Consider the following 288,358-nt stretch of genomic DNA (forward strand, 5'->3'; position numbering starts at 1 on the left):
GACGCCTATAGTGGAGCGGCTCGAGAGCTTCAAGTTCCTCTGTTTCCACATCACTAAGGGTCTATCATTGTTCAAACACACTAACACAATAGTGAAGAGGGCACAACAATGCCTCTTTCCTCTCAGGTGGCTGAAAAGATTTGGCATGGCATGATCCTCAAAAAGTTCTACAGTTGCAGCATTGAACGCATCTTGACTGGCTGCATCACTGCTTGGTATGGCAGCTGCTTAGCATCCGACCGCAAGGCGCTACAGAGGGTAGAGCGAATGGCCCAATACATCACTGGGGCCGAGCTCCCTGCCATCCAGGACCTCTATACCAGGCGGTGTCAGAGGAAGGCCCTAAAAATGCTCAAAGACTCAAGCCACCAAAGTCATAGACTGTTTTCTCTGCTACCGCACAGCAAGCAGTACCGATGCACCAAGTCTGGAACCAACAGGACCCTGAACAGCTTCTACCCCCAAGCCATAAGACTGCTAAATAGTTAGTTATCCAAAGGGCTACCCGAACTATCTGCATTGACCATTTTCGCACTTACATTTTTGACTCATCACATAGGGTGCAGCTATGGGAAATGATGTAAATATATCACTAGCCACTTTAAACAATGCTACCTTATATAATGTTACTTACCCTACAATATTCATCTCATATGCATACGTATATACTGTACTCTATATCATCGACTGCATCCTTATGTAATACATGTATCACTAGCCACTTTAACTATGCCACTTTGTTTACTTTGTCTACATACTCATCTCATATGTATATACTGTACTCGATACCATCTACTGTATGCTGCCCTGTACCATCACTCATTCATATATCCTTATGTACATATTCTTTATCCCCTTATACTGTGTATAAGACAGTAGTTTTGGAATTGTTAGTTAGATTACTTGTTGGTTATCACTGCATTGTCGGAACTAGAAGCACAAGCATTTCGCTACACTCGCATTAACATCTGCTAACCATGTGTATGTGACAAATAAAATTGGATTTGATTTGATTTATTTACCATCTGTCACTTTATTCCTAGTTATATGTATATATCTACCTTAATTACCTTGTACCCCTGCACAACGACTCAGTATTGGAACCTCTTGTATATAACCAAGTTATCGTTCCTCATTGTGTATCTATTATTATGTGTTTTACTTTTCTATTATTTCCCTATTTGCTTTCTCTCTGCATTGTTGGGAAGTAAGCATTTCACTGTTAGTCCACACCTGTTGTGTGTTACAAATACCAGATATGCATTCTGATTAAACATTTCACTGGAAAAAATGTATGTATGTGATACTATGCTTTGCACGCCATGACAGAGCTTGAAGAAGAAAAAAAAATCTATTTTCAAACCGAACCTGTGCTTTTCTTACTTGCTCACATTCCAGTGTTACAAAAATGTCCTGTGATCCCTTTCGCTGTAGTGGTTGTGGAGCTTAGGCTCACTGGGTGCACACAGCACCTCAGGAAACCAGCATTTACTGAAGTAGGCAGGCAGTTCATGAGACCTGTGTCCACAGGCAGTCCCCAAATATGTGCACTGTTGGATAGTGTTTTACCACATCAAGTGAGCTATGTGTGGGTAAACTTATGCTTTGTAGTTCTTTGGGAAGTTGTAGCTATTTGAGAAATACATTACTTTGACATTTACTCTTTATATATGTAGTGGGTAATATTTAACATATTTATTATATATGCTGTATTATATATACTTCACATGTGACTCGTAATAAGACTAAGCAATTAGCCTATTCAAATGTTTATCTTTATTTGACTCCGTTTAACATTATACAAGGCATAAGCTTAAGTTGCAAAGCATTAACAAGCATTACAAGGCATTATTCAAAGCATGGTCAGAGAGAAAAAGAGAGACAAAGAAACCATGGTTGTGCCATGGCCCATAGCTCATGGGCGAGGGAGAGAGAAAGAAAGAGTGTAGGTAATGTATTTCACCAGTGCAACATATGAGAAAGAGACAATGAATCTAAGACAATTTATAACATCTGAGTTGTTTGGAATCAAAATCTGAGTTGTTGACCAATATTTTTACTGTATAGTTAACCTCTAATCAGATATCAGACCGACAGACCTGTAAAGACAACAGAACCTTTGCTTCGCAGATCTGTGAAAATGGGGGTTGGAGATCAAGACAGAGAATGCTGAATTCCTAAGACAACACAGAGGAAATAGTTGCATATAGTTGATAAGAAAAGTCACATCGGGGCTGCCCTACATATATACAGTATATTGATCAAGAAATATCTGAGGATTCTTTGGAGGAGAGGGGGAAATACGCCAATGGTTGTATGTTGGCCATTGTGTCATGGAAACGGCTGTGAGGGTTGAGGGTAGCATATGGTGTGGCTGGTGATGAATATGACATTAGAAAGAGCTACAGAAGTACAGAAAGTGAAAGTGCTGGTTGTTTTATGGACACTAATTAAGTAAACAGGATGCAAGTTGCCTAGTTGGATTTAGTCTGGCCCTCGGTCTCTGGTAGTGCCTCCTTTGGATATTTATCATTTGACAGTGTCATTATCTTTACTGCTAAAGAATTGGTGTCTAACATAACTTGTACAATAAGCACCGTCGAGTGTTTGTATCATCGACTGTAAGATCATCCATCAACCATCAGAGGATCACATAATTGCAGAATGTCAGATGGTTGGTAAAATGTATGTTTACTTATCTGATTGATTAGGTGAACACCAAACATAATCCCTTTTATGAATTATAGCCTGTTTTCTGTGTGTTTTTGTTTTACAGTACATATACAAAAGCCAATTGTGCAGTTATTTCCTTGATTATCACATATTATCCCGATCTGTGATATGATTTTTTTGTTATTACATGTGAACTCTGCATACCCTCAGATTGTAGCAATGGGAATATTCAGGTGCGTGTAGGGAAACAGCAGGTTTATACAGGTCCTATGGAGAGAAGTGTATGATCAGGGTGAGGAGTGGGGGAGGGATGCTGAAACTGGGCTGCCATCTGGCCTCATAATCACAGGCTACAGAGGGAGAGGCCTGGTTATGATCGCCGCATGCCTATTAGTCTTGTGATCAACGGCCTCTGCAAACAAGAATGATAACCCTGAATGCTTAAGCAGTTAACATGTATAGATTGTACATACATAGGCCTAATTCTGAATAACAATAAACAAGTGAGCAATGATGATATTACTGTGAGTTCTCATCTGTGTGTAGTTTGTTATTATATATAATTTGAAAAAGTAGTTATTGGTCAAAGAGTCTGCCTGTCTCTGTACGTCTGTCTGGATCTCTTTCTATACATATGTATAAATCGCTGAATTAGGATCAGCTATTTCAATGTGTAAGGCAAAATGATCAAAACAGATCCTTGAACAGTTGTAAGGGTATTTTGAGACTTTTCCGTAGCACGGGCGCGTCCAAATAGAGAAGCTTTGTGGGGAATATAGTCCGATTACAGACGGTCACATAATGGTAGGAACCAAACGAGTCACACCAAGGACATCAATACCCATAAAACCTTTCGTCTTCGCACATGCGCTTTACAGACTGTTGTGTCCATGTGTAGGCGAATCACGTGTAGAGAATCCGTTGGTCGTCATGTCCCTGCTGTAGGATTCGTTTCGTTCTTCGTTTCATTTTGGTTGCTAGCTATCTCTTGTGTTCATTTTAAACTATTTAAATTTTCTCATACATTTCACAGAAGAATGAGCGACAACGAAGATATCGATGTCGACAGTGACGTAAGTTAATGTGATTGCGTTTGTATTTTTGATTAGGGAAACGCGTGCTTTTCGTTGTTCCCCGGGGTATGTTAGCTGGCTCGATGAACTAGCTGGCAGATCAGAAATATTTTTCGACACAGTAGCCTGCAAACCCAATCAGCTGAGTAGCTTGCCAATGAAACATAACACATGCATACATGATTACTCAACACATGATCATTTCAATATATGCATCTATCATAATGTCATCCTTAAAACTTTGTTGACTTGTTAGCGAATTTTACCAGTTTTAGCAATGTAGCTACCTAGCTAGCTAACACGGAGCTTGATTGTTATATTTGAAGCGGTGAACTGAACATCGCTTGCTAGCTGGCGCTAACTTGTCTAGAACAACAAACAGCGAGCGATGCATGCGACGGCAAAAGCAGCAAGCTATGTAGTTAAATATTACCTACAACTCGCTTGCAAGGTCAGCTAGCTAATGTAGCTAGTTAGTTAAGTCGGTGTCGAACAGTGGTTCCCAAACTGGGGTACTTGGCCTATCTACAGGGGGTACTTGAGAAGACTCATGAGACCATAGGCTTAATGGTCAAATGCACATGAGGTACTCCAGGCAGAGTAACATTAAGTTGGTGGTAAGCGAAAAACGTTGAGAACCACTGGTGTAGAGAAGTGTAACGTTACATGGGCAGTGTAATGTTTCTTAAGTTAGTTAGCTAGTTATAATTTGCGATTGTACGTTATGTAAAATGACAGTTATCTACAAGACTCGTGCAATTTTTCAGGTTTGATGGGGAGTTATCAACCCTGAAAATATTAACGCATGAAAGGGTAGTCTCATCCCATAAACCAAGGGGAATTGTCCTTTGAAGCAAACCAAATGGTAATGAGCTAGTATTATGTTATGCAGAGGATAAGCCATTCATAAGTCATGTCATTTTGTGTTTGTACTGCCACGAGAGGAAATAATGTACATTGTGCCCTTACCATAGTTCATTTGTTTAGTCTTTTTGACAGGTTGTTCATACTTTATCAACAGGTGATAAGATCGTGCATTGCATTTGGTGCTGTTAAAAGCAACATAAACAAATATTTTCATAGAGAACTAATGGAGAGTTGCCCTCACACATTTCGATGAAGCTGGATGATGGATATCAGCTCAGGATAAGAACAGTGCTATTACACTGACTCATGCCATAATGTCTTCTATGCATTAATTCAATGCTGCTTGCTGAACCCCTTATAATGCTTGGTGATAAACATGGAGTCATGATACGTTTTTTTTTGGGCTGTTTAGAGAGCAGAGGTAACTGCCAAGCAACCAACAGGCGGTACCGTTCTGTCCTCCTTAGAACATGGGACATTAGTGATTTCTAAAATACTATAACGAATAAATATAGACTAGAGGTCGGTGGTGATAAGGATCTGGGTGCATGGGAGGTAGTTTGGTATGAGACAGACATTGTCCATAGCAACCAGTATTGTAGACTTCATACCAACAGTCAGTATTGATTCAACACTTATGTCATAAAAATCACGCATCAGTCTATTTTTTTCTAACTATTACTGCGATTAACTCATTAGCAATCACAATATGAAATGTGTTAAATAATTGTGTTTTTGATTTGGATGGGGATTGAAATGGTCAACTGAACATTGCTTGCTAGTTGGCACACAAAAAAAATAAAACAAATACACGTTTGAACATTGCAGGAAGAAACCCTTTTTTTAACACTTATTACTTGGCCTCTAATTATTGCTATTTTGGTTGATGCTGTTTTGTCTGTGGATCTCTCGTTGCAGGCAGACAAACGAGCACATCACAATGCGCTGGAGCGCAAGCGTAGGGACCACATTAAAGACAGCTTCAGCAGTTTACGGGACTCTGTGCCTGCGTTACAAGGGGAGAAGGTTAGTAAAGTTAGTAATCGATATTTTCTACTTTCCAGCTCTGACTGACTGTAGAATGAATGCTATATGAAGTTAATTTGTATGAAATGTATGAATGTCCAAATGTATTAATGCTAAATGTACTGCTTGTATCAATGATGATCAAATAAGCCTCAACCATTATTTTGAATTGTTTAGTTTTCATTTTCATTAATGATTAGCTCAGTTATGAATCAGTTTGGATTTCTACTTGGTTCCAATAAGTGAATGGTATTTAGCCCGTCTTGAATAACTGGGCCAGCAATGCATGTTTTACCTGTAATACTGTTGATAAGTGACACATGCAACATTGCCTCATGGCTGAGTTTGTCATTTGTTGCTGACAGCAATCTGTCAAACAGGCCTCCCGAGCTCAGATCCTAGACAAAGCCACAGACTATATCCAGTACATGAGACGGAAAAACCACACACACCAGCAGGACATTGACGACCTGAAGAAGCAGAATGCACTGCTGGAGCAGCAGGGTGAGTGTGGGCTCAAGGCCCAGGGACAACTGCAGTAGCAGGAGGGTGAGTGGTTGGGTCATGGGATCAGAACCATACTTATGCTGCTTTTCAGCTGTAACACCAGGGTTACACTAGTCTATTCATCCTTATCTTATACTAGGAAAATTGTGTTTCCATAGCTAGGGCTTGCAGTGAAGACTTGAGAAGAGCAGAATCAAGAACTTCTGTATAATCAAAACAGTTGCTTTGTGGGAACAGTTAGCCATTATTTAATGACAGCTGAAAGTAACAGTGGCCTGGCTTTGGCCCCAAGTGAGAGCAGGTACGCCAGAGCCGTGGCCAGTGAGACGCAGGTGCCGGCCCACGTATATAGAAACAGAAAGGTCTGAACCTTTTGAGTAAAACACTGGTAAATCCTGAATGGAAATGTGCCATTATGGATATGCTACTGATGGCTTTTTGCATTATCCCAATGAACAATGTTTCATGGTGAAGGGAGAGACCGATACTTCTCCTGTTGTTTTCTGACTTGTGTTTCTCTGGGTGATTGCAGTCCGTGCACTGGAGAAAGCCAAGGGGAACACTACGCTCCAGGCCAACTACACATCCTCTGACAGCAGCTTGTACACCAACCCCAAGGGGAGCACAGTGTCCGCCTTTGATGGTGGCTCCGACTCCAGCTCTGAATCAGAGCCAGAGGAGCCGCCCAACAGAAAGAAGCTGCGTGTGGAGCCCAGCTAGACCCCCATCCACAGTGCTATCACTAGAGACTCTCTTATCTACCAGCCCACTCCTCCTGTTCAGTCTCTTTCCAGCCTTCTCATGCCAGTCCAGGAGACAGAGGGAAGACTGTGATAGAGCTGCTAACATATATACAATGCTTCAACCTTTCTCTTCCCTCGCCAGCATTTTGTCACACTTTCATGGCACAGCAACAACTCTCAACACCCTCAAAGTGAGCCAGCTCTGCAGTTTGAAGGAGTTAATGCGTTTAAAACCTAATTCTATTGATTCCGAATTGGATATGGAGGTGACCAGGTGTACAGCTTTAGTCTAGTTTACAACAAATAGCCCAATTTCTCTTTTTATGTCACCTCAATGAGTTTTGAGACTTAGGCAGAGTTTTGAGAAATTGTCCTAAGGAATAGCTTACCTTGTTAATAGTTGTACTTTTTCACTAAAGAATTTGAAGTTGCTTTGGAAAAATATATGTAATGCAACCCTCCTGAATCAGTGTAGATGGCTGATGTTTTCCGTCTTTGAAATATTTGTGTAATCAAATCCCTAAATTTAGAGTGATCGTTATATTGAAATGAATTTCGTATCCCATATTGTACATTTTTGTCATTTAGCTTGACCACTTGTCAATGGAGATAGATAGATGAACAATGTTGGCCTCATTTAATATATTCTCATCTCACAGGTTCAACATTTTGTTTTTATTTTTTGTTATTCTCAAGGAAATTGAGATTTGAAGAAAAAAAGTTTCTTAAAATCCATACTGAATGTTACACAATGCAGTTAAAGGTAGTAAGTAACCTTTTATTTTTATGAAAGGAAAATAAATCCATATCAGTGTAGTGCATAACACTATACTCTTAAATGTCAATTCTACAAAGAAAAACTTATTTGGAAATATTTGCCTGTACTGGGAATATTTCTTTTCTTTTTTAAAGAGATAATTAGTGTGTACAAAATAGATATTTGATTGATTCCATTCCATGGAAATTACAGATATGTTGTACATACTGCCAACAATTGTCTTGCAAGTTGAGGCATACCTTTGCTATGAGACTATTATAAATAAAACTATTTTATCCTTTGGTGCTGTGTGTAGAAGGGAGACCTGGTGAAGAGGGCAGCTTAAAGTGTATGCCCAAGCATACCTGACTTGAGTTTTCTTCGTTTTTTGTGGTGGCTGTTTGGTGAGTTTTCTTGGTATTTTGTGCCAGACAGTGCTGGGCAAGGTACATGTACACCTCTGCACTGTCCTATGTGTCAATGTTTTTTGTACCACATTTTAAACCATACCTGCTCTACGCACTGAGTGGCATGGTGTTGGCTGGCCAATTGACACTGATGCTTTGCAGTGCGCACTGAGCACTTATCCGCACACCTGACACCCACTTTTCATGCAGGTACATGCATCTCAAAGGAGCCATCTTGATATCTGGTGGAGTAAATGAACGAGTTTCAGTTTAGGAGAGTAAAGGAATGACGGGTGAAGCGTCCATATCAACACTAGGATCTCAAAGACTGGTGTTTGTCTAAGGTTGAGGATGAAAAAATGTTAGAAATTCAAAGAAGTTCAAAATGGTTGAGATAGCGTGTCTTTTGTTCAGGACACTAATGGCTTTCAGTTTTTGGAAAATATTGTTATGAGAGGATAGATGGTAGCAGTGGTGATTTTAGCATGTAAATCTTGGTGGGGCAAAACAAAAATGTTTTAACTTGCATGCCAGCAAAGCGCTACACAACACTAAACAATACATGAATTGCACTAGAATGTTGACAAACTGTTAGGGCCAACATAATGCTGTTCCAACAGCAGAGCTCTCTTTTCAGCACCATGGAGTGAATCCTTACCACTGCTACACCTATCAGTAGATCGTTAACTGCCACTGAAACAGTTAATTCAGCCTCATTTCTCATTTAATGCCTTTAAAAAAACATGGCTGACTTGCTTAAACAAATGTGATTTCTGACAATTGAGAAGTACAAACTATGGCATGTAAGGGGACGGCGAGCAGAAAATCTGTAATTTCAATTAAGACAATGAGTGAGCTAGGACTGACGTCGATATAACTATTTGTACTGCAACAGAATTCAGAACTTGACCTATTCTCACAGTATTCTCCCTGTACACAAAGTCAGAACCGTAGGATAAATAAAGGGGCATATAAGCAGACAATGAAAGCTCTTACAAAATGTATTAATTACATTTTTCTAAAACAGGCTATGGGCTACATGTGCTCCACAAAGTCAGAACAGTAGACAAAGCTATGAGGGGGAAAGGCACCAAATTATTAGGGTGAGACACATGGGCTACTAACAGCTTACTACACAACATAATTAGTATTACTTTCTTAGCTACAGGAATCATATCTCCCTAGCATATTACATGCTGCATACAATACATTTTGGGACTCCTTGTGCGGAAGGTGGCCTGGCGGTTCTTCGTGGGCAAATTTTGCCATCAAAGTCGGGTATTCTCTCAATGAACTTCAGGTCGGAGCGCTGGAAAAGGCCTGAGTTCCCGAGTTGGATGACCAAACTTATTTTCCCAGTCTGAGCTCTTTTTTTCTCAAGAGTTCCCAGTTGTATTGAGCGTGGCAGATGTCATGCTTGATTGACAGAATTTTAAACTCAGACTTGGGCCACACACCCACCCCACTGAATAGCAGGCTATTGATTGCTTGGCAACGCTTGCAGTTAGCCACTGATTCCTTCCAAAACACTAATTGTTGAATTCATGATTTCCAACTTGTAATGGTCGATGAGCACCGGTACATTTTATCTATAATTTCTCTTCGTATGACAATACTTGAAAAGGATTTGCCAGTAGATTGTCAACGTGATTCATGATAATGACTGCTTGTCTAGCTTTCTAGCTAAGATTTTGAGAATATGATGTTGACATGATCAGTCCGATCAAATCTACCGTAGATATGTTATTTTATGTAATTGTATCTGTGGCCAATGACCTTGAGCCTTCATTGATGGGCACTTCTAATGTAACTATGGCAGCACACAAGGGGCTTCAATTTTTGACCTCCCCCTGTAGATTTATGTGGTGTCCCCATGAGTGACAGAACACTGAGCCAATCACGGCGCAACTAAAGAACATTACCAACCCCGCCACCCCGTATTTTCCGCTGGCTTCCCCACCACCTCAGAAAGCACTGAGCTAGGCTGGAACATCCACATTTTGGAGCTGCCTTACTCAAGAAAGCAAAAAAAAGTGACCATGTTTGTATGTGGCTTTATTAACTCAATGATTATTTTAACATTGTTTGTAAACTGATATGTGACACGCAATGGCAAAATAACATGCAAAACAAACAGGTGGAGCACAAAACAGGTTTTTTTGGGCTCCGCCCCACCTACCCTGAATGGCGAGTCGCCACTGGATGGTAGACTGGTATGTCCATATACAACACTATCTGCTGCACTAGTCTATCAACACCATGGTAAGCCTATTGCGGGGTATGCATACATCAAAGCCCTTGATCATGACACTGTTTCAGTACATTACACATAAGTCATTGGACGAAGGAGTCTTTTGGGCGGGGGAGTTTTGTTAAGAGCCATGGCGCTCGGTTTTAACACGCATCGCCTGCGGTCCGGTTTCGGAAGCACAATCACGCTATGTTTCATATCAGCGAGAAATCATTGAACGTTTAAATTGAAACAAAGTTATAGGGTTAGTGTTCCCACACGGCCATATCACAGCGCTTGTTTATGGAAAACAAGACTGAAACATACACCTGTGCTATCTAACGTGCTCTGAACACCTGTGTGGAAGTGTAACTCGGGAAGTGTAGTTTCGGCAGATTGTGGCACACAGCTGTATTGAGGCTTTTTGAAGGATTCTTTCACGCTGTTGAAAGATAAGGGCCATATCGCAAATTATGATTATTGACGTTAAAACAAAGTTCACGTGAGCCAACAGCTGAAAACTAGGGAAATAGCAGTTAGACCTAGTTTTCAAGAACTACAACAAAACAGCAACAAAAAACAGGAGGAAAGAGCCCCAGTATTTGTTACGAGAAACACTGACATCTCCTGGTAGATAATGGCAACGTATCAATATTAATGAAATCAGTCTGCGCGGTTTAACATGAATTGAAGATGAATTACCAAATGCTAACGTTACCATTTTGACACTACATTTAAGATACCGCTTACATTATTATTATTATTTGTTTTTTACTTTACAGAGATGAAACGTATATAGGCAATTTTTCATTTGAGTGAGGCACATGGGGAGATAGGCAAAGGCAATCTTTTACAAAGGCTAATTTGTAACCACTATTTTTGTGGTGCTGTTGTCGCTTCTCCAAGCCTTTTGATCTAACCGCCGTACTAAAAGCATGTTCGATCCTCCCATCCGTCAGATTTCTGGCAAATCATAGAGCAGCCCCCATGCAAGTGAGTTTTCGCTGAACAAGAAACTAGTTTTTTTTTGTCCACCATGGCAAAGCAGTATGACGTTTTGCTCAGGTTGCTACTTTTAGGAGATTCCGGGGTTGGAAAGACCTGTTTGTTGTGCAGGTTCACGGATAATGAATTCCATTCGTCGCATATCTCTACACTTGGTAAGCTGCTGTTGATTGCAATTGGTTAGTTTGACTGTTGACTGATTCAGGCTAGTTTGCCGCGAATATGCAACTCCCACAATAAGTGATTGACAGCAATTCTATACGAAACGCTTGACGGGACTTTTCCTAATAGATTTAAAATGCTGTCACCTAAGACTTGATTGAAGGACATATTTCTGAAACTCTACTATGCCGTCGTCCAAACTGTATCAAATAGGAATTTGTTCTTAACTGACTTGCCTAGTTAAATAAATAAAATGTTGTTTTTGTTAGGTCTGCAAACCTAAAATAGACTTTTCACAAACACCAGTTTTCTAAAGAACATGTCTCTACTAGAACCAGTTGATTGTTTCCTCAGTTTCCATCATTCCGTGTTCAACATAATTTCCCCCTGGACCCAGTCTATGGACACATTTGTTTAGAAACTCCAGTGTGAGCTCACTGGACAGTGCTCAAGACAGGCCTGTCACATTACATTACCAATTATTCCTCTAAATAGGGTTAGATTCCCATCTATCATCATGATAAAAATGTTGTCCATTGAGAAACACATGGTTTACAGGAATATCTAGTTTTCAGCCAACAGGTGTAGGCATATATTTAGTCGCCTAAGCATTCAGAATGGACTAAGGATCTAAAACTGGACAAAACTTTCATGGTACAGTGTTTTCTGCAATAATGATCACATACAGGGCCTTTTAGCCTATTATGGATGGGGGAAGCTTTAAGGAAATACGCACAATGGAACTGCAGGATCTGTAATTGCTTAGAAAGCCTCTCCAAGCCTGATGATGGTATTTACTCGGAAGGGAGGTCTTTCTTGAACAGGAAGTGGCAGGGTTGGGGGAAATGAATCTTCTGCGTTCCCTCTGATTGTTTAACTCCATTACTCCACCACTTCATATTTGTTTTCATACAAAGTACAGGTATAGACAGACAAAGTAACTCACATTAAAATGGTGCTCTCAATACTGAAGCCTTGCTTCCCCTATTTATGTGGCCAATGTCTAATGATAATGACAAATGTGATATGCAGCAGAAAATGGACTGATTGGCCAGAATGACTTCTGTTTTGTTTAGGGCTACTCAACCTACTGTCTGATTTATTTCACATGGGTCATCGACAGTCATTGCACCCTCTTATTTATGAAAATAGTGGTGATCCAGCAGTATGACTGACTGGGTAACAGAGCAGGGGTTCTGTTAGAAAAGCAGCCGATTACAGGAAAGTCTACATATTATATATATATATATATACACACACTAAGGCACATGTCTTCAGGTTGTTTATCTAACCCTGTAACTTTCTTCCTCCTGTTTGTTCAACTTAAACAAAACAATATGTGATTAGAAGAAATTGGGAAGGTTGTGACTTACATTGCAGCTCTACTGGTGTGTTTAATATCTGTGAAGCAATCTTAGCTGCTGCTGATCTACTAAAAAATTGTATTTGGTTGGTGTTAGTGAGGGGGATGGGTCCGTTAGAGTAGCATACAGAACAGAATCAGACAAAGGCACCTGATGTCTCCCCTCCTAGATTCTACTTCTGCTTCATTCCTTATTATTGTTCAGTCTTGAACCCCCAACCCCAGTTCCTGAAATACAGTGTTACCCACTAAATTAGCTCAATTAAGATTTGGCTGGCCTCACTGGCAGTGAATGTAATGTCAGACGTGTTGAACACATGATTAGCCTGGTGATAACACTGGCACAGAGAGATATACACGCATGCAAAGGTAGTGAAGCATGTACAGCATGTCATATGTGAATGTGCTCTCTCTCCCATATGTCAGTGTTGGGGTGCTAATTGGGAAGGCTGCCTCCATCGCTATTGAAGATGATGACATGGCATTTTTTAGTCTTGTCCAACACAGTCAGAATGGTTTCTAACATGACTAGAAGCACAGTTTGGATTTACCAAGAACATATAATGGCCAGTCTGTTGCCTGAAGCATATCCTTGTGTGACGTGTTTGTGTCAGCTCTGTGTTTACTCTGTTTGTGGCAGGTATGATGGTTATGACAATGTTGCAAGCAACTGACATTTTACGTCTGACTATTTGATGGGTTTTTATGCTTTTTCAAGCTATCTCACACCACTGACATTTAAATGTTGTGAGTGAAATATATAATAATATATTTCATGCAGAAGTCTATACACTCAAGTCACATCTTCCCTGTCCATTGGCCCTGCTGAAATACACTGTAGTAAATTACAAAAATGGAATTTCCGTGAGCAAGATGACAACTGTGATAAATGGGTATCTAAAAAATAAAAAAGTCCCCATCAGTGTCTACTTCCAAACTGGCCAATATACATTTTTGTTAGCCAAGTGGAAGAATGTTACGTTACCAGCGATACTTATTGACTAGTACAGGCTGATTTGGTAAGTCATGAGAAGGAAAATGTGCCAATACGATGTCATTTCTTTTGATAATTTATTTATTCAGGAAAAACTTGTTTTAACCACCAGTAGGATAGGCTACAATATTTGAGCCTTCAGTAAAACTACAGTCCTGCAATGGGGAAAGAATAAACAGGATAGCACGAGTGAAATTAAATAAAACCAATTGAGACAAAAGATAGAGAAGATGAATTAACAAGCCACGAGTAACATGTTTGCCATGCATAACAATATATTTTTGTGTTCTGTAGGAGTGGATTTCAAAATGAAAACATTAAAAATAGATGGCATTAAAGTGCGCGTACAGATCTGGTGAGTGAACAGATCTTTGCGAGAACAACTGACACATCCATCACAAATGTCATGTTTTCATTATGTAAGTGTAAGATATGCTTTACCTCTTTGATTGAGACATATTCTGATATGTGGTCACATCACCATGTAAAACTGGGGATTGCCTCTATGCCTTTCTGTCTACACTAGGGATACTGCTGGCCAGGAACGGTACCAGACCATCACCAAGCAGTACTACAGACGGGCACAGGTGGGTTCTCTACACTGTCCAGAAATGAAGTACATTACCAGAGTTAAAACCATTTTACAACATCAAGTGCTTGGTCCCGTGCTTACCGTTAGTTATGTGCTCACAATCGGTCATGACGGTCCCTCCCTCCTCTCTTCATCATTCACCAGGGTTTTATCCTGGTGTATGACATCACTAGTTCCCGTTCCTTTCAGCACATTGTGAAGTGGGCTAGCGATGTGGATGAGGTAAGGCTAACACCTACTGATCAAACTTCCCTCCTTCATTCACTTGGTTAGTCTGTTTGTCTCTGTTTCTCCCATTCTCTGTTTCTGTTTATCTTTGTTTGTTACCCAGTTTTTACATCTTTTTATTGAACTGTAGGTGCCCAGTCGTCTTTTTCACAACCCTGTCTCAATATGTTTCAGTTTGCACTTGACAAGGTGCAGAGGATCCTGGTGGGGAACAAGGCTGATGAGGAGCAGAAGAGGAAAGTGCCTAAAGAACAAGGGAACAAGGTTGACCTTTATCTTGCTGTTTTCCTCAGTCATAATAGTTTTCTTTCATACACAGTTTGACATTTTCCATCCTTAATGAACTCTTGTGTTACAGCTAGCAAAAACCTATGGAATGGAGTTCTTTGAGACAAGTGCCTGCACCAACTGCAACATAAATGAGGTGAGTCATAGGCCTTATTGAGTCAATACCTTGTATGTACTCTGTTGGGTGATTATGTGAGGCAATTGTGATAAAATATTTTCTTTACGTCTTCCAGTCGTTCACCCGGTTGACAGAGCTGGTCCTGCATGCTCACAAGAAAGACATGGATGCCTTCCAGGGTTCAATTAATAAATACCTAGACATGACTTATTTGGAGGGAGAGCAGGACAAAGAGGACAACTCCCAGAAGGCCTGCGCATGTTAGCATGAGGCAAAACTCTCAACCTGGGAGTGTTTGGATAAAATATTTAGTTGTTTTTGCAATACCTCTGGCCCTGTGACATAATGGCAATGAAATGATGATTAACTTATTAAATCTGTGAGGACAGTTGAGTCGGAAGTTTACATACACCTTAGCCAAATACATTTAAATTCAGTTTTTCACAATTCCTGACATTTAATCGCAAGAAAAAAATCCCTGTTTTAGGTCAGTTAGGACCACCACTTTATTTTAAGAATGATTTATTTAAGCTTTTATTCCTTTCATCACATTCCCCGTGGGTCAGAAGTTTACATACACTCAATTAGTATTTGGTAGCATTGCCTTCCACAAGCTTCCCGCAATAAGTTGGGTGAATTTTGGCCCATTCCTCCTGAGTCAGGTTTGTAGACCTTCTTGCTTGCACACGCTTTTTCAGTTCTGCCCACAAATTTTCTATAGGATTGAGGTCAGGGCTTTGTGATGGCCACTCCAATACCTTGACTTTGTTGTCCTTAAGCCATTTTGCCACAACTTTGGAAATATGCTTGGAGTCATTGTCCATTTGGAAGACCCATTTGCGATCAAGCTTTAACTTCCTGACTGATGTCTTGAGATGTTTCTTCAATATATCCACATAATGGGGCCCTCCCGGGTGGCGCAGTGGTCTAAGGCACTGCAGTGATAGCTGTCCCACCAGAGACTCTGGGTTCGAGCCCAGGCTCTGTCGCAGCCAGCCGCGACCGGGAGGACCATGGGGCGGCGCACAATTGGCCCAGCGTCGTCCAGGTTAGGGAGGGTTTGGCCGTTAGGGATATTCTTGTCTCATCGCGGACTAGCGACTCCTGTGGCGGGCCGGGCACAGTGCACGCTGACCAGGTCGCTAGGTGTACGGTGTTTCCTCCGACACATTGGTGCGGCTGGCTTCCGGGAGGATGCATGGCTCTCGACCTTTGCCTCCCCCGAGTCCGTACGGGAGTTGCAGTGATGAGACAAGACTGTAAATACTAACAATTGGATACCACAAAATTGGGGAGAAAAAGTGGGTAAAAAAATATATATATAATTTCCCTATAAAATCATGCCATCTATTTTGTGAGGTGCACCAGTCCCTCCTGCAGCAAAGCACCCCCACAACATGATGCTGCCACCCCCGTGCTTCACTGTGTTCTTCGGCTTGCAAGCCCCTTTTTCCTCCAAACATAACGATGGTCATTATGTCCAAACAGTTCTATTTTTGTTTCATCAGACCAGAGGACATTTCTCCAAAAAGTATGATCTTCGTCCCCATGTGCAGTTGCAAACCGTATTCTGGCTTTTTATGGCGGTTTGGAGCAGTACCTTTTTCCTTGCTGAGCGGCCTTTCAGGTTACATCGATATAGGACTCGTTTTACTGTGGATATAGATACTTTTGTACCTGTTTCCTCCAGCATCTTCCAAGGTCCTTTGCTTTTGTTCTGGGATTAATTTGCACTTTTCGTACCAAGTACGTTAATCTCTAGGAGACAGACCGTGTCTCCTTCCTGAGCGGTATGACGGCTGTGTGGTCCCATGGTGTTTATACTTGCGTACTGTTGTTTGTACAGATGAACGTGGTAGGCAATTGGAAATTGCTCCCAAGGATGAACCGGACTTGTGGAGGTCTACAATTTTTCTTCTGAGGTCTTGGCTGATTTATTTTGATTTTCCAATTATGTCAAGCAAAGAGGCACTGAGTTTGAAGGTAGGCCTTGAAATACATCCACGGGTACACCTCCAATTGACTCAAATGATGTCAATTAGCCTATCAGAAGCCTTTAAAGCCATGACATAATTTTCTGCTGTTTAAAGGCACAGTCAATTTAGTGTATGTAAACTTCTGATTCACTGGAATTGTGATACGGTGAAATAATCTGCCTGTAAACAATTGTTGGAAGAATTATGTGTCATGCGCAAAGTAGATGTCCTAACTGACTTGCCAAAACTATAGTTTGTTAACAAGAAATTTGTGGAGTGGTTGAAAAACAAGTTTTAATGACTCCAACATAAGTGTATGTACACTTCCGACTTCAACTGTATGTTCGGTTTTTACTGACTGTTGCTCAGATTCATGCATTTTATACTTTTACTCACTGTTAAATTTTCATCTTCATGTGTTGTTTTATAGTTACTTGACCTTTTCATGTTCATTACCCGGCTTTGCAACACCCAAACTGATGGCACCCTGAGTTAAGTAGTCAACATGTAATAAGAAGATTTGCCTGCAGATGGGCTGCTGTCTGCAATGCTACACTGAAAGTTGCAGCTCCACTCATTTGGATCGACAAGGTATACATACTTAAGCCTACCCCTGTATAATTTGTGTTGCCACCAGGGGCGTCATGCACCCCAAAAATCTGAGGTGCACAAAGTACATGAGGATGATTGGCAGGTGGATCGGAAGAGGGCTCAATTGAGCTTTTTCCTGCATCTAGAGCCATCAAAATGCATAATGTTATATCCATTTTTTCCCTGCTTATCTAAGCATACCTTTTGAGCTGTCTATTGGTGGATATTTTTTTTAAGAGACTAAAATCTCGGGTAAAATATTGAAAGGAATGTGAGTCTTCAATACATTTAGTTATTGCTTGCTTTTCTAAAATCTACTCACCTTGCTGGCAGGCATGCCAGCTAAGATTGTTAGACAAGCTGTACTGTAACTTGATAGCCTGAAATGCCTTCTTGGTAGCTAGTTATGAGGTTAGGAGATTGGGAACCTATATGGGCTAGTTAAAGCCAACGTCATAAAATTGTTTGGTGGCTCGTAGCGTTAGTATTTTTATTTTTAAACGAGACCTGAGGGTGCGCGTGCCCCTGTGTCCCCATGGGCATGATGCCTCTTATTAAAGTTTTGCCACAATTTTAACCTTCATATCACAAACGTTGCTGTCTACTTGAAAAAGCTAATTATGCTTACAAATTAATTTGCTAAATAGATTAATAGTGGGACGGATCAAAGAGAATCTGAAGCTCTTGATTGGTGCTTTAGGAGATGAGACAAGGAAATGGGAGATGGGGTGGGCAGAGGGCATGGTTAAATTATTCACAAGCAGAAATACAATCCAGGCTAGCAAAAAGGGCTCATTTACCAGTGGAAGACTAACCCATACTCAAGCATGCATGAAGCCAAAAACTCAAATCTAAAACAGACATAATGTTCAATACTATTGTTAGTAGCTTGAATGTTTTGTGAATTTACAAGTTGTCATGACAAATTCTAGGTATTTTTACAGGCTGAAAAGCTGTAGCAAATGCCACTATGGTGCATGCACATACACTATTATAAAGGGCTGTGTACATGGTTCCCTTCTCAATATTCTCACAGGAAATAAGTCATTTGTAATGACAATTGTACTTTTATTTATTTTTCTTTCTTTATATATATATATATATAAGTTACCTTTTATTTAACAAGGTAAGTCAGTTAAGAACAAATTCTTATTTACAATGACGGCCAAAGCATGACGATGCTGGGCCAATTGTGTGCCGCACTATGGACTATGGGACTTCCAATCACAGCCTGGTGTGATACAACCTGGATTCAAACCAGGGACTGTAGTGATGCCTCTTGCACTGAGATGCAGTGCCTTAGACTGCTGCGCCACTCAGGAGTCAAATACTAGCATAGTGTATTTTACTGTACATTACATCTCTGGTAAATGTTTCGATACTGTGGAATACATTTGTTACTAGATCAGATTCACAGACAAGAGTCTGGCTGTAAAACCGCTAGGTGTATTTGGCCAACATGAAGAACATGTCATTTGTATAAAAAAACATTACGTATTTAGTATGCAACTAATCTTGTTTTTTAAATTTGGCCATTTTAACAAACCATGCAACGAATAACCATAGATTTAATTTAACATGACCCCGTTCATACCGTTCTGTGCAAGTTTACAAGCTGAGATATGAGCCTATCTACCTTTGTGTGTGACAGTATTGTATGTCAGGTGGGTATCATTTTACTGCAGAGATATTTGACACCCAGGTAAGGCAGGCACATATCTGAAGTCCGGTGACCTGAGGTAGTAATACACACAGACACACTGGTCCTCACTACTGCCAGTAACTACAGAACAGGACCATGGCGTTCATCGCGAAGACCTTCTATGATCTGAAGGCCACGACCCTGGAGGGGAATTCAGTAGATTTCAATGTGTTTCGAGGGCGGGTGGTCCTCATTGAGAATGTGGCATCGCTCTGAGGGACAACCACCCGGGACTACAGCCAGCTCAATTTGCTCCAGAGCAAGTACCCTCACCGGCTAGTGGTCCTGGGCTTCCCCTGCAATCAGTTTGGCTACCAGGTCAGTATGCGACATTGTGGCCTTTGGTTATGTGGTTCTGTAAAATCAATGAAAACAAGCTAATCTAGTAAAAGATTCTGTTAATTTACAGGTATCGGGTAATTTGTTTAATGATTAATGTCAGATGAGAATGTTGCATGTTTTACAGGAGAACTGTTCAAATGGGGAGATCCTGAACTCATTAAAGTATGTGCGTCCAGGAGATGGCTACCAGCCTGGCTTCACTGTCTTTGAAAAGTGTGATGTGAATGGAACCAACACCCACCCTGTCTTTGCCTATTTGAAAGACAAACTTCCCTATCCTGATGATGATCCACACACCCTCATCCAGGATCCTAAATTCCTCATCTGGAGTCCCATCAGCAGGACAGACATCTCTTGGAATTTTGAGAAATTCCTGGTTGGGCCAGAGGGAGAGCCCTTTAAACGTTACAGCAAAAAATTTGAGACTATCAACATTGAGCCTGACATTCAAAGACTGTTGAGACTAACCAAGACCTGAAAATAGCATGGGAATGTTCTCCTTGTGTACTACTCATTCTGCTACACAAATGACTTCACATGTATGATAGACAGGGACTATTATGGCGTCGTCCATCCTTTTGAGTTTTACTAAATGAGGTTAATATTCTAAAAACTTGGGAGTATTATCTGAGGCCATGTAAATGCTCAAGAGTTATGGGTTATGCTTTGATAAGTCTTCTTGCTCATGTAATAAAAATATGGAAAGCATCAGCTATATTTTTGTATGCCCTCCAGCAGTGATCCTGACCTATAGTAAACCCTCTCCTCTGTCTTTTTCTATGCTGGCCAGCAGGTGGTGCCACTAACTTGAGTTTGGATTAGATTTTTGCCACCAACTCGTTGAGTTGTTAGTGAAGTTTGTCAGACGAAAGGCAATATATACACAAGGTTACTGTAGTTGGAATAAAATTATTAGATTCTACTTGTAAAAAAAAAACTGTTCTTATCGTTCCACCATATCCCATGTGTATTAATCATGTTATAATTTGACATTTTCTAGTTTCACATTACACTTTTATTTTAGTGACTGTCCAATGTTTCCAGATTTCTATGAAATATGACATATAATTAATAACAACATGAGTGACGAAGTTTTCGTTCCAAAAAATGGTAATTAAGTATGTTAAAAAACACATTTCGTTTTGGAATAGTGGGTGTGTAAATGGGTTAGCTGACAACATCACGAAAATGATGTGCACAATTCAATGGGGCTGTAGTCTGTGTGTTGTGATTCTGAATGACCAGGGTCTGGATTCCCCATAGCGATGGAATTTAGGCATACGTCACACCTTTTTCCCAAAACACCATCCAGTTAACTCGTTCCAAAGTGAAATTTAACTGTGTTGTTACAGGAGCTGCTGTCCCCCGTGCTGAAAATTATTCCAGAAAAAAGTCTTAAGGATCCGCCCCTTTTTAAAAATATCAGCCTAAAATGACATACTTAAATATAACTGCCTGTAGTCCTTGAAGGAAGGATATGCATATTCTTGGTACCATTTGAAAGGAAATACTTTGAAGTTTGTGGAAATGTGAAAGGAATGTAGGAGAATATAACACAATAGATCTGGTAAAATATAATACAAAGGAAAAAACAACTATTTTGTTTGTACCATCATCTTTGAAATGCAAGAGAAATTACATAATTATTAATCCAGGCCAGGTGCAATTTAGATTTGCGTGTGTGTGCAAAGTTTTAGACTGATCCAATGAACCATTGCATTTCTGTTCAAACTTTTTGTATCAAGACTGCTCAAATGTATTATTAACTTTTTATGTTCAAAATGGTTTACTCTCCTCAAACAATAGCATGGTATTCTTTCACTGTAATAGCTACTGCAAATTGGACAGTGCAGTTAGCTTAAATTCTTGTTAATCTTTCTGCCAATATCAGATATGTCTATGTCTTGGGAAATTGTCTTGTTACTTACAACCTCATGCTAATTGCATTAGCCTACGTTAGCTCAACAATCCCGTGGACGGGACATCGATCCCGAAGTTGCAAAGAGCTCGCCTTAAATGATTTATGGCTATTCAGTCTATTTTACAGAATGCAATTTTCCCAACAAGAGAAATACAAATCTGTAGCCTATTATGTATATTTGTATTATACACTGAACAAAAATATAAATGAAACATGCAACAATTTCAAAGATTTAACTGAGGTACAGTTCATATAAGGAAATCAGTCAATTGAAATAAATTCAGTAGGCCCTAATCTATAGAGTTCACATGACTGGGAATACAGAAATGCATCTGTTGGTCACAGATAAAAAATGTAAAAGTAGGGGAATGGATCAGAAAAACAGTCCGTGTCTGGTGTGACCACAATTTGCCTCATGCAGCACGACACATCTCCTCCACATAGAGTTGATCAGGCTGTTGATTGCCGCCTGTGGAATGTCCCACTTGTCTTCAATGGCTGTGCGAAGTTTCTGGATATTGGCGAGAACTGGAACACGCTGTAGTACATGTCAATCCACAGCATTCCAAACAGGCTCAATGGGTGACAGATCTGGTGAGTTTGCAGGCCATGGATTAACTGGGACATTTTCCGCTTCCAGGAATTGTGTACAGATCCTTGCGACATTGGGGACTTGCATTATCATACTGAAACATGAGGTGATGGCAGCGGATGAATGGCGTGACAATGGACTTCAGGATCTCATCACGGGATCTCTGTGTATTAAAATTACAATCAATAACATGCAATTGTGTTTGTTGTCCGTAGCTTATGCCTGCCCATACTATAACCCCTCCACCATGGGGCACACTGTTCACAATGTTGAGATCAGCAAGCCGTTCGCCCACACAAAACCATACATGCTGTCTGCCATCTGCCCGGTACAGTTAAAACCGGGATTCATCCAGGAAGAGCAGACTTCTCCAGCTTGCCAGTGGCCATCAAAAGTGAGCATTCTTCCACTGAAGTGGGTTACAATGCCGAACTGCATTCAGGTCAAGACCCTGGTGAGGAGCACAAGCATGCAGATGAGCTTCCCCGAGACGGTTTCTGACAGTTTGTGAAAATTCTTCCGTTGTGCAAACCAACAGTTTCATCAGCTGGTCTCAGGTGAAGAAGGTGAAGAAGCCGGATGTGGGGCATTGTGTTCACAACGTTGACATCAGCCAACTGCTCACTCACATGACGCCATACACATGATCTGCGGTTGTGAGGCCGGTTGGACAGACTGCCAAATTCCTTAAAATGATGTTGGTAGAGAAATGAACATTACATTTTATGGCTACAGCTCTGGTGTACATTCATACAGTCAGCATGCCAATTGCTTGCTCCTTCAAAACTGTTGTGTGACAAAACTACACGTTTTAAAGTGGCCTTTTTATTGTCCCCAGCACAATCAACTTCTTGATTTCCACACCTGTCTGGTGGATGTATTGTCTTGGCAAAGGAGAGATGCTCACTAATTCACAACATTTTAGAGAAATAAGCTTTTTGTGGTTATGGAAAATGTCTGGGATATTTTATTTCAGCTCATGAACCATGGGACCAACATGTTTTCGGGTTGATATTTTTGTTTGCCATGTGTTATGTATTCTAAGTGTTTTCTTGTGCTATTTTTATGCAATGTTTGATTATGTAATTTCAGCATTTCTTCAGTTTGTCTAAACTGGGAGCAAATATGAATAAAGTCAAAGTTGCTTTTTCAACATTACCTAAAAATAGGATGACAATGGTTTCCATAATTGCTCAACAAATCAGTGAGCTTCAAGTAGGCCTACAGGTATTATACAATTAAATAATTAAACAATAAAAATAGTAGCAAGCTAATTGTTGCCATATACCTAATAAGTTGACATTTAGGTCATTGGTTAGGTTATAGTAAAATGTGTCAGCTTTTCGATAATACTAGCCTACAGGCCTAATAGATACAAATATTTAAGTGGCCTAATGTGTTAATACTAGGTAGGTCTATCGATTGCACATACATGAAAGTGATGTCGATATTTAGCCTAATAAACAAGCTATTATATAATTTGTTTATCTCGGTTTTCTTTTTAAAATTATTATCCTTGCTTCGCTTGTTTATAACATTGTCACGTTCAGAAAGCCTTATTCTAAAATGGATTAAATTCACTTTTCCCTCATCAATCTACACACAATACAACATAACGACAAAGTGAAAACAAGTTTTTAGAAATGTTTGCAAATGTATTAAAAATTAAAAATAGAATTTTAGAACCTTATTTACATAAGTATTCAGAACCTTTTCTACGAGACTCGAAATTGAGCTCAGGTGCATCCTGTTTCCATTGACCATCTTTGAGATGTTTCTACAACTTGTTTGGGGTCCACCTGTGGTAAATTCAATTGATTGGACATGATTTGGAACGGCACACACCTGTCAATATAAGGTTCCACAGTTGACACTGCATGTCAAAGCAGAAACCAAGCCTTGAGGTTGAAGGAATTGTAAAGGGTACCAAAACATGTCTTCAGCATTGAAGATTCCCAAAAACACAGTGGCCTCCATTATTCTTAAATGAAAGAAGTTTGGAACCACCAAGACTCTTCCTAGAGTTGGCCACCCTGCCAAATTGAGCAATCGGGGGAGAAGGGCCTTGATCATGGAGGTGACCAAGAACGTGATTGTCACTCTGACAGCGTTCCAGAGTACCTCTGTGGAGATGGGAGAACTTTCAAATAGGGCAACCATCTTTGAAGCACTCCACCAGTCAGGATTTTATGGTAGAGTGGCCGGACGGAAGCCACTCCTCAGTAAAAGGAGTTTGCCAAAAGGCATATAAAGGACTCTCAGACCATGAGAAACAAGATTATTTCCACATTTCCAGAAACATGACTCTCACTGTTGCCGCTTGTTATAAACCACCCTCAACCTCTAGCTGTGCCCTGGACACCATATGTTAATTGATTGCCCCCCATCTATCTTCAGAGTTCGTACTGTTAGGTGACCTAAACTGGGATATGCTTAACACCCCGGCCGTACTACAATCTAAGCTAGATGTTCTCAATCTCACACAAATAATCAAGGAACCTACCAGATACAACTCTAAATCCGTAACCATGGGAACCCTCTTAGATATCATCCTGACCAACTTGCCCTCTAAATACACTTCTGCTATCTTCAACCAGGATCTCAGTGATCACTGCCTCATTGCCTGCGTCCGTAATGGGTCCGCGGTCAAACGACAACCCCTCAAACGCTCCATAAAACACTTCAGCGAGCAGGCCTCATCCCGTCAGTAGAGGATGGCTGGTTGCTCTTTAAAAGTGCTTTCCTCACCATCTTAAATAAGAACATTTCAGATCGAGTTCAGTGTGTCAAATTGGAGGGCCTGTTGTCCGGACCTCTGGCTGTCTCTTTGGGGGTGCCACAGGGTTCAATTCTCGGGTCAACTCTTTTCTCTCTATATATCAATGATGTGGCTCTTGCTGCTGGTGATTCTCTGATCCATCTCTACATAGACAACACCATTCTGTATACATCTGGCCCTTTTTTGGACACTGTGTTAACAAACCTCCAAACGAGCTTCAATACCATACAACACTCCTTCTGTGGCCTCCAATTGCTTTTAAATCCTAGTAAAACTAAATGTGTGCTCTTCAACCAATTGCTGCTGCCGGCACCCTTCCGCCCGACTAGCATCACTACTCTGGACAGTTCTGACTTAGAATATGTGGAAACTACAAATACCTAGGTGTCTGGTTAGACTGTAAACTCTCCTTCCAGACTCACATTAAGCATCTCCAATCCATAATTAAATCTAGAATCAGCTTCTTATTTCGCAACAAAGCCTCCTTCACTCAAACATACCCTTGTTAAACTGACTATCCTACCGATCCTTGACTTCGGCGATGTCATTCACAAAATAGCCACCAACACTCTACTTAGCAAACTGGATGTAGTTTATCACAGTGCCATCCGTTTTATCACCAAAGCCCCATATAATACCCACCACAGCGACCTGTATGCTCTCGTTGGCTGGCTCCAGGTCATCTATAAAACTTTGCTAGGTAAAGCCCCGCCTTATCTCAGCTCACTGGAGCCAGCGGGTCACCATAGCAACACCCACCCATAGCAAATCACTGAAGCTGGAGACTATATCTCCCTCTCTGATTTTAAGCATCAGCTGTCAGAGCAGCTTATCGATCACTGTACCTGTACACAGCCAATCTGTAAATAGCACACCCAACTATCTCATCCCCATATTGTTATTTATATTCTTGCTCTTTTGCACCCCAGTATCTCTACTTAAACATCATCATCTTGTCACGAATACCACCGAAGTCGGCTCCTCTCCTTGTTCTGGCGGCGTTCGGTGGTCGAAGTCACCGGTCTTCTAGCCATCTCCACTCTATTTTTCATTGTTCCATTTGTTTTGTCTTGTTCCCCACACACCTGGGTTACATTCCCTAATCACATTGTATATATATATATTCCTCTGTTCCCCCCCCCATGTCCTTGTGTGGAATTGTTTTGTTTCATGTTCAGTGTGACGCGCCAGGCTGGTTATTTCCCCCCTGGGTATTCTTGTTTAACCCATATGAGGTTTGATTATTACGTTAGTTTTGTGACTGTAGTTTGCGCTTTCCTCTTTTTGCATTTCGGCTGGAGGTTTGACACAGTTGTGTCCGTTTGTTGTACTTCTGCCCTAATAAAGAGTGCGCCTGATCACAACGGTCGGCTCTCCTGAACCTGACTTCAACACCAGTAGAGCATCAACTGACACATCTGCACATATATCACTCCAGTGTTAATGCTAAATTGTTATTATCTCAACTCTATGGCCTATTTATTGCCTTACCTCCCTACTCTTGCACACACTGTACATATGTTTTTCTATTGTGTTATTGACTGTATGTTTCTTTATGTGTAACTTTATGTGTTGTTGTTTTTGTCGCACTGCTTTGTTTTATCTTGGCCAGGTCGCAGTTGTAAATGAGAACTTGTTCTCAACTGGCTTACCTGGTTAAATAAAGGTGAAATCAGAAAATAGAAAATAAAATGTAAAATGTAACTATTTCGCCTGATTGCCAAGTGTCACATCTGGGGGAAACCTAGAACCATCCCTACGGTGAAGCATGGTGGTGGCAGCATCATACTGTGGGGATGTTCTTCAGCGACAGGGACAGGGATATTAGTCAGGATCGAGGGAAAGAAGAATGGAGCAAAATACAGAGCGATCCTTGATGAAAACATGCCCCAGAGTGCTCAGGATCTCAGACTGGGGCGACGGTAATCCTTCCAACAGGGCAACAACCTTAAGCACACAGCCAAGGCAATGCAGAAGTGACTTCGGGACAAGTCTCTGAATGTCCTTGAGTGGCCCAGCCAGAGCCCGGACGTGAACCCAATCAAGCATCTCTGGAGAGACAATTGCTGTGCAGCGACGCTCCCCAACCAACCTGACAGAGCATGAGAGGATCTGCAGAGAAAAATGGGAGAAACTCCCCAAACACAGGTGTGCCAAGCTTGTAGCGTCATCCCCAAGAAGACTCGGGGCTGTAATTGCTGCCAAAGGTGCTTCAACAAAGTACTGAGTAAAGGGTCTGAATATGTAAATGTTTTTTGTTTTTAATAAATTAGCAAAAGTTTTTGCTTAGTCATTATGGGGTATTGTGTGTAGATTGGAGTATTGTGTGTAGATACTAGTTACATTTAGAATGCTCAAGCAGGACAGAATTATGGCACCTATCAATATAACACTTTGTCATCTCTACTGCCTCTGATCTGGTGGACTCACAAAACACAACCACTGTGTTTTAAATTGAAGTGTGCCCCTTTCTGTCCGTAATTTAAAATAATACCAAAATAGTGCCGTCTAGTTTGCTTAATATAAGGAATTTGATGTATAGCATTTACATTAACTTTAGTAAATTTAGTAATTTTTCTACCACTGTACTTAAGTACATTTAAAACCAGATACTTTTAGACTTTTACTCAATTATGTCATGCCCTGACCTTAGAGAGCCATTTTATTTCTCTATTTGGTTAGGTCAGGGTGTGATTTGGGGTGGGCATTCTATGTTGTCTATTTCTTTGTTTTTGACCGAGTATGGTTCCCAATCAGAGGCAGCTAGCTGTCTATTGTTGTCTCTGATTGGGAATAATACTTAGGCAGCCCTTTTTCCCACTTTCTGTTGTGGGATCTTGTTTTTGTTAGTTGCTGGTTTAGCGCTACATTACTTTACGTGTTGTTTATCTTGTTTTTTTGGGTTGTTAATTTAATAAATTCAAAATGTACGCCTACCACGCTGCACCTTGGTCTCATTCCGACGACAGCCGTAACAGAAGATCCCACTACCAAAGGACCAAGCAGCGTGGTCAGGAAGAATGGACCTGGGAGGAGATCTTAGACGGGAAAGGACCCTGGGGGCAGGCTGGAGAGTATCGCCTTCCGAAGGAGGAGATGGAGGCAGCTAAAGCGGAACAGCGACGTTGCGAGGAGTTGGCTCAACGAAGCAAACACGAGAGGCAGCCCCAAAACATTTATTTTGGGGGGATGCACACGGGGAGATTGGCGGAGTCAGGGTTCAGACCTGAGCCAACTCTCCGTGTTTACCGTGGGGAGCGAGTGACTGGTCAAGCACTGTGTTATCCGGTTCTACACACCATGCCTTCGGTGCGCAGCCACAGCCCAGTGCGCTCTCTGCAAGCTCCCCGCAGTTGCCGTGCTAGAGTGGGCATTCAGCCAGGAGTGATTGTGCCAGCTCAGCGTTCCTGGCCTCCGGTGTGTCTCTTCGGCCCAGGTTATCCTGTGCCAGCTCTACGCACGGTATCCCCAGTTCGCCAGCACAACCCAGTGCGGCCTGTTCCAGCTCCCCGCACTTGCCGGGCTACTGGGGTATCCAGCCAGGACGAGTTGTGCCGGCTCTGCGCTCCAGACCTCCGGTGCGTCTCCACTGTCCAGTGTGTCCTGCACTGGCTCTACGCACTATGCCTCCAGTGCGCCATCATAGCCCAGTGCGTCCGGTGCCAACTCTCTACACTCACTGAGCTAGAGTGGGTATCCAGCCAGGACGTGTTGTGGCAGCTCCACTCACTAGGCTGCCAGTACATCTCCTCAGTCCGGTGAGACCTGTTCCGGCTCAACGTACGAAGCCTCCAGTGATAATCAATGGAACGAAGCCTCCAGTAAGGATCCATGGCACGAAGCTTCCAGTGATAATCCATGTCCTGGAGCCTCTAGTGATAATCCATGGCCCGGAGCCTCCAGTGATGATCTGGCAGACATATCAGTGTGGATGACGGATCACCACCTCAAGCTGAACCTCGGCAAGACGGAGCTGCTCTTCCTCCCGGGAAGGATTGCCCGTTCCATGATCTCGCCATCACGGTTGACAACTCCATTGTGTCCTCCTCCCAGAGCGCTAAGAACCTTGGCGTGATCCTGGACAACACCCTGTCGTTCTCAACTAACATCAAGGCGGTGGCCCGTTCCTGTAGGTTCATGCTCTACAACATCCGCAGAGTACGACCCTGCCTCACACAGGAAGCGGCGCAGGTCCTAATCCAGGCATTTGTCATCTCCCGTCTGGATTACTGCAACTCGCTGTTGGCTGGGCTCCCTGCCTGTGCCATTAAACCCCTACAACTCATCCAGAACGCCGCAGCCCGTCTGGTGTTCAACCTTCCCAAGTTCTCTCACGTCACCCCGCTTCTCCGCTCTCTCCACTGGCTTCCAGTTGAAGCTCGCATCCGCTACAAGACCATGGTGCTTGCCTACGGAGCTGTGAGGGGAACGGCACCTCAGTACCTCCAGGCTCTGATCAGGCCCTACACCCAAACAAGGGCGCTGCGTTCATCCACCTCTGGCTTGCTCGCCTCCCTACCACTGAGGAAGTACAGTTCCCGCTCAGCCCAGTCAAAACTGTTCGCTGCTCTGGCTCCCCAATGGTGGAACACACTCCCTCACGACGCCAGGACAGCGGAGTCAATCACCACCTTCCGGAGACACCTGAAACCCCACCTCTTTAAGGAATACCTAGGATAGGATAAAGTAATCCTTCTCACCCCCCTTAAAAGATTTAGATGCACTATTGTAAAGTGGCTGTTCCACTGGATGTCATAAGGTGAATGCACCAATTTGTAAGTCGCTCTGGATAAGAGCGTCTGCTAAATGACTTAAATGTAAATGTAAAATGATCCATGGCACGAAGCCTCCAGTGATGATCCATGGCCCGGAGCCTGTAGTGACGATCCATGGCAAGGAGCCTCCAGCGACGGTCCCCAGCCCGGAGCCTCCAGCGACGGTCCCCAGTGCGGAGCCTCCAGCGACGGTCCCCAGTCCGGAGCCTCCATCGGTGGTTCCCAGTTCAGAGCCTCCGGCGTTGATCCACGGTCCGGTTCCTCCGGCAACAATTCACGGTCCAGTTCCACAGAAGCGGAGGGATCAGCGTAGGGAGCGGGGGCTACATCCCAACCCGGAGCCGCCACCGAGGGTAGATGCCCACCCGGACCCTACCCTATAGGTTCAGGTTTGCGGCCGGGTTGTCCGCACCTTTGGGGGGGTGGTACTGTCACACCCCGACCTTAGAGAGCCATTTTATTTCTCTATTTGGTTAGGTCAGGATGTGACTTGGGGTGGGCATTCTATGTTGTCTATTTCTTTATTTTTGGCGAGTATGGTTCCCAATCAGAGGCAGCTAGCTATCTATTGTTGTCTCTGATTGGGAATCATACTTAGGCAGCCCTATTTCCCACTTTCCGTTGTGGGATCTTGTTTTTGTTAGTTGCTGGTTTAGCGATACATTACTTTATGTGTCGTTTATCTTGTTTTTTTGTGTTGTTCACTTAATAAATTCAAAATGTACGCATTCCACACTGCACCTTGGTCTCATTCCGATGACAGCCGTAACAAATTCGTATTTTACTGGGTAACTTTCACTTTAACTTCAGTCATTTTCTGTTAAGGTGTATTTACTTTAACTCAAGTATTACAATTGTGTACTTTTTACACCACTGAAAATTAGTATGATGTGCACTTGCGATCCAGTGTGCCACCTGTTAAGAACCCTACCTGTTTTTTGTTTGTTGCCTATTGTTAGTGGAATTCTAAATTCCTATATGTTTTGTAGCCAAAACCAAATTCGCACTCTATCTTTTTCATTAATGAGTTGTAAGTTCATTAATTATGCATGATTTAGATCGAGACCAGTCTTAAAAGCCAGGTAACAGCGTTTATTTCAAGAGAGTACTCCCACATACACATATTTCCACAGGTTATTGTAAGTCGCTCTGGATAAGAGCGTCTGCTAAATGACTTAAATGTAAATGTAAATGTTATAAACTGAAAATGACGTCAGCGTTTTCTAAACGTTCTATCTCTTTTCACCAGTAGAGAGGCCCTATAGCTCTCGAGCCTTCGCTCCACGCCTGAAGTCAAGGTCAGTCAGTATAAATCAGCATTCTAGACAGTCTGGAGATAGTCGGTTCCTGCCACCTGGAGATTGTACAAATGAATGAACTAAGGAACAGACCTTCATTGTTACTAAACTCCTGACTACATTATATACAATGGGGAATGGGAGCAAGAGAGAAAATTCATATGTACAGTACATTATAGCATTTGGACTAGTCAGTTCTGATTGGAATGTATACATAATTAGTCATTTCAACCATAATTTCCTCCAACACCTATCTTGCATGTTACTTTGGCATTAATATGTCACATACTAGTTTGCAAACAGTGTAAAAAAAATCACTAACTGAACAAAGCCGCATACAATCATGATCTCTTTTTCGCTTTCTTGAGTAAGGCAGCTCCAAAATGCAGGTGTTTCGGCCTAGCTCAGTACTTTCTGTGGTGCGGTGGCAGCCAGCGGAAAATACGGAACGTCGGGGTTGGTAATGTTCTCTAGTTACGTCGTGATTGACTCAGTGTTCTGTCACTCATGGAGACACTGCGTCACTGCAAAATCTACGGGTAGAGCTTGAAAATTCTAGCCCCTTGGGTGCTGACATAGAGTTACATTAGAAGTGCCCGCCCAAGAAGGCTCAAGGTCATTGGCTTCAGATAAAATGACGTCAAATCACGTTATATCTACCATAGCTTTGATTGGACTGATCATGTCAACATCATACCTTCAAAATCTTAGCTAGCAAGCTAGCAGTCATCATCATGAATACATTTGATAATCTACTGGCAAATCCTTTTCCATCCTGGTCATATGAAGAGAAATTATGAAGAGAAATTGCAGATAAAACATATCGGTGCTCATCAGCCGTTGGACAGAAACAGTACAGAAGAAATTGGAAAGCGCAAATTCAACAATGAGTGGTTTGGAAGGAATCAGTGGCTAACTGCAAGCATTGCAAAGCAATCCCTTGCCTGCTATTCAGTAGAGTGGGCGTGCGGCCCAAGTTTGGTTTTGAGGATCTCTTTTCCAAGCTTTAAAAGATAAACATTCAACAAGACCATGCTGTCAAATCCATGTCATAAGAAATCCAAAGGATGCCAGACTTTGATGACAAAGTTTTATGACACAATATGCCCACGAGGGACCGTTGCGCCACCTTCCTGTTGCAAGTGAGCAGAGCACAACAACGTGAGTCCAAAAATGTATTGTATGCTGCTGCATAAATTATATAATATGCCAGGGAGATATGTATACTGTAGCTAAGAAAGTAGTACAAAGTATATGCAGCCAGCTGTGCCACCAAAGACTCTGGGTTCGCGCCCAGGCTCTGTCGTAACCGGCCGCGACCGGGAGGTCCGTGGGGCGACACACAATTGGCCTAGCGTCGCCCGGGTTAGGGAGGGTTTGGCCGGTAGGGAAATCTTTGTCTCATCGCGCACCAGTGACTCCTGTGGCGGGCTGGGCGCAGTGCGCGCTAACCAAGGTTGCCAGGTGCATGGTGTTTCCTCCGACACATTGGTGCGGCTGGCTTCTGGGTTGGATGGCGCTGTGATAAGAAGCAGTGCGGCTTGGTTGGGTTGTGTATCGGAGGACGCATGACTTTCAACCTTCGTCTCTCCCGAGCCCGTACGGGAGTTGTAGCGATGAGACAAGATAGTAGCTACTAAACAATTGGATACCACGAAATTGGGGAGAAAAAGGGGTAAAAAAAAGAAAGAAAAAAAGGTATATGTTGTGTAGTAAGCTGTTCGTAGCCTATGTGCCTTACGCTACTAATTTGGTCCCTTTTCCCCGGATAATTTTGCCTACTGTTCTGACTTGGTGGTGCACATGTAGCCTATAGCCTGTTTAAGAGAAATGTCATAATTAAATATTGTAAGAGCTTTCAATGTCTGCTTATATGACCCTTTTAATTATCCTATGGTTCTATACAGGGAGAATACTGTAAGAACGGCCCATGTTCTGAGTTCTGTTGCTATACATTTAAAAAGGGCTGAACAAATAGTTATATTGACTATGTTCTTCCTAGCTTGCTCATTAATGTCTAAATCAAAATTACGGATTGCCTCCCATCAGCTCTAGTTGAATAGGGGGCAGGCAAAATGACAAGTCAAGGTCAGGCAGAGGTCGGTAATCCAGATCGGAGTCCAAAAACAGGAGACAAAGGGCTTAGACATATGGGTTTGATTCTAGACACATGAAAAGTGGGATATATACGGAGGGTACGGGGCAACAGAAGACAAACAGCAGAGGGGCTAATGACCTTAGAGATTGGGAGACCCGTGGCAGAGCAAGGGTGTTGCGGGCATATTCGACCCCCACTAGTTGCTGGCTCCAGGTGGTGGGGTTGGCGGAGACCAGGCAGTGAAGAGTCTTTTCCAGGTCTTGGTTAACTCGCTCCGACTGGCCGTTGGACTGGGTGTGGAACCCAGAGGACAAGATGGCCGACGACCCAATGAGTGTGCAGAATGCCGGAGCCTGGGTGTTAGGCAAGCATGGAGGAGTGGGCCCACCGAGGAGCGGACCGTGTCAGGAACAAACATCCGGTTATGTGCCCCCCTGGGTTCGGCTGGGAATGCTGTGCTTCACTGACCTGCTTCCCTATTCCCCAACTGAGTGCCTTCACCAGGGACAAGGTGAGAAGGATGGTCTCGGGTTCCGGCGCATCCGACTTGACATTCTTGGATCCTGGTCGGTATGAGAGGGAGAAGTTGAACCGGGGTGAAAAGCAGGACCCACCTAGCTTGCCTGGAATTGAGAAGCTTGGCTGTGCAGAGATATTCCAGGTTCTTGTGGTTGGTCCACACAATGAATGGATGTTCCACCCCCACCAGCCTGTGCATTCACTCCTCCAACGCCATCTTCACCGCGAGAGGCTCACGATTCCCCACATTGTAGTTCCTCTCCGTGGTTTTGAGAAAATGGAAGAAGAAGGGGCAGGGATGTAACTTGAGTACCAGGGTATAAAGCTAGGACAGGACAGCCCCCACTCCGACATCCGAAGCGTCGGCCTCCACCACGAACTGGCGGGACAGGTCAGGATGAACCAAGATGGGAGCTGTGGTGAAACGGTGTATGAGAACCCAGAATGCTGGGTCAGCAGCTGGAGACCACGTGAATGGAACCTTGGGAGAGGTTGAGTGCAGACAGAAGGGGGGAGCCAGGGTGCTATAACCCCGGATAAAGCGGCGATAAAAGTTTCAGAATCCCAGGAAACGTTGCAGCTGCACCTTGGATGTAGGCTGCGGCAAATCCACCACCGCTTTCACCTTCCCAGAATCCATCTGTACACTCCCTGCAGCGATGATGTAACCCAGGAAGAAGATGGTGGAGCAATGGAATTCACTTCTCTGCTTTCACAAAAAGCTGGTTCTCCAGGAGGCGTCGGAGAACCTGTTGGACGTGGGACACGTGGACCAAGCAGGAGACGACGAGGATGTCTTTGAGGTAGATGAAGACGAACCGGTTTAACATTTCGCAGAGAATATCATTAACCACAGCCTGGAACACAGCTGGGGTGTTTGTAAGGCAAAATGGCATGACCAGATACTCGTAGTGACAACTGGCCGTGTTGAAGGCAGTCTTCCACTTGTCCCCTTCCCGTATCCGCACCAGGTGGTAGGCGTTTCTTAGGTCCAGCTTGGAGAGAACGGTGGCCCCCTGGAGCGGCTCGAAGGAGATAAGTGGTTGCGGATAGTGGTTCTTCACCACGATTTTGTTAAGGCCCCAGTAGTTGATGCACGGGCACAGGGTTTTGTCCTCCGCCAGCAGGAGAGGCAGAAGGACGGGTGAGTCCTCAATGTAGGTTTCCAAACAGATCCATGAGAATGGAAAGGGGCTGAATGGGGATGCCCAGCTCGGATGCCAGGGTAGTGTCTATAAAGCTCTCATCGGCCCCAGAGTCGATGAGTACCCAGAATGATTCCAATTGGTTCCCTCACAGCAAAATGGCATGAAAAGAGGTGTGAATAAGTGGAGAGAAAAAGTTCTCCGGATGGCCCACCAGAGTACTCGCTCCTACCGGTGAGCCTGGTCCTTTAGTGGACAGGTGGAGACGAAATGACCAGTAGTCCCGCAATACAGGTAACGCTTAGAGTGAAGCCTGTATAGCCATTTGACTGGAGACAGCCTAGCTCTGCCTAGTTGCATTGGCTCAGATAGAGGTGAATCGGCAGACTTCGGAGACTCTCGGGGGAACTCGGGTAGCCTCGGGTTCTCTCAGCAACGGAGCCATCGGGATTCCTCGAAGGTGAGGTGGAATCCTTGGGTGGGCGAGTGAAATCGAATCTCCTCTCCTTCCTTCATTCCTGTTGTCGCCCATCAATCCGAATGGTCAAGGCGATGAGCTAGTCGAGATCTGTCAGCAGTTCCCGGGCTGCAAGCTCGTCCTTTACTTCCTCCAAAACTCTGTGTAGGAACATGTCGAACCACGCTTCCGGGTTCCAGGCACCCTCAACTGCCAACGTGCGGAAATCCAACGCATAGTCTGCCACACTGCTGGAGTCTTGCCGAAGCTGGAGTAACTTCCGGACAGCCTCTCTCCCAGACAATGGTGCATTGAAAATGTTTTTTTTTACCTCTGCCACAAACTCCTCCAGACTGAAGCATACTGTTGTTCCCATACTGCATTAGCCCAGGTGAGAGCCCTCCCGGACATTAGCGTGATGAGGTATGCTATCTTAGAGCAGTCCCAGGGGAAGGAGGAGGGCTGCAGCTCGATGATGAGGGAACACTGAGCGAGCAACGCCTGACAGGTGTCCGACTCTCCATCGAAGCATTCCGGGTGAGGTAAGCGGGGTTCCCGGGAAACGGGGTGGCCGGGGAGGCGGCGGTGCTAACAGCCGAGTTACTGAGGGGCTGGGATGTTACAGTCGTGGTAGGCTGCCTAACAGACAACATACGGAATACCTCCAGTAAAATGTGTTCAATGCTCGGTCATGGCGTTCGGCCAAGGTCTGGAACCCTTCCATCAGACAACGAAGCAAGTCCTCGTGCCTTCCAATGGTGGCTCCTTGGGAGGAGATGGCATTGCGGAGCCTGTCCGAGTCTGTTGGGTCAGTCAAGGCCAGTTCGTACTATCACTTTTTAGGGAAGACCCAGATGCAGACAGTGTCGAAGTAATAAAAGTTTATTACTAGAATAGGTGACATGCAAAATGACAGGTCAAGGGCAGGCAGAAGTCAGCAATCCAGATCAGAGTCCAAAAGGTACCGAACGGCAGGCAATCTCAGGGTCAGGGCAGAAAACTAGAAAACAGAAACTAGAAACAGACAGGAGCAAGGGCAAAAATTCTGCTAGGCTTGACAAACAAAACGAACTGGCAACAGAAACAGAGAACACAGGTATAAATACACTGGAGAAAATAAGGTGGAAGATGGGCAGAACCTGGAGGGGGTGGAGACAAGCACAAAGACAGGTGAAACATGTCAGGGTGTGACAGTAGTCGCTTTGCTGGCATGCATCAAATATTTTGGGAGGGGTTTACCCCACCAAGATTTACATGCTAAAATCGCCAATGATGATGTTACATTTGGTATGGTTTCATAAGACAGATGATTACTTAAGGCAATAGGGTGGTTGCTAAGTCAGTCGGTCAGGGGTGGGCATATAACGCAAAGTCGGGGTGTGAGGGCATATAACGCGAATTTCCAGCAACCCAAAGGTTGCGTGTTTGAATCTCATCACGGATAAGTTTTGTACATTTAGCTAATGATCAACTTTGCAACTACTAACTACTTTTTTAGCTACTTTGCAACTACATAGCATGTTAGCTAACCCTCCCCTTCCCCTAACCTTAACACTTTATCCTAACCTTAACCCTAACCCTAAGACCTAACCCCTAGCCTAGCTAATGTTAGCCACATAGCAAACATTAACATTAGACACCTAGCCACCTAGCTAACATTAGCCTCATCAAATTGGAATTGATAACATATCATACGAATTGGATAATGGACATCGACCATACGAAATGTAACACATCATACTAATTGTCGTGCCCCGGATTTACATTTACTCTATTACTTGAGTCAAGGTTGCAGCCACCCAATCCATCCTCTTGCACTGTGTCCTCTCTGAACACTAGAGTACCTGGAGTGATTCTTCCTATCCTCTTGGTTTTAGTTATATTTAAAAGGGAAGTTTTGGCAGAGCCACCCAGCAGTAGAGGAAGAGAGTGAGCATTGCATATTCTCTCAAACAGTCACATCTACTGCAGGCTGAGACAGAGAGACATTGCTGCTGAGTAATGCCTTAATGTCATTTATGCATTGTCAGCCCCTGGGGAGATCTGTGACAACAGTTAAGGATTCTCCGAGGTTTGTGTTTTTGCAAGTAGAATGAGTGCCTTGGCTAATGTAAGACTGTAGCTCAGTCCAGAAAAAATCCATAGTCCCTATAGGCAAAATGAACAAGGATAATAAACCTTTCACAACCCATTAGAGTAAAAGAAAGCTGATATGACATGGAAATGATTGATTGCATTCAGTCACAATGATTTGCAAAGTATTTCAGTTGCTTTCACATGTTCTATCCTAGATAGACCTTGTTATATTTTGGGCAATTTCAAAAAGAGCTTCAGCAGAAACACTACCAGGTGAGCAGAAATTGCTTTGTTACCACAGTAACGTTTGCTTTATTGTATGAAGCCCTCTCGCGAGATTCCAGTACAGTGACGGGAGGGTGGTTGGTAATATTGGTATGATCTCATCCCTACAGCAACTGCATAGCGCAGCGAGGCAAACCAGTAACTTTGTATCCAACTTCTAAGTTAGACTGCATCTCTGGGGAAGGCGCAAAGATAATTGTGATTTTAACTGGAACGGAAACATCTGCTTTAAATCCATATAGTTAACGTTGTTCCTGTATTTTTTATTTTATTTTTACATTAAAGGGTCTTCCACGAGAAGCAAAAGGGGGGGGAAACGCGTAGTATTGTGTTCATGCCATCCAACCGTTGAGGGAGAGACAAGAAAAGGTGAGTCGCAAACCTGCGTTATGTCGTTGGGGAACGATGCATGTCATGTGCATGGTGTTTTTGGGGTAAGCTACATGGGCGCAAGCAACATCTGGATTGTCTCCCCAAACAATTAGCATGTTAAACAGCAAAATATGACCGATTTATGTTCTCTACTAGTAAGTAATCTACATTTGAATACGCAATCAGGGTATTTTCTTTCCCCAAATTAGGAGGGATCCAGAAAGGTTGCTTTGTGGGTTTAGAACGCGCACGCTGCACGTGACTGGAGTGGAAAATGTCAATTTTGGTCTTGTCATGATCAATGCAATGCATCACTGTATCACGTTTTTCAAGGACAATGTGCATTGTTTCGAGTTCAGTTTGGGTTTGCTGACTTACAGGTGGTATCGAGGAAATTGACATGGTTTAATAGCGCTGTAATAGACCTGTTATGCTGCAGATTTTGTTGTAGTGCTCTCCTTTGGTATATATAAACCAGTGGTTCCCAACCAGAGTAGCCTACTAGGACCCCTGGGGGTACTTGGCCTATCCACAGGGGGTACTTGAGACGACTCATGAGACCATAGGCCTATGGTGAAATGCACATAAGGGGGTACTTCATGGGGTAGTACGGTTAAAGCAAAATTCAGTTGGTGGTACAATAACCAAACATTTGTGAAAAAGGTTGAGAACCACATAAATATTGTTAGGTCTGTTAACCCATGCCTCTACTAGTGGTGGGTTAATGTTTCTAACGGGTTAATGTTGATGGATCTTTCTATAAGCCAGGCAACACATATGCAGGTTCGACTGTCACAAGGCATAACACTATTGTCTACTCAACCACTATAGGTACAACGCTGAATTCATGTACAGTATTGCTCAACACTGCAGTTAGGACATACAGTCTGCTAACTTGGCCTTTACACTGCCTGTTTGGCTCTTTGTCAGTGAGATGCCTCCAAGCCTGAGGGTTCGTCTCAAACTCAAAGAAAGAACACCTACCTTGCATTCCCTGTTTTGGACAGAATGGCCAAATTAACAAAAGTTTGTTTGGAAAATTGATACTTTACATCAGCTAAATTAAGCTAACTGATGATCTGACACAGCTGACTAGACATTGCTGTTGTAATAAAGCAGGCAATGTATTAGTCAGAGTTCTGAGTAACATTTTACGTTGTTGCTCTCATGCTGTACACCTGTTTAGTAAGTAACACTAACTATTGAACTATTACTACGCCAACCCCCTCTACGCTACTGCTACTCTCTGTTTATCATCTATGCATAGTCACTTTAACTATACCTACATGTACATATTACCTCAATTAGCCCGACTAACCGGTGCCCCCCGGAACCACCTGTACATTGCTTCTCTTCTGTTATTTTTGCTGTTTTTTCTTTTCTTTACTTTTCTATTGTTTACCTAATACCTATTTTCTCCTTAACAATGTCACTGTTGGTTAGGGCTTGTAAGTACGCATTTCACTGTAAGGTCTACATCCGTTTGTATTCGGAGCACGTGACAAATACGCTTTGATTTGAATTCAAATATTAAAGTATTATTACAGAGTTACTACACAAGAATTAGAGCAGGTTAATGTAAAGTGTTATACATTTCTGGAAGATGAAGTATAGACCTTCAGACATGTGACTGGCAAAAACCTTCATTTTTGTATGCAACCTGTGAGACACGGTAGAAATGAGTTTTAGTTTCAGGGGGAAATCAAATGCCCCACTGACCAAGTAGTAGCCTATTGAGTTACATAAAGCTATTGGTTGACATTTTATGGGGCAGGCTATATTTTGCATTGAAGGGCCCCTACAGTGGCAAATCTGGATGCGCTTAGACATGAGATTTGAACTTGGCCTCTCTGGCCAGCTGTTTCTGACAGTTCCAGTAGCTGTCACAAGGAGTCCAAATACAGTCGATTTAGCACTCACTCACTGTTTGTACTTTCTGTCTTCTGCATATAAGAGCTTGAACATCACAGTGTTGAAATTGGAGTCCCCCTAGTACAGGGTTCCCCAACTGGCAGCCTGTGGTTTTCTGAGAAAATTTCATAACATGTTAATTGTTGGACATAAAAGACTGTAAAAACACCAGGAAATCATCTCCAAGTGATTTTAATTTTGGAAATCTGTTCCTAATTATTTACAGTCTACAAAGAAATTGTAATTATGTTCTGGCCCCCCGAGCATCTGTTGAAGAAAACATCAGCCCACAGCTGAATCTAGTTGATCATCCCTGCCCTAATGTTTCTTCTGTCTCTCTCTACCCATATTGGTGTATGCTGATCCGTGGCATTGTTCTGTAGGAAACGGGATTGGTTCCGGTTGGGATGAGTCATAAAGGGGAAGGAAAGAATATTGAGTTGCATAGTGGACAAAATATTAGCATTCTTTGTGAACATGGGAGATTGATGACTGGGATAACATCAGACAGGTCCATAGTCATAACAATTGAAGACCTCTGTTTTACTGTTGAATAAATATTTTCTTAACCTCATTACTCATTATATTTAGTCTGATATTGTTTTGCTGAAGCAAAATCATCATGCAAACTGGACCAGTGCCCCATTATGATGGAGTTTTCACTCTAAATCAATCTAGTGATTGTCTTTCTATTTTAATCTCCCATGATGGGTGAACCATTCTCTGCTATGTGCCATAGACCCCCCCCCTCCCCCATGGTTAACGTAGGACAATAGTATAGGGTAAATGCAGCTCGCATATCTTATCACAAGAGTATGACAGCAGAGACAGGGAGGTGGAGTCCAGGGCAGGCTCTTGACTCCTGGCTCTTAATGCCAGATAGGAGGAGCAACAATTGGAGCATAGTTCAGTTTTATAAAGTGCCTCTCTGGGATGTGTTTGAAGTGAAATACTAAAACTAAATGTTTGCTTTGTTCATGACAGGCCTACTCTTATATATAGGTATAACATGTCATGTTAATATAACAGGGTGGAATATGCTTCCAGGCCAATTAATTACCCTGGCCCACTGCCTGCCTATTCAAGGTGCTCAAATGTTTACATTCAACAATAATTTGAATAATCAGTAAGAATTCTAATTAGAAAGACAATGTCTAGTCCACCTTGATTTAAATCGTCTTTCTCCTCAAGTAATGTGTTGCTTGAATTTGCAATGTTGCCTGCCTTCCCTCCTGTTGTTAGTTGTTGAAGGCTGAGAACAGACATAACATGTCTGATGTCAAGTACAAGGCCATGTTATTTTCCTTTCTATTCTGACTAAGCTCTGTGAAATCAAAGAAGCGGATTGACCTTTTGGCAAACCGTCCGTAACCATAAAGGATAATGACTAGAAATATATTACGTTATGACAAAATGAGTAGGCTCCTGTTCGAATGATTAAGCAATGTTTGTCAGACCAAAGGCAGAAGAGTAAATGATTGTCTTGGCAATCTGTCCTCCGGTGCCCTACTATGTCACCATTGAGTTGAATGGGGGTGATAAAGCTGACTGGGATGAGGATGACTGTGGTACTGTCTCCTGTTAAACTGTTGGAATGCTCCGGCTTTGTCTGCTTGGGCCTGCCGGGTATATGTCAACCAATGGAAACAGCGAAAGAGCACGGAACTCACAATGGAGATGATGTCATCCCTTTTAACTCGCTGTCACAGAGTAAATGCAGACGAACAAAGAAACTGCCCCCTCCACCACATCACAAAAATGATATAGGCAACTCTTAACTTTTGCGGCTTTACAATTATTTATGTGGAGGTCACATTATTTTGCGTTGTGACCCCCCCCCTCCCCCTCCACACACACACACACACACACACACACACACACACACACACACACACACACACACACACACACACACACACACACACACACACACACACACACACACACACACACACACACACACACACACACACACACACACACACACACACACACACACACACACACACACACACACACACACACACACACACACACACACACACACACACACACTTATTCTCCTGATGAGGCAGAATGTAATGTAGTGGTGCAGTTGCAACATAGCTGATGTGCTGATTTGGGACAAGATGTCTATTCTAATCTAGCCCTGACAAATAGGCCTATTCCCCACAGTATCAATCCACTTCTTGTGCTGCCCTCATAGTCTCAGTCTGTTGCTGATGCTGATGATTTTAAGTAACCTCACACTAAGAGAAAGAGTGATACCCTGACTAATTTAATCTCACTCTCAACTCTAACCCAAAGCCACAGTCTCACCAGACCAGACAGGCTGTAATTCTCATCTTTCTCTGCCTCTCAGGCACAAGTGCTGGAAATAGTGTGTTCTGGGAAAGGATTGGGGAAAACACATCTCCAACAAACAACCACACACGGAAAGAAAGAAAACGCTTCCGTAATAAAATGTTGGTACCTGAGGATGTGTTGAGTTGCTTTAGGCTGTCTTGCCTTATAGTGATGATCTGCCTGGTTGTGTCTAAACATGTCAGTCACTGCCTACAGTATCACACTGTCAGATCTACTCCCCCCTGTATCTCCCTCACATACAAAATCTTTGCTACCATTCCTAGTCTATAAACAGAGAACAAGGCCCATGCCTCATGCTGTGTGTCTTCCATACAATAGTGACATATTATTTTCCCATACGGGGTCGAAACCACACAGCTATAGTGTTGTTCTGTGGGCAGAAATCTGAGAAGCAGATTGGAATATGCAGTGGGTTGAGCATGCCTGAATCAGGATATCAATGTGCAGACAGGTCTGTTCAGCTAGTCCTCATTCCTTCACTTTAACGGCTCAACTGTTTTTGTTACTTTCAGGTGCAGCGTCACGTACAGTGAAACTGAAATTCCATGCCACACAGCACCGCATGAGTTCTGCTCAGAACTTATTTCATTTGAAACCCCCAACACAAAATCTAAAGACGCTGATTGTTAACATTTCTGAAAGAGTTGCACTTTAGGCTCCCTCCTCTTGGTTTCCTGCATCCCAACTAGCAGAAATCCCTGTTCATATTGCTCCAAGATTCCACATCCTCTCTAGTCAAAACACGTAATACATTTCCATCCTGTGAGTTGAGTTCCTGCTCTACTCCAGGCATGGTTGGGGGTGAGGAATGAGACTGCTTGGCTCCAGTTCCTTCCTTGTCCTGTGTGAGAATTTCAGAGGCTCTCCTCTGAAACACATGCAGAGAGAGAGAGAGGGAACACAATGGAATAGTCAATTGACTGTGTTCTCACCTGATATTGCTAGGATTCACTGACAAGGGAGGACAATTCTGTGATATTCAGGACAACCCCTCTCCTTTCTTGCTGTTTCGTTTTCAGTTATTTAGCAGAATCTTTCATCCATAGCTACTTACAGAAGTGAGTACATACATTTTATATTTTATTAATACTGGTCCCCTGCGGTAATCAAACCCACATCCCTGGTGTTGCAAACACCATGCTCCACAATCTGAGCCACACGTGACTTTCACTTTGTTGTTGACAGTGCCACACCTCATAGATTAGGAGAATTAGAAATGGGTAACACATCAGCACCCTGCCTACTTTCTGACTTGATAAACTGTCCCACTCCCTATCAATTTGACTGCTGCAGAGAGACACTCTTTCCATCTGTTCCCAGGTGGAGAGAGCAGATGAGGCCGACCAATAACAAACATGGCTGCTGCTTTTCCGGGCTTTCCCCCCAGCCTGTTTCCTGTGTATTTAATTGATGTATTCCTGGATATCTTGGCTACAGCTTTTCTGCTGGTATGAGATACATACATACATCAACTCCATATTTGGGAGCTCATGCTCTCAGAAATAAATAACAATTCAGTTTTGACAGATTTAGTCTGTTTTCAGATGTTGTTCTTGAGGCCAAGGACGAAGAGCTAGACTACTAAACTGACTCTAGATCTGATCGTTTTAAAGTGTTGAGTTGAAGGCCGGTCTTCTGTTACAATACATTCATTTGTTGATGTGTTGGGAGGAGGGACTGCATGGGAAAGAGGTGCAAGAGGTCTGCTGTGCAAGGTATCACATAGAAGCCTGCCTGCCATTATTGCTCAAGGAGAAGCAGGGAGGATTCTTTGTGATGTGGGCCTTTTGCGGCAGGTGGGCAAGTGTTTACGTGGCGCGGCTCCCTGCTTTGAGTGCTAATTAGTCGCTAGGGATCATGTACTGTTGGATTCAAAACACCGGCACACCCTGGCCTCTCGCCCTTCTGCTCCACTTGGTAACCTTATTATCACACCGTTACGTTTAACTTGTATTTGTTGTTAGTTAACCTCTGCAGATGTCACTGTGTCTATAGTGATCCAGGTTGAAGCTCTCTCCACAGCTCTGATGCAAACATGAGTGTGTGTGCCTGCGTGTGCATTTTTGTATGTTCCTTGGGGAGAATATTAGTGTCTATGGTGTGTGTGTGCGTGAGATACTCTTATTGTAAAGATACAAATTAAGGATCACACAGAGCTCAAACCTAAACTCTGCATGTTTTTTCCTTCAAGACTTCTGGGGATTCTGAGCCTTGATTAGAGCGAAGTGGGGGTATGAGTGGGGCGTGGTAATTGCAATCCGCTTTTTCCTGAGTCCTGTGAACCAAGACTAAAATTGAAAAATTGGAACAACTGTCAGATGTTGTCAACCTAATACAGCATATGCTAATCTGTAGGCCTTGTGGGTTTTTTGACTGTGAATGAGGTCTCTGTATTTTTGCTTTTCTTTTTGATAAGAATAGGAAAGCGCTCCTCCCTAGGCCCTGTGTAGATTAGTTTTGGCTTTTGATCAGCACCGTTCCAGAGCTGTCTACACTGTGGGCTACAGTGTGGTGTGTTTGCAGTGCAGGTCAGCAGCAGTGCACTATGCAGGTTGGACATTGGTTTCCTGGCACGACCAGTGATTTATCATGGCTCCTGTTATGCAATGCTGCCTGAATTACTGCTGCACAAATGACTCTGTATGAATTGATTAACTCTGAGGCTTTACTGTACATAATAGGACTAGAAGTGCATCAAGCCATAAGTGGAGCCATGCCCTAATCAATGGCTGGAAGTAGTTAACGTGCAAAGGAAACATTGTGGAATTGATGTGCTAAATGGTATAGGCCCAATACAATATGATATGTTGATGTTACATATTTGACTTCACATTGCAACATCTTTCTGCTGGGAGAATATGCTAAGGGATGCCTACATTTGGCACATTCACTCCAACAGTTGGTTTCTGTTAGATTTAGCTCATTGAGCAGCAGTACCTGTGTATTTGACGCTGTCACTCTCTCTCTGACTGAGCCAGCTCTCTGTCAGATGGGCTCCTCAGTGGGGAGATCCAGTGTTTCTCCTCTTTAGTATTCTCCTTCAGCATAGCTTGTGACTCCTAACAGCCACAGCTTTCCCCTGTAGTCAGCACCTGCAGGCAGCTAGTACCGGATGTTCTTTAAACGCTTACATGGTCCTGCAGAACACGAGAGTTAAGGTAGCACTTCCTCTTCTATGAGATTTGAATGGATTAGAACCTCTCTTGTTAATCCACAGTTGGTCGAGGGGTTAATTAAAAGAGCTCTTCTTTTCCAGAGCACATCTTCTTGTGTGGTAGAGAAGCAATTAGTATGTGACAGCAGCAGGGCAGATTTTTGGCGGGTGTGAGGGGATATTAATGAGGCTTTCACCTTGAGATCTGTGTTAGTGGGGAAAGAAAAGGGTGTCTCACTGAGCTTCTGCTGCATCAGGCTTTCTAAATGACACTGATTGTCATACAAATGCTATTACTCTGTTATTATTCTAGAAAAACCACAGTGTTTGTTGTATTCCCTTCTATTTGTTGGCAATGAGGGATCATCATGTTTTGTACTGAATCACTTTATTATAATGTAGGTCATGGTTATTGAGTGTGCTCTCTCCTGCTCTCATGTTCCTGGTTACAGGCTTAGGCTACAAAATATGGCAATGTGAGACTAGGCTTACTGTAGCTGGTTTGACTGGGCTTACTCTAGTTCAGCCATTTGGTTTGGTGGTGTTTGGATAGTAGACGGGAGCTCATGGTAACTTATATATGTTCACTTAGTGAGTTCCTGACCTTTCCCATACTGAGGCTTCTTAACTGTCACTACAGCTCCTCTCCCATCAGATCAACCCAGCCAATCTTCTCTGACAGCCCTATGTCAAAAAGAGTCATAATAAGCTGACACATTACTGTCCTGTCCCGAGCAACAGATTCTTCTGTGAGGGAAAATGTAAAACCACAAGAATGTATTATATGCAGTTTATGATTAGGGCATGATGTCTACCTGTGTAATATTAATATGTATATCATAATCAGTAAGTAAAATGATTTAGAGGCCTGTTATTTTATGTCTGTGCTTTCTAATATGATTAATGCAGTTGTTTCATCATCAGTGTTTTGACAACAGAATCTTTATTTTTTAAATTATTATAATAATGTTTTTGTGAATTTTACCCCGTTTTCTCCCCAATTTCGCGGTATCCAATTGTTTTAGTAGCTACTATCTTGTCTCATCGCTACAACTCCCGTACGGGCTCGGGAGAGACGAAGGTTGAATGTCATTGAAAATAAGAATTTGTTCTTAACTGACTTGCTTAGTTAAACCTCTCTGGGATAGGCGGGTCGTAAATGTCCCACTTGGCCAATTGCCAGGGAAAATGCAGAGTGCCACATTCAAATAAAATACTATAAAATTTAAACTTTCATTACATCACACATGTAAGATACCAAATTAAAGCTACACTCGTTGTGAATCCAGCCAAAATGTCAGATTTCGAAAAGGCTTTTCGGTGAAAGCAAAAGAAGCTATTATCTGATGATAGCACAATAGTAAACAAAAAGAATAGCATATTTCAACCCTGCAGCCACCACACAAAATGCAGAAATAAAATATAAAACATGCCGTACCTTTGACGAGCTTCTTTTGTTGGCACTCCAATGTGTCCCATAAACATCACAAATGGTCCTTTTGTTCGATTAATTCCGTCGATATATATCCAAAATGTCTATTTATTTGGTGCGTTTGATCCAGAAAAAAAACAGCTTCCAATTTGCGCAACGTCACTACAAAATATCTCAAAAGTTGCCTGTAAACTTTGCCAAAACATTTCAAACTACTTTTGTAACACAACTTTAGGTATTTTTTAACGTTAATAAATCGATCAAATTGAAGACGGGTCTATCTGTTTTCAAAACAGGAGAATCACAAACTAACGCTACTTTTTTAGTCTTGCGCAACTCTCAAACAGTACACATAACATTATCCTGATCCAAGATGGCCTTACTTCTTCATTACACAAAGGAAGAACCTCATCCAATTTCCAAAGACTGGTGACATCCAGTGGAAGCGGTAGGAACTGCAAACAAGTGCCTTAGAAATCTTGTTTCCCAATGAAACCTCATTGAATAGACAGTGTCCTAAAAAAAAAACATCTGAATGGTTGGTCCTCTGGGTTTTGCCTGCTACATAATTTCTGTTATACTCACAGACATGATTCAAACAGTTTTAGAAACCTCCGAGTGTTTTCTATCTAAATCTAATAATAATAATATGCATATCTTATATTCTTGGCACGAGTAGCAGGAAGTTGAAATTGGGCACGCTATTTATCCAAAAGTGAAAATGCTTCCCCCTATAGATAAAGGTAAAATAAAAAAAATACAAGTTGTTATTAAGGAACATGAAAGTGTACATGTGCCAGAAGGCATTTCTACACCAAAAACCGCATTTTGATAACAAAACAAACACTTAAAATGGCTCTCCTGTGAAGTCGTGACTTGCGACATACGCCTAGTTTCCTGAAACCGTTCACATATTATGGCAAGAAAAGCTCAAATAGGCAAAGAGAAATGACAGTCCATGTTTACTTTAAAACATGAAGGTCAGTCAATCGGCAAATTTCAAGAACTTTGAAAGTTTCTTCAAGTGCAGTCTCAAAGACCATCAAGCGCTATGATGAAATTGGCTCTCATGAAGACCGCCACAGGAAAAGAAGACCCAGAGTTACCTCTGCTACAGAGGATAAGTTCATTAGAGTTAACTGCACTTTAGATTGCTGCTCAAATAAATGCTTCATAGAGTTCAAGTAACAGACACATCTCAACATCAACTGTTCAGGGGAGACTGCGTGAATCAGGCATTCATGGTTGAATTGCTGCAAAGAAACCACTGCCAAAGGACACCAATAAGAAGAAGAGACTTGCTTGGGCCAAGAAACACGAGCAATGGATATTCGAGCGGTGGAAATCTGTCCTTTGGTCTGATGAGTCCAAATGTGAGATTTGCAGAGTAGGTGAACGGATGATCTCCGCATGTGTGGTTCCCACCGTGAAGCATGGAGGAGGAGGTTTGATGGTGTGTTTTTTTGTTGTTGCTGGTGACACTGTCTGTGATTTGTTTAGAATTCAAGGCACACTTAACCAGCATGGCTACCTCACTGCATTCTGCAGTGCATTCTGCAGTGATACACATCCCATCTGGTTTGCGCTTAGTGGGACAATGACCCAAAACACACCTTCAGGTGGTGTAAGGGCTATTTGACCAAGAAGGAGAGTGATGGAGTGGTGCATCAGATGACCTGGCTTCCACAATCACCTGACCTCAACCCAATTGAGATGGTTTGGGATGAGTTGGACCGCAGAGTGAAGGCAAAGCAGCCAACAAGTGCTCAGCATATGTGGGAACTCCTTCAAGACTGTTGGAAAAGCACTCATGAAGCTGGTTGAGAGAATGCCAAGCGTGTGCAAAGCTGTCATCAAGGCAAAGGGTGGCTACTTTGAAGAATCTCAAATGTAAAATGATTTGTTCAAGGCACACTTTGATTTGTTTTAACACTTTTTTGTTATTACATCATAGTTTTGATGTCTTCACTATTATTCTACAATGTAGAAAATAGTAAGTGTGTCCAAACGTTTGACTGGAGTACCAGTCAAAAATTGACACACTTACTATTTTCTACATTGTGGTTTGTTCTAAGATAACTTTAATACGCTAGTGTACGCTTAAGATCACCTATCTAGCTATGGTTCAGCTAAACGTCAGCAGAAATGATTTTGTTTAGCGAGATAGATTGCTCACTAATGTTACCTAGCTGTGTAAATTATGTTATAATATGACTGTACTTTCATATTTGTATGGTCGCTCTGGATAAGAGCGTCTGCTAAATGACTTAAATGTAAATGTAAATGTGAGTGGTAAACGTGCATTATTAATATGCTAACGTTACTTGATCATGAAGCATGTTGTTAGTTAGCTAGCTAGCAGGAGTTGGATGTGTATTGTAAGCTCATTTAATGTGTACAGACGAGAAAGTAAACCCTTTAACTGTCTGCTCATGCTTGTGAATTGTTGCATTATTCAAGAGTAGTATGGCTTGGTTGCATTATCCGTAGAAAAGTTGCTTGGATTCTTAATAATTTGTGCTTACTGGATACTTTGATATTTATGGTTAATTTGAGCTGGGGACCAAGAATGTTGCATAGCCAGCAACAATGAAAAGTAAGGCAAGGATGTAATGAAGAAATCCCTTTCACCACTCAGCTTCTCAGTCTCTCAATCTCTCGTAGTGGGAATAGGGCCTTAGCCCCAAGTATCTCTGTGTCCTGGCCCACAGTGTGAGAGGATTCTGGATGGCTTCAGACATCACAGGTCTGTGCCATATTGACACCTCTGGAGAGGGAATCTGGCAGGTCACTGTCAACTGACCTTGCTGCTATACTGCAGTTTGTCACTAGAGCCACTCAGTCTCATTTATCTCTCTCTCCCTCTCCCTCCCTCCTTCTCTCACACACTCATGCACTTTGTGCAAGCACTCTCACACACAGGGACATAGGATAGATGTTGTTGCTTTGTGTACTTTGTTTGAAACAAATATGATATGTACATGGCTTACGCGTTGTCTAGGGCAGTTGTTAAGTCCCTGTTGTACTGAGACCTACAGTGTCCAGTGTGGGAGAAGTAAATGGTTATTTTGGCTGTGTTCCAGAATGGACTGGTACTGGCACACACAGCACAAATCTACCCCCATACAGCACCAGCACAGAGCCTGGACATGCACCGTCACTGGCTACCCTTACTGACCCAGGCATGTGTGAATGCACTGCTGCTGTATAGAACACTCACCCAATCATCTCTTGCACTACCTAACGAAAGGGCAAAATGGAAATAATAGCCAATCATTGAGCTGTTATTTTGTTTAACTGCTTGCATTTTCACCAGATTCTCCCAGACACTACATTTCCCAGACATACATTCTCTCATAGTGAGCATTCTCTGCTCCTAATTGGCTCTGACATTGATTAGTGTAGCATTCAAACTATGCTAGGCTACCCGCTACTGTAGATTTAGCCTGAGAGCGAGCTCCCCATTGTTTTTGATGCTGAATCACTGTCATCTTAGCTGATTTTATTTTATTTTATTTTATTAGGATCTCTTTTAGTCCTAATTTGGACTAATCTTCCAAGAGTCCTTAAACATTAAAATACCATTTATAATACAATTTATAATACAATCACATTTTGACATATAACACACTGTTACACACATCAGACATAATACACTGAAATATTGACCAGATAAATACTTGAACAGTCTGAGAAGATAGATTGATTCCATCATCTACCAAAGTCCTGCACAACCTTTCAATGTATTATATTAAATGGTTTGAAAGTATTGTTTGAATTAATATATTGAAAGGTTTCTGGTTTGCTCAGATAAATTATTACATTTCTTTATTGCTCTGACTCGAAACGTTCTTTAGCCTATTTCTCTTTTCTGTCTGGATAACACATAGATGGTGGACAATCTATTCCTAGTATTTACTGAGTGTCTGTCTCTTACCAACTGAATACTGTCGTGAATGGGGTTTGGCCATTTTAAATGGTGTACATTGTGAAATAAAATAAGCATGTTTTATTCAATTATCTTATTGATTTATGACCATCCTAGAGCATTGTGCATGACTACAACAGAATAGTCATATCTCCACCTTAAAACAGTCCTTGCTGCTTTGTTCTGTGCAATCTGCATCCTCCTAATTTCCAGCCTTATTCTAAAATGTATTAAAAAAATGTTTTCCCTTCATCAATCTACACACAATACCCCATAATGAGAAAGTTAAAAAAGGTTTTTATACATTTTTGCAAATGTATAAAACACCCCACTCCTAAAACAAAGTTTTAAACTAGGCGTGTGTCGCATGACACTACTTCACAGGATAGCCATTTGAACGCAAACTTTAAAAAAAAATCTAAATGTGTTTTTTTGGGCAGAAATGTTTTCTGCAACATGTGAACTTTCATGTGCCTCAATAACAAACTTGTATACCGTCTGTAAAAAAACAAATAAAATTGTTAAATTACAAGCCTAGTTGGTTTAGCCACAGAAAAAGACATCAACATTGGCTGAGATAATGAGTGGGCTGGGCATGCCGAGAGATGAGTTTTGATTGGTCTGCCATGTAGCACGCTTCTCCCTATAACATGAGCTGGTCAGTATGTGTAGGTAATCCTTTATAACGTGGCTTTTTTAAAAAGATATCGTGTAGTAGAACTGCATAAGTGTTGCTCTCCACTTTCTGGAGGACCGAGTTTTGAAATCAGTGGAATTAGAGTATGATAGCTAAGGAGATGGAGAAAATTCTGCCTTTAGATTGCAAATACGCAGATGAAGTCGAAAGAAATCACACAGAAGTTTGTTGTATAAAACACCTGTCTCCGGATTACATCTTCAAACTAAGGGCAACCATAGTATCCACGGTGACAGAGGGAGAAGTGTCCATCCATGTATACGAGTAAGATAGTCTTGCTAGCTACATTTTCAGATATTACATGTTTCAAATTTTGTCTGAAAGTAATTTTCCTTTCAATTTAAATTATATTGTTAGCTAACTAGCTAACATTAGCTGGCTGGCTTGCTAGCTGACGTTACTTGTGTGATCTGTGTAGTAACATTATTTGTATCTCAGAGCCATTTGCATTGCTAGTTATAGCCTAATGTTAGCTAGCTAGCGATCATTGAACCTGGCTGGTGAGCTATCTGCAGATTCATGAAGGGTAGTAACGTTATGAGTTGGGATTATGTTTCATTGTTTAGCTAGCTAGCTACATGTCTAAACAAAAGGCTCCACTATGCAAGTAACCATTTCAATATAATTTTTATGATGTCACTACGCCAAATGTCGATATACGTAGCTGGTAAATTCGCTCTGGCTATCTACTCCGATGTCAGAGCACTCGCGTCTGAGTGTGCCTGAGCGCAGAATAACTGACGAATTTATGAATGCTCACAAGTGGTTGAATATGGCCGGTGTCAGTAAATGTTAGCCAAAAGGTGTCAGCAGCACAGTTGCAGTCACCAACGCTCTGGATAACATTTAAAAAACCTTACCAGCTCTGCTAGGGTGAGTAAAATGGTCAGAGTGAGCTGTTCTCTCATTTGTGTCTGGAAGTATCTAGCCAATGTTAGCCAGTTATCTTGGGTGCTTTACTGCTGTTGTTAGGTCAGAAAGCTCTGATCAACCCTACTCCTCGGCCAGAGCGTCCAGTGTGTGCTCTGAGAGCGAAACGCTCTGAATTTATGAACTGACAATCTAACAACGCTCTGAGTTTACGAACACCCAGAGCACAGTCTCACACTCTGGCACTCCAGATTAAATTTACGAACACACCTGTGTAGTATAAACCAACCTTTAGTCTTGAAATCTTTGGTTGTTTAGTACATGGCCTCACATGTGAATCCTTACAGAGATGGGTGGGGCTAAGGCTTTAGAGGGTGTGAACAAAGCTGCATGTAGTGTAGACAAAGAAAAGCTCTCCAGTAGGTGTATCAAAACATTCAAGGGACATTTTCTCAAAGAGGGGTTACAAGTTTATCAACTTTCAAAGCATAATTACTTTCTTGTTGTTAGTCAACTGTAGTGTATGATATACCGTATTCTAGCTCTGAGTCTCTACTTTTATCCAATGTAAAAAACACAATTTCAAATGTTGCTTCAAAAGACAGAATCGAGCCAGTCGGTCACATTTACATAAGTATTCAGACCCTTTACTCAGTACTTTGTTGAAACACCTTTGGCAGCTACCCCGATTGCTCAATTTGGCCGGGCTTTGGCCGGGCGGCCAGCTCTAGGAAGAGTCTTGGTGGTTCCAAACTTCTTCCATTTAAGAATGATGGAGGCCACTGTGTTCTTGGGGACCTTCAAAACTGCAGCCATTTTTTGGTACCCTTCCCCAAATCTGTGCCTCAACACAATCCTGTCTCGGAGCTCTAAGGACAATTCGATCTCAAGGCTTGGTTTTTGCTCTGACATGCACTGTCAACTGTGGGACCTTATATAGTCAGGTGTGTACCTTTCTAAATCATGCTAAATTTTGAGTCACATCATAGTAAAGGGTCTGAATACTTATGTAAATAAGGTTTTTATGTTTAATACGTATGCAAAAATGTCTAAAAAAATGTTTTTGCTTTTTGCTTTGTCATTATGCTGTATGTTTGTAGATTGATGAGGAAAAACAATGATTTAATACATTTTAGAAAAAGGCTGTAACGTAACAAAATGTGGAAAAAGTCAAGATGTCTGAATACTTTCTGAATGCAGTGTTGATTAGTTATTTGAGACGGCCATGATACGCAGGAGTCTAGCTGCACCCCTAGCAGTTTGATTTCTGCCACTTCCTCAATTTGTATTTCCCCCATACTTAATTGTTGTGTTGTGTTGACCTTTTCCTGGTGGAACAGACCAACATAACCTTTGTTTTCTTGGCGTTCAAAACAAGTTCGTTCTGGAAAACCCACTCCCTGATATTTCCCAGATCTACTTGTAGAGCTTGCTGTACCTGTTGAACCGATTGTCTTGCTTTATAAATTGTTGTATCATCTGCAAGTATAGTAGCTTGAGTTTCAGATAAGGTATAAGAAATGTTGTTAGTAAAGATGGGGCCCAAGGCAGCTGCCCTTCCACAGTTTAGAGCAGGAGGGGAAGAAAACGACCTATTTATATAGGTGGACTATTTCCTGTCAGTTAGATATGACTGTACCCAATTCAATGCTGCCTTCTTAAACCCATAATGCAGTAACTTTGTCAAAATTATTTCATGATACACTAAATCAAATGCTGCAATGAAATCTAAAAATAGTAACCCACAAACCTGCCATTATCCAAAGCATTGAGTCACTGGTCAATCATATCAACCAATGCAGTGGTAGTGGAATGGTTTTTGCTATAAGCATGCTGATTGGCTGTGATCAGATAATTTTTTTCCATATATTCCCATATTTTTCTGCACACAATACCCTCTAATATGGTGCTGAGTGAACCGAGTAGACCAATTGGTCGACTATTGGCAGGAGTAATGGGTTCTTTGCTGTCTTTCAGAATTGGACACAGGTTAGCATGCTTCCATACATTTGGAAATGTTCCCTTTTCCAGTGACCAAATAAATATGTATTTCAGTGGAGCTGCAATCTGAGTAGCATAATAAAGTAAAAAATTGTCCATAAGATTTAGCATTGGGTGATGACTTCAATAGGTTTAACTTCTTATGGCTGCAGGGCCAGTATTGAGTAGCTTGGATGAAAGGTGCCCAGAGTAAATGGCCTGCTCCTCAGTCTCGGTTGCTAATATATGCATATAATTATTAGTATTGGATAGAACACACTCTGAAGTGTCTAAAACGGTTCGAATGATGTCTGTGAGTATAACAGAACTCATATGGCAGGCAAAAACCTGAGAAGAAATCCAAACAGGAAGTGAGAAATCTGAGGTTGGTCGATTTTCAACCCAGGCCCTATTGAATTCACAGTGGGGTATGGATGAAGTTGCACTTCCTAGGGCTTCCACTAGATGTCAACCGTCTTTAGAAACTTGAATGAAGCTTCTACTGTGTTATGGGCCTGAATAAGAGCTGAATGAGTCAGGTTACTGGCAGAGAGCCATTTCCTGGTCACGCGCATTCCACATGATATCGAACTGCGTTCCATTGCTTCTCTAGACACAAAGGAATTCTTTGTGGTATGGTAACAACACCATAAAGATTGTTTCTAGATTCTAGATGTTTCTAGATTGTTTCTATACTTAGATTGAAATGTTTATTCAACCTGTAATATAACTTTTTGAAGTTTTTGTCTGAAGTTATGCGGGACCTGCACGAGCGTTAGGATATGTGTACCTACAAAAGTAGCTACTTGGACATAAATAATGAACATTATCGAACAAATCAAGCATTTATTGTGGAAATAGGTTTCCTGGGAGTGCATTCTGATGAAGATCATCAAAGGTAAGGGAATATTTACAATGTTATTTCTGGTTTCTGTTGACTCCAACATGGCGGAAAATATTTTTTTTCTGAGCGCCGTCTCAGATTATTGCATGGTTTGCTTTTCCGTTAAGTTTAAAAAAAATCTGACACAGCGGTAGCATTAACTTCTTAAGGTATAGGGGGCAGCATTTTCACTTTTGGATAAATAGCGTGCCCAATTTCAACTTCCCGCTACTCATGTCAAGAATATAAGGTATGCATATTATTCGTAAATTCGGATAGAAAACACTCTGAAGTTTCTAAAACTGTTTGAATCATGTCTGTGAGTATAACAGAACTTATGTAGCAGGCAAAACCCCGAGGACTAACCGTTCAGATTTTCTTTTGAGGTCTCTGTCTGTTCAGTGAGTTCTCATTGGGAAACGATATTTCTTAGGCACTTGTTTTCAGTTTCTACCTTCTTCCACTGGATGTCACCAGTCTTTGGAATTTGGTTGAGGTTATTCCTTTGTGCAATGAAGAAGTACGGACATCTAGGAACTGGGTAAAACTGTTGAGAGTTGCGCAAGACTTGAAGTCGCGTTGGTTTGTTGTCTTCCTGTATTGAACACAGATAAGACTCGTCTTCAATTTGATCGATTATTAACGTTTAAAAATCCCTAAAGTAGTATTACAAAGTAGTTTGAAATGTTTTGGCAAAGTTTACAGGCAACTTTTGAGATATTTTGTAGTGACGTTGCGCAAATTGGAAGCTGTTTTTTTCTGGATCAAATGCGCCAAATAAATTGACATTTTGGATATATATGGACGGAATTAATCGAACAAAAGGAACAATTGTGATGTTTATGGGACATATTGGAGTGCCAACAAAAGAAGCTCGTCAAAGGTAAGGCATGATTTATATTTTATTTCTGTGTTTTGTGTAGCGCCTGCAGGGTTGAAATATGCTATTCTCTTTGTTTACTGTTGTGCTATCATCAGATAATAGCTTCTTATGCTTTCGCCGAAAAGCCTTTTAAAAATCTGACAGGTTGGCTGGATTCACAACGAGTGTAGCTTTAATTTAAGTATCTTACATGTGTGAATTAATGAAAGTTAGATTTTTATATCATTTTATTTGAATTTGTCACGCTGCATTTTTCCTGGCTTTTGGCCAAGTGGGACGCAAGCCTCCCCTATCCTAGAGAGATTAAGGAGAGGTATATCTATAATTCCATGTGTATAACTTGTATTTTCATCTACATTTATGATGAGTATTTCTGTTGAATCGATGTGGCTATGCAAAATCACTGGATGTTTTTGGAACTAGTGAACGTAACACGCCAATGTAAACTCAGATTTGTTGATATAAATATGAACTTTGTCAAACAAAACATACATGTATTGTGTAAAATGAAGACCTATGAGTGTCATCTTATGAAGATCAAAGGTTAGTGATTAATTTTATCTCTATTTGTGCTTTTTGTGACTCCTCTCTTTGGCTGGAAAAATGGCTGTGTTTTTCTGTGGCTTGGTGGTGACCTAACAATCATTTGTGGTGCTTTCGCTGTAGCCTATTTGAAATCGGACACTGTGGTGGGATTAACAACAAGATTACCTTTAAAACGGTATAATTTTAATTATGAGATTTCCTTTGTTTTGAATTTGGTGCCCTGCACTGTCACTGGCTGTTGTCATATCATCCTGTTAACGGGATTGCAGCCCTAAGAAGTTATGTCCTCTACTGACACCATTGGCAGACTAAAATAGCTTTTTTTTGTGCTCATAATGTGATAATCAATCCATTGGTCAATATCTTGTTTGGAAGAATAAAATAAATAAATATATTTGTAAAAAAAAAAAATTGGCAATATCAGCTTTCAAATCAAATTTTGTTCACATACACATGGTTAGCAAAAATGTTATTGCGAGTGTAGCGAATTGCTTGTGCGACTAGTTCCGGCAGTACAACAATATGAACAAGTAATCTAACAATTCGACATCAACTACCAAATACACACAAATCGAAGTAAATGGATGGAATAAGAGTATATACATATAAATATATGGATGAGCAATGACCGAGCGGCATAGGCAAGATGCAATAGATGGTATAAAATACAGTATATACATATGGGATGAGTAATGCAAAATAGGTAAACATCATTATTAAAGTGGCATTAATAAAGTGAATAGTGATCCATTTGTTAAAGTGGCCAATGATTTCACTTCTGTATGTTGGCAGCAGCCTCTCTGTGTTCGTGATGGCTGTTTAACAGTCTGATGGCCTTGAGATAGAAGCTATTTTTCAGCCTCTCGTCCCAGCTTTGATGCACCTGTACTGACCTCGCCTTGTGGGTGGTAATGGGGTGAACAGGCAGTGGCTCAGGTGGTTGTTGTCCTTGATGATCCTTTTGGCTTTCCTATGACATCGGGTGCTGTAGGTGTCCTGGAGGGCAGGTAGTTTACCCCCGGTGATGCGTTGTGCAGAACGCAACACCCTCTGGAGAGCCCCTCGGCCGTCATTGAAAATAAGATTGAGTTCTTAACTGACTTACCCAGTTAAATAAAGATTCAATAAAGGTGTAAAAAAAAACAAATTATAATAATTTCAGGAAAATCAGTGTCCAAAAATACAGATTTCTGATTGTTTTAAGAAAACTTGAAATCGTCCCTAATTAATCGGCCATTCCGATTAATCGGTCGACCTCTTTAAATGATCTTTGTTATGACCATCTTAAAGCAATTCCATATGTTAGTTTAGAATCCCCTCCCCAACTTAGACATGGATTTGACAGTCCAGAGGGTTAAAGTGTGCTAGCTTTGTAGCAGCCATCAAGGTCACTGAAGTTAGGAAGTATCAGTCATACAGCTGACTGCTGAGCCCGCTCATCAATAAGACCCATTAACATTTTGTACTACTGTGGTGTGTGTACCAAGAAGTGACTCGCAGCATCTAGCCTCTGTCATCCTGTCTTGCCTTGCATCTCATCTTTCTCATGGAATGAAAGCCCTGCTGGTTGAGAAAGGTGGAGAGGAGAGTTGGGAGAGAGATGTAAGTGGTAGTTTAGAGACAGGCAGCAGTGAGGGCAAGGAGAGGGAAAGTGCAGCCTAGAGCAGGCTCAGACTGACTGACTGACTGCTGCAGCTCTATAGCAAGGAACAGAGGCATCCAGGCACCTCATTAGAATGTTTCACATTCCTTTTCAGGCACCAATGCTCTCTCTGCTTCCTCTTCACTGCTCTTGATACCACAGAGCTAGCTGGGGAAAGTTGACGACCTCAGAAGTCTGAGGCTCTCTGTAAAATGGGTCAAGCTGACACTTAAATATGACCAGTTTTACCACCTCGTCTCATCTGTACCCACTAAAACACAAATAGAACTTGTAAGTACAGTTGTAGTCAGAGGTTTACATACACCTTAGCCAAATACATTTAAACTCAGTGTTTCACAACTCCTGATATTTAATCCTAATAAAAATTCCCTGTCTTAGGTCAGTATTTTAAGAATGTGAAATGTCAGAATAATAGTAGAGAGAATGATTTATTTCAGCTTTTATTTCTTTCATCACATTCCCAGTGGGTCAGAAGTTGACATACACTCAATTAGTATTTGGTAGCATTGCCTTTAAATTGTTTAACTTGGGTGTAACGTTTTGGGTAGCCTTCCACAAGCTTCCTATAGTAAGTTGGGTGAATTATGGCCCATTCCTCCAGACAGAGCTGGTGTAACTGAGTCAGGTTTTGTAGGACTCTTTGCTCGCACACGCATTTTCAGTTCTGCTCACAAATTTTCGATAGGATTGAGGTCATGGCTTTGTGATGGCCACTCCAATAACTTGACTTTGTTGTCATTAAGCCATTTTGCCACAACTTTGGAAGTATGCTTGGGGTCATTGTCCATTTGGAAGACCCATTTGCGATCAAGCTTTAACTTCCTGACTGATGTCTTGAGATGTTGCTTCAATATATCCACATAATTTTCCAGCCTCATTAATGCCATCTATTTTGTGAAGTGCACCAGTCCCTCCTGCAGCAAAGCACCCCCACAACATGATGCTGCCACCCCCGTGCTTCACGGTTGGGATGGTGTTCTTCGGCTTGCAAGCATCCCCTTTTTTCCTCCAAACATAACGATGGTCATTATGGCCAAGCCGTTCTATTTTTGTTTCATCAGACCAGAGGACATTTCTCCAAAAAGTGCGATCTTTGTCCCCATGTGCAGTTGCAAACCATAGGCTGGCTTTTCTATGGCTGTTTTGGAGCTGTGGCTTCTTCCTTGCTGAGCGGCCATTCGGGTTATGTCGATATAGGACTCGTTTTACTGTGGATACAGATACTTTTGTACCTGTTTCCTCCAGCATCTTCAGAAGGTCCTTTACTGTTGTTCTGGGATTGATTTGCAATTTTCGCACTAAAGTACGTTCATCTCTAGTAGACAGAACGCGTCTCCTTCCTGAGCGGTATGACGGCTGCGTGGTCCGACGGCTGCGTGGTCCCATGGTGTTTATACTTGCAAACTATTGTTTGTACTAGAGGTCGACCGATTATGGTTTTTCAACGCCGATACCAATACCGATTATTGGCGGACCAAAAAGGCTGATACTGAATAATCGGCCGATTTAAAAAAAAAAAAATGTATTTGTAATAATGACAATTACAACAATACTGAATGAACACTTATTTTAAATTAATATAATACATCAATCAAAATCTATTTAGCGTAAAATAAATAATGAAACATGTTCAATTTGGTTTAAATAAATCAAAAACAAAGTGTTGGAGAAGTAAAAGTGCAATATGTGCCATGTAAAAAAGCTAAAGTTTGAGTTCCTTGCTCAGAACATGAGAACATATGAAAACTGGTGGTTCCTTTTAACACGAGACTTCAATATTCCAAGGTAAGAGGTTTTAGGTTGTAGTTAATATAGTATTTATTGGACTATTTCTCTCCATGCCATTAGTATTTCATATACCTTTGACTATTGGATGTTCTTATAGACACTATAGTATTGCCAGTCTAACAGTATAGCTTCCGTCCCTTTCCTCGCCCCTACCTGGGCTCGAACCAGGAACACATCGACAACAGCCACACTCGAAGCAGCGTTACCCATCGCTCCACAAAAGCCGCGGCCCTTGCAGAGCAAGGGGAATAACTACTCCAAGTCTCAGAGCGAGTGACGTTTGAAACGCTATTAGCGCACACCCAGATAACTAGCTAGCCATTTCACATCGGTTACACCAGCTATTAGGCTGATAGGATTGAAGTCATAAACAGCGCTGTGCTTGCGAAGAGCTGCTGGCAAAACGCACGAAAGTGCTGTTTGAATGAATGCTTATGAGCATGCTGGTGCCTCCCATCGCTCAGTCAGACTGCTCTATTAAATCATAGACTTAATTATAACATAATAACACACAGACATACAAGCCTTAGGTCATTAATATGGTAGAATCCGGAAACTATCATTTAGAAAACAAAGCAATTTATTATTTCAGTGAAATACGGAACCGTTCGGTATTTTATCTAACGGGTGGCATCCCTAAGTCTAAATATTCTTGTTACATTGCACAACCTTCAATGTTACGTCATAATTACAAACAATTCAGGCAAATTAGTTCGCAATGAGCCAGGCTGCACAAACTGTTTTATATACCCTGACTCTGCGTGCAATGAATGCAAGAGAAATGACAGAATTTCACCTGGTTAATATTAGAGGTTGACCGATTAATTGGAATGGCTGATTAATTAGGGCCGATTTCACGTTTTCATTACAATCGGAAACCGGTATTTTTGGACGCCGATTTTTTTAAAAGTATATATTTTTTACACCTTATATTTATTTTTTTATTTAACTAGGCAAGTCAGTTAAGAACAAATTCTCATTTTCAATGACGGCCGAGGGACGGTGGGTTAACTGCCTCGTTCAGGGGCAGAATGACAGATTTTTACCTTGTCAGCTCTGTTCAGGGGTCCAATCTTGCAACCTTACAGTTAACTAGTCCAACGCAATAAAGACCTGCCTCTCTCTCGTTGCACTCCACAAGGAGACTGCCTGTTACGCGAATGCAGGAAGCAAAGGCAAGTTGCTAGCTAGCATTAAACTTCTCTTATAAAAAACAATCAATCATAATCACTAGTTAACTACACATGGTTGATGATATTACTAGATATTATCTAGCGTGTTGCATATAATCGGACTGAGCATACAAGCATACAAGTATCTAAGAGCGGTGGTAGGCAGAAGCAGGCGCGTAAACATTCATTCAAACAGCACTTTCGTGCGTTTTGCCAGCAGCTCTTCGTTGTGCGTCAAGCATTGCGCTGTTTATGACTTCAAGCCTATCAACTCCCAAGATGAGGCTGGTGTAACCGGAGTGAAATGGCTAGCTAGTTAGCATGCGCTAATAGCATTTCAAACGTCACTCGCTCTGAGCCTTCTAGTAGTGTTCCCCTTGCTCTGAATGGGTAACGCTGCTTCGACGGTGGCTGAAAAACAAGTTTTAATGACTTTAATGACCAACCTAAGTGTATGTAAACTTCCGACTTCAACTGTAAATGCTATTAATCTCGAGAATTATTAAGCAGAACATGAATGATTTTTTATATACACACAATGCCACCATGAGAAGTAAATAATTGTATAAGCTTTGTCAGACAGTAGATCTCAGAAGTTACACAACTTCGTGCCAAACCTCCAGCCCACCTATATACTCACCACTTTGGTTTGAAACAGATACTACTCGATTAAATGGAATTTGGAAAGTGGTGCCACCCACCCTTTATCACTGCTTTCCCCAACACAAAACAATTGACTGTGGTTGAGTAAAATCCTAGGATAGGAGGAGGAGAGAGAGAGAGAGAAAGCCCCAGCAGAGATACTGTCAGTGTCTTCGTTTGGCGGGCCTCCAGATCTGTCTTCTTCTGTAGGGTTCAGTTAATCACACTTTGTCAGTGGTTAGCTATGCTCACTGAACTGTGGCTTGCATCCGCTGAAGGGCTGGACCAGGGCATGCAACACCGCGGTGGTGAGCTGTGTAGCAGCTAGTAGCCACAGCTCTGCTTTGAAGTGTTAACATGCCATGCATATTGTATGTCTGTGTGGTCAGTAGAGCATGTCATCACTCCAATTATTGTTTATTGTGGTGTGCTAAGTCATGTGAGAAAAGTATTCCCATGATCAAAGCTGATATAATTGGCGCTGATTGTGAAACCAAAGGGGATGATTATGACAGTTTCGGGGGAACTTTGGGTATGTGGCTGTTTTCTTTGTTAATTTGAACGTGTCGTCTGGATCGGACAGTCTCCACCTTTTACTTGTCTTTATCTCTCACACACGCATCACTTCCTACATTGATGAAATTTGTGAAATTCCAGCCCGCGCGCCTGCAGTTTTGTGCTGGTGTATCGTTATCATTTGTCTGCTTCCTCGAGGCATGTGTGTTTTTCTCAGGAGGTGTCAGATTCTCCGTTTGCTCCAACAGAAAGGTTGCTACTTGTTCTGCACCCGGCTGCACAGAGTGAGTGAGGAGGAGGGTTGTGTACAGTATATGTGCCTCTACTGCCTCGTCTCTTCCTGTGCCTCTGCTCTGTTTGTGGGCCTCACCTCTTGTTTTTCTACAGAACTCCTACCATTCTAGGAAGAGAAGTAAGCCTTGTGTGGGAGAGACTATACTCTGAGTGTACAAAACATTAGGAACACCTGAAAGCGATGATCCCTTATTGATGTCACTTCTTAAATCCACTTCAATCAGTGTAGATGAAGGGGAGGGGACAGGTTAAAGAAGGATGTTCAAGCCTTGAGACAATTGAGACATGGATTGTGTTTGTGCGCCGATTCAGAGAGTGAATGAGCAAGACAAAATATTTCAGTGCCTTTGAACGGGTATGGTAGTAGGTGCCAGGTGCACCGGTTTAGTGTGTCAAGAACTGCCGCTCTGCTGCGTTTTTAACGCTCAACAGTTTCCTGTGTGCATCGAGAATGGTCCACCATCCAAAGGACATCAAGCCAACTTGACACACCTGAGGGAAGCACTGTTAAAACAGGCCAGCATCCCTGTGAAATGCTTTAAACACCTTGTAGAGTCCATGCGGCTGTTCTGAGGGCAAAGGGGGTGTGTTCCTAATGTTTTGTACACTATCTATCTATCTATCTATCTATCTATCTATCTATCTATCTATCTATCTATCTATCCCCTCTCTATCTATCTATCCCCTCTCTATCTATCTATCCCCTCTCTATCTATCTATCTATCTATCTATCTATCTATCTATCTATCTATCTATCTATCTATCTATCCCCTCTCTATCTATCTATCCCCTCTCTATCTATCTATCCCCTCTCTATCTATCTATCCCCTCTCTATCTATCTATCCCCTCTCTATCTATCTATCCCCTCTCTATCTCTCCCCCTTTCTCCCTCTTTCTGTTCTCCCCTAACCCCTCCTCTCTCTCTGTCTCTCCCCTCTCTCTATCTCTCCCTCCCCAAACTCCCCGTTCTCTCTATCTCTCCCTCCCCAAACTCCCCCTTCTCTCTCTCTGTCTCCCCGCTCTCTATCTCTCTCTTTCTATCTCTCTATCTCTCTGTCTCTCAATTCAATTCAAGGGGCTTTATTGGCATGGGAAACATGTGTTAACATTGCCAAAGCAAGTGAGGTAGATAATATACAAAAGTGAAATAAACAATCAAAATTAACAGTAAACATTACACATACAGAAGTTTCAAAACAACAAAGACATTACACATGTCATATTATATGTATATATATATATATATATATATATATATATATATATATATATATATATACAGTGCTGTAACAATGTACAAATAGTTAAAGTACACAAGGAAAATTAAATAAGCATAAATATGGGTTGTATTTATTTATTTTTTATTTTTTAAATTTCACCTTTATTTAACCAGGTAGGCTAGTTGAGAACAAGTTCTAATTTGCAACTGCGACCTGGCCAAGATAAAGCATAGCAGTGTGAGCAGACAACACAGAGTTACACATGGAGTAAACAATTAACAAGTCAATAACACAATAGGAAGAAAAAAAAGTGGAGTCTATATACATTGTGTGCAAAATACATGAGGAGGTAGGCAAATAATTACATTTTTCAGATTAACACTGGAGGGATAAATGATCAGATGGTCATGTACAGGTAGAGATATAGGTGTGCAAAAGAGCAGAAAAGTAAATAAATAAAAACAGTATGGGGATGAGGTAGGTAAAAATGGGTGGGCTATTTGCCGATTTACAATGGTGTTTGTTCTTCACTGGTTGCCCTTTTCTTGTGGCAACAGGTCACAAATCTTGCTGCTGTGATGGAACACTGTGGAATTTCACCCAGTAGATATGGGAGTTTATCAAAATTGGATTTGTTTTCGAATTCTTTGTTGATCTGTGTAATCTGAGGGAAATATGTATCTCTAATATGGTCATATATTGTGCAGGAGGTTAGGAAGTGAAGCTCAGTTTCCACCTCCTTTTGTGGGCAGTGTATACATAGCCTGTCTTCTCTTGAGAGCCAGGTCTGTCTACGGCGGCCTTTCTCAATAGCAAGGCTATGCTCACTAAGTCTGTACATTGTCAAAGCTTTCCTTAAGTTTGGGTCAGTCACAGTGGACAGGTATTCTGCCACTGTGTACTCTCTGTTTAGGGCCAAATAGCATTCTAGTTTGCTCTTTTTTTTTGTTAATTCTTTCCAATGTGTCAAGTAATTATCTTTTTGTCTTCTCATGATTTGGTTGGGTCTAATTGTGCTGCTGTCCTGGGGCTCTGTGGGGTGTGTTTGTGTTTATGAACAGAGCCCCAGGACCAGCGTGCTTAGGGGACTCTTCTCCAGGTTCATCTCTCTGTAGGTGATGGCTTTGTTATGGAAGGTTTGGGAATTGCTTCCTTTTTTAGGTGGTTGTAGAATTTACCAGCTCTTTTCTGGATTTTGGTAATTAGTGGGTATCGGCCTAATTCTGCTCTGCATGCATTATTTGGTGTTCTACGTTGTACACGGAGGATATTTTTGCAGAATTCTGCATGCAGAGTCTCAATTTGGTGTTTGTTCCATTTTGTGAAGTCTTGGTTGGTGAGCGGACCCCAGACCTTACATCCATCCGTAAAGGACAATGGGCTCTATGACAGATTCAAGTATTTTTAGCCAGATCCTAATTAGCCAGATCCTAAATGTTGAAATCTCTCTCTCTGTCCCTCTGTCTCTCTCTCTCTCTCTCTCTCTCTCTCTCTCTCTCTCTCTCTCTCTCTCTCTCTCTCTCTCTCTCTCTCTCTCTCTCTCTCTGTCTCTCCCAGCTTTCTATCGCTCCCTCCCCTAACCCCTCCTTCTCTCTCTGTCTCTTCCCACTCTCTATCTCTCCCTCCCCTAACCCCTCTCTCTCCCCTAACCTCTCTCTCTCTCTCTCTCTCTCTCTCTCTCTCTCTCCCATAATCACTCGCCCTCTCTCCCCTAACCTCCCTCCCCTAACCCCTCTCTCTCTCCCCTAACATCTCTCTCTCTCTCCCCTAACCCCTCTCTCTCTCCCTCTCTCATAACCCTTCTTCCTCTCTCCCATAACCTCTCTCTCCCTCCCTCTCTCCCCTAATCACTCTCCCTCTCTCCCCTAACCTCTCTCCCCTAAACTCTCCCGCCTAACCCCTCTTCCTCTCTCTCTCCCTCTCTCCCCTAACCTCTCCACTACCCTCTCTCTCTCTCTCTCTCTCTCTCTCTCTCTCTCTCTCTCTCTCTCCTCCCTCCCTCCCTAATCACTCTCCCTCTCTCCCCTAACCTCTCTTCCCTAAACTCTCTCCCTCTCCCCTAACCTCTCTCTCTCTCTCTCTCTCTCTCTCTCTCTCTCTCTCTCTCTCTCTCTCTCTCTCTCTCTCTCTCTCTCTCTCTCTCTCTCTCTCTGACATTCATTCGGTCTTCTTAGTGGGCCCTACATAGTTAGGACCAGCCTCTTATCAAGGACTCCTCTGTGCTGGAGAGGAATCCCAGTCTTCCACAGGACAGAGGGAACTTTGTGCCAGCTGAGCAGGGCACTGGGAAACAGCTAGAGGTCTCCTGGACATTCCCAGACATGTTGTGGGTTCTCTCATAGGGCATAGCTTGGCCTCCATGGTGCTCAGGCCGACCAACAGGAGTGTGCCTCTCATCATTTTAAGCTGGCATCAGTGAGCCCTGGCTGTAAGTTGCCTTGGTAACTTCTACAGAATGTGCCCTCACAAGGAAATCACAAGGAAATTACCACATTTGTTTTACTTTCTACTGCAGTTTTTTCTCTGTGAGCTGTTACCAGAAGCTTTTAGAATATCTTTAAAAAGGGTGCTTTTTATATCCATTCCCCATCTCTGTGCTATGTGTCCTCGGCAGTGGTTTTGATGTTGTTAGGCAGTGGTTTTGATGTTGTTATTAGAGACCTCTCTAACGCCCAGAAAACTCTGAGTCAAACTCCCATTCACCAGCTTTGCAAGTGTTATTGTGTCATAACACAGTGGTGAGAAATAGCAGTCTTCAACGTCAACTTTTTGTACCACTGGGAAATGGATTCATGGCTTTCGCACCTGCATAAATACATGTAGCTCTTTCCTGCAGTCAATGACCAAAATTGGCCTCTTTGGCCTCATGGGTGGAATGTTATAAATATTTTTCAGAATTTAAATGATATATATATATTTTTACGACAAAGATGTGTCAATGGTTTTGTTATATTTCAGTTTTCTGTGATGTATATCAAGTGTAATATTGGGATGCAAACTCAAAATGGAATACAACTATTTTTTTAAATGCCATAACCATGTGTGTGAGATATATACAGTACCTTTGTTTCAAAGTAGATTTGTGTAAGTCTACCAAGAATCACTCTGTGTGGCCCTGATTTACAGAGACCCGTTCCGAATGGACCGGAGGACAGTCAGACTCGTTCCGTGGAAAAAAGACCCAAACAGACCCGTGCTGGTTCGGATCGGAGAGACCTGTTCGGATCCGAGAGACCTGTTTGGATCTGAGAGACCTGTTCGGATCCGAGGGACCTGTTCGGATCCGAGAGACCTGTTCGGATCCGAGAGACCTGTTCGGATCTGAGGGACCTGTTCGGATCCGAGACCTGTTCGGATCCGAGAGACCTGTTCGGATCTGAGGTACCTGTTCGGATCTGAGGGACCTGTTCGGATCCGAGAGACCTGTTCGGATCGAGGGACCTGTTCGGATCCGAGAGACCTGTTCGGATCTGAGGGACCTGTTCGGATCCGAGAGACCTGTTTGGATCCGAGGGACCTGTTCGGATCCGAGAGACCTGTTCGGATCCGAGGGACCTGTTCGGATCCAAGGGACCTGTTCGGAATCGAGGGACCTGTTAGGATCCGAGAGACCTGTTCGGATCCGAGGGACCTGTTCGGATCCGAGGGACCTGTTCGGATCCGAGAGACCTGTACGGATCCGAGGGACCTGTTCGGATCCGAGAGACCTGTTCGGATCCGAGGGACCTGTTCGGATCCGAGTGACCTGTTCGGATCCGAGAGTAGAAATATAGAGTGAAAGAAACCTCCGACTGGGTGCTGCCATCGCCATCAATAAACAAGCGATATTGGCCAAATATTGAGTTGCAAGTGTCTGACACAGATTACAAGCTTGAGCAGTTCTCATCACACAAACACTACATGAACAGAGGACAGGTCCAATCGGGTCCAGTCGGTAAATCAGTTTTTAATATCACATACCCAACACCCGTGGTAATTATATCAGACCCGACCAAGAGCCGAGACAAAAGTTTGGAAAAGTAAGGCTATATTACTCTAGCAGCACACAGGGCTTTGTGCCCTGGCTGGCCCCTCCAGCCTTAATCTCCCCAGAGGCAGCCATGATGACATCACCGCTGTCTCTCTGTCTGAGTGGTGCAGCATAATACTCATCTGTCCTCAGGCTCATTGGAGCAGCTGGGAAGTCAGAGCCCCAATTACAGGAAGCTAAAATAGACAACTGATAGGGAGAAGGGACCACTGTATGGGGTGGGGAGTGTCAGTCAGAAGCTTCATTCATCTCTCCCCTCCACCCCGCCCAGACTAATCTGACAGTCCCATGAATTCGGGCCCTCCAAATGTCTGTCAGCAGCCAGATTTAGGCCTGTGGCTGTGTTTCGGCTGCGGTGGTTGTGTGTGTTGTGGTTCTGTTAATATGTCCGTGTGGACACTGCTCTGTGCTGCAGCAGCCAACCAGGCAGGCAGCGGGCCCAAAGCTGCAGTGATTGAAATGCAGAGTGCAAACAGGACAAGGTTTCCCAGCGGAATACCATCCATTAGAGAAGAACACTATCCGCAGAGCCCGGCCAGGTGATGGAGGTCATGTACTGTGAGCACGACCAACCGCAGGCTCCATTACACTATTCATTTGGAGGTTGGATTTCATAATTCATAATGACTTCTAACAGTCAATTGTGACACTGATGTGGAATAATTAATTTATGCTATGATGGATTAAGGTGCTACTTTTGATATTTGTTTTGTTAACTGTCTGCTGCAGGAGCAAATTACAGTGTATTTTAAAATATAGACATAGAGCCTGAAATAGAGTGAGTCTGTATCTGTCTGAGCAGTATTCATGTGAGGGAATCCAGTTTGTTTGTTTAGAATGGGAATTATTTATCTTAATCTGTCTGCAAGCTTTATGCTACTTATACTACTAGATCCAATAAGATTTGGGGCACATCAGGAGGGTGTATAATATGCACAGATTTAGGAGTTTTTGTTGTTGTCAAAAACTCCCTCGTCAACTCAACGTGCATATCAGCTCAACGGGGAGGCTCAGCCTGGAGCGCTATGTACTCTCTAGAAACTGTAGTATGAGTATACGGTGCATTCTGAAAGTATTCAGACCCCTTGACTTTTTCCACATTTTGTTACATTACAACTTTATACTAAAATGGATTCAATAGTTCCCCCCTCCTCTCATCAATCTACACACAGTACCCCATGATGACAAAGCAAAAACAGGTTTTTAGACATTTTTGCAAATGTATAAACAAATTACAACTGAAATATCACAATTACATAAGTATTCAAACCCTTTCCACTTACTCAGTCATTTGTTGGAGAACCGTTGGAAGTGGTTACAGCCTTGAGTCTTCTTGGGTATGATGCTACACGCTTGTCACACCTGTGTTTAGGGAGTTTGTCTCATTATTCTCTGCAGATCCTCTCAAGCTCTGTCAGGTTGGATGGGGAGTGTCGCTGTACAGCTATTTTCAGGTCTCTCCAGAGATGTTCGATCGGATTCAAGTCCAGGCTCTGGCTGGGCCACTCAAGGACATTCAGAAACTTGTCCCGAAGCCACTCCTGTGTTGTCTTGGCTATGTGCTTAGGGTCATTGTCCTGTTGGAAGGTGTCTGAGGTCCTGAGTGCTCTGGAGCAGATTTTCATTAAGTATCTGTCTGTACTTTCCTCCGTTCATCTTTACCTTGATCCTGACTAGTCTCCCAGTCCCTGCCACTGAAAGACATTCTCATAGCATGATGCTGCCACCAAAATGCATCACTGTAGGGATGGTTCCAGGTTTCCTCCAGACATGATGCTTGGCATTCTAGCCAAAGAGTTCAATCTTGGTTTCATCAGACCAGAGAATCTGGTTTGTCATGGTCTGAGAGTCTTATGGTGCCTTAATTAATTCAAATTAATTACTTAAAAATCATACAATGTGATTTTCTGGATTTTTGTTTTAGATTCTGTCTCTCACAGTTGAAGTGTACCTATGATAAAAAATTACAGACCTCTACATGCTTTGTAAGTGGGAAAACCTGCAAAATCGGCAGTGTATCAAATACTTGTTCTCTCCACTGTACCTTTAACTATTGAATGAACTTATAGGCACTTTAGTATTACCAGTGTAATAGTATAGCTTCCATCCCTCTCCTAGCCCCTAACTGGGCTCGAACCAGGAACACATTGACAGCAGCCACCCTTGAAGCAGCGTTACCCATGCAGAGCAAGGGGAGCAACTACTCCAAGTCTCAGAGCGAGTGACGTTTGAAACGTTATGAGCGCGCACCCTGCTAACTAGCTAGCCATTTCACATCGGTTACACCAGCCTCATCTCGGGAGTTGATAGGCTTGAAGTCATAAACAGCGCAATGCTTGAAGCATTGCGAAGAGCTGCTGGCAAAACGCACAAAAGTGCTGTTTGAATGAATGCTTATGAGAATGCTGGTGCCTCCCATCGCTCAGTCAGACTGCTCTATCAAATCAGAAACTTAATTATAACATAATAACACACAGACATACAAGCCGTAGGTCGAATCCGGAAAATATAATTTAGAAAACAAAACATTTCAGTGAAATATGTAACCGTTCTGTATTTTATCTAACGGGTGGCATCCAAGTCTAAATATTCTTGTTACATTGCACAACCTTCAATGTTGTGTCATAATTATGTAAAATTCGGGCAAATTAGTTCGCAATGAGCCAGGCAGCCCAAACTGTTGCATATACCCTGACTCTGCGTGCAATGAACGCAAGAGAAGTGACACAATTTCACCTGGTTAATATTGCCTGCTAACCTGGATTTCTTTTAGCTAAATATGCAGGTTTAAAAATATATACAATTGACTTTAAGAAAGGCATTGATGTTTATGGTTAGGTACACGTTGGAGCAACGACAGTCCTTTTTCACGAATGCGCACTGCATCGATTATATGCAACGCAGGACACACTAGATAAACTAGTAATATCATCAACCATGTGTAGTTAGTTATAACTAGTGATTATGATTGATTGATTGTTTTTTATAAGATAAGTTTAATGCTAGCTAGCAACTTACCTTGGCTTCTTACTGCATTCACGTGAACAGGCAGGCTCCTCGTGAGGCAGGTGGTTAGAGCGTTGGACTAGTTAATCGTAAGGTTGCAAGATTGAATCCCTGAGCTGACAAGGTAAAAATCTGTCATTCTGCCCCTGAACAAGGCAGTTAACCCACCGTTCCTAGGCCGTCATTGAAAATATGAATGTGTTCTTAACTGACTTAACTCGTTAAATAAAGGTGTTAAAAATTTTAAAAATCGGCGTCCAAAAATACAGATTTACGATTGTTACGAAAACTTGAAATCGGCCCTAATTAATCGGCCATTCCGATTAATCGGGCGACCTCTGCAATGTAGTTTTGTTTTGTTTTGGTTCCTAATGTATTTTGTTCACAATATTATATTGGGTGCAGTGTGCAAATTGTGCTCTTTTCAGAGTGACCGTTTGACCCATCTCCCTGGGGTCACTGGCTTACAGTAGCAGCACTGATGGCTCCTGGGTAATATGAACTGGTTGTTTGGAAAATGTATACATTTTTTCGTGTTCAGAGGTTCTTGGTGGCAGAAGCATTTGTTTGTACTGCCTTTGATTTTCCATCAGCTTGTGATCATTTTCGACACACATTGAGGATATAACATGCTTAGAGAATGTGTTTATATTTTTGGTGTCTCATCAGGTAAATCAATTAACGTTCAGATCAATGTCCATTTTCCCCATAATTTTTGACTGTCTGTGTATGTGTAAAGTTGCCACAGATGTTTTCCTTGTATAAATGTGCCTGGCATGGATAAAGCCCATCACAGCATTGACATCCAGTGGCTAATGTAATCACAGCTTGCGTGCTGCAGGACTGACTGAGAGGAACCTTAATCTCTCCCAGTTTCTCACTGCCAAATTGGCTCAATCTGCCAGGGAGAAACATCACTGAGTTCTCTGCTGCCGTCCTTTCAAAGGGCCTTTTTTGACGTGGGCTCGAGGTGTTTGATCCAGTATACTGGATCTCAGCATTTTGATTTTGTGAGTCTGCTGTCCACAGCATGTGAAGGGACTTCATAGAGGTCAGTAGTCCAGCGTCAGTGACAGAGAGTGGGAATTGAGAGCCCTGCCTCCAGCTGAACAGACTGTACTCTGTACACATTGTTTTGATAGATCGAAACCTCATGATTTTTGTAACACCTTATAAGTAATTACATAAGTATGTTTCTATTGGTTTATTGAATGACCTAATAATCTACTTTGGGAATTCATTTGAGGAATTGAATGATGAGGTTTAAGGCATCATTTTGCTCAGTTTGGAGAAAATAATGACAACTTTTTGGATTTGGCTGAACTTTCATGTTCCACCCCAGATGTTTATGCTGAAATTGGTTTGAAAAGGTTAGAGCCGTTATCTGGAATTGAACATGTCAGCAACTTCTAACTGAGTCAGAAAGCCGTCAGGCAAAAATCACATCCAAATATGACTCTGCAGGCAGGTTTGTGAAATCCAGATATCCTTTTCAATCCTGTAGAATAGAAATGTCGGCACATTTGTAATGCTGTCCTGGAGTTTCTAAAAGCAGCTAGCTGACTGACTATGTCCCCCCGGACATGTCATGAGAAAGCACATCTGGAAAACCCTGAAATGTAAAAAAATGTTTCTTTGCAAATGCTTCCAGATACATTTTTTGTTCTGCAGCCATTTTCATACTCCCACACAGTCAGATGATTAAACTTGGAGAACATTAGCTTGCTTGCCTCAAGGCCCAAAGAGAGAGTAGGTAGTAAGACTCAGTCCAGTACTTTCCACTGTGCTGCCTGCTAGCCTGCTATAAAACCTAGGAGGATGGCGGAGGCCACATCAGTAACAGAGTACCGTACACAGCAGGCAATTAGCAGGCAGGGATCCTGTGTCACTGTGTAATTGTTTACATATCCAGACCAGATCTATATGTTTGTATTATCCAACACCAGTCAGTCAGCTTACTGTACATTCCCCAACTGTTTCCTCTCTTCGCCTAGTTAGAGAAAGTTGGTGTCAATATGAAATGAGAGGCTGTGCAATTATTGTGTTTACAGTATGTTCTAATACAAAAACTCTGTTTATTTCACGGTTGTAGCCAGTTGGAGCAAGATGAGCACCCAGTGGATTGGCAGACAGACAGAGCTGTAGGGTCAGTATGGAAGCCTGAACATTGAGCAACCAGCTCCACAGTCAGCCTAGCTATGCCCTGCTGCTGAGTGCCCTGGTGACCAGCCCTGGCCTTGGCACCATGACCAGTCTGAAGCGCCCACCCATGGAGCGCATCGTCGGGGGTTCTATCCCTGCCTCTGACGAGTTCTACACCCGCCACCTTCGCCTGGCCAACGGAGGGGCACGTACAGACAGCACCCACCTTCAAGTGGGCCTGGGGGTGCCCAAAATGGGGGTGCGGGCACGGGTTGCCGAATGGCCCCCGAGGAAGGACTTGGGAGCTCTGTGGCAAGTTACCATGGAGCCAGACTCCCCAGCCCTGGCCGGAGGGGGGCAGAGCCACCTGAAACTCGGTCACCTGATGAGCCCCCAGGACTCCTCCATGCTCCGCAACATCCAGAACACACTGAAGAGTAAAACCCAGGGGGCCAGCTACAGCCCAGACAGCCACTACCTGTCCCCGGGAGACTACAGAGTCCCATCCCACAGGAACACCGGCCGCATCCGCCAGCGCAGCAACAGTGACATCACCATCAGTGAGCTGGACGGTGGGTGGGACAGTGGGGAGGACTTGGGCTCCTCAGGGGCCAAGTGGTCCCCTCTACACAGAGAGTATGGCAGTACCTCCTCTATAGACCAGCATGGGGCGTCAGGGGAGAGTTTCTTTGAGATGCTGAAGGGCTACCAGGGAGTGAAGCCTGACCAGCGCAGCCCTGCCCCAGACAGACTAGAGGATCTGCTGACTGCTGGACTCAAGCAGGCCTCAATAGAACTACATGAGGAGACTAGTGAGAACCAGGCATCCAGCAGAGTCAAGGAGAGAGAGAAGCCCCCAAAGAGACGCTCCAAGTCTGAGACAGGGGGCGAGTCTATATTCAGGAAGCTACGCAGCGTGCGGGGGGAATCTGACTCGCCCCGAGCAGGGTCTGATGCTGAGGACGGCCGTTCAGACGATGGGGTCACCCCCCTCAAGCCCTGGGTCTGCCAGAGGGGCTTCTCCCACTACGACGTGCAGAGCATGATGTTTGACCTGAAAAAGGTCATCCAGAGCAGGCAGACGGCAGCAGTGAAGAGGAAGAACACCACCACGGGGGCCTCTGCTGCAGCTGCAGCCTCCACCACCTCCACCGTGTCCTCCACCCAGAGCCTGGCCTATTGCTCCCCCACTGGCAGTCAGGAGGAGCTCAGCACCGGGGCCAGGGACAGCCCCAGCATGGACTGCGGGGATGAGCAGAGCAATGAACTGCTCCTCAACTGCCCCTGTTTCTGCAACGAGATTGGGGCCACCTGCAGGCGCAGGGCAGGGGGCGGTCCCCCCAGACAGGGAAGTGGGGGCTCAGGGTCCCTGGGAGGCGAGAACAGACTGTTTGAGTTGTCCCTCAGCTCCCACTGCACTAACGCTGGGGTGGCAGTGCTGGAGGGGCCCAAGGACAACCCCAGTGCCCTCGGTGATCGGGGAAAACACTACATCATAGAACACGTGGACCTGGGAGCCTACTACTACAGGAAGTTCTTCTACCTTAGAGGTGAGAACATACACGATGCAGAACATACATGATGAAACTTATTCTGTTCAAACATTATACAGTACATGAAGAACTATAACACTAGAATGTAAAACATAAACAAACAGTCTTACACAGCCCATCGTTTAATACAGTTACCAAATTCAAGCGTATGTTTATACATAGTTGGAAAGGTTATTTTATTTCACTTTACCTTCCTTTCACCCTATCCTCCCTCTCTCTCTCTCCCCCAGAACACTGGAACTACTTTGGGATGGACGAGGCTCTGGGTCCGGTGGCTGTGAGTCTGCGCAGGGAGAAACAGGAGGAGCACAAAGAGCACGGCCAGCAGTACAACTACCGGGTCATCTTCAGAACCTCAGAGGTCAGACAGCTAGCCTTCTGACATTACAACCACTCTCCCTAGATCATGTCACTTATTACATGATCAAAGATTCCCTTAGTATAGGGGTGTCAAACTCATGTTCATGACTCTTGCTAGATAGATAGAGATTTATGTTGTTTTAAAATCATGTCACATTGATTGTCTGTAGATTTTGTTTTTCTGTAGATCAGTCCCTCTCCCCTATCTCTGTCTGCCTGGTAGGTTGACATTATGTAAGAAGCCCAGAGAGCCATCAGCTGTCCTCTCGGGTCAAACTATAGGAAATGCTCTCATCCTCCACACATCTCAATGCTACACAACCTCAAACCACTATAGAGAACCCTTCTTTTACATTTCACTGGAAAATCATGGCCACTTTTAGTTGGAAGGTCATGCTTTTTGTTATGGAGTGACTGTGAAACTGCACCATTTCCTTCCCAGCTATAGATTTCAGACACCTGCCTTGGAGTGTTCAGAGAGGGTTGTCTTGGGGGTTTTCCCCCGGTTGGATGGTGGACAGGTGTGTGTGATTAGACCCTCCAGCTCTGTGAGAGGCATCCCGGGACCCCAGGGCCCCAAACCTGGGGAACACTGGACGTTTGTTAGGGTCCTCTCCGAGGGGTGTGGGAGAGAAAGTTTCCCTCCGTTCCAGCTGCATATTAGCAAAGTGATTGAGTTCACTGCCACTGCTGAACACAATGCACACTCTGTGTAAACATTATGCTTCGCTGAACAACCCCCACTCCACCCTCCTCTTCCTACTTCCCTCAGGCCAAAAGTTTGATTCATAACTGAGCTTTGTTCTTTTCGGTTGCTTTATGTCCGATTCTTTTAGCTAAATAGTTATAAACTTAACAGTAAGTTATAAACTTACTCAGGAGATGTTATGGTGTTTGGGAAGCAGAACTGACATGTTCATTTTGTTCCATCTTAAACAGTTTGTTCCATCTTGAAAATAAAATTCCATGAACTGGTGATTCCTGAGGCACATTCCTCCACTTCCACTTCTCTCTCTTCCTCTCCTCCTTTTATCCCTCCATCTAGTTGACCACACTCCGGGGGTCTATTCTGGAGGACGTTGTCCCCTCGTCCTCTAAGCATGGCACTACCCGCGGGCTGCCCCTGAAGGAGGTGTTGGAGCACCTGCTACCAGAGCTGGACGTGCCCTGCCTCCGCCTGGCCCTCAACACGCCCAAGGTCACAGAACAGCTGATGAAACTGGACGAACAGGGGGTAGGAGGATACACACTCACATGACATAAAAAGACTTGCTGAATAGCCCTGAGTCATGCCACAGCTGTATGTTGTTAATGGGGCAGTTGTCATTTTTCATAGATGGCAGACCTTTAGTTGTCTCTACTATTGGCACTATAACATATTTTCTGTACTTTTGCACTGCAAAAATGGCTTAACATTATAACTCCCCCCCCATCCTCCTCTCTAGTTGAGTTTCCAGGTGAAGGTGGGGGTGATGTACTGCAGGGCGGGGCAGAGCAGTGAGGAGGAGATGTACAACAATGAAATGGCGGGCCCTGCCCTGGAAGAGTTCCTACAGCTGCTAGGGGAGAGAGTCCGCCTCAAAGGCTTTACCAAGTACCGCGCCCAGCTTGACATCAAGAGTACGCTCTCACACACACACACACACACACACACACACGCACACACACACACGCACACACACACGCACGCACGCAGCGTGTGTCTAAAAGAGTCATTGGTATTTTTTATTTGACCAAGGATGCAACGTGACAGGCTCCTGTGTGGGAACCTCTCTGACCCTCTCTCTGACCCTCTCTCTGACCCTCTCTCTGACCCTCTCTCTGACCTCCACCCCAGGTCTCACAGCATGAATTATGAGTCCTTCTGTAGGATCTGCTGACTATCTGCTGTAGGTAGTGCTCTGCTCTGCCTTGCATGTTAGCAGCTACAGGTTTGGGGGTAATCTCTGTCATCTAGAGAGCCTTTCATCTCCTGTCTCTCACATGTTTTATGTGCAATCCCGTTTACTTCATGTAGCCTGTCTTGTAAACCCCTCATTTCCCCTTGCTTGTCTTATCACTCCACTATACCTGTTCCTCTGACCAACCCTTCCTCATACCCCTAGCTCTCTCTCCAACCCTTCCTGATACCCCTAGCTCTCTCTCCAACCCTTCCTCACACCCCTAGCTCTCTCTCCAACCCTTCCTCATACCCCTAGCTCTCTCTCCAACCCTTCCTCATACCCCTAGCTCTCTCTCCAACCCTTCCTCATACCCTTAGCTCTCTCTCCAACCCTTCCTGATACCCCTAGCTCTCTCTCCAACCCTTCCTCACACCCCTAGCTCTCTCTCCAACCCTTCCTCATACCCCTAGCTCTCTCTCCAACCCTTCCTCATACCCCTAGCTCTCTCTCCAACCCTTCCTCATACCCTTAGCTCTCTCTCCAACCCTTCCTCATACCCCTAGCTCTCTCTCCAACCCTTCCTCCATACCCCTAGCTCTCTCTCCAACCCTTCCTCATACCCCTAGCTCTCTCTCCAACCCTTCCTCATACCCCTAGCTCTCTCTCTTTTCTCCCTCCCTCCCTCCTTTTGTGTCTGGTCTATTGAGGACTAAATCAGGTCCGCTATGGCTGGCCCACAGACTACACTACATCTTTTATATTCCTAATGAGAGCAGAGCAGGAAATGGCAGCTCGTCCCAATCATGTACTTAATTACATATGGCTATTTTTGTCACTTCCTCTATCCATAAACTCAATGAATATGAACATTCCTATTTTGTCCATACATTTTGATTGTGGTGGCTGCCTGGGTAATCTGGGTAACCAGAAACTTTTCTCCTAGGGTTATGGTAGACTGATAGGGTTATGGTAGACTGATAGGGTTATGGTAGACTGATAGGGTTATGGTATAATTGTCCACTCCAATGCCTGCAGTAATGCACAAGAGGCTGTGCTATATATTTAATATAGTTACATGTGAAAGGCGTTTTGTTTAACCAACAATAGTATTGAGAGGGCTCAATCTGTATGACTACGATTATTTGTTTTTGTTTTCCTGTCACACTACCCGGGCAGACATGGATCAGTCTACACTATCATGGCTTGTTGTTTGTGCTATGTAACAGGAGACAGTCTAGTACCAGGATCATCAACTCATCTCAGCCGCGGGCCAATTTGTTCTCGAGCGGATGGTCAGGGGGCCGGAACATAATTACAAATCATTTGTAGACTGCAAATTGACCACAAGAAGCCCAAACAGATACAATATTTCACAAAAACATAATCATTTCAAACCTTGCTTACATTTGTATATGATCACATATATCTCTCTATTATGTGTGGGAATACATTGGAACAGATTTCCACATTTCAAATAACTTGGAGCTGATTTGCTGGTGTTTTTAGTCTTTTATCTCCCAATAAAATAAAATAAATTATCTTTTTTTTTCTTGGAAAAGTTTGGAGGCCAAATATTATCACCCGTGGGCCAAATTCGGCACGCAGGCCTAAAGCACTGAGCAGATAGGTTGCTGCTGGAGGACAGAGTTGGGTTGCAGTAGCAGTACAATGGGACCTTACATTGTGGTGATCCTATCTCTTCCTCCAGCTGATTCTACTGGAACCCACTCCCTTTACACGGCCTACAGGGACTATGAGATCATGTTCCATGTGTCTACAATGCTGCCCTACACAACCAACAACAAACAACAGGTACAGAAGGGCTCTATGATATCACATAAGGAAATGACAATCAAATGACATGCATTTGGATAACATGTTATGTCATAGATGGATTAAATTATTAATCAAGTTTAATTCAAGAAGAATAGGATATTCATTGAGATTTTGTCATTGAGATTCCTTCATTCTGTGTTGTAGTTGCTGAGGAAGAGACACATTGGGAACGACATCGTCACCATCGTGTTCCAGGAGCCGGGAGCCCTGCCCTTCACCCCCAAGACCATCTTCTCCCACTTCCAACACGTGTTCATCATCGTCCGCGTACACAGCCCCTGCTCCGACAACACCTGCTACAGGTGAGCGTAGACCGCGGTGAAAGCGTGGTCAGACCACTAGCGACCACTGGAGGACCTGGCAGTCACAAACAACCTGGAAAGCCCCTGGTGCTACAACAGTGGTTGTTCTGAACAACTCATGCAGGTAGATAACATAAAGAGGAAGAGAACCACTGGGAGGCATGCTCAAAAACCCAGATCAAATGTATTGTGTAACCATTAGCCCTACTCTCCTCTCCGCTCTCTCTCTGTAGCCAGGGTACTGTAGGCAGTGCATACATTTGTTTGATTATGGTTGACTAGGAGAGATCACCCCTGCAGCTGACTAGCTGATAGGATGGGCCCCTACTCTACTGTTCTCCTTACCCCCTGTGATCACAGAGCTCTGTGGCATTCTCACTCAAGCACCCACCCCCCCTACCACACACACGCACACACACTCACTCACTCACGCACTCACTCAACCCTCCTGCCTGCCACACTGCCTTGGAGCACTGGAGTCGGAGCGATCTGAAGGAGTTATCGGCATGCACATCAAGGTTTCCCTTGCTGGACGAGCGAATCAGAGGATTCTTGAGCAGCCGAGCAGTGCTCTGTCCCTCAGTGCTCACAGACCCTCCACGGGAACACTTGTACTGGCTCTGGGTCTGAGTTTAAATCTCATCAAAGTTGGGCTAATTTATTCTGAACTCTCCCCTCTCCACCCCCCCAGCGCTGCCTGCTAAAGATTGGATACCCTCCTCAGCTGAAGTTATTCTTTTTTAAAGGGAAGCCAACAAGTGTCGTCGAAGAGAAGAGGCTGATTGGGAGAAATGCTGGTTTTCCTGGTTTTCCTCTTGGATGAAATGGAGAGCAGGACCCTGAAGCAGTGGAGACTCCACTCCACCCAGAGCAGCTCTCAGCTTCCAGCCTCTGGCTCAATCCCAGGAATCTAATGAACATACTACAAGTTCCAAACCCTCTCTGTTCTGTTCTGCCTCCTCCAGAGAGCTGATTCGCTAGGAGCCTGATTGGTTTGAAGCCTGAGATGCCATTTCAAAGAGGAGTAAGAAACGCACAAGATCTAGCAACGGAACAACGGTTGGACGGCAGCATGAGCAGCTATAATTAGTTGGAGAAATATGTGTGTACCTGCAGTATTGTGATCAGACCAAACAGACAGGAGAGGATTCACTTCATGGATACTTCTTATTGTAATGCCTAGCCAAGTCAGGAGGCACTACGGAAGACAAAGGTGGGTCTGGTGTGTGTGTGTGTGTGGGGGGATCTGAGGTGTGATGTCGATGACCTGTGTGAAAAAGAGGCGTCAGTGGACAGAGGTTTTAGCATGTTCACAAACGCATACACACACACACACCTGCCCTACTGTAATTTATCTCATAGTTCAATATACATCTACTTTTTTTATTGGATCATCTATTTTGTCTTAAGTTACCGTTGCATTTTGATTGATCAGACTATATAGTAGCTTTAAATATTGATAGTGGTACAGCCTAGCGATACAGCCTAGTGATAATCTTGTGCTATCAACTGCTGTCCAAACACAGATAGATTAACTCAGCCGTATTGCATAATGATCAGAGATCTCCACTCCTCTTCCCTGTAATCTGGGGCTGGCTGAGAGTGGCCGTCTCAGTGGTAGCTGGCTTGTCAGATGTGCTGAATCTATATTTATATACGCCGGCCTGGTTTAGCGAGGCTTGGGCTGTAATGTCACATGCGATCGTTATGTTGTCTGTTTAATGGACTGAGGCTTGTCATGACTCTGACATCAGCCTACCCGAGCCTGGCCTGCAGTGGGTTTCTATAGTGCTGCTGTTCAGCCTTACCTCACCATTGTTGGGTTGTATATTGATTTGGAAGCCAATCATTGTCAATAATCTGAATCAGAACTAGGTTAGCTAGTAGAAAAGAAACCTGCCATGTAGCCTGCCAGACGGATGTATTGTCAGTGTGTGTATGGGAAATCAGGTGGTTACCAATGGATATGAGACAATGTTTCATTTCCAGGTCTACTTCATGAATAGTAATTCAACTCTAGGAGGCCTATTGTGGAGCAACAATGGTAGTTGACTGGGAAGAATAGTAGGTGATCTAAGGAGAGCCTTGCCTATAGGAAGAATCACACCCTCCTTTATGAAGACTCACACCCTCCTTTAGGAAGACTCACACCTTCCTTTAGGAAGACTCACACCCTCCTGTATGAAGACTCACTCCCTCCTTTAGGAATACTCACACCCTCCTTTATGAAGACTCACTCCCTCCTTTAGGAATACTCACACCCTCCTTTAGGAAGACTCACGCCCTCCTTTAGGAAGACTCACACCCTCCTTTAGGAGGACTCACACCCTCCTTTAGGAAGACTCACACCCTCCTTTAGGAAGACTCACGCCCTCCTTTAGGAAGACTCACACCCTCCTTTAGGAGGACTGACACCCTCCTTTAGGAAGACTCACACCGTCCTTTAGGAAGACTCACGCCCTCCTTTAGGAAGACTCACGCCCTCCTTTAGGAAGACTCACACCCTCCTTTAGGAAGACTCACGCCCTCCTTTAGGAAGACTCACACCCTCCTTTAGGAGGACTCACACCCTCCTTTAGGAAGACTCACACCCTCCTTTAGGAGGACTGACACCCTCCTTTAGGAAGACTCACACCGTCCTTTAGGAAGACTCACGCCCTCCTTTAGGAAGACTCACGCCCTCCTTTAGGAAGACTCACACCCTCCTTTAGGAAGACTCACGCCCTCCTTTAGGAAGACTCACGCCCTCCTTTAGGAAGACTCACATCCTCCTTTAGGAAGACTCACGCCCTCCTTTAGGAAGACTCACGCCCTCCTTTAGGAAGACTCACACCCTCCTTTAGGAAGACTCACGCCCTCCTTTAGGAAGACTCACGCCCTCCTTTAGGAAGACTCACGCCCTCCTTTAGGAAGACTCACACCCTCCTTTAGGAAGACTCACGCCCTCCTTTAGGAAGACTCACACCCTCCTTTAGGATGACTCACACCCTCCTTTAGGAAGACTCACTCCCTCCTTTAGGAAGACTCACGCCCTCCTTTAGGAAGACTCACACCCTCCTTTAGGAAGACTCACGTGAAATTGAACAATAGCCAAGGGAAAACTCTATAAGGATGTTACTCCTCTTATTTCATTTACATATTTACATTTAAGTCATTTAGCAGACGCTCTTATCCAGAGCGACTTACAAATTGGTGCATTCACCTTATGACATCCAGTGGAACAGCCACTTTACAATAGTGCATCTAAATCTTTTAAGGGGGGTGAGAAGGATTACTTTATCCTATCCTAGGTATTCCTTAAAGAGGTGGGGTTTCAGGTGTCTCCGGAAGATGGTGATTGACTCCGCTGTCCTGGCGTCGTGAGGGAGTGTGTTCCACCATTGGGGAGCCAGAGCAGCGAACAGTTTTGACTGGGCTGAGCGGGAACTGTACTTCCTCAGTGGTAGGGAGGCGAGCAGGCCAGAGGTGGATGAACGCAGTGCCATTGTTTGGGTGTAGGGCCTGATCAGAGCCTGGAGGTACTGAGGTGCCGTTCCCCTCACAGCTCCGTAGGCAAGCACCATGGTCTTGTAGCGGATGCGAGCTTCAACTGGAAGCCAGTGGAGAGAGCGGAGGAGCGGGGTGACGTGAGAGAACTTGGGAAGGTTGAACACCAGACGGGCTGCGGCGTTCTGGATGAGTTGTAGGGGTTTAATGGCACAGGCAGGGAGCCCAGCCAACAGCGAGTTGCAGTAATCCAGACGGGAGATGACAAGTGCCTGGATTAGGACCTGCGCCGCTTCCTGTGTGAGGCAGGGTCGTACTCTGCGGATGTTGTAGAGCATGAACCTACAGGAACGGGCCACCGCCTTGATGTTAGTTGAGAACGACAGGGTGTTGTCCAGGATCACGCCAAGGTTCTTAGCGCTCTGGGAGGAGGACACAATGGAGTTGTCAACCGTGATGGCGAGATCATGGAACGGGCAGTCCTTCCCCGGGAGGAAGAGCAGCTCCGTCTTGCCGAGGTTCAGCTTGAGGTGGTGATCCGTCATCCACACTGATATGTCTGCCAGACATGCAGAGATGCGATTCGCCACCTGGTCATCAGAAGGGGGAAAGGAGAAGATTAATTGTGTGTCGTCTGCATAGCAATGATAGGAGAGACCATGTGAGGTTATGACAGAGCCAAGTGACTTGGTGTATAGCGAGAATAGGAGAGGGCCTAGAACAGAGCCCTGGGGGACACCAGTGGTGAGAGCGCGTGGTGAGGAGACAGATTCTCGCCACGCCACCTGGTAGGAGCGACCTGTCAGATAGGACGCAATCCAAGCGTGGGCCGCGCCGGAGATGCCCAACTCGGAGAGGGTGGAGAGGAGGATCTGATGGTTCACAGTATCGAAGGCAGCCGATAGGTCTAGAAGGATGAGAGCAGAGGAGAGAGAGTTAGCTTTAGCAGTGCGGAGCGCCTCCGTGATACAGAGAAGAGCAGTCTCAGTTGAATGACTAGTCTTGAAACCTGACTGATTTGGATCAAGAAGGTCATTCTGAGAGAGATAGCGGGAGAGCTGGCCAAGGACGGCACGTTCAAGAGTTTTGGAGAGAAAAGAAAGAAGGGATACTGGTCTGTAGTTGTTGACATCGGAGGGATCGAGTGTAGGTTTTTTCAGAAGGGGTGCAACTCTCGCTCTCTTGAAGACGGAAGGGACGTAGCCAGCGGTCAGGGATGAGTTGATGAGCGAGGTGAGGTAAGGGAGAAGGTCTCCGGAAATGGTCTGGAGAAGAGAGGAGGGGATAGGGTCGAGCGGGCAGGTTGTTGGGCGGCCGGCCGTCACAAGACGCGAGATTTCATCTGGAGAGAGAGGGGAGAAAGAGGTCAGAGCACAGGGTAGGGCAGTGTGAGCAGAACCAGCGGTGTCGTTTGACTTAGCAAACGAGGATCGGATGTCGTCGACCTTCTTTTCAAAATGGTTGACGAAGTCATCTGCAGATTTCCCAGCCTATTCTACTGTTTTCTGCACTCTAGGCCCAGTGTCACCAAACCAAATTAATTTCTGTCATGTGCAAAGTGTGTAAGTTCTCCCTGAGAGGATAGGTATAAGAAATATAGTAAAAACTACATATTGCCATCTTGCTTCCTCCTATTCAATTCTCTCAGATCTAGTGCCCTGGGGATCCATTGAGATTGGGTGCAGGACTCCTTCTTTCAGTGTGCTTACTAATTATAGTGACCTCTCCCTCTCTCTCTCTCTCTCTCTCTCTCTCTCTCTCTCTCTCTCTCTCTCTCTCTCTCTCTCTCTCTCTCTCCCTCTCTCTCTCCCTCTCTCTCTCTCTCTCTCTCTCTCTCTCTCTCTCTCTCTCTCTCTCTCTCTCTCTCTCTCTCTCTCTCTCTCTCTCTCTCTCTCTCTCTCTCTCTCTCTCTCTCTCTCTCTCTCTCTTTCTCTCTCTCCTCTCCCCAGAGTGGCTGTGACTCGTTCCAGGGATGTGCCCTCCTTTGGCCCCCCTATCCCCAAGGGTGTGACCTTCCCCAAGTCCAGCGTCTTCAGGGACTTCCTGCTGGCCAAGGTCATCAACGCTGAGAACGCCGCCCACAAGTCTGAGAAGTTCGGAGCCATGGCGACACGCACGCGACAGGAGTACCTGCGGGACCTGGCAGAACGTCACGTGACCGGCACGCCGGTTGAGCCCACAGGGAAATTCCCTTTCATCTCATTGGCTCACAAGCGGAGAGAGAGGGTTCGGCCATACAGTGGGGCAGAGCTACGGAGCCTGGGGGCGGTGACATGGCCGGTGCATGTAGAGGACCAGGTAGCCGGGGCGGAGAGGGAGTGTCTACTGGCCATCTCCAACGACTTCCTCATCCTATTGGACCAGGAGGCCAAAGCCGTGGTCTTCAACTGCGCCACACGCGACGTCATTGGCTGGTCCTCGGGCAGCCCCGCCTCCATGAAGATCTACTATGAGCGTGGAGAGAGTGTGCCGCTGCGCTCCATCAACAACAACACGGAGGACTTTGGAGAGGTGGTCAAACGCCTGGAGGTCAGTAGCAGCACAGTTAGTCTGTGTATTATTACTGGCTGATGGCCTAAAATAATATTTCATACACCATCTGTTGTGACAATTACAGGTCTTCCAAGCTTCAAGCCATATAAGATATTTTCCTCACTAACAAATGTGTTATAATGAATACATCTCTAATCTCCACCTCTGACTATCCATTATGTTCAAAGGAGATACCGCATAGCTCTCAGCATTGTGGTGAAATAGCCAGTGTGACCTTATTTGGGGAGGTAGTTTAATCATTCACATGAGATTAGGCAAAGCCAGTTGTCTTCAATGAAAGATTAACGCTGTTTGCTAAGGCTTATTTAATGTTTGTGTTTAGTTAGTGTGTCAGTGTTGTAGCATAATATCCTGCTCTGGCTCTGTTGTGGTTGCCTGGAGCTCTACAGTACCAGTTAAAAGATTAGACACACCTACTCATTCCAGTTTTTCTTTATTTTTTAAACTATTTTACATTGTAGAATAAGAGTGAAGACATCAAAACTATTAAATAACACATATGGAATCATGTAGTAACCAAAAAAGTGTTAAACAAATCAAAATATATTTTAGATTTGAGATTCTTCAAAATAGCCACCCGTTGCCTTGATGACAGTTTTGCACACTCTTGGCATTCTCTCAACCAGCTTCATGAGGTAGTCACCTGGAATGCATTTCAATTAACAGGTGTGCCTTGTTAAAAGTGAATTTGTGGAATTTATTTCCTTCTTGCGTTTGAGCCAATCAGTTGTGTTGTGACAAGGTAGGGGTGGTATACAGAAGAGTCCTATTTGGTAAAAGACCAAGTCCATATTACGGCTATGAACAGCTCAAATAAGCAAAGACAAACGACAGTCCATCATTACTTTAAGACATGAATGTCAGTCAATACAGAAAATTTCAAGAACTTTCAAAGTGCAGTCGCAAAAACCATCAAGCGCTATGATGAAACTGACTCGCATGAGGACCGCCACCGGAAAGGAAGACCCATAGTTACCTCTGCTGCAGGGGATAAGTTTATTAGAGTTACCAGCCTCAGAAATTGCAGCCCAAATAAATGCTTCACAGAGTTCAAGACACATCTCAACAGCAACTGTTCAGAGACTGCGTGAATCATGCCTTCATGGCCGAATTGCTGCAAAGAAACCACTACAGAAGGACGCCAATAAGAAGAAGAGACTTGCTTGGGCCAAGAAACACGATCAATGGACATTAGACCGGTGGTAATAACGATCAATGGACATTAGACCGGTGGTAATATCGATCAATGGACATTAGACCGGTGGTAATAACGATCAATGGACATTAGACCGGTGGTAATAACGATCAATGGACATTAGACCGGTGGTAATCTGTCATTTGGTCTGATGAGTCCAAACTTGATATTTTTTATTCCAACCGACGTGTCTTTGTGAGACGTAGAGAAGGTGAACGGATGTGTGGTTTCCACCGTGATGCATGGAGGAGAAGGTGTGATGGTGTGGGGGTGCATTGCTGGTGACACCGTTGCTGATTTATTCCAACAAGATTCCATATGTGTTATTCCATAGTTTTGATGTCTTCATCTACAATGTAGAAAATAGTACAAATAAAGAAAAACCCTTGAATGAGTAGGTGTGTCCAAACTTTTGACTGGTACTGTATATTAAGTACTTTGTTACAACCTCTTTCCATCCTGACGCTGGTTCAGAAGGCCAGGCAGGGTTACTACCCGTGTCTCCTTCAACACTCGCCCCTCTACACAAACACTTTAATTGAAGGGTGCTGCATCCGCTGGTGATAGATTGAATCTGTGCTGGCGTGTGTCTGTGCTGGCATGTGTATCAGATCTTTGCCATGGGGCACATTTGGGATTTTATGGTGTGCTTTACAGTAGCAGCCAACAGAATAGTTAAGATTAAACGATTCAGACTTCAGCCAACGTTGTCTGTCTGTTGATTTCAAATAAAAGTGTGAGGTGTAGACCTGACAGTGAAATGCTTACTTACAAGCTCTTAACCAACAATGCAGTTTTAAGAAAATATCTAAACAAAGTAAGAGATAAAGATAACAAATAATTAAAGAGAAGCAGTAAAATAACAATAGTAGGGGGTGCAAATAGTCTGGGTAGCCATTTGATTAGATGTACAGGAGTCTTATGGCTGGGGGGTAGAAGCTGTTTAGAAGCCGCTCCGGTACCACTTGCCGTGCGTTATTAGACAGAACAGTCTATGACTAGGATGGCTGGAGTCTGACAATTTTTAGGGCCTTCCTCTGACACCGGCTGGTATAGAGGTGCTGGATGGCAGGAAGCTTGGCACCTGTGATGTACTGGGCCGTACGCACTACCCTCCTTAGTGCCTTGGGGTCGGAGCCCGAGCAATTGCCATACCAGGCAGTGATGCAACCCATCAGAATGGTCTCGATGGTGCAGCTGTAAAACCTTTTGAGGATCTGAGGACCCATGATAAATAAAGCCACATTTTCTCCACTACAGCCCCGTCGATGAGAATGGGGCGTGCTCAGTCCTCCTTTTCCTGTAGTCCACAATCATCTCCTTTGTCTTGATCACATTGAGGGAGAGGTTGTTGTCCTTGCACCAGATGGTCAGGTCTCTGACCTCCTCCCTATAGGCTGACTCATCGTTGTCGGTGATCAGGCCTACCACTGTTGTGTCATCGGCAAACTTAATGATGGTGTTGGAGTCGTGCCTGGCCGTGCAGTCATGAGTGAACAGGGAGTACAGGAGGGGACTGAGCACGCACCCCTGAGGGGCCCCTGTGTTGAGGATCAGCATGGCTGATGGGTTGTTACCTACCCTTACCACCTGGGGGCGGCCCGTCAGGAAGTCCAGGATCCAGTTGCAGAGGGAGCTGTTTAGTACCAGGGTCCTTAGCTTAGTGATGAGCTTTGACGGCAGTATGGTGTTGAACGCTGAGCTGTAGTCGATGAATAGCATTCTCACATAGGCATTTTGTCCAAGTGTGAAAGGGCAGTGTGGAGTGTGATAGAGGTTGCATCATCTGTGGATCTGTTGGGGTGGTATGCAAACTGGAGTGGGTCTAGGGTTTCTGAGATAATGGTGTTGATGTGGACTATGACCAGCCTTTCAAAGCATTTCATGGCTACAGACGTGAGTGCTACGGGTCGATAGTCATTTAGGCAGGTTACCTTAATGTTCTTGGGCACAGGGACTATGGTGGTCACCTTGAAACATGTTGGTATTACAGCCTCAGACAGAAATTGCCATTTCGTCTGCGCATACTCGGAGACCACGTCTAGGTAATCCGTCTGGCCTTGTGGCCTTGTGAATGTTGACCTGTTTAAAGGTCTTACTCACATTGGCTGCAGAGAGCGTGATCACACAGTCATCGGGAACAGCTGATGCTCTCATGCATGTTTCAGTGTTACTTGCCTCGAGGCGAGCATAGAGGTTATTTAGCTTGTCTGGTAGGCTCGTGTCACTGGGCAGCTCTCGGCTGTGCTTCCCTTTGTAGTATGTAATAGTTTCCAAGCCCTGCCACTTCCGACGAGCGTCAGAGACGGTGTAGTACGATTTGATCTTCGTCCTGTATTGACGCTTTACCTGTTTGATGGTTCGTCGGAGGGCATAGCGGGATTTCAAAGCTTCCGGGTTAGAGTCCCACACCTTGAATGTAGCCGCTCTACCCTTTAGCCCAGTGCGAATGTTGCCTGTAAATCCATGGCTTTCTGGTTGGGGTATGTACGTACAGTCACTGTGGGGACGACGTCATTGATACACTTATTGATGAAGCCAGTGACTGATGTGGTGTACTCCTCAATGCTATTGGAAGAATCCCAGAATATATTCCAGTCTCTGATAGCAAAACAGTCCTGTAGTTTAGAATTTGCTTCATCTGGCCACTTTTTTTATAGACCGAGTCACTTGTGCTTCCTGCTTTCATTTTTGATTGTAAGCAGGACTAAGGAGGATAGAATTATGGTCGGATTTGCCAAAAGGAGGGCGAGGGAGAGCTTTGAAAGCATCTCTGTCTGGAGTAAAGATGGTCTAGAGTTTTTTTCTCCTTTTGGTTGCACATCTAACATGCTGATAGAAATGAGGTAAAATGATTTAAGTTTCCCTGCAGGATTCTGATGTTTTGTAGTAAAAACTCTTTCCATCCACCTCTTCCTCCTACCCCTCCTTTTCTTCCTCCTCCTCCTCCTCCTCCTATTTCTTGTGCTTCTCCTCCTCTCCTGTCTGTCCATAGCTTCTGACGAAGGGCAGCCAGACCACAGAGATGATCCTGAGGAGGAACGGTCTGGGCCAGCTGGGCTTCCATGTGAACTTTGAGGGCATCGTAGCGGAGGTCGAATCCTACGGGTACGCCTGGCAGGCGGGGCTGCGCCAGGGCAGCAGGCTGGTAGAGATCTGTAAGGTGGCCGTGGCATCGCTGTCCCACGAGCAGATGATCGACCTGCTGAGGACCTCCGTCACTGTCAAGGTGGTCATCATCCCCCCGCACGAGGACTCCACCCCTCGCAGGTACAGCTTATAGACAGCCAATCATCTATCCATCAACAGATATACCCTCCATCAGTCATATCAGTAGCATGCATTTGGGTACTGGTGCAGCATTGCAGTGTTTTTAGTGTATATTTCTGTTTCCTCTCACAGAGGCTGTTCAGAGCTGTACCACATGCCCCTGGTGGACTATAAGAACCACAAGGAGGGGATGCCCTATGAGTTTAAATTCCCCTTCCGCAGCAACAACAACAACAAGTGGCCCCGCACCTCCTCCAGCCCCCAGAGCCACACCACAGCGGCGCTGGGGGGGACGCTCATCAAGGCCCCGGCTTCAGACTATCAGGACCGGGCCGGAGTCATCCCCCGCAGTGTGTCCAGCGATGGGCGCCCTCTCAACCCCAAAAGGCAAGATAGTCACCCCAGCTATTGATATGATATATAGGAGGGAAGGTGTTCAAGCCTAGTGGTGGATAGTGCTGAGCAATTTGTGATTTTTGAGGTTGGTTCGGTTTCAGTTTGGTTTTTTATAAATGCATTATGTGAGTTCAATACTGTAACAACACACAATAAAACAGTTGATAGCAGTGACTGCCCATTTCTATCACTTATTAGGCTCTAACCATCATTTATTCACATTACTTTACTTAAATAATATATTTTGGTTGTTTATACTACATATTTGTTTTAGTATAACATTATTATTAAATTAATAAAACCCCAATGAAGGTAGTGACTGCCCATTACTGCATATCACTTTTTAATAAACCATCCTTCATTCACATTACTTTAATAAAATATTTAAGTTGTGTATATTACCCTTATCTTATTTGATGACTTACTATTGAATTCCAAGTCATCTTCTTATCTCTGCTCAGACAGTAGCAGCCAGCCAGCCATCTATCTCTGTGCTCCCCAAAGAGTCATCCTTCAGGCTAGTAGGCTAGTCTAGCTGGCTAGCTGCCTGTTGTCTGACAACATCACTATTTCAGTAGTTCTTCAAACTAGACAAGGCATACTTTTAAGGCTGCTAAATAACAACTACACTACATTACCAAAAGTATGTGGACACCTGCTTGTCTAACATGTAATTCCAAAATCATGGTAATTAATATGGGGTTGGTCCCACCTTTGCTGCTATAACAGCCTCCACACTTCTGGGAAGGCTTTCCTCTAGATGTTGGAACATTGCTGCGGGGACTTGCTTCCATTCAGTTACAGGAGCATTAGTGAGGTCGGGCACTGATGTTGGGCGGTTAGGCCTGGCTCGCAGTTAGCGTTCCAATTCATCCCAATGGTGTTAGATGGGGTTGAGGTCAGGGCTCTGTGCAGGCCAGTCAAGTTCTTCCACCCCAATCTCGACAAAGCATTTCTGTATGGACCTCGCTTTGTGCATGGGGCATTGTCATGCTGAGACAGGATGCTGAGACTGTTGCCACAAAGTTGGAAGTACAGAATTGTCTAGAATGTCATTGTATGCTGTAGCGTTAAGTTTTCCCTTCACTAGAACTAAGGGGCCTAAACCGAACCATGAAAAACAGCCCCAGACCATTTTTCCTCCTCCACCAAAATTTACAGTTGGCACTATGCATTGGGGCAGGTAGCGTTCTGGCATCCGCCAAACCGAGTTTCATCCGTCAGACTGCCAGATGGTGATGCGTGATTCATAACTCCCATGTCCAATGGCGGCGAGCTTTACACTACTCCCGCTGACAGCATTTACAGTCGACCGGGGCATCTCTAGCAGGGCATACATTTGACTGACTTGTTTGAAAGGTGGCATTCTATGACGGTGCCACATTGAAAGTCACTGAGATTTTCAGTACGGGCCATTCTGCTGCCAATGTTTTTCTATGGAGATTGCATGGCTGTGTGCTCGATTTAATACACCTGTCAGCAATGGGTGTTGCTGAAATGGCCGAATTCACAAATTTGAAGGGGTGTCCATATACTTTTGTATATAGTGTAGCTAACAACCGCTCTCTATCCCGCTCCTGTCTCTATTGCTCTTCTTCTTAGTGCCTGTCTGTCTGTCTGTCTGTCTGTCTGTCTGTCTGTCTGTCTGTCTGTCTGTCTGTCTGTCTGTCTGTCTGTCTGTCCTGTCCGTCCGTCCGTCCGTCCGTCTGTCTGCCGGACCCACAGGCTTGCACGGCAAGAACCAATGAAAACAGGCAGCTGTAGATGGATGGATTCTAGTCATTGTAGTTCATTACCACGTTTTCTGAGCTTAAAAGAAAGTTCCATCCAAAAACTATCTTTTGGTATTTGTTTCATTCGTCCATTGTTGATATAGTCCCAAAATGTTGTGCATGTCAGCAATCATACCAGAAAATACAGAAATATATCCAGTATAATTGCTCACATGCAAAACATTTTGGGACTATATCAACAATGGACTAATGAAACAAATACCAAAACATTGTTTTCCTTTAACTATGATGAGTTGGACAACATGTCTTAGAGAGAAATCTCTCTAGAGAAATGGCACAAACAGCGCGTTGAGTGCACTAACAAACTACAAAAACAAAATGCAATTCAAATAATGGAACCGACTTCGGTCAATTAGTTATTTAAAAACAGAAAATAAACAGACATTTTGGTTAATCGCTCATCAGTAGTGGTGAAGCCTTTCTTTCTGTCATTAAACATATTGAAATAACCTAAATGATAACTCCCTATGTATGTCGGTATGTATCCCTCTCTCAGGTATTCCCCAGGGAATGATAACTATGCCCTGGCCTGTTCAATCGTAATGGGCCGCTCTCCACACACCCGCAACTCCCCCACCAGTCTCTCCTACACAGACACCGGGAGTGCAGGCTCCAACCACTGGAGACAGAAGTCCATGCCGGACGGGTGAGCGAACACTCAGGCCGCAACAAACCTGGGCCAAGCTACGGCCACATTCAGACCATACCCCGATCATACACAGACCCAAATTCGCTGCAGGGGTTTCGCTTTAATTGCTTTATTTCCAGATGTAGTCTATATTTACTTGAATTACTTCTTTGGGAGTTATCCAACAACAGAAAGGAAATGACTGAAATATAATAATATGTTGTACTAACTGATATGATAAACTACTCTTCTTCAGTAAATGATGCAGCTAGACATGATGCCCTCTTCTTCCATCTCTTTCCCAGGTTTAACAACAATAACCGCCACTCCCCTGTGTCTGCTGAGCGTCAAGGAGTTGGAGAAGGGTCTAACGGGGCTAAGCCTGCTCCCGGATGGCCCCGAGAGGGGGAGGGGGCCAACAGGGGAGCCGATAGAGCCACAACAGGTATGAGGACATGCTTTAGAAAATGCCCATGTCCTGTCTGGTGTTTTGGGTGATGCAGAGGGTGACAGTCAGAGATAGGACCACCTCTCTATGTTACTAATTTTGTTATCTGGTTGTCTCATTCCTCTGTTTGCTCCTGTCCCTCCCAGACCTAGCTGTCTCCAAGGCTGCAGTACCTCGTTTCCAGGAGCAGGGGGGGCACCTGTCCCCCAACATTAACATCAAGGTCAGGCAGCAGGCACAAATATGACCAAATATGTATTTTAAGGTTTAGTGAAGAGGCTGTAGTGGACTTACAGGACCTTGAGCTCTGGCAGATAGACATAGGAATATAGCTAGCTTGGCAATGTATTGTTGTCTATGCCAAAGTAGTCGTCTTTATTTACTGTGGTCAAACAACCAGGAAGTGACTTTATGGTCCCTATCTCTACAGGTGGAAACTTCCTATTCCTCCAGCCAATCAGGCAGTAACACACTGTCCAGTAACGCCTCCAGCTCCGCCCACAGTGATGAGAAGTGGTATGACATTGGCTCCAGCAGGACGGGGGTGCGGCCTGACTCAGAGCTCAACGGCTACCTGCAGCGGGAGTCCACAGACAGCGGCATCGACGCTACCTCTTACGGGGCCTCAGGGTCCGGGGGCTCCAGGGCCAAAGAGCGGCGGGCCCCAGAGACCTCTCCTTCAGCCCCAGACTCACCCGCCCCCCCAGGGAGCGGCGAGGACCCCGCCCAGAGCCCCCCTGTGTTCCCCTCAGCCCCAGACAGTGGCTCCTACACCCTCAGTGATGCTGCTTCCCATTCCAGGTGTGTGCCTCCCTGTGTTGTGCTACACTAGAGTTCTATTACAGTCAGCTCTTTATGCAGCCAATATTTCCTCTCACGTATCAATGTTTCATTAAGCAGACAGTGATGCATTGTAGTCCATATATATCCCCTATTGTCCCAGATGGAAAACTCCTAAGCCTTGCACTTTGCGGTGAGAGAGGTAGCAAGCTGCAATCTGCTGTGTGTGTGTGTGTGTGTGTGTGTGTGTGTGTGTGTGTGTGTGTGTGTGTGTGTGTGTGTGTGTGTGTGTGTGTGTGTGTGTGTGTGTGTGTGCGTGTGCGTGTGCGTGTGTGTGTGTGTGTGTGAGCTAGTTTCTCACAGAGAGAAAGAGAGCACTTGAAACACTGAGGAATGCTGAATGTGAGAGCTCAACACCGTTAACACTCCAAACCACTGTTCCTTTGAGCGAACAGAGACTTTCCTCCTCTCCTCAGCCTCTCCTCTGTGGCCCTGAAATAACTCCAGCACCACCAGACTAGTGACTTTGTTTTAATGTACACACAGGATGTCTGAGGTGGGAAACGCTCGCTTTCAAGAGAAACTGGGGAGAAATATTGTTTGAAATGTTAAAGTAGAAGAAGTCCAAGGACACTGTGACCTATTCATTTCTCTCATTTCAGATGTGGAGGTGTCAGAAATGTAGTGTGTGGGGAAAAGTAGTGAAAAGTACCAGGTGTTTTTGAAATAGTTTTGAAACTTTTACAGAAATGTATTCATAGATGAGTGCACATTATAGAAATGTGTTCATAGATGAGTGCACATTACAGAAATGTATATACACCACCGTTCAAAAGTTTGGGGTCACTTAGAAATTTGTCCGTTAAAATAACATCACATTGATCAGAAATACAGTGTAGGCATTGTTAATGTTGTAAATGACTATTGTAGCTGGAAACGGCAGATTTTTTAAATGGAATATCTACATAGGCGTACAGAGGCCCATTATCAGCAACCATCACTCCTGTGTTCCAATGGCACGTTGTGTTAGCTAATCCAAGTTTATAATTTTAAAAGGCAAATTGATCACTATAAAACCCTTTTGCAATTATGTTGCACAGCTGAAAGCTGTTGTGCTAATTAAATAAGCAATAAAACTGGCCTTCTTTAGACTAGTTGAGTATCTGGAGCATCAGCATTTGTGGGTTTGATTACATGCTCAAAATGGCCAGAAACAAAGCACTTTCTTCTGAAACTCGTCAGTCTATTCTTGTTCTGAGAAATGAAGGCTATTCCTTGTAAGAAATTGCCAAGAAACTGAAGATCTCATGCAATGCTGTGTACTACTCCCATCACAGAACAGCACAAACTGGCATTAACCAGAATAGAAGGAGGAGTGGGAGGCCCTGGTGCACAACTGAGCAAGAGGACAAGTACATTACGTTTGAGAAACAGACGCCTCACAAGTCCTCAACTGGCAGCTTCATTAAATAGTACCCACAAAACTCCAGTCTCAACGTCAATAGTGAAGAGGCTACTCCTGAATGCTGGCCTTCGAGGCAGAGTTACAAAGAAAAAGCCATATCAGACTGGCCAATAAAAATAAAGATTAAGATGGGCAAAAGAACACAGACACTGGACAGAGGAACTATGCCTAGAAGGCCAGCTACCGGAGTCGCCTCTTCACTGTTGACTTTGAGACTGGTGTTTTGCGGGTACTATTTAATGAAGCTGACAAAAAAATATTTTCTTTCAAAGTGACCCCAAACTTTTGAACGGTAGTGTTTAATCAAGCAATAAGGCAGAGGGTGAGAGTATAGCCAATATACCACGGCCAAGGACTGTTCTTATGCATGAGTGCCTGGATACAGCCCATAGCCATGGTGTATTGGCCATATACCACAAACCCCTGAGGTGCCTTATTGCTATTATAAACTGGTTACAAACATAATTAGAACAGTAGAAATACATGTTTTGTCATACCCGTGCTATATGGTCTCATATACCACGGCTTTCAGCCAATCAGCATTTAGGGCTCGAACCACCCAGTTTATAAATATACCAATACTAGTCGTTTGTTTTTCCTCCCAGTACTCTGAGTTCGGGCCACTCAGGCAGTCCCATGGGTCCAGGCTGCAGCCCCAGCTCCTCCCAGGAGGAGACAGCCCTGACCACCTCCCCTACCTCCCACACTTCCCTTTCCCCTGGAGGCCCCAAGAGCTTCTACCCCCGCCAGGGAGCCACCTCCAAGTTCCTTATCGGCTGGAGGAAGCCTGGAGGCACCATCAACTCTGTGGACTTTGGCAACATACGCAAGTAAGCATGGGGGGAAATAGAGAAGGAATGTTGAACATACGTGTCTTTATTGATAGGTCAATGAGACCATTACACTGTGAGTCTTGTTGTGAAAGAATGTTCTTTCCCCATACAAACAAATCCTACTGTCTTAGATTGTTTATGTTATGGAGGCTTAAGATCTGAGTCAACTGAGAGGAGATGCATTTCCCACCTCAGTCATGGCTCACGTTTGTTTATAAACAAGTGCAACACTCCCACCCTGTGGTTCAACTGAGAACTGCAACATAACACTGCTGGTCTTCACTCTCCGTCTTCCTCAGACGTCACCAGAGTGATGGGTTGCTGGGTGGCAACCCTCAGCTCCGGGCCCAACTCAGGGCCCAATCGCCCCAGCGGGTCAACAAGTCCAACCTGCAGGAAGAACTGAAGAAACTCATCACCCTGGACAGCCCCCCGCCCTCCTCCCACGATCAAAAGGTAGCTGGCAACGCTTTGTCACCATCATCCATTTTACTATGGACGTTATTGTTACATTGATGAGGAATCACATTTGAAATATACAGTACCAGTCAAAAGTTTGGACACACCTATTCATTCATGGGTTTTTCTTTATTTTTACTATTTTCTACAGTGTAGAATAATAGTGAAGACATCAAAACTATGAAAGAACACATATGGAATCATGTAGTAACCAAAAAAGTGTGAAAACAAATCAAAATATATTTCATATTTGAGATACTTCAAAGTAGCCACCCTTTCTCTCAACCAGCTTCAATAGGTAGTCACTTCAATTGCATTTCAATTAACAAGTATGCCTTGTTAAAAGTTCATTTGTGGATTTTCTTTCCTTCTTAATGGGGGGGTATACAGAAGAAAAAGACCAAGTCCATATTATGGCAAGAACAGCTCAAATAAGCAAAAAGAAACAAGAATCATTCATTACTTTAAGACATGAAGGTCAGTCAATTCGGAAAATGTCAAGAACTTTGAAATTGTCTTCAAGTGCAGTCTCAAAAACCATCAAGCGCTATGATGAAACTGGCTCTTACAAAAATATAAATATATTTTATATTTGAGATTCTTTAAAGTAGCCACCTTTTGCTTTGATGCTAACTTTCCACACTCTAGGCATTCTCTCAACCAGCTTCACCTGGAATGCTTTTCCAACAGTCTTGAAGGAGTTCCCGCATATGCTGAGCACTTGTTGGCTGCTTTTCCTTCACTCTGCAGTCCAACTCATCCCAAACCATCTCAATTGGGTTGAGGTTGGGTGATTGTGGAGGCTAGGTAATTTGATATAGCACTCCATCACTCTTCTTCTTGGTCAAATAGCCCTTTCACAGCCTGGAGGTGTGTTGGGTCATTGTCCTGTTGAAAAACAAATGATAGTCCTACTAAGTGCAAACCAGACGGGATGGCGTATCGCTGCAGAATGCTGTGTTAGCCATGCTGGTTAAGTTTGCCTTGAATTCTAAATAAATTACTGACAATATCACCAGCAAAGCACCCCGATACCATCACACCTCCTACATGCTTCACGTTGGGAACTACACATGTGGAGATCATTCGTTCACCTACTCTGCGTCTCACAAAGGCACGGCGGTTGGATCCCAAAATCTCAAATCATTTTCAGCAATTCGACCATGAAGGCTTGATTCACACAGTCTCCTCTGAACAGTTGATGTTGAGATGTGTCTGTTATTTGAACTCTGTGAAGCATTTATTTGGGCTGCAATTTCTGAGGCTGGTAACTCTAATGAACTTATGATGAACTGCAGCAGAGGTGACTCTGGATCTTCCTTTCCTGTGGCGGTCCTCATACAGTGAGGCAAAAAAGTATTTAGGCAGCCACCAATTGTGCAAGTTCTCCGACTTAAAAAGATGAGAGAGGCCTGTAATTTTCATCATAGGTACACTTCAACTATGACAGACAAAATGAGAAAAAAAATCCAGAAAATCACATTGTAGGATCTTTAATGAATTTATTTAGCAAATTATGGTGGAAAATAAGTATTTGGTCAATAACAAAAGTTTATCTCAAAACTTTGTTATATACCCTTTGTTGGCAATGACAGAGGTCAAACATTTTCTGTAAGTCTTCACAAGGTTTTCACACACTGTTGCTGGTATTTTGGCCCATTCCTCCATGCAGATATCCTCTAGAACAGTGATGATTTGGGGCTGTTGCTGGGCAACACGGACTTTCAACTCCCTCCAAAGATTTTCTATGGGGTTGAGGTCTGGAGACTGGCTAGGCCACTCCAGGACCTTTAAATGCTTCTCACGAAGCCACTCCTTCGTTGCCCGGGCGGTGTGTTTGGGATCATTGTAATGCTGAAAGACCCAGCCACGTTTCATCTTCAATGCCCTTGCTGATGGAAGGAGGTTTTCACTCAAAATCTCACGATACATGGCCCCATTCAATCTTTCCTTTACACGGATCAGTTGTCCTGGTCCCTTTGCAGAAAAACAGCCCCAAAGCATGATGTTTCCACCCCCATGCTTCACAGTAGGTATGGTGTTCTTTGGATGCAACTCAGCATTCTTTGTCCTCCAAACATGAGTTGAGTTTTTACCAAAAAGTTATATTTTGGTTTCATCTGACCATATGATATTCTCCCAATCTTCTTCTGGATCATCCAAATGCTCTCTAGCAAACTTCAGACGGGCCTGGACATGTACTGGCTTAGCAGGGGGACACGTCTGGCACTGCAGGATTTGAGTCCCTGGCGGCATTCACTAGGTCCCCCCGTGCGGTTCTGGGATTTTTGCTCACTGTTCTTGTGATCATTTTTACCCCACGGGGTGAGATCTTGAGTAGAGCCCCAGACCGAGGGAGATTATCAGTGGTCTTGTATGTCTTCCATTTCCTAATAATTGCTCCCACAGTTGATTTCTTCGAAACCAAGCTGCTTACCTATTGCAGATTCAGTCTTCCCAGCCTGGTGCAGGTCTACAATTTTGTTTCTGGTGTCCTTTGACAGCTCTTTGGTCTTGGCCATAGTGGAGTTTGGAGTGTGACTGTTTGAGGTTGTGGACAGGTGTCTTTTATACTGATAACAAGTTCAAACAGGTGCCATTAATACAGGTAACGAGTGTAGGACAGGTTGTTTGTAGGTGACCAAATACTTATTTTTCACCATAATTTGCAAATAAATTCATAAAAAATCCTATGTGATTTTCTGGATTTTTTTCCTTCTCATTTTGTCTGTCATAGTTGAAGTGTACCTATGATGAAAATTACAGGCCTCTCTCATCTTTTTAAGTGGGAGAACATGCACAATTGGTGGCTGACTAAATACTTTTTTGCCCCACTGTAAGAGCCAGTTTCATCATAGCGCTTGATGGTTTTTGAGACTGCACTTGAAGAAAATTTCGAAGTTCTTGACATTTTCCGAATTGACTGACCTTCATGAATGATTCTTGTTTATTTTTGCTTATTTGAGCTGTTCTTGCCATAATATGGACTTGGTCTTTTTCTTCTGTATACCCCCCCGCATTAAGAAGGAAAGAAAATCCACAAATTAACTTTTAACAAGGCATACTTGTTAATTGAAATGCAATTGAAGTTACTACCTATTGAAGCTGGTTGAGAGAATGTCAATAGTGAGCAAAGCTGTCATCAAGGCAAAGGGTGGCTACTTTCAACTATAAAATATATTTTGATTTGTTTTCACACTTTTTTGGTTACTACATGATTCCATATGTGTTGTTTCATAGTTTTGATGGCTTCACTAATATTCTACAACGTAGAAAATAATACAAATAAATAAAAACCCTTGAATGAGTAGGTGTGTCCAAACGTTTGACTGGTACTGTATATAAAAAATGTATTCCAGAGTAGTTGATGTGAGTATTTGCTTGATGAATCCAAACTCCCTCCCCTGCTTTGCCACGTAAACTGTGCAACATGCTAAAGTCTGAGTGTGTAGGTCAATCAGCAGCCTCACAGTGCTCCTCTCTCTCCCCCTCACTCTCTCCAGCCCTCATTCCCTGTCCCCCCACCCAGCCGGCGCTCCCTGCAGAGGACCCTGTCAGATGAGAGCATCTACAGTGGCCAGCGGGAGCCCTCGCACAGTGGGCACAGAGAGACGCCCAACGAGCTGCTCTTCAACTGCTCCACCGTGCCCCGCTCGCCCACCGCCCGCCACGCGCCACCCCGACAACCCTCACATAAGTCTCTGGGTGAGCCTCAGATTAACCTGCAAATTATCCTTGAGTAAAGGGAATGCCATTTCATTCCAATTGAGTTCTATCTCAAACCAGGGGAGCAGGGTTTATCTTAGAAGTGTATCAGATTAATGCCATAACTCCTCTTGATATTCCCAAACCCGCATGCGGGAGCGTAATCATCGCCTGACAATAATTAGCATAACGCAACAGACATAAATATCCCTAGAAAATATTCCTATTCATGAAAATCTCAAAATAAATATATTGAGACACAGCTTAGCCTTTTGTTAATCACCCTGTCATCTCAGATTTTCAAAAGATGCTTTACAGCCAACGCTAGACAAGCATTTGTGTAAGTTTATCGATAACCTAGCATAGCATTATGCCTTGCTAGCAGCAGGCAACCTTGTCACGGAAATCAGAAAAGCAATCAAATTAAATCGTTTAGCTTTGATGAACTTCGGATGTTTTCACTCACGAGACTCCCAGGTAGATAGCCAAAGTTAATTTTGTCCCAAAATATTATTTTTGTAGGCGAAATAGCTCCGTTTGTTCTTCACGTTTGGCTGAGAAATCGCCCGGAAATTGCGATCACCACAACGCTGAAAAATATTCCAAATTAGCTCCATAATATCGACAGAAACATGGCTTATTTATTTAACCAGGCAAGTCAGTTAAGAACACATTCTTATTTTCAATGACGGCCTGGAAACAGTGGGTTAACTGCCTGTTCGGGGGCAGAACGACAGATTTGTACCTTGTCAGCTCAGGGGTTTGAACTCACAACCTTCCAGTTACTAGTCCAACGCTCTAACCACTAGGCTACCCTGCCGCTCCATATAATCAATTCTCAAGGTGTTTTTCTAATATCTATTCGATAATATATCCGTGAGACAATTAGTTTTTCGGTAGGACCGATTGGAGTAATGGCTACCTCTGTATTTTACGCGAGAATCTCTCTCGGAGCCACCATGTGACCACTTACGCAATGTGGCCGCCTACGGCTATTCTTCAACAGAAATGCGTAACACTACGTCACAATGCTGTAGACACCATGGGGAATACGTAGAAAGTGTAAGCTCGTTGATGGTACATTCACAGCTGAATAGGGAGTCATTGGAACGCAGCGCTTTCAAAACCTGGGGCACTTCCGGATTGGATTTTTCTCAGGCTTTTGCCTGCAACATCAGTTCTGTTAAACTCACAGACAATATCTTTACAGTTTTGGAAACGTTACAATGTTTTCTATCCAAAGCTGTCAATTATATGCATATTCTAGCATCTTTTCCTGACAAAATATCCCGTTTAAAACGGGAACGTTTTTTTTCCAAAAATGAAAATGTGCCCCCTAGTACGTGTGTTTAAGTGTGTTTACCATTATGTGTATATGGAGTATAATTGGTATAATTGGTCATCTTTTTACTGCTTTATTTGATGGGAAAGGCTTCTGATATGTTGGGGCTTTGTTGTAATCCGCTGTCTCTCCTTCCTCTCTCCTCCCCCCTTTCAGGTGACCTGTGTGAGTTGTCCAGCCAGGACCAGGGGGGCATGAGGCAGCAGCTGGGGGACCCAGGCCTCATACCCCTACCTAACTCTGGAGCTGACCGCGCTCTGGACTGGTCCAACCTGGTAGATGCTGCCAAAGCCTTCGAGGGTAGGCAAAGTAAGCTGGAGATGTATTATCTTTACCAGCAGAGGGCAGTGACACTGTGTCTCATTGTTTTGTGTTGTCCATATGAGCTGTGACTGAAGCTGTAACTGTTCTGTTTTTCTCTGGCAGTTCAGAGACTGTTATCTGTAAATGATGAAAGCTCCAGGCCAGAGGTCACAGACACCAGCCCCCAGCAGGCAGAACCCCAGGCTGCCCCAGAGAGACTCCCCTCGCCTGGGTAAGACCCATTTACCATGCACGTCCAGATAATTCTGTAGACATAGGTAGGGCCAGGAGTTTATCCTACAACTTGGGCCCAGTTTTTCCCAGCTAGGTCACATGGCCAGGAATTATTCAACGCCTCTGCCTATTATTCAACTCCTCTGCCTAAGCCAATTTGGCCCAGGTCATGCTAGTCTTGTTTTAGTTTAGAATATGGTAGTGAACAGTGTGTCCCCTCCCACAGTGAGAGCCCAGCCTGTCTGATGGGGAAGGTCAGCCAGCTGGAGTCAATGGTGAAGCTGCTGCAGGATGACCTTATTAAGGTGAGACGAGACACAACCAGACCTCTAGCACCCGAGTCTTAGCCTAGCCATCTTGTACTCTCCTCTCTGTGTTATTGATGACTCCCCCTATGTGTGTGTCCAGGAGAAGGATACCAAGGTGTCCCTGCAGGCCCAGATACAGAGCCTGAGAGAGCACAACCAGCGGCTCCACGAGGAGTCCTACAGCGCCTCGGCCAAGCTCAAGAAGTTCACAGAGTGGGTCTTCAACACCATCGACATGAACTGACTCTGTCTATGTGCAGTAGACAGGAGGAACACCTGAACACACGTGACCACAACACACTCAAACTTCACACACGATGGGTGCTCAGACGATTCACACGATGGGTGCTCAGAACCACAGGAGTTGGTCTTTAATTCCTTCTACATTAACTGTGATTCTGCTATTGACATGGACCGATTCACAGTGGATCTAAATGCTATATGATCAACATGAACTGAATCACTTTGGTCTTCAACGGTCCCATCATTAACTGATCTGCCAAGCTTATTATTGTCATGATCATCATAGCCCAGGGAAGTTAATACATCTCTGTCAGACATGCAGGGACACTACAGTACAGTGCCAGCAAATCCTGAAGAAAAGATTGCATGCTGTTGATCTCTCAGTCTTTCTCCCTCTCCATCCTCTCTCTCCTCCTATAAAACCTCACTGAGCAGTAAGTGGTTGCGGTATTACACATCCACTGTGTTGAAGAATGGTGACAATTCATCATCAACTACAGCTGTTCAACAATTTATTGTTAAATATATATGAACAGAAATGTTACCACTGAAAAAAAAACGGATATCGTTTTGCCACTTCCCCATGTCTCTCTATGGAGTGACCTCATTTCAGGAGAGTAAAATGGGCTTACTGGATGCAGTAGTACCAGATTGTACTATTGGTTTCTGTGTGAAAACAACTGGGCTGTCTGGGTGGACGACTGGAAGGTGAAGGTTACTGTTCAATGAACTTCATAGTGACGATATGAATTCTTCTTGATCTATTTTGATATCCTACCAGAATATTGGTATGGTTCCTTCCTTGCCTGGCTGCGGTTTTGGATCCACAGGGCCACCTTGTGATTATAACATGTCAGATTACATGGCAATACGTACTATACTCGATCCTGGTCCGCTACTGTATGCCATGCCATATGAAGAAGTTATGTAAATCCTGAAATGCCAGTTACAGTCCTCTGTAAGTCTATTAGTGAGTCCAACCTGACCATTGGTCTGCTTAGAAGGGAGACCTGACACCTGTTAATGGTGCGACTTGGTAGACCCTCCATGTCTACAGTCAGGTGCACTATTAAACCTCCAAGCTTTCCCGTGTGTTCTTACACTGTACACCCTGTATATAACAAAGGATTCTGATGCTCATCATAATTTGCACCTTCATTCATGTTTTACAGCATGTGATGATCTTTCCTTTGAGCTGTGATGTATAAACATGTTTATATCTATTAAAGATATTTTGTGCAATTTTATCTTTGTTCAGGGGTCGTTGTAGTGATTGTGTCTTTGTACAGCAGTTATTATAGTGTGGGGCTGCACACCCAAATGCAGATATGGTATGTATGATGTAGCCACAGGACAGGGTTCCGCTTATTTTCCACTAATCCATGTAGATTATTTATAGATGTAGTAGATTATAATCATGGTTAACTTTTAGCGGCAGTAGTGCATTGATTTCATCCATTCCCCTCCGTATTTATTTGCATAATGAAGCAACTTTTAGCAACTTTTGGTTCTAGAATATGGATTTGAGATCTAATGTTTCATATGAGGTGACAGTACAGAATGTCACCTTTAATTTGAGGGTATTTTGAGGCGTATCTGTTCTACCGTTTAGAAATGAAAGCACTTTATGTATTTAGTCCCCCAGTTGAAGATGTCGTAAGTATTTGCACAAATTCACTTATAGTGTATTAAAGTAGTCAAAAGTAAAGTGTGTGCATTACATTTTGTTTTATGGGCCTAATAATAAAGACGGAATTTAACGTTAAAAATGAATTACCTTTTAATGTGGCATGAACACAACCGGTCATGATATTTTCATCTGGTTGTCAACTAAATCACTTCTAAAAGTAGGCTAACTGCATGGTCGTCCACCCAAATAATTCCAGCATCCAAACTGCATTTATTCTGGCGCCATTTGATAAATGGAAATACACATCTGTTACAAAACAGTGTGCCTAATGATATTTAGCTATGGTCATTGATTAGGTCTATATTAATTAGGTCTATATTAATTAGGTCTATATTGATTAGGTCTATATTAATTAGGTCTATATTGATTGGGTCTATATTAATTAGGTCTATATGAATGAGGTCTATATTGATTTGGTCTATATTAATGAGGTCTATATTGATTATGTCTATATTAATTAGGTCTATATTAATTAGATTTTAGGTTTATATTGATTAGGTCTCTATTGATTAGGTCTATATTAATGAGGTCTATATTGATTAGGTCTATATTAATGAGGTCTATATTGATTAGGTCTATATTAATGAGGTCTATATTAATGAGGTCTATATTGATTAGGTCTATATTAATGAGGTCTATATTAATGAGGTCTATATTGATTAGGTCGATATTAATGAGGTCTATATTAATTAGGTCTATATTGGTTAGGTCTATATTAATTAGGTCTATATTGATTAGGTCTATATTAATTAGACCTAATTAATTAGGTCTTAGGTCTATATTGATTAGGTCTATATTGATTGTGTCTATATTAATTAGGTCTATATTAATTAGGTATATAATGACTAGGTTTATAATGACTAGGTCTATATTAATTAGGTCTATATGAATTAGGTTTATATTAATTAGGTCTATATTGATTAGGTCTATATTGATTAGGTTTATATTGATTATGTCTATATTGATTATGTCTATTAATTAGGTCTATATTGATTCGGTCTATATTAATTAGGTCTATATTAATTTGGTCTTAGGTCTATTTGATTAGGTCTATATTGATTAGGTTTATATTGATTATGTCTATATTGATTATGTCTATTAATTAGGTCTATATTGATTAGGTCTATATTAATTAGGTATATAATGACTAGGTTTATAATGACTATGTCTATATTAATTAGGTCTATATGAATTAGGTTTATATTAATTAGGTCTATATTGATTAGGTCTATATTGATTAGGTTTATATTGATTATGTCTATATTGATTAGGTCTATATTAATTATGTCTATATTAATTTGGTCTTTGGTCTATTTGATTAGGTCTATATTGATTTGGTCTTAGGTCTATTTGATTAGGTCTATATTGATTAGGTTTATATTGATTATGTCTATATTGATTATGTCTATTAATTAGGTCTATATTGATTAGGTCTATATTAATTAGGTATATAATGACTAGGTTTATAATGACTATGTCTATATTAATTAGGTCTATATGAATTAGGTTTATATTAATTAGGTCTATATTGATTAGGTCTATATTGATTAGGTTTATATTGATTATGTCTATATTGATTAGGTCTATATTAATTATGTCTATATTAATTTGGTCTTTGGTCTATTTGATTAGGTCTATATTGATTTGGTCTTAGGTCTATTTGATTAGGTCTATATTGATTAGGTTTATATTGATTTGGTCTTAGGTCTATTTGATTAGGTCTATATTGATTAGGTCTATATTAATTATGTCTATATTAATTTGGTCTTTGGTCTATATTGATTAGGTCTATATTGATTTGGTCTTAGGTCTATTTGATTAGGTCTATATTGATTAGGTTTATATTAATTAGGTCTATATTAATTAGGCCTATATTGATTAGGTTTATATTGATTAGGTCTATATTGATTGGGTCTATTAATTGATACATCTTGCTGACAAATGTACATTTTTTGTAGCCTGAAAAGGTTGGACACCTGAAATTAGGCTGAACCTGTCCCGGGAAAAACGTGATGGCCACGCTAACACACACATACCAGACTAGGCTACAATGTGTATTACCATGAACTTCTAATAGGCCTACCGGTAGTGATGTAGTAGTAAAAACAATTGGTGGGTTATCTCTGATTGCCTAACGCTCCCTATACTTTCAATGCCTTTTTCTGAAAAAGGTGGGTAAATGGCGTTTACTTGCGTTTACCCTCCGCTAGGCCTACCCCACTGGCAGTAGCCTATCCTCTCAGCTGAGGCAATTCTACACACAGGAACATATGCAGAACAGGTAGCCTACATTCACTATAGACCTCATACTTAGTTGAATCAAAGCATGTTTGTTGTCCATAATTCATGAGTTAATGCTTGAAGTCTATACAGACCATGTGATATAAAACACTACTTTTCTTTCCTTACTTTAATAGCATTTATGACAGTGTTATTTGTCATTAGTCAACTATAGGCCTACTGTCATTAATGTACTTGTTGGATGGATTGGATGCACGTTGGTGTCTAGTGATATTGTTGACTTGTTGACCGTCATCAGCTGATCCAGGAAATAAAACAAATATTGATAGAAAATAATAAAGGTAAATAAATGGTCTAGTACTTCTGGCCACGGACGGCACGGAGAACAGCAGCACCCGTGTGCACCTGAAAAACAAAGCAATGATCGCTCTAAACAGCTGACCGACAAGAAGTAAACAATGGTAAATCAACGGATAAATCTAACGCTTTGGGATAAAGGCTATTTTAATCAAGGACGCATGGCAAACAAATGGAGGAAGTACAAGATGAAATGAGTTCTCAAATAAGCACAGCTGAGGCAGACATTCAGCCCTACTGAGTGGTGTAGTCTTAGATATGACCAAATAAATGGTGTAAACCATGACAGAGAGGTGGGGGTGTTCAATTTCATTTTGAAGCTTTTATTTTAATATTTACCACTGTAAAACAGCTACCACTGTATTTGAAACAAATAGAAGAATGGAAGAATAGATGAATTAGCATTATATATATTTTTTGGGGGGGGGGGTTAAAGTGAACCTTTATTTAACGAGGCAAGTCAGTTAAGAACAAATTGTTATTTACCATGACGGCTTACCCCGGCCAAACCCGCCGCTCTCTGGGACTCCCAATCACGGCCGGATGTGATGCAGCCTGGATTCAAACCAGGGACTGCAGAGACGCCTCTTGCACTGAAACGCAGTGCCTTAGACCGCTGTGCCACTCGGGACCCCCCAATATTGTACTTTTGTTGCATTAACGGGAGCTAACGACTCATTCAGGGGAGCTGAGCTCTCATTCCCCCGTAATTCGTACCCTGCTTGCCAGTCCAGTGGCAGCCTCAGAAGGTGGGCGGTAGCCTGTGTTATTTTGTGATTAATAGTGAGCTGCTGTTTTTCCACTGACAGACCATTACACAACAGCCTAACTGAGGCTACAGCATGTCGCACTCAGCCAGATCCACCAGAGAAAGGGAGAGAGAGGAGGGGGTTTTAGGTGATGCCTTCGCATTGAAGGAGTTTTATACTGGGAGGTTATTTGTTGATATAGATGTAATATTGCCGACCCTGCAGCTGTCTTGAACCAGGTCTATTTTGCAAAAAACTTGGATAAATGAAGATTAAATAGAAAAATCAAAAGCTTAAAGGACCATGTTTTCCCAAGTATGTTTTCCCTGCTGAGTTCAGAGTTGCTGACTTCTCCAGATGTTCTCTCTAGGTCCTAGGACATGATTTAGAACATATGCATGCTGTGGTGTACATAGATAAGAACCTGTCCCAGTTTACTGATCCAGTTGAATAATGCAGTGAGTCCAGAGAGGAGCAGAGGTGATGGGGGATGTCAGATGTGGTGATCTCGTGGTTAATATATCACCAGGGAAGAACTGTGGCGAATGTCTCCTCAATAATTCAGCATGAATGCAGATGAAGCCTGGCTCCTTTAAAGCTGATTAGAATGAGACCTCCTTCTCTGCTTGTTAATGATGCAGAGCCTAAATTGTCTTAATGATACATTTGGCTGATGTAAGTGGGAGATGTTACAGTAACAGCTTTGCAGGTCATGGACATAATGCAATACTGTACGCTGTGGGGCGTGGGGGATTATCATATCGCCATATTACTGTGGTTTATGTTTTACTGTAAGCACCAACAAAGGGTATTGTTAATACATCTCAGCCATAATGGGGGTGGGTAGTAATAGTATATGGTTAACAGTACTATATGAGAAGGTTCAATGGAAGCACTCTGGGGTTACTTTTCTTTGTACATTTAATAATAGACGTGATACACGTAGTCTGACGTCTGACTTTCCCATTCAGCTCTGACTGGTTTGCTTGTGCTTCTGTGAGCTTGTTTTTTACACAATTCGATGTTGAATGATGATTTGCATCCAGTAGAAATGCTCCCTTTGACGCAGTTCATCTGATAGAAGCAGAAGGTAAGCTGCATGTTTCTGAGGTGTCCTTGGTTTCAGTCGCAGCATGTGGGCTGCTCGGCTACAAGAGAAGGTGTTACAGAGGAATGACAGGGAAGGAATTAGAGTAGACTACAAGGATATATGCCGCAATACAGGCCCCTGTGCTCTGTTTGAGTTTATATATGTAGACGGTTAACTGGTTCTGTGAAAAGTCTTTGTGTGTATGTGTGCATGTGCACGTGTGTGTGTGTGTGTGTGTGTGTGTGTGTGTGTGTGTGTGTGTGTGTGTGTGTGCATGTGCACGTGTGTGTGTATGTGTGTGTGCATGTGCACGTGTGTGTGTGAGTGAGTGTGTTTGTATGTATTCATAAATTGGCCAGGCAAAGATTTTCTGGGAGAAAATTCATTGGGGGAATTTGGATCTCATTTATAAGAGAAAAAAAAGCTTCCGCCATTTTGGTTGGCCATTTAAGCTTGGATGTTCCTAGAGTGTTAAAGAGAGAGGAGAAGACAGTGAGAGAGAGAGAGAGAGAGAGAGAGAGAGAGAGAGAGAGAGAGAGAGAGAGAGCGGGAGGGCAAGGGAAAGAGATTATCGTCTCTTGCCATCCTGGAACAAGCACATTTGTAGTTGGAATATGTTTCTATAGCATGTTGATGAGAATTACAGAATAACTACAGTACCGTTTGTCAGTTCATTGAGTGGGTGCAGTCTTAGATGTCACAATTTAAAACCCAGTAGCCTTTGACTTGCACATTAATTTATTTATGTGCAGCCTGTAGAATATGGGCTTTCAATTAAATGTTAATGAAACCGTGGATTAACAAGCTACACATTTAATCATCTCTCCATTATTTCAGATTCATCCTGTACCATCAAAGTGTAACTTGGCCTTCATTATGATTTCATGGTCCTCTTAATGGAATGATTCTTATTTTCAGCATCAGTTGCCTCAAATACTAGATGTAATATAGTAAATGTAAATCTGTGACACTCAAATTAGTATGATATGGTATGGTTACGTAAGACAGAAGATTACTTTAAAAAAAATTAAAGGCGTGAGGTTGCTCAGGGTTGATGAGTAGGCGTTTAACCCGAACGTCTAGCAACCCAAACATTGCGTGTTTTAATCACATCACGGACAACTTTAGCATTTTAGCTAATTAGCAACTTTACAACTACTTTTGAGCTACTTTGCAACTACTTAGCATTTTAGCTAATCTTTCCCCTAACTCATAACCCTAACTTTAACCCTAACATAAACCCCTAACCCTAGCCTTAACCCGTAGCCCCAACCTTAACCCTAAACCCTGGCCTAGCTAACATAAGCCACCTATTATATAAATTGTAATTCGTAACATATCATACGAAATGGATGATGAACATCCACAAATGAATACATTCCATACAAAACGTAACATATTATAAAACAGATTTACATCACACCAATATCTCTCTACCTGTACATGATCATCTGATCATTTATCACTCCAGTGTTAATCTGCAATATTGTAATTATTCCCCTACCTCCTCATGCCTTTTGCACACATTGTATATAGACTCCCCTTTTTTTCTATTGTATTATTGACTTGTTAATTGTTTACTCCATGTGTAACTCTGTGTTGTTTGTTCACACTGCTATGCTTTATCTCGGCCAGGTCGCAGTTGCAAATGAGAACTTGTTCTCAACTAGCCTACCTGGTTAAATAAAGGTGAAATAAAAATAAAAATAAACTGTTACGTCTACCCCTGAGTCCAGGTTCTGTGTACAGCTCTCTCTGCCCTGCTTTCCTGCTCTGCTACCCAGCATCCAAATCTCATCTCCTCTCTTCCAAATCATCTCTCACTCACCCTTTCTCTGCGCTATCTGTCTTTCGCTCCTCCCTCTTTTTTTCTCTTTATCTTCTCTCTAATTCCCGTTTACCTCCCCCTTTCCCAACTCAATCTGCCTCTCGCTCGCTCTCTCTCCCTCACACAGACAGACAGAAACACACACAGACAGACAGACAGAGAGGAGCGGGGAGCGCACATGTGAGTCGAGGACCTCCCTAACCGCTCAGCGCCACTCCGTACTCCCTCCCATGGCAGACAGAAAACTGGAGAAGAGGAGGAATAGAGGAATACTGCAGTGACCAACCAGCTGCTCTCTCTCTCGCTACTCCACTGCTTTCATCCTTTCTTTTTAAAATTATTTCTCCCCCGTGCCAATTATACCATGAACCTGCCTGCTGCTTGTTCCTAAGGACAGCAAAACAGGGAGCAGTGGACAAGGTATTATTTTGTTGCTAAGGTAATGAATGCTTCATTAGTTGGGAGATATCAGGAGCATTTTATTGGCTGGCTGGTGTGAGTGAGGAGGATTGGCTGTGGATGATCAACTGCATGTCTGTTTTGTGCCTATTGTACATCAACTTTTCACAGCTCAGATGATCCTGTTGAGGCTATGGAATTAGATGGTGACAGTCAGTGCATGTATGTCAGTGCCTGTGTTCCATCCATGTTAACGCTAACACAGACATCTACAGGACTGATGTTCTGTGACGTTAGATTTGCGTGCTTTGGAAATGAAGTTGTTCCCATGAATAATAGGCTGCAGCAGTTCATAGCAAGGAGCCATTGCAGGTCTTCATCTATTCACATAGGAATATATTGTCTTGTAGGTGTCATATACTTCATACAGAATGTCTGAATGGTTGGAGAAATTGATAAAGGGAGAGGATGTTAACTTAGTTCAGGAACGCCTGGTTACTTAGACATTCTGCTAATCAATGCAGGCTGCAAACAGCTCCTCAATCCATCATCATGGTGGCAATAACAACATTGGATAAAAAGGGGATAATGTGCATGATTACTGCTTCCTGCTCTATAGGATAATGCTCTTCGTGTGTTCAACAGTTGAAATAAATCATGACTATGAAAGACTCAAAGCAACCTTGAATGTCTAGTGCTGAGCAGCTAGTGGCTTGTTGGATGTATTCAATCTCAATCCGATCCTCTAACCATTATAGTCTATGTTTGTTATGGATTACAATGCATCAGGTGGCCACACTTCAAGAAACAATAATTGTACTGACACTCACTTAGGCAAAATGTTGTTTTACTGATTTATACTACGTATGAAACTTTCATTTCATGCAATTTTGTACAGAATGTGCCATGATGCTCTCTCACTGCTGTTTCAGAATGCAGAGTTTCACAGCTCCTGCTTTCAGGACAACCATAATAACCTAGACAAACAGTTATTCAAATAAATAGGATAAGGCTTTTTTATAAAACTGTTCTTGGAAGCTTTTATCGTCCCTCTCTGTTCTACATACTCCAAAAATATGAATGTGTCAAATGATGTAATCCTCTCTCTTTCTCTGCCTGACACATGATTACAAATGCTTACTCCAATCTGATACACATTATTACTCAACTGGAGAGGAATATGATTGTAGCCTTGTGAACTTAGATTATGAAAATCCTTAGTTAAGCAGAATTAATGATCCTGTAAAGAGGGAGAGAGCGAGGGAGTGAGAGCGACAGAGAGAGAGAAACAGAGAGAGAGAAACAGAGAGAGAGAGAGAGAGATGTAGTGGGATGGATATTGAATGGAGGTCATGTATAATCCCTTACGGTATCTTTTTAAGCCGTACGTGAGTACACAGGACTGGCAAGTCTGACCAAAGCACACTATGTGGCTAATGTTGTCTTAGCTGTGCAAATGGTCAAGGTTTTAACCATAGTAGCCTAATGAATTCAATAACAGGCTTATTGCACATTACCTATGCGCAACACACTATGTACCTATTATAATTATTGTTTACAGTCTCTGACTCACCAATGTCCTGAACACCACTGAGTATCTATACCTTATCAGCAGAAGGCTGTACGATGCCTGATTATACATGACTGTCGTCAGGACATTTTGCCACTTTCACTCACAGGCCTGACATTTTTCTTGGCTTAGTCAGCTAGTTTATATTCACCTCACTGTGCTGCATTACTGCCAGGGCTTTGTTATCTGCCTGTATTGTGACAGGTGTTGTCACCTGAGAGAAGAGCAAACATTTTGGGGAATGTCATAATGGTAATAATAAACTGACCGTGTTTTTCACCCTGAACCAAGTGAATACATTGCTGTGGGGAACTGTTAATCAAATATGATGGGATATTTGGCCAACCTGGGTAAATGAGTGTATATTATGAATAGTCTATGACATTGATGATTGCCCTTTCATCTAACTCCCCTCTGCTCCCTGTGTCGGTGCAGCCTCCTGAGCCTAGGACACAGCAGTCATGGAGGAGGGATCCAGAGACCAGGGACAACAGTGTGTGGGGACAACAGATCCCGAGGAGGACTCTCCCAACACGATCATCTACAGAAAGGTATGTGTCTGTATGCTCTCTGACAGCCCATATAGCAAGATATAGGGCAATTTGATCATTTACAAGATGGTACAGTTTCTATAGGTAAGCACCCAATGTAGTTATCCATTGGAAGCGAATTCATTTGAGTGTTTCTGAAGCAGATTGGTACAGAATCTCACAGTGGTTTCTGACACCTCAGTGTTTTATCTCTCAATGTCTATAACACATTACATGTCAATGTCTGAGTATGACAGGGAGAGGCCTACGCACAGGCAGGTGATGAAACATGTTCTCAACCCTCTCTGTGTGTGTCTGTCAGAGACAGCCATTGATGTGACCCACACTGGCCACCACACACTTTCTCTGGCAGACTGTCTGTACTCTGCAACCTTCAAAAGTTTTAATAAGCTCCCCATCAGTGTGGGTTTGTGGAAGAAAAGGTCCTTTTCTGTGTCAGGGGTAATTATATAATCCCTATGGCACTTGAGTCTCAATGCCTGTGCTTCGATTGGAGAAGAGAGAGCAGAGGGTGAGTGGCATCTTTGGTAATAATGTAGTAGGACTCACAGGAGTGGCTGCTCCTCCAAGGGTGGGCTCGTCTGCTTTCTCTGGAGCCGCTCATAAAGAGGTTGTTATCTTCCCTCTCAGCTGTACAGCTTGCTCGGCACAGGCAGGCCCACTCAAAAACCTGCTTCTGATCATCTTAAACTAATCTCCAAACTAGTCCCTATGTGCTGATGATTGCAAAACTAAAGCAAAGAGTTGACAGATCCAGTCCCGATTCCATTCTGTTATTTTTGTCCTTTTTGCTAATGACTCTGCAATAGTGGGTAGAGAAAAACAAATGATTTGAGAAGAGAAATGGAGCCATTGGACGATTGATGATGATATTGTTCAGGGAAAAAAATGTCACTGATTGAACTTCTTTCTCTAATGTCTGTCTGAAAATGAGTATGATTATAGGAGGATAATGAGTATAATGAGCTTGTGCCATGTTCAGTGCTGAAATAAGGTTCCTAGAATGAGCTTCCACTTCCCCGGGCCACCTGGAAGAGCAGTTTGAACATAAGCAGGCTTAATGTAGTTGAATGTGGTCACACACCATGAAGATTGAAGCAAAAGTAGACAACGTTATCTCCTAGAGCAGTGGTTCCCAAATTGTGGGTTGGGACCAACTTGTGGGTTGAGACCAACTTGTGGGTTGAGGCAGGTGTCCAGAAGGCCTTCGGAATGTATTCAGACCCCTTGACTTTTTCCACATTTTGTTACGTTACAGCCTTATTCTAACATGGATTAAAACATAATAATTATCATCAATCTACACACAATACCCCATAATGACAAAGGTCTGAATACTTTCCGAAGGCACTGTATATTATTATTATATATATTTTTAAATAGCCTATAATCTTTGAGAATTTACAATCACCATAATAAATTCTAGACTAAGGGTGAAAGTAAGCCTGTACCGTCAGGGTAGGCATTCCGGAAAAATAAATAGTGGGGGTCAGCAGTGGACACATCAATTCAGGTGTAGGCCTAATTACAATCGTAAGGTGCTTGTACAGGTGTCTCTTTCCATTCATCAAATTGCGGGTGCACAGTGCACTGTTTGGTGGAGCGTGCGTGGGTAGCCTACAGGAGTGCCTCTCTGAAGTGATTGTTTGACAATCAGATGGAAACATCATGATTAGAGCTGTTGCGTGACCGCATATAACTGCATTAATGTTTCTGGACCCCAGGACGAGTAGCTGCTGCCTTAATGTTTCTGGACCGCAGGACGAGTAGCTGCTGCCTTAATGTTTCTGGACCGCAGGACGAGTAGCTGCTGCATTAATGTTTCTGGACCCCAGGACGAGTAGCTGCTGCCTTAATGTTTCTGGACCGCAGGACGAGTAGCTGCTGCCTTAATGTTTCTGGACCCCAGGACGAGTAGCTGCTGCCTTAATGTTTCTGGACCCCAGGACGAGTAGCTGCTGCATTAATGTTTCTGGTTTGCTGCCTTAATGTTTCTGGACCGCAGGACGAGTAGCTGCTGCATTAATGTTTCTGGACCCCAGGACGAGTAGCTGCTGCCTTAATGTTTCTGGACCCCAGGACGAGTAGCTGCTACCTTAATGTTTCTGGACCCCAGGACGAGTAGCTGCTGCCTTAATGTTTCTGGACCCCAGGACGAGTAGCTGCTGCCTTAATGTTTCTGGACCCCAGGACGAGTAGCTGCTGCCTTAATGTTTATGGACCCCAGGACAAGTAGCTGCTGCCTTAATGTTTCTGGACCCCAGGATGAGTAGCTGCTGCATTAATGTTTCTGGACCCCAGGACGAGTAGCTGCTGCCTTAATGTTTCTGGACCCCAGGACGAGTAGCTGCTCCCTTAATGTTTCTGGACCCCAGGACGAGTAGCTGCTCCCTTAATGTTTCTGGACCCCAGGACGAGTAGCTGCTGCCTTAATGTTTCTGGACCCCAGGACGAGTAGCTGCTACATTAATGTTTCTGGACCCCAGGACGAGTAGCTGCCCCCTTAATGTTTCTGGACCCCAGGACGAGTAGCTGCTACCTGAATGTTTCTGGACCCCAGGACGAGTAGCTGCTGCCTTAATGTTTCTGGACCCCAGGACGAGTAGCTGCTGCCTTAATGTTTCTGGACCCCAGGACGAGTAGCTGCTGCCTTAATGTTTCTGGACCCCAGGACGAGTAGCTGCTGCCTTAATGTTTCTGGACCCCAGGACGAGTAGCTGCTGCCTTAATGTTTCTGGACCCCAGGACGAGTAGCTGCTGCCTTAATGTTTCTGGACCCCAGGACGTGTAGCTGCTGTCTTAATGTTTCTGGACCCCAGGACGAGTAGCTGCTCCCTTAATGTTTCTGGACCCCAGGATGAGTAGCTGCTGCCTTAATGTTTCTGGACCCCAGGACGAATAGCTGCTACCTTAATGTTTCTGGACCCCAGGACGAGTAGCTGCCCCCTTAATGTTTCTGGACCCCAGGACGAGTAGCTGCTGCCTTAATGTTTCTGGACCCCAGGACGAGTAGCTGCTGCCTTAATGTTTCTGGACCCCAGGACGAGTAGCTGTTGCCTTAATGTTTCTGGACCCCAGGACGAGTAGCTGCTACCTTAATGTTTCTGGACCCCAGGACGAGTAGCTGCTCCCTTAATGTTTCTGGACCCCAGGACGAGTAGCTGCTGCCTTAATGTTTCTGGACCCCAGGACGAATAGCTGCTACCTTTATGTTTCTGGACCCCAGGACGAGTAGCTGCCCCTTAATGTTTCTGGACCCCAGGACGAGTAGCTGCTGTCTTAATGTTTCTGGACCCCAGGACGAGTAGCTGCTGCCTTAATGTTTCTGGACCCCAGGACGAGTAGCTGCTACCTTAATGTTTCTGGACCCCAGGACGAGTAGCTGCTCCCTTAATGTTTCTGGACCCCAGGACGAGTAGCTGCTGCCTTAATGTTTCTGGACCCCAGGACGAATAGCTGCTACCTTAATGTTTCTGGACCCCAGGACGAGTAGCTGCCCCCTTAATGTTTCTGGACCCCAGGACGAGTAGCTGCTACCTTAATGTTTCTGGACCCCAGGACGAGTAGCTGCTGTCTTAATGTTTCTGGACCCCAGGACGAGTAGCTGCTACCTTAATGTTTCTGGACCCCAGGACGAGTAGCTGCTGCCTTAATGTTTCTGGACCCCAGGACGAGTAGCACAATGTCAGTAAACTCCTCTTATGCACTCTGGACATGCGTTGGTAGTACCCAACTCGGTAATGACCTTCAGGTTGCTAATGGCCTGGTACTCAGGGCTCTACTGTCCCTCTAACCACTCTGACATCAATGCAAATTCAATTGAAAATCACATCAAACACTTATTAAAACAGTAGGCCTATAGTACTTTTTAAATTCACCTCCCTGTGATAATCAAGTTGAAGAAAGAAGTTCAACAACAGGTTGAAACTGAGTGGAAAACATGGTCATTGTGGATGTTGTTTCAAAGCCAATCACAAGGAAATGGATGTTAGGGTTTATGTATACACATAGTCCGTAAAAAAATGAATTAAAATAATAATTGTCCCCTTATACAATACATAGCCTACTGCATATTATGCACAGCAGTAAAAAATAATAAAAATAAACTGATTTCAGATGTCTATGTTACATAATTGGTCTAGCCTATTCTCCAAAATTAAACAAATTATAGTAATCGCCTTTGAGTGTGGACTGTATTATTATTATGGATGGACTGGTTATCTTGTGCTATACTTCAAACTTTATATTCATGATACTGGGAGAGAACGTATAGGCCTAAACAATGATGTAGGTTCATTGATTTTGCAAGCCTACAATTTTATTGAATTTGTATTTGATTTTGAATAGCCTAGTAATAGGGCATTTTTTATATATTCATAATTAATAGGCTGACACATTACCTTTAGCTACTTAATAATATCTCACCCCATGTGTTTCCATCTCTTCCTCTCTCCTTCATTCCTTTCTCCAACGTACAGAGAGAGGGGCTGTCAACAGTTTAATTAAATATGTTTTGTTGTGAAAATATGTTACTATCGATGTTCCCGAACCGATTTCACAAGGTTTCCCAAATAAATCACTGGGTAGCTGTCACCTTCTGACCTTAGTTCCTTTATTTTGTCTTTGTGTTAGTATGGTCAGGGCGTGATTTGGGGTGGGCAGTCTGTTTGTTTTCTAGGTTGTGTTTATGTGTTTGGCCTGGTATGGTTCTCAATCAGAGGCAGGTGTCGTTCGTTGTCTCTGATTGAGAATCATACTTAGGTAGCCTTTTCCCACCTGTGTTTTGTGGGTGAATGTTTTCTGTTTAGTGTATGTCACCTTTCAGAACGGTTTTGTTTCATTCTCCGTTGTTATTTTGTTTAGTGTTCTGAAGAAATAAATGAACATGGACGCGTACCACGCTGCATGTTGGTCCGATCCCTCCTACTCCTCCCCAGACGAGGACGATGAACGTTACAGTAGCTGCAGGAACGGGGTTGGAGAGCCCATGGCATACAACATTTTGGCGAAAAATCACCTGTCGAGCAGCGAGAGGCTGCATGCTCCTCAAGCAGTGGTGGATGCATGGAGTGATAGAAACTGAGTAGCATAAAACAGGAACCAGCCGGCAGAGCGGCCTCCATTCACTATTGGAGTGCATATGGATGACATGTCTTTTTTCCCCTGCCCCTGTTCTTGCCCATTTGATAATGGGTCATTCTATATCGAAACTAATTTTACATGTTAGTAAAGACAAGATTACACTTAGAATATTGAAAATATGATCACTTGATGAGAGAACAGCTTTGCAGCCTGAGGCAAGCAACAGAGCGCAAGCTTTTTTTAATACTTTCTCAAATCATCAACAGCCTATAGTCACATCATGCAGCCCATATATGTTTTGATTTCTAAGCCCTTCTATGGTTTGTATCATTCAAGTTGCAAAATAACTCTAAATATAGTGTATAAGACCTGTTTCAAATGGTCACTTTTACGCTTAACATACAGTTGAAGTCGGAAGTTAACGTACACCTTAGCCAAATACATTTAAACTCAGTTTTTCACAATTCCTGACATTAAATCCTAGTAAAAATGCCCTGTCTTAGGTCAGTTAGAATCACCACTTTATTTTAAGAATGTGAAATGTCAGAATAACAGTAGAGAGAATTATTATTTCAGCTTTTATTTATTTCATCACATTCCCAGTGGGTCAGAAGTTTACATACACTCAATTAGTGTTTGGCAGCATTGCCTTTAAATTGTTTAACTTGGGTCAAACGTTTCAGGTAGCCTTCCAAAAGCTTCCCACAATAAGTTGGGTGAATTTTGGCCCATTCATCCTGACAGAGCTGGTAAAACTGAGTTAGGTTTGTAGGCCTCCTTGCTCACACACGCTTTTTCAGTTCTGCCCACAAATTCTCTCTATGATTGTGTTCAGGGCTTTGTGATGGCCACTTCAATACCTTGACTTTGTTGTCCTTAAGACACTTTTCTATAACTTTGTAAGTACGCTTGGGGTCATTTGCGACCAAGCTTTAACTCCCTGAGTGATGTCTTGAGATGTTGCCTCAATATATCCACATCATTTCCCTGCCTTATGATGCCATCTATTCTGTGAAGTGCACCAGTCCCTCTCTTTTTCCTCCAAACATAACGATGGTCATTATGGCCAAACAGTTCTATTTTTGTTTCATCAGACCAGAGGACATTTCTCAAAAAAGTACGGTCTTTGTCCCCATGTGCTCTTTTATGGCTGTTTTGGAGCAGTGGCTTCTTCCTTGCTGAGTGGTCTTTCAGGTTATGTCGATATAGGACTCGTTTTACTGTGGATACAGATACTTTTGTACCTGTTTCCTCCAGCATCTCCAGCTGTTGTTTTGGGATTGATTTGCACTTTTCGCACAAAAGTACTTTCATCTCTAGGAGACAGAACGCGTCTCCTTCCTGAGCGGTATGACGGCTGCGTGGTCCCATGGTATTTATACTTGTGTACTATTGTTTGTACAGATGAACGTGGTACCTTCAGGCATATGGAAATTACTCCCAAGGATGAACCAGACTTGTGGAGGTCTACAATCTTTTTTTCTTCCCATGATGTCAAGCAAAGAGGCACTGAGTTTGTAGGTAGGCCTTGAAATAGATTCACAGGTACACCTCTAATGACTCAAATTATGTCAATTAGCATATCAGAAGCTTCTAAAGCCATGACATAATTCTCTGGAATTTTCCAAGCTGTTTAAAGGCACAGTCACCTTAGTCTATGTTAACTTCTGACCCACTGGAATTGTGATACAGTGAATTATAAGTGAAATAATCTGCCTGTAAACAATTGTTGGAAAAATTACTTGTGTCATGCACAAAGTAGATGTCCTAACCGACTTGCCAAAACTATAGTTTGTTAACAAGAAATTTGGGGTGGTTGAAAAACGAGTTTTAATGACTCCATCCTAAGTGTATGTACACTTCCAACTTCAACTGTAGCCACTCCGAAATGGGAAAAATATCCATTATTTTTTATTCAGTTAAGTTCAATTATATATATTTTTACCATAAAATAATTTAATATAAAATAATGTTGTGGGATTTCTAAGCAGATCTTTGCTAAATGAACAAGCCTACAGCCTATGGCATGGCACATAGCCAGATAACATACTGTACTCCAACTCATATTCTGTTCTTCTGAAATACATGTTCTTCATATCATAATATTTTTTTTAGACCTGACTAAAATAAACAATGTATTTATTATTGTGATGGTGTATATTGAATAGATTTTTGACTTGTATAAATGCAGATGTTGCAAAGGTGCACATCAGAGGCTTGTATGCATGGAGGCTTGTAGATGTTAAATGTGTTTATGTTAATTAACCATCAATTACTGTGATACCGGCAGTCTTTTGCATGACAATAATTGGCTGACAAAACTTCATGACTACCACAGACCTAATAATTGATTTAGTGTTTGTTTTTATGCCACAGTACACGGTAAAACGTGTTAACAGTTATAAGACAAATCTTTACTAGGCCTTCTAGACCCACAGAGATCATATTCAATTAATAGGGATTTTACATGTAATTCTATGATTACACCTGTAAAAAAAGAGAGTCCTCTATCGGTATGAAATGTAATCGACTTTCACTCCTGAGCTTGACAACTAGGCCCCGATTGATTTTGTTATAATGTTTGAGCATTAGAACATAGCATTCACCATCTCAAAGTGTGTAGAATTGCAGGAAATTGGATTTAAAACTACATTAAATTGAGGGCTTCAAAAGGTCTTGCCCAGGGCCCAGACACAATTCAGCTCCCTGTCATGCCCACCACGTAAGACCCTTTTTGATACAGAAAAAACCCTGCATTGTTACAAATAATATCATTATTATATAGTAAATGTCTTAAAATTGGTCACAAGAGCCCATACTCAAATCTACATTCAGTTAAATGTTTTTAACAAGAGGGTATTGTTAATATATTGTTTACTTTTCTTTGGTCTGGGTTTGTTTTTTCACCACTCAACCCTCATGGTGGGTTGCGACTCAGAAGACATCTCAATTGGTGGGTCACAAAGTCAAATAGTTTAGGAACCCCTGTCCTACATTACGACATCTACACACTTCAATGTCATAAATATTCACCCTCCGTAGATTGCAGACAGCTTTTTCAGCCTCTGATTGTTCCTGGCAGATGTACTCTGACAGTAAATCGTTGCCTGGCCTGAAGGCTGCCAATGCTTCCCGATGATGGCCTCAGTAATCACATTAGAAATGTATTTTTCATGCTCCTTATTCGGCTTCCTTTTGAGCTGCAGGCATTCAAATCAAATCAGTCAATCAAATCAAATTGTATTTGTCACATGCTTTGTGAACAGCAGGTGTAGACTAACAGTGACATGCTTACGGGTCCTTTTCCAACAATGCAGAATTAAAGACAAAAAAGTAGAGGGTGCTCGGCTCCAGTGATGTACTGGGCCATACTCACTACCCTCTAAAGCGCCTTGCAGTTGCCGTACCACGCATTGATACAGCCGGTCGAGATGCTCTCAGTGGTGCAACTGTATAACTTTTTGAGGATCTGGGGGCCTATAACAAATCTTTTCAGCCTCCTAAGGGTGAAGACGCACTTCTTCACAACTGTGTGTGTATGTGTGTATCAGCCATGTTCATTTCTTGTGATGTGGACATTGAGGAACTTGAAGTTTTCGACCCGCTCCACTACAGCCTCAACGATGTGCTCGCCCCTCTGTTTCCTGTAATCCAAGATCAGCTCCTTTGTCTTGCTGACGTTGAGGGAGAGGTTGTTGTCCTGGCACCACACTGCCAGGTCTCTGACCTCTTCCCTATAGGCTGCCTCATCGTCGTCTGTGATCAGTCCTACCATCGTCGTGTTGTCAGCAAACTTGATGATGGTGTTGGAGTCTTGCGCTGCCACGCAGTCGTAGGTGAACAGGGAGATTAAGCAAACACCCCTGAGGGGCCCCCGTGTTGTTGGTCAGTGTGACGGATGTGTTGTTGTCTACCCTTACCACCTGGGGGTGGCCCGTCCAGAATCCAGTTGCGGAGGGAGGTGTTCAGTCTCAAGGTCCCAAGTTTGGTGATGAGCTTGGAGGGGACTATAGTGTTGAATGCTGAGCTGTAGTCAATGAACAGCATTCTTGCATAGGTATTCCTTTTGTCCAGGTGGGAAAGGGCAGTGTGGAGTGCAATAGAGATTGCATCATCTGTGGGGCTGTTGGAGCGGTATGCTTATTGGAGTGGGTCCAGTGTGTCTGGGATGATGGGGTTGATGTGAGCCATGACCAGCCTTCAAAGCATTTCATGGCTATAGATGTGAGGGCTATGGGGTGATAGTCATTTAGGCAGGTTAACTTGGCGTTCTTGGGCACAAGGACTATAGTGGTCTGCTTGAAACAAGTTGGTATTACAGACCGGGTCAGGGAGAAGATGTCACTGAAGACACTTGCCAGCTAGTCAGCACATGCTTTGAGTTGTTCTCTGATGACAACCGTGGTGCAGCGGTCTACCACACTGCATCTCAGTGCTAGAGGTGTCACTACAAACCCTGGTTCGATTCCAGCCTGTATCACAACCGGCCGTGATTGGGAGTCCCATAGTGCGGCGCACAATTGGTCCAGCATCGTCTGGGTTAGGCCGGGGTAGGCCATCATTGTAAATAAACATTTGTTCTTAACTGACTTGCCTAGTTATATAAAAATGTTTAAACATACTGCCTTCTGGTGCTATAGAAATGGACTGTGTGTGTGTTTCCATGGAAATGCTTATTCAATGTTGTTTTTCTAGGACCTTACATGTTCTAAAGGAGCTGTCATGTTGCAGAAAAGCGCCCGGGGCTGTGCCATTGATTATATTTTAAAGTGGACATTGTAAGCGTTTTAAATAATACTCCTCTATCACTTTGAAGTACTATGTTTTGACAGGTAGCTTGTGCTAAAACAGAGATGCAGTGTTGCAGTTGAGGTGGTGAAGGACTCTATCCCAGCCCCCCGGCATGCTAATGGTCCTCTGGGCAGGCAGCCTGGCATAGTCAGTGTGAGATGATGCTGGAGCTGCTGAGGTAAGACCAGATGGTCATCAATACGCTCTGCCACCTGGGAATAGGCAAGGACCATCGTCCCCTAATCCTGGTCGCACATCAGCCTGGAAAAAATGTATTATCCTAACGCAAAGAGCAACAGACAGTTACAGTACAGCCCACTAGGTATGAAATCATCATGAGGGGTTTTCACCCCAGTCTCTGTAGCTGGGAAGATGAAGCTGTAGTACATGGGGCCGTTCACTGCATGGACATTAGTGTCATGTCTAAGCCTGTCTTTTGTTGAGAGTGAGTTGTAATAATATTAACCTGGATGTGCAGTTAGACGAAACTGACTGTGATGACTACACAGAAAGTGGAGAATGCCTGTCCCGGTCTGGTCTTAACAGCGTTGTATTGAATCTCAGAGAGGAATTGTTGAAGCAAAACAAGGCAATAACTGTGGCACACTTTAGAGAGAGCTCGATATGTAGTGGATGCACACACACACACACACACACATACTATTTTGCTATCCTTGTGGGGACCAAACAATTGATTCCCATTCAAAATCCCATTTCCTAACCCCAAACTTAATCCGTAACCCTAACTCTAACCCTAAACCTAACCCTAATTGTAACCCCCAACCCTAAACCTAACCCCTAAGCTTAAAATAGCCGTTTTCCTTGTGGAGACTGGCAAAGGAGTCGGGCCACAGCTCAGCTCCAACGGGGTAAAGCTCATTAACTATTAATAGACAAGTCAGATATCCAGTCCCCAGGACAAATTGTTCCTTGTTCTTCTGTGACACTGCCCCAGGTCTGGGTTCTTCTCTGTGGTGGTGGCTTGCTGTATAAACCGCAAATTGTTACTCAGGGACTCATGGGACTTATGGCATGCTTTCTCTCTCTGCCTAGGAGAATCATGTGTTGGTCCTGTATTTCATCTGTTTCTAATCAAGTGTGGGATATGAATGTTGTTATGTATCCTAATTGTACCTGAATTGTGAGTGTATAGATGTGCTTTGCATGGTGGTATCAACCTCCAGCCCAGATGCTTTTTGAACAGTGTGTTGATTGTGAGTGACTAACACAGAAAATGAGTCCTGCTGAGCCCGAGTTGATGAGGCAATTTGTTGTGCCAACGCCTGTTGGGCATTCTGAGAGTAATGTTTCATTACAGCTCCATTCTCTGTGGCTCCACTGTGCAGAAAGCACACCCTGCCTAAAGTTAGTGTTCCAACACAACACATACAGTAGCCTACTCTATGTACTTTCTAAAATACAGCTATTTTCAATGGGAATGTTCTTTTGCTTGATGGATGTACTCTTCAGGCTGATTTAAAGAAGTACTCCAGACATTAAAAAAAAAAAAAGTTTACTGTTGAAAAGCAATATCCCAAGTAGAAATACAGTAAAGTACACATGCTAAAGGGTACAACAATATGTTTTCATCAAAATAGTGTTTTTTTTAGATATAACTGCAAACTTCAAGGAGCAGGGAGGACATTGGTGGGAAGTCATGCGATGTCATGATTTACCTAGACCATCTTTTGAGATGTGCCTTTTGTTAAGTAAATTCGGTGTTAAATTAGGTGAAAAGGAGACTGGAGTGACACTTTTAGCCTGTGTCCTTAGAGTGAGAAGATATAAACATAATGTGTACTTCAACTGATATATTAGTCTCAGTCAAGTAATGCTGCTGATATGTTAGCCATCTGTTATGTTTTACCAGCCCTCTGAGACGTAAAACTCATTACTGTTCAGTACACATGATGAAACATGTTTACAACATATTACACAGCAGATTCAATTTGGACTATATAGCTGTAATCATACTGTCTATTGTCTCTTCGGTGCAACAAAAGTCGCACAGTACATGTCAGATATATACTGGTTCTCTCTCTCTCTCTCTCTCTCTCTCTCTCTCTCTCTCTCTCTCTCTCTCTCTCTCTCTCTCTCTCTCTCTCTCTCTCTCTCTCTCTCTCTCACCCCCCTCTCTCTCTCTCTCTCTCTCTCTCTCTCTCTCTCTCTCTCTCTCTCACACCCCTCTCTCTCTCTCTCTGCCTTCCCTCATCTCTACCCCTCTGTCCAACTCTCTCTCTCTCATTGTCTATTCCTTCACTCTCATTCTCTTACACTCTATTCCTCTGCTTATTGCACATGAATAATTGAAGCTCATTTCAAGCGTTCCATTTTTAGAGAAATATCGTGTCGATTGGGACGTCATTCCTCTCCTTTCTTTTATTCATGTGCACCACATTTATTCTCATCAGTTGGTATTTTTATCCCTTGATGTGACACATAAATGTGGAGAGTTTGGGAGGAAAATAATGACTGGATATATTTACATTTTTGGAATATATTTTAGTTTGTTGTGTCCTCAAAAGTAGAATTGTTAATTAAATTGAACTGAGCTATGCAATCAATCAGGGAATGACAGACCGGAAAGTATACATCTCTCATACAGCAGCTAGTGCCAAACATACTGTATTACTCCTCACTCAGCAACAGCTCCTACCCACTGATGAACAGGAGACTGTATAGAGAGCGGCCCTCACCTCACCTTACCTTACCCCTCATCACATGTCCATTATCTCACCACAGGAAGGACTTGGCACAGTTTGGGATTGTTGATTTTGTACCTTTAGCTGTGAGAGACACAGGCAGGCATGCTCTCCACTGGAGCAGGTCTGAGGATAGAAGTGTGCCTGCCTGTCTGCCTGCCTGCCACCGACCATGACTCATTCGCCAATCACCGTCAAGTGCCTCTGGGAGACTGGAGGATAGTGGAGGATATCTGAATACTCCAAAAGACTCTCCCCATCATAGGTGTCCACTGGCTCCTCTTCACGGTTCCTGTATGCAGTTTAGATAACACGGTCCAAATGGACACATTGGTTATCAACTCTACTGCTGGGTATGAGGCCTCCTGCTACTTTATCAAGCATGAATGGTTTTACAAGCGTGTCCACTGGTGCCAAGGCAGGCCTATCAGAAGTGCTGGTATGGTGTCACTCATACGGTTGTACTAAAGCTTGTGTATCGAGGCCAGGCTGGGTCTCTAAACTCTCTGCATATTTCACTTTTGATACTGTTAAACTATAAAGGCCAAACTACACAAACTGTAGTTAACTCAAACTGTTACATAACAGTAACGCTCCCTTTCTTTAGTAAGTAATGGACTTTCTGAAAGTTATTTTACCCATCCAAATGATAATAATGCAGATAGCCAAAAACGAATCCTGGAGGTCTTGTATTTGATCAGCCACAGTATGTGGGTATACTGTGTGAAAATGATTATTCACCACTCAATAGTGAAAACGCTGTGATGGAAATGAAGGGCTTTGCTCCAGCTAGCTAGGGGAAATCCTCTCAGTGTGGATTCTGTCTCTCCTCTCGCTGTCTGTACTGGTACTCCCACTCAACTGCAGTCAAAAGGAGCACATTAAATAGAGACACAGGCACACGAGATGTTTATCGTGCTCATTAGGGCAGATTCATGGGGTTCCATATGTGGACATACGGTGATGCAGGGCTCCCCGCAGGCAGGGCACCGCTGTGAGCTTGGCAGGGGGAAGGTTGGCAGGAGGGTGTAGGGAGGGATCAGGCGCCACGCTGCCCCACTTCTGCATGCTCCACAACCCCCCTGCGTCGCACCTCACCCATTGCAGGCGGAAAATACAGCTTAGAACTCCATAGTAGCGTAAACAGAACATGTCTTACACATCATCACACAGTAGATTACTCCAGAAACTGGGTGTGCAGATCACTGATGACAACCCACCTCATAGGGTTAGAGTTGAAGATGATTTTTAGCCATATATCAATCAGTTGAAATGCAATCAGGTGGGCTTTGAAATCTTTTATGACGCTGATCGACAATGATTCCCCTGTCCTTTTGTGTGTGTGACGTGTAAACAGAATAGCTGCTCTCGACATCTCTCTGCCTGCCTAGAGGTGAAAGGACCGAATCCTCCCTGGTCTGACATTGTGACATGTCTGACAGGCAGGCGTGTGACTGGCAGGCCTCTCACTGTGGCGCTGCGGTGCTGCTGACACAGTGAATTAAGAGCTGGACTACAGAGTTGGACCATCCATTAGATCATCAGTCTGTGGCCATTTATTCGTTCTATCAGAGAAGTAGAGCAACGTGAGGCTCAATGGACCTGCCACAGTCAAACTAAACACTTATTCTATTGTATTCTACCAGTCAGTGTTTGGTTCTTCTAGCAATCTCTCGGCATTCGGTTCCAGCTTCAAATGAAGCACTGGCTTCGATAGATACACATTCAAACCTCTGGAGGTGTTTCTAAAGAAATGCTCCTCTTCTTCCACCGTCCCACATTTTGCTCTCACTCGTCTGCTTTGTGAGGGGAGTGTTTTTGTTAAATGCTCCAGTAGATTTTCACACTGTATACTGTTTCTGTGTTGGGCTCGCAGCCACTGATGCGTGGTTCTGTGGACTACACATTCTGTCTCCTCAGAGAAAAGCCACAGGGAAGAGGGGCTTGAGGAGGAATATGAGTTCACAGATAAACAACACAGGAGAATATAGTGACACATTCAATGTTGGGGTCAATCATGACAGTGGATGGCTGCTTTTTACAGCTGACAGATAGACAGTGTAGTGTTAGCCTGAAATAAATAAAAATAATATTGATGTGTTTCACTATTGTCACCAAATAAAGTCGGGGAGAGACAGTGTTGCTCATGTAAAACTCTTTCAGCAGTTAAACGTATCACCATCTGCTCTCCTTTTCTGTCTGTTTTGATGACAATCTGAGGCATACAGATGAGTTTTCCTCAAAATAGCATTTGAATCATCTCCATTTAGCACAAGTCATCAGGTCTGTAAGGTAATGATGGACTGTGGTGTTCCTGGACTGTTGGAGGGGCTTGTTAATTGCCTGTCTGATGAGGGTGAAGCAGGGATGAGTCACCCGCCCTTAATGTTAATCATCACAGCCAACTGATCTTCCTGGAGAGCCCTCAGAGGGCCAGACTATTGGCCTGGATTCAGAACATGGACCTGCATCAAAATAGCTTTTCAGGATTCACTGACAGCTCACCCAATTGGAACCATTCTGGTTTTTCTTCTTGTGTTTCTTGTTGTCAGAAAGCCACAGCTCAATGGCGGAATAGGCAATAAACTAAAGAAACAGGAACAAATACAACCTGGCTTGAATGTTCTCAATCATGTATCATTTTTAAGCTATTGTCCCAAAAACACAATATCACCATACCTAATCCAAATGGCTAAGCCAAGTTATAAGTTCAGAGAGGATTGACTACAGTTTTGTAACAACCAGTAGAAGTGGAGATTAGTCTTCATAAGGGCAGAGGGAAGACGGAAAGAGAGCCCTGAAGCTTTTAAGCTCACAATAATCATGGTAATCGATACGGCCCAGAGAAGAGTTAAGGCTATGCTGCAGTCAGATTGAAACATGAGAATAAGCAAATATGGTTATTCCCACGGTCTTATGCGGTACCAGAAATTGAGTTACCGACAAATGCGCATTTGTAAATATATGTGCATTTTTCATTGAGCAACGTTTTGGATTTTAACCTTTTTTTGTATGCTACTAATCCCCTGAGGGACTAATTGTCTCTGCGATGCTGTCACATACAGTGCATATTCACTGGGAAAATGGAGGAGAGAGCCTCTCCAGAACAGAGCAGCGCTGTAGGCTTTACTTTAAAGCCTGATAGATGTTGACTTCACAGCCCAAGCAGAGTAGCACTGTGTTAGAAGAACTGTGGAAACTAGGCCATGGAATCCCATTACAGACACACTGACCATTCTCTGACTGCCTGGGACTATGGTTACAGATGGTGGTTAGAGAATAATATGATTTAGCCAAGGTACTATGGTGCAAAATCTTATCTGGGACACATCAGAATCAGATTTAGAATCAGAATCACCTTTATTCGCCAAGTACATTTACACATACTCAGAATTGTAATATGGTGCTGCTAGTGATAGAAAAGATTTAATGTTAGAGACAGAATACAGACAACAGAGTTTCAATACATTATATTCAATTAGATAGAGTGAGCATAGAGCTATAAGCGAATGTGCAGATATACAAATGTACAGTGGGTATACGGTTGATATACAGTGGATGTACAAATGTACAGTATCAGTATGAATATACTGTACATTTTGTGATAAGCCCAATGTGTTCTGTTTGCTGAATACCACTGGCCAGACTACAGTTTGATCTGAAGCTACTGCAACTTAACATGCAGCTTCTACAAAAGGCACTGTATTCTGTGCCAAGACGACAGTACAACTGTTTTTCCAATTAAATGTCTGCAACACTCATGAACTTGTGCACAGCAGGATCCATCTAAACGTGCTTTGCATAACATTAGGTGATCTACATTTCAGCTCACTCTGGTTTAGGTAAATACTGGCCAACATTACTCAATATCACATTTAAGGGATGGGTTATCTCTACTATGAAACTTGACCCCCAGAAATGACAGGCCTCATTTCCACGGTCTGACAGGAGCATCAGCAAACACTACTGCTCTGGGGAGACTTTGACATTTCACATTTCCGAGGCACATATTTGCCTTTTTCTCTCTTTCATGTCCTTAATTCCTGGTGCATTAACAGCTTACCCGTGTTTTGGAGAGAAATATTCCAATTCCTTTCCTGAAATATGTCCTTCAGCAGGGGCCTTTGTAGAGGGAAATTACAAGATAATTGGGATGTTCAAAGTCCCGAGGCAGGTATTGCCAAGCAGTTCGCCTGCAAACTAACTCACTGAATTACAAGCAGCTGTCACGCTCAGATAGGACCAGCAGAGAGAGAAACACAGAAATGACATTTCACATCATTTTGAAATATAGTGGCAGGATATTAGATTACAAAGCATGGCTCATGTCTCAGTGAGTAGAGTCTTCAATAATGTAGGGGGTGTACTGGTCCAGTAGCAAATTCCACCTCCACTGACATTATAGTTTGTTATTTTTGTTCTCCACTGAAGTAAAATAATAAAAGATGAATAAGCAACTATACATTTGAGCATTTGGTTACTGCTGTGCTGCAGTCAACCACTCCACAAAAGTCTTGTTAACAAACTATAGTTTTTGCAAGTCGGTTAGGACATCTACTTTGTGCATGACACAAGTCATTTTTCCAACAATTGTTTACAGACAAATGATTTAACTTATAATTCACTGTATCACAATTCCAGTGGGTCAGAAGTTTACATTCACTAAGTTGACTGTGCCGTTAAACAGCTTGGAAAATGCCAGAAAATGGTGTCATGGCTTTAGAAGCTTCTGATAGGCTAATTGACATCATTCGAGTCAATTGGAGGTGTACCTGTGGATGTATTTCAAGGCCTACCTTCAAACTCAGTGCCTCTTTGCTTGACATCATGGGAAAATCAAAAGAAATCAGCGAAGACCTCAAAAAAAAATTGTAGACCTCCACAAGTCTGGTTCATCCTTGGGAGCAATTTTCAAATGCCTGAAGGTGCAACGTTCATCTGTACAAACAATAGTACGCAAGTATAAACACCTTGGGACCAGGCAGCTGTCATACCGCTCAGGAAGGAGACGCATTCTGTCTCCTAGAGCTGAACGTACTTTGGTGCGAAAAGTGCAAATCAATCCCAGAACAACAGCAAAGGACCTTGTGAAGATGCTGGAGGAAACATATACAAAAGTATCTATATCCACAGTAAAACGAGTCCTATATCGACATAACCTGAAAGGCCGCTCAACAAGGAAGAAGCCACTGCTCAAAAACCTCCATAAAAAAGCCAGACTATGGTTTGCAACTGCACATGGGGACAAACATCGTACTTTTTGGAGAAATATCCTCTCGTCTGATGAAACAAAAATAGAAGTTTGGCCATATTAAACCATCGTTATGTTTGGAGGAAAAAGGGGGAGGCTTGCAAGCCGAAGAACACCATCCCAACCCCCCCACGGGGGTGGCAGAATCATGTTGTGGGGGTGCTTTGCTGCAGGAGGGACTGGTGCACTTCGCAAAATAGATGGCATCATGAGGAAGAAAAATTATGTGGATATATTGAACCAACATCTCAAGACATCAGTCAGGAAGTTAAAGCTTGGTTGCAAATGGGTCTTCCAAATGGACAATAACCCCAAGCATATTTCCAAAGTTGTGGCAAAATGGCTTAAGGACAACAAAGTCAAGGTATTGGAGTGGCCATCACAAAGCCCTGACCTCAATCTCATAGAACATTTGTGGGCAGAACTGAAAAAGCGTGTGTGAGCAAGGAGGACTACAAAACTGACTCAGTTACACCAGCTCTGTCAGGAGGAATGGGCCAAAATTCATCCAACTTATTGTGGGAAGCTTGCAGAAGGCTACCCGAACGTTTTACCCAAGTTAAACATTTTAAAAGACACTGCATCGAAATAGTAATTGAGTGTATGTAAACTTCTGACCCACTGGGAAAGTGATGAAAGAAATATAAGCTGAGATACATCATTCTCTATACTGTTATTCTGACATTTCACATTCTTAAAATAAAGTGGTGATCCTAACTGACCTAAACAGGGAATTTTACGAGGATTAAATGTCAGGAATTGTAAAAAAAAAAAAAATTAAGTTTAAATGTATTTGGCTAAGCTGTATGTAAACTTCTGACTTCAACTGTATTATAACTATAATAAATCTTCCAAACAACATTGCTGATTTATTCCATCATTAGACCATCCCCCGATCACATAGACAGGCTACAGGGCTGTGTTACATGCTGCATGTAACGGATCCTATTATAAAACACTTGTTTTCACTCTCTGATTCAATCAAAGAGCCTCCCTGGCATCAAATACCTCCAGGCTTATTTGTGGTTATTAAAAGGCCATTAGAGAATAATAATGGGGACAGGTGGCCCTGCAGGGAGATGAGGACACGGTGACAAAGGCCAGTGGCACTGACACCTTCCCCTCTGTCTGTCAGGAGAACGAGGAGCCAGCCATGCCCTAGGCCCCGGGGAGGGGACAGACACAACCTCATCTGAGGTGAGCAATGCTAGTGACTCTAGTGCCCTGTGGCTCTACATGATGAGGCTCCCCTTTCCTTGTCACATGTGTTGCTGCCTAGCCTGTTCATATGGTTATCAACCATACAAGTGTGCAGGAACAGGAACACGTTTATCAAAGTGGGTAGAATGTCACCTCGCAAGGAAATATGAGGTTGTAAAACATTGTTCTGACCTCATTGTTGAATCCAGTGTTAGTGGGTTTTCTGAAAATAGTAGGTTGCTCCTTTCTCTCCCATATACTGTAAAGCACATTCTGCACATTGGTACATTGGTCCTGATGTTCTCATGTTGCTCTCAGACAACAGAGTGGGTTAGTAATAGTATCTATATGTCACTGAGGAAGCCAGTGGAAGCTTCCCCAAGTGATGCACTGGTACGTCTCTTTGGCTCTCACAGAACAGGCATTTTCAATTTGTTTCCCTGTTGTCAACGCAGCATCCTCTCCTCTTAAGAGCTTGTGAATGTTCGAGCAACACTCTGGAGGGCCAAACATAGGATTCAGGTAACAGGCACAGTGCTGCATAGAGGAGGACTGTCACACTCTGGGGGAAGGGAACGAGACCCCATAAAATCTAACAAGGCAGCAGCCACGACAGATAATGCATGTGTGTTTGAAAGGTCAAGGCCCTTACCTCACTGATTGCCTGTTCCTGAAGATGGAAGATGGCATCATTTTGGGATGTGGCAAGTGTGTATTTTTCTATGACAGGGACTGCAATTATGCAGTGTTGTCAGATTGTGCATGGTTCTTTCTCATGAGAGTTGTTTTAGTATGAAATAAGAACAGATGCCTTCATTGGTGACACAAGGAGAAAAAAAGAGAAAACCCTTTTAAATCAAGACGTTGGGAAAATGATTAGGATTCTATGGAGCATTTGGCAAACACACACACACACACGTGCGTGTGCATGTGCGTGTGTGTGCGTGTGTGTGATCTAACTTTCCTGTCTTTTTGGGTTCCAAAAACATCACTTGGATAGTAAAACAAGGGGGGAGTGGGGACATTTCGGCAGTCCCCAAAAGGAAAAAGGCTATTTTAGGCTTAGCAACAATGTGGTCCCCACTTGAATAGTAAAACAAGGGGGGAGTGGGGACATTTCGCCGGTCCCCAAAAGAAAAAGACTATTTTAGGCTTAGGGGTTAGGTTTAGGGCTAGGGTTACAATTAGGGTTCATTTAGAATTAGGGTTAGGGGTTAGGTTTAGGGCTAGGGTTAGGGTTAGGTTAAGGGTTAGGGTTAGGCTTAGAGTTAGAGTTAGGAAAAATAGGAATTTGAATGTGAATAACACAATGTGGTCCTCACTTGGATAGTAAAACCAACTCGTGTGTGTGTGTTTTTATGGATTTTTATGGATCAGATGTCCAGAGAAGTAATCTCATTGTCCCTGAGCAGGAAACAAACTTAGTTCCATTGAAATACCCGTTGCTGTCATTTTAACCCTTTTGATACCAATCACCTGTTAGCATCCAATGAGCGTCAGGAATACATTGACAATACATCTTGATGCAAAATGATCATTGTAACACTGATTACAACAAACATAAGAAAGGATTGTTAGGAGGAAATCAGGCTGACCCTGTTTTGTGTGTTAGTAGTAATGACATGCTAGCTAGAGGAAAGGTTTGTCTCTGCTGTGAAGATATCTTCTGTACAGATGTAACTGATCAGTAGTCGTTTCAGTAATAAGGAGAGCGAGATCAAATTTGTGGAGTTCCATCGGTTCCAGCAAACCAAATCCTTCAAGGAGTCTGTCTAATAACTCTAAAAATATTATTCTCTGCCCTTTGTTTGGCATGGCACCCTGCCTGTCCTCCCTGTCAAGACTGCGTCACCACTGTAGCCCACGGGACTCGCTTGTCCTGTCCTGTCCTCCCTCCTGCACATAAGGTGGAGTGGATTCTGTAATGAAGGAACAGAATTCCTCCTTCTCTCACATACGGAACAAACAAGCCTTTGGGCTCATGTAGATGTGGAGGTGAGTCAGATCAAGGCCTAAACAAACATCCCACTAACCTACCAAGTTTTTATGTCACCATAACAAGACAAATGCAGATTGTAGGAGACCCTGATGCACTTTCATGTCAGCGTTGCAAAGTCAAGAATGACTTGAACATCCTGTTTTTTTTTGCTTTATAAAAATAAAAACGTACATGCATGTTGTATTTTTTATTTTATTTCTGCTAGAAATGATAAATCAGACTTGGATTGGATATAAAGATGTTGAGCTACCACACAATGAAAATAACAACGGCCTATAACCAATAACCAAATCTGACTCAGCTGCTGTGAGTACTTTGTCTAGTAGCAGCATTCATCTTTAACCTCTCCGCCACCCCAGATGGTTGTTGCTATTTATGTTGAACACATCACGTCAATGCGTACTCATCCGAACAACCACGGCCTTCCATCACCCCTCCTCTCCCAGACAGTGCTAATGATGACAGAGAGTGGGCTTCATCGACCGCAGCAGCTAAATGGTTATCAGTACAGAGGGGCTGTGATCATCTGATGCCCACACAGAGAATCTATCTGTGTGCATCTTCCCTTTCCTTCTCAAAATAGAACAGTTCTATCCGGGGTTCTCACTCAAGACAGCCACCCTGTTGTCAAACACTTTGTTGTCTTATAGCACTTTCACACATTTCAGTAGCTTGGCTTTACCTAACTAACTCTGTGTTGTTGTTTTTGTCACACTGCTTTGCTTCATCTTGGCCAGGTCGCTGTTGTAAATGAGAATTTGTTCTCAACTGGCCCACCTGGTTAAATAAAGGTGAAATAAAAAATGAATACCTCAGAAACAGAGGGAAAGAGTGCAGATGGATGCAACTTACAAGTGAGACTGACTGTGATTTTAGCTCAGATGAAGGACACATGGGGCCGCAGGGTAGCCTAGTGGTTAGAGCGTTGGACTAGTAACCAGAAGGATGCAAGTTCAAACCCCCGAGTTGACAAGATACAAATCTGTCGTTCTGCCCCTGAACAGGCAGTTAACTCACTGTTCCTAGGCCGTCATTGAAAATAAGAATTTGTTCTTAACTGACTTGCCTAGTTAAATAAAGGTAAAACATCCACATGTTGAAATGTGAATAAACAATGACTTCCTTGCAGTCATTTACAAATCTCTCTGACTGTCACCATGTTGCAAGTGGAATAACTTTTCAAAGTGCCGACCAGGCAAATCTGACACACCCAGCAGGGCAACTCTTCCTCCTAGTGCAATATATTGCTGTTGATCTTTCAGACAGTTGTAGGGCTGCCACCAATCTCACTTCTAACTCATCTTTTGTATTTTATTGCGCAACATGCAAAAAGGGTACACTATAGCGTTTCTTACCCAATTACCAAGCAGGGCTAAAGTCAGGGGGCCTTATTAGACCACAGACCCTCTGGAGTCCTACTGGTGCTCAGGATGTAGATGGTGTGAGATTTGTTTGTTTGACCTAAGTGCCTCGAAGACTAGCTGTTGTTTTCAATAGATGTTGGACCCCAGTTTTGGTGAATGAGATCCAAAGAAATGGCTGTGTTGGTCTTGATATAGGGTGTTATGGGCTACTTGTTTCTATCCTGAAATTGCTAATGCTTTTCAAGGACATTCGTCATTGCAGATAATTGAAATTAGTCACTATCTATGGGCCACTTAGATTTAAAAGTGCACCATTCATTCTGACTGAGGGATTCAAATGTGTTTCTGTGTTGTCTGCACTCATGTCCTTAGCAACCTGTTGAGTCTGTAACAACAGATAATTGCATGGGAGGATCTTTTTCTGTCCCCCTTGTCTCACATTGAGAGAGGAATAACCTGGCGAGTCACTCAGGGAAGAGGACGGTCAAGGGCTTCTCTATATCTGGTCCATATGTTGTTGACAGAGTACATTCAGGCTCCAATATTTCCTATTTCCTGCTTCATCCTCTGCTTTCTACTGGCATTTATATTGTTTCTCTGTTTTTCAAAGGGACTACTGACTAGATTATCCCTCTCTACAGGCCTGATGGGAATTTGTAAACTGTGTATATCTGACTCTCTTCCCATTATTTTTTAACTCTGCATTATTGGGAAACAGCTCATAATTAAGCATTTCACACTTGTTGTATTCGGCGCATGTGACAAATAACATTTTATTTTATTTGAGTTCATCAAACTCGTAATTGTTCTGTTCCCCTTCTCTCTATGTATGTTGCCATGGAAACTAGAGCCCATGTAGACCCTCCCCTTATTTCCCATTCTTCCACTACACTCCTATATTAGTCTCTTTAACAAGAGAGCTCCAATTGTCCCAAGCAAGGAGCCCCATCTTTCCCAAACAGGGAGCTCTAACTGGCCCAAGCAGGGAGCTCCAACTCACTCATGCAGGGAGCTCTAACTGTCCCATGCAGGGAGCTCTAACTGGCCCATGCAGGGAGTTCTAACTGGCCCAAGCAGGTAGCTCCAACTGGCCCATGCAGGGAGCTCTAACTGGCCCATACAGGGAACTCCAACTGGACAATCAATGAGCTCCAACTGGCCCATGCAGGGAGCTCTAACTGGCCCATGCAGGGAGCTCTAACTGGCCCAAGCAGGGAGCTCCAACTGGCCCATGCAGGGAGCTCTAACTGTCCCAAGGAGGGAGATCCAACTGGCCCATGCAGGGAGCTCTAAGTGGCCCGTACAGGGAGCTCCAACTGGCCCATGCAGGGAGCTCCAACTGGCCTAAGCAGGGAGTTCCAACTGGCCTAAGCAGGGAGCTCCAACTGGCCCAAGCAGGGAGCTCCAACTGGACAAGCAGGGAGCTCCAACTGACCCAAGCAGGGAGCTCCAACTGACCTAAGCAGGGAGTTCCAACTGGACAAGCAGGGAGCTCCAACTTGACAAGCAGGGAGTTCCAACTGGACAAGCAGGGAGCTCCAACTGACCCAAGCAGGGAGTTCCAACTGGACAAGCAGGGAGCTCCAACTGACCTAAGCAGGGAGTTCCAACTGGACAAGCAGGGAGCTCCAACTTGACAAGCAGGGAGTTCCAACTGGACAAGCAGGGAGCTCCAACTGACCTAAGCAGGGAGTTCCAACTGGACAAGCAGGGAGCTCCAACTGACCTAAGCAGGGAGTTCCAACTTGACAAGCAGGGAGCTCCAACTGACCCAAGCAGGGAGCTCCAACTTGACAAGCAGGGAGTTCCAACTGGACAAGCAGGGAGCTCCAACTTGACAAGCAGGGAGTTCCAACTGGCCTAAGCAGGGAGCTCCAACTGGCCCAAGCAGGGAGCTCCAACTGACCCAAGCAGGGAGCTCCAACTGACCCAAGCAGGGAGTTCCAACTGGACAAGCAGGGAGCTCCAACTTGACAAGCAGGGAGTTCCAACTGGACAAGCAGGGAGCTCCAACTGACCCAAGCAGGGAGCTCCAAATTGACAAGCAGGGAGTTCCAACTGGACAAGCAGGGAGCTCCAACTTGACAAGCAGGGAGCTCCAACTGGCCCAAGCAGGGAGCTCCAACTGGACAAGCAGGGAGCTCCAACTGACCCAAGCAGGGAGCTCCAACTGACCTAAGCAGGGAGTTCCAACTGGACAAGCAGGGAGCTCCAACTTGACAAGCAGGGAGTTCCAACTGGACAAGCAGGGAGCTCCAACTGACCCAAGCAGGGAGCTCCAACTTGACAAGCAGGGAGTTCCAACTGGACAAGCAGGGAGCTCCAACTTGACAAGCAGGGAGTTCCAACTGGACAAGCAGGGAGCTCCAACTGACCTAAGCAGGGAGTTCCAACTGGACAAGCAGGGAGCTCCAACTGACCTAAGCAGGGAGTTCCAACTGGACAAGCAGGGAGCTCCAACTTGACAAGCAGGGAGCTCCAACTGACCCAAGCAGGGAGCTCCAACTTGACAAGCAGGGAGTTCCAACTGGACAAGCAGGGAGTTCCAACTGGACAAGCAGGGAGCTCCAACTGGACAAGCAGGGAGTTCCAACTGGACAAGCAGGGAGTTCCAACTGGACAAGCAGGGAGCTCCAACTTGACAAGCAGGGAGTTCCAACTGGACAAGCAGGGAGCTCCAACTGACCTAAGCAGGGAGTTCCAACTGGACAAGCAGGGAGCTCCAATTGGCCTAAGCAGGCAACTCCCATTCCCATTAACACTTTGACCATGTTGGTCCTGGTTCTGAATCACAAACACATTCACACTGGGGCTTTTCCTATGGATTTTAGGGACAGTGGGACAGCAGGCTGAACAGCCAATCAAGCTGCAGCTAATTAGGTCTTATTCAGAATGCTGCACCTCTGGGCAGTTTACCAGGGTGGGCTCAGGATGTTGTTTACCAGGGTGGGCTCAGAATGTTGTTTACCAGGGTGGGCTCAGAATGTTGTTTACCAGGGTAGGCTCAGAATGTTGTTTACCAGGGTGGGCTCAGAATGTTGTTTACCAGGGTGGGCTCAGAATGTTGTTTACCAGGGTGGCCTCAGGATGTTGTTTATCAGGGTGGGCTCAGAATGTTGTTTACCAGGGTGGGCTCAGAATGTTGTTTACCAGGGTGGGCTCAGAATGTTGTTTACCAGGGTGGGCTCAGAATGTTGATTACCAGGGTGGGCTCAGAATGTTGTTTACCAGGGTGGGCTCAGAATGTTGTTTACCAGGGTGGGTTCAGAATGTTGTTTACCAGGGTGGGCTCAGAATGTTGATTACCAGGGTGGGCTCAGAATGTTGTTTACCAGGGTGGGTTCAGAATGTTGTTTACCAGGGTGGGCTCAGGATGTTGTTTACCAGGGTGAGGATTATTTTACGGAAGCCCCCTGTGCTTCTCCCCCTCAAAGGAGTTCTCCAATGTTACAGTGAAGGATCATTTCCTCCTGCTTTGTGTGCCAACCTACAGTTAAACAACCACAACCCAGACTCTCATCAGAACAATTTAACAAGGACCTTGGTCGAATATGGATTTTCACCTTCAGGAAGCTTAAATCCCAACCAGGATTTGAGTGATTATGCTTCGTTTTCTCCACGCTGAAAGATAAATTGTTAGTGTGTTTGCAGTACAATCCAGGCTCTCCAGTGATCAAGAAGATTTAATGAGCTATGTTGGTGGAGGAAAAGGGCTTCAGTGAGGTGTAGAATTATCTCCTTGGTAACAGGAACATACTGTCATTAAACACTGAAATGTACACATAAGAGAAATGTATACTGTTGAGATATTCATAGGACTATTTCAAATACACATTCATTAATCAAATCAAATAAAACGTTATTTGTTAACAACAGGTGTAGATTTTACCGTGAAATGCTTACTTACAAGCCCTTAACCAACAGTGCAGTTCAAGAAGAGTTAAGAAAATATTTACCAAGTAGAGTAAAATACAAAGTAAAAATACAAAATAACACAATAAGAATAAGAAGAACGAGGCTATATACAGGGGGCACCGGTACCGAGTCAGTGTGCGCGGGTACCGGTTAGTTGATGTAATTTGTACATGTAGGTAGGGATGAAGTGACTATGCATAGATAATAAACAGAGAGTAAGGGATGGGTGGCGATTTTATTAATTGTTCAGCAATCTTAGGGCTTGGGGGCAAAAGCTGTTGAGGAGCCTTTTGGTCCTAGACTTGACGCTCCAGTACCGCTTGCAGTGCGGTACCAGAGAAAACAGTCCATAACTTGGGTGACTGGAGTCTGACATTTTTATGGGCTTTCCTCTGACACCGCCTATTGTATAGGTCCTGGATGGCAGGGAGCTTGGCCCCAGTGATGTACTTGGCCGTTCGACCTACCCTTTGTAGTGCCTAACGGTCAGATACCAAGCAGTTGCCATACCAGGCAGTGATGCAACCGGTCAGGATGCTCCCGATGGTGCAGCTGTAGAACCTTTTGAGGATCTGGGGACCCATGCCAAATCTTTTCAGTCTCCTGAGGGGAAAAAGGTTTCGTCGTGCCCTCTTCACGTCTGTCTTGGTATGTTTGGACCATGATAGTTCATTAGTGATGTGGACACCAAGGAACTTGAAACTCTCAACCCGCTCCACTACAGATCCCCATCGATGTTAATAGGGGGCCTGATTGGCCCGCCTTTTCCTGTAGTCCACAATCAGCCCTTTTGTCTTGCTCACATTGAGGGAGAGGTTGTTGTCCTGGCACCACACTGCCAGTTCTCTAACCTCTTTCCTATAGGCCGTCTCATCGTTGTCGGTGATCAGGGCTACCACTGTTGTGTTGTCAGCAAACTTAATGATGGTGTTGGAGTCGTGTTTGCCCACACAGTCGTGGGTGAACAGGGAATACAGGAGGGGACTAAGTACACACCCCTGAGGGGCCCCAGTGTTAAGGTTCAGCATGGCAGACATGTTGTTGCCTACTCTTACAACCTGGGGGCCGCCCGTCAGGAGTCCAGGATCCAGTTGCAGAGGGAGATGTCCTTAGCTTAGTGATGAGCTTTGTAGGCACGATGGTGTTGGAAACTGAGCTGTAGTCAATGAACAGCATTCTCACATAGGTGTTCCTTTTGTCCAGGTGAGAAAGGGCAGTGTGGAGTGCGATTGAGATTGCGTCATCTGTGGATATGTTGGGGCGGTATACGAATTGGAGTGGGTCTAGGCTGTCCTGGAGGATGCTGTTAATGTGAGCCATGACCAGCCTTTCAAAGCACTTCATGGCAACCAACGTGAGTGCCACGGGGCGGTAATCATTTAGCAGGTTACCTTCCTTGGGCACAGGGACTATGGTGGTCTGCTTGATACATGTAGGCATTACAGACTCAGTCAAAGAGAGGTTGAAAATGTCAGTGAAGACATGCTTTGAGTACACATCCTGGTAATCCATCTGGCCCAGAGGCTTTGTGAATGTTGACCTGTTTAAAGGTTTTGTTCACATCGGCTAATGAAATCATTTCTGTTTTCAACCCATTATACATCGTTGATATATCAGCTGTATGTAGGTATTTGGCCTTTCCAGTCATTGCTGGTGCTGCTGTAGCTGTCACAGTGTCTGTCCTTGGTGGAACGAATCCAGGAGAGGCTCCCTAACCCCCGGCACGCTCTCATCATGACCAGGCCTGCAGCAGCCCCCCTCTGGTCCATAGAGGGTACAAGGAGACCCTCTCCACCAAAGCAGCTGTCATTCACACCTGCATCTCCAGAGAAGAGCAGATAGAGCCAAGCTAGACATCAGCTTGCTGTTCACACAGTGTGATGCCTGGCTGGTCCTAGGAATAAGGGGGTGGTGGAGGGTTGGTTTATTTAAGAATGCTCACAGCCAAAAGTCAGTTGGATTTCCTGCCTAAAAGTCACATGCTCTATATACAGTTCATTGTGATGGCTTAGACAGTTGGAAAGCACAAACAAATCCAGCAAATCCAGCATATGAAGACATCCAGAGCAAGTCAGAAGAATGTATTGGGACCGGTGAACTCTCACTGCAATGAGTTTACAATTATCCGATACTCACTTGTTATATATGTTTCATATTGTTGGGCTCTGTTCATATGTTAATTGGGCAGTAAAAATAATCTCATTCAGCAGAAAGTAAGTTAGAAAACTGTCTTGAAAAGTTATCAGATTGGCCATTATGACTTTCACAGCCATAAAGGTCGTCGAACAATGACCAATGTGTCTGTGGTGATGACGGCTGTTGAATCATTAATGCTCTATTACACCATTCTAAATGTTTTATCAAGGTCTTATTTTGGGAGACTTTCTGCTTTTATTAGCTTATTATTAGCTTGTCTGGCACCATTTATGGATATAAGGTAGTTAGTATTAGTCACAGTTGGAGTATGGTCTTGTCCTGACCGGTATTTCAAAACATCCTGGTAAATGGACAGGTATTTAATCTCATCTCCATTGATAGACACAGTTGAAGTCGGAAGTTTACATACACTTAGGTTGGAGTCTTTAAAACATGTTTTTAAACCACTATAGTTTTGTCAAGTCGGTTAGGACATCTACTTTGTGCATGACACAAGTAATTTTTCCAACAATTGTTAACAGACAGATTATTTCACTTATAATTCACTGTATCACAATTCCAGTGGGTCAGAAGTTTACATAAACTAAGTTGACTGTGCCGTTAAACAGCTTGGAAAATTCAGAAAATGATGTCATGGCTTTAGAAGCTTCTGATAGACTAATTGAAATCATTTGAGTCAATTGGAGGTGTACCTGTAGATGTATTTCAAGACCTACCTTCAAACAGTGCCTCTTTGCTTGACATCATGGGAAAATCCAAAGAAATCAGCCAAGACCTCAGAAGAAAAGATGGCAGACCTCCACAAGTCTGGTTCATCCTTGGGATAGTACGCAAGTATAAACACCATGGGACCATGCAGCAGTCATACCACGCAGGAAGGACATGCGTTCTGTCTCCTAGAGATGAACGTACTTTAGTGCGAAAAGTGCAAATCAATCCCAGAACAACAGCAAAGGACCTTGTGAAGATGCTGGAGGAAACAGGTACAGAAGTATCTATATCCACAGTAAAATTGGTTCTATATTGACATAACCTGAAAGGCCACTCAGCAAGGAAGAAGCCACTGCTCCAAAACCTCCATAAAAAAGCCAGACTACGGTTTGCAACTGTATATGGGGACAAAGATCGTACTTTTGGAGAAATGTCCTCTGGTCTGGTCAAAAATAGAACTGTTTGGCCATATTGACCATCGTTATGTTTGGGGGAGGCTTGCAAGCCGAAGAACACCATCCCAATCGTGAAGCATGGGGGTGGCAACATCATGTTGTGGTGGTGCTTTGCTGCAGAAGAAACTGGTGCACTTCACAAAATAGATGGCATCATGAGGAAGGGAAAATAATGTGGAAATATTGAAGAAACATCTCAAGATATCAGTCAGGAAGTTAGAGCTTGGTCGCAAATGGGTCTTCCAAATGAACAATGACCCCAAGCATACTGGGAATGTGATAAAATAAATAAAAGCTTAAATAAATCATTCTCTCAACTATTATTCTGACATTTCACACTCTTAAAATATTGTGGTGATCTTAACTAACCTAAGACAGGAACTTTTTACGAGGATTAAATATCAGGTATTTGGCTAAACTGTATGTAAAACGTCCGACTTCAATTGTAGCTCCCAGTCATTGTTTCAACTGAAACCACTGTTTGAGGTAGAAACTACAGTTGGGAATCTAAGCCACACAGCATATACAGTACCATAAGTCCTGATAGTGTTTCTGTGTTGATAATAAGTTGAGCAGTCCACTGTAATGGCCTGCTAGGAAGCGTCACAGGGTGGCTGGCTGAGTAGCCACTGCCCTGACAGCAGCATGGGCCCTCAGTAACCTCACAGATAAGAGGAATGGATGACAATGGGCCCCAGCAAACACACACACACAGGCACACATACACATACCTCTTCCCCGATTGCCGTTAATAGAGCTCAGTGTGGCAGGGCAAAGTACTGTTATCGGCAGCTAGCAGGAATGTTCCGCTCTCAAAAGCCCTTCACACCAAGTTGCAAATACCATTAGCTTCCACAGTGAAAAGATACTGCTGGTTTCTGTACCCCTGCTAAGTACTTCGTGCACACTGTCATCCTATAGGGAGATAATTAGTTATTTTCAAACCTGTTATGGAGTCCAAGGTCCATTATTTAACAAGAACAAAATAACCAAATCCTTTTACTGTTGTCTCTCTCGGGGTGTGTGGAGTGGCATTGAATTGCAGTGAATGGAGATAATTTCATAACTTATTCCCATTGTTTTGTCTCAAGGTTTGTACTCAGACACAGGAAGACAGTAAATCTGGTTGGACTGATCTGTTCTAAAAGATAAGAATGTAACTGTACTGTAAAATCCTTGTTTCTTCTCTCTGAAAATACAGTTGATGTGCTGTAGTATCTTAGTGCTCTCTCTCTCTCTCTCTCTCTCTCTCTCTCTCTATCTCTATCTTTCTCTCTCTCTTTCTCTCTCTTTCTCTCTCTCTTTCTCCAACTGCACAGTCTGTGTAAAGAGGCATTGTCTTGCCTCACTATTCCTTCTCTTCTCCACATTATCGGACTATTATTAAATCCATACGCATCTAAAATGTGTTGCTCAGGTATATTAGATTCATGACTTGAGTGTCTGAGTCATCTATTTAATATTTAGCCAGTTTGCACGGAGATAATTGCCTTTGATTGTGAGGCTTGCAGAAGAGTAAATATAGCAACTTATACTGTTTTCGTAACACTCCTTCTAGCCAGAGACGGACCTAGTGTCTTCTCAACACTACTTCTAGCCAGAGACGGACCTAGTGTCTTCTCAACACTACTTCTAGCCAGAGACAGACATAGTGTCTTCTCAGCACTACTTCTAGCCAGAGACGGACCTAGTGTCTTCTCAACACTACTTCTAGCCAGAGACGGACCTAGTGTCTTCTCAACACTCCTTCTAGCCAGAGACAGACCTAGTGTCTTCTCAACACTCCTTCTAGCCAGAGACAGACCTAGTGTCTTCTCAACACTACTTCTAGCCAGAGACGGACCTAGTGTCTTCTCAACACTCCTTCTAGCCAGAGACAGACATAGTGTCTTCTCAACACTACTTCTAGCCAGAGACGGACTTAGTGTCTTCTCAACACTACTTCTATCCAGAGACAGACCTAGTGTCTTCTCAACACTCCTTCTAGCCAGAGACGGACCTAGTGTCTTCTCAACACTCCTTCTAGCCAGAGACAGACCTAGTGTCTTCTCAACACTCCTTCTAGCCAGAGACGGACCTAGTGTCTTCTCAACACTCCTTCTAGCCAGAGACAGACATAGTGTCTTCTCAACACTACTTCTAGCCAGAGACGGACCTAGTGTCTTCTCAACACTACTTCTAGCCAGAGACGGACCTAGTGTCTTCTCAACACTACTTCTAGCCAGAGACGGACCTAGTGTCTTCTCAACACTCCTTCTAGCCAGAGACAGAGATAGTGTCTTCTCAACACTACTTCTAGCCAGAGACAGACCTAGTGTCTTCTCAACACTCCTTCTAGCCAGAGACAGACCTAGTGTCTTCTCAACACTACTTCTAGCCAGAGACAGACCTAGTGTCTTCTCAACACTACTTCTAGCCAGAGATGGACCTAGTGTCTTCTCAACACTCCTTCTAGCCAGAGACAGAGATAGTGTCTTCTCAACACTACTTCTAGCCAGAGACAGAGATAGTGTCTTCTCAACACTACTTCTAGCCAGAGACGGACCTAGTGTCTTCTCAACACTACTTCTAGCCAGAGACGGACCTAGTGTCTTCTCAAAACTCCTTCTAGCCAGAGACGGACCTAGTGTCTTCTCAACACTACTTCTAGCCAGAGACAGACCTAGTGTCTTCTCAACACTCCTTCTAGCCAGAGACAGAGATAGTGTCTTCTCAACACTACTTCTAGCCAGAGACGGACCTAGTGTCTTCTCAACACTACTTCTAGCCAGAGACGGACCTAGTGTCTTCTCAACACTACTTCTATCCAGAGACAGACCTAGTGTCTTCTCAACACTCCTTCTAGCCAGAGACGGACCTAGTGTCTTCTCAACACTACTTTTAGCCAGAGACGGACCTAGTGTCTTCTCAACACTACTTCTAGCCAGAGACGGACCTAGTGTCTTCTCAACACTCCTTCTAGCCAGAGACAGACATAGTGTCTTCTCAACACTACTTCTAGCCAGAGACGGACCTAGTGTCTTCTCAACACTACTTCTAGCCAGAGACGGACCTAGTGTCTTCTCAACACTCCTTCTAGCCAGAGACAGACCTAGTGTCTTCTCAACACTACTTCTAGCCAGAGACGGACCTAGTGTCTTCTCAACACTACTTTTAGCCAGAGACGGACCTAGTGTCTTCTCAACACTACTTCTAGCCAGAGACGGACCTAGTGTCTTCTCAACACTCCTTCTAGCCAGAGACAGTCATAGTGTCTTCTCAACACTACTTCTAGCCAGAGACGGACCTAGTGTCTTCTCAACACTACTTCTATCCAGAGACAGACCTAGTGTCTTCTCAACACTCCTTCTAGCCAGAGACGGACCTAGTGTCTTCTCAACACTCCTTCTAGCCAGAGACAGACATAGTGTCTTCTCAACACTACTTCTAGCCAGAGACAGACATAGTGTCTTCTCAACACTACTTCTAGCCAGAGACGGACCTAGTGTCTTCTCAACACTACTTCTAGCCAGAGACGGACCTAGTGTCTTCTCAACACTACTTCTAGCCAGAGACGGACCTAGTGTCTTCTCAACACTCCTTCTAGCCAGAGACAGAGATAGTGTCTTCTCAACACTACTTCTAGCCAGAGACGGACCTAGTGTCTTCTCAACACTACTTCTAGCCAGAGACGGACCTAGTGTCTTCTCAACACTCCTTCTAGCCAGAGACGGACCTAGTGTCTTCTCAACACTACTTCTAGCCAGAGACAGACCTAGTGTCTTCTCAACACTACTTCTAGCCAGAGATGGACCTAGTGTCTTCTCAACACTCCTTCTAGCCAGAGACAGAGATAGTGTCTTCTCAACACTACTTCTAGCCAGAGACGGACCTAGTGTCTTCTCAACACTCCTTCTAGCCAGAGACAGACATAGTGTCTTCTCAACACTACTTCTAGCCAGAGACAGACCTAGTGTCTTCTCAACACTCCTTCTAGCCAGAGACAGAGATAGTGTCTTCTCAACACTACTTCTAGCCAGAGACGGACCTAGTGTCTTCTCAACACTACTTCTAGCCAGAGACGGACCTAGTGTCTTCTCAACACTACTTCTATCCAGAGACAGACCTAGTGTCTTCTCAACACTCCTTCTAGCCAGAGACAGACATAGTGTCTTCTCAACACTACTTCTAGCCAGAGACGGACCTAGTGTCTTCTCAACACTCCTTCTAGCCAGAGACAGACATAGTGTCTTCTCAACACTACTTCTAGCCAGAGACGGACCTAGTGTCTTCTCAACACTACTTCTAGCCAGAGACGGACCTAGTGTCTTCTCAACACTACTTCTAGCCAGAGACGGACCTAGTGTCTTCTCAACACTCCTTCTAGCCAGAGACGGACCTAGTGTCTTCTCAACACTACTTCTAGCCAGAGACAGACCTAGTGTCTTCTCAACACTACTTCTAGCCAGAGATGGACCTAGTGTCTTCTCAACACTACTTCTAGCCAGAGACAGACCTGCTAATGCGTCTACTGAATTATGATTGTTGCTCTCATCAGGCCATCAGACCAGAGACACAATGGTTGTAGGGGCTGGTTGTTGAAATAGTGACCAATGTTTGTACTTGTTGCGAAACCAACCATTCTTATTTATACTGTCCTTGGCCTGTTAGTTGGGATTGGCCAGAATACTGCACATCTCTATGGTTGTCGTTGTCAGGGCAGAGATACACCGTACTGAGGCATGCCGTGCAACTGCAACCTGCTGCAACCACTTAGGAGAGGAGGCAGTTAGCCCTTGGTGCGCTCGCTAAGAGCTGAATTTCTGAGGCTAAGGAGGCTGCTGGAACATGCAAATGTGTCTGTTTGAATGATGGATGAGAGGAGAGGGAGAAGGGGGTCAGGAACATGCTGGAATGGCAGTGGCACACAACAGAGAATTTAGTGACTTTATCACTGTCCCCTATAGGGCTCTATACAAATGGCTGATGAAGAGCATTTTCTGATTGTTGCTGAATATTGATGGTAATAGAACGAGTCGATCCATGCCATCTCCCATTTAACAGTGCAGATAAATACAGATGACCTTTCTGAGATGGTGAAGCTAAAGGAGCAGCCAAATCAAATCAGCTTTGCACACAATCAGGCCTTTGAATTCATCCAAACATAATCGTCTTTGTTACAGTCAGTCAGTATGTGGGTGTGTGTGTGTTTGCGTCTTGAGCTGCGAGCACGGTGCGGCCATGCCTAATTTTAGGCTGCTGTTGTGTGCTGTGGCGGGGTGCTTGCTGCCTGCAAGGCGTTTGAGGTGTGATGTTTATCTTGACCTCTGGGGAATCGCTCTGACAGCCATCTTCAATGGGCCTAGTCTCCCCATTGGTGGGCCTAGTCTCCCCATTGGTGGGCCTTTGTTGTGGGGCTGGATAAACAGACCCTAGATTTCCACATTAAAATTGGATTGTTATATGAAAATGAACCATTTTAATGGAGAGACTGTGGATGGTTTGGTTTGTGTTCTAACCCTGATCACGTTTGTTGTGTCTCCTCTCCCCGTTAGATTGAAGATGTCATTATGCGGCTACAGGATGAGAAGGCAGGAGGCGTGGCCATCCGAACTGTCAAGAGCTTCCTGTCCAAGATCCCCAGTGTGGTATCAGGTGACCAGCTGTGTGTGTGTGTGTGTGTGTGTGTGTGTGTGTGTGTGTGTGTGTGTGTGTGTGTGTGTGTGTGTGTGTGTGTGTGTGTGTGTGTGTGTGTGTGTGTGTGTGTGTGTGTGTGTGTGTGTGTGTGTGCGTGCGTGTGTGTCTGTTGTCTCATACAATAAGAGAAAGCAGAGAGAGCAGACAGAGAGTCAGAATCATTAAAGCAAATATGACCTTTCAGGCTCATTTGACTTGCTGCCTCTGCAGAGGGGGACAGATGAGGCCGTCTGGCACTGACATTGTAGAGAGTGGCTGGTTGTGTGTTTTATGACATGGTTTTAGGGGGCAGTGTGAGTGAGTAAGACTGTTCTGGCTGGTGTGTGTATGTGTGTGTGTGAGTCAACAGAGTCAACAGTAGCCATGGGGCTGGGGAATAGGAGAGGAGGGGGGGGAGGTCCCAGTAACGTTGCTCTGAGTGTGACTCACCCCCTCACGTCTCTTTAGGCCTGCTGGGCTCACGCTTCACTCTCCCAGTCTCACTCCTCCTCACATTATGCCAAATATGTTGCTGTCCAGGAGAGAAGAGATGGTTACCTGGTATCAAATCAAATTGTATTTGTCACATGCCTAATGCTTACTTACAAGCCCTTAACCAATAATGCATTTCAAGAAATAGAGTTAAGAAAATATTTAGTAAACAAAATAAAAAACAGAGGTAATTTGTACATGTATTGATGAATTGTTCAGCAGTCTTTTTGCTTGGGGGTGAAGCTGTTAAAGAGCCTTTTGGACCTAGACTTGGCGCTCGGGTACCGCTTGCCTTGCAGTAGCAGGGGGGCCTGACGGAGGGGGGGTTGTGCTTGGCCATGCAGTCGTGGGTGAACAGGGAGTACAGGAGGGGACTAAGCATGCACCCCTGAGGGGCCCCGGTGTTGAGGATCAGCGTGGCAGATGTGTTGTTGCCTACACTTACCACCTGGGGGAGACCCGTCAGGAAGTACAGGATCTAGTTGCAGAGGGAGGTGTTTAGTCACAGAGTCCTTAGCTTAGTGATGAGCTTTGTGGTGCAGTATGGTGTTGAATGCAGAGCTGTAGTCAATGAATAGCATTCTCACATAGGTGTTCCTTTTGTCCAGGTGGGAAAGGGCAGTGTGGTTTCCTGCCTATTGTTAGACCAAGATCACATTGTTCCATTTGGATTGTTCATGCAAACACATACTCAGCTGTGCCACATTCAGCCTCAGCCAAGGGCATTGTAGCTGTGCTGTAAGCTAAAAGTAATAGATAGTTGAGGGGAGACCTGTTAACTATTGCAGCTGTTGTGTGTAGAGGCTTTCTGTGTGTGTACAATGCCATTTCATTGTCCCTATCAACCGTTCTTCTGCTTTGAATACCAGGAGCAGACATTGTGCAGTGGCTGATGAAAAATCTCTCCATTGAGGACTCAGGTATGTCTGCTATGTACATAGCCAGCGTGACTGGGATTGACCCCTGATGTCAGTCTCTACTCAAGCCATTTTTCTCTACTCAGCGTTAGTCTTCTTTCCTGTAGCTGAAGCCATTCATTTAGGGAGCCTGATCGCTGCCCTTGGCTACCTCTTCCCCATCTCCGACCACGTCCTCACTCTCAAAGATGATGGGACCCTGTACCGCTTCCAGGTAAGCTACCATGGCAACTTCAGGCACCAGTAGACGTACCTCCTTACACTCTTAGGAAAAAAGGGTTAAAAAAGGCTTCTTCGGCTGTCCCCCATAGAGAAACGTTTTCATTCTTATTTTCTACATGGAACTTAAAGGATTCTTCAAGGGGTTTTATGTGGGGACAGCTGAATAACCCCTTTAGGTTCTAGATAGCACCTTTTGTTCTAAGAGTGTAGTGGTCCCAAACTGGATTTACTGTCCACACCACCATCCATAACATGAGTTATGAACATAAATTATCCTGTGCAGAACAGTAGCCTCAATACCTTGTGGCGGGTCACTTTACGCTCTAAAGCAGAGAAAACCAGGGGAGAGTGTTCTAACAGAGCAACTGAATTGAGAGATTCCTATAGTCTGATCCTCGGTAACAGGTCACGTGTTGTAATTGGTCTGGACACCACTACCCTTGTTCTCTCCCTGGGTAAATCACTACAGATCACTATATTATAAATATCAATAACAATGTTGATTTTATAGATGTTATCAATTGGAGAGGCACAATGTACAGTGTTGCATATCTACTCACAGCATCCCACAATCTGGCATTGCTGTTCGAATCAAATGTTATTTGTCACATGCTTCAAAAATAACAGGCATAGACTAACAGTGAAATGCTTACTTACGGGCCCTTCCCAACAATGCAAAGATAAAGAAAATAGAGAAATAATAGAACATGTATATCACATTATAATAAAAGTAATAGTAAATACACAATGAGTAACAATAACTTCACTATATACTGTACATGGGGTCATAGTACCGAGTTGATGTGCAGGGGTACGAGGTAATTGAGGTACCCCTTGACTTTTTCCACATTTTGTTACGTTACAGCCTTATTCTAGAATGGATTACATCTTTTTTATCCTCATCAATCTACACACAATACCCCATAATGACAAAGCAAAAACAGTATTCAGACTCTTTACTCTGTACTTTGTCGAAGCACCTTTAGCAGTGATTACAGCCTTGAGTCTTCTTGGGTATGACGCTACAAGCTTGGCACATATGTATTTATTTGTATTTTATTGAACAATTTGGGGAGTTTCTCCCATTCCTCTCTGCAGATCCTCTCCGGCTCTGTCAGGTTGGATGGGAAACATTGCTGCACAGCTATTTTTAGGTCTCTCCAGAGATGTTTGATCAGGTTCATGTCCGGGCTATGGCTGGGGCACTCAAGGACATTCAGAGACTAGTCCCAAAGCCACTCCTGCGTTGTCTTGGCTGTGAGCTTAGGGTCGTTGTCCTGTTGGAAGGTGAACCTTCGCCCCAGTCTGAGGTCCTGAGCACTCTGGAGCAGGTTTTCATCAAGGATCTCTCAGTACTTTCGGCTCTATTCATCTTTCTCCCGACTCTGACTAGGCTCCTAGTTGCTGCCACTGAAAAACATCCCCACAGCATGATGCCGTGACCACCACGCTTCACCGTAGGGATGGTGCCAGGTCTTCTCCAGACTCGACGATTGGCATTCAGGCCAAATAGTTCAATCTTGGTTTCATCAGACCAGAGAATGTTGTTTGTCATGATCTGAGAGTCCTTTAGGTGCCTTTTGGCAAACTCCAACCGGGCTGTCATGTGCCTTTTACTGAGGAGTGGCTCCGTCTGGCCATTCTACCATAAGCGGCTGATTAGTGGAGTGCTGCTGAGACGGTTGTCCTTCTGGAAGGTACCTCAATCTTCACAGAGGAACTCTGGGGCTCTGTCAGAGTGACCAGCGGGTTCCTGATCACCTCCCTGACCAAGGACCTTCCTCCCCGATTGCTCAGTTTGACCAGGCGGCCAGTTCTAAGAAGAGTCTTGGTGGTTCCAAACTTCTTCCATTTAAGAATGATGGAGGCCACTGTGTTCTTGGTGACCTTCATTGCTGCAGAGATGTTTTGGTACCCTTCCCCAGATCTGTGCCTCAACAAAATCCTGTCTCGGAGCTCTACAGACAATTCCTTCAACCTCATGGCTTGGTTTTTGTTCTGACATGAACTATCAACTGTGGGACCTTATATAGACAGGTGTGTGCCTTTCCAAATCATGTCCAATCAATTGAATTTACCACAGATGGACTCCAATCAAGTTGTAGAAACATCTCAAGGATGATTAATGGAAACAGGATGTACCTGAGCTCAATTTCAAGTCTCATAGCAAAGGGTCTGAATACTTCTGTAAATAAAGGGAAAGAAAATAGGGATACCTTGTACAACTCAATGCATTCAACTGAAATGTGTTGCATTTAACCCAATCCCTATGAATCAGAGAGGTGTGGGGGGCTGCCATAATCGAAATACACGTCTTCGGCGCCCGGGGAACAATGGGTTAACTGCCTTGCTCAGGGGCAGAACGACAGATTTTTACCTTGTCAGCTCGGGGATTCGATCCAGCAACCTTTCGGTTACAATCCAACGCTCTAACCACTTTACCTGCCGCCCCTGTTTTTGTTTTGTTATATAAATTAGTATGTCTAAAACCCTGTTTTTGTTTTGTTATATAAATTAGTATGTCTAAAACCCTGTTTTTGTTTTGTTATATAAATTAGTATGTCTAAAACCCTGTTTTTGTTTTGTTATATAAATTAGTATGTCTAAAACCCTGTTTTTGTTTTGTTATATAAATTAGTATGTCTAAAACCCTGTTTTTGTTTTGTTATATAAATTAGTATGTCTAAAACCCTGTTTTTGTTTTGTTATATAAATTAGTATGTCTAAAACCCTGTTTTTGTTTTGTTATATAAATTAGTATGTCTCAAACCCTGTTTTTGTTTTGTTATTTAAATTAGTATGTCTAAAACCCTGTTTTTGTTTTGTTATATAAATTAGTATGTCTAAAACCCTGTTTTTGTTTTGTTATATAAATTAGTATGTCTAAAACCCTGTTTTTGTTTTGTTATATAAATTAGTATGTCTAAAACCCTGTTTTTGTTTTGTTATTTAAATTAGTATGTCTAAAACCCTGTTTTTGTTTTGTTATATAAATTAGTATGTCTAAAACCCTGTTTTTGTTTTGTTATATAAATTAGTATGTCTAAAACCCTGTTTTTGTTTTGTTATATAAATTAGTATGTCTAAAACCCTGTTTTTGTTTTGTTATATAAATTAGTATGTCTAAAACCCTGTTTTTGTTTTGTTATATAAATTAGTATGTCTAAAACCCTGTTTATGTTTTGTTATATAAATGAGTATGTCTAAAACCCTGTTTTTGTTTTGTTATATAAATTAGTATGTCTAAAACCCTGTTTTTGTTTTGTTATATAAATTAGTATGTCTAAAACCCTGTTTTTGTTTTGTTATATAAATTGGTATGTCTAAAACCCTGTTTTTGTTTTGTTATATAAATTAGTATGTCTAAAACCCTGTTTTTGTTTTGTTATTTAAATTAGTATGTCTAAAACCCTGTTTTTGTTTTGTTATATAAATTAGTATGTCTAAAACCCTGTTTTTGTTTTGTTATATAAATTAGTATGTCTAAAACCCTGTTTTTGTTTTGTTATATAAATTAGTATGTCTAAAACCCTGTTTTTGTTTTGTTATATAAATTAGTATGTCTAAAACCCTGTTTTTGTTTTGTTATATAAATTAGTATGTCTAAAACCCTGTTTTTGTTTTGTTATATAAATTAGTATGTCTAAAACCCTGTTTTTGTTTTGTTATATAAATTAGTATGTCTAAAACCCTGTTTTTGTTTTGTTATATAAATTAGTATGTCTAAAACCCTGTTTTGTTTTGTTATATAAATTAGTATGTCTCAAACCCTGTTTTTGTTTTGTTATTTAAATTAGTATGTCTAAAACCCTGTTTTTGTTTTGTTATATAAATTAGTATGTCTAAAACCCTGTTTTTGTTTTGTTATATAAATTAGTATGTCTAAAACCCTGTTTTTGTTTTGTTATATAAATTAGTATGTCTAAAACCCTGTTTTTGTTTTGTTATATAAATTAGTATGTCTAAAACCCTGTTTTTGTTTTGTTATATAAATTAGTATGTCTAAAACCCTGTTTTTGTTTTGTTATATAAATTAGTATGTCTAAAACCCTGTTTTTGTTTTGTTATATAAATTAGTATGTCTAAAACCCTGTTTTTGTTTTGTTATATAAATTAGTATGTCTAAAACCCTGTTTTTGTTTTGTTATATAAATTACTATGTCTAAAACCCTGTTTTTGCTTTGTCATTACAGGGTATTGTGTATAGATTGATGAGTAAAAGATGAATTTCATCCATTTTCGAATAAGGCTGTAACGTAACAAATGTGGAAAAAGTCAAGGGGTCTGAATAGTTTCCAAATGCACTGAATATAATATATGCAGTATATTTTTTCCTTAATAAACTTTTCAGGACCCTGTCCTTCAAAGATAATTTGTAAAGATCCAAATAACTTCACAGATCTTCATTGTAAAGTCTTGTTTCCCATGCTTGTTCAATGAACCATAAACAATTAATGAACATGCACCTGTGGAACGGTCTTTAAGACACTAACAGCTTACAGACAGAAGGCAATTAAGGTCACAGTTATGAAAACTTAGGATACTAAAGAGGCCTTTCTGCTGACTCTGAAAAACACCAAAAGGAAGATGCCCAGGGTCCCTGCTCATCTGCGTGAACGTACCTTAGGCATGCTGCAAGGAGGCATGATGACTGCAGATGTTGCCAGGGCAATAAATTGCAATGTCCGTACTATGAGACGCCTAAGAGAGCGCTACGGGGATACAGGATGGACAGATGATCGTCCTCACACTGGCAGACCACGTGTAACAACACCTGCACAGGATCGGTACATCCGGACATCACACCTGCGGGACAGGTACAGGATGGCAAGAACAACTGCCCGAGTTAAACCAGGAATGCACAATCCCTCCATCAGTGCTCAGACTGTCCGCAATAGCCTGAGAGAGGCTGGACTGAGGGCTTGTAGGCCTGTTCACTCGCGTCTGATGTGTTACAACATCATCGGACTGAGCTTGTTGTCATTGCAGGCAATCTCAACGCTATGCATTACAGGGAAGACATCCTCCTCCCTCATGTGGTACCCTTCCTGCATTCTCATCCGGACATGACCCTCCAGCGTGACAATGCCACCAGCCATACTGCTCGTTCTGTGCGTGATTTCTTGCAAGACAGGAATGTCAGTTTTCTGCGATGGCTGGCGAAGAGCCCGGATCTGAATCCCATTGAGCACGTCTGGGACCTGTTGGATCGGAGGGTGAGGTCCATTCCCCCCGGAAATGTCCGGGAACTTGCATGTGCCTTAGTGGAAGAGTTGGGTAACATCTCACAGCAAGAACTGGCAAATCTGGTGCAGTCCATGAGGATGAGATGACTGCAGTACTTAATGCAGCTGGTGGCTACACCAGATACTTACGGTTACTTTTGATTTTGACCCCCCCTTTGTTCAGGGACACATTATTCCATTTCTGTTAGTCACATGTCTGTGGAACTTGTTCAGTTTATGTCTCAGTTGTTGAATGTTGTTATGTTCATAAAAATATTTACACGTTAAAATATGTTTGCTGAAATTAACGCAGTTGACAGTGAGAGGACGTTTCTTTTTTTGCTAAGTTTATATTTATATTTGAACTCTTTTTTTATTTTTTATTTTTTGTGTTTTTTTGCTGCCTCTTGGTCCCCCATCGGGCCTGGACCCAAGGGCTTCAGCCCTAGTACGCCCCTGCATTATGCCGGCCCTGCATGCATTGTGACATTCAGCACAGTGTGTTACAGTGTAGTGGAGGCTGAATGGTCCCTGGTCCTGCTGAAAGGCTCCAGAATAATGAGTCACTATGGCTGGCTAATCCCAGCTAGGAGCAGCTCCCTTTGGGAAGCGCTAAGCTGGCAGTCCTCTCTTCCTCTACACTTTTCTCTGTCACTCACCCATCCCACTCCTCCCCCAATCTACCGGAGAATCTATTTATGCACACTTCTTTTCCCTCAGATTAAAATGCATGACGAGCCTTTTTCTGGAAGGGGATGCATGTGTGTCACCCATAATCAATCGGACTAAAAATACCCTTCCTCTGATGTTATGTGTGGTGCAACAAGTGAGCGTCATCATTGCCAATAAAAGAGGACCTGCATGCTTTTTTGAGTATGTTGATGCCCTTTTGAGTGTGTCTCTGTGCCAGCACTGAGGAGCTTTGACAGAAGCTGTGTGGGCACGCTGTGCTATAAATAGGTGCTGCATCTTTGGAAGCCCCGCTTTTAATGACAACTTCTTGCTGTGCTTTGAGATAAATCTGTGATGTTTCGGGGCAAGCCTTTAATAAACACATTTCATGCATGCTATGTCATTTACATAATATAAGACATTAGCAGAATCTTTTTTATTAATACCATACATACAGTACCAGTCAAAAGTTTGGACACACCTACTCATTCAAGGGTTTTTCTTTATTTGTACTATTTTCTACATTCTATAATAATAGTAAAGACATCAAAACTATGAAATAACACATATGGAATCATGTAGTAACCAAAAAAGTGTTAAACAAATCAAAATATATTTTATATTTGAGATTCTTCAAAGTAGCCACCTTTGCCTTGATGACAGCTTTGCACAATGTTGGCATTCTCTCAACCACTGTACGTATCTTGTTAATCAATTATTGCATAACAATTCTAAATGTAATCACTTGTTAAAAATTCTTAGCTTCAACAGACTAGTGTTCTTAGATTGGTCTTCTCTTTTCAGCAGTAGGGATTTGCTTTCCAAATGGTATCCCATTGTTTTTTCTTGTGCACTTAGAAATGTGCAAAAAGCTATTTGACAGCCACAACCAACCATAGATGACAGTTCCCATTCAAGGGTGCGTTCGTAAATTCACTCTGGCTATCTACTCCGATTTCAGAGCACTCTCGTCTGAGTGTGAGTAACTGATGCATTTACGAATGCTCAACACTCATTGAATAGGACCGGAGTCAGTAATCGTCAGCAAAGAAACTTAATTAAATTGTTGCCAGCAGCAAAGTTACAGTCACCAACGCTCTGGATAAAATGAAAACAGCCTAACCAGCTCTGCTAGGGTGAGTAAAATGGTCAGAGTGAGATGTTCTCACATATGTGTCTTGAAGTAGCTAGCAAGCTAGCCACCGTTAGTCAGTTAGCTTGGGTGCATGACTGCCGTTGTGAGTTCAGAACACGTGGATCAACACTACTCCTCGGCCAGAGTGTCCAGTTTGTGCTCTGAACGCTCTGAGTTTACGAACAGATAATCTGACAATGCTCTGGCACTCCAGATGGAATTTACAATCGCACCCCAAGTAAGGCCTGGCAACCAATGCTTGTGTACCCTTGATTTTAACAGTCAAAGTACCAGGTTTAAAGGTTCCAAAATTCTTCTATAGAATATTTGTCTTTGGCCACAGTGCAACAAGCTGTTCTATATTTGACATGCATGTTTCCCAAATTGCAGCTTTCACAACTGTAAGTGCTTGTGATAAAACTTAATCCACAGCTATTTTTTAAAAGCTACTGATCCTCCTTGGCTAAATTATGCTCTCTGGTGTAGTATTTTGAATTTGTACATTTATTTTAAATAATTTTGGCAAAAGTATTTCAATTTCCAGCACCTTCAGCACCCCTACTTCCCGCGGCTAGTCACACCATGATATGTCACTGCTGCAGTTTGGTTTAGACTTGAGAAAATACATGTTAACCTGTCTGTTTGATGTGTTGCTTCTGACACATATTCATATCTCAATCATCTTGTTAGCCTTTTGTTGTTAGAGGGGCAGTGCAGTTATGATATTTCCACACTATGAGGTCGAAATAACACTAAGAAACTGTGAAAATGATCAGATTGCCCTTTTTGTGTAAGAGCTGTTTGAAAGGAAATCCTGAAATTTCAGCCTGTTCAGGTGGGATGGAACTTTTGGCCCACATCATGATGTCATCTGGGTAAGGGGTCGGCTCTAGACCATCCTATCAGCCAATCAGGGCTGCTTATGTAAATATCTTCAAATTTGTTTCCTAACACCCACATGATCAGAATGAGCATTTAAATGACACATTTTCACTAAACACTCAGTGATCTTTTAGACATACAGTGCTGATTTTTTTATTTTATTACAAAGACTGCATGGGGGCTTTAAGCTAATTATATGAGTGATATTAGAGATGTCTCGGCACATCTCTGCATTCTAATTCTGCCCATCATTAAAAATGATAGATCTGAGAAATCCATTATTTATGCATCATGGAATGAACTGTGAATCTGAAATATCAATTGCGATAATCAAAGAAATCCGGATGGAGAATATAGCTATTGTTCTTACTTATATAGTTATGCAGAGCATAAGAAGGGCATTGATTATCACACCACTCATCTTATTTTAACTTCAGCATGTTCGTAGAGAGGGAAAGGCTTGAACAAAGAGTATGGACGGTTTGTGTGTTCTCCAGCATCTTTATCTCAACATGACTTAGGGCTATGAGTCAGGGTGGACTGGACGCAACATGCATATTAAAACCGGGGCTGCCCATCTTCAAACTAAACTGTGTCTCAGAAATGTGTTTAAAACCCCATTCTTTGAGCATTTTAATCCACATACTCAACACAAAAATGTTTACAGAGTGAAACATAAAGAAATGGATCTGTTAACACGGCTCCTAGGGACAGCGTGGAAAAAAATGTCTGCATCAACATTAGGAAAGACAGTAAAAAGGAGACCCTCTCCAGTCTTGGACAGATGCTCTGATGTATAAATGATCTTAAGATGATGAGTAAGTTAATGATCTCTCCACTTTCCTCCTCAGGCTCCATACTTCTGGCCCTCTAATTGTTGGGAACCTGAAAACACAGACTATGGTAAGTTATGTTGTGTTCCCTAAGGGTAGATTGAGAAAATATCACTGACCTCAAATGTGTCTAAATGTTACCCCTCATATTTTCATTATGTGTAACCCCCAGCTATTCCCCCCTGATGCCCCTCCCTGCCAGCCTAACCTATATCCCTGCTCAGTGCAGAGTGAGAGCAGTGTCTGGCACAGACTGTGTCATATCCTCCTGCCTAGAGTCTAAACACAGACTATGGATCTGTTGTTGTCTCACACCCAGTATTGATTGAGTAGCCCACTCTGTAATGCATCCCACTTTCTCCCCAGTAGGATCTCATTTTACCCCCAGGCTATATTAGCCAATCAGGGTACAGACGTCTTACGTGACATTATTGTACATCTCCAGGGTTTCATGTTTGCATGGTATTTCTCCAGCCTGATTATGTAAATGGAAAGTTGCCAACAGTCTCATTAAATATTGCTCACCTCACTCTGATCGGAACAGATTTACTCAGGCGGAAACCGAGTAGGTGGCATTTGTTTGCAAGAAATAAACTGCGCTTACAACTGACGATACAGCATACGTGACATTTGTTTGGCAATATCACTAAAGGCAGGCAGTCTGCCAAGCAACAGTAAGTAACTGACTACACTCTGCTGTCTTCTCTCTCCTCTGCAGCTATCTACCTGTGCAAGCGCACCATGCAGAACAAGGCCAGGCTGGAGCTAGCTGACTACGAGGCTGTGAGTCCCATATTCACCCTACTGGAACTGTCGTCAGTACACTATCAATACACTACTGACTCTTTAAAAGAGGTATCAACTACACAGCTACAGATTCTCTCAGATCACATGCCATGCTCATAAGCTCTTGAATATTCCATGCCATATAGGTTTAGTCAGAGTGTTGTTTTCCCCACAATTGAAATAGGTGACTTCATTGAATATGTATGACAGATGTTTGTATTGCTCACTTGCCAAGCAGATGCCCTTATTATATGCAAATTACAACAGCCATGATATTACTTCCCGGTGAAGCTGAGCTGGCTAGCTTTATGCAGCAAAAAGCATTATAGCGATGCAATTACCCAAGAACCTTCACTGGTCTACTCTTACCCCTCATTTCTCAATGATTGGGGGTCTTACAGGAGAACCTGGCTCGACTGCAGAGGGCCTTCGCCAGGAAGTGGGAGTTCATCTTCATGCAAGCTGAGGCGCAGGTCAAGTGAGTGGACAGTAACTAGGCAAACGAGCACACACACAACATATTGTGGTTTTGATACTTTGTCTATTGTTCCCTATGTCAGTGTATTCCTTATATTTCATGCATTGATGCAGGTGACTATAGAGTCCCCAGTGTGCCAGATGCAAACCCCTAGGTTACTTTCTAGGTGATATTTTACTCATTGACTATTATCACTGTTCCTTCCACTACATCTCCATCTGCTGGTTATCAGGACATGAGAAAAACCTAATTGGTCATGATTACCCTTTCAAATGATTATAGTCTGAGCACTAAGTATTTACCGTAGTTAAGAGATAATACATTTTAGCTTTGTTACATTCCGAGTGAGAGAGAGAAACAGTCCAACCAAGCACTGATCAGTAAATGTCAGTTATGTAAGAGTTGTACCCTACCAGCCAGCGGCCAAACCACAGACTGTTTGGTGACGAAACAGGTTGTGACTTCCACTTTGAGCTTTTACCCTCCTTTGGTCTCTCATTAAGAGTGACATGTCTGTCTGTGTTCTCAGTATTGACTTGGCTCTGTCCTCTCTCCCCTACCCTCAGGATCGACAGGAAGAAGGACAAGGCTGAGAGGAAGATCCTAGACAGCCAGGAGAGGGCATTCTGGGACGTCCATCGCCCTGTGGTAAGCTGAAATGAGGAAGGAAGGAGGGTGCTGGTGCTAAGCTGAGAGGAGGAGGTGGTGGTGCTAAGCTAAGAGGAGGAGGTGGTGCTAAGGTCTGAAGGAGGGATAGAGAGAGGGCATGATGAAAGGACAAGGAATGTTACAGTGAAAGCCCTGTAGGGCTCTACTGTTAGAACAATACCGTGTTTTAATGTCTGGTGGGGCCTGGGTTAGCCTGAATTCATCTGGATCCTAGTGGGGCTCTGTATTAGCCAGCTCCAGTTTTGAATTAAGTCTCGCCTGCAGGCTAGGGAAGGATGTCTGGTGATCCACTATAATCTGACCTGAAAACTAACTCTCTCACAGCCAGGCTGTGTAAACACCACAGAGATGGACATTCGCAAGTGCCAGAGAGAGAAGAATCCACAGAGGGTGAAAAAGGTAAGGAAGAAGGCTTTTAGTGATGAGTGGTCTCTGTTTATGTATGTATGTATCTGTGTGCGTGTGTTGAGGGTGAGTGTATAAGCAATACGGAAACAAATTGACAACAGAATTTCAGCATGCTTATAGGGAAGGACACTCAACAAGCACAACACTTACACAAATGACTGATGATTGGTTGAGAGGAATTGATGATAAAATGATTGTGGGGGCTGTCTTGTTAGACTTCAGTGCAGCTTTTGACATTCTTGACCATAGTCTGCTGCTGGAAAAATTTATGTGTTATGAGTTACTTGTCTAACAGAACACAGAGGGTGTTCTTTAATGGAAGCCTATCAAATATAATCCAGTTAGAATCAGGAATTCCCCAGGGTAGCTGTTCAGGCCCCTTGCTTTTCAATTTCTACTAACGACATGGCACTGACTTTGAGTAAAGCCAGAGTTTCTATGTATGCGGATGACTCAACACTATACACGTCAGCTACTACAGCGACTGAAATGACTGCAACACTCAACAAAGAGCTGCAGTTAGTTTCAGCTTGGATGGCAAGGAATAAGTTAGCCCTAAATATTTCTAAAACGAAAAGCATTGTATTTGTAACAAAACACTCACTAAACCCTACACCTCAACTAAATCTTGAAATAAAGAATGTAGAAATTGAGCAAGTTGAGATTACTAAACAGCTTGGAGTAACACTAGATTGTAAACTGTCATGGTCAAAACATATTGATGCAGTATTAGCTAAAATGGGGAAATCTGGCTATAAATAAAGTGATGCTCTGCCTTCTTAACAACACTATCAACAAGGCAGGTCCTACAGGCCCTAGTTTTGTTGCACCTTGACTACTGTTCAGTCGTGTGGTCAGGTGCCAATTGCAATTGGCTCAGAACAGGACAGCACGGCTGGTCCTTGGATGTGCATAGAAAGCTGGTATTAATTATATGCCTGTCAATCTCTGGCACACGCACACGCACACGCACACGCACACGCACACACATGGATTTTGTACTGTCTCCTGGCAGTACTGTAGATATGTGGTAGTGGTGGAGTAGGGGCCTGAGGGCACACAGTGTGTTGTAAAATCTGGGAATGTTTTGTAATGTTTTAAAATTGTATAAACTGCCTTAATGTTGCTGGACCCCAGGAAGATGGGGATCCATAATAAATACAAATACAAATAACAGACATGTATATCCATTCTGTCCCTGTCCAGTCGGTGTATGGGGTAACAGACGACACCCAGACTCAGAGTTCAGTCCACCAGTCCCTCCCGTCCCAGCCGTCCAGGAAGCCCACCAGAGAGGACGTGCAGAAGGAGGTAACACACTGTGATGCTCCTGACAGGTCATTACTAACACTGCCATTATCCATTATTTCATGCTGTCTGTCTGTCTGCCTATCTGTCTAACTCATCAATCATAACGCCAACTCTCCTCTTGATTAATGCTACTCTCTCATTTTGCCGTCTTTTCTCTCTCAGATTTCCTTCTTGAACATGCAGCTGGACAGACACTGTATGAAAATGTCCAAAGTAGCAGACAGCCTCATGAGCTACACAGAACAGTTCATGGTCTACGATCCTTTAGCGTCAACTGTTGAACCGTCCAACCCCTGGATCAGCGATGACATGACCTTCTGGGACCTGGAGGCTAGGTGGGTTCACTGGGGAGGCAGTGTGGGGCACAGGGGGTTGGTGGAACCTTAATAGGGGAGGACAGGCTCATAGGAATGGCTGGAATGGAATAAATGGAATGGTAATCGAACATGGCCGCCATGTGTTTGATACCTTGTTCCATTTACTCCGTTCCAGACGTTATTATGAGCCGTCCTCCATTCAGCAGCCTCCGGTGGTGTGAGGCCATAGGCCCCATGGACCGACCTCACTAGTCAAACATAATCATTCCTCAAATGACTAGTGGGGTCAGGCAGAGGGTCAGTGCTCTCAGGTGCTGGCCGAAATGTCATGATACCCCCATTGCTAGCTCCTCTTTCTTTCCCTATTCATCCACATATTAAACAGCATGCACACCCACAACATATGTACTGTGGGAGAATAGTGTGAGAATAGCATGTACAGTAAACCAGCTCTATGCTAGGCTTGATTGGCATTCTTAGATGCCTCACAGTCGTCTCTCTCCGTTCTTCCATGTGAGCAGCCGGGACCCCAGCCAGCACCGTGTGAAGAAGTGGGGCTTCTCTCTGGAGGAGGCCCTCAAGGACCCAGCGGGACGGGACGCTTTCCTCAAGTTCCTGGAGTCGGAGTTCAGCTCAGAGAACCTCCGGTGAGAGGTGGAGCCTTATAGGCTCAGGCAGGCGCAGTTCCCAATGATAACACTGTCACTATCTTCTTCCCTTCTACTGTTTCACATCCATTTATATTCCCCGGGCCAATAGAGGCTTTTGAGTGGCAGCAATGAGATTAAATGGAATGACTGCTATGCATGTACACAAGGGGCGCTCTCCTCTCCTGGCAGTTTAACACTAGGAAGTGAATGCAGGCACTGATCTTATTGGCTGTGCCCTACCTGTGCCCCTTGACTAGGTTCTGGTTGTCAGTGCAGGACCTGAAGCGGAGGCCCCTTGAGAACGTGGCAGCCAGGGCCCAGGAGATCTGGCAGGAGTTCCTGGCAGAGGGTGCACCCAGCTCCATCAACCTGGACTCCCACAGCTATGAGCTGACCAGCCATAACCTAAAAGATCCTGGACGATACAGCTATGAGGACGCACAGGTACATATCAGTCTCCCATATTCACTCAAACACATATGCATGCACGCCCACACAGACTGTCAATATTACTGCTACTACTGCACACACATTCAACCACTCACACAAACACATAACATCATAATCCCCACCCACACACTGCTGGCTGAGAGGGGGGGGGTGGAGGGACAGATGGAGCGAAAGGAAATTAAGTGAATGGTGGTGACGAAACTATGTTTTTCAGGGTCTAATGGGCCAAGTAATACCTGTGAATGGCACATGCATTCATCCTAGATTCAAACTGTATTTGCTTTGTGCACGGTGCATTAGCTTCAATGGCTATACGATGGCTTTGTGTTCATTCAGCCATCTCAGGAGACTCCTTCTTCCCTCCATGTTATCAAGCATGGTTTACACTCAGCTCCTTCGTTCCCACTCTTACATAATCATCAACTCAACTCAACACATACACACAATTGCACGCACGCACGCACGCGCGCGCACGCACGCACGCACACACACACACACACACACACACACACACACACACACACACACACACACACACACACACACACACACACACACACACACACACAAACAAGACTCCCTAAATTTTATCAGCATATCGATTGCGCAACCAGGGGTGGTAAAACCTTGGATCATTGTTACTCTAACTTCCGCGACGCATATAAGGCCCTGCCCCGCCCCCCTTTCGGAAAAGCTGACCATGACTCCATTTTGTTGATCCCTGCCTACAGACAGAAACTTAAACAAGAGGCTCCCACGCTGAGGTCTGTCCAACGCTGGTCCGACCAAGCTGACTCCACACTCCAAGACTGCTTCCATCACGTGGACTGGGACATGTTTCGTATTGCGTCAGATAAAAATATTGACGAATACGCTGATTCGGTGTGCGAGTTCATTAGAACGTGCGTTGAAGATGTCGTTCCCATAGCAACGATAAAAACATTCCCTAACCAGAAACCGTGGATTGATGGCAGCATTTGTGTGAAACTGAAAGCGCGAACCACTGCTTTTAATCAGGGCAAGGTTTCTGGTAACATGACCGAATACAAACAGTGCAGCTATTCCCTCCGCAAGGCTATTAAACAAGCTAAGCGTCAGTACAGAGACAAAGTAGAATCTCAATTCAACGGCTCAGACACAAGAGGCATGTGGCAGGGTCTACAGTCAATCACGGACTACAAGAAGAAACCCAGCCCAGTCACGGACCAGGATGTCTTGCTCCCAGGCAGACTAAATAACTTTTTTGCCCGCTTTGAGGACAATACAGTGCCACTGACACGGCCTGCAACGAAAACATGCGGTCTCTCCTTCACTGCAGCCGAGGTGAGTAAGACATTTAAACATGTTAACCCTCGCAAGGCTGCAGGCCCAGACGGCATCCCCAGCCGCGCCCTCAGAGCATGCGCAGACCAGCTGGCCGGTGTGTTTACGGACATATTCAATCAATCCCTATACCAGTCTGCTGTTCCCACATGCTTCAAGAGGGCCACCATTGTTCCTGTTCCCAAAAAAGCTAAGGTAACTGAGCTAAACGACTACCGCCCCGTAGCACTCACTTCCGTCATCATGAAGTGCTTTGAGAGACTAGTCAAGGACCATATCACCTCCACCCTACCTGACACCCTAGACCCATTCCAATTTGCTTACCGCCCAAATAGGTCCACAGACGATGCAATCTCAACCACACTGCACACTGCCCTAACCCACCCGGACAAGAGGAATACCTATGTGAGAATGATGTTCATCGACTACAGCTCGGCATTCAACACCATAGTACCCTCCAAGCTCGTCATCAAGCTCGAGACCCTGGGTCTCGACCCCGCCCTGTGCAACTGGGTACTGGACTTCCTGACGGACCGCCCCCAGGTGGTGAGGGTAGGCAACAACATCTCCTCCCCGCTGATCCTCAACACGGGGGCCCCACAAGGGTGCGTTCTGAGCCCTCTCCTGTACTCCCTGTTCACCCACGACTGCGTGGCCACGCACGCCTCCAACTCAATCATCAAGTTTGCGGACGACACAACAGTGGTAGGCTTGATTACCAACAACGACGAGACGGCCTACAGGGAGGAGGTGAGGGCCCTCGGAGTGTGGTGTCAGGAAAATAACCTCACACTCAACGTCAACAAAACTAAGGAGATGATTGTGGACTTCAGGAAACAGCAGAGGGAACACCCCCCTATCCACATCGATGGAACAGTAGTGGAGAGGGTAGCAAGTTTTAAGTTCCTCGGCATACACATCACAGACAAACTGAATTGGTCCACTCACACGGACAGCGTCGTGAAGAAGGCGCAGCAGCGCCTCTTCAACCTCAGGAGGCTGAAGAAATTCGGCTTGTCACCAAAAGCACTCACAAACTTCTACAGATGCACAATCGAGAGCATCCTGGCAGGCTGTATCACCGCCTGGTACGGCAACTGCTCCGCCCTCAACCGTAAGGCTCTCCAGAGGGTAGTGAGGTCTGCACAACGCATCACCGGGGCAAACTTCCTGCCCTCCAGGACACCTACACCACCCGATGTTACAGGAAGGCCATAAAGATCATCAAGGACATCAACCACCCGAGCCACTGCCTGTTCACCCCGCTATCATCCAGAAGGCGAGGTCAGTACAGGTGCATCAAAGCTGGGACCGAGAGACTGAAAAACAGCTTCTATCTCAAGGCCATCAGACTGTTAAACAGCCACCACTAACATTGAGTGGCTGCTGCCAACACACTGTCATTGACACTGACCCAACTCCAGCCACTTTAATAATGGGAATTGATGGGAAATTATGTAAATATATCACTAGCCACTTTAAACAATGCTATCTTATATAATGTTACTTAACCTACATTATTCATCTCATATGCATACGTATATACTGTACTCTATATCATCGACTGCATCCTTATGTAATACATGTATCACTAGCCACTTTAACTATGCCACTTTGTTTACTTTGTCTACATACTCATCTCATATGTATATACTGTACTCGATACCATCTACTGTATGCTGCCCTGTACCATCACTCATTCATATATCCTTATGTACATATTCTTTATCCCCTTATTGTTAGTTAGATTACTTGTTGGTTATCACTGCATTGTCGGAACTAGAAGCACAAGCATTTCACTACACTCGCATTAACATCTGCTAACCATGTGTATGTGACAAATAAAATTTGATTTGATTTGATTTGACACACACACACACACACACACACACACACACACACACACACACAAAATCAACCACCTCTCCTTCTTCTTCAGGAACATATCTTCAAGTTGATGAAAAGTGACAGCTATGCACGCTTCCTGAGATCCAACATTTATCAGGACCTCCTGCTAGCCAGAAAGAAGCTGGTGAGCTGTAACTAACACCCACTCAGTCACAACTCCGCCATCTTAAACCTGTGATAATATGCATTTACTAAATATGTTTGAAAGCACTCCATACTTTTTTTTTGGAAGATGCAACTTTATTCTCAAATCCAAACTTTCTGCAGATACTACATCACCATTTACATCTGAACTGAGACGGCTTAGCTCTGCTCGAGTATTCATGTCGTTCAGTTTATTATATTATTTGACTCCTTCGGATTTATACATTCACAGCTCTCTAAAATTGAAAATAAAGCAAGTCCTGTTATACTGTGTACTAGGATGATCAGCACCACAGCAGATCAAAGCATCATCTTCTCTTGGTGAGCAGCAGCAGTGCATCCCTGTGTTATGTTGTCCCCCCTGCTGGCCTGGTCCCTAGCTCTTCTACCATAGCCACCGCTTCTGGCTTCATGGCCTAAAATGAAACCTGTGTTTTTCCTTGACACTTTTCTAATCTTCCCTCATCCCCTCCCCTCCCCGTGCCTCTGTGCCTCTCACCGTTTCCCACCCCCACACCATGCTGCCCCTATTCACAGACAGAGGGTGAGCAGGGCCGCCGTACCTCCCTGGAGAAGTTCACCCGCAGTGTGGTAAGTCACCAGGAACTGGGGCTGTATCACGGGCACGCAACCTAATGAAGATCTTTTTCAAGTTCAATATAATTGTGCAGGCTAGTAGTGCACAGGTCTTTTGATGGTATTTATTACCATTTTAAGGACAGGTAAGTGCTCAACATTTATGCAGGGGTAACTAGTCTTAGTACTTTCTTGGCACAGCACTGTACACAGACTGCATTCTTTTCCAAAAACTGAGCCAGTAATGTTTGTTTCCATTTTCCAGGGCAAGTCATTGACGGGCAAGCGGCTGACAGGGCTGATGCAGTCATCCTGACACTGCCTGGGCTGGAGGGGCACAGACAGACACCCCTGGAGGGGCCATGACCATGCAGGGAGAGGGGCGCTGCTGGGGTGGGGAGCTCTGCTCTGGTGGGTCACAGACAGTGCCATGCAGCGCTGGAATTAGGACTACTCACAGAACCACAGATCATGCCAGCTGGGGGGGGGCTTGACCCACTCACCACATGGTATGAACACAGTACAAGCACATACAGTAGGGCTACATACAAGCTCAATGAGTCATAGTGGGACATGTACAGATATGCATAGGGTTGAAGTCGAAGTTTGCATACACCTTAGCCAAATACATTAACACAGTAAAAATACAGTAAAAATTCCCTATCTTAGGTCAGTTAGGATAACCACTTTATTTTAAGAATGTGAAATGTCAGAATAATAGTAGAGAGGATTATTTATTTCAGCTTTTATTTCTTTCATCACATTCCCAGTGGGTCAGAAGTTTACACACACTGAATGAGTATTTGGTAGCATTGCCTTTAAATTGTTTAATTTGGGTCAAACGTTTCGGGTAGCCTTCCACAAGTTTCCCACAATAGGTTGGTTGAATTTTGGCCCATTCATCCTGACAGAGCTGGTGTAACTGAGTCAGGTTTGTAGGCCTCTTTGCTCACACATGCCTTTTCAGTTCTGCCCACACATTTGCTATAGGATTGAGGTCAGGGCTTTGTGATGGCCACTCCAATACCTTGACTTTGTTGTCCTTAAGCCATTTTGCCACAACTTTGGAAGTATGCTTAGGGTCATTGTCCATTTGAAATACCCATTTGCGACCAAGCTTTAACTTCCTGACTGATGTCTTGAGATGTTGCTTCAATATATCCACATTTCCAGCCTCATGATGCCATCTATTTTGTGAAGTGCACCAGTCCCTCCTGCAGCAAAGCACCCCCACAACATGATGTTGCTACCCCCGTGCTTCATGGTTGGGATGGTGTTCTTCGACTTGCAAGCCTCCCCCTTTTTCCTCCAAACATAACGATGGTCATTATGGCCCAACAGTTGTATTTTTGTTTCATCAGACCAGAGGACATTTCTCCAAAAGTACGATATTTGTCCCCATGTGCAGTTGCAAACCACAGTCTGGCTTTTTTTATGGCGGTTGTGGAGCAGTGGCTTCTTCGTTGCTGAGCGGCCTTTCAGGTCATGTCGGTATAGGACTCATTTTACTGTGGATATAGATACTTCTGTACCTGTTCCTCCAGCATCTTCACAGGGTCCTTTGCTGTTGTTCTGGGATTGATTTGCACTTTTCGCACCAAAGTACGTTAATTTCTAGGAGACAGAATGCGTCATCTACCTGAGCGGTATGACGGCTGCGTGGTCCCATGGTGTTTATACTTGCTTACTATTGTTTGTACAGATGAACATGGTACCTTCAGGCATTTGGAAATTGCTACCAAGGATGAACCAGATTGTGAAGGTCTACAATTTTTTTTCTGAGGTCTTGGCTGACTTCTTTTGATTTTCCCATGATGTCAAGCAAAGAGGCACTGCGTTTGAAGGTAGGCCTTGAAATACATCCACAGGTACACCTCCAATTGACTCAAATGATGTTCATTTAAAAAGCTTCTAAAGCCATGACATAATTTACTGGAATTTCCCAAGCTGTTTAAAGGCACAGTCAACATAGTGTATGTAAACTTCTGACCCACTGGAATTGTGATACAGTGAATTATAAGCGAAATAACAATTGTTGGAAATATTACTTGTGTCATGCACAAAGTAGATGTCGTAACCGACTTGACAAACCTACAGTTTTGTCAACAAGACATTTGTGGAGTGGTTGAAAAATGAGTTTTAATGACTCCAACCTACGTGTATGTAAACTTCCGACTTCAACTGTATATACATATACAGTACAGTCTGCCTACACTAGGCAGTCAGCAATAAGGACAGCAGGAGGACACTTTTCTGTTCTGTATTTAACAAATCTCTTTTTTTATATCTTTATCTTTGTCTAAATCTGTATCATATTCTTTTCTTATACAGTACACCATATAATCCTATTTACTGATGGAAACTTAAAACCTATTATTTTTGCAGTGATTGAGAATATATTTTTGTTTGCCCATAAATCTAAGGTATTGTAATTGTTATTATAGAAGCGACTTTGAGGGAAATTCTCCATGATTTTATTACATTCCAGGAGTAGGCATAAGGGCTTGATAGAGAATCTACAATTAACCATTGCATGTTTCATCAAATTGTGTTTGTTTAGAATTCATGCTATGGTTGGATTCTTATTTTTTTAAAGCATGAAGTCCAATTGAGGTCATAGGCCTATTTCTCAAAGGAGACCTGGCCAACACAGACAATCATACACTCAAGAGAACACCTACCATTCGATTAAATCAATATAGACAGCTTTACAGCTCGAAAACTCTGTCCCTTATGGAAAATCTCAATAATGTTGTCTCAGAATCAGTGATTTCAGCCTTATTTAGTATTTTACACATCACCAAGTTTCGAGTTTTAATGTCACATGCACAAGTACAGTGAAATGCCTTTCTTGCAAACTGAAAACCCAACAATGTAATGATCAATAACAATGTGATACATAGTGTTTCTGTATTATCCTGCACCTATTCAAGCAGATACATGCCAAATAAATGCCACATTAGACCAGTCACAGAGATATTTAAGTGACATTCACATGCCTTACAGGCCCCTAATAAAATAGCCCTGCATCACTACCACTTTGGAATGTCACCAGTGTCATCTAATGGAGACTAAACACCATGCACCTCTATGGGCCATGGTGGCCAGGCATGCCCGAACAGGAGGACTGTGGCAGGGATATTTATTTGGATGTTGAAATATGTCATCATCTCACAATCAGAAGGATCCTATATCGCTTAACAGACCAAGAGAAGCATTTAGTGCTAGCCTTTTTGTTGCATTCATGTCAATGTAAACCATGACTTACATGCTCAGTCATTACAGAGATATGTGTATGTATTATTCCTCATGTCATGTTGTTGCAAGCCATTGTTTGATTTGCCAAACAGTGTGTATGCTTGTTAGGGGAAATGCTCTGTGAAATGAAGTTTAGGGAGTCTAAGCTGGGGAGAAAAAGGTTACGTGCACAGCCAACCAGAAAGCTGCTTGGTTCTTCTTCTATCTTCAAACACAACCAAAAGGGAAATTACCTCGATCTCCACCACTGAACAGAACAACGAACATCTCTGCTGAAAGGACATAAACCAACAGGATGCACCTGACTGATATCACATCCATCCCTGGAACCGGAAGATACATGATTCATCTGAAGGCCTCTGCTGCATCGCTCTTCTACATTCCCAAAGTCCTGAGATAGAGGAGGGTATCATTCACAGCACAACAGCTCCCTCTTGTGGTAAGCGGGGCATATGAACAACTGCCAGAGTCAATATTACTGAAGTCAAATACTGAGAGAATTACAGTATTTCAAATTAAACTAGAGTTGCTGCCATGCACTGTACAGGTTGATATTTATATGATTATCATAAACTAAAACCTAAAACTAAAGATAGAAATGCTTAATTTATTGAGGGATAGTTCACCCAAATTACAAAATGACATATTGGTTTCTTTACCCTGTAAGCAGTCTATAGTTTAGTTTCCCTGGCAGCTTCCAAATGCTTTGTAGTAGAAATCCCATATGTTGACATTGATTGTCAGGAATCTTGCCCTGGAAGCAGAATGGAACACTTTCTGCTAGCTAGGCCAGCATTTGAAAACAGTGCCAACACTGCCAGGGACACTAAACCAAAGCTTGGATTGCTGTCATACCTTGTCCATGGACTGCTTACAGGGCAAGGAAACCAAAGTCTAATTTTGTAATTTGTGTGAAATATCCCTTTAAAGAATATTGTCTGCACAAACACAATAGCACTGTGTGTGTGTGTGTACAGAGTGCATTGTATATAAATTGGCTATATAGATTTCCATGATCTAAAAGCACATGTTATGGTATGGGCACATTACTATGCATGTAACATATCCAGGACATTTGTGCTTCTAGTTTCTCAAATCAGCACAATGACTTTTAGCACTCCAAAAGACCCATGCACCTAATATCTTGTGGGGACTAAAAAATAAAACCTTGGGACCTCCATCTACATGGTGTCCGCCTCTCATTTACAGTAGCACATGTGGCACCCAGTTAGTAGCATTTTGGTACCCAGTTAGTAGCATATTGGTACCCAGTTAGTAGCATTTTGGTACCCAGTTAGTAGCATTTTGGTAACCAGTTAGTAATATATTGGTAACCAGTTAGTAGCATATTGGTAACCAGTTAGTAATATATTGGTACCCAGTTAGTAGCATATTGGTAAACATTTAGTAGCATATTAGTAACCAGTTTGTAGCATATTGGTAACCCGTTAGTAGCATATTGGTAACTAGTTAGTAGCATATTGGTAACCAGTTTGTAGCATATTGGTAACCTGTTAGTAGCATATTGGTAACCATTTAGTAGCATATTGGTAACCAGTTTGTAGCATATTGGTAACCTGTTAGTAGCATATTGGTAACCATTTAGTAGCATATTGGTACCCAGTTAGTAGCATATTGGTAACCCGTTAGTAGCATATTGGTAACCAGTTAGTAGCATATTGGTAACCAGTTTGTAGCATATTGGTAACCCGTTAGTAGCATATTGGTAACCAGTTAGTAGCATATTGGTAACCAGTTAGTAGCATATTGGTAACCCGTTAGTGGCATATTGGTAACCAGTTAGTAGCATATTGGTAACCAGTTTGTAGCATATTGGTAACCCGTTAGTAGCATATTGGTAACCAGTTAGTAGCATATTGGTAACCAGTTTGTAGCATATTGGTAACCTGTTAGTAGCATATTGGTAACCAGTTAGTAGCATATTGGTAACCAGTTAGTAGCATATTGGTAACCAGTTAGTAGCATATTGGTAACCAGTTAGTAGCATATTGGTAACCCGTTAGTAGCATATTGGTAACCCGTTAGTAGCATATTGGTAACCAGTTAGTAGCATATTGGTAACCCGTTTGAAGCATATTGGTAACCCGTTAGTAGCATATTGGTAACCCGTTAGTAGCATATTGGTAACCCGTTAGTAGCATATTGGTAACCCGTTAGTAGCATATTGGTAACCCGTTTGTAGCATATTGGTAAGCCGTTAGTAGCATATTGGTAACCAGTTAGTAGCATATTGGTAACCCGTTAGTAGCATATTGGTACCCAGTTAGTAATATATTGGTAACCAGTTAGTAGCATATTGGTAACCAGTTAGTAGCATATTGGTAACCAGTTAGTAGCATATTGGTACCCCGTTAGTAATATATTGGTAACCAGTTAGTAGCATATTGGTAACCCGTTAGTAGCATATTGGTAACCCGTTAGTAGCATATTGGTAACCAGTTAGTAGCATATTGGTAACCAGTTGGTAGCATATTGGTAACCAGTTAGTAACAATTTGGTAACCAGTTAGTAGCATATTGGTAACCAGTTAGTAGCATATTGGTAACCAGTTAGTAACAATTTGGTAACCAGTTAGTAGCATATTGGTAACCAGTTAGTAGCATATTGGTAACCAGTTAGTAACAATTTGGTAACCAGTTAGTAGCATATTGGTAACCAGTTAGTAGCATATTGGTAACCAGTTAGTAGCATATTGGTAACCAGTTAGTAGCATATTGGTAACCAGTTAGTAGCATATTGGTAACCAGTTAGTAGCATATTGGTAACCAGTTAGTAGCAAATTGGTAACCAGTTAGTAGCATATTGGTAACCAGTTAGTAGCATATTGGTAACCAGTTAGTAACAATTTGGTAACCAGTTAGTAGCATATTGGTAACCAGTTAGTAGCATATTGGAACCAGTTAGTAACAATTTGGTAACCAGTTAGTAGCATATTGGTAACCAGTTAGTAGCATATTGGTAACCAGTTAGTAACAATTTGGTAACCAGTTAGTAGCATATTGGTAACCAGTTAGTAGCATATTGGTAACCAGTTAGTAGCATATTGGTAACCAGTTCGTAGCATATTGGTACCCAGTTAGTAGCATATTGGTAACCAGTTAGTATCATATTGGTAACCAGTTTGTAGCATATTGGTAACCAGTTAGTAATATATTGGTACCCAGTTAGTAGCATATTGGTAACCATTTAGTAGCATATTGGTAACCAGTTTGTAGCATATTGGTACCCAGTTAGTAGCATATTGGTAACCAGTTAGTAGCATATTGGTAACCAGTTAGTAACATATTGGTAACCAGTTTGTAGCATATTGGTAACCAGTTAGTAACCAGTTCACAGCATATTGGTAACCAGTTAGTAACCAGTTCGTAGCATATTGGTAACCAGTTAGTAGCATATTTGTAACCAGTTAGTAACCAGTTCGTAGCATATTGGTAACCAGTTCGTAACATATTTCGTAACATATTGGTAACCAGTTAGTAGAATATTGGTAACCAATTAGTAGCATATTGGTAACCAGTTACTCTTATAACTGGGTAGTAACGTAAATACTACAATAGCAACAATGGTGTTAAATAGGTCCACAGCAAAACATCCCCAAACATCCGGAGTGGGCGGAGTCTCATTCTTTATTTTCTTTCATTACAATAAAAATAGTTTAACAAACAAAGACTTCATTCTCTCGATTTTAGTTATTTACAGTTGAAGATAAACCGGTCAAGTCCATTTAATCTGTTCTTGGCTCCATTCCAAACCCTGCACTCCCCGCTAACTCAGGAAGGCTTGCTGAGAGCTCTTGGGTTATTGCCGTCTTTGACGAGGTATACAGGCTATGCAAGATTATATGATTGGTGGTGATGACACTTGTTTCTATACAGACATCACTGACTTTAATGAGTGTTGTTTAGAAGTGCACCATGCTAGACCCGTTTGTTAGAGGAAGTCACCAGTGAAAGAAAACGTTAACCATAAACCACACACTCTCCGCTGACTCCAGGCGGGTTAATACAGATGTAAGACTTTAATTTGATCACTCTTTTGCTGCTGAGAATTTGCAGATTAATTCATTGAAAACCTGCACTAACACAGTTATATTAACAATATAACACTTTTCATGTAGCCTCATTTTGACTAGCTAATAGCCTGACCACCGATCAGGCAAAATTAGGTTGCTGTAGAATTATTTTGCTGCGACAATAAAGGTCAAATTAAGATCCTACATCAGTACCAGGTTGTCATTCCAAAATGACTGGTGACCATGTAATTGATAGGGAGGTTGTTGCTGATTACCAAAATAATTATCCATAAAAAAGACCTAGAAACTGTGGATGAAGGTATCCCTGAGGGAATTCAGTGTTAAGAATGTGTATTGAGTGTCTAATGTGCCAACATTTAAGACATTCCTTTCTATTTAAATGCTATCTTGCATTTTCAGGTTCTTTTAGCTAATGGAACAACTAACTTGCTCATATGACCACATGGAAGGACACATGACTGTGTGACAGATATACAATACATCAACATGTTTTTGGCTCAATATCCCAAGCACCCTTTACACTTCACAAAGTATCTATGCCTAATATAGCACTCAAATCAAAATGTCACATAACATTGTTTTACAGCTCTTCTGCAATTGTACATAACTCTCCTCGCATTATGTACACATGGCATGTATAGGTAACTGGCAAAATAAAGTAAACACCAACATAAAGTGTCTTAATAGGGCGTTGGACACCACTAACAGCCAGAACAGATCAAATAGATTATAGATTCTACAAGTGTCTGGAACTATATTGGAGGGATGCAACACCATTCTTCCATGAGAAATTCCATCATTTGGTGTTTTGTTGATGGTGGTGGAAAACGCTGTCTCAGGTGCCACTCCAGAATCTCCAATAAGTGTTCAATTGCTTATCCCCATCCATTAAAAAATGCAAGCATGCACACATGGACACACACCCAAACACTTTTAACCCCCTAGCTATGCTCTTTTCAGACCCCTCTTTCAAAATCACTTCTTCTAGCCATGGTAGCAAAAAAATATGGGCAACTGGGCATTTTCATACATCACCCTATGCATGATGGGATGTTTTAATAGCTTAATTAACTCAGGAACCACAGCTGTGTGGAAGCACCTGCTTTCAATATACTTTGTATCCCTCATTTACTTTGTATCTTCTTTATTTTGGCAGTTACCAATAAGTGATTCTGGACAAAAGTGTTTGAGGAATCAGAGGAAGGAGAGAAATTGGAGTAATGTGCCCAAGAACTCAGTTGGACACAGTTCAGAATGTTTTGTTATTGCAATGGGTTGTTAAAGCTGGGCTAAATAGACATGTGTTAGTGTGATGACTAAACTCTGTGGCATTCATTTTATTTTATTGCCCTTTCTGATTCCTTGTCAATACCCTCATGAGTTATTTCTATCCTTTTGACCAATAGAATACACCATGAGGCAGGCAGGGGAGAATGGCCTGATACTGACTGCATCCTTATGCAGACACAAGAACAATCAACAGCAGTACAAATCATATGCCTGAGTAGTAGTACTGTAGTAGTAATAGTAGGTATTGTAGAAAGACATATCAACAAAGCCAGAACAAACAGAAGACATCAGAATAATCAGCAGATACACTTAAATGACACTAAGAACCCGATCTGTCAATATTCTGTTCAAAACAAAGGAATATAGCACAATTCTGAAACATGAGGATGGATTGGATTAAAGCAAACTCTACATTAGTTTGACATTAAAGAGAGCAAGAGAAGATAGAGGAGAAAAGAGCATGTCTAAGTAGTCCAGAGGTTTTGTTGTATTAGTGACGGAGGGAGTTCAGCACCGTCGCTATGGCAGGGGTCAGAAGTTAGAGGTCAGAGTGGTTCAATCAGGTCACTGGGTCACTATGGCCGTCAGAGCTGGTTCCCAATTGGGTCGCAGGCTGGCACAGTGATGAAGTTAATGACGTCTCAGTGTCATATTGGATCCCATGGGCATGGTGGACACAGCCGTAGAGTAGCAACACACAGGGTTCAAACACACTCTGTGGGCACAGAACCCACAACCCTGACCTTTACTTATACAGGATAGGTATCGTACAGCACAGTGTATTGCAGTGCAGGAGAGACTCACTGTATGTGGAGCCACTCGTTTTCTACGTTCCGTCTGGGATAATCAATACATATTCTCAGGGGGGAAATTCAAAGAGAAAATGTCTGAGTCAGAGAGTATGGGGTTGTGTGGTCACTGGCAGGCTGGCTGGATGGCTGTATGTTGTCTGACTGTCAGCCAGATAGATTTTTTGAGTCCAGTGGAGGGGTATGTAGAGGCCCAGTGTTGAGGGTCCTAAACCTCACCCCTCTGGATCTTCATTCCATGGTACACCTACAACAGAGAGAAATAGGTCAGACTCACCCCTCTCCCAAGATAACTGGCATACAACCAGCAGCAGTTGTTTTTTATCTTTCTTTGTTGATGGTGATCGAGATTAACATGAGCACTTTTACATTCAATGTTCTTCAAAGTGCAAAGCCCTCTAGCATGATCTGATGGAATAAGGATATATCTTGCATTTAAATGAGAAAGCACTGTACTACTATAATGTGTGAATAGGACCTAGGTGCTTACCTTTTAGCTTGCCATGCCCTGCTTCTGTTATGCCTTCCTAGCCCTCTGCTTCATCCACACACGTCAATCCTCCACTCCTTCATTGCCACATTATTATAATCCAGAGAAGGAAGCAGTGGAGGTGTCATCTAAAAGCTCCTCTTTCCAAACTGCCTGGTGATTCCAGTGACATCAACAAGCCGGGGGATGGGTTGGTGTTGACATTCATTCCCCATCCAAACTCAAGCTTATCATTTAAGTTGTTTAATTTCAGATAAATTATTGAATTTCATTTTCACTGGCAAATCATCCCAAAAAGAGCAATACAATGATATCCACGTTCCAGTGTTTGTTTATAACATAATTGCCTTTTCTGTTCCAGGGGGGGATCCAAGAAGTGATTCTTCCTTCAGTTTCACATGAAGAGCAAGTCACTTGTCAAGAAACACTGTTTCTTGTTGCTTTCAAAGTTAATATAAAAAACATGTTCATAAATTATTAAACAAGGTTCAGTAGATAATAAAATAACACTTCTTGCATTTCTCTCCTGAAATAATCACTTGTGCTTTCCACAACAACAACAAAAACATTTCAAAAGAAGCAGCAGACTTTTGCTAGAGGTTATCCATATTAAAAATAGTCTTTAAACCTAGTAAGTTCTTCTCTATCTGTATCGGTTGGATGTCCCCTTGCCGTTTGACGAGGGCTCTTCAAGCTCATCGTCCTCAAAGCCGTGAAACGTGGACGTGTCGCTCTCTGAGGTGGTGCCAAACAGTTCTTCTGCCCTGGCAAACGGCCTGCTGTCCTTCTCTTCTGGGCATCCAGCTGGCAACAAGATGACAGGATGAGGACGGCATAACAGCTACAATACAGCAATCAGTACAGCTTAGTCATAATCATGGTGTGGATGCTGTGTAGCAGAGCAGGGTACTCACTGGAGCATCGACAGACTGAGCATGGTACCCTCTCCCCAGATTTACCCCTGTTGGAGCCTGGTGTGCACCGGCACAAGTTACAGTAGTTATTGATACTGGCAGACCCACCTGGGCCCTTCTGACCTGCAGAAGAAGGCTAGATCAAACACTGAGCTCTGAAGCAAGCATTCAGACATTTTAACAATTTATGAAGAAAAAAAATGTTTTCAAGCGACCTCATCAGACAGGGCTGACCCGAAAATGATTAGTGTACATCGTTAGTTAAAACGGAGCTAGTGAATTTGCACTGAAGACAGAAATCACATGTTAAGAGCCCAGTGGAGGTAGTCAGTCATGAGGTGCAGGTGGAACTGTAAGCTCAGTTTTCCTATACCTGGTGCTGTGTTACACCTACAGAGGTACCGCTATCCCTACTTTAGCTAATTGACTGCAACAAAGCTTAAAAAAAACATGCAAACCATGTACTAGGACATTTCTGTTGCTGATGGTGACACCAGAAGAGAGACATTTTAGAGGCCTTGAATACGAGTGTCTTACGTTTGTGTCGGTCGGAGCGTTGTGTGGAGAGTGACCGGGAGGACTCGGGCCCCCTCTCCTCTGCCAGGTGGGAATGGGTGTAGTGGTAACTCAGCCCCGTACGGTTTTTGTAGCGCTTCCCACAGACTGAGAGCACAAAACAGAGACAAAACATTCACTTCTTTCCTGAGAATGTGTCTGAGACAAATTGCATTTACAGTTGAAGTCGGAAGTTTACATACACCTTAGCCAAAAACATCTAAACTCAGTTTTCACAATTCCTGACAATCAGAGTAAAAATTCCCTGTCTTAGGTCAGTTAGGATCACCACTTTATTTGAAGTATGTGAAATGTCAGAATAATAGCAGAGAGAATTATTTATTTCAGCTTGTATTTCTTTCATCAAATCAAATCAAATGTACTTATATAGCCCTTCGTACATCAGCTGATATCTCAAAGTGCTGTACAGAAACCCAACCTAAAACCCCAAACAGCAAGCAATGCAGGTGTAGAAGCACGGTGGCTAGGAAAAACTCCCTAGAAAGGACAAAACCTAGGAAAAAACCTAGAGAGGAATCAGGCTATGTGGGGTGGCCAGTCCTTTTCTGGCTGTGCCGGGTGGAGATTATAACAGAACATGGCCAAGATGTTCAAATGTTCATAAATGACCAGCATGGTCGAATAATAATAAGGCAGAACAGTTGAAACTGGAGCAGCAGCACGGTCAGGTGGACTGGGGACAGCAAGGAGTCATCATGTCAGGTAGTCCTGGGGCATGGTCCTAGGGCTCAGGTCCTCCGAGAGAGAGAAAGAAAGAGAGATCACATTCCCAGTGGGTCAGAGGTTTACATACACTCAATGAGTATTTAGTAGCATTGCCTTTAAACTGTTTAACTTGGGTCAAATGTTTCAGGTAGCCTTCCACAAGCTTCCCACAATAAGTTTAGTGAATTTTGGCCCATTCCTCCTGACAGAGCTGGTGTAACTGAGTCAGGTTTGTAGGCTTCTTTGCTCGCACACGCCTTTTCAGTTCTGCTCACACATTTTAGGATTGAGGTCAGGGCTTTGTGATGGCCACTCCAATACCTTGACTTTGTTGTCCTTAAGCCATTTTGCCACAACTTTGGAAGTATGCTTGGAGTCATTGTCCATTTGGAAGACCCATTTGCGACCAAGCGTTAACTTCCTGAGTGATGTCTTGAGATGTTTCTTCAATATATCCACACCATTTTCCTTCCTCATGAAGCCATCTATTATGTGAAGTGCACCAGTCCCTCCTGCTACAAAGCACCCCCACAAAATGATGCTGCCATCCCCGTGCTTCACGGTTGGGATGGTGTTTTTCGACTTGCAAGCCTCCCCCTTTTCCCTCCAAACATAACGATGGTCATTATGACCAAACAGTTGCATTTTTGTTTCATCAGACCAGAGGACATTTCTCCAAAAGTACGATCTTTGTCCCCATGTGCAGTTGCAAACCGCAGTCTGGCTTTTTTAACGGCGGTTTTGGAGCAGTGGCTTCTTCCTTGCTGAGAGGCCTTTCAGGTTATGTCGATATAGGGCTGTGGATTTGGATACTTTTGTACCCGTTTCCTCCAGCATCTTCAAAAGGTCCTTTGCTGTTTTTCTTTTTGTACCAAAGTACGTTCATCTCTAGGAGACAGAACGCGTCTCCTTCCTGAGCGGTATGACGGCTGAGTGGTCCCATGGTGTTTATACTTGCATACTATTGTTTGTACAGATGAATGCGGTACCTTCAGGCGTGAAGGATGAACCAGTCTTGTGGAGGTCTACAAGTTTTTGCTGAGGTCTTGGCTGATTTCTTTTGATTTTCCCATGATGTCAAGGAAAGAGGCACAGAGTTTGAATGTAGGCCTTGAAATATATCCACAGGTACACCTCCAATTAATGTCAATTAGCCTATCAGAAGTTTCTCAAGTTATGACATAATTTTCTGTAATTTTCCAAGCTATTTAAAGGCACAGTCAACTTAGTGTATGTAAACTTCTGAACCATTGGAATTGTGACAGTGAATTATACGTGAAATAATCTGTCTGGAAAAATCTGTCTGGAAAAATGACTTGTGTCATGCCCAAAGTAGATGTCCTAACCGACTTGCCAAAACTATAGTTTGTTAACAAGAAATTTGTGGAGTGGTTGAAAAACAACGTTTAATGACTCCAACCTAAGTGTATGTACACTTCCGACTTCAACTATGTGTCACCCATCTTCAGTTCTAGACACATTGGGCATTTTGTGAAAATTCTAAAAGACCCTTAAGTCACAAAGTTTTTGTCAATGCAATGAAAACATTAGGATCCATTTCAACAGTAGGTCAAATACCCACTGACACAGTGTCAGGTAGTTTTCAACCTTTAAGCATTCATGTCATTATTGTTGCAACATGGCTTTATTTCATCTTCAAGTGTGCCCAATAAGGTTGCCAAATATGGTCATATCCGTAGACTAAGAAAACATGCCATGAGAAATTCATCAAGTTGAGTTCTGTAAATAGACTGATAGGATCCAAATGCTGGAGCTTAGCTTATCTGTTGGAGAAAGGAATGAAAATACAGGGAAATGGCAATACGGAACAGTCTCAGGACAAAGCATAACCCTGATGCGGGAACATAAGGACAGTGAGGGAGAAATGTGTGGCAAGAGTCAGACATACAACATGGACTCATTGTTAAGAGAACGGATGTACAGTACACAAGTTACACCAATAAGATCACTAGGAATACTAATCAACTATAACTACATCAAACCACTTCAAATGTCCTAAGATACAAGTAAAAAGGCAACAAGTCCAGATACTGGAGGCGGCAGTTTTTGACTTCTGCTTTTGTTTGCATCTGTCTGAAACAGAGAAAACACAAAGCAAAGCAGAAAAAAAGGAAAGAAAATGGTATGTGTCACTCAGTAAGAGTCACCACAACGAAAGAAAATGGTATGTGTCACTCAGTAAGAGTCACCACAACGAAAGAAAATGGTATGTGTCACTCAGTAAGAGTCACCACAACGAAAGAAAATGGTATGTGTCACTCAGTAAGAGTCACCACAACTAAAGAAAATGGTATGTGTCACTCAGTAAGAGTCACCACAACTAAAGAAAATGGTATGTGTCACTCAGTAAGAGTCACCACAACTAAAGAAAATGGTATGTGTCACTCAGTAAGAGTCACCACAACTAAAGAAAATGGTATGTGTCACTCAGTAAGAGTCACCACAACGAAAGAAAATGGTATGTGTCACTCAGTAAGAGTCACCACAACTAAAGAAAATGGTATGTGTCACTCAGTAAGAGTCACCACAACTAAAGAAAATGGTATGTGTCACTCAGTAAGAGTCACCACAACTAAAGAAAATGGTATGTGTCACTCAGTAAGAGTCACCACAACTAAAGAAAATGGTATGTGTCACTCAGTAAGAGTCACCACAACTAAAGAAAATGGTATGTGTCACTCAGTAAGAGTCACCACAACGAAAGAAAATGGTATGTGTCACTCAGTAAGAGTCACCACAACGAAAGAAAATGGTATGTGTCACTCAGTAAGAGTCACCACAACGAAAGAAAATGGTATGTGTCACTCAGTAAGAGTCACCACAACTAAAGAAAATGGTATGTGTCACTCAGTAAGAGTCACCACAACTAAAGAAAATGGTATGTGTCACTCAGTAAGAGTCACCACAACTAAAGAAAATGGTATGTGTCACTCAGTAAGAGTCACCACAACTAAAGAAAATGGTATGTGTCACTCAGTAAGAGTCACCACAACTAAAGAAAATCCAATACCCCTGCCTCGGTTTTCCACATGCAAATTGTGTGCCTACTGGACAACTTGAAACGGTACATTGACAACACTGGTCTCCTCTGTGTGCTTCTCATTCATGTGGAAACACATGCCTCAGTTCTCCAAGGGGGATTTGAATGACCATTATGTACATCATGTTGATGTTAGGGTTTAATTTAGTTTGAGTTAACGCCTGTGGGCTAGCTTGTTGACATGCTGTCCATAGGGAACCACAGCACTTAATCCCCAAATGCTATTTGTTGAGTTTATTCTGCTGACCGGTGTATATGTATATATATTGAGTGTACAAAACATTAAGGACACCAGCTCTTTCCATGACAGACTGACCAGGTGAATCCAGGTGAAAGCTATGATCCCTTATTGATGTCACCTGTTAAATCTTCTTCACTCAGTGTCAATGAAGGGAGGGAGACAGGTCCAATAAGGATTTTTAAGCCTTGAGACAAATGAGACATGGATTTTATTTGTGTGCCATTCAGAGGTTGAATGGGCGAGACAAAAATATTTAAGTGCCTTTGAATGGGGTATGGTAGTAGGTGCCAGGTGTACTGGTTTGTAATGTTGCTGTGTTTTCACACGCAACAGTTTCCCGTGTGTATCAAGAATGGTCCCCAAGGACATCCTGCCAACGTTGACAACTCTGGGAAGAATTGGAGTCAACATGCACCAGCATCCTTGTGTTTGTTGACTAATGTTTTGAATACCACTACTCACCACCCTCGCAACGATGCACATCTCTTGATGCTGTGATGTAGGCATAACTGCCGAAAAGCGCTGAAATGAGGTGTTTGAGGTTTTTTTGGAGTGCTGCCATTTCCCAATGTCATTGAACATGGGAATTCAATTGACAGCACCTAATCCCTTTGTAGAACGGCTTCCAGAACAGACCAGAGAAATCAATATAACTTTTGAATAACTAGCTTATTGAGGCATGGTAGTACATAATATCTCTTTAGGAGATTGTCCGTAAGAAAAACAAACCACTTGAAGTGGAGATCAAATGTCTCATAACTGGATGATATAATAATTGATCCGATATGTGAGGAAGGTCGATCATTTCTTGACTTTTCTACTTACTGTCACAGCGGTATGGCTTGTCCTGGTCATCCATCTCTGTCCTCCTGCGGCCTGAACCCCGACCCTGTGGGGACAAAACAACCATCACCATGGTGACCAATCACACGACAGCGCTAGTCCTACAGAGGCCCCAGTGATTCAGTGATCCAAAGGAAGTTGCAAATGAAACAGAAACCTACAGTACAAGCCCATATCATACTAAACTAAAAGTCCAACTGAAAAAGACCAGCTTATAAAAGGTAAATATAGCACACTCAATAGAGTGCATTAATGTAGCAAAATCTTTCCAGCCAGCCAACAACTATGTGGTAGAATATATTTCTAATGCATTAGATGAAACGGTGATTCATTAAAATAGCATTTTGTTGGAAAGATACAGAGTAGAAAGGGAAGGTGTTTTGTATAAGAATTTACATTTTTACAAATAAATCCGATAAAAAATGTAATTCACTGGCAAAGAAAACAGCCAACAAAAGATAAGCTAATTTCTACAGGTGCATTCAACTGGCTGGCAGGAAAATATCTTAGGTGGGATGGTAGATAGTAGCTATAGGTCGTCTGTTTCCTTTGTCATCAATGTCATAGTAACTGTCTGTATGGAGGAAATGTTTCTCAGGACAGGTAGTTTCTGAAGCTTATGACTGGGTTGTGTTGAAAAACATACTAATCTACAATGAGTATACAAAACATTAAAAACACCCGCTCTTTCCATGACAGACTGACCAGGTACATCCAGGTGAAAGCTATGATCCCTTATTGATGTCACTTGTTAAATCCACTTCAAAATCAGTGTAGATGAAAGGGAGGAGACAGGCTAAGGAAGGATTTAAGCCTTGAGACAAGTGAGACATGGATTGTGTATGTGTGTCATTCAGAGGGTGAATGGGCAAGACAAAATATTTAAATGCATATGAACGGGGTATGGTAGTAGGTGCCAGGCGCACCGGTATGTGTCAAGAACTGCAACGCTGCTGGGTTTTTCATGCTCAACAGTTTCCCGTGTGTATCAAGAATGGTCCACCACCCAAAGGACATCCAGCCAACTTGACACAACTTTGGCAAGCATTGGAGTCAACATGTGGCAGCATCCCTGTAGAGCACTTGACACCTTGTAGTCCGTGCCCCAACAAATTGAGACTGTTCTGAGGGCAAAAGGGGAGGGGGTTGCAACTCAATATTAGGAAGGTGTTCTTAATGTTTAGGATACTCAGTGTATAATGTAATTCTGTCAATATAAATATATAAGAGCACTTAAACTACAGTACCAATATTAATAAATATTATAATGAATTGATTCAGATCAGTCTCTAGCACCTAGTGTTAGTCAGACAACAGGAAGTGCTTGCTGCACATATAATGATACAAATATAGTACCACAGTGTTTCTAAACCCAGAGGCCCAACATCACGAGACTTCCGAGAACGCTTGCGAAGCAGACTAGGCAGACAGACCGGGGTTTGAGAAGACAATGAGTGAAAATTCATCCTTAGTTAATATTTTTCTCTACTTCTAAAAAAGGCACACAACTTAGTTTCAAGCCAATGTCTTAAGAAGCTGAACATGCTATTACTCAAAAACGTTATATCGAAAGAGTGCCTTTGATTTGATGGCATGCACACGCGCATTTGGGGCAAAACCACCGTTAGATGGTTATATGCATGATCTTAGCTAGCTAATGTAGCAAATGTGATTTCTACAGAATGTGTTATGAACTAGAGCAGTCATATACATTAGCAGCAGTTTACTACAGTACAGTATGTCTCTGTGGATCACTTACTCTGCCTTTTCCTCTGTGTCTTTTTTTGGGGGGGTCCACTTCATAGTCATCGTCATTGTATGCACCTTCAGCTGCGTCAGCCTCCAACACCCTCTGTGGTGGGAAAAAGGGAATAGAGGGATCAATCTCATGTCTGGAGGTCAAAGACACTGCCTGACTCTCAGTCTGAGGAACAACAAAATAAAACACGTTCAAAAAAGATGGTTGTAATAAACTATGAGGCCATAAACCTCTGATACTAGCTATTTGCATATTTAAAGTGCATTATGACAGTGTGCCCTTTTATACCTTTCCAGGCAGTTTTGGTATTAGGCTCAGACTGGTTATAGTCATGGCAGAGGTTAGATAAGCTGATCCTAGATCAGAGTAATCCCTTTCCCTTTAAGCCATTGGGATAAAACTTCATTAGGACCCACCTGGATTTCTAGCAGACTCTCCTCATCCTTAGAGTTGGTCCTCTGGTCTAGGCCCTCCCCTCTAAGAAGAGCCTCCAGTGTGCTGTCCTGTGTGGGAAGCGTATCCTTGCCTGGGAGTCCTCCATCTGGATACAGAGCAACAAACACACACAAATAAATCAAACAAACCCGGGAGCCGCCCCTCACATCAGTTAAAGTAGACATGTATACCAGTAACTCTAAAGACACTGACAGGCATCACCCCATCAAGTCAGTCTTTGCCAGGAAGATACAAATGGCTTGCTTTAACAAAGCATCACTAGAAATGCCAAATCCCTTCATTAGGGAGGTGTGATACTTTCTGTATAACTTATGTTTCTATTCAGCAAATGAAGGATACATTAATCCAATGTGTAATGCCTTGTTACAAAGATAGTCTAATCTGGGATTGCTATTTAAAGCACGCTACCAGGGACGACCTGCCATTGTTTAAAAATAAATTATGCAAAGCCATAACTAAACAAACCTTAACCCTGGGTCGCTGATTCTCCTAGTCAAACTAGGAAATGTCCATAAACGTAGGTACATTTGTGATTTGGGTGAACTGTCCCTTTAATGTGAAATATTCCAAAGCTTTTCTGTTGTGATAGAGGTCAAAACAAAGAGTGTGGATGAGATAAAAGACTAACATTGGTTGGTAGTCAGTCTATCATGGACATCATATTCAAGACTTTCTCTTCACTGATGGGTATTTCATTCAGCCTTATGATTTTAGAAAAGAGGACAGGCTTCAAAGCCTCAAGCCATCATACCTTCACAGACACTCATCTCCCCAAGTAAAATCACCTAGCAGTCTCAATCCCTAAACTGAATGCTATCATGCAGCAGTTGATAAGAGGTGAGGATCTGAGTAGATAGAGGTGGAGATAATGTTGCACGGTATATCGAAACTTTGGAAATACTTTGATACTAGAACATGAAAAATGGTTCGGTACTATAATGTTACTTCCGTACTTCTGTCAAATGTGTCTCACATCATATACGGAGGATAAGAGGATCGAGTGTCTAGTAATTTGTCTGATTCTTCTCAAGGGGGCAGTACATAGCCAGGATACTTGCGCTTGTGTATGCAGTCGACACAGCTTGAGCCACTTTGAGAAGCAAGAGAGAGGAGAGAGACAGCATGGCTTCTTCTTGCAAAAACATACTACCTCCACGCTCACAACTTGTTGACAAACAGCTTGTTGACAAAACTGTCTGCAGGAGTGAACTATGGGATTGTTTTGATTACAGAGCAGATGAGGTCCATCCCACCAAAACAACTAAGCAAAACACAGGCAGAAGGGGCTGACCAACTGGCGAGTGTCTTCACTGACATTTTCATCCTCTCCCTGTCTGAGTCTGTAATACCAGCATGTTTCAAGCAGACCACCATAGTCCCTGTGCCCAAGAACACTAAGGTAACCTGCCTAAATGACTACTGACGCATAGCACTCACGTCTGTAGCCATGAAATGCTTTGAAAGGCTGGTCATGGCTCACATCAACACTGTTATCCCAGAAACCATAGACACACTCCAGTTTGCATACCACACAAACAGATCCACAGATGATGCAATCTCTATTGCACAGCACACTGTGCCTTTCACACCAGGACAAAAGGAACACCTATGTGAGAATGCTATTCATTGACTACAGCTCAGCATTCAACACCATAGTGCCCCCAAAGCACATCACTAAGCTAAGGACCCTGGGAATAAACACCTCCCTCTGCAATTGGATCGTGGACTTCCTGACAGGCTGTCCCCAGGTAGTAAGGGTAGGTAACAACATCCGCCACGCTGATCCTCAACGCGGGGGCCCCCCAGGGGTGCGTGCTCAGTCCCCTCCTGTACTCCCTGTTCATTCATGACTGCACGGCCAGGCACGACTCCAACACCATCATTAAGTTTGCTGATGACACAACAGTGGTAGGCCTGATCACCGACAAGATGAGACAGCCGATAGGGAGGTCAAAGACCTGACCGTGTGGTGCAAGGACAATAATCTCTCCCTCAACGTGATCAAGACAAAGGAGATTACTGTGGACTACAGGAAAAGGAGGACCGACCACACCCCCATTCTTATCGATGGGGCAGTAGTGGAGCAGGTTGAGAGCTTCAAGTTCATTGGCGTCCACATCACCAAAAAACTAACATGGTCCAAGCACACCAAGGCAGTTGTGAAGAGGGCACGACAAAACCTTTTCCCCTTTAGGAGACTTGGTATGGGTTCTCAGATCCTCAAAAGGTTTTACAGCTGCACCAGAGAGCATCCTTATTATTCAGTTGTACATGTACATGTCTACCTCGGTAACCTCATTGTTGCTATCCCTGCATTTCAGTTGCATGCCTCCTTGCACTTTCAATTTGCCTTCTTTGCATATTTATACATCCCACTTAATAACAGACATTCTACTTAATTGTTTTACTTGTACATTTTTTGTACTTTTATTTGCACTTCTGGTCTGATGCTAACTGTATTTCGTTGTACTGTACCTGTTCAATGACAATAAAGTTGAATCTAATCCTGACGGGTTGCATCACTGCCTGGTATGGCAACTGCTCGGCCTCCGACCGCAAGGCACTACAGAGGGGAGTGCGTACGGCCCAGTACATCACCGGGGCCAAACTTCCTGCCATCCTGGACCTCTATACCAGGCAGTGTCAGAGGAAGGCCCTAAAAATTGTCAAAGACTCCAGCCACGCTAGCCATAAACTGTTCTATCTGCTACCGAAAGCAAGCGGTACCGGAGCGCCAAGTCTAGGTCCAAGAGGCTCTTAAATAGCTTCTACCCCCAAGGCATAAGACTCCTGAACAGCTAATCACCCAGACTATTTGACCCCCCCTCCACCACTCTGGAACGTTAATGCTACTCTCTGTTATTATCTATGCATAGTCACTTTAATAACTCTACCTACATATACATATTACCTCGACACCGGTGCCCCCACACATTGACTCTGTACTGGTACCCCCTGTATATAGCCCTGCTATTGTTATTTACTGCTGCTCTTTAATCATTTGTTATTCTTCTCTTAATTTTTTTAAGGTATTTTCTTGAAACTGCATTGTTGGTTAAGGGATTGTAAGTAAACATTTCACTGTAAGGTCAACACCTGTTGTATTCGGCGCATGTGACAAATACAATTTGATTTGAACCCAGACACGTCACAAGGGCTATCAAGCTGAAACATTGGTTTAGAATGTTTTCTGGTGAGGTCCAGTTGTGGGTGTAGTAGGAGAGGGTGGAACTAGGTTAAACTGGGCCGACATTCCGCAAATTTTCTCATTCATGAAACATCTGATCTTAATAAATGCTTCTGTTCCCAAAACTAGAATATGTTAGGAACACAGTGCACTAAACGTTAGAGACTTGATGCTTTGCTAAAGTTAAAACATTTTGTTGTGTAGAAGGAGTGCAAGGTTGAATTGAGTTTGTCCACAAGTGCACTTCACAGAGGCGGTGTTTCCTAACGGAAATATGCAAATACATAGGATCTCACTTGCTCGTGCTTGGCTTTGCCCACCTCCTTGCTTATTCTGCCCACTATGCTTAATTTGCTCCAACTGTCAACGATACAGATTAACTATCTTGGGTTAGTTATAAATATCTTTGAGCAAAAGGAGTTACAAAGCAGTGCAGTGCAGTGCAAGGGAGGTTTAGTTCAAAAAACCAATTTTAACCATGCCATTTGCATTGTAACATTGTCGTTATTCTACTAGCAACTCAATTTGAATTATTTTTGAGTGACAATGACAAACATGTATTCAGCATCTCAATCATGTGAGCGTTATAATATGATTACAACCCAATAGTAATGTGAAATGCACTCATAACGTGACAGTAAAATATTTTAGACTACTTTACATATGTCTGGGCTTGCTAGCAGTATCCGGCCAGCAGCCCTGGACCCTGGGAAGTGAATACTCCTTGGGAATCGTATACTGTGTAAAATCCATTGTATTTCTATGGTGTGTAGACAATTGCAATATGGAAGCTTCAGAAATGAGCTTCAAAGTGTTTATGTAGTTTTGGAACTAAACATTTAATACATTACAATATTTAGCTGTAATGAATAATGTCTATGGAAAGTTATTAAAACCAATATTATAGCCACAGATTAGCAAATTAACCCTGATATCTATCAAATTACATTTAAAACAGTTTAGACTGTCATTGTACAATTATTTTGTTTGCTCTAAGTAGTGCTGAGCTATAAATCGAAACATCAGATATTTTTCCTTTATTAAACAACTAACATTTAATTGTTGAATTTTTCTTAGTAATTAAAACTAGTTTTTCAACCACTCCACAAATTTATTGTTAACAAAAGACAGTTTTGGCAAGTCGGTTAGGACACACTGTGCATGACACAAGTAATTTTTCCAACAATTGTTTACAGACAGATTATTTCACTTATAATTCACTGTATCACAATTCCAGTGGGTCAGAAGTTTACATACACTACGTTTAAAGAGCTTGGGAAATTCAAGAAAAATTATGTCCTGGCTTTATAAGCTTCTGATAGGCTAGTTAACATCATTTGAGTCAATTGGAGGTGTACCTATGGATGTATTTCAAGGCCTACCTTCAAACTCAGTGCCTCTTTGCTTGACATCATGGGAAAATAAATTTAAAAATCAGCCAAGACTTCAGAAAATAAATTGTAGACCTCCACAAGTCTGGCTCATCCTTGGGAGCAATTATCAAACGCCTGAAGGTACCACGTTCATCTGTACAAACAATAGTATGCAAGTATAAACACCATGGGACCATGCAGCCGTCATACCGCTCAGGAAGGAGAAGCGTTCTGTCTCCTAGAGACGAATGTATTTTGGTGCGAAAAGTGAAAATCATTCCCAGAACAACATCAAAGGACCTTGTACCTGTTTCCTCCAGCGTCTTCACAAAAGTATCTATATCCACAGTTAAACGAGTCCTATATCGACATAACCTGAAAGGCCGCTCAGCAAGGAAGAAGCCACTGCTCCAAAACCGCCATAAAAAAGCCAGACTACGGTTTGCAACTGCACATGGGGACAAAGATCGTACCTTTGGAGAAATGTCCTCTGGTCTGATGAAACAAAAATAGAACTCTTTGGCCATAATGACCATTGTTATGTTTGGAGGAAAAAGGGGAAGGCTTACAAGCCGAAGAACACCATCCCAACTTTGAAGCAGAGGGGTGGCAGCATCATGTTGTGGGGGTGCTTTGCTGCAGGAGGGACTGCTGCACTTCACAAAATAGATTGCATCATGAGGCAGAACAATTATGTGGATATATTGAAGCAACATCAAGACATCACTCAGGAACTTAAAGCTTGGTCGCAAGTGGGTCTTCCAAATGGACAATGACCCCAAGCACATTTCCAAAGTTGTGGCAAAATGGCTTAAGGACAACAAAGTCAAGGTATTGGAGTGGCCATCACAAAGCCCTGACCTCAATCCTATGGAAATTTGTGGGCAGAACTGAAAAATCGTATTTGAGCAAGGAGGCCTACAAACCTGACTCAGTTACACCAGCTCTGTCGGGAAGAATGGGCCAAAATTTACTCAACTTTTTGTGGGAATCTTGTGGAAGGCTACCCAAAACGTTTGACCCAAGTTAAACAATTTAAAGGCAATGCTACCAAATACTAATTGAATGTATGTAAACTTCTGATCCACTGGGAATGTGATGAAAGAAATAAAAGCACTCTCGACTATTATTCTGACATTTCACATTCTTAAAATGAAGTGGTGATCCTAACTGACCTAAGACAGGACATTTTTACGAGGATTAAATGTCAGGAACTGTGAAAAACTGATTTAAATGTATTTGGCTAAGGTGTATGTAAACCTCAGACTTCAACTGTATGTCCCATTACCAGTTAAACATAATCAAACCCTATTTCAACACTTGCTGTGTTGTTTCGTTGTTTATTTGTTCAGCCGTTTCATTCTCAACCAGGATTTTTATGCCATTCGGGACTTTGCGTGTCAAAAAAAGAAAACTATTTGACATGTCAAATAAGCTTGTTGACCAATGAGGACCTGAATATGACTGCACGTCACATAATTTAATTTAAAAAAAAACATTATATACGTAGTTATTACACAATCACTCGTATTTCATATGTCACAACGATTCATCGATACGTAAGCTGTGATGCTTGTAAAGTTGTCTCACGCACCTATAGTGCTGGTCATAAAAAAAACTAGCTAGCTCAAGAATGCAAACAATGTTCTTCCTAAAAACATAGCAAAACGACATAATCTGTTTCAGTAGCTATAGTTAGCGAGCTAACTATATAGCTAGGTGTCATCTAAAATAAACCTAATTCATAAGACAGTTCTTATTTGATTAATGCTGGTCGTACGTGAATGTGAAGGTAGCAACAATAAGGATTAGGCACAATAGTGGAATTTGCGGTTTGCCTTCAAAATTAAAGTACGTCATTGACAGTGATGCAAATTAATACAAATAGTAGAATTATGCCATACTTTTATTTTGAAGGCTAACCGCAAAGTCCACTATTGCGGCTAATCCTAATTGTGGCTACCTTCACATAGATGGGTACGACCAGCATTAATCAAATAAGAACTGAGCTTCATAACACATAACCCGGTCCGGTCGAGCCTCACTAGCCAGATGAAGCTAGCTGGCTGCTTATAACGTTAGCTTTGGGCAACAGGGTTGTTTAGCTGGCTACCTATTTATTTTCATGAACTGGAGGTCATTTTCAATAGGCAAACAACAAGTGGCAACCTTGCTAATACTTACAAGGATTCCTAAATCATTGATAAGAATAATGAAAATGACTGCAGTTTCTACTGGTCATTGTTTTCAGGCTGGTTGTATTGTTGCTAGCTAGGTACCAAGCTAAAGCTCTCAACTACCCCAGAAGTTGAGGTCAAACAAATGATGCTTTATTACCAACACGGTATTGTAAACACATCGTTCGTGGCCGGTGTTCACTTGTTTGCAGACTTTTTTGTACAGCTTTGACAGAGCTACTGTATCTTTTTTGACTTGCAAAGACCCAAACAGCGTTCCATAGTATGCATGTTGTGAAGCTAATAGCAGTGACACTATTACTGTGTAACTCGGGTAGGGCAACATCTGAAAAATAGCACACTTGGTAGTGTGTACCGGTGCTTGACCAGTCGGCGAAAGACAACATCACCCACGACTGAGAACGGTTGCTTGTCAAGGGCAATGAATTCCATTATCTTGGCTTTAATGGATTTGGCCTTTGAGTTGTCTCGCTGAAATGTTCTTACTCTTTCAAATGACTGCTCGAATTGTTGACTGCTCGATCCACACAGCACACATTGTGGGCTAGGTTAGGAATGCTGTGTTGCACGTGTAGCGCAAAATGGAGTCATTACGTCCTGTACCTACGTTCTATAGGTATGCACGGTAAACTAGACATCGGCCAACACCAATGTTTGCAATTTTAGCTAATATCGTCCGATTCCGATATGTTCACTGATATATCGTGCATCCCTACTAAAAATAAATGGAAGCGGGTGATAAAGTGAGTGAGTAAATGGTCAGGATTGTAAGTGAGGAGCAGTGACAAACTCCATTTCGTAACATTTATTAAATGCCGTGTTGTGATTCCTGTCCATCTCCTCCCAGCAGGCAACCATTTGTTACATGTTCTTGTTCTCACAAAAAAAGTTTACTCTGTTACTGAACGGAGCACTTTTCATTTGATAAAAAGTGACTAGCAGTCTGTTTGATTTCCACACTGAAATTAAATGATGTGCTTTCAGTTAGATGATCCCAGATCATAAGTAATAAGACAAAAGAGTGGGTGATGAGATGTGGCAGAGAGAGACACTGGACTTTTGGGGGGTGGGGTGGGAATAAACTGGTATTTCTATTACCTAGCTGTAGGCCACAGAGGCGTAGACGAGGGTCCATGGAGGTGTGCAGCCTTCTCTTCTTCCTCCAGCAGCGGGCAGGGTATGTATACATCTGACCTGCAGCCACCCCTATAATAATAATACATTCAACTATTAAGAACTTTTCATTACAACCTCAAAGTGCTAAAGACAGACACAGAGACAGGAACTAAAGAAAACACCTCTCACGTCTCAATGCCCCCCACCCAGATGCATAATGTTTTGCTTACTGGCCCTAAAAATATCCTTACACAGGTGTATTCAGTGTACTCGTGAAGTATTCAGACCCCTTCCATTTGACATTTTGTTACATTACAGCCTTATTCTAAAATGGATTAAAGAAAATAATTTCCACATCAATCTACATACATACATAATGACATAAGTGAAAACTGGTTTAGACATTTTTGCAAATGTATAATAAAATTTACATCGGAAATACCTCATTTTACTAACCATAATTTTCACCATTGGTGAACGGATGATCTCCGCGTGTGTAGTTCCCACCGTAAAGCATGGAGGAGGTGGTGTGGTGGTGCTTTGCTGGTGACACCGTCAGTGATTTTATTTAGAATTCAAGGCACACTTAACCAGTACGGTTACCACAGCATTCTGCAGCGATATCCCATCTGGTTTGCACTTATTGGGACTATCATTTGATGACACAAAACACACCTCCTGTCTGTGTATGTGCTATTTGACCGAGAATGAGAGTGATAGAGTGCTGCATCAGATGACCTGGCCTCCTCAAACACCCAACGTCAATGAGTTGGACTGCAGAGTGAAGGAAAAGCAGCCAACAAGTGCTCAGCATATGTTGGAAGTCCTTCAAGACCGTTGGAAAAGCATTCCTCATGAAGCTGGTTGAGAGAATGCCAAGAGTGTGCAAAGCTGTCATCAAGGCAAAGTGTGGCTACACTTTGGTTACTACATGATTTCATATGTGCTTTGTCATTGTTTTGATGTCTTCACTCTTATTCTACAATGTAGAAATTTTTAGAAATAAAGAAAAACCCTTGAATGAGTAGGTGTGTCCAAACTTTTGGCTGGTACTGTAAAGTGTAGACTACTGAATAGCCTATTCGCGCCAAAGTTAGAGCGGCTCAATTCTCTTTTGCATTTTCAAAAAATGATGGTTCTCAAAAAGAGTTCTGGAATAGCTATCATAATCCTGTTGTGATGAATAATAATACTTAGTTTTGTATCGTTCTTCTCGTGGATTTGCTCAAACTGTCTTCCAAGTTATTTGCAAGGGACTTGTTGGAAGAGTGATGTGTTATGTAGGGTTTGGGAGAGAGCGAGAGAGAGGGAATGAAAGCCAGCTATTGTTTCACTCACACTTCCTATTGTATTGTTTTCACTGATGCTCACTCTGCTCTGCCTGTCACTAACACTGTGCAACATACCAGTGAATGTGATCGTGCCCAGTAGAGGAGCACTAGCTGGTTCTGCCTGGTGTCTACAGACTCTCCACTGAGAGAGGGCTTTCTCCTGTAGCTGGGCAGAGGTAGCTAGCATTGCAGCAAGCCAGAGTAAGTTGCTGGCTGTCTGACTGGCGGTGGTAGAGGGAGACTCGGGCTGCATGCAGAATCAGCTCCTTGCTGCAGGCTGCCTGCTCTATTTTTAGCCTGCAGCTCCAAGGGGGAGAGGCTGTCTAGTTGTGGAGAGTTGAAAGTCAACATGTGCAGACACATTGGTGATGGGCTTCAGTGTGAATGAGCCCTCAGAGTAGCTAGCATATGGTAGTTAGTGAGTACCCCTGGCTCTCTCTCTTCTGACTAGGGTTGTCACGATACCACATTTTTTAACTTCGATATGATACCAGGTTTAATATCATGAGTTGATACTCAAAACCAAAACAATACCCGATACCAAAATGATACCACAGCAAAACAACACACACCCCAAAAAAGCTCGTCATAAAATAACCACTGGACTTTATTTTTAAAACATGAAAAATATTGATAACTGGTAGAACAAATAAAACAACACATTCTATATTCAAACACCATATTAAAACAGAAAATACCTCACATTTTCCAAAACCATGTCTGAGACTCGGAGCTAGCCAATTTATGCTTTTTGAGGTCGTTTCGGTTCGATTATAAAAAAAAGAAATCACAGATTTCGGTTTCAATGTAATATTTTTTAAACATGAAACGCTTTGTGCATTATGTGGGATGAATGCTGTAACACAGAATAAAGAATACAGAATAAAGAAAACATAGCTGTTGCTCATATCGTTTGCTTGAAAATTGATAAATTGTTAAAAAAAAGAGTAAAGGCCTGGGTCAATAGACACACATACCAGCTCTACTAGTAGTACTGCTACTACCAGCAGTACCACACCTGCACCTGTCGACAACCCAAGTTTTTCTGTGCCACGAGCACATCCAATGTTAGCATCAGTAATTCTACATGTTGTTGTTAACCCAGTTAGCATGGACACTGACAGTTGTGAATCTGATGCAGCCGAAGAGCTACTGCCCCCTTACCTGGGAAAGCACCGAACAACAGACAGGGATGTTGGACCATCGAAGGGGTTCACTTATATTGGGAGTAGTGCCTTTCCTCTGCCAGTGTGTTATATGTGCAAAAGAACTATCTCACAACTCGATAAAACCTTCACTCTTGCACAGACATTTAGAAACAAAACATGCCAATTTGAAAAATAAGCCACAGGAGCTTTTTTAGAATTAAGATGACTTTCGAGTTGTAAGACATGTATAAAAGCAACAGATACCATTAATAAGGGGCAAGAAGTGCCTTATATGAGCTACCGAGTGGCTAGGACAAGCAAGTCCCATACTATTGTGGAGGACTTAATTCTCCCTTCTGCTGCAGATATGACTGGGACAATGCTGGGGTAAAAGGCCTATAAAACTATACAGACAATGTCTTCATCAAACAACACTGTTTCACGACGCATCAGTGACATGGCAGGAGATGTTTTTAAACAATTACTGCATCACATACATGCCAGTGAATTCTATGCATTACAGCTGGATGAGTCAACAGTAGTGGCAGGCCTGGCACAGCTCCTGGTATATGTCCGTTACGTTTATGGGGGGGTCAATTAAGGAAGACATCCTCTTCTGCAAACCACTGGAAATCAGGACAACAGGAGAGGATATTTTTTAAGTACTGGACAGCTTTGTGACATCAAATGGACTTTGGTGGTCAAGATGTGTTGGTATCTGTACTGATGGCACAAAAGCCATGACAGGGAGACATAGTGGAGTGGTAACGCACGTGCAAGCAGTCGCTCCCGACGCCACTTGGGTCACTGCAGCATCCACGAGAGCCTCTTGTTGCCAAGGGGTGCCTGACAGCTTGAAAGACATTTTGGATATTACAATGAAAATGGTTGACTTTGTTAAAGCATGGCCCATGAACTCTCGACCATGTAACGCTTTTACAACACACAGAAGTGCACTGGTTATCAAGGGGCAAAATACTGACAGGTTTTTTTTTATTCAGAGAGGAGCTTAAAGTTCTTTACTGACCATAATTGTCACTTTATTGTCATAATTTTCACTTTATTTAACTAGGTAAGTCAGTTAAGAACAAATTCTTATTTACAATGATGGTCCAGACAACGCTGGGCCAATTGTGCTCCGATAGATGGGACTCTCAGTCATGGCCGGATGTGATACAGCCTGGATTCGAACCAGGGACTGTTGTTACGCTTCTTGCACTGAGATGCAGTGCCTTGGACCGCTGCGTCCATGTGTGTGTGTTAACTATTTAACTGTATTAGAATGCATAAAAGGCCGCAATTTATTTTTATATTGGTTAACGGTGTTGGTTTTTTTGGCAAGGAAAATATTGGATATCGGCCAAAAATGTCATATCTCAAAAAAGGTGGTGTGCGATTCCATTCGTACCATGGTTTGCTGCAGGTGAGAACGCAGTCCAGACCAAACACAGGAAAAGAACCAGAGGTGTGCAGTATTATTTGTTGTTTGACTGCAAGTGTTTTGATGAAATGCACACAGTAGCCTCCCAAACATTTGAGCGCATCCAATGCAGATTAGAGGAGATGAGGCTATGCAGCTGATATACACTACATGATCAAAAGTATATGGACATATAACTTCTCGTATAACATCTCATTCCAAAATCATGGGTATTAATATGGAGTTGGTTCCTCCCTTTGCTGCTATAACAGCCTCTGCTCTTCTGGAAAGGCTTTCCACTAGATGTTGGAACATTGCTGCGGGGACTTGCTTCCATTCAGCCACACGCATTAGTGAGGTCGGGCACTGATGTTGGGCGATTAGGTCTGGCTCGCAGTCACTGTTCCAATTCATCCCAAAGGTGTACGATGGGGTTGAGGTCATGGCTCTGTGCAGGGCAGTCAAGTTCTTCCACACCAATTTCGACAAACCATGTCAGTATGGAACTCGCTTTGTGCATGGGGCATTGTCCTGCTGAAACAGGAAATGGCCTTCCCCAAACTGTTGCCACAAAGTTGGAAGCACAGAGTCGTCTAGAATGTCATTGTATGCTGTAGTGTTAACATTTCCCTTCACTGGAACTAAGGGACCTGGCCCGAACCATGAAAAACAGCCCCAGACCATTATTCCTCCTCCACCAAACTGTACAGTTGGCACTATGCATTGGTGCAGGTAAGGTTCTCCTGGCAACCACCAAACTCAGATTTGTCCATCGTACTGCCAGATGGTAAAGTGTGATTCATCACTCCAGAGAACGCGTTTCCACTGCTCCAGAGTCCAATGGCGGTGAGGTTTACACCACTCCAGCATTGCGCATGGTGATGTTAGGCATGTGTGTGGCTGCTCGGCCATGGAAACCGATGTCATGAAGCTCCCGACCAACTGTTATTTTGCTGACGTTGCATCTAGAAGCCGTTTGGAACTCGGTAGTGAGTGTTGCAAACAAGGACAGACGCGCTCTAACAGTCAGCGGACCCGTTCTGTGAGCTTATGTGGCCTACCACTTCGTAGCTGAGCTGTTGTTGCTGCTAGACGTTTTCCACTTACAGTTGACTGGGGCAGCTCTAGCAGGGCAGAAATTTGACAAACTGACTTCTTGGAAAGGTGGCATCCTATGACGGTGCCATGTTGAAAGTAACTGAGCTCTTCAGTAAGGTCACTCTATTGCCAGTGTTTGTCTATGGAGATTGCATGGCTGTGTGCTCGATTTTATATACCTGTCAGCAACGGTTGTGGCTGAAATAGCCAAATCCACTCATTTTTAAGGGTTGTCCACATACTTTTGTATAAACAGTACTAGTCAAAAGTTGGACACACCTACTAATATACCCACTCATTCAAGGGTTTTCCTTTATTCTATTATTTTCTACATTGAAGAATAATAGTTTAAACATAACCACTATGAAATAACACATATGGAATCATGTAACCAAAAAAGTGTAAAACAAATCCAAATATATTTTAGAATTTAGATTCTTCCAAGTATCCACCTTTGCCTTGATGACAGCTTTTGTCTTCAATATTATTCTACGATGTAGAAAATTGTAAAAAAAAGAAGAAGAAAAATCCTTGAATGAGTATGTGTCCAAACTTTTGACTGGTACTGTAAGTATTCAGACCCTTTGCTATGAGAAACAAAATTGATCGTCCTTGAGATGTTTCTACAACTTGATTGGAGTCCACCTGTCGTAAATTAAATTGATTGGATATGATTTGGAAAGGCACCTGTCTATATAAGGTCTAACAGTTGACAGTGCATGTCAGAGCAAAAACCAAGACATGAGGTCTAAGGAATTGTCTTTAGAACTCCCGAAACAGGATTGTGTTCAGGAACAGATCTGGGGAAGGCTACCAAAAAATATCTGCAGCATTGAAGGTCCCCAAGAACACAATGGCCTCCATCATTCTACAATGGAAGAAGTTTGGAACCACCAATATTCTTCCAAGAGCTAGCTGGCCACCCAGCCAAACTGAGCAATCAGGGGAGAAGGGCCTTGGTCAGAGAGGTGACCAATAACCTGATGGTCACACTGACAGAGCCCCAGACTTCCTCTGGGGTAGATGGGAGAACCTTCCAGAAGGACAACCATCTCTGCAGCACTCCACCAATCAGGCGTTTATGGTAGAGAGGCTAGACGGAAGACACTCCTCAGTAAAAGGCACATGACAGCCAGCTTGGAGTTTGCCAAAAGGCACCTAAAGGACTCTCAGATCATGATCATTGGCCTGAATGCCAAGAGTCCCGTCCGGAGGAAACCTGGCACAATCCCTACAGTGAAGCATGGTGGTGGCAGCATTATGCTGTGGGGACGTTTTTGAGCGGCAGGGACTGGGAGACTAGTCAGGATCAATGGAAAGATGAACAGAGCATAGTACAGAGAGATCCTTGATGAAAACCTTCTCCAGAGCGCTCAGGAACTCAGACTGGGGCGGAGGTTCACCTTCCAACAGGACAACGACCATAAGCACACAGCCTAGACAATGCAGGAGTGGCTTCGGGACAAGTCTCTGAATGTCCTTGAGTGGCCCAGCCAGAGCCCGGATTTGAACCCAATGAAACATATCTGGAGAGACCTTAAAACAGTTAAGCAGCAACGCTCACCATCAAATCTGACAGAGCTTGAAAGAATATGCAGAGAAGAATGGGAGAAACTCCCTAAATACAGGTGTGCCAAGCTTGTAGCGTCATACCCAAGAAGACTTGAGGCTGTAATCGCTTCAACCTAGTAGGTGCTTCAACCTAGTAAAGGGTCTGAATACTTATGTAAAAGTGATATTTCAATTTTGATTTTTTTTATACATTTGAAAACATTTCTACAAACCTGTTTTTGCTTTGTCATTATGGGTTATTGTGTGTGGATTGATGAACGAAAAAAAAAACAATTTAATCAATTTTAGAATAAGGCTGTAACGTAACAATGTGGAAAAAGTAAAGGGGTCTGAATACTTTCCTAATGCACTGTATATGAATAGTTCTCCTGGAGGGAACATGAACACTATTGGATATCATTATATTAGACATGTGTGTAGCTGTAGTGTCCAGAGGGACATATTTAGACAGATGACATTACCCACTAAACGTCAACTGAATGATAGTTTTAAGGCAATTCCATGCTAAAAGAGTGATGCCGAGACTGTTTTTATTTGACATACATTTCAAAGTGAAAAATCTGAGTCTCAGCAACACTGTTGGCGTGGAATTGGCCTTTAGTAAACCACAGAGCCAGCCATCATAACTCCCAACCAACAGAGTAGTGCTTCTCTACCCACCAGGGCTGCGATGGTGGCGCTCCATCCAGATGTAGCAGTTGTTCTGTGCCACACCGGTCTGGGAGTCCAGGAAGGGCAGGCGCACGCTGCGCTCGGCACACAGGCGGGCATTGTAGCTGCGGCACTGCTCAATGGCCTCTTTGTAGAACTGGTCACCCAACCTGCAGCAGGGAGACAATTCAGACAGAGGTCAACACCACATGTGGTTGTGTGGCTGTTATAGACACTGAAATAGGCCAAAATACCAGATTAGTGGCTAACCAGACAATTCATTTCAGCCATGACTCACTGACCACCATGGACCACTAGAAATATCCCTACAGACCGTATGTTCTTCAGGGGAAGAGAAGTTTCCATTTGACTGTCATATACTGTACATTAAGCCATGTAGATCTTGTAGACCTAAACCCAGCCCCAAACAAAACTATAAAATGAGTTTGTATAGGCCGTCATTTTAAATAAGAATTTGTTCTTAAATGACTTGCCTAGTTAAATAAAGGTTCAATAAAATAAATCAATAAAGGTTTTCCTGATCTGACAGATTATACACCATGTAAAACATTATAGGGTTGGTATTGGCTACATTCTGGAAGCATATTTTCACCTCTTCATCCTCTGTACTGCTCTGTCGGCATACAATCAGGGATGGCGGGTCATGGGCCGTTCCCTAGCGACCAGCAGAAATGCAATGATGATTACAGTCAGCTTTTAAATCATGTTAATCACCAGGGTCAATCAAATAATCAAACAACACTATTCCCAGGATCTTCAACCGCTGATTGAAGTGGCTTTACCATGGACAAACAACGTGACTAAGATGAATGTTGTCTGTGTGATGCTTACATTGCTCTTTGCGGAGACTGGCGTGACATTCATATAGCCTAGCCCAGGGTTCCCCAACTGGTGCCCCGTAGCCCAAATTGGCCCATCAAGTTCTGATATATATATATTTTTTGCACTTTCATTCATTCATTTCAAGACTGTAAAACACCAGAAAATCAGCTGCAAGTGAGGTTTGAAATTATTATGTTTTAGATAAATATTATATCTTTTTGGGCTTCTTGCGGTCAATTCGCAGTCTACAAATGATTTGTAATTATGTTCCGACCCCCTGACCATCCGCTGAATCTAGTTGATGATCCCTGGCCTTTCCTTACATCATCTGGAAGAAAAATCTGGCCTTAACAGCCATATACTCTTATAATCTCCACCCGGCACAGCCAGAAGAGGACTGGCCACCCCTCAAAGCCTGCTTCCTCTCTAGGTTTCTTCCTAGGCTCCTGCCTTTGTAGGGAGTTTTTCCCTAGCCACTGTGCTTCAACATCTGTATTGCTTGCTGTTTGCGGGTTTAGGCTGAGTTTCTGTATAAGCACTTTGACATGTGTGGATGTAAAATGGGCTTTATAAATACAGTTGATTTGATCATGACCTCTGGGTCGCTGGGACATGACTGAATCACATGACTGATTCTACACAGTAGTGAGCCTTGGTTTCTATTTAGGGTGATGAATTAATGAGGAAGATGATGTGCTGGGCGAGGGTATCACAATATAGAATGTGTTCAAAGAGTCTCATGTCTAACATATAAAGACTTACAGACACAACTACTGCTAACATTATCTCAATGATCTTATAGTTTGGAGATTTTTTCCAATGCCGGTGATAGTTTGGCAGCCCCTTAGGGTATCAATGTTAATATTTGCTGTGAAAGGAGGATATTTCACATTCAAACCTTCAGTCCCTGCCACACAGCTCATATGGTAATTAGTCTGCTTAATTAATCTCAGCAGAGCCGCTAGCACACAGACAGGTTTTAATTTGACTACATCAAAGATGAGGATAAATGCTGAATCTTACACAAAAGGCAGCAACATATGCCTGTGTAAAGTTCTACCTAGCTGGGCCCGCCACTGGTATAGCTTACCCATAATACATTTTCACCACATGTTCTCGATTACAAAACGCACAAGCAGCCATTTTGAAAAGACACACTTAATGAGGCGCTATAATCGTAGCTCTCCCAGCCTCAATTAGAGATACGGAGGTCTGTGAGAAGAGGAGGCATTGGCACGCTTGGGCCGGGCAAAGAAGGCCAAATCCGCTTTCTCTCTCTCCTCCTTGTCCTACAAATCTATCCTCTCTTTCTCCCTGACTCTCTGATTAGACAACTTCCAACAGATAAACAGACATGCTTGGAATGTTTTCCCTCACATAGAGGAAGGCACTGCGGTAAGACAAAGCCACAGTGTTTGAGGATTCTTGGAATGAGGCTGCATGTCAGTGTGGTTGTGAAGAGTAAACAGTTCCAGGTACACAAGGCAATAAGAGGGAAAAGAGAGAGAAAGAAGGGAGAGAAAGAAGGGGAGAGCACGAGAGAGACGGAGAGCATGAAGCTCAGAGAGAGAGGTTAAAGACAAACCATCAGAAAGGATTGCACGGTAACTAGCAGGCTGCATTGTTTTCCTTCCTCGTGTTATAAACCAACAAAGACAGTGAATAGTAGGCTAGATAATAATGACAATGATATTCTTTGCCTTGTGGAAATTTCATAGAGCAATGACATTTCTAAAGGCTCTAAAACTAGCCTCTGAGCAGCACAGGAATTTTTACAGGAACAAATCACAAACTGGGGTTTATGCACATGCAGAGTGGCCAACTGGTAAGCGCTCGCTTGAGGGTTTAATATAAAATAATCCATCTGAAAAGGTGATTGAGCAGTGAGTGACAGAGTTTATTCAATTTTAAATAAACCTCAAGACTAGACTACTGATAATAATGATGACTATTATGCCTGCCCAAACTAAAGCACCACGTTCCTGGGACCAGAAATGACTAATATGTCATAGCACCTCAATCATGTTTCAAGATTGTATGCCATAAACAGCTACAACACATGTAACTGTTGAACAATACAGTCATTAGGCTACTAACCGACTTAAAGAACATTTAGGCCTTAAACTACCATCATGTCATGTGAATCTGAATGCTGTACCTAGATCACTTCAGTCGAGCTTCAGCGTCTGACCAAAAACATCCAGGAGGATAGAAAACAAACAAGCCGCGAAAGTCATGTTAAAAGCTCCCTCTGTTATGAGGTGTCAACTGTCTGTCTCAAAGGCTGCTGCGTGTCTTTCATCCTACTAGTGCACTGGCCCTGAGCAGCAGATGCAGCAGCCTAGGTGAGAGACATCTCCAACACTCATCATGAGTGACGAGCCTCAGCGTCTGAGAGCACAAGAGGTGAGAGAGGCACCGCTCATACTCACATACGTTTTTTTCCCCCACTCTCCGTTATTTAGCACCTTTGTGTGACATTGAAGTGGTTGGAAGGTTGTTCCAACGGTAAAAATACATAGCAGAGCTAACCAGACACTGTTGTGACTTAGCTACAGTAAGGGAAAGCCTAGCTCAAAAGCACACATCATCTAACAGATGTGAGTGAGGGGGAAACAACAACAAAATAATATTGTGGCTTCTGGGGCCTCCTCGATCAGTGTGCTCCTGTCAACAATCTGGGCGTCGCATGTCTGTGCCCAGCCCTTAGTTTGAGCATTAGATGAACACACATTTTGCATAATAGAGAATGATAACTCAATTTCCATGAGGCCAGGCAAGCCAAGTGATCTGCAGAAGCCTAATTCAGAACATTAATTCCATTTATTTTTACACTACATTTGAGGAACCCCTAGAGTTTTATACTGAGCAAAAATATAAAACAACATGTAAACATGTGTTAGTCCTAATTATTTTCAGTCTTCAACATAGAAATGCTACCAATTTTTTTTATTGAAACTTGTTACAAATGATGGAGTCACACAAGATTCACAGAATTATATTTTGAAAGAGGAAGTAAAGTACTTTAAGAATATGTTTTTGTTTCAGTCTCCTCCATCTCCACTAAACAAAGCTAATTGTATGGATTTCTTTCCTATTAATAATGTAAAATTAACATCTGTACAGAAATACTCTGTGATGGCCAAATTACAGAGGAGGAATGTTTTGATGCAATTAAAGCCTTTAAGTGTGTGAAAACTCCAAGGCTGGATGGCATACCAGTGGAAATATACCAAACTGTTTTTTGATATACTCAGAGGACCATTATTAGCATGTTTTAACCACTCCTATATATTCGCAACAAGAAGGTCTGATTTCATTATCACTGAAACAGAATCCAAGTGTATATTTAAAGATCCAGTCCATTTAAACAATTGGAGGCCTCTTACACGTCAGTGTTATGATGCAAAAAATTCTAGCTAAATGCTTGGCGCATAGAATTAATAAGGTATTGTCAGATATTATCCATCCTAATCAGACCATTTTTTACATGGATAATACCTTGGAGATAATATAAGACAAGTACTGGAAACAATAGAATACTATGAAGTATTGGGGAAACCAGGCCTGGTTTTCATAGCTGATTTTGAAAAGGTTTTTGATAAAGTACAACTGGAGTTTATATATAAAATGCCTAGAATATTGCGATTTTGGGTTATGTATGATAACCCTAGGTGTAAAATTGTAAATAATGGCTACATCTCAGAAAGTTTCAGACTGTCAAGAGGAGTACAACAAGGTTGTCCACTATCGGCATATCTATTTATTATTGCCATCGAAATGTTAGCTGTTAAAATTAGATCCAACAATAATATTAAGGGATTAGAAATCCGTGGCTTAAAAACAATGGTGTCATTCATTGTACACTGATCATTCATGTTTTCTTTTAAAACCACAATTAGCATCCCTCCACAACCTCATAAAGGATCTACGTACTTTGGCTAACCTCTTTGGATTAAAACCAAATTATGATAAGTGTACTATATTACGCATTGGATCACTGAAAAATGATACTTTTACATTACCGTGTAGTTTACCAATAAATTGGTCTGACGGGGATGTGAACATACTCGGTATACATATCCCGAAAGAAAGAAATGTTCTCACTCCAATAGATTTTTATAGAAAGTTAGCAAAAATAGATTAGATCTTGCTGCCATGGAAAGAAAAATACCTGTCTATTCGTGGAAAAATTCCCATGATCTTTAGTCATATCACAGTTTATCTATTTGCTTATGGTTTTGCCTACACCTAGTGACACACGTTTTAAATTATATGAACAAAAAAATATTCAATTTTTTTTGGAATGGCAAGCCAGACAAAACTAAAAAGGCCTACTTATATAACGAGTATGAATTCAGAGGGCAGAAATTCTTAAATGACTCACTAAAGGCATCAGGCATACAAAAGTTATACTTAAAATCAGAAATATTTATCTTGTAAATTAGTAAGAATGTATCACCCCATGTTCAAGAATGGCCTTTTTCCCTATATTCAGATTACAACTGCTCACTTTCGGTTTTCTGAAAACTAAATAATTTCCAAAATATTGTTATTTTTTAAACAAGCCTTAGAAAGTTGGTTGCAATTTCAGTTTAATCCACCTCAAAGACAGAACAAATAATACAGCAAATATTGTGGTTAAACTCAAATATACTAATTGATTTAAAACATTTAAAAAAGTATTTAAAAAAAACATTTAAAAAGGTAGCATTTTTGTAAATTATATCATAAACAGGACTGGTGGAGTTATGTCACACGTGCAGCTAACACAGACATATGTAAAATGTCTGCTCTACCCAAAATGATCACCAATTAATTGCAACATTACCACAAAAATGGAAGAGGCAAGTGGAAGGGGGAAAAAGTAAAGAACTTGTCTGTCGGCCCTGCATTAAAGACCAAAAATTGTTGAAGAAAATTGTGATAAATAAAAATATATACAAATTTCATTTAAGGACGCAAACATTGCAAAATAGTTGGGAAGAGATTTGCGATGTACCGATTCCATGGCGCATGGTTTATGAATTGACAAGCAAAACGAAGCAGGATTCAAAACTTCATTTTTTTAAATTGAAATTATTATACAAAATTATTGCAACCAATAGAATGTTATATACAGTATATGGGGGATACAATCTTACCAGCTCTGCAGATTTTGCTGCGAGGAGTCATTTGATCATTCAATTTGGTACTGTCCATACGTAGCTCATTTTTGGTCACAGCTCCAGGAATGGCTGAAGACTTGCAACATTTACATAGAACTAACACTGCAGATAGCAATACTGGGTGATTTGAAAAGTCATACTCAAATTGATCAATAATATATATATATATTATTTTAGCAAAAAAATTTATCTTTAATTTACAATCTGTAGAAGCTATGGGAATAGAAAGGTTAAGGGCTTTTTGTGAAGCATCAAATCACAGCACAAAAAAATATACGGCAAAACCCATTCTGATTGGCTGGGCCTGGTTCCACAGTGGGAGGGCCTATGCCCACCTATGGCTGTGCCCCTGCCCAGTCATGTGAAATCCATTGATTGATTAATCAATCCCTAATCTATCAAATGTATTTATAAAGCCCTTCTTACATCAGCTGATGTCACAAAGTGCTGTACAGAAACCCAGCCTAAAACCCCAAACAGAAAGCAAAGCAGGTGTAGAACCACTGTGGCTAGGAAAAACTCCCTAGAAAGGCCGGAACCTAGGGAGAAACTTAGAGAGGAATCAGGCTATGAGGGGTGGCTAGTCCTCTTCTGGCTGTGCCGGGTGGAGACTATAACAAAACATGGCCAAGATGTTCAAATTTTCATAGATGACCAGCAGGGTCAAATAATAATAATCACAGCGGTTGTAGAGGGTGCAACTGGTCAGCACCTGAGGAGTAAATGTCAGTTGGCTTTTCATAGCCAATCATTCAGAGTATCTCTACCGCTCCTGCTGTCTAGAGAGTTGAAAACAGCAGGTCTGGGACAAGGTAGCACGTCCAGTGAACAGGTCAGTGTTCCATAGCAGCAGGCAGAACAGGTGAAACTGGAGCAGCAGCACAACCAGGTGGACTGGGGACAGCAAGGAGTCATCAGGCCAGGTAGTCCTGAGGCATGGTCCTAAGGCTCTCTAATGAATTTATTCCAATTTACTCATTTCCTTTTATGAACTATAACTCAGTAAAATCATTGAAATTGTTGCATTTATATTTTTGTTCAGTATAGTTTAGGGCCTATGAGGGCTGGAGTTACAGTGTTGGAGTTACAATGTTGTTGTCTAGACCTTGATACTCTTATAGCCATACATTTTCCAACAGGCTGTAAAAGGGCAATACAATACATATTTTTCAGAATAACCATTTCCTCCAACAACTTCTGCCTTTTGAGATCTGTTGAGGCAAATGTCTTGGGTTTTGTAGGTACATGTCAGCTTTACAGGAAACCAGAGCTGCAGCATTGAAAGAGGGGAGGGTCTAGAGAGAGACTGCATTCTGACAACAGGCCCTTGATTACAACCATCAGCACAACAGAGCCAGGATGAGGGCTAGAGGAAAACCATGACGATAGGCCTACACCTCACTACAGTACCAATACACATACAGCATGACTCACTCAAAGCCAACCGCAGAGTAATGGCATAGTGTCATACAAGACTTCCTATCGAACACGTTGACCCTATAGCTAAGATAGCCAGTTCACCGAGTCATCTTTAAAGATAACACACTGTGCACACACAGGCTCAATATTTATTTTCAATATTTATGCTCCATTTTATCAGTAGCTTGTAGAGGCCCTTCTCCCTCTTCTTCTCACCCTATATCTCCCTCTCATGCATACAGGAATTAACACACACACAGTGTGGGAGGAGCAACACTTAAGGTACACCCACCACATCCTTCTCTATAACAAAGCCAACAAGACTCCCTAATTAAATTTGCCTAATCTCAAATGAGAATACTCTTGATACAAAATTGTCAAACTGGTCCACATGAGCAACATCCAATTAGTGTCAAGTGTGACTAATTATAATCTGAAAAATGACATGTGGCTAATTATAGCAGATTGAAACACTTCATTAAGCATAGCTTATAGCGAGGAGACATTTCACATTTGAATGTTAAAACCTCTCTATGAGATGAAGAAGCAGCAGCTTCAGGCACAATAGAATGTGTAGGTTGATCTTGTTGGATGCAAGGATAAAGTGTTTTAGAGGAAATTAGTCCAGCAAAATGTATTTTAAAAAATGGCACATGCTCAAACTAGGCTACATTGTGCCAACTGGGAACCACAGCCATGAAATTATGAAACAAGACTATCCCTTTATGCTTGTCAGTGGTAGAGCTGTTCCCTCTCATTTATGCAGTCATGAATGTATAATAACAATGGCAATCATACGTAAATGGAGGGTATAGGCGAGGAGCACACTCCCTTGATCCTGTAGGGCCCATGGGGGTGCCAGGGTACTTCTACCGAGGAGCAGATGGGTCTTCTGTCCAGCAGCGTAGGCACAGGTGGGCCTGGGCCCACCCAATCAGATTGAGCAGATATGCTCTCTCTACTTGTTCCAAATGGGACATTAGTCTTTTTACCTAAAAATGCAAACAAGCTCAGAATTCAGAGCAGTGCACTGGAATGACATTCAGATTAACTGGAATGGCATTCACTCTCATAGGATGGTTGGCCAAAATTAACTGAAAGCCACACCCCCAACAAGCCACAAATATGACCACATTGAGGTATACGTCACTGTGTTTCTATGGCTATATGCACCATGCCACTGCCTACATTATTTGTTCATTTAGCAAACAAGACAGCTCATAATCCAGTGCCTTTATGACAGTCAACACACCTACAGTTTAGCTTTAAAAAAATACTCAGCCTCATGGCAAAATTGCAGGAAATCAGCTTTAAAAACAGCTAAATTGTATCTTTGCCCCATAGCAAAATGTGTAGAACTGCAGGAATTTAGCCTCACCCAAAAAAATGTATTTCCCCACCCAAATTTTTGCAGGCCCATCCAACCAACATCTTTTCTCTACACTACTGACATCTGCCATAGCATCCTGATAAATTGGCACAGGATCCTGGACCAGGTTAATATGCACCACTCCTCCATTTAAAAAAGGCACTGTCAAGTTATATCCCTCATTCTTCACCTCCAGACAGTCTCACCATCTGTACTGCACATTTCAAAAGGTCTGGTTATACCTAAACTGTCCTGCTGCACTACAACAGTCTGTCAGTGTCCAAACATGGATAGCAACAAAAATGGCCTACCGGTAGGTCTTGTCCATGTCTTTGAGAAAATGTACATACAGGCGTTGCCAATACCACTCAATACATACAAACTTGCTTTGAAATGATTAAATTGACAATAGTTTTTTTCTCAACTTCAATGGGATGATTAGATATTTTCTGACAAAAGAATGTTAGATACAATGTTAAAGGGCTCCCGATTGGTGCAGCGGTCTAATGCACTGCATCTCAGTGCAAGAGGCGTCACTACAGACCCTGGTTCGATTCCAGGCTGTATCACAACCAGTCGTGATTGGGAGTCCCAAAGGGCGGTGCACAAATGGCCCAGCGTCGTCCGGGTTAGCCCGTCATTGTAAATAAGAATTTGTTCTCAACTGACTTGCCTAGTTAAATAAAAAGATACTACAAAACATATATGGAGTCATGGACAAACACTGTAGACTCATAAAGTGGTGCCTGCACACAGAGCGTAGCATAAAACTGAAATTATGGCACTGGCGTTACAAAATACATAGGCCTACTATCTCCAACTGAAATTCCGGGGCTCACGTTGCTGTCACTTCGCTTTCGGAAGGAAAGGCATGCAAATGTAAAATTCCTCCTCCCTTGCTCTACCGGGTCCTGGACCTGACCACATCTGCGCTCAGCGCCAAAGTTGATATGTCGACAATTCACACCAACTATAAACGACTCTGAATCGGAATGTCAATGTTATTACGTAAATATCCAACATTAATGTAATATTGTATTTTATTCGTTCTCGTCAGAGCGCAATGCATGTTGAAACACTTTTGTGCTTAATTTTGAAGTAGGATTAAAAGTATCGGTCAAAGCGTCTCTGGATGGGGAGTCAATAAATTAGCAGGTTTAGGCTATAGGCCTAATGTGTAATTCATATATCATTCGCCTATCATAACCAATATTATAGCTAGAATACTGTAAATCATAAGCAGAAATGTCTAATAAAAAACTAAGTAGGTACTACTTTGGTGAAAGCGGTGGCACATTATGCAAGTAGACATACACAAAATGCTAAGACAGCATTATTTCTCATTTGCACGCGTCTTGTACTTGCTTGAAAAGACGGATCATTTTAATATAAGTATTGTCAACAAAGTAACAAAATAGAATTTTATCAATTTGTCAAAATTACTTACGCTTTTAGTGGGTTCTGAATGACAGCCGCCATTTTGCTACACTGTAACGCAATATCAGCGTCTTGCAGTTCTGAGGGAAACCTACGCAAAAGCAACCAATCAGGGCTCGGGGTAAAATCGTTGGCCAATGCATCCACAGTATACGTAAATAAGGCGTGGCCTGTGTGGTAAACTCAATGAGTAAACTGTCAAAACGATTTTAAAGGGTTCTGCCTATATTTATATTGTAGAAAACGGAATACCGACCATATGTCTATGATACTGACTTCTTGAAGAGATAGCTAAAGTTGTCAGAAACTTTCTTCCTACCAATGCAACAAAACTAAGGTTGCCAGGGTTTGAAGAAGAGCACATCTTATTAGAAATTTGAAATAGAACCTGACTAAATATCCATAGCCCCCTCCCAAACCAAATAATTATAAACAGCCATGAGCTGATAAGACTTTAATAATATAGTTATTCCACCACTTATGGACATTGTCAATATGCAGACATCCACACTTTTTCATGATCGTATGTTCAATAACAGCATAACATAGTGTTTCATACCTCTTTGTCTGTGCATTAGGAGTGTCGAGTCGAGAATTCAATCCATTATCATTTCTGTCACAAAGGTCTCTCTCAAGCAATAGGTTTGGAAAACAAAGGACTAGATGGGGACATATCTGACATTCCTGGCTATTATTCTGTGCAATATTAGCAAATCAGACATGACTTAGTTTCATACAATGACATCATTCAATCAGATAAACATTTTGACAGCAGACAAGGCAGATTCCATCGTAATTTCTATACCTCACTATCTAGGGTTACAGCTTAGACAAAAGGGCAAAAATAAAATACAAATCTAACAAAATGACAATTATCTCTTAAATGCTTACAGGACAACCTTTTTTTCATAATTTTATTTTTTTCCAAACACAAAGGAAATAAACATATGTGCTTGGTTGGCATGTATCCAGGTAATATTGTTCCCTGGGTTCTGACATTTCAGCCTCTTATTCATCTAACCATCAAAGAAGTGAAATGGTTAAGGTATAAATGCTAGCTGACTGCATATCCAAGTGTTGTATGAATGAAGGACAACCGATTCCAGTCAAGAAAGCAATTGAACTCAAATATACCAATAACACTATTCAGAAATAAAACCACATTAAACTAACTTAAGATGACCTACTGTCTACATATAGCATATCATCTCTCAATGATTAAAAAGCACAAAATATGAAAGAATGAGCATGCAATCTATTTGATACTGCAATCTTTAACATGGATGACAAATAATGCCACAGAAGCAGAGGGCTGAAAACCAATGCTGAGTTCATTGTCCCACCAGCCTATGCTTATGGTGATCAAACAAGATTCAAACAAATGGTAGTAACTGCCACACCATTCAAATTCTAGGTGCATAATGCACATCATGTGTATACACTTAACAGAAATTGTCAGATACATTACAAAAATACCACCCAGTATAAGTTAAAATATAACAATGAGGTTAGGTATTGATTTATTCAGAGATCACCAGACCCTCTGAACATCTCAAAGGCTATGCATCTTTCAGACTCAAGCTGAACAATTGTTTTCTACAAAACAAAGTTTCTAAAATCCTGAATTCACCTTCTAGCAGAATTCCATGTCTTCATAGAACCATAACCTCTGAAGTAAATATGAAGTTAGTGTCAACAGAAGCAGTAACCCAAAAGGCTATTTGTAGACCAAATATCCTAAATCTAAAGTTGACTAACTCTTGACAGACTGGTTGAAAAATGGGATATGGGTGGTCATGCATGCTCAAATCTAAGTCAAATCTTTGTTTGTTTTTTTTGTTTTTTCCTGGCTATGATAAGCAGCAGCTTTATAAAGCTGCAACAGACTTAGAGCAAACCTAAAATAGTGTAGTAGAGCATGCAATTAACCTGCAGCAGGGACTTCACTGACACCATTATCCCCTCAACATTAATTGTAACATCAGTAAAACAAGGCCTTATGGAAAGTATTGATTAAAACTAACCCCCTCCCCAGGTTCCTGAAGAAAATAACATTGCTAACATGCTACAAATGTACTTTTTTTCCATGGTAGAAAAATATTTTTTAACCATTTAAAAAAAGCTGTGATTTGGGTAAATGAAGAGCTCAAAATATCTTCCTGGCTCACTCTTTTGATAAGGACAAATTACATAGACGTTCCTGTTGTTCCACAAGGCATAAGAAACCCTAAAACTTTTTTTACTAAAAACACACTTGCCACAGACACGGGACAGAACCATTTAATGGAGGTCTATAAGGGGTGGGTGGAGGGTCTAGAGGTGGTTCAGTCCAGTGTTGTAAGGGAAGAGGGCCAGCCCCGTTAAAGGTCTCCAGGTTTCTGGTTGCAGTTAGCACAAACACGGACGGGGTGGTCCCAGCCCCGCGATGGGACCGGCCGACGCTCCAGCGAGCACTCGTCACACACGCCTTGCCCGCAGGCGCGACAGTGGTGCTTGGACAACTTGGCAGTGAAGCTGCACTGGCAGTTGTGGCAAGAGAGGATATCCTGGTCAGGCACCCAGTAGGTGGGACGCGCAGCATCCTTGACCAGACCTGAAGAGAGAGCGGACACACAGTAAAAAACGACTGTTACAATAGAATGGTTTAGTATTGCACTTCCAATAACATGTCGAACGATAAAAGTATCCTAATACTGCAGTATCTAAAAATACTTTTATTTGAGATAAGGAGCAGCAGAGAAATGTTTCATATGCCACCAGATGGCAGCCTGTCCATGGGTTTAAATTCCTGTAGTCATTGCCCATTACACAATTCTATCTGGCTCTTGTGTTACATAACACTCACCCAGTGGGATGTCAATAGCAGTAGCCACGGCGCCCAGTGTGTTTGACACTGCTTCTCCAACCTTCCTGGCCAGGTTTCCACCTTCCTCATCTTCAACCTCTGCATGCAACAGCTCTGTACAAAGCATACAACTATGTTACCACTGTAGAGTATGGCTAAAATAAACACGTATGCAGACTAAGGCTAAAAACAGATTTAAAGGCTAAGTATACTAAGTTACCACTGTACAGCATGGCTAATAATAAATACATACAGGCTAACTTTGGCTTTGAGGTGTTGGTACCTGTATGTGTGGCCCTCTGCTCAAAACAGGTGTCACAGACTCTCACGGGGACCAGACCCCAGCCTTTTTCTGGGACAGGTGTGGCTTTGGACGAGCATGTGTCACAGAACCCTTCCCCACAGGCACGGCAGTGATGCTTGGTATCGTTGTCTTGGAAGACCTCTTGGCACTTAAGGCATGTCTGGACATTACAGGGGAAAAACAAAAACAAGAGGCAGTTATTGACTGGGGAATCTAGGACGAGGGGTCGATCTGAGCCTTATCTTGTGACCCGCAAACATGGGTTGTGTAACATTGGCCCCCAGCTGAAAAGCAGCGAAGGGCAAATAAACAGGTTCCTGGACAAGAAAGTGTTGACTCAAATGTTCCACGTATGATGTGTGGTTGGTCCTCTGTCACTCACCAGGATGAGGGAGTTGGGTTTCCAGTAGGTCGGGGCGATCTGATCTGTTAGCCAGGAGGTGACGGCCTTGGCAGGCTTCACACTGAGCTCTGACACAGACTGGGCCATGAAGTTAACACCATCCAGCAGACGCTGTGCTGCATTGCTATTGTCCTTCAGGAATCCATCTGCCTGTGGAAAGTGAACATTCAGTTGCAAGAAGTTTACAAGTTATTTTGTTTACTATGTTGAGAATGTGGAAATAATACCAATAGGCATTTAGAAGTATTTTAGTAGGTATGTGGTGTGGTAGTTCTCTTACCCCAGGCCATATATGCTGGATTTCAGTGCGGACCACCGTATCCACTGGGTCCTGGTTCCCATACCAGTACTGCCGGCTCCGATAGATCACCCCACAGTTTGGACATTCAATCACGTACCTGCAGAGACACAAAAAAAGTTACATTTTACAGAGCAGTTATAACCATATACAGTGCATTTGGAAAGTATTCAGACCCCTTGACTTTTCCCACATTTTGTTACAGCCTTATTTTTAAATGGATTAAATTGTTATTTTTGTCCCTTCAATCTACACACAATACCCCATGACAAAGCTAAAACAGATTAGAAATTAGAAAACAGATTTAGAAATGTTTGCAAATTTATACATTTGAAAAAAGTATTCAGACCCTTTACTCAGTACTTTGTTGAAGCACCTTTGGCAGCGATTACAGCCTCGAGTCTTCTTGGGTATGACGCTACAAGCTTGGCACACCTTTATTTGGAGAGTTTGTTCAATTCTTCCCTGCAGATCCTCTTAAGCTCTGTCAGGTTGGATGGGGAGCGTCACTGCACAGCTATTTTCAGGTCTCTCCAGAGATGTTCGAACGGATTCAAGTCCGGGATCTGGCTGGGCCTCAAGGACATTCAGAGACTTGTCCCAAAGCCACTCCTACGTTGTCTTGGCTGTGTGCTTTGGGTTGTTGTCCTGTTGGAAGGTGAACCTTTGCCCCAGTTTGAGGTCCTGAGCAGGTTTTCATCAAGGATCTCTCTGTGCTTTGCTCTGTCCATCTTTCCATTGATCCTGACTAGTCTCCCAGTCCCTGCTGCTGAAAAATGTCCCCACAGCATGATGCTGCCACCACCATTCTTCAACGTAGGGATAGTGCCAGGTTTCCTCCAGATGTGACGCTTTGCATTCAAGCCAAAGAGTTAAATCTTGGCTTCATCTGACCAGAGAATCTTGTTTCTCATGGTCTGCCATTTGGCAGACTCCAAGCGGGCTGTCATGTGTCTTTTACTGAGGAGTAGCATCCATCTGGCCACTCTACCATAAAGGCCTGATTGGTGGAGTGCTGCAGAGATGGTTGTCCTTCTGGAAAGTTCTCCCATCTCCATAGAAGAGCTCTGTCAGAGTTACCAGCGGGATCTTGGTCACCTCCCTGACCAAGGCCCTTCTCCCCTGATGGCTTAGTTTGGCTGGGCGGCCAGCTCTAGAAAGAGACTTCGTGGTTTCAAGCTTCTTCCATTCAAGAATGATCGGGGACCTTCATTGCTGCAGATATTTTTTGGTACCCTTCCCCAGATCTGTGCCTCGACACAATCCTGTCTTGGAGCTCTACGGACAATTCCTTCGACCTCATGGCTTGTTTTTTTCTCTGACATGCACTGTCAACTGTGGGACCTTATATAGACAGGTGTGTGCCTTTCAAAATCATGTCCAATCAATTGAATTTACCACAGATGGAATCCAAACAAGTTGTAGAAACATCTCAAGGAAGATCAATAATTTCAAGTCTCATAAGCAAAGGGTCTGAATACTTATGTAAATTGTAAAAGGTATCAGTTTTTTTTAAATGTGTAAACATTTTCAAAAACTGTTCTAGCTTTGTCATTGTGGGGTATTGTGTAGATTGACGAGGAAAATGTTTAATTTAATCAATTTTAGAATAAGGCTGTAACTAACAAATTGTGGAAAACCGGGTCTGAATACTTCCCGAATGCACTGTACCTCAAGACAAACTACATATCTGGAGTGCACCAAATAAGTTAGTAAACAGCTTAGGGTTAGCAATGAATGGATTGGTGATTCTAGATCAAAAAGCACCATGACTTAAAATTAGAGACACCGGTAGAAATTCAACCCCAACCGATGACCTCAAGTGTCACTCACCCTGACCAAGCAAATCTAGCAAGGCCCAACCACGGAGAATCTGAGGACGCAGAGGTCTTGGGAACCACCACCACTTCCTTTCCCCCTTCGTAACAGGCCTAGTGGGACAACAGAGGCATTGCGGTCAGCCTGATACAGAGTCAGATCTTCAGAATGTCATATGGCAACATTGGGTTCAGGTAGTACGAGATTTAGGTGGATATCCACAGAACTAACCTTACAGGTGTAGATGCGATTGTCGTATTGGGGTGAGTAACGGCAGCGGTGTTTGGCCTCATGACACACCCCCTCCCCAAGGTGGTTCATGCTGTTCTTGCAGCCAGAACTAAAATAGCAACAACAATGTGACTGGTTAAAACCCTCGCTGTAGTCAGTGGCATGAGATGGAGAAAATGAAATAAATGAGAGGACTTACCCGCAACTGAGGCAGAGGCAGGAGCAGGTGAAATACTCATCGGGGAAGAAGCAATTGTGGGCTATGAGCTCATCAGAGATCTCCCCATTGAAGCGCTCACTTAGGGCCTAGACAGAGAGAAACAATACATCAGAAATGTCATACACATAGCCTGACCAGATTTTTCAAACAGTGTGAAAGTAAACATATCTGTAACTAATGAATAGCAATTTTTCTAACTTGTTAAAACATCCCGTTCTTGTTTTAGTGTTTGCCTCATGTACAGTGCCTTGCGAAAGTATTCGGCCCCCTTGAACTTTGCGACCTTTTTCCACATTTCAGGCTTCAAACATAAAGATATAAAACAATTTTTTTGTGAAGAATCAACAACAAGTGGGACACAATCATTAAGTGGAACGACATTTATTGGATATTTCAAACTTTTTTAACAAATCAAAAACTGAAAAATTGGGCGTGCAAAATTATTCAGCCCCTTTACTTTCAGTGCAGCAAACTCTCTCCAGAAGTTCAGTGAGGATCTCTGAATGATCCAATGTTGACCTAAATGACTAATGATAATAAATACAATCCACCTGTGTGTAATCAAGTCTCCGTATAAATGCACCTGCACTGTGATAGTCTCAGAGGTCCGTTAAAAGCGCAGAGAGCATCATGAAGAACAAGGAACACACCAGGCAGGTCCGAGATACTGTTGTGAAGAAGTTTAAAGCCGGATTTGGATACAAAAACATTTCCCAAGCTTTAAACATCCCAAGGAGCACTGTGCAAGCGATAATATTGAAATGGAAGGAGTATCAGACCACTGCAAATCTACCTAGACCTGGCCGTCCCTCTAAATGTTCAGCTCATACAAGGAGAAGACTGATCAGAGATGCAGCCAAGAGGCCCATGATCACTCTGGATGAACTGCAGAGATCTACAGCTGAGGTGGGAGACTCTGTCCATAGGACTACAATCAGTCGTATATTGCACAAATCTGGCCTTTATGGAAGAGTGGCAAGAAGAAAGCCATTTCTTAAAGATATCCATAAAAAGTGTCGTTTAAAGATTGCCACAAGCCACCTGGGAGACACACCAAACATGTGGAAGAAGGTGCTCTGGTCAGATGAAACCAAAATTGAACTTTTTGGCAACAATGCAAAATGTTATGTTTGGCGTAAAAGCAACACAGCTCATCACCCTGAACACACCATCCACACTGTCAAACATGGTGGTGGCAGCATCATGGTTTGGGCCTGCTTTTCTTCAGCAGGGACAGGGAAGATGGTTAAAATTGATGGGAAGATGGATGGAGCCAAATACAGGACCATTCTGGAAGAAAACCTGATGGAGTCTGCAAAAGACCTGAGACTGGGACGGAGATTTGTCTTCCAACAAGACAATGTTCCAAAACATAGAGCAAAATCTACAATGGAATGGTTCAAAAATAAACATATCCAGGTGTTAGAATGGCCAAGTCAAAGTCCAGACCTGAATCCAATCGAGAATCTGTGGAAATAACTGAAAACTGCTGTTCACAAATGCTCTCCATCCAACCTCACTGAGCTCGAGCTGTTTTGCAAGGAGGAATGGGAAAACATGTCAAGCTCTCGATGTGCAAAACTGATAGAGACATACCCCAAGCGACTTACAGATGTAATCACAGCAAAAGGTGGCGCTACAAAGTATTAACTTAAGGGGGCTGAATAATTTTGCACGCCCAATTCTTCAGTTTTTGATTTGTTAAAAAAGTTTGAAATATCCTATAAATGTCATTCCACTTCATGATTGTGTCCCACTTGTTGTTGATTCTTCACAAAAAATACAGTTTTATATCTTTATGTTTGAAGCCTGAAATGTGGCAAAAGGTTGCAAAGTTCAAGGAGGCCGAATACTTTCGAAAGGCACTGTAAATGTGAGCCTGTTTGAAACTGTTTTGGAGCCATTTGACTACTGACTGAGTTATAAGCATGTCTACTACCTGCAAGGCTTTGAAGATGACGACTGGGGAGCGAGGGGAGCGGGTGGCGTTGTTGTCCAGCAGCTGCTCCAGGGTGCGCTGCAGGCCACTAAAGTCGGTTGGGGGGCTGCAGGTACGCGTGCCTCGGTACTGGATGGAGCTAAATGCCTCTGGGAAACGGCCTAGCTTCCTGAACCGCTCAAGTAGCAACCGATCTACAGACTCTGATGAATTGTCTGTTATAAATGAGGGAGAACGAAGAACTGGATGAGAAGACAGACTTAACTTTTATATATCCCTTCATAAAAATGACATTTCACTTATTACATTGATCAATCAAAACTGAGATGGAAGGTAGCAAATATGTAGCAAATTCACACACCCATTGAAGAGGAGTTGGACAACATTCCACAGGCCAAAATCAACACCCTGATCAACTCTATGCAAAGGTGATGTGTCGCGTAGCACAAGGCAAATGGTGGTCACACCAGATCTGGTGTGACCACCATTTGCCTTGTGGTTCTGATCCACACCCCTACCTTTCTTTTAAAGGTACTGTATCTGTGACCAACAGATGCATATCTGTATTCCCAGTCATGTGAAATCCATAGATTAGGGCCCAATTAATTTATTTCAATTGACTGATTTCCTTATATGAACTGTTTCTCAGTAAAATATTTTAAATTGTTGCATGTTGCGTTTATATTTTTGTTCAGAATATTTTAAGGGATATAAAATAATTTACAGTTCAACAGCCACATACTTTAAAAGGAAAAGGTCTCTAGATTATTCAAACTGCTTGACTGGTCAGTTACCTGTTCACACTATCAAAACAGCTCTGTTGAAATAACAAATACTGGTCTTAGCGTGTCAAAGGGAGATAGGGATGAGTAGGATTGTGCACCAGTAATGACCAAATCACATGTTTTATGATCTTCTATAGGAGCATTCTTGACAATATGCATGAATCTACTGTATTCCTGCTTCCACTCTGTCAAGGAAGGTGAAATAACAATGAGACTGATGAGTGCAGCAAGTAACAATCTTCGATTTGTGTACAGCATACTATGGTAAGTGTTGACTACAGTATTTCTCAGCACTGACCTGAGCCCAGCAGCTTGGTGTGGACGGTCTCATGGAATATGATGACGGCCGGACCCAGGGTGGACAGAGGCACGTCGAGGCCACAGCGGGCCGTAGTGGCCTTCAGCTCCTTGGTAAAATGCTTCAGGTAGGCGTCCGACGCGTCACACAGAAACTTGAAGAGGTCGTCATGGAGGCGGTCGGCATGGGTACGGTAGATTATGAGGTCAGAGATAGCTAGCACCTTTAGAAGGAGTCGTGTTCTTTGGCCCTGGTTGGAGCTGTTACCCAGCAGGCCCTCTGTGTCAATGACCACCACCTTGTGGATGGGGTCGAATGCTGCCCACACCCCCACTGTGCAGGACTCCTGTGTGGGGGAGGTCTTGAACACCTCCCTGCCTATGAAGAAAGTATGGTTCAGAGTGTGGGATTTGCCCTCTCCTGTGTTGCCAAAGATGGACACCACCTTGATCAGCTTGTCAGGTTTGCAGTTCAATTTCTTCACAAACGCGCCATCGTCCTTTACCTGGAGAGAAAAAAGAGTGGCGTTAGCAGATGAGGTAATTCCATTTCACAAAACACAATTTAGTTTAGAAATAAAACTGACAGAATGCAAAAACTCAAAAGGACTTTTTTTATTCCTTTCACTACCTACCTGCATCTCCTCATTCGCATCAACCAGAAGAAAACTGCAGACTTTCTCCAGAAGTTGTGCCTTCTGGACTTCTGCCTCATCTACCAATAAGCTTAAATTGATCTCTGCAGGTTTGGGTGGAGGGGTTAATTTGACTTCAACAGGTTTTGCTGAAGGGGTTGAGTTGATCTCTGCAGGTTTGGGTGAAGGGGTTGAGTTGAGCTCTGCAGGTTTGGGTGGAGGAGGATAGGCAGTGAGTGGGTGCTTCCTCTTGTTACCTCCATTGTGGGTGCTTTTCCGACACGGTTGGCAAAGGTTGACTTTGCAGTTCTGGCAGCGGACGACAGACCTGTGGCGGCAGCCATTCACTGGCCTTTCCTTCCCTCCTCTGCAGTTGTCACAGTAGGGTACATGCCATGGGCCTATTGCTACCCGTTCATGGTTCTGCAGGCCCTCTTGACTATGGAGTTCCTGCTCACAGCGAACACACTGCAAGCTTCTACATTCATCACATTCAAAAGCAGCCTCTTCTGAGCCCCCACAAGCATAGCTCTCTTGACAAATTAGACTGGTGTTAATTTCCTTTTCTGATGAACCATGACCACTCATTTTTCCTTCACAAGCCAAATCTGAACAGTTTTATGCTAGCTGGAGTAATTTGACTATAACGCCAAATAGACCCAATAGAAGAGTAAATAAATATCAATTAAGTAGTTTGTGATAACACATGACCGTAGTATTAAATATTGTGTGCTTTATAGGCTACACCTACACAACACCTAGAACATAGACAACTTTGATGTAAGTAGACTTATTAACAGGGTTGCATGGTGACAGTGCTCCAATTGACCTGTAAAGGTTCAAGATCCACTACAACTTCTTACAGCTTATTAGCCAACAATTACTGCAGCATTCCATACATTTAATACAAAAATGTCAATATGTGACACATTGCAAATATAGTACTGTGAGGCAATATGGTTGAATGTTTGTTCCGGCTATTTTAAGTCAACCTGCTCTTGACAATAACATACATTACGGTTATAACTGGCTTCGTGAACATTATAACACTGCCAGAATAAATAAGTTACAGCAAAGTAAAGCTGGAAACTCAATGTATGCAATAAAACAAATGTTTGGCAAGACAACTTCCCTGAAACATATAGCTAACCACACTAACATGAATATGTGCAAACTGGCACCAACTTGAAACCACAGCTGGGAAAACTAGCCAGCTGTTTAGAATCAAACATAAATTATTTCTCTTGTTAGCTAGCTTCCTAATTGCTACCTAGCTCGAAAATAAAATAACCTAGCTGACAGCTGCCTAAAAAAGCTAGCTAGTAAGTTAGCTGCCTGTAGCTTAGCATTTAAACAATAGTTCGCCAACTAACGTAGTTAACGTTATTTTAAACTAGCTATTCCTATGTCAATGTGACAAACTACGAGTTCTGATCAACAAAACACCGACAACAAATCACAATCGCCCCTGTCTGAAACAGCTAACATCAACTGGCTGGCTAGCTGTGTTATCCAAGCTAGACAGTTTTGGTAAACTCGGCTGTCAATAATATTATAGACGAATGTTACGATAACTGGTCGGTCAACAAAAGCATACAAAGAAAAATCGCCCAAGTCGTTTCGGGAGACTTTAAAGTATATTATTGCATTGAAATCCTTCCTAGCTTTGTCATTGTTTTGTTCATCAACCCCTTCCCTAGCGAATTTCTGTGCGCTAGGATTGTTGTTGTTGCCAGCCAGGACAGATCAGCTGATGAGATTATAAAGGCAAATTGAGGTGTATGCTGGGAAATGAAGTTGTTTTGAATGAAACAAGCAGGCGTTGTAGTCAAAAATCTATCAAATTGTCTTTGATAATATGTGTACTTCTACATAATGACACACACACATACATGGATGATGGATTTTCTAGTAAAATATGACATTTTATCAGAAAGATATTGGATTGTACAACCTGATTTAGTTGTGTGTTGAATCTGTGAAAGGGAACTTCTGACACTACCACCAATATTGCAAGACTTTAAATTGGATCATTATGAATAATGCATTTTCCTGACAGAATTAACAAATGTAGATTTTCTATGCAATTTGTAATATGCTTTAAACAAGTAAAAGCTCAGTAGCTTCTGTAATATTCAGTACATCAGTACAACAGTAGAGGGCAGTAGATCATTTATTGTTTGAATCCTTGGGTAAACGACTACCTGATAACAAAATCATATTTCTCTGTTTTGATCATGTCAGTGGGTTTGATGTGAGACCTGCCCAGAATGAAAATGTCCTTAAGTGGACACAATGTAATTGTGTCGGTATGAATGTGACAAATTATTATCAATCGCAACGTACTTAACCTTAGTACCCGTGTTTACCCTACACCAGGGTTCCACAACTGGCGGCCTGCAGGTGATTGATTTTATTTGATGTCTTCATCCTTTGCTTGCCCCACAAGTTCAGAGCAAATATACTGTATATATACAGTAAGAGTCAAAAGTTTGGACACACCTACTCATACAAGGGTTTTTCTTTATTTTTACTATGTTATACATTGTAGACTATGAAATAACACATATGGAATCATGTAGTAACAAAAAAGCGGTAATCAAATCCAAATATAATTTATATTTGAGATTTTTCAAAACAGCCACCCTTTGCATTGATAACAGCTTTGCACACGCTTGTCATTCTCTCAACTAGCTTCATGAGGAGGTCACCTGGAATGCATTTCAATTAACAGGTGTGCCTTGTTAGAAGTTAATTTGTGGAATGATTTCCTTCTCAATGCGTTTGAGCCAATCAGTTGTGTTGTGATAAGGTAGGGGTGGTATACAGAAGATAGCCCTATTTGGTAAAAGACCAAGTCCAGATTATGGCAAGAACAGCTCAAGTTTGAGTTTGATGCCTTGATAAGCTCCTTTCCTGAGGACGGCTCACCTCTCACAGTTCTGGGCGACTTTAACCTCCCCACGTCTACCTTTGACTCATTCCTCTCTGCCTCCTTCTTTCCACTCCTCTCCTCTTTTGACCTTCCCCCCCTACTCACAAGGCAGGCAATACGCTCGACCTCATCTTTACTAGATGCTGTTCTTCCACTAACCTCATTGCAACTCCCCTCCAAGTCTCCGACCACTACCTTGTATCCTTTTCCCTCTCGCTCTCATCCAACACTTCCCACACTGCCCCTACTCGGATGGTATCGCGTCGTCCCAACCTTCGCTCTCTCTCCCCCGCTACTCTCTCCTCTTCCATCCTATCATCTCTTCCCTCTGCTCAAACCTTCTCCAACCTATCTCCTGATTCTGCCTCCTCAACCCTCCTCTCCTCCCTTTCTGCATCCTTAGACTCTCTATGTCCCCTATCTTCCAGGCCGGCTCGGTCCTCCCCTCCCGCTCCGCTATCTCTCTCAGAATGACCTTCTTGATCCAAATCAGTCAGGTTTCAAGACTAGTCATTCAACTGAGACTGCTCTTCTCTGTATCACGGAGGCGCTCCGCACTGCTAAAGCTAACTCTCTCTCCTCTGCTCTCATCCTTCTAGACCTATCGGCTGCCTTCGATACTGTGAACCATCAGATCCTCCTCTCCACCCTCTCCGAGTTGGGCATCTCCGGCGCGGCCCACGCTTGGATTGCGTCCTACCTGACAGGTCGCTCCTACCAGGTGGCGTGGCAAGAATCTGTCTCCTCACCACGCGCTCTCACCACTGGTGTCCCCCAGGGCTCTGTTCTAGGCCCTCTCCTATTCTCGCTATACACCAAGTCACTTGGCTCTGTCATAACCTCACATGGTCTCTCCTATCATTGCTATGCAGACGACACACAATTAATCTTCTCCTTTCCCCCTTCTGATGACCAGGTGGCGAATCGCATCTCTGCATGTCTGGCAGACATATCAGTGTGGATGACGGATCACCACCTCAAACTGAACCTCGGCAAGATGGAGCTGCTCTTCCTCCCGGGGAAGGACTGCCCGCTCCATGATCTCGCCATCACGGTTGACAACTCCATTGTGTCCTCCTCCCAGAGCGCTAAGAACCTTGGCGTGATCCTGGACAACACCCTGTCGTTCTCAACTAACATCAAGGCGGTGGCCCGTTCCTGTAGGTTCATGCTCTACAACATCCGCAGAGTACGACCCTGCCTCACACAGGAAGCGGCGCAGGTCCTAATCCAGGCACTTGTCATCTCCCGTCTGGATTACTGCAACTCGCTGTTGGCTGGGCTCCCTGCCTGTGCCATTAAACCCCTACAACTCATCCAGAACGCCGCAGCCCGTCTGGTGTTCAACCTTCCCAAGTTCTCTCACATCACCCCGCTCCTCCGCTCTCTCCACTGGCTTCCAGTTGAAGCTCGCATCCGCTACAAGACCATGGTGCTTGCCTACGGAGCTGTGAGGGGAACGGCACCTCAGTACCTCCAGGCTCTGATCAGGCCCTACACCCAAACAAGGGCACTGCGTTCATCCACCTCTGGCCTGCTCGCCTCCCTACCACTGAGGAAGTACAGTTCCCGCTCAGCCCAGTCAAAACTGTTCGCTGCTCTGGCTCCCCAATGGTGGAACAAACTCCCTCACGACGCCAGGACAGCGGAGTCAATCACCACCTTCCGGAGACATAGGATAAAGTAATAAAGTAATCCTTCTCACCCCCTTAAAAGATTTAGATGCACTATTGTAAAGTGGCTGTTCCACTGGATGTCATAAGGTGAATGCACCAATTTGTAAGTCGCTCTGGATAAGAGCGTCTGCTAAATGACTTAAATGTAAATGTAAATAAAAAAAATATAAACAACAGTCCAACATTACTTTAAGACATGAAGGTCAGTCAATCCGGAAAACTTTGAAACGACTACTAAAGACATCAATAATAAGAAGAGACTTGCTTGGTCCAAGAAACACGAGCAATGGACATTAGACCGGTGGAAATCTGTCTTTGGGCTGTTGAGTCCAAATTTGCTATTTTTGGTTACAACCGGCGTGTCTTTGTGAGATTCAGCATAGGTGAACTGATGCGGATCTCCGCATGTGTGGTTCCCACGGTGAAGCATGGAGGAAGAGGTGTGATGGTGTGGGGGTGCTTTGCTGAGGACACTGTCTGTGATTTATTTAGAATTCAAGGGACACTTAACCAGCATGGATACCACAGCATTCTGCAGCGATACACCATCCCATCTGATTTGGGCTTAATGGGACTATCATTTGTTTTCAACACGACAATGTGTAAGTGCTATTTGACCAAAAAGGAGAGTGATGGAGTGCTGCATCACATGACCTGGCCTCCACGATCACCCGATCTCAACCCAATTGAGATGGTTTGGGATGAGTTGGACCACAGAGTGAAGGAAAAGCAGCCAACAAGGGCTCAGCATGTGGGACTCCTTCAAAACTGTGTGGGACTCCTTCAAAAAAGCATTCCAGGTGAAGCTGGTTGAGAGAATGCCAAGCTTGTGCAAAGCTGTCATCAAGGTAAAGGGTGGCTACTTTGAAGAATCTAAAATCTAAAATGCTTTTTTATTTTTTTATTGATTACTACGTGATTCCATATGTGTTATTTCATAGTTGTGATGTCTTTGCTATTCTACAATGTAGAAAATAGTTTTTAAAAATAGTAGATGTGATTGTGTCCAAACTTTTGACTGGTACTGTCTATTTTAATGTTTAAATTGTTGGACATAAGACTGTAAAGACACCAGCAAGATCATTACACAGGTGCACATTGTAATCGGGACAATTAAAGGTCACTTTAAAATGCGTAGTATTGTCACACAATTTAAGATTTGAGGGAGCATGCAATTGGTATGCTGACTGCAGGAATGTCCACCAGAGCTCTTGCCAGATAATATCATGTTAATTTCTCTGGCATAAGTTGCCTCCAACGTCGTTTTAGAGAATTTGGCAGTTCGTCCAATCAGGGGGGGATTTCTTTATATGAACTGTAACTCGGTAAATTCTTTGAAATTGTTACATGTTGAGTTTATATTTGAGGTAGTGTTTCCATTTGGTCAGATGAAGCAGAAGAACTTATTCCACCCACCACTAGAGAAAGTCTGCACGATCCAAGAGATTGAGCTTCTTTGTTTCTGACAGGCCTTGTGTTTGATGGCAACAAAGATAGCAGAGTCAAATGCTTCTTTGAGGTTCTTCTGGGTCACTGTGGAAAACTCCACATAGTCATGGGCTCTGATCTTCTCTGCCAGCCCCCTGGCCTGGGAGCTTACAACCGGCTTGTCCCTCAGCCGGTCCAGATGGATAAGGATGTTAAAATCATGCCGGAGGTCCAACTGTGTCCCCACTAGAATTATGGGTGAAGCAGGATGGAAGGTGCGGATCTAGGGGATCCATTTTGAAGTGATATTCTGGAAAGACACAGGGTTGACAACACTGAAGCAAAGGATGAAGACATCTATTTGATTTTAACACATGGAGTGAAAATTATCAAACTCCTGCAAAAAAAAACAAGGAAATGACAGATGAATTCACTGTACATATGTGGAATCTTAATTTGAGACAGCATGCTACAGCAGGGAAATTGTTCTGCAGAAACAGGAAATGTGAATTATGATTCATTAACATTTTTGTACGGGTTGATTGATACATTTTTCCGAAGGGACAATCAAGTCTGAAATTTCAAAGTGGAAATGACAAACTTCAGAAAACGTTGTAAACATCAAATACTGTACATTGTTCAAATGATTGTGCCAGAAGAGATGGCTGCTGTTTTACGGGCTCCTAACCAGTTGTGCTATTGTGTGTGGTTTTTTTGGCGTTATTTGTAACTTATTTTGTTCATAATGTCTCTGCCATTGTCTCTTATGACCGAAAAGAGCTTCTGAATATCAGGACAGCGATTACTCACCTCATACTGGACAAAGATTTTTCTTTAATGAGTTGGACATGAAGGAGTTACTTCAGACAGCCGACGTGCAATCTGAAGAAGAGATAGAGATAGCAGGGACGTAGTTCAGGGTGCCTTGTAAGGATCCGATGGCGAGTGAGTAATTCCCCTCTACCTTCAGTCCTGTTAACCAACGTGCAATCATTGGATAACAAAATGGATGAGCTTCGATCACAACTATCCTACCAACGGGACATTAAAAACTGTAACATCTTATGTTTCACCGAGTCGTGGCTGAACGACGACATGGATAACATACAGCTGGCAGGGTTTTTGGTCCATCGGCAAGATAGAACAGCTGCCTCCGGTAATTCAAGGTGTGGCGGTCTGTGTCTATTTGTAAGTTACAGCTGGTGCATGAAATCTAGTATCAAGGAAGTCTCAAGTTTTTGCTCGCCTGAGGTAGAGTATCTCATGATAAGCTATAGACCACACTATTTACCAAGAGAGTTTTCATCTATATTTTTCGTAGCAATCAACGAGCTGTATAAGGCCATAAGCAAACAAAAAAAATGCTCATCCAGAGGCGGCGCTCTTAGTGGCCGAGGACTTTATTGCAGGAAAACCTAAATCCATTTGACTAATTTCCACAAGCATGTTAAATGTGCAACCAGAGGAAAAAAACCTCTAGATCACCTTTACTCCACACACAGAGACGTGTACAAAGCTCTCCCCCACCCTCCATTTGGCAAATCTGACCATAACTCTATCCTCCTGATTCCTGCTTACAAGCAAAAACTAAAGCAGGAAGTAACAGTGACTCGCTCAATAAGGAAGTGGTCAGACGACACAGATGCTAAGCTACAGGTCTGTTTTGCTAGCACAGACTGGAATATGTTCCGAGATTCTTCCGATAGAATTGAGGAGTACACCACATCAGTAACTAGCTTCATCAATAAGTGCATCGATGACGTCACCGCCACACTGACCGTACGTACATACCCCAACCAGAAGACTTGGATTACAGGCAACATCCGCATCAGCTAAAGGGTAGAGCTGCCGCTTTCAAGGAGCGGGACTCTAACCCGGACGCTTCATATGCCCAGTCAAGTTACTGTCATGGTTCCACCACATTTCAGTCAGTGGAGGCTGGTGGGAGGAACTATAGGATGACGTGGTCATTGTAATGTCTGGAATGGAATAAATGGAACGGTATCAAATACAACAAACATATGTAAACAAGGTTTGACACCATTCCATTTAATCCTTTCCAGCCATTACAACGAGCCCATCCTCCTACAGCTCCTCCCACCAGCCTCCACTGATTTTAGTGCAAAGGGAAGGGCTACCTATCTACCACTCCAACCAAGATGCATGAATTGAGCAGCAAACTGAAGTGAAAAGGAAATGCAGCAACTCCTTGAGGATAATGGCTGTTGATAAGCGCCTCTATTGTTTTGGACCTTTATCAAGGTTTACAGAGCAAAAAATGTAGGTTTTTATTATATTTCAAAATGGTGTTCTATGGGTGGTGTTCTAATGTGTTCTTGTATTCCCATTGTGATTGGATCCCTGAACATGAAGGTGCGTTTGAAGTACATAAAAGCCTCCTTTAAGTCTCTATAGTAAATTTAGCAGTAAGCTGAATCAATATTTTGATCTGGTAATGATTGAAGAGAAGTGTGGAGAGGTCACAGATAGCCAGACTTGTAAATTGGGCTAAGGAACAGAAGTTGGGTTTTGGAGAAATGCCATCAGTGCGTGCTCTACAAGCAATACAGAGGAAGGCACGGCAAGTGTGTTGTGAATGGATAGACGTGGTTACGAGGAGACGAGCTGAGTGCAGTGGGAAAATGTGTGTTGGGGAAGAATGGTGCCAAGTACAAACCACATTCTGCTATCTGAGAAGACATTGGTTGTCCTTTTAAGATTTGAAGCAGAGTCTTTACCTGATAAAGGCATGTTAGGATATCAGTTATCCAGTGAGAGCTTTTGTGCCAAACCCACTGAGGTGTTTCAGATGCTAAGCTTGGGTCATGTTGCAGCAGTGTGTAGGATTCTGAGATGTGAGAAGTGTGAAGGAGGGCATGGGACAACCTGGCAATTGTGGGGGTACCCATGTTGCTGGGGATCAGAAGTGCACCGGTGCGAGAGAGACAGGTTGAGGTTGCCAGTGTCAGAGTAGAACAGAAGATGTTGTATGCTGAGGCAATGAAGATAGTAGATGATGATGGGTCAAGGGTGAGTAGTAAGCCTAGGCCAATACATAATGTTACAAATTTGTGCTTCAGTGAAGTTGTCTTCTTAGCAGTCATTGCCATGGTTATCATCTGTACCTATAAGGGCTCAGGGCCAGACCCAGATGCAGACACGGGAGGCAGATAATTTGAGTATTTGATATTTATTAATTCCAAAAAGGGTAGGCAATAAAATAGTCGTGGACAGGCAAAAGGTCAAAACCAGATCAGAGTCCAGGAGGTACAGAGTGGCAGGCAGGCTCGAGTTAAGGGCAGGCAGACTGGTAGGCAGGTGGGTACGGAGTCCAGAAAACAGGCAAGGGTCAAAACCGGAAGGACTAGCAAAAGAGAATAGCAAAAGCAGGAGCACGGGAAAAACACGCTGTTTGACTTGAAAAAAGACGAGACAAACTGGCACAGAGACACAGGAAACACAGGGATAAATACACTGGGGAAAATAAGTGACACCTGGAGGGGGTGGAGACAATCACAAGGACAGGTGAAACAGATCAGGGTGTCACAGTACTGTATAAATGAAACGTAAATCACAGAAAATACAGTGGCAAGAAAAAGTATGTGAACACTTTGGAATTACCTGGATTTCTGCATAAATTAGCCATAAAATGTGATATGATATTCTTCTAATAAACTTATAACACACAAATTATTGTATTTTTATTGTCGAATATTGAATACATAATTTAAACATTCAAAGTGTAGGTTGGAAAAAGTATGTGAAGGCTCATGACTTTTTCCAAAAGCTACAGGAGTCAGCTAACCTGGAGTCCAATTAATGAGACAAGATTGGTTAAAGCTGCCCTGCCCTATAAAAAAACACTCACAAAATATGAGCTTGCTATTCACAAGAAGCAATGCCTGATGTGAACCACGCCTAGAACAAAAAAGATCTCAGAAGACCTAAGATTAAGAATTGTTGACTTGCATGAAGCTGGAAAGGGTTACAAAAGTATCTCTAAAAGCCTTGATGTTCATCAGTCCACGATAAGACAAACTGTCTATAAATGGAGAAAGTTCAGCACTGTTGCTACTCACTTTAGAAGTGGCCGTCCTGCAAAGATGACTGCAAGAGCACAGTGCAGAATGCTCTGAGGTTAAGAAGAATCCTAGAGTGTCAGCTAAAGACTTACAGAAATCTCTGGAACATGCTAACATCTCTGTTGACGAGTCTACAATACATAAAACACTAAACAAGAATGGTGTTCATGGGAAGACACCACGGAAGAAGCCACCGCTGTCCAAAAAAAAACATTGCTGCACGTCTGAAGTTCACAAAAGAGCACCTGGATGGTCCACAGAGCTTCTGGCAAAATATTCTGTGGACAGATTAAACTAAAGTTGTGGTGTTTGGAAGGAACCCACAACAGTATGTGTGGAGAAAAAAAGGCCCAGCACACCAACATCAAAACCTCATCCCAGCAGTAAAGTATGGTGGAGGGAGCTAATTGGTTTGGGGTTGCTTTGCTACCTCAGGGCCTGGACAGCTTGCTATCATCAACAGAAAAATGAATTCCCAAGACATTTTGCAGGCATTTTAAGGCTAGTTGAAGCTCAACAGAAGTTCAGTGATGAAACAGGACAGAGTCCCAAAACACAGAAGTAAATCAACAACACAATTGCTTCAACAGAAGAAAATACACCTTCTGAAGTGGCCCAGTGAGAGACCTGATTTCAAACCAATTGAGATGCTGTGGTATGACCTCGAGAGCTGTTCACACCAGACATCCTAAGAATATTGCTGAACTGAAACAGTTTTGGAAAGATGAATGGTCCAAAATTCCTCCTGACCGTTGTACAGGTCTGATCCGCAACTACAGAAAACGTTTGGTTGAGTTTATTGCTGCCAAAGGAGGGTCAACCAGTTATTAAATCCAATGGTTCACATACTTTTCCCACCCTGCACTGTGAATGTTTACACGGTGTGTTCAATAAAGACATGAAAACATATAATTGTTTGTGTGTTATTAGTTTAAGCAGATTGTGTTTGTCTATTATTGTGACTTAGATGAAGATCAGATCACATTTTATTACCAATTTATACAGAAATCAAGGTAATTCCACAAAAATATTTATTTCCCATTTTTTAAACCAGACAGGCCAGTTGAGAACTAGTTCTCATATTCAACTGCGACCTGGCCAAGATAAAGCAAAGCAGTGCGACAAAAACAACACAGTTACACATAAACAAACGTACAGTCAATAACACACTAGAAAAAAAATCTAGGTACAGTGTGTGCAAATGTAGAAGAGTAGGGAGGTAAGACAATAAATAAGCCATAGAAGCGAAATAATTACAATTTAGCATTAACACTGGAGTGATAGATGTGCAGATGATGATGTGCAAGTAAAGATACTGGGATGAAGAAGAACAAGAGGGTAAGTAATACATTTACATTAAATTTACATTTAAGTCATTTAGCAGACGCTCTTATCCAGAGCGACTTACAAATTGGTGCATTCACCTTATGACATCCAGTGGAACAGCCACTTTACAATAGTAATAATATGGGGATGAGGTACTTGGGTGTACTATTTGGCTGTGTACAGGTACAGTGAATCGGTAAGCTGCTCTGACAGCTGATGCTTAAAGTTAAATAGGGAGATATAAGACTCCACCCCAAAGGGCTCACATACTTTTTCTTGCCACTGTAGATGTGATGGCAGCTGCAGAGATGTACTTGCCTGTACAAGGTTTTACTGCAGAAGAGTTACAAGGTGTGTTGAATGACCGTCGGCCTGGAGATACAAGGTGTGTTGAATGACCGTCGGCCTGGAGTTACAAGATGTGTTGAATGACCGTCGGCCTGGAGTTACAAGGTGTGTTGAATGACCGTCGGCCTGGAGTTACAAGGTGTGTTGAATGACCGTCGGCCTGGAGTTACAAGATGTGTTGAATGACCGTCGGCCTGGAGTTACAAGATGTGTTGAATGACCGTCGGCCTGGAGTTACAAGATGTGTTGAATGACCGTCGGCCTGGAGTTACAAGATGTGTTGAATGACCGTCGGCCTGGAGTTACAAGATGTGTTGAATGACCATCGGCCTGGAGTTACAAGATGTGTTGAATGACCGTCGGCCTGGAGTTACAAGATGTGTTGAATGACCGTCGGCCTGGAGTTACAAGATGTGTTGAATGACCGTCGGCCTGGAGTTACAAGATGTGTTGAATGACCGTCGGCCTGGAGATACAAGATGTGTTGAATGACCGTCGGCCTGGAGTTACAAGGTGTGTTGAATGACCGTCGGCCTGGAGATACAAGGTGTGTTGAATGACTGTCGGCCTGGAGATACAAGGTGTGTTGAATGACTGTCGGCCTGGAGATACAAGGTGTGTTGAATGACCGTCGGCCTGGTGTAGGATCATTTAGGGTCAAAGTAGTGGGATGGGGTGGTGTTTTTTTAATAAACCAGTGGTATATAGGTGGATGGCAAGGGTTAGTTGAGGATGCAATTTTTTATTTTCCCACTTCTTTAAAAAAAAATAATGACAAAATGTAAGGTGATTGACCACAGTAGGTGGTGGAATGCACAAACAAAATGTGTGAATGCCATGATACCAAAGAAGTATATTACATTTAATACATTAGGGAATGCTAATAGTGTGTTGATTTTACTTTTAAGAATAAAGAGTTGCTGAATTCCCACTTCACTACCGGATGAAATTCCACAGAGGTAATGAAAAAACGATAAAAACAACAATATCCGATTCGCCACATACAGCTTTACTGCAACGCAAGCATAAGCATATTCAACTTTTTAAGTGACCAGTAAATGCAATTTAAAAGTTTACTGGAAATGCGCTCACATCGCTCAACTGCATTCAAGATTGTGATCAGAATGTCAGCAACTTTTGAAATGATCCATTCAGGATACTTTTATCTTGGAAAGCAGAATATTATGCCTATAGGCCTATTGTAACAACACTGATGTCCATTTATACTGGGCATTATTTATGGATTACCTTATACATTGTAACAGTTTAAGTACAGATACTTATAGGCCTACCACAGTAATTGTCCTCTAGCTGCTGCGTAATACCCCGTTACTAATAACGAATAAACAATACTATTTACTTCATGTAGGTCTATAATGTGAGACTGTCACCGCTCTCTATAGGGGGCAGTGTTGTTCCACTGTCAGCTACAATATCTGCCTCTCCAGCCCTGTGTGTGTGGCCAGCTCCCTCTGTGATCCCAGACCTGCTTGTGGCTTCCTCTCCTCTCCCAGATCTGATTGTCCTCTGAAATAGCTCAGTTGAGTGGGCATTGTGGCTCTGTCAACAGCTTGACAGTTGCTCTTTGGTCAGCTCAGCTGTCAGATGCAGGAGCAGGATCCTCTGCTACAGCAGCATGTCCCAAGTTCCATTTCAGTGGTGGGATTTTCTCTGGAGTGATTTCCCACTAGTCAGGAAGATACACAGAGGATCACCTGCGTTAGCCTCTATGAATCTGAGTGTGAAATGGACATGCCTCTACACTCGTCTCTAACATAGATTACATCATTCCGAACAGTCCCTTTACAAGTCAGAATTTTGAATAAACTTAATTTTAATTTACTCTGCCGGTTGTCCACTGAGTTCGTCCTTATGCCGGAGAAATGTTTGACCAAATATCCACAGAAAATCCAATTCAAAACACAGATGTCTGTGTGTGGCTTTCATGGTTTGTCTGTTCATCGCCTGAGAAAGAAGCTTTTTGTGCATATGGAACATCTTTCATTTCAGCTCATGAAATGGGACCAGCACTTTACATGTTTGCATTCATATTTTTCTCGAGTCTACATGCAAAACGTGATGCATGCTTACTAACCAAGCTCTTGCGGGTGTTTACATGGTCTTGAACATGTGCAAGGTGATGGAAATCTCAGTACTAGCATTTTAAAAAGCCGTTTTCATAAAACTTTCCGTTGGATATTTTATCTCAAACTTCCAACTGCATAAGGACCAACCGCCCAGACAACCGGTAGTTCAAATGTCATTTTATTGAACATTCTGGCTTGCAGAGGTCGTGGGAGGAACATTTCCAAACAATTGTATTGCTCTGTTTCAGACTGTAATACCTAGCTATCACTGTCTGATGTATTAGGTTACACCTATGTGTGCCCAGTGTTTTAGAGCCTTCAAGGTTGTGCATGCAATCATTCTCTCGATGAAAGACTACAATAGTATTTGGATTTACCTGATTCACAGAAATTCTATATGATATATTAATAAGGAAGAGTTGGAATGTTCAAATTAATATTTTATTTTATTTAACCTTTAATTAACTAGGCAAGTCAGTTAAGAACAAATTCTTATTTACAATGACGGTCTACAAATTTATATGAAGATTTTTCAGTCGGAGGGACACAATTATGTATTTGTGAAGTTATTTCACCACAATGCCCTAGTACAGGCCTACTGCGCAGAAAACACAAGATGTGACTTGGGACAGTGGGAATATATTTCGGGAGAAAATATAAAATTAGATTGACTTCCTTATCTGTTGAAGCATGCAGGAAATTCTAGGAGCATTGTGTTGTAAATTCCCTACTTCCTGTTTGCCGTTGTTACTCTCTCTCTCATTCTCTCTCCCTCTCTTTCTCCCACCTGCAGTGTGAGTGATAGGGAATGTATTCCCCCTCGGTAGAAGGGCAACATCTGGACCCTGTCTTCATGGTATCACCAGTCCCCATACTGCATTTTGGCACAGTGGTTCACAGGACTCATTCCCACATCCAAGGTAACACTGCCATACACAGGAAACAGACCGTTATAGTTGGATTTCCAATTTCCCTTTTCTTCAATAGCTGCTCTTAACATGTTTGACCCGGGCACAAGTTTGTGTGATTATATAACGTGCATGAAATTAGTGTGAAAAGACAGTTGTTAAATTTATTTATTTATTTATAGCTATTTGCTGCATGTCCTGACCTGTGCTGTAGGTGTCAGCAGCTCTCTGTTTTCAGGATCATCTGACTGTTAGGCTTCATTGAACTGCACAGCTACTTAGTTTACCTTGCCTATTCTTTATAGTTCTCACGCCTCAGTTACTGTAAACATGTTTTTGATACACTGTACTGACCTTTACTGTACTCCTCCTGCGTGGTTCATAAAAATAGCAATCCATTCGTATTCCACATCTCTGTATCAGCATCACCAGACATGAGAACTATATCCTGACACAGATTTGGAGGGAGTAATCTGCTTAGTAATGGTCTCTGAATGGATATCTGCAGGTCACCACAACAAGAGCCTACAATGCACTAGCGTACAGGGCTCCATTCACATGCTATCAAAGCTGTGGCCTTTGGTCTGTGAAGCAGCTTTACAGAATATATAAAACAGTCCGTCAACCCAAATACATCTGAACCAGTTCTTTAAAATATGTTAAAGAGTAAACACAGTAACTGAAGTTCACGTCTTAAACCGAATTGGAGCACAACAGAAAATCTGTCAGAGAGGTGTTAAAGGATTATATATCGTAAACTGGAGATCAACGTGCCACTGGCATAGATAGGGTCAAATGGGGTAGAAAATAAGCTCTTTGCATATGTGGGGTATGTTTTCCTGAATAATCTACCAGTGAAAGCAACAGCATCCGTCAAGCCTGCGCTATCAGTTGAGTATTTGCAGAGTACGCCTTCATCAAATGAGATAGGTTACAGATTTCTCTGGGACCCCGTGATGATGCTTTTACGGATCCTCTTTCCTCTTGGGTCCAGTGGCATCCGTCTTAAAGCTCAGACACACTGGGAGATTTGTCAAACGTTTGCCTGCCGACTGTACTTAGCACCTCTGAACAGTGCTGTTCACACAGCAAAGACCTTGGAAGTCATCAGCCTTGTTAAAATGCTCCAAACCAGGTGGCAGTAGCATTGTTTAGCAATGCATAACTGTGAGTATTGCTTAAGGTCTAGAATAGATTCCAAGCTATCTGCACTAATGTTGCTATTTTGTAGAAAGCCCTTGTTGATACATTTTACATTTAAGTCATTTATACTAGCCAGATAACCACAGCTAGATAACTACCTAGCAAGATGACGAAGAAACAATTGAATTCCCACTCCATGATCCCATACTGCCAGTGCCAGCACATAGCCAAATGCTTAGCTAGCTAGCAAACGTTAGCATATTCGCAAGCACAACATAGCTAGCTAGCTAAGGACACTGCACTAATTGGCAGCTAACACAGTCAGCTAATTAATGGAAACTAGCTAATCCATTGTGATTGAATTATAATGGCTACTATTGTTAGCTTGCTTGGAGGAGGTATTTAATGTTGTGTGCATTGTGTCCTAGCTAGCTACATAGCCTACATTGCATATGAAGTGTGACTGGCTCATCTGCGGAAGTATGGGAAAAATGAAAATGTTTTTATTTTTTTCCCCTTTTTTTTCTCTCCCACAAGTTGTGCTCTCTGATTGGCTCAAAGTCATGTTGTTGTCCACTGATGAGCATTGCAATTCTACAAGTACAATCGTTAGGTTCGTCACTATCGGGCCAGCACTTGCGCTAGCAAGAGAAGGAATGACCTCCCACTGTGATAAGTACCTATCGACAGTCTATTGACAGTGAGATTCTCTGTGTGTTTTATGAGTGTCTCTTTAACAAAGGGGGTGAGCCGAGAGGTATTGTAGTCTATAGTGTTCCTCCAGGGGTGTTTGTTCCTGGCTGGACTTTTCATTCCCAAACCCAAGGTACAATTTAATAGTAAAATATTAGTTCTGAATATTTAGAGCCAGACTATATAAATAGTCAGTTAGGGTCTATATATGTAAGTTACTTAGGCCCATTACATGTATGGTTAGGCAGAGAGGAACCAGATGTTGACAGGGCCAGACTGGTTTAGTCTGTATTTCTGCACCTCCCCTGGAGACAGGATACAGCCCTTTCCCAGGTCACCTCCCTGGCCTACAGCTCCTTCAGGGTAGATTCATAGGAATTCAGAGCTCTGTGAATCTCCCCTGTTGCTCATATTTTTGACTTGTTGCCAGTTATGGCAGAGGTGGCAGAAACTACTCACAGTAAATCCCACACACCAGAGTACAACTCCTATTCCTCCCTGCGCTTTGTCTGTAAGTAGAGCCCAAGTGCTGATTTGGGGGTCACCTGACCCTGCGTGTATCCTCAGATCACCCATTTACTTATCTACAGTATCTATCCATCCATCCTCCAATTCATTAATTCCTGCTCCATTAAGCCTTGGTAGTGGTCCAAGAGGAGGGGGAGACCTAATCCCACTTTGTCCTCAAGAGAAAGCCACAGGAGGTCTGTCCCTGATGACAAGTACCACTGCTCCAAAACAAACGGTCAAAAACTGATATTAAGATTCATGTTCATGGCCATGGATGGCCATAGAATATTTAGTCCAGGTCAGTGACTTAACTACTAATTTGCATACATGTTTGGTCCATGTCAAAGCTAGCCTCATCAGAAATAAATTAAGGTGGTGGAGTTAGGTTTCTAACGTTGTATCACTTGCTTAATATGCTTCCAGTGAGGGATCATGAAAAACGACTTATCGCCCTTCAGACTTACTTTACTGTTATACAGCAGAAACTGTATCTGTACAAATAAAACAAAACCACATTAGGCATAGTATCTCTGGACCACAACATTGTCAGTCCTCTGTCAGCACATTGGGAGTGGGGAGCTATGAGTTTTTTGGGTGGCTGAGGGGGTGTAACTCTAGTCTTTTCTTCAGTGGGTCCTGGGGCTTGATCTCCCTTCTGTTGGTGCGTCTCCCAGCTCAAGCCTACCATGTCTTGGAACACAACACCTTCAAAGCGTCTCTCCAATCGGACCCTGGGTCCACGGGTCAGTTGGGTCAGCTGGAGCGCTCCTTCAAGTTGAATCTCTTCCCTCTGTCTGTTAGCGCCTATCACAAGTCTAACTAGGATGGTGTGAGCTCTGTCTGCTGTGCTAGTCACATTAAAGGTTGTATTGTGCTACTCAGCTGAGCTTGTGTGGTAAAGCCCATTATGAAACACAGTTGTATTTCTTGGAACCACACTAAGTTTCACACATGAAAGCGCCTATAGTCCTTGCCTGTAACCACCACAGCATTTGTATGCATACCTGACCATGTAATTCCAGTTGACTTTTCCTATGATGGAAATACGGACTGTGTGGCTTTATCCCTGTCTCCTTGTGGGTCAGTCTGTCCAGCTCTTTTTGGGATCCCCCAGGAACCCCTATCCCACCCCTGTCTGTCTGCCTGTTAGCTCTGGAGAGGAGAGGGCCCCTGGTGCCGGAGGATTTTTTTCAGTCTTCCACTTCCCTTATGCAGTTAATATTTCCCTCCACCATACCCCATCATATCAGATTGACATTTTTATATATGGAGGGAGGGAGAGTGACCTTGGTGTCAATAAGGGGTGTGGTGTAAAGTACTTAAGTAAAAATACTTAAGTAATACTTAAGTAGTTTTTTGGGGTGTCTGTACTTTACTTTACTGTTTATATTTTTGACAACTTTCACTTTTACTTCACTACATTCCTAAAGAGAACTTTTTACTTTTGCTCCATACATTTTCCCTGACACCCAAAAGTACTCGTTACATGTTGACAGGAAATTGGTCCAATTCACACACTTATCAAGAGAACATCCCTGGTCATCCCTACAGCCTCTGATCTGGCGGACTCACTAAAATGCTTTGTGTTGAAGTGTACCCCTGGCTATCCGTCAAAAAAACAAAAGAAGTGCCATCTGGTTTGCTTATATAAGGAATTTGAAATGGTTTATACTTTTACTATTACTTTTATATTACTATTACTATATTTAAAGCCAAATACTTTTAGACTTTTACTCAAGTAGTATTTTACTGGGTGACTTTCACTTTTACTTGAGACATTTTCTATTACTTTTACTTAATTATGACAATTGAGTACTTTTTCCACCACTGAAAAGGTTTAATAAAGTAATGTTGTGACATTAGCCTCAATATATTGACATATCCACATGGGACCATAGTCTTTCATGGAATTAGTGCCTCAACATCAGATGTTGAGGAACATTTTGGCCTTTGAAACATCTGTTTGTCCCTATCAGATCAGTCCAAGCTCAAACATCTGGTCTTTTGAAGCATGATAGGATCAATAAAAAAGCTGAAAAAATCTGGCAAGATTTGCTGATTACCTTTAAACTGTAAAACATACCCTTTTCAAAGGAGTAAAGAACTCCGAACAAACACATAATATGGATAATTGATTCCTACCATGCAGTGACGACTGATTTCCTTAATCACTTCAGGAAATAGCTCCCTATAATTTAACAAGTACAAGTCAGGAATATTTGTCTTGGCCTAGGCCCTAGAGAGAGAAATGAGGGTGAGACCTTCGGCTCTGGGGTTGTGATGGTGATATATTATATACACTACATGAACAAAAATATGTGGACACCTGCTGGTCAAACATACAGTATAATTCCAAAATTATGGGTATTAATATGCTGATATAAAAGCCTCCACTCTTCTGGGATGTTGGAACATTGCCATGGGGATTTGCTTCCATTCAGCCAGTCAAGTTCTTCCACACCAATCTTGACAAAACCATTTCTGTATGGACTTCGCTTTGTGCATTGGGGCATTGTCATGCTGAAACAGGAAAGGGCCTTCCCCAAACTGTTGGCACAAATTTGGAAGCACAGAATCATCTAGAATGTCATTGTATGCTGTAGCGTTAAGATTTCCCTTCACTGGAACTAAGGGGATAGCTCGAACCATGAAAAACAGCCCCAGACCATTATCCCTCCTCCACCAAATGTTACTGTTGGCACTATGGATTCAGGCAGGTAGCGTTCTCCTGGCATCTGCCAAACCCAGATTCGTCCGTCAGACTGCCAGATGTTGAAGCGTGATTCATCACTCCAGAGAACGTGTTTCCACTGCTCTAGAGTCCAATGGCGGTGAGCTTTACACCACTCCAGCCGATGCTTGGCATTCCGCATGCTGATCTTAGGCTTGTGTGCGGCTGCCCAGCCATGGAAACCCATTTCATGAGCTCCCTACTAACAGTTATTGTGCTGGCATTGCTTCCAGAGGCAGTTTGGAACGTGCTAGTGAGTGTTGCAACAGAGGACACACGATTTTTACCCGCTACGCGCTTCAGCCCTCGCCAGTCCCATTCTTTGAGCTTGTGTGGCCTACCACTTCGCAGCGGAGCCTTTGTTGCTCCTAGGCGCTTACACTTCACAATAACAACCCTTACAGTAGACCGGGACAGCTCTAGCAGGGCAGAAATTTGACAAACTGACCTATGACGGTGCCATGTTAAAAGTCACTGAGCTTTTCAATACGGGCCATTCTACTGACAATGTTTGTCTATGGAGATTTCATGGCCGTGTGCTCGATTTTGTACACCTGTCAGCAATTGGTGAGGCTGAAATAGCCAAATATACTAATTACAAGAGGTGTCCACATACTTTTGTATATATAGTGTACTTTATACCAGTCTTGTCCATCTGTAACAAGCACATTTTAGCTCACAGCACTGATAAAATTGGACACAGACATGTCTCTGTTTTTTTCAGATAGGTAAAAGTGAAGAATGAAAGTCATGGCAATCATCAGGAACCTGAATCAGAAGGTTCCAGTGACTGAGAATGGGCAGTAGATTAAGGAACCCAAGCACAAATGCAGAACATCAAAGGGAAATCTATATAGAGAACCCGGATGATTTTAGCTAATACAAGATTGTATCAAGTTGTCCCAAAGGGGGCAGTTATTTCAAAGTGTAAGTGAAGTGAGGTTTCCTGAGTCCACATAGCCCCCTTTGGGATGTTTCCAAGCTGGATTTGTCCTCATAGCATTATCTAGGATCACTGTTTGACCTGTGATGAAAAGATGGTGTTGGACCAAAACAGTCCTGACAAATATTGACAAATGATGCTTCACTCATGGCTCACCACACAACCCATGGTGTTAAGCCAAACCATTACCCTCAAAGTGAAAGCCACATTTGACTTTTTTTATACATGTTTCAACAAGCTGTAGTTGTCAGGTTGGCTGAAATATTATTTGAAAAACACACCAGGACTGGCCTGGTTCCTATAACTGTTGGGTCAAAAGGGAACCCCATTATCTTTGAAAACAGCATGATGGATCACTAGTCAATGACACCTGACTGATGACCCAGAACAATGCCCCTGGCAGGCAGCAGATACTTCCCACCTCAGGTAAATTACCTATGGAACGACTGCCAACTATGGAGGAACAAACTGTCAGAAATGTGAAGCTGACAATAAGCTAGCGAGGGAGCCCCCCAACTCCCAAGCATTTCCTTTTTTACATTAGAGGAATGCTGGCCAATATCAATTCTATTGTCTAACCAATCAATGTGCTGTTGATGAACTGAAACGATGATATGAATGAAACAATGTGCAGACAGAGTTACAGTTAGAAGGGCTTTTGTGTTCCTTACTGTAATTAGGAGGCCAAGTAGCCCCGACACAGAGGCCCTCTCACAATAAGTTAGCTTCTCCTTTATTGTCCTCTGTAAATACAACATAGAACCACTGTGGAACGGCATTGAGATCCATCCTCTGTGGGTCTGTGGGAAAATTAGGCTCTGCTTCCTGTTCTTTGAGAGTAAACACTCTCCAGAAAAATGGCAGGAAACATCCAGGGCCTTTTGATATTTGCTAAGTGAATTTGGTACATAAGTGTTTACAGAGTGCATATGTCAAGGCCATCTCTATCTATACCAAGGATCTTTGCCCTTTGGTGGAAATAATTAAAGGAAAGTCTAATACACAGCGACATCAGTTATTACACGTTATTTATTGCTCGTAAATAATACACAGGAGCATGAACAGCCTCAATTCTTTGGGCATAGACTCTACAAGGTGTCAAAAGAGTTCCGCAGGGATGCTGGCCCATGTTGACTCCAATGCTTCTCACAGTTGTGTCAAGTTGGCTGGACGTCCTTTGGGTGGTGGCCTATTCTTGATACACACAGGAAACTGTTGAGCGTGAAAAAACCCAGCAGCGTTGCAGTTCTTGACATAAACCGGTGCACCTGGCACCTACTACTATACCCTTTTCAAAGACACTTAAATATTTTGTCTTGCCCATTCACCCTCTGAATGGCACACAAACACAGTCCATGTCTAAATTGTTTCAAGATAAAATACAAATCCTTATTTAACCTGTCTCCTCCACTTCATCTACACTGATTGAAGTGGATTTAAAAAGTCACATCAATAAGGGATCATAGCTTTCACCTGGATTCACTTGGTCAGTCTGTCATGGAAAGAGCGGGTGTTCTTAATGTTTTGTACAATCATTGTATATTTCATAGATAGAATGTTCTTGACCTTCAGAAAGGTCACCCATAATCTGTCCTCTCTGCAATGTCTTCTACCAATTTACCATGTCAACCTCTCTTCTTGTCCCATCCTCTTTTCTCTTATTCATGTCTCTTTGCAACTGTATCTCACACAGACACAGCCAACAGGGGGAGCTGTTTGCTCATCCCTCCCCAATCAGTTACATTGTCCTATGTCTGCTGTTACAACTCAAACCAGACCTGGTCTGGAAAAACGTTTTCTTTGTCAGTATGGTTTGCTTTGTGTTGACAACCAACATTGTGCAATCTTGATGATAGGGCGAGATAGCGTCACTCAGCGAGAGTACCATATGGTCCGGTGTCTTTGTTGTGTTGCCAAGCAGGTGACTGTGGGCTGAAATGCAAACAGACAGCCAGTGTTTACCAACACACAATCAGCCCTCTCTCCAGACTGTTTTATAACTACACATCAATTTGATCCCCCTCCCCACCCCACCCGTCTATCAGTGAAAGCCAGAAGTCTTCCAAGAGATGATCTCACAATGCTATTTACCAGAAGGTCCCAAAAACACCCCACAACCAGAAGAGGGTTGGCCATGGTGTGTTCAAGTGGAAATTAGATTAGGGAAATTAAATTAAGAGTAGTAAAAGTGCCATTCCATAGAGGAGGGTTGGGCTAATGAAGCAGAGGGCAGCTCTCTGGCTGAGAGGCTAATCAGGTCAGTCCTGGTTCAGGCCCCAGCCCCCAGAGCCCTGGTGCCCACATATTGGATTATAATATCCAGAGGTTGTTAGTTGTGCTCTGTATGGAGGTGGGACACACATCAGTCACATCAGTCTGTAGGGAATGATAGATGCGATGGATTGAAGTTTGTGTCTTACCATCATATGATGATGGATGATTGTTATTATTTTGTTGTCCCTGTTTGCAGAATCAGGTAGCTTGACCATTAACAGCAACACGTAGATACATAAGTCAGAACACGTAAGTTCTGACTCAGACAGACCCTGTTGCAAAGCAGAGCTGCTCACAGACCTTTTGGTGTGCTCAGGCATGTGTGAACGTTGAGCTAACAGGTCAATATGGCATTTCAGTTTGAATTAACAACTTACAGTTTTACATACACTTAGGTTGGAGTCATTAAAACTCGTTTTTAAAACACTCCACACATTTCTTGTTAACAAACTATAGTTTTGGCAAGTCGGTTAGGACATCTACTTCGTGCATGACACAAGTAAGTAATTGTTTACAGACAGATTGCTTCACTTAAAATTCACTGTATCACAATTCCAGTGGGTCAGAAGTTTACATACACTAAGTTGACTGTGCCTTTAAATAGCTTGGAAAATCCAGAAAATTATGTCATGGCTTTAGAAGCTTCTGATATGCTAATTGAGATAATTTAAGTCAATTGGAGGTGTACCTGTGGATGTATTTCAAGGCCTACCTTCAAACTCAGTGCCTCTATGCTTGACATCATGGGAAAATCAAAAGAAATCAGCCGAGACCTCAGAAAATAAATTGTAGACCTCCACAAGTGGTTCACCCTTGAGAGCAATTTCCAAATGCCTGAAGGTACCACGTTGATCTGTACAAACAATAGTACTCAAGTATAAACACCACAGGACCCCGGAGCCATCATACAAGAAGTAGAAGCGTTCTGTCTCCTAGAGATGAACGTACTTTGGTGCGAAAAGTGCAAATCAATCCCAGAACAACAGCAAAGGACCTTGTGAAGATGCTGGAGGAAACAGGTACACAAGTATCTATATCCACAGTAAAACGAGTCCTATATCGACATGACCTGAAAGGCCGCTCAGCAAGGAAAAAGCCACTGCTACAAAACAGCCATAAAAAAGCCAGACTGCGGTTTGCACCTGCACATGGGGTCAAAGATAGTACTTTTTGGAGAAATGTCCTCTGGTCTGATGAAACAAAAATAGAACTGTTTGGCCATAATGACCATCGATATGTTTAGAGGAAAAAGGGGGAGGCTTGCAAGCCGAAGAACACCATTCCAACCGTGAGGCACGGGGGTGGCAGCATCATGTTGTGGGGGTGCTTTGCTGCAGGAGGGACTGGTGCACTTCACAAAATAGATGGCGTCATGAGGAAGAAAATTATGTGGATATATTGAAGGAAGTTAAAGTTTGGTCGCAAAAGGGTCTTCCAAATGGACAACGACCCCAAGCATACTTACAAAGTTGTGGCAAAATGGCAACAAATTCAAGGTATTGGAGAGGCCATCACAAAGCCCTGACCTCAATCCTATAGAGAATTTGTGGGCAGAACTGAAAAAGGGTGTGCAAGCAAGGAGGCCTACAAACCTGACTCAGTTACTTCAGCTCTGTCAGGAGGAATGGGCCAAAATTCACCCAACTTATTGTTAGAAGCTTGTGGAAGGCTACCCGAAACATTTGACACAAGTTAAACAATTTAAAGGCAATGCTACCAAATACTAAGTGTGTGTATGTAAACTTCTGACCCACTGGGAATGTGATGAAATAAATAAAAGCTGAAATAAATCATTCTCTCTACTATTATTCGGACTTTTCACATTCTTAAAATGAAGTACTGATCCTAACTTACCTAAGACATGGAATTTCTACTAGGATTAAATGTCAGGAATTGTGAGAAACTGAGTTTAAATGTATTTGGCTAAGGTGTATTTAAACTTCCGACTTCAACTGTAGCTTTGATATGCGGTTTCAGATTTACTGCCAACCCGTTACCCATTGTTAGTGTTAGATTAGTGTGAAGTATTTGTTCTCTGTTGTGTGGAGCCTTTTATGTCTGTAATGGTTTCATGTCCAGTGGAACCAGTCTGTGATGGGGTTCGTTGATTTTCAGTGGACACTAGGCCTGACCTTGGGGTTTGGGATTACTTCCATTATTGAGGACCAGATACTCTTAAGTGCCCAGACTCCATTAGTGCCCTAATCACTTTTTTAACGCACTCTCAGGATGACCTTCAACCTCCTTCTGACCACACAAGGTCAAGGGTCTGGGTTCAGCCAGAGTACACATTAGCATGCAGGTGGAGGCTAAGGGGATGATTATCCAGGAACAATGTTTCTGGAGCGTGCCTCCTGTTCCCAACAGACTGCTATTATCATGAGGATGTGTGACGTCGCTCTGTTCCTCCTCAGTATTGTTTACGCATGCTCCTTGCAATCAATGCACATGCAGGTCAGAGCATAATAACATATTTTCTATGTCAGATGACCACAAAAAGGAGAACATAAGTCATTGGGGCTGTGAAGGGTGAGAGGGGAAACAATTGAAAAACAAAATAGACAAAAGTTTCAGAGCTAGAAATGATTAGCCTTCGTAAATACCAGACTAATTCTTGCAGATATCAGTGCACCAACGTTCATGTAAGCTTGCAGGATCAGGCAGCTTTGCAAGGTTAAGAAATGTCTGCCCCTCATTAACCAATTACATTTTTCATTTTATTTGATTAGGTTTTTACTTTGTCTTAAATGACCACTTACAGTGAGCTCGGGCCATGTGGTTATGTAATGGAGATGGTCAGGGATGATGACATGGCCTGTGCCTGATCCCTATGCTCTAATTGAGTGACCCCCGGGTCATGTTTTCAGTCCTATATGCCTCCAAGGAACCCTCATGGAGGCTTTGTGAGAGCTCTATTGATTGGTAAGCCCTTATTATCAGCTCATCTAAGAGGTGTTAGCTTGACAGTTCATTGTATTCAGGATAACCAACTGGTCATCGCGTAATGATTCATCACTGATCTAACAGAGCGGTTGCTCTCTGTTTACTGTCCATGAGAATGTACATGTACACATTCATGGTGTACTGTATTCCTGTTGTGCTAGCCATATCGCTGTCCTTTTATGACTTTATGTATGCTAGAAGCAACCACTCAGACTTTAGTGTAGTGGGTTTACATTGCCTTTAGTAGCTTATTAAGTACACATTAGTAGAACACACATCTGTAGCAGTACATTAGTAGGTTATTGAGTACACATTAGTAGAACACACATGTGTATCAGTACATTAGCAGGTTATTGAGTACACATTAGTAGAACACACATCTGTGTCAGTACATTAGTAGGTTATTGAGTACACATTAGTAGAACACACATGTGTATCAGTACATTAGTAGGTTATTGAGTACACATTAGTAGAACACACATGTGTATCAGTACATTAGTAGGTTATTGAGTACACATTAGTAGAACACACATGTGTATCAGTACATTAGTAGGTTATTGAGTACACATTAGTAGAACACACATGTGTATCAGTACATTAGCAGGTTATTGAGTACACATTAGTAGAACACACATCTGTGTCAGTACATTAGTAGGTTATTGAGTACACATTAGTAGAACACACATGTGTATCAGTACATTAGTAGGTTATTGAGTACACATTAGTAGAACACACATGTGTATCAGTACATTAGCAGGTTATTGAGTACACACGTAGGACTTATTGAGGACACATATTTTACAATAACAACCTGGAAGTATCACATACTGTACATCCAGGTCTTCAAACTGGTTTTAACCTCCACCATATCATGATGTTAATTTATTCCCAAAGCCAATTGAAGTGTTTTGACTACAGAGGATATTTTCAAAACGGCCTATAAAAATGGTGTGGATTTATGAGTCAAGTCAACTGCATTTTGCACTTAGTTGAAATAGAGCCCAAATGGTTTTCAGGTCATGCTTTGTTGTTTCCTGAGTCATCAGATAGCGATGCATTATGATTGATAATAGTGCAGAGGATTTCATACTTTATTACGAATATGCTGTTGGCCTCCAATTGAAGTGTGGAGTCCTATTGGCACACAGAGGGGTCCAGTCACATCAGACGCTTCTGTTGACTGAGTTTCCATTCGTCCAATTCATCATACAGGCCTATACTTCCATTTATACTGTTTAAACAGCCTTTGCCTTTCCTAGCAGAGAGCATTTTGTTTACGGCTTTAACCTTTCACCCATTTAGAGACAGCTAGCTGTCTTGGAATCTGGACCAGTGTGCCTCTGAAGGAGCACAGCCCAAAAAGCATGCACTGCTGAGAACTATTTTTGCTGGGTGTGCACATGTTCTCACAATGTAATCAAACTCCACATGCAGGGAATGGGAACCCCCTCTGCCCCCTTTGTCTCACTCTAAACACACACAAAGCACTTCTCGTGTGAGTCGGTGAAGAAGGAACATAATGTACATAATGTACATAATGTACTCTCCCAGGAACATAATGTACTAGCACACTGCATGCCCTCCAGGACATCTACAGCACCCGGTGTCACAGGAAGGCCAAGAAGATCATCAAGGACCTCAGCCTCCCTATATAACTACTGCTGTACACACCTTTTCTATTCATATACTGTCCATACTGTCTGTACAAGAGGTTGGTAGCACCTTAATTGGGGTGAACGGGCTCGTTGTAATGGCTGGAGCAGAATCAGTTCCAGCCATAATTATGAGCCGTCCTCCCCTCAGCAGCCTCCACTGGTTTATACACACCATTATAAACTGAGTGGGTCGAGCCCTGAATGCTGATTGGCTGACAACAGTGGTATATCAGACCGTATACCACGGGTATGACGAAACATGTATTTTTACTGCTCGAATTACGTTGGTAACAGCAATAAGGCACCTCAAGGGTTTGTGATATATATATATATAAATCCAGCAGCAATGCAGTTCTTGAAACCATCTCGCCCGGCACCTACTACTACCACACACCGTTCAAAGGCACTTCAATCTTTTGTCTTGCCATTCACCCTCTGAATGGCACACATACACAATCCATATCTCCATTGTCTCAAGACTTAAAAATCCTTCTTTAAAAAATCCTTCCCCTTCAAAAAAATAAAATCAAGTTTTACTTGTTACATGCGCCAGATACAACAGGTGTAGATGTAATGATAAAAAGTACATTATTCTCTTTAGGAATCTAGTGGAGTAAAAGTAAAAGTTGTCAAAAATATAAACAGTAAAGTAAAGTAAAGTACAGACCCCAAAAAACTAGTGTTTACTCGCAGTGCTGAGCTAGCATTGTGACTGATATGCAGTAGTGTAAAGTACTAAAGTAAAAATACTTTTATGTATCACTTACTTTACTGTTTATATTTTTGACAACTTTTACTTTTACTCCACTAGATTCCTAAAGAGAATAATGTACTTTTTATCATTACATTTTCCCTGACACACAAAAGTACTCATTACATTTAGAATGCTCAAGCAGGACAGAATTATTGCCCCTATCAATATAACACTCATTCCTACTGCCTCTGATCTGGTGGACTCACAAAACACAACTACTGTGTTTGGAAATTATGTCTGAGTGTTGGAGTGTGCCCCTTTCTGTCCGTAATTAAAAACAATATGAAAATAGTGCCGTCTAGTTTGCTTTGATGTATAGCATTTACTTTTACTTTGTACTTTTACTCAAGTAGGAAAAATATAATATTTTTCCTACCACTGTACTTAAGTACATTTAAAACCAGATACTTTTAGACTTTCACTCAAGTAGTATTTACTGGGTAACTTGCACTTTTACAGTTTATTTTTTTTAAATGTAACCTTTATTTAACTAGGCAAGTCAGTTAACAACAAATTCTTATTTACAATGACGGCCTAGGTACAGTGGGTTAACTGCCATTGTTCAGGGATAGAACGACAGATTTTTACCATGTCAGCTCGGGGATTTCATCTAGCAACCTTTCGGTTAATGTATCTTTACTTTTACTCAAGTGTGACAATTGAGTACTTTTTCCACCACTGCTGATATGTAACATTAGCTAATGTTTCATCCCCTCTCGACTGAGGTGAATGAATAAGCTACGCTAGCTATATCAGAACTCAGGATAAGACCCAGATGCAGACAACTAGAGTCACAAATATGTATTGACCAAAACAGGGGGCAGGCAAAAGAGGCAGGCAGAGGTCCGTAATCCAGGGCAGAGACAAAGGTACTGAATAGCAGGCAGGCTCGTGGTCAGGACAGGCAGAGGTTCGTAAACGGGTCAGAGTCAGGCTGGTACAGAGCGGCAGGCAGGCAGAATAGTCAGAACCGGGGTAACGAGGGAACAGAATTTGAGAAAGGAGGGAGACGGGAAAACACTCTGGTAAGACCTGACAAGACAAGACAAACTGGCAACAGACAAACAGAGAACACAGGTACAAATACACTGGGGATAATGAGGAAGGTGGTTGACACCTGGATGGGGGTGGAGACAAGCACAAAGACAGATGAAACAGATCTGGGTGTGACAAGCTAGCACAGTAGCTACCACAAGCAGGTCAGCTCTAACCTCTAGTTATCTGTCAGATAGCTATTATTACTATTTAACAGCTGTTGTTTGTTTGGAAATGTTTTGTGGCCTTTGTTTTGTCCCGTTTCAGAAGTAAATTAACTTGGCTAGCTTTCGCCAGTTGATGTACCGTTCGAGAGAGAGCTGGACAAAAGTTGGCTAACGTTAGCTGTTATTTTTTTGGAACACTGGACAAGCCAGATGCTATTTTAAGGCACTCTGGCAAACCTCCAAAGTTGATTTACAAACTGTATTAAGGGTTGATGACACAAAACATGTAAAACAAAAATGTGAGGAAGACTTGGAAGAAGCTATTATTGATGATGAATGGCTACAGATATGTTTGAGTCATGTTCATATCATCTCAGACATAAATGACTGCAGTTTAAGGCCATCCATAGAACATAAAATATGTCAATGAAACTGAGTTACATGCACTCAGACATGTAATTCCCCTGCTGGAGGTGTAAAACACAAAAGAGGACATATTTGCATATGTTATGGTCTTGTAAAGGCTGGCTGAATTCGAGAAAAGACTGTGTTCTTTTGTCTCAGCATGTCTACAGATTCACCCTTCTACCTGTTTTTGTTTGCTTGGAAATGTTGATACTGGAGACTGTTATCTGAAGAAACTGTCTAACCAAGCATTTATAGCGGCTAAGAAATGCATTCCCATTAAATGGAAGGTTGGTTATCCTCCCACAATGTCAAGTCATGTATCACTAGATTTGATTTATTACAAGATTAAGGGTATACTGGGCAACTTTCCTAAAGTCTGGATGCCTTATATGGAATACGGTACAACAAAAGGCGTCTGTATTGAAAACATGCCCATGTCATGGGATATACCTACTTAGGCAATCCCTAGCTGCTGGGCTACTCAGTCCTGGCCCTGGTGGTCTGTCGTCCTGTGGGTTGTCACTCTGGCCTTGGCATAAAACACCCGAACCAATAATGAATGTTCCACTAAGATCCTAAAGCTGAGTGAGGTGTGTTGGGGCGCTGCAGGGTGGTGGACCCCTAGGGACAGGACTGGGTGACCCAGCTATATTTTGTGCAAGTAAAAAGAGCTCTACAGTTCTATTAGTCCTATGAGATTAATTATATGGAGGATTCGCTGTTTCTGTGTGTTAATGTATTTTTGAGGTGTATGTGGGGTTTTTTGTTTTGTTTTTTGTTTCCATACCTTTCCCTTGGGAACCCCCCAAAAAATGTAATGTGTGAACTAGGGAGGAAATTGTGTTGGGAGAGTGTTTAGTTTTTGACTAGACTGGTGGGGGTCGGGCGTGCAGGCAGCTCGGGCTGGCTGGTCATACTGGCTGAAATTTGATATAGAGGATGTCTCTTTTTTTCAAGAGTTGTTCATTTGTTAAACTATTGGTTAAAGGTGAAACACAATATTTATTATTGAATTACCTTCTTGTTAATCACTTAAACATATTTAATAATGATATCTTACCAAGCTTGATGACTGTGGGCAATTTTGCTTACTCTTTGTTCTAAATGGAGAAGGCATGCAGGAAATGAGCTTAAAATGCTCAAAAGGTAAGTAATGGATAGCCAGGGGCGCACACCAACACTCAGATATAATTGACAAACAAAGCATTTGTGTTTAGTGAGTCTGCCAGATCAGAGGCAATAGGGATGACCAGGGATGTTATCTTGATAAGTGCGTGAATTTGACAATTTTCCTGTCCTGCAAAGCATTCAAAATATAACTGGGTGTCAGACAAAATGTATGGAGAAAAAAGTACATTATTTTCTTTCGGAATGTAGTGAAATAAAAGTAAAAGTTGTCAAAAAATATAAATAGTAAAGTAAAGTACAGATACCACCCCCAAAAAACTTAAGTAGTACTTTATAGTATTTATACTTAAGTACTTTACACCACTGTGTATTGGAAAGAACCAGGGGTCTTGGCAAGATCTCAAGTTCAATGTTATTTACTTCAGTTAATTAGAAGAACAAAGCATACAAATCCCTGTTCCTTTACAAAAAGGGCAAAAAGACTTCATATAATAATAGAAATAGCTACAATATATACAGTACATTGAGCAATGCAATAATCTTATTTCATCACTGGATAAGTATTTGCATGACTCAAGCAAGGACTCAACCTGAGGTATGCATGTTCTACGACAAGACCAGTTTTTAAAGTCTGACCAGAAACCGGTAAAAAGCACTGTTGTTACATACACCACCGCAGCACCCGCGTGTTTTGGGTCATTGTCCTGTTGAAAAACAAATGATAGTCCCACTAAGCGCAAACCAGATGGGATGGCATATCATGGCAGAATGCTGTGGTAGCCATGCTGGTAATGTGTGACTTGAATTCTAGATAAATCACTGACAGTGTCACCAGCAAAGCACCCCCAAACCATAACACCTCTTCCTCCATGCTTCACAATGGGAACTACACATGGAGAGATCTTCCGTTCACCTACTCTGCGTCTCACAAAGACACGACGGTTGGAACCAAAAATAAAAACATTTGGACTCATTTGGACCAAAGGACAGATTTCCACCGGTCAAATGTCCATTGCTCGTGTTTGTTATTGGTGGCCATTAATAGTTTATAGAAATTTGACCATGAAGGCCTGATTCACTCAGTCTCCTCTGAACAGTTGATGTTGAGATGTGTCTGTTACTTGAACTCTGTGAAGCATTTATTTGGGCTGCAATTTCTGAGGCTGGTAACTCTAATCAACTTGTCCTCTGCAGCAGAGACAACTCTGGGTCTTCATTTCCTGTGTTGGTCCTCATGAGAGCCAGTTTCATAGCGCTTGATGGTTTTCGCGACTGCACTTGAAGAAACTTTCAAAGTTCTTGAAATGTTCCGAATTGACTGACCTTCATGTCTTAAAGTAATGATGGACTGTCGTTTATCTGAGATGTTCTTGCCATTATATGGACTTTTACCAAATAATCTTAAATATATATATTTAGATTTTTTTAACACTATATGATTCCATATGTGTTATTTAATAGTTTTGATGTCTTTACTATTATTCTACAATGTAGAAAATAGTAAATGTAAAGAAAAAGCCATGAATGAGTAGGTGTGTCCAAACTCTAGACTGGTACTGTATATAAATATATATATACAGTTGAAGTCAGAAGTTTACATAAACCTTAGCCAAATACATTTAAACTCAGTTTTTCACAATTCCTGATATTTAATCCTAGTAAAAATTCCCTTTCTTAGGTCAGCCAGGATCACCACTATATTTTAAGAATGTGAAATGTCAGAATAATAGCAGCGAGAATTATTTATTTCAGCTTTTATTTCTTTCATCACATTCCCAGTGGGTCAGAAGTGTCCATACACTCAATTAGTATTTGGTAGCATTGCCTTTAAATTATTTAACTTGGGTCAAATGTTTCAGGAAGCCTTCCACAAGCTTCCCTCAATAAGTTGGATGAATTTTGGCCCATTCCTCCTGACAGAGCTGGTGTAACTGAGTCAGGATTGTAGGCCTCCTTGCTCGCACACCCTTTTTCAGTTCTGCCCACAAATTTTCTATAAGATTGAGGTCAGGGCTTTGTGATGGCCACTCCAATACCTTGACTTTGTTGTCCTTAAGCCATATTGCCACAACTTTGGATGTATGTTTGGGGTCATTGTCCATATGGAAGACCCATTTGCGACCAAGCTTTAACTTCCTGAATGATTTCTTGAATGTTGCTTCAATATATCCACATAATTGTTCTGGCTCATGATGCCATCTATTTTGTGAAGTGCACCAGTCCCTACTGCAGCAAAGCCCCCCCACCCCCCTGGCTTTTTTAAGGCGGTTTTGGAGCAGTGGCTTCTTCCTTGCTCAGTGGCCTTTCAGGTTATGTTGATATAGCACTCGTTTTACTGTGGATATAGATACGTTTGTACCTGTTTCCTCCAGCATCTTCACAAGGTCCTTTGCTGTTGTTCTGGGATTGATTTGCACTTTTCGCACCAAAACGGAACGCGTCTCCTTCCTGTATGACAGCTGCGGGGTCCCATGGTGTTTATACTTGCGTACTATTGTTTGTACAGATGAACGTGGTACCTTCAGGCATTTGGGAATTGCTCCCAAGGAGGTCTTGGCTGATTTCTTTTGATTTTCCCATGATGTCAAGCAAAGAGGCACTGAGTTTGAAGGTAGGCCTTGAAATACATCTACAGGTACACCTCCAATTGACTCAAATGATATCAATTAGCCTATCAGAAGCTTCTAAAGCCATAACATCATTTTCTGGACATTTCCAACTGTAAAGGCACAGTCAACTTAGTGTATGTAAACTTCTTACCCACTGGAATTGTGATACAGTGAATTATAAGTGAAATAATCTGTCTGTAAACAATTGTTGGAAAAATGACTTGTGTCATACACGTAGTAGATGTCCTAACCGACTTGCCAAAACTATAGTTTAACAAAAAATTTGTGTAGTGGTTAAAAAAATAGTTTTAATGACTCTAACCTAAGTGTATTGAAACTTCTGACTTCAAATGTATATATATATATACATATATATATAAACTCAGCCAAAAAATAAGTGTCCTCTCACTGTCAACTGCCTTTATTTACAGCCAACTGAAAATGTGTAAATAATTGTATGAACATAACAAGATTCAACAACTGAGATATAAACTGAACACGTTTTACAGACCTGTGACTAACAGAAATGGAATAATGTGTCCCTGAACAAGGGGGGTCAAAATCAAAAGTAACAGTCAGTATCTGGTGTGGCCACCAGCTTCATTAAGTACTGCAGTTCATCTCCTTCTCATGGACTGCACCATATTTGCCAGTTCTTGCTGTGAGATGTTACCCCACTCTTCCTCCTGCAAGTTCCCGGACATTTCTGGGGGGAATGGCCCTCCTATCCAACAGGTCCCAGACGTGCTCAACGGGATTGAGATCCGGGCTCTTCGCTGGCCATGGCAGATCACTGACATTCCTGTCTTTTTTGGCCATCAAGGAACAAACCCAACACCTCTCATCACCAAGAGAACTACATCCCCACAGTGAAGCATGGTGGTGGTAGCATCATGCTGTGGGTATGTTTTTCATCGGCAGGGACTGGGAAACTGGTCAGAACTGAAGGAATGATGGATTGAGCTAAATACAGGGAAATTCTTGAGGGAAACCTCTTTCAGTCTTCAAGAGATTTGAGACTGGGATGGAGGTTTACCTTCCAGCAGGACAATGACCCTAAGCATACTGGTAAAGCAACATTTGAGTGGTTTAAGGGGAAACATTTAAATGTCTTGGAATGGCCTAGTCTTAGCCTAGACCTCAATCAAATTGAGAATCTGCGGTATGACTTAAAGATTGCTGTACACCAGCGGAACCTATCCAACTTGAAGGAGCTGGAGCAGTTTTGCCTTGAAAAATGGGCAAGAATCCCAGTGGCTAGATGTGCCAAGCTTATAGAGACATACCCCAAGATACTTGCAGCTGTAATTGCTACAAAGGTGGCTCTACAAATGATTGACTTTGGGGGGGGGGGCCCAAGTTTTCTGTTTTTTGTCTTATTTCTTGTTTGTTACACAATAAAAAATATTTTGCATTTTCAAAGTGGTAGGCATATTGTGTAAATCAAGTGATACAAACACCCCCAAAAGTCTATTTTAATTCCAGGTTGTAAGGCAACAAAATAAGAAAAATGCAAGGGGGTGAACACTTTCACAAGCCACTGTATATATGGCCAGTTTATTATGTACACCCATCTTGCACCGGGTCAGATCCCCCTTTGCCTCCAAAACAGCCTGAAGTCTTCGGGTCATAGAAACATTTTTCAATTCGTATCAAGGGACCTAACATGTCCCAGGAAAACATTCCCCACACCATTACACTACCGCCACCATCATGTACCATTGACACCAGGCAAGATGGGGCCATGGACTCATGCTGCTTATGCCAAATCCTGACTCTGCCATGAGTATGACGCAACAGGAACCGGGATTCGTTGGACCAGGCAATGTTTTTCCACTCCTCAATTGTCCAGTTCTGGTGATCGGGTGCCCACTGGAGACACTTATTTTAGCTGATAGGAGTGGAGCCTGGTGTGGTTGTCTTCTGCTGCAATATTCCATCCGTGACAAGGACCGACAAGTTGTGCGTTCCGAGATGCCATTCTGCACACCACTTTTGTATTGCTCCGTTATTTGCCTGTTTGTGGCCCGTCTCTTAGCTTGCACGATTCTTGCTATTCTCCTTCGACCTCTCATCAATGAGATTTTTTTCACTCACAGGACTGCCACTGACTGGATATTTTTTGTTTGTTGCACCATTCCCTATAAACCCTAGACACTCTCGTGTGTGAAAAGCCCAGGAGGTGGGCCGTTTCTGAGATATTAGAACCAACGCGCCTGGCACCGGTGATCACGCTCAAAGTTGCTTAGGTCACACATTTAGCCCATTCTAACGTTCAATCGAACAGTAACAGAATGCCTCAATGCCTCTCTGCCTGTTTTATATAGCAAGCCAAGGCCACGTGACTCAGTGTCTGTAGGAGAATGGGGTGATGTACGTAATAAACTGGCCACTGAGTGTATATATTTATTTTTGGAGGGGGGGCCCCCTAGAGGTCCCCTCCCCCTCCAGATAGCATATGAACACGTCATAAGGCATGGCAAAAATGTTTAGAATGAGAGGAAATTAGCTGTAAACCTGCTACCTTTTCTCTGTCCCATGGCAATATGTGCAGAATTGCTAGAAATTAGCTTTAAAAATGCTAAATTCTCTCAGCCTCATTGCAAAATGTGTAGAATATCATGATATTAGCTATAATACTGCTACTTTTTCTCTTTGCCCCATGGAAAAATGTGTATTATTGTAGGAAGTTACAGTGCATTTGGAAAGTATTCAAACCCCTTGACTTTTTCTACAATTTGTTACGTTACAGTCTTATTCTAAAATGGATTAAGTTAAATTTTTCCCTTATCAATCTACACACGATACACCATAATGACAAAGTGACAACCGGTTTTAAGACATTGTGCAAATGTATTAAAAGTAAAAAATAAAAATAAACATATTTACATAAGTATGAGACTCAAAATTGAGCTCAGGTGCATCCTGTTTCCATTCATCATCTACAATGTCAACCTGTGGTAAATTTAATTGATTGGCATGATTTGGAAAGACACAGTGCATGTCAGAGCAAAACCCAAGCCATGAGGTTGAAGGAATTGTCCGTAGAGATCTGGGGAAGAGTACCAAAAAATGTCTGCAGCATTGAAGGTTCCCAAGAACACAGTGGCCTCCATCATTCTTAAATGGAAGAAGTTTGGAACCATCAAGCCAAGCTGGCCGCCTGGCCAAGTTGACGTCTGGAGGAAACCTGGCACCGTCCCTATGGTGAAGCATGGTGGTGGCAGCATCATGCTGTAGAGATGTTTTTCAGCAGCAGGAGACGAGTCAGGATTGAGGCAAAGATGAACGGCACAAAGTACAGAGAGATCCTTGATTAAAAACTTTTTAAAAAACTTTTAAAAAAGCTCAGGACCTCAGACTGGGGCAAAGGTTCACCTTCAACAGGACAACTACCCTAAGCACACAGCCAAGACAACACAGGAATGGCTTCGGGACAAGTCTCTAAATGTCTTTGAGTGGCCCAGCCAGAGCCCAGACATGAACCCAATCGAAAATAGCTGTGGAGCAACACTCCCCATCCAACCTGACAGAGCTTGAGAGGATCTGCAGAGAAGATTGGGAGAAACTCCCCAAATACAAGTGGGCCAAGCTTGTAGCATCATACCCAAGAAGATTCTAAGCTGTTATCGCTGCCAAAGGTGCTTCAACAAAGTACTGAGTAAAGGGTCTGAATACTTATGTCAATGAAATATTTCCATTTTTTATGTTTACTAAATTTGCAACCATTTCTAGAAACCATTTTTGCTTTGTCGTTATGGGGTATTGTGTGTAGGTTGATGAGGGGAGAAAACTATTTAATCAACTCTAGAATAACGCTGTACCGGAACAAAATGTGGAAAAAGTCAAGGGGTCTGAATAGTTTCCGAAGGCACTGTGTAGAATTAGACTGAGTGGCCTAATGGATAAGATGTCGGACTTCGAATCAGAAGATTGAGGTTTCGAGTTCCTTCATGGTCGTTCAATTTCACTAGCTTTACTTATTTAGACAGGTTCCTGATTTCCCTAAATAAGACATGTCTCTTGTTGCCTGGAAAAGTTAGGACATTGTTATGTAGATTTAATAATCATAGACTGTGTGGCCTAATGGATAAGGAGTCTGATTCTGCATCAGACAATTGAAAGATAGTCTCTTCATAGTTGTTCAAATCACTAGCTTCCTTCATTTAGATAGGCTCCCAATTTCTCTACATAAGACATATCTCTTGTTGCTGGGAAAAGGTAGGATGTTGTTATATAGCTTTAATAATCTCAGACTGCATGGTGTAATGTTAAGGTGAAACTGTGGTATGCCACCGAGGTAAAGGTTACATTTTCTGTTTTATATGAGTAGATTTCTTCAGTCAGCCAGCCTCTATGTCTTCATAGTAAAAGACCCTAGGAGTCTTGTACGCAATGCAAGACTACTGTATGATTAAGTTATTCTTTAATATGTAAATCAAAGTATACAATAAATGCTGTTCATGGCTATACTAGAAAGCAGGTTTGTGTACAAACATAGTCCTTAGTAACCAAGTTACTGGGAAAGGTTAAGGTGAATTCTGTCACCATTTTTGCACAAGATTGCAGGAAATATAAGAATTTCAGATTTCCCTTTACACACCTTGTAGAGAAACATACAGCACCGTACTTGTAATCTCATTGCCCATTAACTTAAAACATTTCAATGTCATGGGCGTTCACAGACAATGGACAACAAAAACAGTGATCATGACATGTTGACCCTTTTTATGAGTTATAGTGACTCGCACTCTCTTCATATTGTCATTGTCTTCACATTGATCATATTAACAAGTAGGGTTGCGCGTGTCGAAGCATTGAGTGGTCGTTCGTTGGTCTGATGTGAGTATCCCTGGCCCTGGTAGTTCAGATGAGCAGAGCCAGGGCGGCTGCCTCTATGGAGAAGAGATGGTCATCCTCTACCTCAGGACAGTACAGCCTCATGAACTCAGCCAGGCGAAGGAGGTACTCTATGTTGTGGCCCGTGTTGCCTCTGCAGATGGCAATCTGAGCAGCTATCTCTGTGGGAGTGGCAGGCCCAAGATATATGGGGTTGTCAGAGGTGGCGATGTAGACCAGGGCAAGCAGAGACCCTTGGCACTTCTCTCTGGGAGTGAACTCCACCATCTTGGTGGCGTAGCCCCCCAGCACAGTCTCTCTCACATTCAGATACTGCAGAGACTCCTCCATTTGGGAGTCGGTGACCTCGTAGGCTATCCCCCAGGTGCAAGCCTGCCATAAGAAGAGATGGATGTTAGACTGGGGCAGGAGAAGTAGGTAATCAGATTGAATATATAGAATATATTGATAATTTTGACTAAGACACGCACCTACAGCAAGACATCAATATCACCTGAGAAAGTATACGAGCCAGCGAAACAGCAACCCTCTGTCTTAGCACGTGTAGCCCGTGTATCTGATGCTGTATGGCCAAAAAGAGTATGAAGTGTTGTTCTTTTTGGCCAAATAGCATCAGATACATGGGCTACAGATACTAAGAAAGAGGGGTGCTGTTTGCCTCGCTCAGATGCTTTCTCTGGTGAAATAGTTTCAGCCTCTCGCGAAATGAAGGACAATTATTAAACATGGATAGACACAATGAGAAATCATACATTTTTGGGGAAGCCTGGCTTCCCTTGGAATCAATGAATACACACCACTTTGTAGGCTGAATGTCATTCCACGTACGTGTTTGTGTTATATGTTCGTCTATTCAAATTGCAGGTGCACAGTGCACTGTTCAGATGCTGGACTTATTTTGGAGTAGATGAACATGCGCAGGTAACCTACTTAAAGGAGTAGTTCACTATTTTACAGCTTGACGTTAGATGGTTCCTCACTCTGAAAATAGTCTATGGGCCAAGACAAACTGTAATCCATTGATCCGTTTTCTTTAAACAGCCACTACAAACTTCAACTAATTTTAGCCAACACAAGCTAACAATCAATGGAAGTGCTGTAGGCATGTTTAAAAAAATGTATGTCCAAATCACCTGAAATCAATTCAAATCAACTCCCTATTTGGTTTGATGGTAATTAAGGTACGTTGGCCATTAAAAAAAAAACATGGTCACATGCCCCCATCACTTCCATTGATTGTTAGTGTGTGGTGGCTAAAGTTAGCTGAAGTTTGTAATGGCTGTTAATAAAAGAAAACTGAACCATGGACTACAGTTTCTCCTTGACCCATAGACTACTTTCAGGGTGAGGGGCCATCTAACATCAAGTTGTAAAATAGTGAGCTTCTCCTTTAATCTACTTTTTGAAGTGATTTGTTTGACAATCAGATAAAAACATAATGGCTGGTTGTGTTCATGACACATTAAAAGGTCAAAGTTCAATTACATGTCTTTACTATAAAGCCCATAAAAATATAGACCCCTCTAATGTCACAGTATAATTTGCACTCTGGATGCCACTTTCAAGTGAATTTACAGATGTATGCTAAAATCCTTATATCAAATCCTGACCTTGAATCCAAAAACTGTAACAGGTGTTTTGAAATTGATGTATGATTTATTTGATCAGAGAAATGTACAAAACCTAAGCTCAAACATTTAATGTGTTGAACCAAAAAATACACCTTGTGTCACGAATATCACCGAAGGTGGCTCCCCTTCACGTTCGGGTGGCGCTCGGCGGTCGTCGTCGCCGGTCTACTAGCTCCCACCGATCCCTTTTTCCCCTTTTCGTTTGGTTTTGTCTAATTGGTTTCACCTGTTCCTTGTTGGGGTTTTTGGGTTGGGGTTATTTAAGTTTGGTTAGCCCGCCTGTGTTTGTGCGATTACAGGTGTAGCCTGAGAGAGAACGTCCACAGGGAGCTGGCTTGTCGGGACACTACGCTCACCCTGGACGAGCTCATAGACCTGTCGATACGGCTAGAAAATCTGCTGGCTGCTCGCGGACGTTCTGAAAGGGTCCTGTCTGTTCCACCTCCTGGCCCTCCCGCTCCCATACCTATGGAGCTAGGGGGGGGCTGCATCTAGGGAGACCGGAGGAGGAGGCTCCTTCTGCACCAGCTGTGGCCGGAGAGGGCACACTTCCAGTCGGGGTGGTCTGATGAGTGTTCAGGCAGGTGTGTAGGAGTTTTCATCGGTGCGACGACGGTGGAGAGTCCAGACCAGGTTTCCACCGTGCGCATTCCCACTGAGTATGCCGATTTGGCTATCGCCTTCAGTAAAAAGAAGGTGACCCAATTACCACCCCATCGACAGGGGGATTGCGTGATAAACCTCCAGGTAAACGCTGCACTGCCCAGGAGTCACGTGTATCCTTTGTCCCAGGAGGAGACGTTGGTTATGGAGACATATGTCAAGGAAGCTCTGGGACAGGGGTACATTCGGCCCTCCATTCACCCGTCTCCTAGAGTTTCTTTTTTGTGAAGAAAAAGGAGGGTGGTTGGCATCCGTGCATTGATTATCGAGGTCTCAATTCCATCACGGTGAGTTTTAGTTACTCACTACCTCTCATCGCTACGGCGGTGGAATCATTTCACGGGGCGCGGTTCTTCACGAAACTGGACCTCAGGAGCGCGTATAATCTGGTGCGTATTCGGGAGGGAGATGAATGGAAAACCACGTTTAGTACCACATCTGGCCATTATGAGTACATCGTCATGCCGTACGGGTTAAAGAATGCTCCAGCCGTCTTTCAATCCTTCGTCGACGAGATTCTCAGGGACCTGCACAGACAGGGTGTGGTGGTGTATATTGATGATATCTTGATCTACTCTGCCACATGCACCACGCATGTGTCTCTGTACGTGAAGGTGGAGAAATGTGAGTTTTCCAAACAAGCCGTTTCCTTCCTGGGTTATCACATTTCCACCTCGGGGGTGGTGATGGAGTGTGACCGCGTCAAGGCCGTGCGTAATTGGCCGACTCCGACCACGGTAAAGGAGGTGCAGCGGTTCTTAGGGTTTGCCAATTACTACCGGAGGTTTATCCGGGGTTTTAGTCAGGTGGCGGCTCCCATTACCTCACTGCTGAAGGGGGGACCTGTGCATTTGCAGTGGTCGGCAGAGGCGGACGGAGCTTTTCGTCGTTTGAAGGCGCTGTTCACCGACGTGCCAGTGTTGGCGCATCCGGACCCCTCTTTGGCGTTCATAGTGGAGGTGGACGCATCCGAGGCTGGGGTTGGAGCCATGCTCTCACAGCGCTCGGGTACGCCACCGAAGCTCCGCCCCTGTGCCTTTTTTTCGAAGAAGCTCAGGCCGGCGGAGCAAAACTATGATGTGGGGGACAGGGAGTTGTTGGCTGTGGTTAAGGCCCTGAAGGTGTGAAGACACTGGCTCGAGGGGGCTAAGCACCCTTTCCTCATCTGGACTGACCACCGTAACCTGGAGTATATCCGAGCAGCTAGGAGACTGAATCCTCGTCAGGCAAGGTGGGCCATGTATTTCACCAGATTTAGATTCACGATCTCGTATAGACCAGGTTCCCTCAACACTAAGGCTGACGCGCTATCCCGTCTCTACGACACCGAGGACCGGTCCATCGATCCTACTCCCATCAATCCGGCGGCTAGACTGGTGGCACTGGTAGTATGGGAGGTGGACGAGGACATCGAGCGGGCGCTAAGGGAGGAACCTGCGCCTCCACAGTGCCCGGAGGGTCGTAGGTGCGTGCCGCTTGCTGTTCGTGATCAATTGATTCGGTGGGCTCATAGTCTACCCTCGTCGGGTCACCCAGGAATTTCGAGGACAGTGCAGGGTCTTAGGGGGAAGTACTGGTGGCCCACCTTAGTTAAGGATGTGCGATTCTATGTCTCCTCCTGTTCGGTGTGCGCCCAGAGCAAGGCTTCTAGGCACTTGCCACGAGGGAATTTACAACCCCTCCCTGTTCCACAACGGCAGTGGTCCCATATATCGGTGGACTTTCTCACTGATCTTCCCCCGTCTCAGGGAAACACGACGATCCTGGTCGTTGTGGATCGGTTCTCTAAGTCCTGCCGTCTTATCCCGTTGCCTGGTCTCCCTACGGCCCTACAGACTGCGGAGGCTCTGTTCACCCACGTCTTCCGGCACTAAGGGGTGCCCGAGGACATCGTTTCTGATCAGGGTCCCCAGTTCACATCCTGAGTGTGGAAGGCGTTTATGAAACATCTGGGAGTCTCGGTCAGCCTGACCTCGGGGTATCACCTGGAGAGTAATGGGCAGGTGGAGAGAGTGAACCAGGAGGTGGGTACGTTTCTGCGGTCGTATTGCCAGGACCGGCCGTGGGAGTGGGCGAGATACGTCCCCTGGGCTGAAATGGCCCAGAACTCACTACGCCACTCCTCTACCAACATGTCACCATTTCAGTGCGTGTTGGGGTACCAGCCGGTCCTGGCACCATGGCATCAGAGCCAGACCAAGGGTCCTGCAGTGGAGGAGTGGGTGCTGAGTCCCGGTGGGGGACATATTGGATCCATCTATGCTGAGGGAGTTCCATCGCCTCCATCCGGATCGCCCTGCGCCTCGCCCTCCGGGTGGTCCTCGAGGCCGGTGTCGACGCACTGCGGGAGGGAGCCACACGCCGGGAGGGGGGATGGTACTGTCACGAATATCACCAAAGGTGGCTCCCCTTCGCGTTCGTGTGGCGTTTGGCGGTCGTCATCGCCGGTCTACTAGCTGCCACTGATCCCCTTTTCCCCTTTTCGTTGTCTAATTGGTTTCACATGTTCCTTGTTGGGGTTTTTGGGTTGGGGTTATTTAAGTTTGGTTAGCCCGCCTGTGTTTGTGGGGGCTTGTTACTGTTATGTCAAGAGGTGTTCCTGATTATTGTTGGGGTTTTTTCGCTGTCCGGTGGGGTACCAGTTTGTACTTGGGTAGAGTGTATTACGCCTGTGTTCGGCGTCACCCGTTGTACATTTTTCTGTTGGACATTAAAGCGTTTTTTCCCGAATCCTCTGCTCTTTGCGCCTGACTCCACACCCATCACTCTTCGAGCGTTACACCTTGAATCGATTAAGGTTCAATATGTTATGACCCCCCCCGCCACTGCCAGTGTCAATGTATTTTACAACCCAAAGTACAGTACTTATTCATGGTAGACAGGATCAAAACAAATGTGAGCTGTAGGTGTGTTCTGGGTTATTTTGAAACAAAGCCACTTACATCATGATCTTCCACTAAAGTCACCACTCTACCTGGCTGTGGAGGATAAGGACCATAGATATAAGGACAGAGATTAATAGAGCACATGAGTATCAATGCACAGTCAGCATTGTTTTACCAATTAATTTCTACTTAGGCTCGCTCACATGTAGTAGGCTAGTCTAGCCTATCAGGCTAGGTATTTTTGTCCATGCCAGACCTTTATGTACGTTGACATTTCCATAACCAATATGTTTGCAACACAAATCAGACATTTTTTTATTAGACTTTTCATTTGACTTCCCACCTTCTGAAGCTCAACAGTTTGATCTGAGATAATATTATGTCTGTCCACAGCAGCAGCAAATACACTGATTGTATTTCTGAAGGTAAAGACTTACCAAGTCTTTGTCTCCTCGATGAAAATTGTCCCCATGCCAGAAGCGTCTACTAAATCCTTTGATATAGCCTACGTAGTTTCTCTTGTATTTGAAGTCTGGTTTCCAGACTAATGAGCCATATCCGAATATCCACAGGCTGGGTTTTTCTGATACAGTAATGTCCAGTAGCTTCATTATGGTTAGTTGGTCAGGTTCAGGTAATATGTAAGAGAAGATGTCAAGTATTGCCTATTTTCTTCTCTCAAGAAATAGCCCGCTGGGCACACACTGGTTGAATCAAAGTTGTTTCCACGTTGAACCAAAGTGGAATATATGTTTAATTGAGGTCTGTGGCCAGTGGGAGCTGTTATATGATGTTACCGGTGGAGCTCACTCTCCTTTGTAGATGCATTCAGAAGCATGAGACCGCTGAACTACTCACTATAAATGCATTTCCCCGAACCATGGTTTTTCCTAGGCGTTTCGAAGTCTTGCTAATGCGTAATAACCCTATCATAGCCTACCCAAAGATGTTGATAAATGTAAAAGAGCTGATGCATAGACCTAGTATCTCTCACCGCAACTTATATCTGTACAATCAGTTTGGTGTGTCTATCAACCAATGTGCAGTACTACTACAACAGTATATTGGTGTACAGACAGACACGTGTATGTGTTTTGTGGCGGGATGTCAGACCAAGACGTTGCTGACCAATGATATCATAGAAGAGGTCGTACTAAATTTACAAGCCGACCAATTAGAAACCTTATCGAGCACAAAACATTCTCTGAAATCCTGTTTTCGAACATTACAATGTTGCTACAACATATCTGACGAACAGACACTGACAAACAATAACATGGAATTATATGAGTGATCTGTAGGGGAGAGTGGGGAAAATTGAGGCAAATGCGTAAATTGAGCCACCACTGTTTGTAGGAAACCATAAACAAAATTAATAATTTGACCAAATATTTAGGATGAGGTCATCATTTCATGGAGTCTGTGAAGGAAGAAACCACATGGCATGGAAAAAGAGTTAAGCAAATTGGGTCCCCAAAAATATTTGCACGAAGTCAAATTATTGTATTGTGTTAGAGGTTTCATGATGCTTGTTTCTAAAATGTTTAGACATTTTTTATTTTATTTAACCTTTATTTCAACTTACCCAACTCTCCTCTACTGTCTGAATTGATTTTGAGCATCACAACTGTTTTGATAAGAGAGGGGATTTATTAAGTGTGTAGTTTAATCTTTACTTGTGGTGTCACAGGAAGTAATGTACAATGTAGCCTACTGTATTTGCAATCTTGTAGTCGTTTGATTTACTGAAAATGGTATCTAATAATCATGAGTCACATAAAAGACACAGACATATAAAGTAAATCAACAATTCATTAATTCATGAATTACTTCATTCATTCATTATTCCATCCTTTCATTGTATTTCAGAGGATAGTTTACATAACACGGAAACGGCAAGCTATTTTTTCCCCATTCACATGATGTTGAAAGCTCTTACATTATGTTCCCTGGTTATACATAGATTGACAGTGACACTGGCTGTCCAATGTCCAAACTTGTGAGTTGATTTGAGTATATCCTGTAAAAACGCTTTGCTTGAGATCTTGCAATTCCACCATGGATGTTGGTGTGATAGTAGTGTTTGAAAAATACATGTTTACTCTCTTTGAAGTACTTTGAAGTACTGTATGTATATCACTGTTTGCTTCATTGCTCTCCACTGTCAGGAAAGTAAGGCAAACAGCAAGCCTGCAGTCTCTTTTTAACCATGTGTGAAAACAGAGCTCCCATTATATCCTTGAGTGTCACATAGTGTGATACCACAGAAGCAGCTAATGAGATTAGCTATAAATAGAAGCATTAGCTTGCAGAATAAGATCCAAGTATTGTAAAGCCCTTTTAACATCTGTTCTCTTCTTAGGTGTCTCTCTAGCACCCTATATAAGCTTGTATCATACCTGATCAATGAATGACGCTTAAGTAGACGATTTACCTTCAGCCCTCTTTGACCTCAGGCTAGGACAATGATGTTTTGGTCCTACCGTGGCATGAACAACACAGTCTGGTAATGGTGTTCCATATACAATAGCTTATTTGATATCATCACAAAATCTTAAAATATAGAATACACCCCGTGCCTCTAGTTATCCAACTCTCATTTTAAGTATTGAAGGAAATGTTGCAAGTAACTTCCATGTATGGTTTACTGCCCCCATGTGTTAATTAAGAACATTACAAAAAGAAAGAAAACTGTCTGAAGTTACTGTATTTCCTGAGATCAGATGCCCTTTCCTCAATGTTAACATGCAAATTATTGTCAATACACTCTATTTTGAAAACTGTTTTAGGTTTAATTTAGATTTGTTTGAGTGTTGTAAAGCAGTCATTTACTATTGTCTTTATATTCCTGGAAAGTCACTAGTTGGGGTCTCCTCAGTCGAGCACTTGATTCTCTTTTGTTCAAGCTGGCCTGAAGCACGTTTAGGTACTCTCTTTCTATCAGTCATTTACTATGTTTGTTTTTTATAGGACTTTGAGGATTTTTTGTGATGAATAAATGCCTTTATAATCAAACATCTTAACCTTGTGAAGAACATAGAGCAATTGATAATGATGTTTGCAACCGTGGGAAATAGGAATGGGAGAATATATTTTTATCAACATGCAGTCTTTTTGTAACAGATGTGAGAGAAGTTGTTGGCCAGTGTCCTGTGCATTTTAATCTGACGGGATGCAGGAAATGTTGTCAATTGGCCAAAAACAGGATGCTTTGATTATAACACAATGAAAATATGTGGCTTTATGGTAGATGTCTGAAAGGGTTATAAAATAGGAAAGAAAATATAATATGTGAATTAGACAAAAGTGTGTGTGTTAGGGTTGTTAAGAGAAAATAATGAATCAAACTAATCAATATAATAGCAGAGATGGATGATCAGGTGTTAAGCATGTGATCGTTGTCTTTGTTGGGAGATCTGGACTGGCTGGGGTGTTGTGTTGGCTTTAGCACCCCTTCAAGGCTGCCGGTAACTTGGCACTGGACTCTTGGGGCCCTATTTGCTGCATTCACGCTCAGTTAGAGAGGAGGCACTGATTTTCCCAGTGGTGTAGGGTCACACCCCAAAGCATCTGCCTGGTTTTGTTAAGTAGCCTCTTTTCCAGATTGTGTTCCCTCCTCGTCTCAATATTTTAACTTATGGGGTGGACATCCAAGGAAACAGCTTGACATTTTAACACCAGAAAAGCAGAGTGAGTCATTTTGACTCAATATGAATTTAAAATGATATTACCTCTACAATTGTTTAAGTAATGTCCCCTCCATCCTGGACTTTTCCTAAATAAGTCTATTTAACACATGTATGTTGTAAGAATTTCGATATCACAAACAGTTTTGTCATTTTTTTCCCCGAAAATGTACTTTTTCAAATTCTCCTACAGAGTCACATGCAGCAACGGATAGCCTACAGTAACATAAGCAAATGAACATGCTATTGAGTTAATACAAAATAAAAAAAAGACCTTCATAAACACAACCCACATATTATGTTTTTCGATACCATATATTAAATGTATTTATTAGACTGTTAAAGAGCAAATGAGTCAAAATGACTGCTCATTGACTCAAATGGAGTTAAGCCAGTTTAAAGCAACTTGAATGCTTGACAACAAGGAGCATAAGGATGAGATTGATGTTCTTTTTGAAAAACAAACACAAATACTGACCATATTGTGTACTGTACTTCAACATTTTTATTCAATTTTTTTTATATATAACTTTTGTCCATATTTCTCACATTGCTGTCAAATACAATACTGTCCACTAAATGATTGCGTGCACATTGATTTCACATCACATTGACTCACCAGTCACCACCATATGCATGTGATTACTAGAACTGCTACAAGGTCATACATCATCTAGACAAGAAGCCATTTCCACAACAGGGGATGGACTTCACCGGAAGGTTCTTAATCATTCCAATATCTAGGCAAATTGAAAGTTCTATAGTTGACCACTTCTACTCAACATGAAACCAACAAACAGTGTACCAGATATGTTTTCATTGTTTAAAAAACAACAATCACAACAACATTAAACATGAAAATAAATTCAACTTTTTGGGCATCAAATTGAAAACCGTTGTACACCGACTTCTAAATTTATAAATATACATTATATACAAAATAATCGTATAAAACATAATAGAAAGACCAGTGCTTCATAATATTTAAATAACTAGTGAAATACTAATCTTTAAAAAAACATTATTGGTTCAGTAATGTCAATTCTAATTATAGGCGTCCTTGGTATGATAGTCACTTTTGTTTTTCTTTGTTTTAATTTCTGGGCAATGTTGCATAATAAGAAGTAAAAATGCTTCTTCTTGAATCCCCCTGGCACTACGTCATTTATTGCATCAGTTGTTTTCTCTTAAAAGGATTTTCCCTTCAGTTTTTGTTGTGCAATGGATCCAAGAAGAAGCAGGGTATCAAGCTCTATAACCCATACTTAAGGCTCTGTGATTCGGGATGCATACATTCTTTATTAACATTTTTTATGTAAATAATAATAATAATAATAATAATTTACAAAATTGGCATAGGCCTGGGTCTCAAATATTCTCAAAAAATGAACCGTTTCTAGTATTTTTTTTCTCTCCTTGAAAGTTTATTAAACAAAGTCTCCTTTTTTGCATACTGTAGCACATCACCAGGGTAAATGGAAGTAGCTGGCTTCTTCCACAGTCTTGTTGGCAATAAGTTGATTGATTGGTTGCTGATGGCTGATTATCAAAATAAGGTGGAGTATCTCCAGACAGAGCCCTCTCGTCCTGCTGATGGGCAAGGTGGCATAAACACATAGGCCTGTTTTCCATGGATATGGTCGGACAAGTCCTGTCAAGGGGCTGAATCTGTCAGTACACCCTGACGGTGAAACATCCAAAAGTCCAAGTTGTGTATTATTTCTCACAGTCTGTTCAGTCCTTACATTCTAACAACGTTCTGTAGTTTGAGTCCTATTGCATTCATAGAGCACACCGGCTCGGTCCAGTTATCAAGTTTTCAAGAGCAGCAATTCACAGTTAAATAAATCCCTGTCTGTTTCTACACTGTAAACAGTCCAGAAGATATCCATTCTTCAGAATGTCTGATACCCTCCATGTATTATACCTGGTAGTAGAAGACAAAAAGTTAACTAGTTTAATTATAAGAGCAATATAATGGAAACCGTGATATATTTTTGCATTGCTGATTGATAACTGTTAATGCCATGCTGTCAAGAGTTGCAGGAACATGTTCAGAAGAAATGTGAAAAAATAATCTTTACCTCAGTTGCTATGACGCATTCATTTTTCTCCTCTGCTATCACAAACACAGACTGGTATATGGAATCTCTTGGAGAACATACCGTTGCTATCCTACACTCTGGCCTTTCGCTGTAAATTAAAAGAAAACATGTCAACACTTTTAAACACCAAACCACTGTCATTTATCAAACCCTGGAGAATAGGAAGTAGGTCAAATCTATCCAGGTTGTCATCTGCAGGCAGCATTTGAACTTACCTGTACTTTCTACTCAACGGCATTTTCTCCTCTATCGTCTTTTTACAGTTCTCGTCTTTATCCTCTTGCGACGGCTCATCCTTGTACTCCTTGAAGGTTTTGTTGTCCAAGTGGTAGTTGATGTGTTTGTGGTTTTGGGACTTCTCCCTGAGACAATCCACCTCCACCTCCAGGTCCACCTTTTTGTTGGTGTTCTTCAGCTGCAGGTCAGAAATTAGGTTCTCCTTCTGGAAATGTGAAAGGTTGTTCATGGTCTCTGAGTCCTGCTCCCTCTTCCTCTGCTGCTGGATGTGGCGCAGGACCATGGCCACCATGAAGATCAGCACCAGGAGCACCACCAGGCCCACACCCAGACAGATGGCTGCCCAGTTGAGCCTGTCTTGGGTCTCTCTGACAGGGCTGGGGCTGGGGCTGGGGGGGATGAGTAAAGGCACATCGTAGTACTGGCACTGGGTGCCGCTGAAGTGGGCTGAGCAGGTGCAGTCAGCAGGCTGGCCTTTGGCCCTGTTGGTGCAGGTCCCACCGTTCAGGCAGGGTTTGGAGGCACAGCTGTCAGTGGGCTTGTCACAGTTGCGGCCGGTGTAGCCCAGGGGGCAGATACAGGTGTAGTCGTTGATGCGGTCCATGCAGCTGGCTCCGTTGGCACAGGGGTTCATGGAACACTCGTTGATGTTGATCTCGCAGCGTGGGCCAGTGAAGCCTGAGCGGCAGCTGCACCAACGTGTGGTGCCGTGGATAACACAACGTCCACCTGAACAGAACAGCCCAGCATTATCAAACAGTGCACATCATATTCAATTGAGGTTAGCTCTAATGCAGATGTCTCTAGAGAGAACATTTTGATTTGTTTTGAGTAAGTGCTCTGTACTGACAGTGTTGAAAAGAACTGAAAGTCAATTAACAAATTCCTTCTAATTGTTGTTGTTGAGATGTGGAGAGAGTGGAAACTATCACATACCATTTGTACAGGGCAATGAGGTGCATTTGTCCACTTTCTTTTCACAGTTGAGTCCAGTGAAGCCCCCTGGGCACTCGCACATGTAGCTCCGCCCGTTGTCCCTTTCTCTGCACTTCCCGTGGAAGCAGGGTGAATCGGCACAAGTCAGCATTCTGTGCTCGCAGTGCGTCCCCTCGAACCCCTGTGGACATGCACACCTATAGCCGTTCTCAAGGTCCTGTTGGCCACAGATAGACAGAGGTTATCACAGCCCACTGTCACAGGAAACAATCCCAGCAAAATTCGGTGTAGGTTTCTTGCTGTGCCTCTCATTTCGATGCCCTTGCGACTCCACATTATTATCTCATAATTCTCATGCCCCCTGTGCCCCAGTTTGAATTACAATCATTTACAGGAGAGAGTATGTGAACTGGCTAAAGGTCTGTCTGTTGCATTCTTCTATACCGGCCTAGAGATGTGGATAGATAGAGGAAAAACAAAAACAGGAAAGCCTGTGTGTGCTGTGTGTTGTGGGAAACGGATAGGCTTTCCGGGCTTACCAAGCACTGGCCTCCGTTCCGACAGGGCTGGCTGTCGCACTCCCTGACCTCGCTGTCACACTTATCCCCTGTGAAGCCCGGCTGGCAGGTACAGGTGTAGCTCCCCTGGCCCGTGTTCATACAAGTGGCCCCATTACGACACGGCTTGTGATGGGTGCAATAGTTCAGATCTGTGGATAAATGTGTTTGAAAAACAGTTACTCCCCGACCCTAGTCTCCTATCATAATCAGGATGCCTGATGACTCTTGCAATATTATAGGAACATGTCATATTTATACTGTCATAGAGCACGTCTTGTGGTTTCCCCCTATTGGCTATTGAACACCAGTACTTCTGTATTGTTTCACAGCAGGACCCAGAGGAGCCGGAGACACTGACCTTGGTCACAGAGGAGGCCTCCCCAGCCCTCTTTGCAGGTGCACTGCCAGGGCTGCTGACAAGTGCCATGTTTGCAGGATGGATGCCTTTTACACTCATTACAGAAGGTGCCCTGCCAGCCCTCTCTGCATCTGTCACAAACAAAACATCACACCCTTAGCACTGTGTACTTACACACATGCAGGCAAATACACATGCAGGCAGGCAGGCAAGCCTGTATGTAAACAGACACAGACACAGACACAGACACAGACACAGACACACACACACACACACACACACACACACACACACACACACACACACACACTAGATTAACTATTGTATACTTACACACACTGTCCTGGCCTTGAGCAATTTCCATTTATTTTGCTGCACCCTTCAAGGCAAATTGCTGCATATAAACGTGAGACAAAAGAGGAACTTTATTTTTTTGTAAACTCATTCAACAATACATCATAAAGCTTCAGACTCGGATTAGGAATTCCCTTCCCACTGTTGTAGTACCAAAACGGTTCCCTGTCTATTTCTAATGAAACCTTCATTTGCTGTTTCTGTGTTGTGACATTGAATTTGCATGGTTACAAGACTAGTGTTTAACGGCTGGTTAGGCCTGAGCAGATGCTTGGTCTCAAAAGCGGACAGCTGCCCCATTGTTGTTGGTAGGCTGTTGAACCCTGTTTGCAGCTGCTGCCCTACCGCTCAACAATAGAGCCCGCAATTTAGTGGCGCGTGGCTGATAATAATGCCGCGATTAACCCGGCGCGTGCTGCTTTACCAGAACGCTACCCGGGATTATTCTACCCACATGGTCCCAAAGTTGTGAGAAATCTAGGGGCGAAGGGGCTGGGTTGGGAGGGAGCACGCCGCACTATTTTCGCTCATACTTCTCACTCCAAACTGCAAATCTAAGTCTTTCTAGAGCAGCGGCATCTCGACACTATGGGCCCTATTATGCAAATACTTTGAGAAATAACATCATACTACATTTTGTGAAAGGTCTTCTTAAGAAACCCAGAACATTTTATTCTGATTGCTTACGTTCTTCGCAGTATTGTCCCTTCCAGCCCGGTAGACATGATATTTGCCCGTCAGGGTTGCAGGTGTAGTGGCCAAAACGGTCGTCTCTTGGAGCGCATATTTTTGAACAACTGTCCCCGTAGTAATTTTCATGGCAGATGAACCGGTATGAGTACCTTAACTCCGTCTGCCTCACACTTTGCACATCCTGGGACCACTCATCTCCTACTTCCAACTTTCTTTGAATGGCAAAATAACTAATCAATAAAGCAGGGTTGTTTGTATCTGCTGGGATAGAGAACAAAAAACATGCGTCAAGATAGTGTGGCCTATCAAGTAGGCCACTACTGTATGATTGCATGCTTTAAAAAAGGCCAAACAAACAGTGCACATTGTCTTGAATTATTTCTCTCAATATGATATATAGAAAGTAAATGTGTAATGCAAGTTTTCAGTTTATGATAGGCATGTATCAACAAGGCCTGTGCCCTATTTTTCTATTGGGTCGTTGGACTGCCATTGAAATGTCATCTTCGTTTATGTCAGCAAAACATTTTCAACCCATTATTCCCCTTCCAAAGGGCGGAACAGCAAAAGGTGTAAAATACAGGAAAAGCAGTCAGAGGCTTTTGGCAAGATTTAGATATTCTCACTAAAGACTTGAACACTTTCCCACGCTTAAAATAAACCAGAGGAAGTGCGATTGTGTTGGACACAGAGCATGAAAGAAGTGCTCTGTTGCACGTAATTCATCATGACACATGGACATCAACACATTCATATTTCACATTCATATTTCCAAGTTCCATTATAACTGCAACATTTCTGTGTACATTGCATTTATTAATGCTGCATAAATTGCATGTGTTTATGCTGCATAAATTGCATTTAATTATACTGCGTAATGATTTAAATCTAGAGCATAGGGAGTATTTGTCATGCATCTTTAACAGTGCCATGTATCCCTCTAGCGGTGGTCAAGTATGTGGCGCGCCACTCACCTTCAGGTAGATCCGCTGAAGGAGAAAACCATGCTTCAATGATTAGAGAAAACGAGCCCTGGGAGTGGAGAAAAAACATGAGCCTACCATGAGTTTCATTTTTTCAGTTGCACATCTTTTTTCATTATTTTTTTCTTCTTTAGATAACATCTATTGAATGATATGTGGACTAGGCTAATGACATACTAACATGTTATCATAAATCCTCATGCACGTCTACAAAGGTTAGTGCAGTTGTTTGATTTATGCTTAGCTCTTCACCACCTATCTTATTGCAAACACCGTTATTCCATGTATCAATATGCATATATATTCTCAACCACTTCAATGTGATATTTTAGGCAATGCATAGTGTCTTACCGGCCATGCGAAGTGGGTGAGTGGCAGGCGAATAGGTTTAGTGAACGTGCCGTCCTCCATGACGCTGAACGAGTTGGTGCCTAGTACAGGTGTAACGACACTGCCGAAGTAGCAGTCACCTGGTGACACTACGGTCTGGTAGTTCTTCAAGCAAACTCGAAAAAAAGTCCTACACGCTGGACTACAAGCTACGCCGTTTGCCAGCAAACCTCTATTATTCTGAAACTGATGAAGATCAAGCTCGAATACACCAGATCCCAGAACCTAAAAGAAGAGAATCAATTAATAAATATAGAACAATATTCCATTGCAATAATTTACATTGCGCATTATTATAGGCGTATTATATGCTATTACATTGTGCATTATTACACTGTTGCTGTGTCAACATCTAGGCATGAACGATTCCAATAATAGTTTTTAACTATACAATTACCTGCTTAAAAATCGTTATAATAATTGCGATGATAAAGGTAAACCAAGTTGCCATTCTTTTCCACAGATCGGTTCGTATCCTTTGAAAAATAACCTGTTCTCCACAGAGGGCTCTTATTCCAAGCAGTGATGATGAAATATGAAGTTTGGAAATGATAAATAAATAAATCCTTCTTCAAAACCTTTTTGGGCGAGACCGAGCTCCGCAATCCAAAACGCGCAGAAGTTGAGAAACCTTGTTATCCAGACAGTGAGATGCAGGTCAAACGCATAACAGTAACGTCAATATCCACAGTTTATTCATCCTTCTGTCTTTACGTTGACCTTCCATCTTGATCCTGCTGAAAATGTGTTTTCTCTTGGCGTTGTGTCGATGCAACTCTTGCGCTTTGCTTATACAGAAAGCTTCTGGTGGCGCCAATATTGTTATGAAAATATGGCAGGACATCAGTCACAGAGCACTCTGTTTCTTAATGAAGGGTGTTTCACGTCTCGGTTCACGTTATATACGTGTGTGTCATTATGAATACTGTCAATCAATAAACACCGCCCCTTTCCATCCACGCCTGTTGCAACCAACCCTCATGTCAAATTGTAATAATCCTGCCGTTGTCTCTCGCAGGAGACAGACTTCTGACTATCAACAATTCGGCATCTGTTGATATGTTTTTGGTTCACTGAAAGGGGTTTTCAGCACGTGTAGCCTCACAGCAATTGTGGATTTGGTAGCCTTACAGCAATTGTGAATTTGTTTAACAAAGGATAATTTATAGATGTTGTTACACACTTTTTTTCTAAATATATTTTTAATAATTATTATTTTATTTGTTATTGGAAATTAAATGTCATCCTCTTTATTTGATGTTATTATCAGTAATTACGAAATTAATATCATAGCATTTGTACGAAAATCCTGTCTATTTTACCCTGTCTATAATTAATTGTGACTCGTTATCTCTCCCAGACTGTACCTTTAACATTGGATAACTATTAGTTAACATTTGATATGGTTTGTGTGGTTTATATTGCACTAGTAGACATTCCTGATAATCGTAAAACGGATGACCTTTTCCTTTTTTTAACCTGTGCATCCATTTTGCACTCTCCAATTGGCTGTGCGTCATCGGGTGCGCCCTCATCCACAAAGATGCCGCGTGCCTCTTTGGTCGCGTGCCTACCATTATCACTGACCACACATCTTTGTTAATGCCACATATTATATAGAATAGTGAAGAAGAAGACGCGGGAGATAAACATACAGCTGTATGATAATGAGCTGAGCTCTATATCCAAACCACTGCGCCTCAAAAATCACAAGTCTTTGAATGCACCCACTCATCAGAAATGTGAAGAACTGCTCAAATACAAACTTCCAGTCTCATTCTCTGACATAATTATTGTAACAGAGGTTATCAAGATATGTACTTATGTTAATGAATTAAATCAGTATTGTTTTTCAACATTATACATGTTTTTGTTTACAAGTTTGATTATTGTTGTGTGTTTCGGGTAAACATACTAGATTATTGTTGTATATTTTGTGTAAACTAAGAGTTAATTACCCTTTTCACATTGTGTTGATTTCTATTAAATAAATGGCCAGTATAATACCATGCCACCTGCTCAACCAACCTCCATTATATGACCTTCACTGGCAGACAGCCAATTGTGGAAATTGAAGTGGGGGCAGACTGTAGTCCTACTCATTATATGTTAGTTTAACTTTTAAACAACTATGTTTATTGAACATGTAATATCCAGCCAAGCTGTTAAATAACTTTCCCTCTTTCCTTTTTAAGATCAAATGATTGTTGAGAGAAGGAAACCAAAATTAATCCAATTAAGTACATGTAGGACTTAAACAAATCATTTAAACCCTCCATACAGTTTTATCACACATAGACCCATGCTGGGTGACAGCATTGTTGCCTTTATCACTTATTGAGCAGACCGCCTTGTCCAGCAGGATTTACAGTGGATGAGTGAGGGAACAGGATTTATGAACTGTTCCCTGGCCAGATGAAGGTGTCTCATGGCAGAACACTCCTGCAGAGATGACCTCATCTACACCCCCCACGTTTGACTTATTGGTTGAAGGCGATTCTGTTGAGCACAGGGACAATGGACTATTGAGTCTCAAATCTCCAATGCACTGGAGCCCTTTTCCCACCATTCACCGAGGCACACTGGACTGGTCCTGTGGAGAAGCGCTGGAGTCTTCAGACTGGTCTACTCTTTACTCAACAGTTGCAGTGATGCTCAAAATTTCAGGAGATCAGAGTCATAGCACCTGAGCTCAGCCAGACTTTTGTAGGGTTATTTTCCTGTTTTCTTTAGTTATAGTATGGATGCAATCTGTAAAAAGCCAGTTTATTCTGACTGAATGAAGGAAACTGGTGAGCTTCAGTACCGTGCTAATGAGTCATACCCAAGGCCCCACATACACACTTCAAAACTTCTACACAGATGAATAATTTAGGAGGTGGTAAATTATTAAATTATTGCATACCACTGCTGGCTTGCTTCTGAAGCTAAGCAGGGTTGGTCCTGGTCAGTTCCTGGATGGGAGACCAGATGCTGCTGGAAGTGGTGTTGGAGGGCCAGTAGGAGGCACTCTTTCCTCTGGTCTAAAAATAATATCCCAATGCCCCAGGGCAGTGATTGGGGACACTGCCCTGTGTACGGTGCCGTCTTTTGGATGGGACTTTAAACGGGTGTGTTGACTCTCTGAGGTCATTAAAGATTCCATGGCACTTATCGTAAGAGTAGGGGTGTTAACCCCGGTGTCCTGGCTAAATTCCCAATCTGACCCTCAAACCTTCGCGGTCACCTAATAATCCCCAGTTTACAATTGGCTCATTCATCCCCCTCCTCTCCCCTGTAACTATTCCCCAGGTCGTTGCTGCAAATGAGAACGTGTTCTCAGTCAATTTACCTGGTGAAATAAAAGATAAATAAAATAAATAAAAATAACTGTCCAAGTTAAATTGCCTGGATTTGTAACCTATATCCTTTAAATATGATAAACAAAAACAGACAGCATCAGATAGGCATATGGAGCTGTATCTCCAGTATTCTACACTTGGTGTCATCAAACTTTCTCAATATTTACCCATCACCCTGTACCTCCCCAATCCCATTTTATCACTATTTACCCATTATCCTGTACTTACCCCAATCCCATGTTATCACTATTTACCCATTACCCTGTACCTACAGTACCCTAATCCCATTTTATCACTATTTACCCATCACCCCGTACCAACCCCATCCCTACAGCAAATCACCCCGTACCTACCCCAATCCCATTGTATCACTATTTACCCATCACCCCGTACCAACCCTATCCCTACAGCAAATCACCCCATACCTACCCCAATCCCATTGTATCACTATTTACCCATCACCCCGTACCAACCCCATCCCTACAGCAAATCACCCCGTACCTACCCCAATCCCATTGTATCACTATTTACCCATCACCCTGTACCAACCCCATCCCTACAGCAAATCACCCCGTACCTACCCCAATCCCATTGTATCACTATTTACCCATCACCCTGTACCAACCCCATCCCTACAGCAAATCACCCCGTACCTACCCCAATCCCATTGTATCACTATTTACCCATCACCCTGTACCAACCCCATCCCTACAGCAAATCACCCCGTACCTACCCCAATCCCATTGTATCACTATTTACCCATCACCCTGTACCAACCCCATCCCTACAGCAAATCACCCCGTACCTACCCCAATCCCATTGTATCACTATTTACCCATCACCCCGTACCAACCCTATCCCTACAGCAAATCACCCCGTACCTACCCCAATCCCATTGTATCACTATTTACCCATCACCCTGTACCAACCCCATCCCTACAGCAAATCACCCCGTACCTACCCCAATCCCATTGTATCACTATTTACCCATCACTCCATACCTACTCCAATCCCACCCTGTACCTACCCCAATTTTATCACTATGGTTGTGCCCTTATTCATTTGAGCATTTTAATATTGTGGCCTGAAATAATATGACATTTCAGCCTCTACCCTTTTAGGATTATTTACACTCTGCCAATGCAAACTATAACCTAACTGTCTCTATTCTCTCCTCTCATTGCTAGCCTTGTGTAAACACATATTTGGAAAGGAGACATAGGCCGTCAGTAATTCCATCTGCAGCAGCCCCTTTCGCGCGTCATTTTTCTTTGTGTCAGTGTTTTGTAAAGCTGCCCTCTCTCTGATTGTTCTCCTGCCTTTTAGCTTGGATCTGAAACCCTTAGAAATAAAACGTTCATTGGGAAACAACAAGGTATGAAGGTGCATTTGGATTTAGCTTTCACCCCTGCTGCTACTGATAGTTTCTACAACAAAACACTGACATTACACGTCTCTATAAGCCTCTATTGATGCTAATATATTTCCAAAACATATTGAAATATGAGGATACCCCTTCATCGCCGGTCAAGTCAAGCGTGATCAAAACATTTTCATAACTGAATTTCTTTCAGCTGTGTGTCCACATTTCTTACTGTAAATCTGTATTGTCTCATTGCCAGTGTAAGTACTGTGTCATCTCCGATATGAGCCTATTTTGTTCACTGTTCCAACAGTATCAACACACTGGGCATGTGCAATGGGAAATTAGCTACAGTGTTAACAGATGGCCCCTTTTAGGCCAAAAACCTGCCCCTGTTTAAACCACAGCGGTTTAACACTTCTTAACAGCACATTTGATCTCTATGCTCCAATCTGTCCAGTGAATCAATGGAGCTTTTGATGTGCTCTGCCAATGGATCTGAGGCTGGATCTAACTATGTCGCCCTATACGAAGAGAAATCACCTGCTGTCATGACTAGAGAACACAATGCTGTTTGTCCTCACCACTGCACTCTGCTGCCTGGTTTCATCTGAAACTGGAGCTACACATGCAGTTATCTAATGCTGCATATGGAAATCCTTTGCAAAGTAGAGTCTTCGTAGAGTTTGTAGAAAATATCTGAATTCAGCGGTTAACCTCAATTAGTTGGAATTTTCAAAGCAGTAATGGCAGTCATTTTTGAATAACAGCATATTTGCCAGTGAATTTGAATGCAGTGCAGTCTCCCTTGTTTGACAGGCTTCCAGCACCAAGCAGTTTCCTGATCAACCCTTTCTGGGCAGGCAGCAGGATTTATACCTACAGCATATTAGGGAGTGGTGGGTGAGAGGAACTAATGTCTGACTCATGGATGTGTTACAGTGTAATGGAACCAGATGATGGATTTTTCTCCATTTGCTTCCAAGGGAACACGTGGAGATCCGCTATAGCTGCAGTCATAGATTCCCGTTTTGTTTGTCACTCTTCCGTCATGAGAGTTGCAGTCCTGATCTTCGTCATCTTCATAGTAACCAGCAACTTAGACAATGCTGTAGGTGAGTTGACAGCACCTGCACTGCAGATGGCTGCTGGCTCTGGCGTCAGACGTATTAGAAATGAAAGCCACGGGCTGTTTTGGAACTTTTCAACCACCCTCTTGGTGTAGTGTTGACTAAACAGTGTCCTGTCAGCACTCTGCTACCCCTCTGCTACCCCAATGACAACACTCTTCTATAACTGGGGCTGTTTCGTGCTGCCTGGGATTTAGGTGACACCAGGACAAAGAGGACATGGCCTATTAAGTAACTAACTGCTCTCTAGACACACACTAAGAAGTCAGTTGGTTAGCATGTTGAGTCAAGTTTACAATGTGGTACATGAGGACTCAGCCATTTGGATCTGTTAGTAATAATAATAACACAACATGTGTACAGTGATATATGATAGGTTGATGCATAAACAAGTAGCTACTTACAGTAGCATATATACTGGGGTTAAAACAATAATGTTTCTTTTTTTTAAGCAATGTTTTTAAGATTGGACAGTATACAAAATCAATTTGTGGTGTCAGGGACCAGTGTATGTGTGACAGCCTACCGAGCCCCACGGGGCCAGGGCCAGCCTGGGAAGAGGGATTCATCCACAGGGACAACAGGACAGGGACAGCACATGTCACTCCTACCTCAAATCAAATCAAATCAAATGTATTTATATAGCCCTTCGTACATCAGCTGATATCTCAAAGTGCTGTATAGAAACCCAGCCTAAAACCCCAAACAGCAAGCAATGCAGGTGTAGAAGCACGGTGGCTAGGAAAAACTCCCTAGAAAGGCCAAACCCTAGGAAGAAACCTAGAAAGGTTTCTGTACCTCCCACCCAGGGACCATTACCCCAGCTAGGAGGGGCAGGGCAGGGCCCTTCAATGAACACCATTGATCACTGTAGCTCTGCTCTGTTCAGCTCCGCTCCAGGTCTTACACAAGGTGGGGCAGCAGGGACATAAAGCCGGCCATCAGGGCATCTGTCACTGTAGGACCATGACTCCTCCCGCCTCTGACTCACTTAGAGGAAGTGTATGTCTGTGCCAAGTAGAAAGAAAGTCAAATATAGAATGTGTATTGTATTAGTGACACTTGAAGGACAAGTACATTAAAGTTGCATGGGTTATTTTTTTTTGTCACAATAATATCATTTTGTGTGTGATGTCTGATTGCAGAGCTAATTGTGTGTATGGAAGTTGTGGACCTTGAGGAAATCCTTCCCCATAGAGGTCAAGGCATTGCCTAACAGAAGACAAAACCCTCCAACAGGAAAAGGAAAGAGAAAATTGGAGGAGTGGGATTAAGTCTGACGGTGTGAAGAGGGCCGTTAAGATCACACTAGTCCAGGCAGCTTCTCAGATTTACACCCTGACAGAAGACAGGCCCCTCAGGTTTAATGGACTGCATGTTACACTCAAACTGATCACTCTATGTGACTCTGAAACAGGGGCATTCCCTTCTTCATATGATGTACAGTAGAGGTCTATGTTTACTAAATCACCATATTCCATTATCAGTAAGACAGTGCAGATATACAGTCATACAGTCCCATACTCACCTAATTGTAATTTCCTTATGTTAAAGCCACAGACAGTACTGTAGTGAGTACCAACAGGGGTTTTAATAATATGTAGTAATGCATATTCAACTGTATATTACAATTTAGACTGTAATGTGTCAGTGTTAAAGTAGATGTAGTTGCACTGTTCTGTTCTCCCCAAGAACATCATGAGACTGATTGGGATCAAATCATTTCACCTTGTCATGGAGTTCCTGTAGCTGGCGTGATTATATGCGATAACGGCCTGTGATTCTGGCTTAATTATGGAGTGGCCTAATGATCCCTAATCAGCTGTTCTTCCTGCACTTCCTGGCCAAGGGCACATGACCTCTAAGACTCGGTAGTCATATTATTGTTTATTTACAGGACTGGGGGTATTTTTGGATGGCTGTTGTTTTTTCCTTTTTGATTAGAAATTCCTGGTTTGTCCCTTCCCCATTTGGTGGATGCCGAGGCCATTTCCTACCCTGCTTCCGATTCACATAGTATGACTCCTGGGAATTAGGTGTGTTTATGGGTTCTTGTCTGTGAGAGAGTATGTCCTTTTGGGTCAGAAGTGAGGTCTACAAGGCAGATCTCAGGTTTTCATTAGTGCACCGTTGTATGTGGTATCTCTGTATGGAATGTTCTATTGACACTATACACTGTTTACAAAACAATTAAAACACCTGCTCTTTCCATGATATAAACTGACCAGGTGAATCCAGGTGAAAGCTATGATCCCTTATTGATGTCACTTGTTAAATCTTCTTCACTCAGTGTCAATGAAGGGGAGGAGACAGGTTCAATAAGGATTGTTAAGCCTTAAGAAAATTGAGACATGGATTGTGTATGTGTGCCATTCAGAGTGTGAATGGGCAAGACAAAAGATTGAAGTGCCTTTGAACGGGGTATGGTAGTAGGTGCCAGGCACACAGGTTTGAATGCTTCAAGAACTGCAACGCTGCTGGGTTTTTGACGCTCAAAAGTTTCCTGTGTATATCAAGAATGGTCCACCACCCAAAGGACATCCAGCCAACTTGACACAACTGTGGGAAGCATTGGAGTCAACATGGGCCAGCATCCCTGCAGAACACTTTCGACACCTTGTAGAGACCATGCCTCGACGAATTGAGGCTGTTCTGAGGGTAAAAGGGGGTGTATCTCAATATTAGGAAGGTGTTCCAAAGGTTTTGTACACTCAGTGTATGATGGGACTATTTTAATTAGTGTTTAAGGTGTAAATGTTTTAATTTGATGGACTGTGTTAAGCTGTCTGGTTCCATATGAATTTACAGTATATAGGCTATTGTACACTGTGTGTGTAAGGTAAAATATAAGTCAAAGATAAATGTCAATTTTGCCGTAAATTTACAACAACAAAAAAAATAATATGTTTGTACTTAATTCACTCTATAGTAAGCTACGCGCTGATGTACTGTATAACGTGTGCTTCATAATGGAATATTTTTAATTTGAGGTATGAACTTAAGAAATATAATTTGGAAGAGAAAATGTATTTAAATGACTGTGTTTATAATTCTAATGTATTAACACCAGGAAGTGATTCAGATCTCTGGGCACTTTAGCTAAAGAACGTCTCTTTTGTGTTTTTATAGTCTGTTTGGTTGACGTCCTGACAGTCCCTAAAGGTCCAAATAATACTATTTGATACATACATTCCCCACTTACTGAACACATTGTAAAAGCTTGTTAGAGCTCTGTAGGAAAGTGGACTGAAATCATACTCTGACTGCATATGAAAGGGGAAGTGTTAGGTCCACAGCTGTTTAGGTAGATCTGTGTTTGCTGTCATCGAGCACTAATGCCTGCTATGCGTCATCATTAACATTGATTTATTTGTTTGTTCTCAATCAATTGCTCTCTGCTCTCTAGGATTGATCTCATAAGAGCTAGTTGGTGTACATACACATGTATCCAGTGCAGGATCCAATAGGTTGATCCAACATGCTTTAACTCAAAACCCATATCTCATGCATTAAGTCGAGCAAATACTATATACTGCAAATGTAACACGGCAGACTTTCATAGTCAATTAGAGTCCATGGCCAATAGGCAGTCTTCATGCTGAGTCCCTGGCCAATAAGCAGGCTTCATGCTGAGTTTGCTATCATTCAGGCAGTAAGTTGGTGCTTACTCAGCTGCACCAATAAGACAACATGAGCTGTCTGACTCGCACCTGATAAATGGTCTCTATGGGACGTCTCTGTGGGACGTCAGAGGACAGGCAGAGGTGGGTTAGCTGCAACCCAGGGTGTTTGTGTAACGAGGTCTGTATGGGTCTGAGCGGTCTCTGATGAGGGGTGGGTGGTGGGGGGCTAGGATTCATGGTGATAAATGACTCTTCACATGGGCCTCTGTGACGGGAAGACTTATGTATTTGCCCCACTTTGGAGATCCCTGCCCAGAGGTCCCTCATTGGCAGGCTTGAAGGCTACGGTGTGTTGTTCTTAGATTATCCCCCTTTACCTCTGGGGTCTAACTGACTCTTTATCATGTCTCTACCCACCAAGCTACACCTCTGAGAACCACACATCCAAATGAACTGTGAGGGTAGAGTGCCTAGACTCCTACTATGCTCCACTTCAATCCAAACGTGTGCATTGTTGATGTTTTCGTACTAAATGGCACTATTTCTTATGGCTGGAGTTGCAAAGTAAACCACACGGTGCTAATTAATTTTCCTGCAGGCCCAACTTTCTCATACAACCTGTGTGATTTATTATCCCTAGTGATGAATGACATAGAGACTGTAAGTGCAGAGCTAGCACATTGAACCCCTGTCCCCTTCACCAGTCAGCCATGTAGTTCTCTTACCCAGGAGAAGTGGCTCTATTTAGTTTAACCTACCCTTTCCTGACCTCTCTAGAGGTGGACTGTGTTAGGTATGGCTGGCCTGGGAGGGTTTTACTCAGAGAGGAAGCCATCTCTGCACTGATAGACCCTGGGTTTTGCAACTGCAGGGGCTACAAAGTGGGTGTTCTGGAAGTCTCCTGGGAAGTCATAGAATTGCCTGTCCAAATAGTAAACTGCTTTTCCCTTACAATAGGTAAGTCTATATTAAAGGGCTATTTATAGAGTCCTAACCAGGGGCCTTTTATTTACTGTTTATCTTTTCATCTGCAGGTCACTGACACCAGGACTTCACTTTGCCCTCAACATACAGCCACCCAATTCCCCATCAACATAATGCATGGCAGCATGATGCCGTCTTCCACCTTTGTGGTGGGTCCAAATGGAGCCGTGTAATTTGGTGCAGCTCCAAACTCTGTATGATATGTTGATGCTGATAAGGCTGAGAGAACAGCAGTGCCTACCCTCTCACGGTAATTACAAACACAGAGCAATGAGCCGCTTATGTTGTCCCAGAGGACCGCTGGCCTGCCTGTCTTACACACACTTTCATCTGGTCAGTCTGGCTGGCCAGACCACGGCTAGTCCACCCTGCTGGATGCAGAACTATAACTGACATACTGACATGTTCTGTAGTCACTATGTCACCATCACTATGTCATGGTGAGTTGCTTCTATGACTTCCCAATATATACAGTAGTGAGAGCATGAAGGCCCCAATGGATGAAGTGTTTGAGCTACTCGACATTAAACTCTCATTTAAAACGTATGAGGAACTATAAAGGCTTTATTAGGGCTTCATAACTTTAATCTGCCCAGTGCATTAAACTAAAAGTGATGAATTTAGGCATTTATGCCCTCTAAAAATATCATTTGGGGTAAATGTGTTTCCATAGACACAGCACAGTGCTTACGGTAACAAGTGTCCATTGGTCAGCTCCTGTCACTCTCTACCCTCACAACCGTTACCCCCCGCCCCTCCTCAGCCTGAGCCTGGGAGCGGAATTCTGGGAACATTTTTCCATGTGAAATGCTGAGGTCCAGTCGAGGGGTGTGACGCCACTGCATTGTTCCAGCAGCAAAAAAAGGAACTGCTTGTGATGAGGCCAATTCCTGTTGGTCCCAAAAAAACAGGCACTTTCTCACACCGGCTTCCTTCCTCATTGGACAGCACAAAACAATCCCAGACTGGCCAGCCGAGCAGAGAGAAAGAGAGAGAGGGAGAGAGAGAGAGGGGTGGAGGGACACAGAGGTGGCGATAGAGAGGTTTGCTATCAGTCTGGGCAGACAGTTTATCAGTAGCTGAAAACACACCAAGCGCCTCTGCAATCTCCTGCATCCACCTGACACTGTCACAACAAATGTATTATCCCTTTATCAGTCAGCACAGACACCAACAAACACTGTGTTTGTCATTTTAGTGGTGCAAGCAACCCTAGTAGGACCAGCAGGTAGCGGCAAGCTGTTCTTATCTCTAGTTGTGGTAGGAAACCACACCACATGATATCAATGTATAGCTATCACAATTTGCCTTCCAGAAATCTCACCCCTTCACTTCCAACCATATGGCCAATGCACTTTGCTTTTGATAGTGTTTTCAACATCATCCTGCTTTTTAGAAAGGTTTACATCAATGATAGATGAGGCGGAGAGGGAGAGAGAGAGGTTGAACTGATTGAGAGTGCAGGACTCAGGAAGCATCTGTCTGTGTGGCGGCCTGTGCGTTTATCTGACCCCGCTCACATCAGGTGGTTTCCTTGTTTACGTTAACCCCACTGCTCCCAGTGGCCTGGCCCTCATTGGCCGCCCCGGGCCACTCCTTTTTCCACCACATTCATTGATCTTGAGAGAGTTCTGCACTTCCCTGCTTCTCCTTTCCCACCATACTGGCTGTAGGGAGAGAGGTTTGGAGAAAGAGGAGGGGTATTAGTTGAACCCCCTGCCCCTACACCTCCTCTCCACATCCCTTGGCTCTCTTTCCACTTGCTAATGGATATCTGCTCTTCTCCTAAAGCCCCGTGCGACCTCTCGCCTCTGTCCTCAGAATGTAAACACAAGGGCCTTGAAGACGACTTCCCTTTACTGCTTCTTCCCTATACTTGGGCTCAGTGAAAACAAGCAAACTCATTAATCAGGCTGAATGATAGCCCTGAGCTCTGTGTGCCCCCACTTGGCAGCTGTATTGCTCAACCCTTACCCAGTTGCAGTGATTTTAACAGCGATGTGGCTTTGTGTCCCAAAATGTGAATGGTTTCGTGGCAGTCTATAGCAATACAGTACCATTGATAAGAATCTGATGTCTCTTTTCTCTCAATGAAAAGTAGTACCATTTATGGGAAAGGTAATTGCATAGCATTTATAGAGCTGTTAGTCAGTGTTGTAAACTGTTTGGTGTAATTGATGATGGTAAATTGTTGATTGTTGTCGCTCATAAAGATTACAGGTATACAGTACCTTTCCGATTGGTCTACAGTCACTCATTTTGCCCCTCTGTAGCCAGTACAGGACACAGCTGAGCACACTGTCACAAACAGACACCACCTTCCCGGTCCACTCAGCATGCACACTTCCCTTCCCCCTGGCCGACCCCTCTCTCCCACTCGCCTACCCCTCTCTCCCCCTGGCCGACCCCTCTCTCCCACTCGCCCACCCCTCTCTCCCCCTGGCTGACCCCTCTCTCCTGCTGGTCCACCCTTCTCTCCCTTTGGCCCACCCCTCTTGCCCTCTTCCTCTATGTGGAGCGCTCCGTGGCCTTTCAGCGGCCCTGCTTTCCTTACTATCTTGTTATCTCAGCAAGTGTTTCCTGAGAGCACCCCTCTCCTCTGTGGGACATGGTGTG

General features: G+C 42.8%; 10 protein-coding genes across 23 annotated transcripts; 6 read left to right on the top strand and 4 right to left on the bottom strand.

The window, feature by feature from the left end:
* Nucleotides 1-3,565: 3,565 nt before the first annotated feature.
* Nucleotides 3,566-7,949, top strand: LOC118362464 (protein max-like). 4 transcript variants are annotated; one of them, XM_035742812.2, is made up of 4 exons: nucleotides 3,566-3,746; nucleotides 5,532-5,648; nucleotides 6,020-6,143; nucleotides 6,679-7,949. In XM_035742812.2, exons 1-4 carry the CDS (start codon nucleotides 3,711-3,713, stop codon nucleotides 6,864-6,866), a joined length of 465 nt encoding a protein of 154 aa, XP_035598705.1. In that variant the 5' UTR covers nucleotides 3,566-3,710; the 3' UTR covers nucleotides 6,867-7,949. The 4 variants fall into 4 exon arrangements, with proteins under 4 accessions (XP_035598705.1, XP_035598706.1, XP_035598703.1 ...); XM_035742813.2 differs by having other exon boundaries at nucleotides 5,532-5,639; XM_035742810.2 differs by having other exon boundaries at nucleotides 3,567-3,746; nucleotides 6,005-6,143.
* Nucleotides 7,950-10,381: 2,432 nt separating this feature from the next.
* On the top strand, nucleotides 10,382-17,424 carry LOC118362465 (ras-related protein Rab-15-like). Its single transcript, XM_035742815.2, has 7 exons — nucleotides 10,382-11,443; nucleotides 14,102-14,162; nucleotides 14,334-14,394; nucleotides 14,544-14,621; nucleotides 14,802-14,891; nucleotides 14,986-15,051; nucleotides 15,149-17,424. Exons 1-7 carry the CDS (start codon nucleotides 11,320-11,322, stop codon nucleotides 15,296-15,298), a joined length of 630 nt encoding a protein of 209 aa, XP_035598708.1. The 5' UTR covers nucleotides 10,382-11,319; the 3' UTR covers nucleotides 15,299-17,424.
* On the top strand, nucleotides 15,633-183,826 carry LOC127913625 (uncharacterized). Its single transcript, XM_052486194.1, has 2 exons — nucleotides 15,633-15,761; nucleotides 180,004-183,826. The coding sequence occupies exon 2, from the start codon at nucleotides 181,858-181,860 to the stop codon at nucleotides 182,791-182,793; it is 936 nt and encodes a 311-aa protein (XP_052342154.1). The 5' UTR covers nucleotides 15,633-15,761; nucleotides 180,004-181,857; the 3' UTR covers nucleotides 182,794-183,826.
* Nucleotides 18,315-21,074, top strand: gpx2 (glutathione peroxidase 2). The gene is made up of 2 exons (XM_035742816.2): nucleotides 18,315-19,620; nucleotides 19,769-21,074. The coding sequence occupies exons 1-2, from the start codon at nucleotides 19,399-19,401 to the stop codon at nucleotides 20,120-20,122; spliced, it is 576 nt and encodes a 191-aa protein (XP_035598709.1). The 5' UTR covers nucleotides 18,315-19,398; the 3' UTR covers nucleotides 20,123-21,074.
* LOC118362467 (signal-induced proliferation-associated 1-like protein 1) lies at nucleotides 37,682-103,708 on the top strand. Of its 2 annotated transcripts, none has more exons than XM_035742817.2 (21): nucleotides 37,682-37,958; nucleotides 73,037-74,636; nucleotides 74,870-75,000; nucleotides 76,045-76,233; nucleotides 76,445-76,619; nucleotides 78,591-78,694; nucleotides 78,863-79,020; nucleotides 84,456-85,035; nucleotides 89,250-89,524; nucleotides 89,657-89,911; nucleotides 92,210-92,359; nucleotides 92,647-92,786; nucleotides 92,936-93,012; nucleotides 93,220-93,590; nucleotides 95,640-95,864; nucleotides 96,167-96,323; nucleotides 99,830-100,031; nucleotides 101,530-101,682; nucleotides 101,800-101,908; nucleotides 102,137-102,215; nucleotides 102,319-103,708. In XM_035742817.2, the coding sequence occupies exons 2-21, from the start codon at nucleotides 73,190-73,192 to the stop codon at nucleotides 102,460-102,462; spliced, it is 5,121 nt and encodes a 1,706-aa protein (XP_035598710.1). In that variant the 5' UTR covers nucleotides 37,682-37,958; nucleotides 73,037-73,189; the 3' UTR covers nucleotides 102,463-103,708. The 2 variants fall into 2 exon arrangements, with proteins under 2 accessions (XP_035598710.1, XP_035598711.1); XM_035742818.2 differs by having other exon boundaries at nucleotides 101,530-101,673.
* LOC118362468 (regulator of G-protein signaling 6) lies at nucleotides 110,489-168,078 on the top strand. 6 transcript variants are annotated; one of them, XM_035742819.2, is made up of 18 exons: nucleotides 110,489-110,855; nucleotides 112,821-112,936; nucleotides 148,098-148,197; nucleotides 149,580-149,630; nucleotides 149,714-149,841; nucleotides 158,615-158,666; nucleotides 159,315-159,379; nucleotides 159,784-159,860; nucleotides 160,427-160,508; nucleotides 160,854-160,928; nucleotides 162,144-162,248; nucleotides 162,411-162,583; nucleotides 163,087-163,212; nucleotides 163,473-163,659; nucleotides 166,928-167,020; nucleotides 167,320-167,361; nucleotides 167,578-167,631; nucleotides 167,882-168,078. In XM_035742819.2, exons 2-18 carry the CDS (start codon nucleotides 112,847-112,849, stop codon nucleotides 167,930-167,932), a joined length of 1,551 nt encoding a protein of 516 aa, XP_035598712.1. In that variant the 5' UTR covers nucleotides 110,489-110,855; nucleotides 112,821-112,846; the 3' UTR covers nucleotides 167,933-168,078. The 6 variants fall into 6 exon arrangements, with proteins under 6 accessions (XP_035598712.1, XP_035598713.1, XP_035598714.1 ...); XM_035742820.2 differs by having other exon boundaries at nucleotides 110,489-110,836; XM_035742821.2 differs by having other exon boundaries at nucleotides 110,490-110,855; nucleotides 149,735-149,841.
* LOC118362165 (zinc finger protein DPF3-like) lies at nucleotides 174,502-211,573 on the bottom strand. Of its 3 annotated transcripts, none has more exons than XM_052486192.1 (10): nucleotides 211,413-211,573; nucleotides 201,176-201,336; nucleotides 193,929-194,036; nucleotides 186,033-186,157; nucleotides 185,617-185,709; nucleotides 183,840-183,903; nucleotides 178,969-179,094; nucleotides 178,432-178,554; nucleotides 177,518-178,321; nucleotides 174,502-177,274 (listed from the first exon to the last, which is right to left on the bottom strand). In XM_052486192.1, the coding sequence occupies exons 1-9, from the start codon at nucleotides 211,442-211,444 to the stop codon at nucleotides 178,161-178,163; spliced, it is 993 nt and encodes a 330-aa protein (XP_052342152.1). In that variant the 5' UTR covers nucleotides 211,445-211,573; the 3' UTR covers nucleotides 174,502-177,274; nucleotides 177,518-178,160. The 3 variants fall into 3 exon arrangements, with proteins under 3 accessions (XP_052342152.1, XP_052342151.1, XP_052342153.1); XM_052486191.1 differs by lacking the exon at nucleotides 211,413-211,573 and adding an exon at nucleotides 209,395-209,538; XM_052486193.1 differs by lacking the exon at nucleotides 211,413-211,573 and adding an exon at nucleotides 201,780-201,832.
* Nucleotides 211,574-211,841: 268 nt separating this feature from the next.
* On the bottom strand, nucleotides 211,842-222,923 carry LOC118362471 (zinc finger FYVE domain-containing protein 1). The gene is made up of 11 exons (XM_035742825.2): nucleotides 221,178-222,923; nucleotides 220,544-221,048; nucleotides 219,461-219,675; nucleotides 217,501-217,607; nucleotides 217,302-217,410; nucleotides 217,086-217,183; nucleotides 215,235-215,352; nucleotides 214,934-215,104; nucleotides 214,531-214,711; nucleotides 214,248-214,361; nucleotides 211,842-213,995 (listed from the first exon to the last, which is right to left on the bottom strand). The coding sequence occupies exons 1-11, from the start codon at nucleotides 221,763-221,765 to the stop codon at nucleotides 213,763-213,765; spliced, it is 2,439 nt and encodes an 812-aa protein (XP_035598718.2). The 5' UTR covers nucleotides 221,766-222,923; the 3' UTR covers nucleotides 211,842-213,762.
* Nucleotides 222,924-259,369: 36,446 nt separating this feature from the next.
* On the bottom strand, nucleotides 259,370-267,572 carry LOC118362039 (glutathione-specific gamma-glutamylcyclotransferase 1-like). 2 transcript variants are annotated; one of them, XM_035742246.2, is made up of 2 exons: nucleotides 265,437-265,982; nucleotides 259,370-260,192 (listed from the first exon to the last, which is right to left on the bottom strand). In XM_035742246.2, exons 1-2 carry the CDS (start codon nucleotides 265,608-265,610, stop codon nucleotides 259,827-259,829), a joined length of 540 nt encoding a protein of 179 aa, XP_035598139.1. In that variant the 5' UTR covers nucleotides 265,611-265,982; the 3' UTR covers nucleotides 259,370-259,826. The 2 variants fall into 2 exon arrangements, 1 of the variants encoding a protein (XP_035598139.1); XR_008085526.1 differs by lacking the exon at nucleotides 265,437-265,982 and adding an exon at nucleotides 267,434-267,572 and having other exon boundaries at nucleotides 260,069-260,192.
* Nucleotides 267,573-269,167: 1,595 nt separating this feature from the next.
* On the bottom strand, nucleotides 269,168-276,178 carry LOC118362472 (delta-like protein 4). 2 transcript variants are annotated; one of them, XM_035742828.2, is made up of 11 exons: nucleotides 275,699-276,178; nucleotides 275,263-275,526; nucleotides 274,903-274,960; nucleotides 273,923-274,186; nucleotides 273,215-273,275; nucleotides 272,882-273,012; nucleotides 272,503-272,672; nucleotides 271,964-272,180; nucleotides 271,006-271,756; nucleotides 270,770-270,878; nucleotides 269,168-270,612 (listed from the first exon to the last, which is right to left on the bottom strand). In XM_035742828.2, exons 1-11 carry the CDS (start codon nucleotides 275,750-275,752, stop codon nucleotides 270,607-270,609), a joined length of 2,085 nt encoding a protein of 694 aa, XP_035598721.1. In that variant the 5' UTR covers nucleotides 275,753-276,178; the 3' UTR covers nucleotides 269,168-270,606. The 2 variants fall into 2 exon arrangements, with proteins under 2 accessions (XP_035598721.1, XP_035598720.1); XM_035742827.2 differs by having other exon boundaries at nucleotides 273,923-274,189.
* Between the last annotated feature and the right edge of the window lie 12,180 nt (nucleotides 276,179-288,358).

This window comes from Oncorhynchus keta, chromosome 29 (genome assembly GCF_023373465.1).
Source record: "Oncorhynchus keta strain PuntledgeMale-10-30-2019 chromosome 29, Oket_V2, whole genome shotgun sequence".
In the NCBI taxonomy this organism is placed as follows: domain Eukaryota; kingdom Metazoa; phylum Chordata; class Actinopteri; order Salmoniformes; family Salmonidae; genus Oncorhynchus; species Oncorhynchus keta.

Coding starts and splice junctions, on each gene's coding strand:
- LOC118362464 (XM_035742810.2), top strand. CDS start 3,711: ATGAGCGACAACGAAGATATCGATGTCGACAGTGAC. Junction 3,747..5,531: donor ATATCGATGTCGACAGTGAC/GTAAGTTAATGT, acceptor CTCTCGTTGCAG/GCAGACAAACGAGCACATCA. Junction 5,649..6,004: donor AAGGGGAGAAGGTTAGTAAA/GTTAGTAATCGA, acceptor TGTTGCTGACAG/CAATCTGTCAAACAGGCCTC.
- LOC118362465 (XM_035742815.2), top strand. CDS start 11,320: ATGGCAAAGCAGTATGACGTTTTGCTCAGGTTGCTACTTTTAGGAGAT. Junction 14,395..14,543: donor AGTACTACAGACGGGCACAG/GTGGGTTCTCTA, acceptor ATCATTCACCAG/GGTTTTATCCTGGTGTATGA. Junction 15,052..15,148: donor CCAACTGCAACATAAATGAG/GTGAGTCATAGG, acceptor TACGTCTTCCAG/TCGTTCACCCGGTTGACAGA.
- LOC118362467 (XM_035742817.2), top strand. CDS start 73,190: ATGACCAGTCTGAAGCGCCCACCCATGGAGCGCATCGTCGGGGGTTCT. Junction 76,620..78,590: donor CGCCCAGCTTGACATCAAGA/GTACGCTCTCAC, acceptor CTCTTCCTCCAG/CTGATTCTACTGGAACCCAC. Junction 96,324..99,829: donor CCTCCTCCCACGATCAAAAG/GTAGCTGGCAAC, acceptor CACTCTCTCCAG/CCCTCATTCCCTGTCCCCCC.
- LOC118362468 (XM_035742819.2), top strand. CDS start 112,847: ATGGAGGAGGGATCCAGAGACCAGGGACAACAGTGTGTGGGGACAACA. Junction 149,631..149,713: donor TCTCTCCATTGAGGACTCAG/GTATGTCTGCTA, acceptor TTCTCTACTCAG/CGTTAGTCTTCTTTCCTGTA. Junction 162,584..163,086: donor TTCTGGGACCTGGAGGCTAG/GTGGGTTCACTG, acceptor CCATGTGAGCAG/CCGGGACCCCAGCCAGCACC.
- LOC127913625 (XM_052486194.1), top strand. CDS start 181,858: ATGTGTCACTCAGTAAGAGTCACCACAACGAAAGAAAATGGTATGTGT.
- LOC118362165 (XM_052486191.1), bottom strand. CDS start 209,447: ATGGGCCCTACAGGATCAAGGGAGTGTGCTCCTCGCCTATACCCTCCA. Junction 201,337..209,394: donor CGCCTATACCCTCCATTTAC/GTATGATTGCCA, acceptor TCCCTGCTGCAG/GTTGGGTGACCAGTTCTACA. Junction 194,037..201,175: donor GCGCCACCATCGCAGCCCTG/GTGGGTAGAGAA, acceptor TTATTATTATAG/GGGTGGCTGCAGGTCAGATG.
- LOC118362471 (XM_035742825.2), bottom strand. CDS start 221,765: ATGAGTGGTCATGGTTCATCAGAAAAGGAAATTAACACCAGTCTAATT. Junction 214,362..214,530: donor GCAGAGGGCCACACATACAG/GTACCAACACCT, acceptor TGCTTTGTACAG/AGCTGTTGCATGCAGAGGTT. Junction 213,996..214,247: donor TGCTATTGACATCCCACTGG/GTGAGTGTTATG, acceptor CTCTCTCTTCAG/GTCTGGTCAAGGATGCTGCG.
- LOC118362039 (XM_035742246.2), bottom strand. CDS start 265,610: ATGAAGCTACTGGACATTACTGTATCAGAAAAACCCAGCCTGTGGATA. Junction 260,193..265,436: donor ATCGAGGAGACAAAGACTTG/GTAAGTCTTTAC, acceptor TTCTTATGGCAG/GCTTGCACCTGGGGGATAGC.
- LOC118362472 (XM_035742827.2), bottom strand. CDS start 275,752: ATGGCAACTTGGTTTACCTTTATCATCGCAATTATTATAACGATTTTT. Junction 275,527..275,698: donor TTATAACGATTTTTAAGCAG/GTAATTGTATAG, acceptor CTCTTCTTTTAG/GTTCTGGGATCTGGTGTATT. Junction 273,013..273,214: donor TCAAGGCCAGGACAGTGTGT/GTAAGTATACAA, acceptor TGTTTGTGACAG/ATGCAGAGAGGGCTGGCAGG.